General features: G+C 43.8%; 4 protein-coding genes across 14 annotated transcripts in view; 3 read left to right on the top strand and 1 right to left on the bottom strand.

The window, feature by feature from the left end:
- celsr1a (cadherin EGF LAG seven-pass G-type receptor 1a) overlaps positions 1-39,053 on the top strand; it is a 70,912-nt gene extending 31,859 nt beyond the window's left edge. The window contains exons 3-35 of one of the 3 annotated variants that reach the window (XM_076152137.1): positions 1-157; positions 2,363-2,585; positions 3,812-3,927; positions 5,219-5,307; positions 19,038-19,195; positions 20,218-20,381; positions 20,486-20,611; positions 22,380-22,546; positions 22,637-22,822; positions 22,920-23,033; positions 23,119-23,293; positions 23,391-23,532; positions 25,190-25,310; positions 25,409-25,592; positions 27,220-27,321; positions 28,025-28,119; positions 28,384-28,593; positions 28,699-28,882; positions 28,975-29,347; positions 29,961-30,128; positions 30,250-30,376; positions 30,471-30,671; positions 32,177-32,351; positions 32,771-32,883; positions 32,980-33,059; positions 33,180-33,306; positions 33,424-33,549; positions 33,647-33,738; positions 35,629-35,729; positions 35,822-35,962; positions 36,059-36,331; positions 36,417-36,792; positions 37,129-39,053. The exon at positions 1-157 is cut by the window's left edge and continues 132 nt beyond it. In XM_076152137.1, the coding sequence (XP_076008252.1) occupies positions 1-157; positions 2,363-2,585; positions 3,812-3,927; positions 5,219-5,307; positions 19,038-19,195; positions 20,218-20,381; positions 20,486-20,611; positions 22,380-22,546; positions 22,637-22,822; positions 22,920-23,033; positions 23,119-23,293; positions 23,391-23,532; positions 25,190-25,310; positions 25,409-25,592; positions 27,220-27,321; positions 28,025-28,119; positions 28,384-28,593; positions 28,699-28,882; positions 28,975-29,347; positions 29,961-30,128; positions 30,250-30,376; positions 30,471-30,671; positions 32,177-32,351; positions 32,771-32,883; positions 32,980-33,059; positions 33,180-33,306; positions 33,424-33,549; positions 33,647-33,738; positions 35,629-35,729; positions 35,822-35,962; positions 36,059-36,331; positions 36,417-36,792; positions 37,129-37,156 (5,214 nt within the window). In that variant the 3' untranslated portion in view covers positions 37,157-39,053. Of the gene's footprint in view, positions 158-2,362; positions 2,586-3,811; positions 3,928-5,218; positions 5,308-19,037; positions 19,196-20,217; positions 20,382-20,485; positions 20,612-22,379; positions 22,547-22,636; positions 22,823-22,919; positions 23,034-23,118; positions 23,294-23,390; positions 23,533-25,189; positions 25,311-25,408; positions 25,593-27,219; positions 27,322-28,024; positions 28,120-28,383; positions 28,594-28,698; positions 28,883-28,974; positions 29,348-29,960; positions 30,129-30,249; positions 30,377-30,470; positions 30,672-32,176; positions 32,352-32,770; positions 32,884-32,979; positions 33,060-33,179; positions 33,307-33,423; positions 33,550-33,646; positions 33,781-35,628; positions 35,730-35,821; positions 35,963-36,058; positions 36,332-36,416; positions 36,793-37,095 lie in introns of all 3 variants that reach the window. The other 2 variants (XM_076152119.1, XM_076152128.1) reach the window with 2 other exon arrangements.
- Positions 39,054-42,584: 3,531 nt separating this feature from the next.
- Positions 42,585-76,939, top strand: gramd4a (GRAM domain containing 4a). 7 transcript variants are annotated; one of them, XM_076152059.1, is made up of 20 exons: positions 42,585-42,723; positions 49,662-49,875; positions 55,393-55,513; positions 64,445-64,565; positions 65,568-65,609; positions 65,950-66,011; positions 66,777-66,918; positions 67,363-67,388; positions 67,718-67,809; positions 68,834-68,925; positions 69,290-69,338; positions 69,603-69,674; positions 69,765-69,808; positions 69,947-70,056; positions 70,244-70,398; positions 71,878-72,022; positions 72,206-72,299; positions 72,949-73,039; positions 73,170-73,238; positions 73,341-76,610. In XM_076152059.1, the coding sequence occupies exons 1-20, from the start codon at positions 42,716-42,718 to the stop codon at positions 73,449-73,451; spliced, it is 1,860 nt and encodes a 619-aa protein (XP_076008174.1). In that variant the 5' UTR covers positions 42,585-42,715; the 3' UTR covers positions 73,452-76,610. The 7 variants fall into 7 exon arrangements, with proteins under 7 accessions (XP_076008174.1, XP_076008167.1, XP_076008183.1 ...); XM_076152052.1 differs by lacking the exon at positions 42,585-42,723 and adding an exon at positions 43,552-43,955; XM_076152068.1 differs by lacking the exons at positions 42,585-42,723; positions 65,568-65,609 and adding an exon at positions 43,552-43,955.
- A 30,234-nt stretch (positions 76,940-107,173) lies between these two features.
- On the bottom strand, positions 107,174-135,174 carry cerk (ceramide kinase). The gene is made up of 13 exons (XM_076152041.1): positions 134,878-135,174; positions 127,036-127,170; positions 125,307-125,429; positions 123,299-123,424; positions 122,594-122,660; positions 121,121-121,266; positions 117,436-117,510; positions 117,188-117,340; positions 116,168-116,273; positions 115,605-115,672; positions 113,458-113,669; positions 110,443-110,657; positions 107,174-109,587 (listed from the first exon to the last, which is right to left on the bottom strand). Exons 1-13 carry the CDS (start codon positions 135,044-135,046, stop codon positions 109,530-109,532), a joined length of 1,653 nt encoding a protein of 550 aa, XP_076008156.1. The 5' UTR covers positions 135,047-135,174; the 3' UTR covers positions 107,174-109,529.
- A 1,766-nt stretch (positions 135,175-136,940) lies between these two features.
- tbc1d22a (TBC1 domain family, member 22a) lies at positions 136,941-221,973 on the top strand. Of its 3 annotated transcripts, XM_076152015.1 has the most exons (15): positions 136,941-137,170; positions 137,582-137,638; positions 140,477-140,660; positions 140,808-141,051; positions 142,141-142,323; positions 153,467-153,537; positions 160,732-160,860; positions 163,227-163,289; positions 163,909-163,974; positions 167,571-167,685; positions 182,941-183,047; positions 189,158-189,233; positions 195,357-195,484; positions 205,477-205,572; positions 218,729-221,973. In XM_076152015.1, the coding sequence occupies exons 1-15, from the start codon at positions 137,109-137,111 to the stop codon at positions 218,855-218,857; spliced, it is 1,710 nt and encodes a 569-aa protein (XP_076008130.1). In that variant the 5' UTR covers positions 136,941-137,108; the 3' UTR covers positions 218,858-221,973. The 3 variants fall into 3 exon arrangements, with proteins under 3 accessions (XP_076008130.1, XP_076008136.1, XP_076008145.1); XM_076152021.1 differs by lacking the exon at positions 163,227-163,289; XM_076152030.1 differs by lacking the exon at positions 163,909-163,974.
- Positions 221,974-288,358: the final 66,385 nt, after the last annotated feature.

The following is a 288,358-nucleotide window of genomic DNA, read 5'->3' as shown; positions in this document are numbered from 1 at the left end:
CCCATCAATGGACTACGCTGCCGGTGTCCTATCGGTTTTACCGGTGACTACTGCGAGACTGAGATCGACCTGTGCTACTCAGGGCCCTGCAAAAACAACGGGCGGTGTCGGAGCCGAGAGGGAGGGTATACCTGTGAGTGCCTGGAAGACTTTACAGGTAAGTTGGTCAGATTTAGTCAGACAAAAGAAGTTGACAAATCTGTCTTCAAAAGCAATTACTAATGGATATTTCTTTCAAATTCAACTTGTTAATGAATCTTGATGCTGATTTTGACACATCTAATTATTTTATTTGGTAGATCGTCCGCAAGCTTTCCTTCAGCCTTACTCAGTGAAGCGATGTCAGGAGTCTTTTATCCTTAAAGACTACACAGTATAATTAAGTATGAGGTGGCCTTTCACGATTGCTTTAATGAGTTACAGAAAACTGCTCTGACAGGTTGTAAAATCTCTCATCAGCCATTGTCGTCAGATTGCGGTTGACCCTGGTGCAGAAAAGGAAAACGTGCTGTGTAATAGATATATGCAGCTGCACACACAAGTGCACATGTACACTAGGATTTACGGCTGTACAGAGGTGTGTGGAATCTCAGCTAGCCGGTCCGACCAGATCTAGCCCAAGTATCGCTTTTCCATTCGCTGAACTTTTATTAGCAATTTTTGCATTTGTCTTTGAAACTCTGCATGACGTTAATACCATGAATTAAGAGCGATCAGCCTGTTTTTATTCAGAATAAATGTTATCTCAGGGAAATTCCACGCCTGTAATCCCCAATCCTTCTATCCCATTTTTAGGTAATATAACCTCTTCTCTTGCTCATATATCCATGAAATCAGAAGTAAAAAAGACTTTGGGAAATTACGCTTTGAGATCAATGAAACAATTTCAATTTTCACAGGCCACAAATATAGTTGTCTGCTCATTCTCATGGCCAAGACTCAATAGACCAGTCACTGATCAGGAGCTCTGAGTTACAGTCACTCACTTGCACAGATGGTAGACGGGCTTCGGGAAGACTTGGAAGCGCTCACCATTCCCATTGAAACCACTTTCCAAAATATTTCCGAATGTCAGTGATCTTCCTCCCATACTTCCCCCTCGTTCATCCGATACGCAGATTTCTCCGCCTCGCTGTCTCTCGCTAATAGAGCCTAGCGAGCCTGTGACAGCCGCCATCCCACTCCTCTCTCCGTCCCTCCCTCCACTCTATCATTCCTCTCCTTCTCTTCCTCTATTTTCCCCCTTATCTGATGTAATTACCTGATTGTACCCGGCTTTGTCACTCACGCGCACCCGCTCGTATTTTTCTCCCACTCTCCAAGTCCATCTTTCCCATTCAGCCCTCATATTTTCCTACCCACACCTCCGACTCCCCCTTTGAAGGTCACAGTTCAACTCGAGATAGTCAGGGCCCATCAGGGGCCATTATGGGGCTGATGACAGCCAGGTCCTGCTCAGACCTCCTTGGGTTTCCTGCATTACAGGGAAACAGATACTTATAATTCTCCCTCGAAAAAGGATTACACTGAGGAGAGAAGGGCCATTACCTGGTTCCAGGCTGTGGTTCTGGGGGGGTCTGTGTGTCCTTAGCAGCAAGATCTGTACCTCCAAAACCTCGCTTGGATGGCAAGTTGACATGTAAACGCCCTGTGGGACAAAGAGACACCTATCACAGAGAACATTACAGTCGGACTGATACCTGTTGGTGTGTATTAGAGAAGGAATTTCAACAAGCAGAAGCAGGAACCTGGGTCTGGCTCGGTGCCTGACACAATGTGAAAATCTGTTTGGATCCAAGATGGAAGTCGGGGTTAATCCTCAGATGATTGTTGAGATAGTTAGCAGATCAGTCAACAAACAGCAAAAGTCAGGTTTTAGTTGGAGTACAAATTTCTCTACTTGCAATCACCCTAATAGATGATAATACCTGCTGCAAAACAAAATACTGGCTAAAAGGTTCTGCTCTCACTCTCTGTTTAGTCTTTGCGCGTGTCTTCCAGTCTCTACCCTCTCTCCCAGTCTCTTTATCTCTCATTCTTTCTCTCTTTCTCTGTCCAAATATGGCCAAATTACCATGTAGCTGCTTCCCAGAAAAGGCCAATAAACAGCTGCTGCTTAGGCTCAGTCGGAGATTGGCTCCTCGTGACAGATGTCTAAGAGGGGATCTACAACAAATAAGATAGTTTCCAAATCAGGACGTTTGTTAGTTTTATATCTGTGCATGACTGGAAATCACAAATCAGTGCCCATCATGCTTCACAGAGAAGATGTCAATGAATTGATGATGACAAGCGATTTATCACTGAAGCTACATTGAAAATTTCTCTTAATGTGTTACCCTCAAAACTTTTTTTCTCCCAGGTGAGCACTGTGAGGTGAACGCCTCGTCGGGCCGCTGCGTGCCGGGCGTGTGTAAGAACGGCGGCGAGTGCGTCAACCAGCTCGCAGGCGGCTTCAGGTGCAAGTGTCCCACCGGAGAGTTCGAGAAGCCCTACTGTGAGATGACCACCCGCAGCTTCCCTGGACATTCCTTCATCACCTTCAGAGGCCTGAGGCAAAGGTTCCACTTCACTGTCTCCTTCATGTGAGTTCCTGCTGGGCCAAACTGGCTTTACCTTGCTACAGTTGTAGGAAAAAACATTTTGGAATTGTCCTTTGACGATAAAACTTTGCAGGCTAATAGGTATTTTAATTGTTTTTAATGTCTTACATGAATTGTTCTGCTGTAGTAGCACTACCACTGTGATACTTGTCGCACTGTGTGTAGTAAACTGTAATTTAGGGAGTGCGGTGAGTTGCACAGATAAACACAGTCAGCTAAGTGTGTCAACTGGGGCGTGCCGAGGCATGTACACACTTTTGTATTGTGTTTCGCATTGCCTCCTCCCGTATAAACACTCACTCCACTACACACACATAGAGAATTTGCAGAAATGTGTGCAAAGAGACCTGGTTTTATGATCTTCAAACATTCAGAAAATGCTGGAGGAAAATAATGCTGGTTAAGCGAGTTTGTGACAGACACAAACACTGCAAATATTCCGTGTGGCAGGAGTTTTAGCTCTGGATTTTTAGCAATAGGTGAGATGAGTCGATGGAGACGCAGAATGATGGTGAGAAAGGTTTGTGGTCGGGTGAAAACAGGAAAGGCTGTGTGATGGGTCGCCCTTATCAGTGTTTGGTTACAGCCGCCCTGCCTTCCTGCCTGGCTGCCCCCTCTGACATCTGCTGAATGACTCCTGTGCCCTCACCTTACACTCCTAACACACACCAACCAGCCACACGTGCACACTCTGCCCCGTCCAAGCACACACACGTACGTCGGTGTATTCTTTTCTTTCATTTTTGCTCATTTCCACGTGATTACACTGCAGCATGTGTCCACTTAAGCAGGGGAGCCGCTTCCTGTCCACGGCTCACCGGCTTTTTGCCTCTCACATCCTGCCTTTCCTTTCCAAGTAGCTTTTCCTCAAGAACTCTTTCATCGTAAAGTTATCTGTACGGGCTTTAACGCTGTGACTCCTGTCTGTATGAGATGGAAAGGTGCGGAGAAATGTGACAGAAAACCAGCTCGAGCTCAGAAAAACTGTTAAAATTCCATCCTGGAGATCCACATTGGACCACCTGGGGTCAAAACATAGCCACAGACAACAAAAGGGGCACTTTCTTAGGGTTTCTGCCACCTTTAGACACACTGTTTACCAGTAATTTTAAGTAGATACCACATATTTATTCATGGTAACATATTCCTGACCTCCACCTCAACAATTTATTACAAACTATCATGAAAAACCACGTGTTTCACTGTAGGTTCGCTACCAGAGAGAGGAACGCTCTGCTGCTCTACAACGGCAGGTTCAACGAGAAACACGACTTCATCGCCTTGGAGATCATCGACGAGCAAATCCAGCTGACTTTCTCTGGAGGTGAGGCTTTTGCACTGTGTGTGTGTGTGTGTGTGTGTGTGTGTGTGTGTGTGTGTGTGTGTGTGAAGGTGGATATCGCTTCCAGTAATTGTGGTCAATATCAGCTCCTCGTGTTGGTAGATTAAAACAGGCGTAAGTGCAGTCTACCCTAAAGTGACTTTCACAAACGCCGGGGTAAATAGTTTTATCATTGTGTGTGTGTGTGTGTGTGTGTGTGTGTGTGTGTGTGTGTGTGTGTGTGTGTGTGTGTGTGTGTGTGTGTGTGTGTGTGTGTGTGTGTGGTAGTAGTGCAAATATACCTGTGTGTCTGTGTCTGTGTGTAGGTACGTGGAATGGGTGTGTTTTGCTGTTTTTAAAGCAGCTGCTTCCTCAAAGAGAGTAAGAGAGCTGTCAGGCTGATTAATGATAGCACAGACATGTAACGCCACACACACCCACATACGCACACACATACATACGTACATGCTCGTACGAACGAATTGACCCTCTAAATGTACTCAAAATGAATGCACAATGCGCAAATATTCACTTATATGCGGTACTAATCACGTAACGTTGATAACAAAGCGTCTGCAAATCAAACACACACACACACACTTTCCCATGGTTCCATACAGCAGGAATCCAGTCCATTATGATTATTTTGGGAGTGAAGCCAAAATCTTGTGCCTCACTTTAAATTAGGAATATGACTAACTATGCATGAGTCATCAAGTTCATGTGATAAACACTCATAACACAAGTTTAATGAGAGGAGTGTGTTGATTTGTTATCACTGTTTGCAGGTACATGCTGTAAATATGTGCAATCAAATCTGAATTTCCTCACACAGTTTGAGTTTTCTCTCCTGAAACACTAAAACACACACATCACTTATAAACTCTTTCCACCTCTCTCAATCACATGCAAAGACACACACACACACACATATTTCAGTGTTTGCTGATTTCCAGAGCAGTGGATTCCTGCCCAGGCTGCTCCTTCCTTTAGCAAACAGAGTAAACCTTCGGTAAAGCTGCTGCCATCTAACAATTTGATTCATGATCATGCTTGTTTGCGTGTGTGTACGTGTGTGTTTGTGTATGTCAGGTTAGGCCATACTCATTTCCTGAAATGATTACTGAACAAAACCCTGTCTGTTTAATGCATTAGTAGCACTTCCCTTCTTCAGTTCTCGTGAATTAACATTGTTAATTAGATTTCAGTAGTATTGATAAGTCCTTATTGCTCTACTCTTGCTCCCTTCTGTCCCTCTTCTTACACCCTCGTTCCTCTCTCCTTCGTCATCCAGGGGAGACAAAGACTACAGTGGCCCCCTTCGTCCCTGGTGGCGTCAGCGATGGTCAGTGGCACTCCATTCAGCTCCATTATTACAACAAGGTAAGAAACCAGATCGATCAGCTGCTGGTCCTCCAGCAGATTGATTATCTATACTATATATCTTCGCACCTGATCTTTCTCTTCTCTTTTTCATTATCCTTTCAGGAGTTAAAAACGAATGGGGTAAAATATGAGATGCTGATGTTTGCCTTACATTTGAGTGTAAATGGTGTAAAAAGTTTATATCTCGTCAATTATTGAGAGGTTTGTATTGTTGCAGAGGTGAATTTTGCATTTTCACATACATTTTGCAGCCATCATTGAATATAAACTTTGCTTTAGAGTTCAGAGTGCTCCTAGAGTCTTGCTCACTGGAAGCTACCTTACTCTCTGTTGTCTGGCTCAAGTCAAGTACAGGCAAGTGACATCTTGTTTGAAGGTCTGTACACTATAGGACGGCTTCATTACATTCAAAGTCAGTAGTTAGATGACGAATCAATGATCATAGTTTAATGTTACCTGTAATCATCACTGCAGGGGCCCAATTTGCTTATTTCTCACGCGGTTGAAGGTTGCTGAACCAAAGTGTATCAAATCATTCCTTGAAGCTATCCAGGGCATTGACCCTAACTGCTTAATTGGCGGGGAGGGTAAAGGTTCATGGCCCTTGTCTAGCTTGACATACACTCCACTTACTCACGCCCCCAGATCAGCCTCAAGACTGTTTTAGACAGATTTTCGAATATATATAGGTGGGAACGTTTTTAAGGGCCTCTATCTTCTTTCGCTGGATTTGTTTGATCCACCCTGCCAGACTTTTCCATGGTATGCAGTTGGATTAACAATTCCAGGATTCATTCATTCATTCCAGTTTCATATTGTCCTGGATTTCTGCTCGAGGTTTCATTTATACACACCTCAATCACTCAATATGCAGGCAAATTTACAGACAGAATGCTCTGTGTGAATAAGCCATTACGAAAGCAGCACAGCAGAGGTCAAAAGTTCAACATGCTGAGCTGACCAAGACACAGCTGTGGTTCTTGCGGGTTTCTGAATTGTGAAATTAAAACACAGCACCTAAACAATGTTATTTTCAAGATGGTACACTCGCATCCAATTTAATCTAATCTGAATCACAAAGCGGTGTCACGGGGTCCAAAGAGATCCGCCCCGACGTTCCCACGCTGGTCGTCTTGCCTCTATGCTACGTCCAATCTCAAAAACAGACGGGAGATTATTTCATAACGTAGCTCATGTATCAACTTCAGTGGTAATATTATATCAGAACGGCTTACATTGTAGGGAATTGCAGGTGTTGTTTTCCAGCAAACTTCCACAGCCTGCGGGCATTGTTGTAACAATATGAATCAGACGTGCAACAAGGTAACACTGGTGTTTTTAGCATGTATGGGTTATGGTCACATGAGACAAAAGTGGTGGCTCGTCAGTGTCTACCGAGGCTGAAATAGCCATGTTGGATGTATCTTAAGCATAGCATTACAAATAGGAAGTTGGGCCTAGTTTTACCTGGACAAAGATTAATAATCCACAGTTCAGAATAATTTAAAGTTGAAACATCACAGAACTAGTCCTGTCTTTGTCCTTTTCATGAGCTATAACACTAATAGGGCAGCATGTTCAACACAGTACTTTGCTTCAATCAAAGGAAACAATCTTCCTTCCTTCCCTTCTTTTCTACGGTCTGCCTCCCTCCTTTCCTCTTTCCTTCCTACATGCCTGACTCTCCTTGTATCCTTGCCTGACCACTGCATCACCCCGGCCTGACTCAAAGACATCCAGCCTTTTTTTCTTGGCCTATACATCAGCCAAGGGTAACCAGTGACAATGCACAGCTTCTCAGATTTCACAGGATGTTCGCCCAACACACCGCGTCTACACACCATCGCCTTGACAGGGACACATTCATCCCAGGTGATGAATCAGTTGTTCCCGACTTTACCGTGTTGGCTGCAGGGTCGCATCTGTACCTATTGTTCTCGGCATATTAAGGCCACATGTCTCCCTCTTTGACATTGCCGCCTCTCAACAGGATAATGACGTTAGAGACAATGGCTCAACCCTTGTAGTGCTTTGTTAACACTGCTGCGAGGCTCCTGACTACCACAGGTATCATGTGCTCAGTACTCGCAGTTTGCATTGAAGCCATTCCTGTTTTATTTGTCTCATGTGTTTGTTGGGGCATCACCGTGGAAACCAGAGATTACTTTTCACAGTGCCCGTCCGAACAGATTTTCCCTTCCTTTTTCACTTCATCACAGTTTTTCTGTTTACTTTTTATTGTTTGTTTAATTTTGCTGCGGAATTCCTGTCTTCACTCTCTGTTTCATGGGAACAGGTTTTGGAAGCCGTTGCATGCAAATACAGGCACATGCACACACATCTGGTCTCAGCAATAGCAGTGTGTGTATTATTCTGAGCACATGGAAGCAGAAGGTTTGGATGGCTGCATTCCACCAATGTCAGCCTCAATTCAGACCCATGATTTGCAGGGCTGGTGACACATTCCATTTAAATTAGCTCCATGGTGACTGCAGTACTGATAGAAGGTCATCTTTCCCTCACCTGATGAATGATCAGAAGTAAGATTCACTGTTTGTAATTTGATCGCGGATCAGTCGCTGGAGGCATTACTGGAAATGTATACGGCAGAAAGCAGTAATGCTCTCACTATAGATTAGATGCGTTGACATGTGAATGTATGGGAACGTATTAAGGCGTCCATACATTATGTTCACTCACGCACACACACTTGTCTTTAGCTGGTTTTGCTGACATAGCCCACTCAGGGTAGATTTAAGATTCAGAGTCCCATTCTGGAGCTATGATGTGCTCGATCCAAATTCCTCTCTTACACACCCATGAACATACACACACGCACACACTTACATATATAGCTTTACAATTATGTGGAAATGTTATCTTGTTTAGAGGGTTTAAGCATTTAAGAGATGGAGAGATTTTGGCCAGTGGTAACTGATATATTGTTTTCCCTCCCACGAGACAAGGTTTAACGGTCCTAACGGCACACTCTTACACACAAACACACACACACATACAAACACATGCACGCACGCACACACACAGAGGGTGATTTACTAGGTCAGAAGATGGGGCGGTTTGAGGTTGTACTGGTGCCCCTCTTTAAAGCCTCTCCTCCTCCTCAGAATAGCCATGGTGCCTCTGCCTAAAAACATGGGTCAAAGGTCAGGGGAGGGTTGGCATGACAACAGTCATGGACTTGTCATTGTTGTAATGCTCTGGGTCGGTTGAAAAGCTGCGTGCTGTGTTTGCATCTGTTGGGGGCCAATCAAATAGAGAGCTGCTGTATGTGTGTGTGTGTGTGTGTGTGTGTGTGTGTGGGGGGGGGGGGGGGGGTCTTAGTACTAATGGAGATGTTGCACAATAGATGGGGCAGGATGAAGACATTTTTGAAATTCCTGCTTTATTTGATCTTGATGTCATGTCTCAAGGACAGTTGGCCTGTGTCGGCAATGCAAAGCTTAACAGGAAACACCCGCACTTACACTCTGCACAGACACACACACACACACAAGGAGCGTAGATGGGTATCCCCGGAGCAGCAGGAGGCCGCAGTTTTTGATGTTTACTCACTACAGGAAATGATGTGCTTTAGCTGGACACAGGGCAGGATGTCAGTGGAAATCATGACTGTAAGTCGTGACTGTCGTTCACTTGCTCTGTGGACATTTTGAATGGCTTGTCTGTGATCACAAAGTCAATAAATTAGAAGGTTTTAATGAGATTTTACCAAGCAACTTTTATCAAGAATAAAGAATGAGACAAATGACTAAAGCACCAGCTACCTCTGAGCCACAGTGTTGGATAAACTGTAATAACCTCCAAGAAATCATTCACATTTTACCAAGTTCACCAAAGCAGAGCAAGTCTTCTCCTATATCTGCCGACATCACGTGCCTGTGCGCTTGATTCTTGACACTTCGCACAGGCCTGACATGTTAATGGCGTCGCACCGGCCAATATTTACAGCAGGGTGGCTAAACGGCATTCCCAGACAGGCTTTACTGGCTCTTATCGCCAAAAGCTTCGCTCTTTGTACTTCTGTTGCTTCTCTCCATCTCTCACTCCGGGACTGTTTACATTGAGCATGAATTAGTAGATTACTTACCCCTTTTAAATAGAACACAACAGCTGATGTCAGTTAGGGAAGGATAGGATGACTCCAGCCACCGCAGACGAAGCCCAATTTAGTGTCAATCGAGGTTTAACTGCCAGCATGTTCTCATTTGTGTCAGCTCTGCCAGAGTTTGGGTCGAGCACAGGCCAGTTTTGAGCACATGAAGGTCCGCCATATGCTTCACCTGACCTTGCCCTGGCAAATAATAAGATAACATTTTCAGATTAAAGGGATAACGGCAAGCACTTTCAGGAGAGAGGATGAGTTTGGGAATAATGGAGCTCACTTTCGCCTTCTGGTTCTCTTCAAGATATCTCTTTGGTTTGCTTTGAACATTCTGCAGTGAAGCAGAAGTTCATAGCAGCAATTTTGAGTGGGTCTAAGCATCAATAAGCACATGGACATCCAGTCAAAACCAAACATATCCAAGGCTCCAAAGTGTTTTGTCTAACTGTGACCTCTCTCTCTTACTCTCTTTTGGGTCTGCAGGAGAGCTTGATATACAGTCATACACTCACGTCTTTACACATACAAACAGACACACACACACACAGACACACACACAGTGGAAAATTGCTCTGGGAGTACAGTGCTGAGAGCTTCTTCCACTGTGTCTTATTGTCAATAGTGGAGGGCACAGGCACACACATGCCTTATTAGGGTAGTGTAACATGGTGTGACACACACACAGACACACACACACACACACACACAATTATTCCGGTGTATGTAAGAACAGAGAATACTGTGTGGGTGTGTGTGTTGTGATCAGATGCGCTTTGCGCGACACAGAGGGACCGTGACACCACGCCTAACAACCATGTGTCTCTCTGTGTGTATGTGTGTGCATGTGTGTGCGTGTGATAGTGCAGTCTGTGTGTGCTTCTTTCTGCTAAGTGCGTTTTTAAAAGGTTAACTGGTTATTTTGGAGGTGAGGCCCCTGCAGAGAGTGTTTTTAGAGGAAGAGGCCGTGTTATTCTTTGTTCTTCTTGACGCACGTTTCCTCAGACCTCACTTGAGGTTATCATGGCACACAAGAAACACACGGCCATCGCTACCCTTCGCTTTAAAGAATGGAAGTTATTAACAGAAAATACACTGTATGAGCAGAGACATTGTTTGCGCTTGAACCATGCGACCTAAGACTTTTGGTTTACTTTATTCATGTAAACTAAAACTCACTCTGTCGTCCCGGCAACTGAACATTCCCTGTGTTTTTCCTGCTGCAAATTTCACCTGCAAAGGACTTGGCTGTGTGATGTAAATCTGCCAGAGATGCTTTTGTCTGAAGCCCAGTGCTTGAGTTGTTGCCTATTGTGCGAGCTGGTGGGAAATCTGTCTTTGAAGTTGGCGCAAAGGAAATGTCTTGCGTTTGTCTTGCCATTTTGTGGGCAAATTGGGTAACAAATCTGACATTTGACACTTTCCACATGTGTGCTTCTGTACACACACATGCAAGCATGCTTTCTAACCTTGTGCTTGGATACGTAGACATACAGCATTATTTGCTTCATTTGATGTGTATGTTAATCTCCTTGTTGTGGTTGATGCATATAGAAATAGACATGCTGTAAGTTTTAATAGATGGTGACATGGGTTCGGCTGTGGGGCTGTCGGTGTCTAACGCGGTGTCCCTCTCTCTCACGGTGTCTCTCTCCCAGGAAGGGGGGAGTCTGGTGGACTCCAGCGGGGCTCTGCGCCTCCCGCTCTATACTGCCTGGCTGGAGCTCAATCAGAAGGAGGTAACCTCCGACCTCTAGCCTAGCCCAAGTCTGGTGCTTCTTTTTTTTCGGGGTGTCTCATTTAGTCACTTCTTTGCTTCTAGTTCAGTGCACTGGACTAACTCTCCATGCTTACCTTACATGTGCAGGGGTAACATGGCCTCCCTAGTCTTAGCTCTAGTGCAGCCTGAAGAAGAGGCTGCAGGTCTGGGTTGGATTTTTGCTGTGCTGTGGTTTCCTGGATCTGTTTTGTCCTATAGAAGGTGTGTGTTCGGTAGTTGGTAGTCTCTGATCGTTTGACTCTTGAAAGTAGGATCTTGGCCCGCGTTTCCAAAAGCTTAACTTGATGATGGCACAAAATAGTCATAACAAAGGCTTTGGGAAACTTGGACCTCACTACTTCAACTTGGCTTCGTGTGATGCTGCATGTTCACAGCTATATTCACTTTCTAGCTTGGAGGGGAAAACACAACGTCAAGCTGAATATCAAATTTCAGAGATGAGGCACTAACGAATGTGTTTTCTTTCTCCGTATCTCTCCAACTACCTATATTTTACATTTATCCTATCTTTTTTTCATTCCTTCTTTTTCCAGCAGTGTGTTGCAGAAATGAAACACTAACCCAACTTTCTTCTGTCTGTCAACTCACATCTACCTCTCATCAGTTGATGTTCGTTCAGGTGAAACAAACATGTCTGTGCATCGGCGTGCAGACAGACTGGCAGGCAGGTAGACACCCAGCGAGTTGCAATTGTGTTTTATTTGGCAGCGGCGCTTAGGGCAAAAGTGCCGATTCTGTCAGGCAGGATTAACAAAGCTCAGAAAATGTGTGAAGATGCCTGTTGTAATGAGTGTGGACAGTAAACAGCACTCAACTCACACGTCTCTGTTTATTTATTTTGATTGGGTTTAATTTTAGCTGGAATCCTTTATCGTCACTTGTGTGTGTGTGCATTTCTTTATGTGTTGGTTTTAATTGGAGAATTATCCAAATAATAGGAAGAAGTTATTTGGATGTCGATGCAGTTTAAAAGTTTCAAATTGCATTTATTATCCGTTTATTGTTCAAGGTTTTTAAAAATTGTAAAAACTATTTTATTTGACATTCTTTACATTTACAATATGTGGAAAATGTGTGACAGAGATTCTTGCTATCTAGGAGGATACCAGCCTTGATAACATGTACATCGGTGTAAAGGATTTTTGTGTGTTTCTCTGTATGTGTTTGTACCTGGCTGAGTGAGATGCCAGTCAGTAGGAACAGCAGAACACTATTCTGTCTTTCAGGAACAGAGATAAATCTGTCACTACAGACCACCTTCATACATGACTGATTAACTCGCTACATCTCTCTCACTCACTCTCCTGGCACGTGTGTGTGTGTCAATGAAAGCAGGACGCTTCGCACACCTCACCTAGCACAACCTAAGGCTCTGAGAGAGACGGTGGAATTCCGGAGAGGGTAGAAGAGAGGGAAAGAAATGTTGAGGAAGTTGTGTGTAGTTTATAACCTCTATAAACTCCTGACACTAATGCGTGTCACTCCTCCTCCCTCCCTCCTTCCCTCTTCCTCCTCCCTTCCCTCGCGTCTCTCATATCTTATCTCTTATGTGATTCTTATCGGCTGTGTTTTATTGTGCCATGCCTTTTACTGCCGAACGTTAACATCGATCCTAATGATCCTTAATTGCTTCCAGTCTGTTTAGATAGTGGTTAGATCTCCGGTGCTAATTGAAGATACTGTACATTTCAGATGGTTACAATCTAAGTAGCTGGGAGTTCACGAGGGAATTCCAGGCAGTCGACGCTCAATTTGTTCCAAAACTTATTTGGAATGTATTAACTGATGGATCATTAGCTGCCCTGGAAACTTCCAGTTGCTTAGTCATTTGCTTCTGTAATATCTTAACATCAACATGGAACACAAGGAAATTGACCTGCTTACAAGGCCAGCGAGTGTTTGTCCACTATCCCCATTGTACAGCCCACCGTGCAGCTCTGGCCTGACTGACACAGCTGTCCAACCAGAGCAGAGCTGACTTAAAGAGTATGTAAATGTCACAAAGGGATTTTGTCAGGTGAAGATGAAAGTTATTTAAGTTAATGTACTGTCACTGTAAAATGACATTCTTGATTGCAGTGTGAGGAGGGATGTCAGTGCTCAATTTGCACAGCCGTGCTGCATCAGTGGAAAGTAGAAGTGGATCCCTGTGTCTCATATATTTAAGTATTTCATTGGTTTAGTGGTTTCGGTAAGTGAACGTAGGAGCATGGAAATCCATATAGGTCTCATTTGAATTGTTCCACTTTGGTTGATGAAACATATTGACTATCTATAGAATATCAAATAAAATATAACATTTTTGTGGTTTTAGGAAGTGACATAGACAATTACTTAATTTCATCTTTCTAAAATCCTGACTGATGTCTTACAGTTCATTATGGAAACTCTTAAAAAGATTACTAGAACTTCACTTCTATAAAGTAAAATTGTATTTTATGGTGATAAATGAATATAGATAAAGATCAGCGACAAAAAGAAAAACCTAAATAATAAATTATACAAAAAATGTGCCAGCAAACAATGCTTTAAAATAAAATGTGGCTCATCTCCTTTAGCACATCAATAACAAGATGATCCCATTCATGTCACCCCACACACAAGTGGACATATTAGTCGACTTGTAGGAGAAACTTTCTCAAGCTGTACCAAACCAGATAGAGTTACACTTACCACAGTGTGTGTGTGTGTGTGTGTGTGTGTGTGTGTGTGTGTGTGTGTGTGTGTGTGTGTGTGTGTGTGTGTGTGTGTCTCATCCGCTCATTTGTTTTCGTCGCTTGAAAGCTATGGGCTAACAAAAGACGCTGTCCATCTGTCCCTGGCGATAGATAGGAGCGCGATGAGGAGAGGAAGACAGCAGTAACATATAGGCTTGAACGTTGGACTCCGTAGCCTCGTGTAAGGCCTCTGGGAGCAAAGTGTGAGTGTGTGTGTGTGTGTGTGTGTGTGTGTGTGTGTGTGTGTGTGTGTGTGTGTGTGTGTGTGTTTGAATAATTCACACTTCTAGGTTTACATAGCCACAGGGAAGGTGAGGTAATGTGGACATGACATGGGTTTTTGCTGCCAGAGGGAATGTAGGACACAGTAGCCTGTGCGTGACGAAGCCAAAACTTGACTTCAGACACACACACACGCACACACAGACAGTCTCTCATACACCTACATACACACACCTACTGTCTGTTTGTGGCAGCAGTGTCTAAAGGAAATATTAGTTTTGGTCACTTGCCCATCTTGATTTTTCATTCCAGGTTTTGTTGTGGCACCAAAACTGTTGTTTTACGGACAGCTTCTGATATTGAAACATGTTTTTTTGGTCTCGGTTGACACTGACACACACACACACACACACACACACACACACACACACACTTTAAAGCCTTTCACCTTAAGAGAAGTAGCACTTAAGTGCGGGAGAAATTGAGCAACAATGGCGCTTCCTTAGGCAAACCCAAATAAAACAGAGGGCTGTGCGTCCTTCTTCCTTAATGATCGAAATGAACCGCATGGCCGGCTGCAGCTCTGTCAGCCACTTCCTCACACACACACACACACACACACACACACACACACACACGACTGCCGCTTGCTCACTCAACACATAGAAAAACATTCCACACACATCCTTCCCATTCTCCACAATTACATGCACAAATCTATAATGACCACCAATAGTAGTTGTACCTCTGTTCCACCCGCGACACACACACATACAAACACACACCCACACACATTTCCTTGTCATTAGTTGCTCATTTTGACAGTGTTGAAGGTGTTTTGGGCTAAGCTGTCCCACTGTGTTTTGCATGTAACTCAATCCATGCAGCAAGGCCCTTTATCCCGGCCGGAGGGCTGCTTGAGTTATCATGTCGTCTTCGACAGGCAGCTGATGGTAATAGACGTTTGTGTGTGTGGGAGGGAGGGGGAATGATGTGTGGGCCTTGGTGGGTCATTGTGTTGTATGTGTGTAGGGGGAGTTACCGTAAAAAGTGTGCGTCTGTGTTGCAACTGTCAATATGCTGTGTGTTTTGCTGTATACGTTTTTTGTTTTAGCATCTGTTTGTGTGTGTGTGTGTGAGACGCCTCACGTTCTCTGCCTCTCCCGTCTTTGTGGGTAACTGTGGGGATCAAGTGCGTTACCATGGCTGCGGCGAGCCTTTGGCCCCCCAAGAGACGGAGACTTTAGAAATGAACAGGGGGAATGTTGAACCCCCCCAAGAGTGCGTGCGTGCGTGCGTGCGTGCGTGCGTGCGTGCGTGCGTGCGTGCGTGCGTGCGTGCGTGCGTGCGTGCGTGCGTGCGTGCGTGCGTGCGTGCGTGCGAAGGGGTAAATAAGAGACTCTCATGGGGTGCCTCAAAACAAGGGCCAAGTGCACTTGAAGACAAGGGGTCAGAAAGTGGCCTGAAATTGTGCACAGGTCCACCAGCCATGGAATTCCAAGCCATGACTGAGCTGGGAATTTTTTTAAGGAATTCTGTAATGAGTATTTCTTTTTTTTTACCAAACTGGTCCTATCATGTCTTAAGACTTACTTTCCTTTCTCCTCTTTTTTCCAAAATCCAAATAGAATCCTTCGTCTTATCAATTTGGTGTTTGATTGATTGGATTACCTCCTGTGTGTGTGTGTGTGTGTGTGTGTGTGTGTGTGTGTGTGTGTGTGAAACTTGTTTAGCATGGGAACTGCGTGTGTGCACAGTTGTAAACTAGCAGCTGTGTAAATGCTCATATATCCTCTCCATATTATACACACATTACACGCATGATCTATGTATCTAGTTATACACTGACAGTGTGTGTTTGTGCCGGTGTAACAGCTGCACTCCCTCTCTCTTTCGCTCTCTCTCTCTCTGTCTTTTTTCGGTCCTTCTCTCTCTTTTCTCTCTCTCTTTTCTCTCTCTCTCATTTCTCTCTCTCTCTTTCACTCTATGTCGTCCTCGCTGTGCTTCACTGAACCTTAAAGAGACAATAAGATCATAATCTGACGTCTGACTGACTTAGCGTTCCTCTGCTAGAAAGTACTTGCTGAGTGATCGGCTCCGTCTCAGACAAATCACCTATTGTGGCCGCCGAACGCCTCGATTATTGGTCTTTTCTCAACAGTCTGAGGCATAATTTGCACCATTGTGCTTTTGCATAACACACAGCAGATTGGCATTATCTTCTTTTTCCCCCACGTGATTTCTGATGGACTAGGTGCCATAACCAAGCCACCAAGTCATGTCGCAACACAAACACCTGACAAGCACAGACCTGAGACTTGTGACTCGCTCAATTTCTTGCTCACTTGTGCAGAATTCCAGCTTTGGGGCTTGCGGTGACACTTTTCTCCATGAGTCACCCGAGATTTGAAAAGCTCCAGCGCTGCTGTAGTGTGCACACTATTCTCTAGATTTTTCATCTTGCAATTAAAGCAAAAATGCAGAATAAGCCCTGCGAGTGGATGGAATTAATAGGATTCCTTTGTAATATAGGCTACATGACTCGGTTAATCAGCTTATGAGAGGAAGTACCACAGGTATTGAAATGCTCGCTCATGCGTACGAAGCTCTGGTTTTAGTATTTCACTCGTGGAGAAGCTCTAAGAGGCATTTACTTGTTTCTTCAGCGATATCACTTTCTGTTGCTGCAGGGCTGCAGGCTTTGTTTTTCTCCAAAACTAAACCAGATCAGCTTTTATCGCCCAAACTAGACTGGAACAAGTCTCTCTCTCTCATAGCAGGCAGTGAGTGGCCCAGGGGGACGTTAATGTTTCATAGCAGTGGGTGTTTAATGCCCCCCCTGCTGCAAGGGTGAATCTCCATTTCTGATTTCGCATATGTGTGCTAAACTTTCAAGGTTTGCGCTTTGGGTTATATTGTGATCCTACTGTCGTACAAGCATGATCAACGGTATCCCTGCACGCCCCGACACTCCCTCACTTGTGTCAGAAATGCAGCGAGTGTAGCGTCTCACCACAGGGTGCTGTCAGGAAGGGGAGTCCAGGTTACATAACGCCACATTAAATCTTGTCACTCGCTTTTCAAACGTCAAACCGTCCTCCCTCTCCTCTGCGTTTGGAATCGCACAAACAGAGAGTTCGGCAGTTTACATGTGGGCAGACCTGAAAGACAGATGCCTGTGGTTGCTACAGTTATATAAAGAAGGAAATAGCAAGACGGGTGGGGTTCACAGAAGTTGGCACCTTTAGGTACCGGGGGGCAATTGGCTCCTTGTCGCTCTCTCTCTCTCTCTCCCTCCCTCTCTCCGCCTCTCTCTCTCTCTCTCTCTCCCCTTGTCACTCTGATAGGAATGATACAGCTGTAAACATATTACAGTTACAGCTCGCTTTATTTATATGATGAACAATGAATAAATCCCAGTGTCCTCTTCCCCCCGCTCATCCTTTGGTCGATTGCAGGAATGTGTAGGTTTGATATGCCGAGTGCAGTTGAGACATGAGTTCATCCGTGACGACCACGCCTGCTGTCCTTGCTATTGTCACACATCCACAGGAAAGGGATCAAATGCTCCCACGGCTGGCTCGCTCACTGACTGTCTTAATCTGTGTGTGTGCGTTTGTGAGTGAGTGAGTGAGAGAGAGAGAGAGAGAGAGAGCAGACTTTCAGCTGTTTGGATGCTTTTCCTGCTCGTCCTTGTGGAAAGCGTGAAAGTGTTTTTGTGGAGGCAGTGGAAACAGGGCACAGCGGAGGGAGTGGCAATGATGAACGACAATGAAGCCCCCCTGTGGGTTGGAAAAGTTTGGCCGGGCCGGAGCCCACCTGGGCCAAAATGGAAGCGCCTGCCACTCGCCTACACCGCCCCCCCTCTGCGGCTCGTCGCTTGCCAGTTTCTCTTTGTCTCCCTCCTCCTATTTTTGTCCGTCGCTCCCTCTTTTCTATTTTTCGTCCTCTTATTTCCTCCTCCTTTGTTTGCCATGTCTCTGCTCGAGTATTCAATTTCTCCAAGCCTATTTGTGCAGACAAACATTCTCTCACACACTCTCTACTGCCTCATCTGTTGCTTTTATCCAAATTTATCTCCTTTTTATCATGGCATACCTTCATGTTTTCACATGGAGGTGTATTGCTTTGCTTTGGTCTCGTTTGTAATCTTCCAATCTGTCTTAAATCTAAACAAGTGGGTTGCCTTGCAGTATGTAAACAGTGCATCATTATCATACCTGGCATCTGCTCTCCCATTGTTGTGTTTTTAGTAGTTTAGAGATTTAACACTCTCCCAGGAGAGATAGCAGATTGAGAGAGATAGGGCAATAAAATAAAACATGAGGGTTTCATCTTCTGTTATGCAATATTCTATATGTTTTGAGATAAATTCTGTCACTTTATAGGTATCAGTCAGCATATGTAGGACGCTGGTTTATTTTGTAAAACGAAACTATTTCAGAGTATCAAGATGCCTTCAGTGCCTCATTTCCATGCCCGTAAAAGTGTAATTTTGAGATACTAATACACAAATGTTTCTGCTTTCATTTCCAAGCTTACCTTTGTTAAGCAAATGCTCCACTTTCACACATTTCAAACACAATTTAAGCCGTTTGGTGGCCTGATTCTTCTTGGCCTGTCCAAATTCAACTGGTCGGCTGCAGGGCCTTGATGGAGGAATTATCCCGCTTAGTTGATCATTAGTTGTGAGCCGACGCACAATAGTGGTTTTGTCGCCCATTTAAGTCAAGAAAGGCCTGCTTACTTCCCATTCCAAGTTTGTAAAAGTCAGCCAGGCATTGTTTGCGAGGTGCTGATGGAAAAATAAAATCTATAAATCAGAAAGCATTAAAACGTCTTCAGTCAGTGTTTGCAGTGTGTAACAGAATGAAACTTTGTTTTTCAGCCCAACATCGGGCGTCTGGGCACCCCCCACGGACCCTCGGGAGAGAAGGTGGCTGTGGTCGCTGTGGACGACTGCGACATCTCCATGGCGATCCGCTTCGGAAACCAAATCGGCAACTACTCCTGCGCAGCCCAGGGCACCCAGACCGGACAGAAGAAGTGAGCCGGAATCTCTCTCTCTCTCTCTTGTCCCCCTTCTCACTGTTGGTCTTCTTTCACCAAACCATCCCACGCCTGAACACTCACACACACACACACACACAGATGGCGAGACTAATCGGCAAATATGTCGTGCCTCGGGGGTGATGTTAAATTGCCTGCATTACAACAGATTACACATCCCTCCTTCTCTAATCTTCTCCTCCTTTTGTCTCTTTAAATCTTCGCCTTCATCCTCGTGCGGTCGCTGCTGTCAAACAAGGCATTGGACACCAAAAGAGCATCTCAACACAGATTTAACCGACTTAGCGTATGTTTGCAAAAGACTGATTAATTTTTGTAAGACGAGGGTTTATTTTTGTATGAGGGCTTCTGCAGAGCGACAGTTGCATGCTAAAACACATTTTGTGTGCAGAGGGTGGGGAGAGGGATATAGAGAGAGAGAGAGAGAGACAGAGAGAGAGAGAAAGAGAAAGAGCATGCTTCAAAGTGGAGTTAATGAGGTTACATTCCTCCACAACTTGTTGCGCAGGTCACAGAAGCCGAGAGGTGTTAAAGACACAATGTAAGATATGCTCTCTGTCAATATGTCAAAGCGTATGTCATGAATTGCATAATCCTTTTTCTATAGCAGCTTAATTACTGGATCTTCTGAATATCCGAATTGAAAGTCATCCAGGGCGATCAGCTGATTCCTCCCAGAGCGAGGGGCACGCTCACTGAGGGAGGGAAAACGTATCTCTCCCAACATTCAAACTCACCCCAAGTATTCCTGTTTAGTCAGGTTCGCACCCAATGGATTTGGGTGTGCTCACATTAACACTTTGACGGGTTCTTTTCAACAGGCTGGAAGATTAATAATAAAAATGTAATTATAATTATTATCATAAATGAAGACATGTCCCTGACACTGAATGTGTCTCTGGTTGGTTGCATTAGCACATGCAGTGGCTTGGATTGTTCCTGTGCAGCGTTGTGTCACAGAGTGTGTATGTGATCCATTTCCTATCTGTCCCCTGCAGATCACTGGACCTGACGGGGCCGCTGTTGCTAGGTGGCGTTCCCAACCTCCCCGAGGACTTCCCGGTCAGGAACAGGAACTTTGTGGGCTGCATGCGAAACCTCAGCATTGACAGCAAACCCATAGACATGGCAGGCTTCATCGCGAACAACGGCACCACACCAGGTGAGACGTTATTGTTGTATAGAAGTTTAAGGCTCAAAAACTCTGATCTCAATTTGTATGTCTCCCTTCAACACATTAATACGTGACATGTCTTTAATGACAAGGTTGTCCTGCCAAGAAGAACTTCTGCACAAGCGAGGTGTGTCACAACGGAGGCGTGTGTGTCAGCAGATGGAATACGTACAGCTGCGAGTGTCCTACTGGTTACGGCGGCAAGAACTGTGAACAAGGTAATGAGTGCGTGTGCGTGTTTGTGTCTGAGAGAGAGAGAGAGAGAGAGAGAGTTAGCATGCACATCAGCATTGTGCTCATGTGTTTGTCTTTGTTTACACGGGTGTGTCTGTGACCAAATCAGCATGTGTCTACAGGCACGCGAATGTTTATCTCTATGTCTTAAGGTACTTCCAGAATTCCAAGACTTTTATTTTGGTGATGAGATGGGATAAGGAACATCTCCCCCATGCATGAGTCATGCAGCGCTCACAATGGTCACAGTGAGCCGCACGATAGAGTTAGTAAAAATGATGACTTGGGTTTTGTATCTGAGGACATAAAACGAGCTATGGATGAGTTTCCTATTAAAGTCCAGATTTGATAACAAATGTATATCGCAGCTATTTCTACTTTCCCCTACACATTCTTGACTGGTGGAACACAAAAGCATTATCACTTGCCAGCAGTGTTTTTATTTACACTCCGGCGATGCCACTCCTCTGAGTAATAACCCATCTCGTGTTCTTCTGTTGTAAGCAGAGAACTTTGATTTTTTCCTCCAGGGCAAGCTTCCAAAAAAATGTGCAGAGGTGTCAATGTCTCTCTTATCCTTCTTGTCTATGAGGTAGCCAGGCCCCTGATCCGGTGTCTGAATTGGGCCGGGATCACAGAGGAGCCGGGGGAAAAAATGGTTTTGGCCCCTTCTGCTGCTTGTTGAAACACTTGGTTGGAGGCTTCGACACCTCGCTGCCATATGAGAAACAAGATGTTTGTTGGCTGGTATTCGACACTGCCAGATTCATCCAGGGCGGATGGGAAAAAAAACTTTGGTTCTGAACCGCCTGGTGATGTCGTTGCACTTTCTTCCCTTTGCTTCAGGGATCTTCATGTCAGGTTCTGATCCAGCAGACCATATTTTTAAAGGCATGGAACAAGTTCTAAGAACAAGAGAACAATGGGGACTAAATATCTGCAATGAATACAGCTGGTACATGCTCCAGGGTCAGATCTCAAGTTTAAACGTCTGGATTGGTGTCAGACAAGCTTCTGTAGTAAATGAAAATGTGTTTATCATCTTACCTGGTTATCTTGGTTCAGACTCAAGAAGAGGTAGACAATTTTGGGGGATTCTGGTAGGACCTGCCTGTCTGATTGTTCACGTCTGGCCCCGGTGAAAAGCTCCACTGTGTCTGCTCTCCCATCCACGACGTGTCACTTTCAGCAAGAGTCAAGTGCACAAAACGGGTAGAGATTAACACCAGCAACAGAATCTGGACCCGAGCACGGACAAGTGCTGATTTGAGATTCAAAAAGCCGCTAAAGGCACAGGCCATCTGCTCCCACCATTCGTTTGCCTGCAGCTTTCTCTCAGCATGATTCAGAAGAGTGAATGAGTGGCTGGTTGTCCTTAGATATCCGTACATCTTCTTTGTCTTTAATGGTAGACTTTAACCAGCTAGCACGGACAAATATCTGCTTTATCTGATAATTACAGTGTATGGTCTGTGTGTGTGTGAGAATCTGCGCACTTATATAAATAAAAGTATGCGCCCATGGGATTCTTGACGATACAGAGTTACAGATTACACTGCAACGCTCACTGTATGTTGTGTTGAAAAAGGCAAGCAGTGTGCGTGTGTGTGTGTGTGTGTTCACCAGTATGTTAAGGGCACATATTATGCTTCTTGTTGATTGCCTTGTTTCTTTTATAGTGTAATATGGGAATATGTGTTTACCAAAGCAGTGCTGTGAATGCCAAATACTAATCCCCTCATCCCTGTCCAGTGATGCCGTCCCCTCAGTTCTTTGACGGTCAGGCCTTGGTCTCTTGGAGTGACCCGGACGTCACCATCGCCGTGCCCTGGTACATGGGCCTCATGTTCCGCACCAGGCAGCCTGCTGGCACTCTGATGCAAGCGAATGCCGGACTGTCCTCCACCATCAACCTCATGGTGAGATACAGCAGAAATATTTGACAAACATCTATTTTAGAATGAAACTGAATCAATTACGGGCTATTGACGATACTGTGACTGATTCAGGTGAGTGAGCAGCAGGTCCGCATGGAGGTGTTGCTCAAACAGAAGCTGGTGGCGTCGCTGGGCTTCACTCAAGTACGGGTCAATGACGGCGAGTGGCACCACCTATTGATAGAACTGACCAGCGTCAAAGACGGCAAGGACATCAAATACATGGTGGCTGTGTCCCTGGACTATGGCATGTACCAGGTAACAACGCAAATGATCACCACGAGGAGACAAGGATGCACCCAATTCGTCTTTGTTTCTATAGACACCAATTTTGTTCTTGTGTTTGTTCGTACAGAAGTCAGTTGAGATCGGAAATGACCTTCCCGGTTTGAAGCTACAAACACTTCATATTGGAGGTTTGCCAGGGAAGGGGAACCATGTCAGCAGGGGCTTCACTGGCTGTATTCAGGTTAGTGTGTGTATGTGTGTGTCATCTGCATCAACAAAAACATCCTCTGTAAGGAAATATCTCACTGAAAACACTGATTTATTAGGGCGTGCGTATGGGTGAGACGTCCACCAACGTTGCCAACGTGAACATGGCTCAGGGCCTGAAGATCCGCGTGGAGGAAGGCTGCGACCTGGCCGACCCCTGCGACGCCCACATGTGCCCCGAAAACAGCCACTGCAGCGACGACTGGAGCACACACACCTGCGTCTGCGACCCAGGTAAGCAGCAATTGCGTACCATTTTAAATCTCTCCGGATGAGCTTTTGGCGCCTCTCTTCACTCCCCTTGTCCTTCGGTGTCTCTGTCCATCCACAGGTTACTTTGGTAAAGAGTGCTTGGATGCCTGTCAGCTCAATCCCTGTGAGCACGTGTCCACCTGCGTCCGCAAGCCCAGCTCGTCCCACGGCTACACCTGTGAATGTGGACAGAGCTACTACGGACAATACTGTGAAAACAAGTAAGAATCCTTTCTGTGTGTCTGTAGGTGAAGTTCCTCCTGACATGTCGTATGTTTTCATCAGCCTAAATCTAGATTTACGGAAATTAAGCGACCACTGTTGATTTCCACTGCAGCCTTGTGGACTTTGCCTCCAACAGAGCCCACTAATCCTCTTTAGTTATGTTGACCTCTCACCAAGTTTTTGTACTTTTGCCAACGTCTTATCGCCTCCGAGCAACTTTATTAGCCAGTAATCTGAGCTTGATTGTGTGTGAGTGTGTGTGTGAGAGAGATAGAATGAAAGAAAGGAATAATCAAACTATCAGGTAAAATTGGGAGCTTATCTCCTCCAAATTCAATCTACCTACTGTGTGTCGATGCTGATACACATGCTCTCTGTCCGTCTGATTCACCTGCACACACACACACGTTCATACTCCTTTTGTTACAACAGGTGCAGTGCTGGGATTGAATCTCTGAACTGCTCGCAAAAGATTAGATAAGATGAAACTGGAACTAGAAAATGGAAATTCAGGTGCATGCAGAAGAAAAGTAAAAAGATATTTGTGGGATAACAAATCAAATATTAATACTAAAAAATATATTCTCTGATGGATTTTCATAAAAAAAACAATAATGTGGTGTATTATAGTTACACTGAGTCAATTTATCCGTGCAGATTAAGTGTGTATTTTTGCACAGTTGGCATTGTGCAAGAGCCCACGTGCGCTATTCAGCCCTGATCGAGACACTCTTTTCCCCCTGAACTATGACCCCTATGACACGCATCACTTCCTGTGTTAGGCAGAATGTGGGATTCCCCCGCAACGCTTGACTGAGCCTCCACAGGTGTTTAGTCTCCGCTGCCCTCACCCTGTGTTCGGCCCCTATCGGATCACATCACAACACAGGGAGACTGTGTGTGTGTGTGTGTGTGTGTGTGTGTGTGTGTGTGTGTGTGTGTGTGTGTGTGTGTGTGTGTGTGTGTGTGTGAGTGCATGAATGAATGAGTCACACTTGAGTCACTTTCTGAAAAGTGTAGAGGAAGTTTATGTTAGATTCAGGTACATAGAGCATTCAGTCACAGATAACTTTACCTGATAGTCAGCTATCAGATTTGGGCTGGGTTGTCTTTTTTGAAAGACAGTAGTAAGTCGGCATCAAGCCTGTTTATGTGGCAGTGTGTTTATTTTATTTTATTTTATTTTATTTTATTTTATTTTATTTTATTTTATTTTATTTTATTTACATTTTATATATTTATCATTGAACTGTATTGTTAATGTTATTATTACTATATCTTTTTTCTCCAATACAGATTGGGTTGTAATTAATTGTATATTTCTCTTCAGGTAGTTGAACGGCTTACATTGTCAAGTGATACTGACAAAATTGATTTCTATACAATTCATCTTATCTTAAAATAAGTTGATGAAAATCATTTTATTAACAACAATGTGTGCAATAGTAAACTGCATTTTAGGCTGTTTTCAGACCGTGCGGGCGTTTCCCCCTCTAGATTGGTACATCAGAACTCAAATGCACGGTGGTTGAGACCAAAGCAAGGTTTACTATGTGAACACCGCAATCAGTTGGGTCCAGACCAAATCGACTCTTTTTTTTACAATGCCATTTGGGTTTGCTGGACTTTATGCCTTGCTGCCTGTTGTTCCAGGGTGGAGAAGCCGTGTCCTCGAGGCTGGTGGGGCAGTCCTGTGTGTGGACCCTGTAACTGCGAAGTCAGTAGGGGATTTCACCCTGACTGCAACAAGACCACCGGAGAGTGTCGCTGCAAGGTAAACTCAGACACTTCAGTCCACGTGGAGGAATTGGAGTTGGAGTTTGTGCTTTTGTCCCTGGCCTTCATCCTCTACTCTCTTCTTCCTCCCTGCAGGATAACTACTATCGACCAGAGGGTGATGACACTTGCCACCCCTGCGAGTGTTTCTCTGTGGGCTCCGAGTCCCGAACCTGCGACCCGCAAACTGGACAGTGCCCCTGCAAGGGAGGGGTCATAGGTCGTCAGTGTAACCACTGTGACCACCCCTTCGCCGAGGTCACCCCCACTGGATGCGAGGGTATGTGAATACACTCATTAAAACTCAAAACAGCATCATTTTTGTGCACATTCCTAATCATTTTCTTGAAATGAACATGGCATATTAGAAAACCCTTCAAAAAGTTAGTGTGTTCTTCCCCGAAGTGCTGGTCGCATGAATCCACAAAGTGTCAGAGCAAGACAAATACTGTCGCTCACATCTGCTGGTGCTTTCGGCCGAGCTAACTTTGCCTCTTTGTTGCCATCCAGTCAAGCAGAAGAGGCGAGCCTGGCTCCCGGGCTAAGTTGGCATTGAGACTGCACACACACAATACAGTAACGATGAATGGAAAGAGCAGAAAGACAAAACCACCAAGTCCCCTAATAGAAAATGAATGGCAGTCTGCCTACTGTTTGACCCAATATGACGCTCATCACACTCACACAACGTGTCCGGACTTTTAATTTAAAGCCTACACTCTTTATAACTCATTAATTTCCTCTGTTGAAATCTTAGGGAAATTCAAATTCACGGTTACAGTTTTTAGGGATTTAAATAAGGGGGAAGAAAGGAAAGGAAAGGAAAGGAAAGGAAAGGAAAGGAAAGGAAAGGAAAGGAAAGGAAAGGAAAGGGGGAAATGTTATACAGGTGGAAGGAAAAGGGAATGTGACATGAGAGAAGGAAGGAGACACTGACGAACAAAAGCAAGAGGTCAAAGTGTATTTAAGGAGGAAATTAAATAGAGGAGAGGAAGAGGGGGAGGATATGTTTTTTTCTCCCTGATGATAAATGAGGTCTGTGTTTGTTTCTGTGTCACTGAGCTGCGACCATCCACAGCAGGCCTCATACCAGTCTGTCAGCTCAGAAACAAACAAAGCCCAGCAGCTTTTGAGTCAGTTCCACAGGGAGCACAGAATAAATGTATGGTTAACGTCACTGCTGCCTTCAAAGACTGGAATGTTTAATCTGAATAACAGGAAAGCGATAGTGTAGCAGAAGAAGTGGCTCCTAAGAGTTAACACTGTGGGGTGCCAGGTCACATGACCAAATGCAGAGCTATCGAGCGAAACCACTAACCAGCCAACATGCAGGTCCCAACCTGGTTTTGTTGTAGTGATTTATTAACCCTGATAATGAATTATGCTCCACGGTTTCTGTTCTTCTGCTGCTCTATCTGGTTGGAGTGGATTGGTTAGTGAGTAACGGTGGTGTCCTGACATTATGAGACATTTGGTTTAAAAGTTTGCTTCCGATTCCATGCCGGGCCTGGTCAATAAAAGGGAGTGTCTGTAAAATTGCCTATTTCCCCCTTTTCCGTGTAAGTAAGTCTGTGTAAGGATTTTGGGATGTTTTCCACGTCTTCCAAGAGAGCTTTGGGCTGGGTTGGGCTTGTAAAGCGCTTTGAGACATTGCTGTGATATCAGGCTGTATAAATAAACTTGACTTGACTTGACTTTGGGGATTTGAGTGTCGGGTCTGAAGGAAAGGAAAGAAGGAGACTACAAACACAAGTTCCAAGTTCACACTCTGATGTGATACATATGTATAATATTGGTACTATATGATATAATATGATATGAGGATATATGATATAGTTACATTTTACATTTACCAGATACTGTCAGGTTTGACCTTCATCATCACCTTCGTCCTTTGTCCTTCACAGTGGTGTACGAGGGCTGCCCCAAAGCTTTCGATGCTGGCATCTGGTGGCCCAAGACCAAGTTTGGACGCCCTGCTGCCATGAACTGTCCCAAAGGATCTGTTGGTGAGTGCTGTTTCATCAATGACAAGGGGCAAAGGTCTGGACGTGGTCAGAACAGTGTGTGGTCCTCGCCACAGAGGTCCGATCAGGCTGTTTCAAGGGACAGTCACGCTGACTGATGACCAAGTTCATGTCAAGGTCAAGTTAATGTGTGATCGTAACCCAGTTACAGCCTGCTGTAGCTTTGTGTGTGTATTTGTATGTACGTGTGTGTGAGAGAGAGAGAGAGAGCGAGAGAGAGAGCAAGAGAGAGAGAGAGAGAAAGAGAGAGAGAGAGAGAGAGGGGTGAAGGCATGATTCGAGATCACTGACCTGTACTTCGTCAAGCCATTTCACTTGCCGGGTTACCCCCTAGTGACTGCCATCGCCATGGCAACTCCATTGTCGATTCCCCGGACTCTTTTGGGGAATTAATTTGCTAACTTTGCACATCGCCATCTCTTGGCTCCCGCTGGAAAATTTTTCCGCCTGTTTCTTTAGAACAACGGTTAAGAGACATGTCTTTCCACTGAAGCCTTCTTCTCCAACTAATGCAGACGAGAACAATACCGCTGCTTCAGTTTTACTTAAGGCATTGAACTCCACCCCAGAGCACTTTACAGGGGCTCTCTTTATTTTTCTGATCTCAGTTCAGTTTGTAAGTCTGTTTTCCTGATGTTTTCTGCTTTGTATGGACTAGTGTTGAGTTTCTGTTGTCTGTCCCCAGGTACCGCCATTCGCCACTGCAACGATGAAAAAGGCTGGCTGTCACCTGAGATGTTTAACTGCACCACCGTCTCCTTCTCCCAGCTGAGGAAACTGGTGAGTACAACACCAGATAAAACAGCAACACCATTACTCTCAGGTTTAAATCTTCCCAACGGCCGTTTTGATGATTTTCAGGTTAAATCGGAGGAGTAAACAAAGTATTTCACCCGTTGTTGTTGGAACCTGAACACAACACTCACTAAGTCACACTAATCCTGGGTTAGGCTTATTTCTATTATGTTTCATCTCAGGTTTCCTCTCCTCTGACCTGCTCTTTTTTTCCGCACCTTTCTCTGTCCCCTCTATTCTCTCTTTCAGAACGAGGATCTGCGCCGCAACAGTTCAAGAATGGACAGCGGCCGCTCCAAGACCATTGTGCGAATGCTCCACAGCGCCACCAGCGGCACCCAGCATTTCTACGGCAATGACGTGAAGACGGCGGCCCAGCTGCTGAACCAGGTGCTACAATATGAGAGCAGGCAGGCGGGATTCGACCTCACCACAATGAGAGACGCAGAGTTTAATGAGGTATTTTCCCCGAATATACTATACTAATACTTCACATAATTATTTGATGAAGTTGTAGGACCAGTAGCATATTTTTTGTAATGTTTTTTTTTTATGTTTTTCTAGAATTTGGTGCGAGCCGGCAGTGCCATATTGAGTCCCGACAACAAGGAGCACTGGGAGCAGATCCAGAAGACAGAGGGCGGAACGGCTCATCTGCTCCGGAATTTCGAGGAGTACGCCAACACGCTGGCGCAGAACGTCAGGAAAACCTACCTCAAACCTTTCACCATCGTCACCGAAAACATGAGTGAGCGGACAAAGAAAACGTATAGCTTTGAGTACATGTAATGATCATTTTGGATATGTTCTTTAAGCCCTCTCTGTCTGACTCCTTTCCAGTTTTGACCGTGGACTACCTGGACGTGTCGGACCCAGAGAGGGCCACGTTCCCTCATTTCCTGGACAACCATGAGGCTTTCCCCAAAGACCTTGGCTCCTTTGTGCTCTTCCCTCAGTTTAACCTCCAGCCTCAGGGTCGCAGGGTGTCTAACTCAGCAGAGCCCAGCGTCACCCCCGCCACCAGAACCGAGCCCCCTGAGGAGAATGAGGAGACGGAGAAAGAGAAGCAGGAGGCGGAGGCGCACACGGTGTCCGACAGGAAACGCCGCTACATTGAGCCCATTGCCCCTCTGCCTGTCGCCGTGGTGATGGTGTTCAAGTCACTGAGTCAGCTGCTCCCAGAGAGATATGACCCCGACCGCAGGAGCCTCAGGTAGACGACTGAAGCACATGCAGTTACCCATAATTCAATGTTAAGGTTACAAAATAGGTTAGAATAACTTCAGACTATGTTGATACACAAGATATATTTGAGAAACAGAGTGCATAGAATTTTCTCACAAACTGTGCAAGGATGAAACATAATCCAGCCAAAAGTCATGATTCATGGCTGTCAGACCCAAGCACTAAGGATGAAAAATGTCATTTAATAATAGGAACAAAGGCATTGCACACACTCACAGCCGCCCGCATGCAGGCGTGTGTATAATTTGTCATACTCTGTGAGGTTTAAGTACACTGAAAGTATTTCATATGGGAAATGTTTAATCTTTACGCTGAATGCACATCATAACATTTAGGTGTGTTTAACAGAAGTATAAGTACTTATCTGTGCTCGGACAGGCCTTTAAACTCTATCTGGGTGGTCAGGAATATGGAGTTATTGGGTTTGAGGTGTAGGATAACAGATGAAGTCACTTGAAACAGGATTCTGATCAAGTAGAGAGTTAACAAAGTAAACATCTTGTAAGGTTTACCATACTTGTGCCTCTATATGTGCCTCTGTGTGTGTGAGAAAGTCGCCTTAATTTTTGGTGTGTTTCCAGGCTGCCCAACCGTCCGGTGATCAACACAGCGATCGTGAGTGCCACAGTCCACAGTGAGGGCCCGCCCCTCCCCGCCACCCTGGACCCCCCCATCACACTAGAGTTCACCCTGCTGGAGACAAAGGAGAGGACCAAGCCTGTGTGCGTCTTCTGGAACCACTCTATCGCGTGAGTTGGTCACACACACACAGAGGACATTGTCATCACACATTGACTGGGATTAAACTTGTGAACACAAACTTGGATTTCTTACACTCTTCCTGGATGGGGTGTGTGTTGTTGTGTTTAGGATCGGAGGGACAGGGGGGTGGTCGTCGAAAGGCTGCGAGCTGCTCAACAGAAACAACAGTCACATCAGCTGCCAGTGTAATCACATGACCAGCTTTGCCGTGCTCATGGACATTTCAAAGAGAGAGGTGAGTGCACAAGGATGTGCTGGTGTGTGTGTGTATGAGACTTTACCCCTGACGTCCCAGAACTGCAGCGAAGATGTGTGTTCTCTCCCCTTAGAATGGCGACGTGCTCCCGCTGAAAATCGTCACCTACACCACCGTGTCCGTCTCCCTCTTCCTCCTCCTCCTCACCTTCATCCTGCTGTGCCTGTTGCGCCGGATGCACTCCAACCTGCACGCCATCCACAGGAACCTGGTGGCCGCGCTGTTCTTCTCCGAACTCATCTTCCTGCTCGGCATCAACCAGACTGACAACCCGGTGAGTCACGGATAATAGTTAATGCGACTTTCTAGAACTTTCGGATCAAATCTCATGTTGGAAAACCACAGCCTTGCAGCATCTTGGCAAGACTTCTGAATGGAATTCAAAACCTCACATGACGACTCCTCTGGGTGTTTTCTTCCCTCAAATTTCTAACGTTAGTAGTATTTTTAAATATTGCAGACCTGTGTAGGATAAAAGTTTTATATCGAATCAAACTACAGCCACATTTCTTGAAACACTGGATCTGTTATCTGTGCGTACGTTTCCTGTGCTTGCGGCATGGTGGAACTTGATGCGAGATAAAGACGCCTCGATCCGGGGGTTTACTGCATTAGACCCCGCCGGGCGTGCTATGATATTTGTTTGGCCTGCAGGCAAGACGTCTGACACTGTGTTGACAGGGGCTTTACCAGACTCAACAGTCCAAGGCCTACCTGAGAGTCTGCCTTTATTGGACAGATTATGTGTTTTGATGCTTGACTAATGACTGTAATAACCTGGAATGTGCTCTTTGCTAAACCCTGCTCCAAATATAAACTCTCTAAGTAGATTTTCAGAAAGTCTTGAAGTCTGCGTAGGTGATTGGCTGGGACAAAGCAGAAGGTTTTAAGTTTACAGTTGAATATGGAGCTAGGGTTTGTCAGATATACAGTAGGATCAAAAGGTGTGGGAATTCTTTGAAGTCTGCTGACTCAAACATTTGGACAAACACACTCACACACAACACCCACACACACACACACACACGTCCTCAGGCCATTATGGGAGACGTGCTGTGACTGGAACCTTTCTCCAGTAGCAGGCCTCAGGCTGGTAAGATCTGGCAAACATTTCCCAAAACAACGTCTTCTTTTCATTCGATACGGCGGTACAGAAGGCCTCATTAATCGTTTAATTGGCAGGTAATCCTCGGGATGGAATGAGATTTGTAGAGCAGAGACACACGAAGAGCGAGCCTGGTTTCAGTCGTGTACGCCGCCACGTCAGGTTACGACATGGTGGGGATTCAGCAGCGACCTAATCTGGGTCTAGGTGCAGCTACCGATAAGAGTTCAATGACTCACCTGCAGTTTTGGAATCATCAGTGTGTTTAGATGTGTGTGTGTGTGTCAGAACTGTGGAATGCTGTCAGCGTGTGCCCAGGGCTATCAGCAGGATGATTTATGATCCTGTCCTCTCTCTATCTCTCTCCATCTCTCTCTCTTTCTTTCTCTTTCTCTCAAACCGTTGTATCTGACTTACTGCATTCCTTAGCAGTTAATAAAAGAAGAAAGAGAGGATGGAAGAATCTATAATGGACGGATCAGCGGAGGGATGCAAAGATGGATGGATGGATGTATTGGAGATGTTGAATGGATGTATGGATAGCAGATTAATGTTATACTGGAAAGAAAAAATAAAATACAAACATTTTCTGTCACTCACGAATTTCCATCCCTCTCTTTTTCTCTCTCTCTCTCTCTCTCTCTCTCTCTCTCTCGCTCTCTCTCCCCCTCCAGTTTGTGTGCACGGTCATCGCCATCCTCCTCCATTACTTCTACATGTGCACGTTCGCCTGGATGTTCGTGGAGGGGCTGCACATCTACCGCATGCTGACGGAGTTGAGGAACATCAACCACGGACACATGAGGTTCTACTATGCCATGGGCTGGGGCATACCGGCTATCATCACCGGTGAGACACACGCACACACACCCACCCATGTAATCAGGGCGCTTTCATGCTGCTACTCGCCTCGTCTGAAGAGGCTGTGATCCTCGTGGGAAATCTGCTGTAGAAGAGACAAAGGAAAACACAGGCTGATAGACAGACGGCGGGAAGAGATGTCGAGGTTTTACTTGATTGTCAAAAATGTGTCAGAATGACAGTAATGCTCAATACCATAAAGTTTTTAAGTATTCCCCTCTTTCCTATCTCGTGAAGGTATCTCTCATGATTTATAGCATCTGTAAATATAATTGTGGCATTGCGTTGCGCAATTTCTGTCTCGCCTGCTCGACGGCTGCAAGGGGAAGAAGAAACACAGGGCAGAGGGAAAACGTTTGGTTCATCGTGTTGCTTTTGTTTGTGTGTGTGTGTGTGTGTGTGTGTAGGCTTGGCAGTGGGCCTCGACCCTCAAGGTTATGGGAATCCCGATTTCTGCTGGCTGTCTGTGCACGACACACTCATCTGGAGCTTCGCCGGGCCCATTTTTGTTGTCGTCCTGGTACTTAAAATGACTTTAACGCATCCATACCTAAGAACTCATAAGAGAAAATGGAGCACTCTCGTTTGACTTTTCTGTCTCTACGCTTCTCCAAAGGTCAACATTGTGATCTTCATTCTGGCTGCGAAGGCGTCGTGCGGTCGCAGGCAGAAAGCCTTCGAGAAGTCAGGCGCTATGTAAGTGTTTCAGTCACAGAGCCGTAACCAGAGGGTTTGAAACCCTGGTGTTAACTGTAAAATGTATATTCGAATCACACGTGCGGGAATCTGATCTTCATCATGTTTATCCTGTCATAGTCCTGCTCTTCGTATGGCTTTCCTCCTACTGCTACTCATCAGCGCCACCTGGATGCTGGGTCTGATGGCGGTCAACAGCGACGTAATGACCTTCCACTACCTGTTCGCGGGCTTCAGCTGCCTGCAGGTAAGTCAGTGTGTCCAAACCCTGAGAACAGATAAACGACAACTTGATCCATCATCATCTTCCTCCTGTGCGCACACACACTCTTCTGAAACGCTCTCTCTCTCACTGTCTTCACAGGGCATCTTCATCTTTTTCTTCCACGTGATCTTCAACAGAGAAGTAAGAAAAAATCTGAAGAACGTCTTCACGGGAAAGAAAACCATAACGGATGAGAGCAGCGCCACAAGAGCCTCTCTGCTCACTGTGAGTGGACACACACACCCTCTCACACACACACAGATCCGTTTTGGTTTGTAAATGATTGTTTTTTTCTGTCATTCCACCCTCCGTCCATCCTCAGCGCTCCCTCAACTGTAACAACACGTACACGGAGGATGCCCTGTACCGCTCGGCCATCGGGGAGTCCACCGTGTCCCTGGACAGCACGATCAGGTCAGCCAAGAGCCGCAGCAGCTTCCTGGCTTACACACTCAGGTACATGGACAAACTGACTGCATGGCTGCTTTACTACACTGCTGCTGTGCACCAAGAGTGTGTGGATTAGAGGGAGAGAGTGGGAGAGAGAGAGAGAGAGAGAGTAAGAGCGAGAGCGAGAGCGAGAGCGTGTGTGTTTTTTTGTAACATTTCCCTCTTTTGTATATCTTTGTCTCTCTGCACGCCTGTCTGGTGATGGTCAAATGTCTCACACATACTAACATACCCCACTTATACACACACACACACACACTGTGTATTCGCATATATACACCCTTCACCCCATCTATTTTGCCTTTTAGATTAGGTTCAGGCACAGTGTTGCTTTCTCTTTTTCTGCACTCCGCATGTATGAGAGACAATGCTGGGATCTGCAAGCGCATGGCATCGCTGCTTAAACTCCACACAATGAACCGAAGCTTACAGTAAGCCCGTCCATACAGACAGAATACATCACAACCTGACATTTTGTTTTTCTAAATGTGAGGACTAAACAGTGTGAGTAAGGTTGGTAAATGTATATATTAAATATTTCACACAGAGTAATATATAGTTAAAGCAGTAAATAAATATATATATACATTTGTTAGGCTCATTATTTTTTTTTTTATATTCATATTTGTACTAAAATATATTGCTTTTATTGAAATTGTAAATTCATTTAATTTATTTCACAAAAAAATGTTTTCATAGATTTTTTGATTCAGGTTGTGTTGCATCTTTTGTAGCTGATTTGCATTTCTTTCCATTTTTCTCTTCACCCTTTTTAATAGTGTATTCTGAGCTTCATGCTTCATGCGCCTTACCATCAGTAACTGGACAAAACAACCTGAGTATATCAGATTTATTGAGTTAAGATGTCAACATGCTGACATATTTATAACTCTGTTAAGGTTCTTCATTTTCTCACCTGCTTGTCTGGTACAGGTGTGTGTTTCAGTGCATCACAGGCGTGTGTTCTTTGATGTGGGCTGATGTTACATATACCTGCTGTTTTTACCAGATTTACAGAAGCCGAGTTAGGTCTGACTGTACGCAGCGGCTCATAAAGCTGTCAGCTGGGTAATGGGAGATGACACCGGGGTCAATAAGAGCAGAAAACACCTGAAGGGGCTGCCGTGTGGCGTGCTGCCACTCTGAATGTGTGTGTGTGTGTGTGTGTGTGTGTGTGTGTGTGTGTGTGTTAAAGAAGGAGAGAGAGAAGGAATGAGGGAGGCGGAGAAAGACATTATGGACAACAAAAAGAGAAATGGGCCAAGAGTCAGAGGAAAATAGAGGGAGAAACGAGGGTGGTGGAGATGGGAGGATACCTGTTGAGGGAATCTAACACACACACACACACACACACACACACATACTTCTTCCCTGCAGCTGTTAGCATTTCTCCAGTTGTTTCCAGAAGGTTCTCAGCCATCAGCCAGGTCAGAGTCTCCAGTCGCTCTTTCACCATGCAGCCAATGTCTCAATCCTGAGAGCAGAGGAGGTGATAGGAGAGGAGAGGAGAGGAGAGGAGAGGAGAGGAGAGGAGAGGAGAGGAGAGGCCTGTTGCGTCGTATTAACCCAAGATACTCAGTGTATTCTGACAGGAATCATATGCAGATAGAGTTCACCCACCCTCAAGCGGAAAATACAATTTCTTTTTTGTGTTTTTGTTTAGGCAAACTGTTTGGAATGAGAGAAGTCTGATGTTTTAGCTGCTGTATGTCAGTTTCCTCAAACATCAAGTCGGGGCTTGAACTCATTTGGCAATTCTTCTTTTCTCCTCAATTTCCTCACTTCCTCCCTCCCCTCCTCACTCTACCGATCCACTTCCATCTTCCTCCTTCTCTGCTGTCTCCATCTGTGTAGGGATGAGTCTGGACAGAAGCCCAGTGTTTCTTCAGGGACAGCTAAAGGACACACAGACCTGGATGGACCTTTGTTCCACCGAAACGGCACCAAAGGAGACGGTGAGTTTGCAAAAATGAACCCAATCTTATCTTCTGTTTCATCAGTGAAACTTGATCTGCTCACGCTTCTCCTCCCTCCTTGTCACTTGCAGACTCAGACTCGGACAGTGAGCTGTCCGGGGACGAGCACAGCTCCTCCTACGCCTCCTCCCACTCCTCCGACAGCGAGGATGACGAGCTGCACATCAAGCCGAAGTGGAACAACGAGAGGCCCCTTCACAGCACGCCTAAAGGTACATACGGTCGTGTTGAACTCAGCAGTCGGGTCAAGGGTTACGTGTTCAATGCTAAGTATCTAGGGTCTAATATGTCTTCTGTCACACTATCAGGGGATTCATTGTCCAACCACGTGAAGCCTTACTGGCCCGTAGACGCCACCACAGCCAGTGACAGCGAGGATCCCCTTGGTGCAGAGCGGCTTAGGGTGGAGACCAAGGTGAACGTGGAACTGCACCCGGAGAATAAGCTCAACCACACGGGTGACAGGGAGCGGGAGGCGGCCCAGGACAGAGACAGCGAGTCGGCCAGCAACGCGAAAGAAGCAGTGGCGCCGCCCAGCCTGCCCAACAGCAACACCAACCACCATCCTGAGCAGCGGAAAGGTCCGTTGATTCAGCCGAAGCAGAATTTGTCTCATTTGTTCAGATTCGCGGTGAGCTAATTTGATTCCGATTTCATTTCTTCCAGGTATCTTAAAGAACAAAATCAGCTACCCGCCGCCACTCAACGACAAGAACATGAAGAACCGGCTGAGGGAGAAGCTGAGCGACTACAACCACCCCACCATCACATCACCGGCGCCCATCAACAACAACGCCTCCTCGCTGCCGCCCTCTGTCAACATCATGACCCCGTCGTCGCGGACACCGTCGTTAGCCTCTAACGAAGGCGGAGGAGGTCGCCCCGGCAACCACGACGGAGGCCCCATCTTCAAGCCGCCCGTCGCCCCGCGGCCACAGATTACCCTACCGCCGGTGAACGCCATCTACAGGGAGACCAACGGGGGCGTGGCCATGCACCTTAAGTCTCCCACGGTCAACGGAGGCAACGAGTCCGACTCAGAGTTAGTAGTTTGCATGTAACAACGATTAATTCCCCAGATTAGATTGAATACTGATTAATAATAAGATTAAATAGACAAGTTATGTAGTAGAATGCATGTATGGTATTTCAGTAGAGCCCTTATAGCACAAACGAGTGAACCCACCCTGCATAAATGCTGCATGATGACCTCCTACCTCCCTGCATCCGTTTTGACCTCGCATGTTCTCCCCCCTGCCTCTCGTTCTCTCCCTCACTCCCTCACTCCCTGCATCCCTCCCCCCTTCCTTCCTCCTCCCCTCCCTCTCCTCTCCTACGCTAACAGCGGCAGTAATGAGACTTCGATCTGACCTGTTAGGAAAACCCAGACCAGCCTTCCCTTGTGAGAAGAGGAGCCAGGGAGCTGCCAGAGGAGGAGGAGGAGGAGGAGGAGGCAACTGAAGATCGTCTGATTGAGAAGACGGGGCACACGTTCTCCAGGCCTGATCTGACCATCCATCCCTCCTCTCTTTGTTCCCTCTCTTTGGAGAGCAGTATTAAAAATGAACAGAATGAAAGAAAGGAGGTAACACTATTAAAGGGAATGCCACGTCGGAATGTTCAGGAGCGGATTTAATGGAGCCGTTTGTGCCAAAAACTACTTAAAGGAAAATGAGGGCGGTGTTTCAGTAGATACAGAATTCTCCCAGAATGCAGTGCAAGCCCAGAATCAGCAACATCTTCCTGCATGGGGTGTGTCAGAGTGAGAGTCAAAACAGCTGGGCAGCGCTTCCTGCATGGCCTGTTTCTTCTCATGGACACAGAGCAGACAGACATGTAACCACTGAGCATGGATACAGATACGTGCTGGTACAGACAAAGCACCAGGAGGCCCAACACGGACACAAAGCTGTACATCAGAAATGTTCTCAACCTGTTCTCACTGACTCAACCTGCCTGTGGATTGTACCAAGTGCACTATAAAGGGGGGGTAGAACTTTGGACACACCCCACTCATCAATGTGGACGGAGCTTTCACAGCCCTCCAAAGTGCTCCCTTGCTTTTTTTAAAACTCGGAGACGAGTCAATGCAGTGTGTTTAGAGTGTAATTAACGTGTAGATATTCTGAAAGGTGAAGAAAATGGATCTATTTTGTATTTCCGCTGTAGCGATGACAAGACAGAACTCTTCCACTACTGCAAATTGATTATGTGTGTTGCACTAGGATGAACCAAGTGAGGAAAATCTCTCTGTATGCTGGTTTTGACTGACTGCGAACAAAAGTCCAAGAGCAAACATGTGCCTTCGGCCCCCCGCGCCCTGGAAAGAGGCCTTATGCATGCAACACACACACACACACACACAGCATTACTATGCGTCACAAACCTACCACATACCATCAATCATAACATGGTTGCCGCCGTTTTGGCTAATTGCAACATAACTGGCCTGTTTTCACCAAGTGTGCACAGCACTGCAGCACCCAGGGAGATTACGAGTGAAAATATGGAAATCTGTAAAATATGTCCCCTTTCAAAGCCTCCATCAAGCCATCCCAAATATGTGTATCACAGTGTATATAGGACATGCATGCATTCAAAGCATATTACATTCACACGGACAGAAGACAGAAGACAATTCTCTTTACACACGTGACCTAGAATGTCCCACGCACATGTACGCAGTGTCTTATCCTCTGGGCCTTAATGAGCATTAATATGTGAAACCACCTCTGTGATGTAATCTCTGTCTGTCTTTTTTAAGCACTATGAACCTTAAGCCTCGTCTTCCAGTGTCCATGCTGCCCCGATTGTCCAATTGCAACTCACTCCTGGTAACCAAAGTCCTGAAATATGCAGATAGGAGTTGTTTTCTCTTCACTTTCAACTCAAATCAGTTCACGCTTAATTTGCATATTAAGGAGAAATGACTTTTGAGTCTTCATCAAAAATAATAAGTTGACAAATCATTTTTATTCTCTCTCCTTTATTGTTTGGGTTAAAGTTAATTGAAGTCAACTCTTACGCAATTTGCAGCTAGTACAATATGTTTACCACTCCCTGAATGCCTATGTACCATACACACGCGCGCACACACACACACACACACACACACACACACACACACACACCCCCCATTCTGGAGCCAGTGTCTTGCCCTCGTGTAATCAATGCTGTGGATAGCTGTCCTTGTTTTTGTATGATCCCAGACACTGGAAATGTTTTGTAACATAATGTATATTTATTTTTTATGGTTTTAAGACACTGGAAACAAAAACATGATTGTGACTGTAAAATTAAAGATGACACATTGAATTTTTAACCACCTCGTCTCGACCCATTTCACATTTGAACCTTAATATCTGAGGGGGGACGGGGAAAGGGGGGAGGGGGTGTCTTTATTGTATTAGTAAGACTGTGTTAGTCCTCGTAGAACAACAGAAGCTGCCAGTTTTAATACAGTATGTCAACTTACTTTGGTACATAAACACATACACCAGCTTGTCTGCGCTTATTGCATCAGACGCACACACACACACACGCGCGATTGTAGTCTTTTATAAATAACATGTATGTGTGAGGTGACACATTTCTTACATGAATCAGTGCCTCCTTTACTGCTGTACATGTTTACATACAAGGACAGAACCAGCAGGATTCTTCCCAAGCTTGCTGAAAAGTGATTTTTAATGTTATAATTATACAATATGACTATGGTGGCAAGATTGATCAATGTTAACATCATCTAAGTTTAGTTTCCTGTTGATTCCCCCGCACCTTAGCGACATTTCTTTCCACAGCACTACTTTAATGAGAAACCTGCATTCAAGGTAGGCTCACTCAATTAAACGCTTATCCCTGAGAATTCATCAGAAAAATGTAACAGATTATGGGTTTATACTGTATGTGGCGGAGGATTAGAGAGGTGGATTGAGGCTATGAAAACCCATGAAAGTGTGCGAGATCACAAGGAATGAACTTTAAACATTTAGTGAGAGGATAAGAAGTAACAGCATTCCTCTGTAGTTTCACCATGTTGTAAAGAAAAACGGCAGCCCTGACCTCAAAGAAGTAACGCTGACGTCAGGGGTAGATAGCAGCTTGTATTATTTATGATGCAAAAGCAGAAACCAAGCATGGCGTCTATGGCAAGTCTGTCTCACCCGACACACAATGCACACACAGACCGCCCCCAACGGGGTGTTGCCAAGTAAATTATTGTGAGGAGGCAGAGTGAAAGGTTAGATGACAGAGTCAGATTTCAGAAGCCTATTGGCCGGTCAGTTGTTATGGCAACTGGAGCCAGTCCTCCCCTCAGGTGACATGAGGTACAAAGATGAAGTAAAGAGCGGTAATGTGTCAAATTGTGATAGGTGTGGGATTTGCCAAGGCACTCCAAACACACTGTGAAATCTCTAATTCCTCCGTTACTGACAACCATTACGTACTTTTCATGTGGAATTATCTGATTCTTGTGAAAATGAATTCCTCCATTTGCAGTCTGGTCTAGAATCACACCTGAAATTAAGATCTGAACTTGAATTCAATGTGAATCAGTTATGATTATAGTCAAACTTTTCTTCCTAAAACATACAAATTCATTTTATATACAAAATTAAATGCGTTTTTATGCTTTCGGTACTTTAAGAATACCACTTAAAATCTTTACTCTGACCCGAATCACAACGATTCCTGATAAAACCTTGTGTGCTTTAGTTCATACTCAAAACGCTCCTTTAAATACATTTTGAACAGAAACAATAGATAATAAACAATTATCAAAGTTCTTCACTTTAAAACTGCCTGAATTTTAATTTTGCTTGAATCATCGGTAACAAAAACACCTCAGCTGACCTTGAACAGCATTCTTCTGTATGTACTGTAATGTCCCTGCACATTGTAAAGACACGTCAGGCTTCTATCAGAATGACCGTGTACCCTCCCTGTTCTATCACTGCCAAGCCAACTAAATTATTCACAATCATGACAGCTACAGTTGGCATCCTTAAGAAGCTATGGTAACGCAGTACCACAGGAGGAAGTACCGTGACTGGTCCAACTCCGCCATCTAGTGGTCATATTGTAGGATGCATCGTGTATGACGTAAAATGGCTATTGTTTTTAATTTGGGTGCATGTAAATGACAAATAAGATAAATAAAAATAAGTGCAACAATAAATAATTGTTTCATGTACATTTTGATTTATGAATTGTAACAATAAGTCAATAGGTAAATAAAGCAATCATTGTTAACCCCACTCCAAAGAAATATCATGACATTTACATATACATAAACATGTACTTGCACATATATTTTTATATAATATAACATTTAGTAATACAATAATGATAAACAAATACTTACGTTATAACACATTATAATTAGGTTTCGGTTTATTGTTAAATACAGGTGAGTGATTGGCTAACTTGATCGAGAGGTGGGTCTTTCCTGATCAGTATTAGGCCCTCAGAAATACAGCAAATCAAACGTATGTATGCACTTGTCATGCATGCAAACCACTCATTCTGTTAGAATCTCTAATAATCTGTTTGGAGACATTGAAATAAAATATTTATAGCACGTCAGTATGCAATCAACCATCTGATTGTGTGTTGTGCATCCGCAGCCACCTCAGTCATCACACATCAGGCTTTCCTTCCGCCCAAGTGTTCTCCAATCTACTCTGAATGTTCTGCGTGTTTGCGTTAAATGAGTGTTGTTGTGCAACCCTCTAGGAAACGCTGGTGTGGGGTGAAGAGGGTTTTAATGGATTTCTAAATGATCATCAATCATGGACCAGGAGACCACTGTGGCCTGTGTGTGTGCAATGAACTAAGTGTGTATGTGTGTTTGGTGTGATTGCAGTGTCAAAAAATCTCCATGTTTCCAGCGGTAGATGATGAATCATTAATATCGATTGCAGATATGTTCTTTTAAATAATTAATTCAAAAACATTGGAACCATTTGTCATTAATGTTGCTGCTGCACCTTCTTCTTCTGATGAGTTCTCACAGCATTATGATTTTTTTAAGAATATTTATTTTTTTAAACCCAGACATGATTAGACTAAGGACTATGATTACAAAAACAGATGTGGGATATAAAAAATACTCAGTTTAGGTTCATAAAAACGGGTTTGTTCCATGTGTATTATCATAATACATTTCAGCATATTTCCCATCCTCACAGTCAAACAACAGCCTTTTAGAATTTAGAGCCATGTCAGATTTGCCTCTACATGTCCACAAGATGCCCTCTCTCTCTCTCTCTCTCTCTCTCTCTCTCTCTCTCTCTCTCTCTCTCTCTCTCTCTCTCTCTCTCTCTCTCTCTCTCTCAGACTTATTTGCCTAGACAAATGTAAATGCAGAGTACACTTGCACTATAAAGCACAGGCAGAGGCACACGGACAAACGGACACTGTCTCTCTCCAGCTTTGTTGCCTCATGTGTTTGCAGCTAAAGGACTCATGGATATGTGCTTCCTTTCCACGGGAGCACCTGAGACAAGGTACTTATGACTCTTACTGGCTGTATTTAGCTTTCAAATATAGAGATCAACATGGAATAGAGATGCTGGTGACATTTAAAAGTCTCATACAGGCTTATTGGGTGACGTATCTTTGGTGACAACAGGGCAGCTGCAGGACAACCAGGTCAAAGTTCTTGTGAGGATAAGACTGAACCGCATGGGCCTCATTGGTAGTCTGACAGCAAACGAAGAAAGGACCGGTGATCCCTGAGCTTACATCCTCGTAATCTATGGTCTCATCTGGATGGTCAGGAGTCAGCTGACTCCAGTTTCTCTTTCTTTGTTTTCTTGATCCCTCTGCTGTTCTATCCTACTTCTGCTTTGTTCCGTTTGATCAAGCACGTCCTCACAATGCAGTGTGTCCATAGTTCAGCGAGAAGAGGATAGTCAAAGGAAGACCACTCCATAACTGGGAACACTTCTGACAACACCAACATGCAAAGGTCAGTGCTGAAGTGGGTCTGAAATGTAATTTTAGGTTTTGTGGAAAGGGTTTTGTTGGCATGGATACTGCTTGTACAGTACCCAGACTTGAGTTCATCCTCGACTCAGGTTGTATTAGCTATTTTGCAGCTCAGGTAGCTATGGTTACTATGAAGAGGTAGTAGATGAATGCACCTTTGAATTGATTTATCTCCCTGTCCAGCATGTTGTTTTGTTTTATGAGGCTATTACATCCTATTGGGTTGTAAAGGTGACGGCTGATCCATGATTGTGGCTTGGAACTAGTCCAGCTCCCACTCTGCCCTCCTTATTTGCTCTCTTCAGGCTTTTATCTCTTCTCAAACATGAAAACAATCTGGTTCAAAAGGCCCTCAGATGATCAAACAGGGATAAATCCTTTCAGTAACGTTGGCAGAAGTGTGGACAAATTGGAATTAAATAGTGCAACTTTCCATAGCAGGAAGCTTGAAACATTTGCCCCAATGATGTTTGTACATGATTAATATTAATTAACATCACACAAAATATGGAGTAACATCTAATTATTATTATTATTATAATTATTATTATTATTATTATAATTATTACTATTATTAGTTATAATAATAATAATAATAATAATAATAATAATGTTGCTGTTGTTGATTGGATTGCACTTCAAATAAATAAATAAGAGTCAGTGAGTTATACAATAGGCGTATCATTTTTGAATATTGACTATTTGATTATTTTTTCGTTTTAAAATACAGCAGTACATAGTGTGAACCACAAGGCGGCGATAAGGAGCAATCTCCGCGTTTCCGCTCACGTTGCGGGGTCCGTGAAGCATCCCCGTCACTGTGCTCGGTCCCTTTAAGAAACCTTCACGGACACTGACGAAATTTCCTCGGTCCCCCCTGCTCGTTTTTCTCCTTCCAGCCAAATCAACAAGAGACCCAGATACAGGCTGGGGGGATCCGCTTAAAGCTCCCGGGCCACACACGCTTCTCCCCCGGGCAGGAGGGGGACACAACGCAACTGGTATTCTATAGTTTCCCGTTGAACCGAACGACATTTGTATTCCGTGTCGGAGCCGGGCGGGTGTTATGATGGAGACACTAAGTGGGCAGCTTTCGCCCTGAGACGCTGGCGTTCATTTGGACGTCCGGAGCAGCAGCAGGTGTACTGAAGGATACAGAGGACTAAAGCCAATCTCAGTGTTCATGAAACTTTGCTACGATTTACGTGCTGGGTAAGAATACGTGTTTGTTTCATATCGTTATTTAAACGTCTTACGCTTAGAAAAACCTGTTGTTTATTTGCTACAGCCCGTGTATGTGTTTGTGTATGTATGTGTCTTTAGAATCACTCCAAATGCGTAATATTACCTTGTAGCTGCGTTTGTATGTTTTGTGTGTAATAACGATACTAAAAGCAAACCTGTGGGGGTTTATTTAAACTGTTATCTCGAGGCCTGAAACTTCAAACGCCGTGTTTTGTCATTACGTCATGTCGCCGTGGAGGAAAACAAGCTTCAAATTGAGTGTAACGGAGACATTTGTAATCATTTTAGGCCTAAACCTCGGGATGGGTGAACAGCTGAGAGTCGCTGCTCCTGATTGGATGCTGTCAATTACAGTTTAGAGAACATTTCAAAGATGGTCACCTCTGATTGGCTGAGGGATACGTCACGAACTTTCACTTTGACACAGATACGTGTTACGAATAACGACAAATTTCCGCGCCGTGCTATCGATTTTAACAATAGCAACAACAACACATTTTGTTTAAATGTGCAAATGGCTAAAACAACAGAAATCCAGCTCCTCAGAATTAAGAGTAGGCAAAGAGACAATAAGTAAATCAATAAAAATAAATCCAATCTAACTACATTTGACTCCCATTTCATGGAGGAAGTCAATTGATGAAGTGCCAGTTACATCTTTGTGTGGCAACAAGTCTTCCAACAAAGTTTATCGTTGCTTTTAAAGGATGACACACATTTAGTTTATGACATAACAAAAATAACCTAATTGCAGGTATATAATAATGACATTTCTACTTTGGATACTGTACATACATCTACATTGTTTGTACTGTATTAGACTGCAGTATTACCCTTTCAACACACCTATGTGCTTGTTCTTTTGTTTGATTTAACAGCTCACACAAATGCACCGCAACTTCAAATCAAGCCAACAAGGTCGCACATTTGGTGCCCTTTTAAAGCGCTTCCTGTTTACATAGTTAATATAACGGCAGAAGTGGAGTGCCTCTGATTGTTACAAGATCACAAATGGTGTAGCTCTTGAAGACACTAACCTTCACTGTCTAATCTTGTTCCGGGGAAAACAAATTGGAAAAACATGGCAAAGTGTTGTAGTAAAGTAAATGGAAAATGCTGCCTGTCTATTAGAGTTACTGTGACCTGTTGTATGGAGCTTTGTCCTCTGTCCTCTTGGTTCTTACAGTAATGGCCAGAGGGTTGCATTAGTGGGCAGTCTGGAAGCGTTAGCATTCATCATGTCCCCACTCCTGATTATCCTTTTCTCCGATTTCTTACTCTCGACTCGTGACTTGTATGCTCTTTAAACCTAAAAGAACATTTCTTCTTCTCTTTTTCTGCCTCCAACTACAGCATGTGACAAATATAGCCCTAATTAAAGCTCATCATATCCATACTGTCCTCCTTTCCTCCCACTCCATCCCTGAGCTGACGGCGAGCAGAGAAAACATGGTTTAATGAAAGCATTTACTATAACAGTAGACTGAAATCGTGACTGTTGGGTAATAAGTTGCTTGCTTGCTTGTATTGCGTGTCACTCTTGACAATTGAACAGAAGGTAGCACACATACAGGTGTTTTAGTTGTTAGTTTAGCAGTTGAAGTGTACACAACTCAGATGTCAGTGTTAGAATGAATGGAACAGGAAGCCATGTCTTGTTTTAAGGATGAAGACAAGATATTTAATTGCGTACCCTTCAAACCTCACGTACTGTAGATTAATCTTGCAAAACTCAACTACTGTCTAGAATGCAAGAAAGTAACCAGGACACACTCCCACATGTTTTCTTACTGTCCTCGTTGTCCACTTCTGAGACAAAGTCAGAATGGAACTTGAAACTTGATTGTTCTCCCCACAGATAAAGCCCCTTGGTTCTCCCTGGTGGAGGTGTTTTTTTTTTTTGGGGGGGGGGCTGCATTCTTGAGTCACATTTTCTATCAAGTATCTTATCTCAGGTCTTCAATCATGGCCAGCACACTCACACAGGAAAATCCCCATGTGTTTTCTGTGTAGTTTTCTAAGGACTGTATATATCTGCGGGTTTGTTTGGTGTAGGAGGGTAGAGGGCATTGAGCTGCTGTTCTTTTGTTACTGTTTATATATCCTTTTGTCTGCATCATACACTACTATCCATTTTATGGGCAGGTGGTTCTTTTTTCAAATTCCTTTTTCCACGTGTGTTTCATTGTACAGTCATCCTGACATTGTGATTGAAACAGAGAAGGAAGACAGATAGTTGCCCATACTAGTTTGAAAATATACAGCAGCAGCTGGCAGCCTGCTTTGTTTTAGTACTGGCAGTAATAATTCACTGAGGCATTTAGGCAGGTTTTGTTCTTGGGCGACCATCTGTCACTCCATAATATATGCAGGTGCAGTAGACTGTACTGGTCAACATTTGCTAATGAAATCTCTCAGGGTGGTGTTGATGTCCATGTCTGGGTTTACATTGGCAGTTTTTGCGTAAAACACACGTACGTTGACAGAAGTCTAGTGCGGATGGGCAGTGTTTCTGTTTGGCTGCATGTAAACCCCTATTTTGCACAATCTGTTTCCATTATTGTTTGGCAAATTAATGTTCAATGATTTGTAAGAAAAACGCTGCACTAAAGCAAAACAAAAGTGGAAATATTTGTTTGCAATATTTGAGTTTTTGCACAAATGCACAAAACAGAAGTCACAAAGCAACCTGACCTCTGTCTCGACCTTTCTGCCTGACTTTCCTGCACAGTCCGCGGTCCATAGCGCCACGGGCATCTGATCTCACTATGGATCTCGCCATGGATCATGTCGACATCACCCTACATTGTTTTACACAGCAGATACAAATGGGAGCGCCTGAAAAGCTAACCAGGTCTTCCCCAGCCCCCAAAGCACAAACGCAACACGGTGGCATTTGCATGAAACAAGAACAAAGCTTTGACGTCAACGTTCTAACACTGTGAAAGTAAAATAATAAAAAAACTGGCTCGTCTAATGTCCCAGAAATTTCACTCTCACTAAAAATGTTCTAGTTGTGCGCAAGCCCCAGCATGTACAGTATGTGGCAGTTGAGTACTTCCATTGGAAATAGCCTGGGTCATAAAGAAACGCACAGAGGAATGCAATCAAATTACCCATCCTGCTCCACCTGTAAGTGTCTGAACTGCATTTCATCTACTGACACATATAGGCGTGTTGGGATTAAGGGTCAAATGGTTAACCGCTCCCTCAGACAAGCACAAGGCCGACAGCGATTGGCTGTTGCAATAAGTGTGACGACCCCCGTGACCAAGAGTAACCTCCATGTTACTACAGGTCATTAGCTGAAGATTACACACACACACGCACATAAGACTCTCACATATGTTGCATAGGCCTGTGCAGCTGATACACAAAGGGCTTAAATAGGTGCACACACTTCACTACTGTATGCAGCAGTACACAAGCACAGGAGCTTGTGTGCGTTGTTTAGATGGTGTTTACCTGCATGTAAACAGCCCTCGCACGCTCATTCTCGCCGTTTGTTTTGTGAATGTGTCGCCCCTTGACAGTGCAGGTCTCTTTACATATTTGTAGCAAAACAAATGAATCATGAGGGTTGTGTGTGTGTGTGTGAATGTGTGTGTGTGTGTGTGTGTGTGTGTGTGTGTGTGTGTGTGTTATTCCCTGCAGCAACATTTGCACAGTGATCAGACCTTGAGCCAAAGCATCTACCTCCTCCTTCTCCTGTCCTCTTTTCATCCTTCCATTGTTGTGGGTTGAAATATCTGCAGAACAATGAGAGGAGCATGTAGAAGAGAGGAATACATTTAAAATATGTGACAGGAAAGTGCAGAATGGCAAAAGAGAGCGGTGTGTAGGGATAAATTCATTAAGATTTTATTAAAGAAGCTACAAGTCCAAATGGAGAACATGACTAAGAATAATGTGCATCCATAATGTGAGGCCTTTATGAGTCACTCTAGTTTGAGCTCTGCAGCTTGCAATGCCTTTGTCGAGCTAAATTCAAAGCCGCGTGTGTGTGAGAATCCCATTGAACGGTGTGAGAACAGTTTCATTGGTGACAGAGGTGTTGACGAGAGGAGGGAAACGCTCATTAACCTGCCCCTCACCGTGTTTCCACTCTCCGCTCGGCAAGGAAAGGTCAACCCAGCAGTCGCCTCTGTAATTTCCACTTGTATTTAGCCGTGTGGGTGTGCTGGCTACGGGTGCGAATGAGCGAATAAGCGGCGCGCCTTCAAATTCACGCTCAAATGCTTTTTCTCACTTTATCGTCCCTCTGTCGGCGCCTCTATTTTTACAAAGACATCAAGGAACTTTTCATTACATCATGAATAAATGAAGGGTTGATCACAGGGCTGCTCTGTAGTTGTTTTAGGGATAGAAAACATAACGCAACCCACACAACACCTGGCCACAGCTGTGAGCTTTGCTGTTTCAAAAAGTATAACAAACATCTGCAGGTCCAACAGGCTCTTTTGTCTGAGCTCTCACTCTCACTCTCACAGAGCTGCAGTTTGGACTCTCCTCGACGACAAAGCACAGCAGTCCATAATGCAACAACTGCATGAAAGGATGATTAATTGTAGTGACGATTCTTTGACGTAACGCGTTTGTCTTCATCTGGGCTGACTTCTCGTTAAATGAAGAAATAGTATTCAAAGGGAATGTCACTCGTCTCAGAGAGAGAGAGAGAGAGAGAGAGAGAGAGAGAGAGAGAGAGAGAGAGAGAGAGAGAGAGAGAGAGAGAGAGAGAGAGAGAGAGAGAGAGAGAGAGAGAGAGAGAGAGAGAGAGAGAGAGAGAGAGAGAGAGAGAGAGAGAGAGAGAGAGAGAGAGAGAGAGAGAGAGACGGGTGCAGTGAGGATAACACCGCGGCCTCAGCCGGTGTTATTGAAGTATTGCCAGTAGCACTTTTAACACCTGTTGTGCTTTAGAGCTTGGCCCTGCTTGGATACTTATGGTGACGTATCGCTCAGTCACGCTGTGGACGGCTTATATTGGCTTACTTAGATGCGCCTTAACGAGGTCATAAATCCTTTCTGTGTTTTGTTTCTCGCAGTGGGGATTAATTTTACAGCGCCGCCAGGCTGCTGAGCGCTGAGAGGAAACGCTGCAGCGGTTCGACTCCTATGACACAAGCTCACGGTGACTCAAACGGTCACCGGTCCTCCGTCATCGTTACCCGTCGTCCCGCCATGCTAGAGCGCAACAAATAAGTCCACACACTAAGTCACAATCCCCCCCCCCCCCCAGAACAACTGCCACCGCCATAGCTGTGGAAATGAAATCGATAAATGAGGTCAGCGGCTCTGCTGCTGTCAACCCCCGGCGACGGGGGTGAAAGTAGGCGGTCTGCATGGCTCTAACAGGGTTACTGGTTTCATCTCCTGTGTAGAGCTATGCAACAAAGTTATAGGTCGCATTGCATGAAGAATGACGACCACAGTGTGTGTGTGTGTGTTGTATCATATTCCACCATGGGGAGGAATTGTGGAGGAGGAGGCCAAGAAATTGTAATCATGGCAAGCTTCCTATTGTGTATGTTAATTATTGTGTACAATGAGCTTATTCACTCTCCAAATAAAGCATTTATATCAAAGTTAAGAATTTAAAGGAACCTTCTTCATGGCCATTTTACACGCAGGCGTGCCTCTGACCTCTGTCCCCTGTGACCTTTGTGTCCCCTGCAGGGTTGCCGTCCGCCATGTTAAGGTAAAGCCCAGGTGCGGGGTGTTGACCATGCTAAAGCGCCTGGACAAGATCCGCTTTCGAGGCCCCAGGACAAGAGACGAGTTCCCTGATCTGGCCGACTCGCCGCCCGCCTCCGACAACGAATGTAGCGACGACATGCAGCTGAAGCCCAAATCAGCCCTGAGAGAGACGGAGGATCTCCTGCGTGACCCTGTGAGTGCTCATAGGACGCGTGTGTGTGTGTGTGTGTGTGTGTGTGTGTGTGTGTGTGTGTGTGTGTGTGTGTGTGTGTGTGTGTGTGTGTGTGTGTGTGTGTGTGTGTGTGTGTGTGTGTGTGTGTGTGTGTGTGTGTGTGTGTGTGTGTGTGTGTGTGTGAGCCTTGTGACTCCTAGAAATGTTTGTTAAAATGATTTTATTCCTCATTTGTCCGTTTCTTACCGTGCATAATTTAAAAAATCTCTGCCTCCATCTATCCATCTCAGTATCGCTGATCTTTGGTACACAAACAGTTGGCTGGCTGTGACAGATGCAGATGGCGGCTCTGTGTTATTGCACTCATGAATAATTCCCTTTGAACAGGAGGCTGTGACCTCTGCACAGCTCCACCATCACTTGCAGAAGAACACAAAACGCTGCTGTTTCACCTTTGTGATGTCGCCTCAGCACCACCGCCGAGCCTAATGAACAAACAGGGCTGAAAGATGGCACCTATTTGTTCACTGAGCCAGGTTGTCGCCGGACGCAGGAAGTGCCGCCGATCTGAACGGAAAGGGAGGATGAAGGGAGGAAGGGGTCCGCGATACACAAATGGGGAGAGCTGATAGAGATAATGAAGTTGAAAAGCTGCACGTGGGATAGAAATGGCAGAGGGCAGACGAGAGGTAGTGAAGGCAGCGGCGAGATGATACACGAGCGGACGGGGAGGGGAGCAGCGAGAGGAAGGAAAGAAATGATTAAAGTGGGGGCACGAGAAGGGGAAGATTGAATTCCGAGATCGACAGAGAGGGAGAGATGGACAGGATGTGGGAGAAAGGGCTGGGCTACAGGACGAAGCCTCTCTGCAAACACACTCACACAGGCGGATATACACATCAGGTTGAGTTCGCGTTTTATCACCGAGACGCTCTCATGCAATTCTGAGTGAGTGAGCGAGCGAGTGAGTGAGCGAGCGAGTGAGTGAGTGAGTGAGTTCCATCCTCACCAGTCTCTCTCCTTATCATGCACATGCTTTTATCATCTTGGATACCCAGATGAAAAGGACATTACTCATCTGTCTGAGTAGACTGAAGTATCTCTGTCAGTCCATCAGATTGTCCACTGTCATCTTTTATAATTGTGTGTGTGCCTGTGAGATGTGTTTGTGCATTCATGCCCTCGTGTTTGTCTGAACGCCAGAGTGACTGAGTTGGTATAAATCTTAAATGCTGGTATGTGTGCTGGTGTTGGCATGCATGTCTGCCATCCCGGTGGGAAGGCATCGCCCACATCAACAGCACCGATGACTCACGCTCAAAAGACCCAAAATAGACCGAGCGAGATGTCCTTCCTGCTGGCACACACACACACACACACACACACACACACACACACACACACACACACACACACACACACACACACACAGGCATGATCTTGCCCCCTACTCTAACATGAGTCTCTCTCTTCCCTCCAACATTATATCACATAACATGCGTCTGGGGGAGAAGGACACTGTGTCCACCCTCTGGTGACAACATTCCTTTCTTTTTGTTTGGACAGAGTAGCCTGTGCCATCCATACTAAGTAGGCGTGAGGTGGGCGTACAGATGGTGCGTTGTCACTGCGTGTGCAGGACTCCTGTGACCTCGCTGGCCTCTGTCCTTATCGCTCCTGCTAGATCTGGTTGCTCCCTTGTGCCGGTAACGATTGCTGCATCTTTGAAGATAACTGCATCATCTCCCATAGAAGCGATGCTTACATCATCAAACATGTAAACAACTTATATCTGCATTATGCAAGCTCCAATTCTGGAGGACTCATTTCTGAATCAATTAATTTTATTTTGAGTAAATTAATGCAAAATCTGCCAGTTGTCACATCACACAGCTCAGTTTTGGTTGAGCTTTGTATTTGGATTAGATTCTTGATTTCATCTTCAAAGCGTCTCCTGAGTCATCAGTGGTGTCAGATTCTTGCCTGGCAAGCATTTCAACTAAAGTCTCTGTATCTTATCACGCATTGATATTTGTGTTGTGGAGAAAAACAAAAAAGCTTTTCAAATGACAAAAGGTCCAGCATTGTAATCAATCGCCCTGATTACAATTCTGTTGTAGGAATGTCATGGTTACCAAATCGGAGTTTTTCAGACAAAGTAATTTGTGATTTGATCTTACAACCTTTTCTCATTTATTTTTTGTGTTTTTTACAAAGTGGGTGCTCCAATCTGACTAAACTCTACTCCCGGGCTGGTCCGCTTCATGTTCTTTGTCACTGGCAGGATTTGTGTCCTTTTCAAAAGACACGTGAAGGGTTAAATGGTTAACTGGGAGGAGCAGGCTTGGTTTCTCTGACAGGAAAGTGAAAGCAAAAGCAGAGTGAAGGAACTTGTCGTTACATTAGTGTCCGGACTAAACTCAAATGCTTCTACAGAGAGAAAGAACACTGAACATGTGAGTTTATATTAAAAACACTCATACTGTCAGTCTGTCCAAGTCATCTGTCCAACTCTTGTCCTGCTAAATCACACAGAGTTAATTCACTGACTTGTAGCTGTACTTCTTCACTCTGTGTTTAGAGGAATGGCTTCATCTGGCACTCGTCATAATGAAGAGCAGCTGATGTGCTGCGTCTGTCTGGACATCTTCACAGAGCTTTGTGTCAATTCAGTGAGGACACACGTTTTGCAAATCCTGCATTAACAGGTACTGGGATAGCTACGGCGTGACAAGTGTCCGTTGTGTAAGATGATCTTGTCTCGCAGGCCAGATGTCATATTGGAGATGGCTGCCGAGTTCACAAAGCGGCTTCCAAAAGGCGCAAACCAACAACCTGCCAAACTGGGGGAGGTCTCCTGTGATGTCTGTGCCGGACAGCAGAAAAAGGCAGTGAAGTCTTGTCTCATGTGTCTCACCTCTTACTGCCGCGCTCATCTGGAGCTTCATGAGAGAGTTCCTGGCTTTAAGAAGCACAAGCTGATCGATCCGGTTCACAACATGGAAGACAGGCTGTGTAAGAAGCACAGGAGGCCCCTGGAGCTGTTCTGTAGGACAGACAAGGCCATTGTATGTCTGTCCTGTACTGAGGAAGACCATAAAAGCCATAACATTGTGCCTGTAGAGGAAGAGTAAAAGCCATAACATTGTGCCTGTAGAGGAAGAGTGCCAAAGGAAGAAGTTTCTAATGAAGAATGAAGGTGTCAAATTAGAGATGATGATAAAGGAGCATGAGCAGAAGGTTCGAGAAATGAAACAGTCAGTAGATACCTTCAACCAAAAGGTCAAACAATATATAGCTGAAAGTGCCGAGGTCTCAATTGAAATAGAGTTCTCAATGCAGGAAAGCAAGGCAGTGTTCATCAAACTCATTGAGGACAAGCGGTGCGCGATGAAGAGAGAAGCTGAAGGTTTCATGACACAGCAGGAGCACCATTGCTGACCTACAGAAGCAGCCAACAGAGCTGGAGCTGCTATTGCAACAAGGAGGACCAGATCTTCCTCCTCCTCCTCCTCCAGAACCTCCCACCTGTCTCCACATGACCAGCATTGTGTCTCGCAGCAGTGTGGACACGATGCAGAGGTTTGTGGCAGGTTAAGACGAGACGAGACGAGAGGAGAGAAGGAAAAGCCTCTGGACCTTGACACTCCAAACTTCTTCTACCTGAGGATGGGATGGAAGTGTAAGACGAGGATACGTCGGCCTCAATCTCCCTGATAGGCCAGAGAGACTTTCCGCATGTGTCTCTGTTTATTTGTTTTTAATACTTTTACGTTGGCGGGTGTTTATTCATGAGCAATGTTTTATTTGTGTCAGGGTTGGAGCCTGTTACATAAGGCATATAAACATATAAAACAAGTATATGGACCGACAAATGGATTATAACAAAGCATTTTAGGGCGCCTGGTGTTGTCATTATCAAATCTAATAAAAATAAAATGATCGTATATGTCTGTTAATTATTTGTGGTTGTTTCCCTGTTTTGAAATTCAACATTCAAATGAATAATCGTTCTGTACTCTTAAATCTTCCGTAACGCTTCAATCACCGACGGGTCAGGATGAGAAGTAAACAAGCTATTAATATCTCCACAGCACCACATAGGAATAACTGTTACAGGGCGATTAAAATTTTCCGTCTTCATGGAAAAACAGCAATAAATCAGATTGTGTGGGGCGTGTAAGTCAGGGACAAGGCCAGAGTGTGAATCCTTTGCTCAGATCAGTCACGCTCATGAGGGATTGAAAGGGGAACACGCAGTAATTGATCAGCCATAATCGCGAGTGACATCAGGCCTCGACCTACTTTGACCAGGAGAGTCTGATGAGAGGATCACTGTCCCCCCCGGCAACGCTTTCAAATGCCACAACATGGACATATTTACGTCCTCAAGCTGTTTGTCTCTGCACCAAAACATTGCTACTTGACTTTTGAGGAGGCGAAGCAAAGAGCACTGCAGCTGTCTTCTCCCTCCTCTCCTCCTCCTTCATTTGCTCTCCGTCTCTCCTCCGGCCTCTGTTCCATTCCCACACCCTCTTATCTGCCGTTATCCGTTGCTCTCTCCCAATGCCCCTTCCCCTCATCTTGACATTGTGAAAGAAACCCTTTTCTCTTTCCAGTTCTCCGTCAGTCTGGGACTCCATTCCACCTCTCCCCCTCCGTCTCTCTCTGTCCTTTGGTCTCTCTCTCCTCCTCTTCCCGCCTGCCTTGTTAGGCTTTGGCTCTGTTCCCATGCACTCTCTCTCTCTCTCTCTCTCGCGCTCTCTACCCCTCTAGCTCTCACTTTCGCTCTCTCTCTCACTCTCTCTCTCTCGCCCTCTGTCTCGCTTTCACTCTGACAGCTAAAGACACTGCGGTGTGTCTATGCAGGCACGCACTCGTACAAACACCATGCTGCTTGCTGCTAGGGAGAAGCTGCTGCAGCGCCGTGTGTGTAAGAGTGTGTGCGTGTGTGGCAGGACCCTTGCTGTTGCCGAGCAGTGGTGCTCTGCAGTGTTCATCATCTAGTAACACGGCCGTCTCGCCTCTCCTCCCTTTTCCTCCTCTCCTCTCCTCTCATTCAGTTTTCTTTGTCTCTCACACACTCACTGCTGCATTGCTGCTTACTTCCACCGGCACATTGCCTGTGTGCATGTGTGCGTGTGTGAATCCGGGTTGAAGTCCTCAGTTAGAGGTGCGTGAGTCATCACTGGAGGGAGGGATTCTCCTCTCTTTTTTTTTGCCTTCCTCCTCTTGGATGCTTAATCGGCAGAGGAAACATTGGTGTGAGTCATAGCACAATGCATGAGTCTGATTGTGTTGTGTGTGTCTGTGTGTGTGTGTGTGTGTGAGAGAGAGAGATTCCTGCTAGTGCTCTATTGATTCTATACATTTTTCATGTAAGTTTAAAACCAAATATCCCGTTTTGTGTGTTTCTGAATGAGTCGGTGTTTGTAAAATGACACAGCAGCACATGTGAATATTCATGTTGATACATGTGGGCTTTGTGTGTTCACCTGTGTATTCATGCATCTCTGTTTCATATATGTGTGCATCCAGGCAGGTTCAGGGTCTCCCACCATGGCTGCAGCCATCCAGGAATACCAGAGGTCGGAGTCGGACCGACTCAACGAAGTCAAGGGTCACCTGGAAATTGCCTTATTGGAGAAACACTTCCTCCGTGAGTATGCACACGCCTACTCACCCAGAGCAGAACCACACCAGGCTGAAGCTCTCCTATTTCCTGCAAATGACTTACAAATTACTCACTACATCTAGATCATTATTTAAAGTATTTGTGTGTCTTTAAATTGGACCCATATGTGGCTAAACACACTAATCAGACTCTGCTCTGTTGCTGCAGTGTCAGTAGTGTGTCAGGGTTGCCTGTTGTTTGTGCAGCCTAACCCTTGGCTCAAAGGTCACATAAAGGAAAGTGACACCCTCAGATCTTCTGACGTTGACTCAAGCTGTGATGTTCAGCCTTCAGAGAGTTGCAATTTTCATTTTCAGATTGCGAGTCGGAGACCTTCTAAAAAAAATCCCCCTGAACTTGTATCTTTAAATTATTACTTATACTGCACGTGTGTATGATGAGAATTTTGAGGCGTGTGTGTGTGTGTGTGTGTGCTTCTATTTGCCCATCCCCTTGCCTCTGCCCTTCTCCTTCCTCCTCTCTCTTTTGACCCTGCTCCTTTCATCTTGCTAAGCTAATGTTTCAGATGCCGCTCTCCATTTCTGGGTCTGTCTGTCCTTTCCACTCATTTCTTCTCTCTCTCTCTCTCTCTCCACGGCACTTCCGTACTCATTTTCCCGCGAAGCTGTGGCTCCTTTGAAGGACGAAGCGCGCACACACACACACACACACACACACACACACACACACACACACACACACACACACACACACACACACACACACAAGCAGTTAAAACAGCTGCGACAAACACATATACATACTTCCTCCCTCTGCTTCTTGCCGACTCCGCCTGTGTCCTTCTCCTCCCGTCTCCTCTCGTTTTTCCATCTCTCCCGTCTCTCAATCCCTCCCCCTATCTCTGGTCGGCATAATTGTACTTCGGGGAGCGTTGAAGCGTGACAATTCAATCCATTAGCACCTAATGGAGGCCTGTGCTGTCTGCCCTGCACTCTCGTTATTGTCTATTCTATTTCTGCTTCACTCTCATGACCTCTGCACTGTTTTCCTACACTTCATATAGTCATTAGCCATCATATAATGTTGAAGTGGGCGGGTATGATTCCTCACACAGTGCAATGTTGTAGTTGATACTAATAGGATTGGCAGGATATTATATCATTATGTAATAAGTTGTGTAAGAACCTTTCGGCTGCCTCGGCAATAAAGGGAAACGGTAAAACACAAAGTCTGACTTGAATGGGAAACGGCTTGTTAAAATGAGTATCAAGGTGAAATCCCCACCACCACGCTGACTCAAGCCACTCGTGGTTCATGTAGATGATTCCGTCACTGAAAGGTCAAAGCTGTGCGCTCTGTAAAGGATGTCCTATTTTAGGACCAACGTTTACTTCAGAAGGAACAATAGGCTGGTGAACATGTGCCAGCGTGAAGCTCTGGAGGCGAAGACAGAATAAGAATGAGAGGAAGATGAAGACGTTTCTCTGCTGATTTGAAAACCCTGCCGCTTAGAAGTGTAGCTCCGACAGCAGAGGAAGTGGTGAAAGAACCCAAACAAAAGTTGAGCTCGGCGAAGTTGTGTGATATTTGGATCCGTTACGCCGGGGGAGGTACATGACAGAAGACCTGAGCCTGGCAAAGATGTATTGCTGCCCAGAGCTCTACTTCTTTAGTTCCCTTAAGCAGTCCAAACAACCTGTGCCTGCTTGTTCAGGGCAAGTTGCTCTAGATGTTACCCTCAGCTAAACACCTGAAATATGAATGAGGCCCACTTTCACTGCTCCCAACTCTCAGGTCTCTGTTTCCACCCTGCCCACACTTATTAAAAACAAAAGGTGAAAAGTAAAGTATTTGGGCTTCTTGGTTTCCTCCAGGCTCAGAGTGAAACGAGTGTGGGCGTATTCTCTCTCTCTCTCTCTCTCTCTCTCTCTCTCTCTCTCTCTTTCTCTCTTTCTCTCTCTCTCTGACGTCTTTCTTTCAGCTCCCTAAAATAATGCCAGAGCCCACGCTGTACGCTTAAACAAACACGGTGCTTAAGTATATTGTCTCTTGCCTTCACAGGAGGCTTGAGTTTCCATGCCAAAGTGTGCGCGTGTGTGCGCGCGCGCGCGTGTGTGTGTCGTCTGACCCCATGCCTTTTCCCCTGCCGTTTCTTGTGATTGAGCATGGCTATTTTGAGGGCACTTACTTGGTTAATTTGTAACCATGTTTCCGTACACAGCATCACATACAAGAGACAGACAGACAGACAGACAGACATTCTATCTCAGTTTGCCTTTCATTAATATCCTTCCTTTCCTCTTGATTCTACCTTTTTCTCCTCCTTCTTCTTTATGTAAAGCAGTTTTTCCATTCTCTTTGCGTTTGTGCATATGTACAAAGGTGTGTGTGTGTGTGTGTGTGTGTGTGTGTGTTTTCAGTGTGCAATGGCTCCCACAACAGAGATTTGCATCTACTTTCAAGGAAAAGTAAATCTTAAGCAACTGAACTTGCTGGTAAAGGCCTGAAGACGTTCAGAGTTCCTTGGCTTCTCTTGTTTATCATTGAATGATTGACTGAACCAATAATTGTTGTGTCAGCTCATCAGTTGAGGATTATATCTACTTCCACAATCCTCCTCAATGTATGGATTGTTTCCCCCATTCATGAAGGTTTATGCATTTACACGAACAGTGATTATGACAACAGAAAACACTGAATACGCTGTTTTTCATTTGCGGTGAGCAAATATGGAGATATACTCTATATTGCCCAGTTTTCATATTTTACAAAGGATGTGAGGATTATATGTTCCCTTGCATTGTTTGTTTGTTTATTACTTGGTCGGATTACAGGATAAGTGTGGCACATGGCCCCAGGAAGGAAACTGTTCAATTTGGGTGCAAATCTGCATCTTTCATGTGTGTTCCCGCGTGTGTCATCCCGCCAATGTCTTCCAAGGTATTACACTAATCTCAGAAGGGAAATGGCGTATTCATCCCATCAGAGATGATCAATATCGTGTAATTTCGCTCCATCCCGGAAAATGATTGCGATCTGGCCGGCCCAATAATGGAATTGCGGTGCCGTGACAATCCACCAATGTTTTTTTTGGCGTTTTTAATATTTATGGAGATAGTTCCGGGAAATATGTTTTTTTTGTTTAAGCTGTTTTATTATTTCAGCAGAGCAGCCGTGTAAATGATTGCTGCTCTATCTCACTCTTAGGCTGGTACTCTGGTTGAACACCACATTTCCAACGGATATTCCCCTTAATCCCTCTTGTCGTCTCACACAACATAATGGCTGCCATCTCCACGGCAACAGTCCTGTCGCTTTAATTACGCCGTATGTCAAAATTAATGTGTACGCTGACAAATTTCCTATTAGAATTATGAAATTATCCCAAATTGAATAAAGAGGCAGCGGAGCGTTTCCTCCTCACATGCAGACCGGCTGCACTTTGTATTCTGCTCAGAGCGTTGAAAGGGTCAGACACCAGCACAACCCAGCTGTAAACGCAGTGTGTGGCCACTCTACATGAAACTACCCCCGTATCTACAGCCATCATTGTCAGAATACATTCGGGCGTGAATGTGTGTATTCTACATGGCCGGATTTACGCTAAGCACTCAACTAACACACTTTTTTCTGGAGCATTAGCCCTGTGATGTGATTATTATAGTTGTAGCAGAGGAATCTATCAGAGACAGTGAGTCCCGGGGGTGCTTGAGCTCAGTTAAACTAGTTGTAAAATGTCCATAAGTTGCTCCATAGAAAATCACATCATGTAATTACGCGGGCAGACTTAACGTCCCTGGCTTTTCCTGCTCTCGCTCTTCTCCCCCTTTGTTCTTCCCTTTTTTGTTTTCACTTCCTCCTTCTAATTTCTCACTCTGCCTTTTTTTTTGTCCTTTTGCCTTTTTCCCCTTTTTCCTTTAATTATCGACACGTTTATCCTCTGAGATTGTTTCTCCTCTCTCCCCCTGCCAAATATCCAATTTTTACTAATGGTCGGGAGAATATTGGCAAACTAATAAAGCAGAAATGTAGGAAGCCGTGAAGAACACCAGTCACATGAATAATCACACACACAAGCATTGATCGCTGCATGTGAGTGTGTGTAGCAAATGCAAACAGCATTGTTTTGTTTTCTACGTGGCTGTTATAACTGGGTATATTGGGTTTACAGCTACTATATACTAAGAGTATATGGGAGTGTGTACGTGTGTGAGTTATTGAGACTGTACAGAGTGGGCCTGCCACTGAAGGTCACTGCGGGAAAACAGGCCAGGCTGTGTACGTTACAGTGACTGGCTGATCAATACGGTGTCCTAGCTCCTGTCCTACTTCACACCGGGTAGAGGAACACACACACACACACACACACACACACACACACACACACACACACGCAGCAGCTCTGCACATGTCCATACTGCAGCAGCAGCAGTGTAACTGAAGGCTAATAGATCCAAAGATAAATTGCAATGGGCCTGTAAAGCTCTGCACATTTCCCCGGATCATGTGCTATATGATACCTGCTGCCTGGAGAATACTCGGAACAGCAAGTACAACAAAGCTGCGCCTGACTGTCGTAAAGAAAAGCATCAGAGATCTTCACTGTAAACCTCCCACACTCCGAAACGCTACACACATAGTTCAAGGTTGCACAGTCCATGGAATTGTTTTCATAATAGGAATTGTATCGTAACCTTGTATCTGCATATCTGTCAAAATGTATTTGTTTGTAGGTTGATTTGTCAGTGCATATTCATAAAAGACATAACCTCAAAAGTAACGGTAGAAAGTAAGTTAAGTTAAATCTAAAGAAAATAAACTGCACGTAAGGAGTTAAAAAGGAGACGGACAAGGCAGAAGAGAGGTAAATAACGCAACTGACAAAACAATACACACACACACACACACGCATCACTATGTAACACTCCAGAATGATAGCACCACAGGACATTAGAATTTGCGTACTAATCAGCCATCTTCTCAGATAAACCTAATTAATTCATGTACACAAGAACAGTACAACACCGCAGGATGTGCCTGATTCCAATTAAAATCACATTTAATAAAACCAAAAGAGTAATTGTTAGAAATTGGTTAGGACATGTAAAGAGAAAGTGATATTGGAATAGGAGTGGAGGGGGGGATATGTTACATAGTGAGGTTACATAAGTCTACCACAGTACAAAACACGTGTTTTATCAATGTCTGGATTATTTGGACTTAAGTTGTGTGTTTTAGTCTGATTGGAATTCATCTGCGTGGAGGTGGCACATTGTAGTTGGTTACCCCTCATGATCCAGTCCTAGCCTGTTCTAGATGAAAGGGTGAGAATCCAGCAGGTGGCCTTCTGGGCAGAGAGGCAGAAGTAAGCAAAGATCGTATTCACTGCCACTACCAGCTCTTGTCTTGTTTCCCTCTTCTGTCAAAGTGCTTCTGAGCAACACGCCTAAGTCCCTGGGCTTTCCAAGTCACAGTGTAGAAACAACAACTGAATGCTAAAAAGACGGCGAGGCCCTCAAGTCCCACACACGCAGACATACAGGAATCTTGACACGGACGGAGACAGAGGACGCTCAGCCGCTCTCCCGCTCTGCCTATCAGGCAGTTTGGCCGTGCGCCCTCTGACCGAGAGGTCGGCGATGACGGCACCACGCGAGAAAGAATGGAAGCGTTTGTTTCATGTTTGTAGAGAAGCTTGTGTGGGTCGGTGTGAAGTCAACATAATGTTTTGAGTGAGCGAAATCTAGGTCGGCCAGAGATAACAGGGACGGAAAGATACGAGGCCGCAGAGACCAAAGACGCAGGGGATTTATCCAAGTCAACTATCAGAATTATGGAAATAAATGATTAGATACAATTGCATGGATGTTCCCTTTCCCCATGGAACTGCTTTTTGGAAAACCCAGATGTTATGACAGACGTTCTTGATCAAAGATGTTATTTTTCATCACTGAAAGGACCAAGATCTCATATTAGAGATAAACAATGTTGGTTTGCTACATCATGTCCTGTTATGACAGTTGGCTCGTTAATACAGTTTACCACATGTCTGAGTTTTTGTCCTATTTGTGTGTGTGTGTGTGTGTGTTGTGTCTCGATTAGTATTAACAACTGCAGATCAGCTGGCAGCCGTCTTTCTGTCTAAGTTTACAAATGTTTTGTTAAATGCTGTGGATAATGGGTAGGATGTGAATGTGCCAGTTCTCTCTCTCTCTCTCTTCACTCTCCCTGCCTCTTTCTCTCTTTCTCTCTCTCTCTTTCTCTCTCTCTTTCTCTCTCTCTTTCTCTCTCTTTCTGAACCCGTGCTCCCCCACCTTCCCTTAATGAATGGAACAATTGTCTCTGGCCTGGATTGAGCGGCTCACACAGCGCTTTGCCGTCAAGGTCTTAAACTGTGCCTGATTAGATGAAAAAGGATTTGCTGTGCTGGAGTTATGTACCGTGTTTTTGCAAACTCATGCACCCTCACATGGACACTCCTGCACCCAAACATGCACACGGCAAACTAAAAGACAACCAATGCATAACACACATTGACCCCAATTCATGTACAAAGCCGTCAATGTGCACAAAGTGTGTTCCCGACGGGTCCAGTGTGCTCAGAACTCTCAGATTCCAGGGCCACTTAGGCAGCCAAAGCCCCACCTCTCTCTACCTCCCCTGCCCTCCTCATGTCACCCTCTGCCCAACACACTTAGACTTGCTTCCATCGTTGACCACCAGCCATTACTCTGGTTGCTTGGATGCCTGTCAGACTAGTCTTGTGCGGTTATTGAGGCGTTTGTGCTAAAGCGATCTGGGAGTGAATGAATGCTAAATGGACGACATGTCTGCTGCTCTCCCGCTGGATGCTACATGTGATGGTTGAGCGTATTGGTAGGACGTTGAAAGGTTTGCATGGCCCCGATCGGAGGACTTTGTAGAAGTGGCTCGACTTCAGGACAGAAGGAGGTCAGCTTGTTTAGAGGATGGAGGACTGGGACCTTGACCATTTTGAGGTGCTCTTCAGTGGAGCTGCTGATAAGATCAAAAGCCACAAAAGCAACCTCAACCTCAGTAAGTTGCTCATCTTCAATATTGGAAAGTTCAGCTAAGTGATACCAACCTGACATGACATGTTTTGTATATATGAACTTGTGAACTTGAGCACTGTAGCCAGCTTGACCTCGCTCTGCATCACGACAGCCCTCCGTATCGCTTCTTCACCATTTCCCACTGCTTTCATGGCAAAATGTGCCGAAGCCCCTCTGGCACAGGTGTGTTTGATTTTGCCCCCCTACCCCACCCCACCCCCACCAACTCCTGGAGACAAGAATGTCTGCATCAGAGAGAAGGTCAGTGCTATTAAAAGTGACATCCCCTGGCATGACATTTAACTAATGTCCTGTCTGTGTTACAGATAAATGGTCCTGCGACCAGACTGCAGAAAAGCTGAGGAGACCTTGTGATATTGTAACCTAGGATAGAGACTAATATAGAAAGACGGTGATCCAATTTTAGGAGCAGAATGGGCATGATGACAGCTTTATTAATATGCTATCAGATGTAGAGGGCCTGTGTGGAGCGATTGTACCGGATCTCTCCATCTCTGACGCACACAACGTTATGTAGCGCTTAAGTGATTCACGCACGTCATTTCTACATTTCTATCACTTTTCTAATGTGAATCGCACTTTGAATGTAGGACATCACTGATTATGGACTGTAAACAGAGTATTGACTACACTACCCAGGGTGCATTGCTGCCTGGGGAGGTTTATCTAATAGGTTTACAGTTGGCAAGTGCTAAGCTACTTAGTCTACAGCAACCTTTGGCCCCTCTCTCTCTCTCTCTCTCTCCCTCTCTCACGCTCTCTGTGTCTGTCTCAACCTGTCACAAATACACACACACACACACAGCCTTGCCGTAATGTTTACATAAATGCTGTGAACGTATACAGGTGGCACAGAGGGAGAGGAAGGCTGGAAGAATGAATACTGCACATCTTGTGTTTTTGTTCTCCGGTGTAATGTTTCAAAGATAACATGGCGGTCAATGCTTTAGTTGCAGGAGGTGCTGGAGAGCGTTGATGGGAAAAGATGAGGATGTAAGAGAGAAACAAATTGACAGATGACTTCTTGTAATGTGAATCCCTCCTCTGTGTAATGAAGTAATGTCAGGCAGAAGAAGGGAGACACAATATACCGGCTGACGTTGTTTACCTCGATGTTCTATTGCGCCATCTTTCTTTTGGCCTGTCTTGGCAGAGGCTACAGGCGCACCACTCTCTGAGGTCAATAGTGCAGTTGGTTTTGCTGTTTGCGGAGCAAGATAACAGTATGAATGTTTCGCAATTGCAAAAGCTGTGGAGATATGATGGGGGAGGAAAAATAAACAGAGAAAGAATTTGCTTTTGCAGCTCGCATTTCTATTCCAAAACAAGTCTTCTGTGCGCTTTAGAGGACGTCAAGAGAGAGTATTTGCGTTTACAGCAGAGCGGCCTGTCCGTCAATCAATAGGAGTCTTTATTTTTGATGGTGTGTGGGTGTGATTTTCATATGTAAGGTTTAATATTTGTGGAGCAATAAATGCACACACAGGTGTATCGCATCTGTGTGTGCACCTTGGCGGCCTCCTCCTTCAATATTCATGTGCCCTTTACTAAGGGACAATGGAGTGAGAGGAAACACCGCCGATGTTGCACCACAGGCTCCAAACGCTCTGACATATGAAACCGCTTGATGCCAGAAGCAGAGTGATGAGGAGGAGGGAATAAAGGGTGTCTGGGCTCTGAAAAAACACAACCATGGTGCTTTTTGATATTTCCTTACACTTATTTGTCTGGATTTTACAAACACGCTAAGATACAAGAGGATAGATAGGTAGGATTGTGCTGGACATGTATTTATGAAATGTGTCAGATGGAAAGCAAAAATTTGAGATTTTGCCAATTTTGTGCGCGTTTTGTCTTGCAGAGGAGGAGCTGAGGAAGTTTCGGGAAGAGACCAACGTGGACTCCCTGCGACAGGAGCTGGAGAGGGAGCGCAGCAAGAGGATGGACCTGGAGCAGAAGATGAACGAGGTGCTCAAGTCCAGGTGAGAGAGATGGGGAGAGAGGGAGGGAGAGAGGGAGATGTGGTGGTGGATGAGGAGGAGGAGGAGGGGAGGAGAGGGGCGTGGGACAGGAGATGGAACAGTATCTGAGAAATGTGAAGTAATGCGAGGACGACAGAAAAACGTGACACGGCACTTTCTAACATATCCTCCAAACCCATCTTGTCAATAGTCGTGTGTGTGTGTGTGTGTGTGTGTGTGTGTGTGTGTGTGTGTGTGTGTGTGTGTGTGTGTGTGTGTGTGTGTGTGTGTGTGTGTGTGTGTGTGTGTGTGTGTGTGTGTGTGTGTGTGTGTGTGTCCGCGGTACCCAAGGTTTCAGATATAAATAGATGCCTCAGCAGCTTTGCTAGGCGGGGAATTCCACAAGGAAGTGTGTTTGTGTGTGTTGTGTTTGAGAAGCGAAGACAGAAGCAGGTCACATGACGACCTGTGTCACCAAGTGCACACTGTGACCCCCACCCCCCCCCCCATCCGCAACTCAGGGTGATCAAGCACTGCTCTGTGGGGGGGGGGGGAACGTGTGATCGGATGACTTTTTATCAATGCCAATGGGAAATTCCGCTCTCGCTCTCCAAGTGATTACCAGCAGAGGAACACCATTCCTCATTGTTCTTAAAGGGACAGTAAACGATGTACCAAGGAGGTGAACCACGTGGGAGGTTTTCCCAGCTCAGGATCCAGCTGGAATAAACAAGCTTTTTCCTCTTGCTCAGCAACTCATATGGGAGAATCCTTGAGCAAGGCATTACAGCTGGTATAATGGTGTGAATGTGTGTAACAGCAGCTGGGCTTCATTCTATCGTATTATGTCTTGTGAATGAGTCATGGCTTGTGTGTTTTAAAAGAACAAAGCTGCATGGAGATATTTTAGAAATCTCAAATCTTGAAATTGCTGATCTGGATCCCAAACTTTGTGCCGATACTTGAGCCGGTAAACATAACTCCTTGTGAAAAGCATGTGACTTTGTATTCTGACCTCACCAGACGCTTCAGTGCAGTCAGAAGTTGTTGGAGCGCCACCATTAGGTACAGTCACACACAGGACAGCAGCTACATCATTCTTTGAACATCTTGATTCTATCTGAGCTGAAACGTGGTGTAAAGCTTCAATGTGAGATTCTACTAACAGTATGAATGCTTGGTGTGTGTGCGCCGTCTCATCTCTTTTCATTTGTCTGGACGCGGGGCTGTTTGTGTTGGCATTCGCCGTATTTGTGAACTAACTGCTGCGAGATTGTAACACTAAGATTAATCACTGCAACAGCAGATTGGCACTGATGAAGTCGCCCCTCTCGCTTCCCTTGTCAGCAGTCGTTTATTCATCACTTGGCTTATTTACTCCCCCCCCTGTCTCTCCCACCCTCAGGCTGGAGGATTCTCCGCCGCAGCCGCCCCGGAAACAGCAGTCGCCCTCCAACAACGGAACAGGTGAGACCCCAGAGGGAGGGAGGGGAGGGATGGTGAGTGGGAGTATGAGGGAAGGAAGGAAGGAAGCTAAGGGTGTCGGATGTGTAGATGGGCTATTCCTGTTATGAGGAGTGTTAAGAGCAAAAACACGCTCTCACTGCAGAGTGCGTTACACTTCAGTCCAACTTCAAGTGGCCCACTGACTTTCTGGAGTGTCTGAAGGAAAGAGGCAGAGGGACTAATTTTGGAAAATGGGTTGTGTTTGTAGATCGCTTCATGTAGGGCAGACACGCCTGTCAGAGGTGCGCACGTGTGCCGACGCGCTTTAGAGCCGCGACTGCGTTTGATGTTCAAGCTTGGATGTGGAGATAAAAAGGGCCGAGAGGAGGTAGCGACATGTTTCAGTCTCCGAGGAAGAGGAGAGAGAGGATGAGGAGTGAGCCCTAGTACTCACTGCATCAGAGCCTGGATACAAATCATTGTCGTGTGTGATTGTTGATAGAACTTTGCGAGATATGCCGGCCCAATGTTTTATCTACATCTGCATTTGTTACAAAGAAAGAAAATGTAAAACAAAAACCCACTCATGAACTTCTCAATGTTTTAGTGATAAATAAAGAAGAATGAATGAGTCTATTCAGATGGAGGGAGGAGTTTCTCATTGAGTTTACTCATTGATGATGTATTTAATAATGTTTTTTAATTGACTGTATTTGGTCTGATCTGCAGCATCTAAGGTGCTCATTTCTTATGCTTTCTGTTCTTTGTGTTCTTCACCTCACACAGCTTCAGAGAAGCAGCAGAAGGAGGTATGGAGCTCGCGACTCCAAAAGTGGCTGTACGAGCGCTTCGGGGTCTACATCGAGGACTTCCGCTTCCAGCCGGAGGAGAGCACCGTGGAGACCGAGGAGCCGCTAAGTGCTAAAAGGTGGGGGGGAGTGAGTGTGTGCGTGGGTGTGTGTGTGTGTGTGTGTGTGTGTGTGCGCACTGGTAGGCAGCATCCAGCCAATCTCAATTCTCAACTGAGGAACATTCATTCATTCCAGCTGGAACAAATCCAACATATTCTAAGTATATTGACTCTGCCATCCCTTGAACGCAGCACTTGATCATGTCGGTTGCCAGATTAAAAATATTCAGCGCGTTATGTTCATGGAGGACGATGGCTGAGAATTACTTCCCTTTCTATTTTCTGTCCCTCCATTCTTTCCTCCCATTTGAAAGCGGCTGAGTCACACCTGCCTGACGAAGGCCAAAGTGCATCTTCCTCCTCCTCCTCCTCCTTCTCCTCTAGCACTCTAGAACATTTTCCTTGTTCGTGTACGTGAGCATCTGCGTCTCTTGTGACCTTCACTTTTTGTGTTCTATACAGGTTGACAGAAAACATGAGGCGACTCAGTAAGTACGCACACAGAGACACACACACACACACACACACACACACACACACACACACACACACATGTAAAAAGTACAAGCACAGCTATTATGTTAGTGGTATAAAAGTTTATAAAATTTAGTGTTTTTGCATGTTTGTTGTTTGGTAGCCACTTTAAAATGCTATGGTATTCAAATTCTCAGATCTCCTTCTTAAATCTCTTTTTCATTTTAAATATTCATCTAGATAAACACAGTTTGATACATTCCAGTGCCTTTAAACATAATGCTTAAACAGACTTATCCCTCCTAATCTTACTGACTGAACCGCGTCATGTGTGTGGTTTCAGAGCGAGGAGCCCGGCCTGTCACCAACTTCTTAAGGAACCTCTCCGCCTTATCCAACTGGCACTCCGTCTACACCTCAGCTATTGCCTTCATTGTAAGTGTGCACTTTAGTCCCTCATGCATTGTACCACACTTTCTTCTCTTCATTTCTGCCTGTACTTCAACCCTGAAATTATGCAAATTTGTCAACCAAGCTTCCGATCGCTCATTTATCTCCACAATCAGTCATGCTCCCATCATATTCCTTCTATTTAGCTTTGTCAGTAAATGGCAGGTTTGCAGAGATGAGCCTCTAATGGTGTCGTCCACTGTGCCACTAATGTGCCAGAGTAATCCCAAACCCTCAAATCACCATTAAAGGAAATCATTGCGTCTGTGTCGGCAGCTGATCTGTATCTCATACATGAAGACGCAGATTATTCCTAAATAGAGATTTGTGGCATTCATCAACGCTGGCTGACAACATGTAGTAATGACAGCCTCTATACATCATTTAAACCACCTGCTGCTACATAGGAACAAGCACTTTTATGTGCTACTTCGGAAACATTGACAATACTTCAGCCTTGGTGGATTCTTCCAGCGCATCAGTACAACGAAAACAAACTCTGATGATCCGACCGCAGCATCTGCTGAAATATATAAATGAGGTTGTTCGCTCTGGTCTCAGCTCTGGATTTATATGTTATGTTGCGCATTGAAAAAAGAGCTGTCAGCGTCATCTCACTGATGCTCGTCCAGTTATCCGTTATCCGTGTCTGCATTGTGACGGGTCGCTGGGCGGTTAAAGCTGCCCTTCCTCACTCCATGGACAGGCTTCATCCATTTTTAATAGCTGCAGCTGTCTGCTTTCCAGAAACTATTCGTGGCAAGTCACAACTCCTCATACAAAATCATTTTATTAACAACAACAACAACATTTTCTCACACACTTCTGTCCCGTCTGTTTGGATTGCTTTTAATCCCGCCTACTTATGACTGAGATCCGATCACAAAGTTGTAATTACATCCGTTTTTCTTTATCTGAGTACAGATTGCGTTTCAGAGCAAGTTCTAAATTGGCTCGTGCTGTTTTGAAATGTAGCTCAGCGAACTGTTTTGCTTTTGTCTCCCTCCAGATCTACATGAATGCTGCTTGGCATGGCTGGGCCATTCCCATGCTCCTCTTCCTCGCAATCCTGCGCTTGTCCTTGAATTACCTCATCGCTCGGTAAAACTCCATTATTCCATTATTATCCACATTATATGAACACTGATGTCAAAGATTTCTTACTGATTATAACAAATAACATGAAATAGTGTCTTTGTTAACATCTGGTAAACCAGCACAATTTAGAATTAAGCTGAATTAAGCTGTATAACCATCAGAACAATCTTAAAATAGAGCATTTTAATCATTGTTATGAAATGAGGACATATTTGTCAGACATGTGTCTAGACTATGAGCTTCAAAGTGGGACAACTGGTCACATTGAAGTGAAAGGTTATACAGAATTAAAAGTCTGAGGCTAGTTTGGTGTCATTATTTGCCTATTCTGGCAAAATGTCTTCACATTCTCCTTTTCCCTCCGCAGAGGTTGGAGGATCCAGTGGAGCATTGTGCCTGAGGTCTCTGAACCCGTGGTAAGACTTCACGCTTTGGAACGCACAACTTCCTGTTTCGAAGTGGCAGGAGTTGAAATATGTGCAAGCGACAGGCGAATAAATTCTCAAGTCATCACTCTGCCCGGCTGACTGGAGGTTACGAGCGGTCAGACCACTATGACTCATTTGATCTGACCTGTCACCCTATAGTGGACTCTGGGTTAAGCAGTAATAGTGTGATTCCCCTGAGAGTGATGGAGTAGATGTTTCCTGACGCATTGACATCTGCCTTTTTCCGTGCAGGAGCCTCCCAAGGAAGACTTAACCGTGTCAGAGAAGTTTCAGCTTGTACTGGACGTCGCACAAAAAGCACAGGTACATCAAAGCTTAGATTAGGGGCTCAAATCCTGAACAAGCACTTTACATGACACTATTGGTCGGAACAATGCTTCATCTCATCTACAGAACCTGTTTGGCAAGATGGCAGATGTGTTGGAGAAAATAAAGAAGTAAGTTACAAGTGATAACTATGCATAGAATGTACTGGAACACAAGACGTCAAGCGCTAATTCTCTCCCCTTTATGTGTTTGATCTTGTGTGTGTGTGTGTGTGTGTGTGTGTGTTGGTGTTGTTTTTTTTCTGTCAGCCTGTTCATGTGGGTGCAGCCGGAGAGCACTCGCAAACTCTACATCTGCCTGTGGGTGGCGTTCATCACCTCCTGTGTCCTGCCATACAAACTCATGGGCTTCATGATGGGTAAGACACAAACAGAGCGCTTCTTTATACTTAAGACATAACTCATTTACATTCCTCATTTAGCCATTATGAGCATGGAAACTGCTGAGCTCATTCAGTTCACCGCACACACAAGAACAAACCGCTTCTCGCGTCCTCTTGCTTCTTCGCCCTGTTCGTCTCTCACGTCTCTGCTTTGTGTTTCCAGGCCTGTACGCCGGCATCAAGTTCTTCATCATAGACTTCCTGTTTAAGAGCTGTCCGAAGCTACGGGACAAGTACGACACGCCCTACATCGTGTGGAACAGCCTTCCCACCGACCCCCAGCTCAAAGAGAGGACAAATGCCACTGTGTCGCGACGGGTAAGGCCCAGACACTCACACACACTCACACACACACACGTCTGTCTCTTCTCAACTGAACACTTTTCACTTGCATCACAATTTTCAGATGTTTTGAGTGATTTATTCCAGATGTTTCAGGTGATCTTGAATCTTTTTTCTGGTCGTTTCTGGAACAAAAACTCAACAGAACCACAAATTTTCAAATCTCAATCATATGTTGGTGTGTCAGCCTGAGCAATCCTGTTCTGATCCTCAAATCAACCTTTGCTGGAGGGTGCAGAGGTTTTCCCTCTACATGACTCAGTAGTACCACTCCAGTATCACTTCTCTCATTGCTTTATTAAAAATGTGTGTGTGTGTGAGAATGGTTTGTGTCTTCACTGTGGCAGCAGTCACAGGTTTCACTCTGTCCTTTCTCTCTCTCAGCTCTCTGGCAATGAGAAGGTAGGGACTCTGGTGTATCTCCCTTTGGTTCCTCCACTGTGCCCGGGTGTGCCGCCAGTCCACCTAAGTGTGTGTGTGTTGTTGTATGCGTGTGCGATTGCGTCCACTCGCACACCGTGACACACCTTGGGACTGGCCGCCAGTGTTTGTGATCAGAATGGATCAAAACATCTCTAGGCAAGAATGTCATAATGGCTGGTTGCTCTAACTACTGCAGCTGTTCTTGTCCAGATGTGAACCTAAGAAATAAGTCTAAGTCTAATACTCCTGCCTCTGACTGTTTTGATCCATTGTCATAGACGCTCTGTGAGATGTAGGAATGTGTTGAATTGAAGCTCCAGTGTTACAGTAGAATAGAGCCTTGACCTCTGTAGTGGAATATTACCCCCCCCCCCCCCCCTCCCCCCCCCTCCCCTCCTCTGTATGTAGCAATCAAACCTGCAGGTTGCTTCTAGTTTTTATTTTAAATAGATTGCCATCAATATTTTTCAGTCGTTGGCTTGGCGTTATTAATTAAAAATATCATTTGTCTCAATAGGATCTGGATGAATGGTGAACTGTAGCTATACGACAACAAACCGCCCTTATACTTATCATCGTATCATATAATCAAAAGAGAGATTTGGAGAATTGATAGCATTTTGTAGGTAAAGTCGTGATGCAAGTTATATTTTAAAGAAAGATTAATAATATAAACGAGAATAAAGTTGTAATAAACTGAGAACTCCATGAGAGGAGCCGATACTTCTCATGCTGTCGTCCATCTGGTTGCTTTATAGGCGTCGGGTCTCAACACAAGAAGAACAGACGCACGCAATAACAATATGCAGCGTCTGTAAGAGTGATGCTGTTTTGGCAACATGAAGGTGTTGTGATGTTGAGTCATGATGTTGAATGTAATATTACAAAAATATTCCTCCCTGTCCTCCCTCTTCTTTCCTTTCCTCCCTGCCCTTGTTATGGCAATTTCGTCCCCCTCCGTCTTCCTGCCATCCTCCCACTCTTCCTCCCCTTTCATCCTTCCTCCTCCTCCTCTTCGCCCTTCCTCTCTAGGTCCAGCCGGTGGTTTCTCGGAGCAGCCTGGCGACGGTGCCATGCGGAGTAAGCAGGGAGGAGGAGGCGGGTCGCTCCCACAGCACCAAGAAGGGAGCCTTCCACGAGATCTTCAACCTGCAGGAGTCAGAGCGCCCTCTGGCTGGTGAGTGGACTTACTGCAACATGAGAAGAACAACAAGAACACCTCACATTCTGCCACATAAACATTTAACACATTTCATTTCAGAAAGCGTGACAATAAAAGCGCTCGGCGATTATAATAACTTCAGTTTCAGATCGCTCCCACAGCTCGCACAGCTTTACTTTGCATCTTGTGTATTTTCAGTGTGCGAGAACGGCTGGAGGTGTTGCCTGATCAACCGAGACAGGAAAATGCCCACCGATTACATCAGGAACGGAGTGCTTTACGTCACAGAGAAGTAAGTGGGACATCTTTTCTTGGGCGAGCATCTTTTGTCATTAAATTTGTGAGGAGAAAGAGAGAGAGGAAGAGGAGGAGCGAGCCCGGAGTTATTTAGGCTAATGGGTTTGTGGTATTAACAAGTAATGGAAAAGGCCCCTCGCAAGGAGGTGCACCACGTCTCCTCTCTCCCTCTTGATGTCTCTGTGTCAGTCAGCAGAGGATCAAGTAGGACGTCCCTCCTCCTGAGAATAACGCTCATCTCTAAATCTCTTTGCCGTCTTTGTGTGGGTGACTGACAATGAGAAATGGAGCTCACATTTTCCCCAAATCCCTTACAGCAAGATGTTTTATCAAATAATCCTCTCTCTCTCTCTCTCTCGCTCTCTCTCTCTCTCTCTCTCTCTCTCTCTCTCTCTCTCTCTCTCTCTCTCTCTCTCTCTCCCGCCCTGTCTCCCTCTCTCTCTCTCTCTCTCTCTCTCTCTCTCTCTCCCGCCCTGTCTCCCTCTCTCTCTCTCTCTCTCTCTCTCTCTCTCTCTCTCTCTCTCTCTCCCGCCCTCTCTCTCTCTCTCTCTCTCTCTCTCTCTCTCTCTCTCTCTCTCTCTCTCTCTCTCTCTCTCTCTCTCTCTCTCTCTCTCTCTCTCTCCCGCCCTGTCTCCCTCTCTCAGTTACCTGTGCTTTGAGAGCTCCAGTTCCAGATCCAGCGCGTCCAAGAAGAACAAAGTCATCAAGCTTGTGGACATCACTGACATACAAAAGGTCTCCTCCTCCTGTCCATTTCCCTTCAACCAAAACCTTCATCTAATCTGATTTTGTATTCAGTATCAGGCCTCAGGTTTGTTGTTTTGATGGGATTTGACCCGATGTTTTTGTTTTTTTCCCCTCACAGTACAAAGTGCTGTCAGTCCTGCCAGGAAGTGGAATGGGCATCTCTATAGCAACCCCATCCACACAGAAGGTACAGTATGGACAGAAGGGAACTTTCTCTTATGTATTGGTAAAATGCTCATCTCTGATTTCATGAAGATGATTTTATGAACTGAATCTCCGTCTCATCCAGCCGTTGGTGTTCGGCGCCATGATCCACAGAGACGAGGCGTTTGAGGCCATCTTCACCCAGTACATGAAGATCGTGACCACCACCAAACCTCCGGCCAGCGCAGAGCCCTAGACGTGGGGGGGGGGGCAGGGGGGCCGCACCCAGGCCACAGAGCCCCGCGCTGGGACAACACGTCTGGACGGAGAGCCTCCCGTCCTTCACCCCGGACTAGAAGATTTCATTCCGACACCATGCTCCTCTGCGTCTGTGTGAGACTCGACCACCTCCACCTCCTGGTCCATCGTCCAGCTTTGACTCCATGTTCAGGCCGCTGTCGGAGGGCATGTCAGCTACACGGGTTGTGTTCATTCACACGCGTGTGACGCTTTAAAGGTGTTGAATGGACTGTAGTTACTGGACGATGCACAGAACCCACCGGGAGGAGCGAGGTCGTGGTTTTCAGCAATCAGCAGAAGACTGGACTGGTGAGGGGGCTGGTACTCCTCTCCCACCTGATTGACCAACTCCACTGGCTGACCGGTTCCCTTTGACGCACTTCTTTCTTCAGACGTGTATATGTTTATGGTGCACATATACTGTAGTGTGGGTTTGCATGTGTGCGTGTCTGTGTGCGTATCTGTGGGCAGGAACTCTGGGTCTTACGTTGCGTTCAAGTGGCTTCGTCTTTCTCTCCGAAAATGTAGTTTTTTGTCATTATGCCGCGTCGAAAACCGGTCGCCAAGCAACTGGAAAGGTCGTAACCGTGACGTTTAGCTGCGGGAAAAAAACACAAGATCAACTCTGAGGTATTTTCATTGGACCTGCTGACATTATGGGCGTGGCCAAGGATTGTGGTTTGAAAGGTGTATTAGCTGTGAAAACGCAGAGCCTCTCCCTTCGTTTACACTGCTGTCGTCTAACCTCCACACTCTTCCTCTCTTTCCTTTTGTAGACACAAAAAACCCACGTTTTGGTCAACCGGTCGAACTCGGAAACACAGACGTTTTGCTCCGCTTCAGTGTTTGTACCTGCGTGTATGTGAAACGTATAGTGAAATTGTTACCTTTCTTGTTTAGTTTGGTTGAGTTTTATTGAGCTGAGTCTTTGTGCCGGCCTTTGTGGGACGAATCACTGAGCTGCTGGACGTGTTAGAGACCAGCACACTCGCCGTTAAGACGATTCAAACACTGACTGCTGTTGAAAGCGTGGAGCTTTCTCACTTGAAGGCATCATTTAGATATCTAGACGTGTAGATTTCCTTTTCTCCTGTCAACAGTGTTCTTCCCCTGCACTTTATTAGAATGTTAAGTGGAATTCCAGACACATTGCCGATCTTGAACGCTCAACAGTTCAAGCAGAGTGGACGTATTTTGGAATGGAATGGTTGAACCTAAAGGTCCACCAAAGGGCAATAGAGCTTCAGTTTTGCGAAAAAAAAAGTCTTAATTAGTGAAAGTGTATCAAACATCCAGAGTTGATGTGGGTGTTTCTCTGCTAATTAGCTGATGTCATCGTCTTTAAATCATCTTCAAATGCTCAGCAACAGAAACAAACAATATCGCCGTTGTTCTATTCAAAGAGACGCCACCGGAGCAGGATGAAAGCTGGTCTTTATTCTGGCTGAGTGGTTTGATGTGTAGGAATACGATGCCAAACTAAATCACTTTAACACCTTCAGCGTGTTTGGTGAGACGCGTGAAGAGAGGATACGAGACCGGAGGTCGTCATTTCACTTTAGTACGAGAGACGGTCGCTGTTCCAGCCCAGCAGCACAAGCTTTAGCCTGTTTATGTACATTAACCCCCAAACACGCTCAAAAAGTGACATCTTGACATTTGAATCTTTTTTGTTTCTATTCCTCAAGCTTACATTTTTCTTTCCAGGTTTCGGCCGAAATCTAAAGTCCCCTCTCGTCTCCGTTACGATCTAAACTGCCACTGGATATGAAACTGCAACAGAATAACAGCAGTGGACCAGTGAAGCACTACCGGTTGGCCTTCCCAGATATGGATTTACGTTTTTGCGTTAGGAGGAAATTTGATCCATTAATGGGGGGAAAACCTGTTGGAATCAGCGCGTGACGAAGGCTCTCTCTCACTGTGTGATCGGATTGGCTGTTTTTTGTTGTTGTAGTCTTGAAGCCTTCTTTTCCTAATCTGTTACAACTCTGAGACGCAGCGGCCCGAGGGTCTGCCAGGCCCTTCGGAAAGCTGAACTCAGAGAAAAAGCACAGAATGTAAACGCGTTTGTTGTATCTTTTTTCTTTGCCAAATCTTTTGTTTTCTCTCTGCCATACTCTGCCTACGCTCGTGTTTACACAATTCCACTGATCACCGACGCGTTTCTTTTGTTTTCCTCTCGAGCATCCAGTTTGAATTCTTTTTTGATGAGTGAGTTATGACGACTGGAGTGCGACGCTCTGTTGTTGATTTAATGTCTCGGCTCTCATTGGCTTTGCCCCGATCACGTGACGTCTCTGCTCAGGCTTTAACCAATAGGAAGCACAGGTTCAGATGTATTTCCCTCCACCATAGAGCATGTACATTTCCATATCTAACATCACACTACTTGGTTACAGTGCACTTTGTGGTAAATCCCTTATTTCACAGGTTCCATACAGAGCAGAGACGCTCATGCCGGACTGAAAGTGCGACGCCATTGTTTTTGGCACATGGCTGCCTTCTGAAAGTTGATCCATTGTGACACAATGAAGAGACAAAGACACAACTTCAAGTAAAAACAGCAATTTAGTGATTAAATAGAGAGGATTTTGTGGAGTAAGTGCAAAACTGTCACTTATCTCTTCCTAAAGGGACAATTTGATTTGCTATCAGTCATTTGTTGCCTTTCTTGTTGTTGCGGTTACTTTTATTCAATTTGTAACAAAAAACCCTTCATATTGTGTTACAGTGGATGGTCAGTAATGTATCTGATGTGATCCTTTGCCAGAGTTTGCTGTGTGATTCCCACTGTGTTTGAAAACTCTCAGTACTGAAAGACACTTTGGTGGGAGGTTTCCACACAGTGACTGACATACTGTGTGTATCGCTCATGGCAAAGATCCACAGCAGGTCTGAGGATCAGGGGGTGTGAGAAAAACACAGGCGTCGCTCTTTCAAGGAGGTTTCACGGAGAAATCCCTCGCTGTTCTGCGTATTAAATATGTAGCTCTTCTAACTGTGTGTAAATGTTAATTATGCCTTTTGGAAAAGCTTTTCAACATCAACATCTCGACCGAATAGTCCTTAGCCTTCAAAACGGCTCGTCAAACGCCGACCGTTGTCCCACCGTGACTGAATCGAAAAAGTTCAAATCAATAAAGAAATCAGCAGAATTCCAGATCCACATTGTTCTACTTCCTGGGCTGAGACGGTTCTCCTAATATTTGGTACATACAGTGAATTACACTCACAGCAGTCAATGAGTTCAGAGTAATTAATTTGTCATCTGAGGTGTAAACATGATTTCCTAATGACGTTTTTGTCACGGAGAGGAATTTGTATACAAAATGTTGAAATGTACAGTGAAGAAAAAAACCCACTGAGTTTTTAAAAGACATGTTTATTGTAAAGGATAATGTGATGTACATTTTTTTAATTTAAGTAAATGACTTTAAGGTATTTTTTTCTCCTGCTTACTGTCATTTTGTGTGGTGAAGTTTTTAGCTTATTCTTTTAAGGATGCAGTTCTTGCTTACAGCCACTTGGGGTCACTGTAAGACCGGTTTCAGCTGATGAACAGAAGTTGTGTGTTTGAGCCCCAAAGCTTAACTCTATAATCTCAGTAGCTCAAGCAGGAGACCATATAATGAAAATAGGAATAGTTTGTGCACTGCCATCTGATTGAAAGCTACCATTATTTTTGGTCGGAAATCGGTTATTCTGCTTCCTTATCAAGGTTATTAATGTTCAACTCGTGGCTACCGGAAAGTACAATAATGCACGGTACTTAACTTTGTTCGGTCATATATTTCTCAAACGATGGATGCAAATTGCAGCACTTCAAACCTTCTTCATGACGCAGACACATTGTAAAACTTTCAGAGTGATTCGTCAGCCGGTTGCAGACTTTTAGAAAGCGTCACATCCAGCACACTTAAGTATAAATAGCACCCTTTTCTATCTGTAAGTGGTTGTGAATGTCAGATTGTTTTGTGCAACAGTCAGAATGAAATCCAGGGCTGCAGCTTTTCAACTTCCTCTTTTGATTGGCAGGAAATGGATGTGACTACACATGAAAAGGACAGCAATGTGTCTGCTTTTGGTGCATTGAAAACCACAAGAGAAAAACATTAAATGTGCTTCTAAAATCCTAAATGATACTCTTAGGCTTTTGCATATTGACCATAAATAAAAACAACAAGCTTCTAGGCAAAAATCCTGACAAGAGAGGGGAAAATCTCCCATCAAAATTCTTGATTATATGGAAATTTCCCAGATTCTTTTAAATTTTTTTATTATTATTATGACCTTCCAGAATGTCACAATTCCCCCCAAAATTGCCGTGCTACAAGATTTGTTTTTGCCTACACTGAGGTGAGAAAGAAGCTGAATTGAGCCAGAAATCTGAATTTCTTGTGATTCTTTCCTTTGATTTCCTTTCCCATTTGCTCGTTTCCAATTTGTAAATCGCAATTTGCGTGTAAATGAGGCAGCGGTTGAAGCTGTCAGTCATCGCCGCGGGAGGTGGAGTGTTAACATGCGTTTTACCTCACATTTACATTTTGATTGAGGCTTGATTACTCCAATAGACTTAAACTGCACCTTGTTTTCTCTCTCAGGCCTCTGTATAAAAAAGCTCCTTCCACAGAGAACACCACGATTACAGTACAAAGCCTGAGCTGGTGATGTCACTGTGACTATTTTCCTCATACAGCCTCATTCATACAAGTAATACAGCTGTGACATTTAAAGCTTATTGGAGATAGATTGTAATAGGGTTTAAATAATCTGTTCACAGCAGAGAATGGTCAAAAGAAGCTCAAATGCAACAAATATTCACTCCTGTGCTTTAGGACAATTTTGAAAATTCTTCAGAAGTAATTCTCTGTTTAAATGAAACAAATCCGGACTTATTATCCCGTGATGCACTAGGATGGAATAATAGAATTCAAATTTTCATTTTATGTCTCAAATATAAGATCTTGCCTCTTTTCTCAGCCTAATACTGGAGCAAAACAAATGACGCCAGCTCATCTGCCTTACAGTTACAGTTGGAGAACCACCGAGAAGCTCCACAGTTCATTAGTGTAACAAAGTTCATCTCAGCTCAGGCTTGTTTGGTTAACAGCCTGCAGAGAAGCTGTCAAAGCTCCTGCACATTTCTCTTCTCTTCTCCCGAGCCCAAAGTGTTTTTCTTTATCTTACGAGAAGACTCACCGCACACTCACGGCTGTTTGTTAACCCGCGGATGTGAGCGTCTTCCCTCTATAATGCGCCGAATCTCTGGTTTCTTTGTTCCTAGTTAAAAGCTCTATTTCCAGAGAGCAGGAGGGGGTGTGGGGGTGGAATGTCACACACTTTGATACATTTTAAGGCGGTTTGAAGTGACGCTGTGTAAATGACACCTCAGAGTCATTCAGAGGCTGGCGTCTGCCCCCGCTGCTTTGCTTGATGGATTCGGTGTATTTTTAGTTCTGCCCAAAAGAGACATCGCCAAACGCCAATTTGTACGACGTGACAAAATGGTGACAGCGCTTTTGACAGCCCGGCTCTGTCTCCCTGTCCAAGCTGGGGTCAGCCCGCTTGTGTGCGCGTGTGTACATAGCGTACTTGCACATGGAGATTAATATCTGCTCAATCCTAACCTTAATCTACACTGATAAGTGCATAAAGTAAACAAGCAGACTTCAAAATAAAGCACATTCTGACCACGACTGTTCATCTTCTTGTTACAAACTCAGACAACCATCTTGTCTTTTGCCCCATTTTGTTGTTTGTTTGTTTTGTTTTGTTGTTTTTTAAGTTTTTCTTTTGTCTCTTGTGGGATTTTAAGATTCATGAAGCTTCAGTGTAGCAGAACTTTGTCTTTTTCAGGTTTTCATGCATCTGCGTTTGTTGCTTTTTCAGATCTTTGTATCATCTTGATCTCTGTTGGCCCCCTGGTTTGTTTACATGTTCTGTCTGTTTAGTCTGTATAAAGCAGCAGGTACCTGCGGGTGGAGTGCTGATCATCATCCTTCTGCTGGTGTTTGTGATCGTCACAACCTCAGAGCCAAGTAGAGACATTGCAAAGTTCACTGAAGGTCAACCGGCAGGAACAGTGAAGTTGCAGTGGTGCCGTAGTGCAGCAACACGACATTTCTCTCATCCGCTTAAATCACAATTCCGAGCTGTCAAAGAGCTGAGCTCCCTTTTCCCTCTCAGCGATAACGCCACAGATTCATCATATTTGTCCAAATTAAAGCTTTGGATGAAGTCACTGCTGGGAAATCTCTCTGCTTAGGAAGTGATGACTCCAAACTTGTGCTGCTACAAGGGGAGGACAAAGAATAATGTCTTAAATACCCGAAAAAGCCTTTATTTCCTGTCCTATTTCCCAGATGTCAGGTTGTAATTACAAACCAGTCGCATTGAAGGGATTCTGGGTCGGGAGGAGGATGCAGGAAGTTGTCGTTTCTTCATTTTTGTGAACTCTGATAGTGTGACTTTGAAGTGACGTCTCATAAATTAAAGCGTCAGAATTGTTTGCTTGGACTTGTATTTCCTGTCCCGTCCATCATTAATGCACACGTGGCTCGGGAATGAGTGTGTGTGTGTGAGACGTCTCGAGCTGCGGTGGGTTGAGGTGACCTCCGCGTCTCGCTGTGTGTGTGCATGTGTGTGTGTGGGTGTGCTGGAGTGGAGAGGACGGACATTTGGCTGCCCGGCCATCAGTCATTAGTTAAATGTTGAAATGATTCTTCCCCTAAAGGAGTGCAGGCTATTCTGGACATCACTCTCCCCTCTAGCAGCTGTCAGCAGCAGGCATAATGGCTTTACACACACACACACAAACCCAGACCCACACACGCGCGGACCCACACCCACACACACGCACGCACAATCTCTATTAACATGATACCTCTGCTTGTCTCACCGAAGCACACAATTATGAAGTTCTATGAGGGTCCATGCACATGAAAAAGAGCAAACAAACTATTGAGCAAAATTCAAATGATGCTTTTTATGCTCTTCTGAAGCTTTCTGTCCCTCTCCACTTCATCTAATTTTCCCTCACAGCAACACTAGATGCTGGTTGTTGAATTCTGATCTGGATGGCAACACCACATCAACATCCAGTTAGTCCACAGCCCCATAAAGCTCTGTTTTCTAATTTGATTCTCTTCCCTCAAAACGGCTCCAAGGAACATCGGCGAGTCCGTTTGTCTTAATCGCAGACATGTCTTTCATGCAGATCTGGATGCCCGGCTTAACCTCCAGCTGAACCTTGGAGCCCGAATGGGGGGGGGGGGAGGGAGGGAGAGAGGAGAGAGAGGGAGAGAGAGAGAGAGAGAGAGAGAGAGAGAGAGAGAGAGAGAGAGAGAGAGAGAGAGAGAGAGAGAGAGAGAGAGAGAGAGAGAGAGAGAGAGAGAGAGAGAGAGAGAGAGAGAGAGAGAGAGATTTGATTTGCAGCAATAAAATGCAGCTTTTTAACCTCTTATCTGGTTGGTTGTATAGGGGACGAAGGCACCAGCTGGAGCAAAACAACAAAGCTTTTTTGGCATCACATCACTACAGCTAAGAAAAGGTCATACAAGCCTACCACCTTAATCAGGAACACGAGCCCTGATTGGTTAATCATCTGGTGAGAAAGAGCCCTTATTGGCTGGCACATGAGAGGCAGGCGGTTGAAAGGTGAACTCCACCTTGATTCTGTGATTGAAGTTCACCTTTCAACCAGTCAAGCAGTTTGACTTAACGTTACATTTGCCATCTTTCAGTTTTAATATCAAAATATGACTAACTGCAGGGTTAATTAATAGAAAAGATGATTAAAAAAATCCCAGAGGAGGAATCAGCTCCTTGTCTAGGCTAATACTAATAGTTATACTAATATTAGCCTGTGGAGATTAAGCACGAGAGCAGAATACGTATGATAAGACATCCTAAAAATGTGCAATAAATATACGTGACACCAGAACATGCCATCAAATATTAAAGCATCCAGCCTGAGTTACGGCGGTGGCCATAATAAAAGAGAGGCACTTGAGCTGCTTAATGTCCCTCCCATATCACTATGATATATTAAACATAAGTAGTTATGTTAATGAGATCATTAATTAACCAAATTCGCATTCATTAGCAAATAATTCTATGTCAGCATAGTTGTCCTCACATAATAGTGGGGATGGATGTTGTAGGAGTTATAGGAGTTTCAAGAAGACCATTTTTTCCTCATTAATGTCTAAATTTATCCAGCAAAGTCCTCTTGTCCTCGTTTGTATCATTTTCTTCCTCCGAGTTACGGCATTGGGATTCAAACGGCGTCCGAGCTTATACAGGGAAGATTTGACATATGTGGTTTCACCTCGACCCAGAATCACCTCCCAGCTAGAAGTAGCCAATCGAGTCGATGGGATTTGGGTGTCGGTGACCTTCTCGCAGTCGTTTTCACTCATGTTAGCTCGCAGTGTGACTTTTTTTTTTTTTTGTCTGACCAGTCTAATAAACTGATTTCATATCCCTCCAGCCCCGCCCGACTCTGTCCTCATCGCCTGCAGCGCCGAGATGCTAAAAGTCACCCAGGGGTCGGCGGGGCTGATTCGCATTCATGCTCTCGCTCCGCTTGTTTGGGAACGGGGAGTTTTGACGTACAGCTGTGCCAGCTCGCTTCACGGGAACATTTGACATGCCGGTGCCAATTAGGTCCAAAACCTTCCCTCAGGACTCACACACCCACACCCCCCCCACCCACACACACATAAACACTCCCGACCTTCCCCGAGGCCTCCAGCTGTTTGCTGTATAATGAAGACTGAGGGAAGTGGAGGAGGGAGAGAGAGCGAACTGGACCTGCTGGCCTCTGGTACCTGCAGCCGAACATAGAAAGCGTTCCCTTGCAGGTTTATGCGGCAAAACATCTGCAAGGATCAAACACGTCAGGCCTCACGCTGCTGCTTCACATAACCCAGCCTTAATGGTTCAACAACTCATCCTGCACGCCGGTGCTGTTTTATCCCGGACTCTGAATACACTTTAATGAGGCGTTTGTGTTTGCTCGGCTCTGCTGTTAAGTTAACTTGTGTTTGGCTTTTGACTGCTAAATCTTCCCGCTGGCTTCCTGTATCTGTCCTACGAACCTTTCATCCGCTTTATTATGCAAGTTTACATCTTAATATTTGCTCCTTGGGGACGTTTGGCCTCGTTCCCATTGCCAGGTTCCAATAGCTGGTTCCAGATTACCTCCAAGAGTCTGATAGATCACCTATTGAATCTTTAATCAGCTTTCTTTTTCTTGTAAATTCATTTTTATTATCGGGGCACGATGCACAAAACAGGAATAAATTAGAGCATGGAAACAGAAATATAAATAAAATCAGAACATCATGAACTTATGCAAAAGTTTGTCTTCCTAAAATTGCTGAAAGCTCTTTTGTTCCGACTTCAAGTGCAATACAAACAACCTCAACACTGCATAAAACATGAAACTGGCATATATAACAAATATTAGGAGCTTTTGCGTCATATTTTCATACACAGCCTCAGGAGATAATAACTGTATGTGCTGCGTGTGCCAGTCTCAGCTCGCTCCAAAGACGCTCCAAAGGGATCCAGAGACTCGCAGCAGACGTCACCGCAAAGGTCAAAGGCCTCGGTCTCATCCATCTCATCCATCTCATCCGTCTCATCCGTCTCATCGCTCCTCTGCGTGTTTAGAGGTGTTGGGTCAGATCATCGCCCTGCTGGAGGGACAATGGCCCGGGCCTGAGAGTCCATCTCTCCTCCTCCTCCTCCTCCTCCTCCTCCCTCAAGGACTGTGGCCTGTCAACACCAATTCCATCAAACTCTTTTTTTCGTTGGTGTTTCTCTTCTCCTGGGTCTTCCAACATGTCGTCTACTTTTATTCAAACTGTTGCTTCTTGAGCTTAAAGGTCAGCTTGGTTTGATTTTGGAGTCTTCAAATTTCACTCAGTTTTTCATTTCTCTCAGTTGTGGTGACATTCAGAGCTTGTGTCTCCAGTGCCATGGATGTTAAACTCTTTGGAGAAGCTTTTAAACTCACTAAATGAGTGATTATAAGACTGTTAAAAGATGATTATCTCCTAAATTATCACTGCAAGATAATTATCACCTCCACCGCTGAGGTTTCCTTTTGGTGGTGTTTGTCTGTTATATCACAATATCTCAGAAAGTAATTGATAGATTGTGAAGAATCACGGTGGCCAGGTTGGACCAAAGCAAGGTTTGGTACACATTTAGTTTTTTCAGGTCAGGTTTAGAATTTTAAAAGCTTTTTTTAAGGACATTGTCACTAATCGAGTAAACCCTTAAATGTTACCTCAACCTGTGTATCCCCCCGGCAACCGTTTCTGGCTACTGACCTCCAGTAGCCACGACTCTCCAGAGCCTCTGCTCCCGTTTTAGCTCATCGTGCTGTTCATGAATATTTTAACAGAAGTGTGCTTATTGTACAATGAACTGTTTTTCCATTGCTCCAAGCGACATACATGCGGGCACTCATGCATGAGCTGGAACGAACACACACACACACACACACACACACACACACACACACACACATACAAGTGCACGCACACAGAAAACACAGATTTTCTTGCTGTACTCCTACTGCACATATCGACGTTTTCTGTAAGTATAGCTGTACGCAGATATGACACCAGACCACACCCTCACACATTAACACACACACACTCACTCGCACACACACACTGTGATTCGATGACTTTGGATGCTAATGAGCTGTTGTGGTGTTTACCCGACACGCATGGTGGGCATCGCATGGGGCCGACCGCCGCCTGTTTTTAATGATGTTTATTTGGCACGCGTCTGAGCCAGCGAGTGGGGGATGGGGGGTGTGCGTGCGCGTGTGTGTGTGTGTGACAGATGTTTAAGATGAGGGAAAAGGCGCAGATCAAGCAAGCAGAGAGAGAAACGGAGAGCCGCCCCCTCTTCCTTTGTGAATGGTGTCGCGACCCGGAGCTCAAGGAATGAGAGAACATGGACGACGCTTTGTATCGACCGCTGTTTTCTAATTGCTGTTGTGCTCTTGTTGTCGTGCGGTGACTGAACGAGCGTTTGCAGCTTTGACGAGAGACAAACTCATTTGGCCACTAAAAAGAGAGCTTCACATTTTGATCATCAAATCTGAGAATAATTAGCAGAGTTCCTTCTAAAAGCTTCTGAATCAATCCAATACTCTGTGTGTGATGCATGCATGCACTTGCGACGTTCCAAGTTAGAAATATAGGATAAAAAAATCCCAATTCGCTTGCCGACGTGACCCACATTTCTAAACAGGCACTGGTGACTCATCGAGGATGCATTTCTGTTTGAGCAGTTTATTTATCTGGCTTTTGTTGCGGCGCTAAATACCGAAAAATGAAGATCAAACAGTTCAATCTGGACCACAGAAGGGCCAGAATTAGAGCTCAGATATTCCAGTACAAGCTTCTATTTCTGGGAGCAAAAGCTTAATTTCATTCATGCTGAGTCCTACACTTTCTATTTGTCAGTGATCATGGTGATAAATGGACGCTGCCAATTTGGGCTGGTTATTAAAAGTAAAACACACATGCTTTCAATCTTCATAACGGCCGCGTGCAGACATTTATCGCATCAACCTTGACTTCTTCGTCTTCTTCTTCGAGCCTTTTAGGCCACGCGCCCGCTACTCTGACAGCTCGCCGGTCCGCTCTGATTGCTTTGGGTTTTTTCGTCTCATTAAAGCAACACCGAACGCTTCGAAAAGAACGGCCGACTAATTTTTCCCCCTACAGTCCAGGAACAAAAACAGCATCTGTCAGCACATTACATGCACTACCTGCATCTACTGGCTAAGGTCGCGGCTGTCTGACAGAGAATTTGTACCTGTGCGTGTGGGTGAGTGTGTGTGTGTGCGCGTGTGTGTGTGTTCTTCCAATATGGTGTGTTTTTTGCTTGTCACCAGAGGAACATTGGGGGAAGCTGATGAAAGAGGCCTTTGCTGGCACCTTAATTTCTGCTGTCCTCCAGAAAGAGGACACAGACGTCAAAGTGTGTGTGTGCGCGTGTGTGTGTGTGCGCGTGTTCTGACAGGATATGGATGCCTGTTGTCAACAGGTGTCACTCTCTCTGTCTCTCTCTCTCTGCTATAACAAATAACTGCCTTTCTTTCATTTCCAGAGCAAATCAGGCTCAAACAGAAACTATAAGCTATTGATCTATTGATTGACCTCGACATTTGATCAATACCCATCACAAATCAAACAATTGCTGTAAAAAATGTGTATCAAGCGTACCTAACACAGGTTCAGGTTCACACATTTGGGGATAACGCGGCAACACTTCAAGTATATATTCGTTTTTTCTGGCCTTATCTATAATTTTCTTCTTCGTTTTCCTTTCGATTTCTCCCAAATTTTATCCGTCTGCCTCATTCAGCTGACATCACACAGATTCTAACACACAAGCGTGCCAGCCCGCTCCAAATCACAAAGCTGCCACAGAACAGCGTCTCGCTCCAACTAAGAGTCCTTTTGGGGTAAATGGAATTCTTGTTTCGAGTGGAAATCTGAGTGATGAAGCGAAATGAGCAAAATACAAATTTAACGGGGCGGCATCGACAAAAACTTAAAATCATACTATGGATTTTGATATGTGTAACACCGATACAATCCCCAGTGTGAAAAAACTTCTCACCTTGTCCATTTCTGGAATGTGACCCCATGACATCCCCAATAGTGGAACGTTACAAACCGGTTTAACCAGGCAGGTTGTGTTCATTTTGTGTGTATCGTAATGTTTTCTGTGTGTGCTCATTGTACTGTATCTCTGTGTCCAACCTACTCTCTTCCATCCCATCTTATTAAAGCTCTGGCTGACATTCTGAGGCATACAGCATCTTTAAATTCCCATTCAGCGCTGTCCGTCCTGGTTTTCTCCCATCTCTCTCGCGGTAATCAAACCCGATGACAGTCTCCTCACACCCTGCCTCGCTTCATCTTCCTCCATACGTCTCATTTTCAGTCTCCCTCCCTGCCACTCCAGTTATTTCCTGTCCTTTTTTTTTTTGGGCCTTCTTGATTTTTAATTACGCACAAGTCTTTGGAGTGGGAGGACCGTGCGTGGCAGACAGAGAGGTAATCATAACGTGGTTATTCATGTCACATCCGAGGATGCAAGAAAGGGGGAAGTAATTGAGTCCGTGGCAGATACACACTCCTCTGCTGAGGCCAGAGGGTAATGAGCAGCAATGTCATGGTGTGTCTGTCTGGATGTTTATCAGTCTGTCTATCCATCTGTTTGTCTGTGTTTACTCGTTAATTTATACGAGTGAATGGGAAATTAAAGGTGCTATGTGCGGTGTTTCTTGAAGTGCTAATTAATCCTGATGGCTCGGAACAGAATCAGGAATCAGGAAAACTTCGAACAAGCAACACAAGGAACAGACATGATACGCCCCTGTAGGGCCTCTTCCGGTCCGCGAGACAATACATAAACACACACACAAAATTGACAAAGACAAAAATAGAAATATTTAAGACTTAAATACTAATACTTAAATAATTTCCAGAGAGAAATCAATTCACCTTGGGATAAAACGGGTGGATGTCTGTCTTTCCGGGCCAAGGTCACAGTCATTGAACACAACAGAGCGTAACCGTCGTCGCGTGTCGTACGTACCTACCACCATCAGTGATTGACAGGTAGCGGAACATGGCTACGAAGAAACGGAAAGTTGGTGCGGAATGTCGTTCTTTCCAAGACAAAAGGATAAACAACTACTTTTTTGTGGAAGTAAAAGGCAAACCTGTGTGCCCAGTGTGTGGGGATGGACTGAATGTTTATGAAAATAGTTAACCTAGAGCGTCATTACAGCTGGAGGAGCTGAAAGGACGAACTAGCTTGGATAAATTTGCCGCTCTGCGCCGGAGTTTGGATGCCCAGGACAACGCGATGCATGCCAGCTACGTGGTGAGTGAGCTAATCGCGAAGAAGCTGAATTATGACTGACTTGTTATTACTGACATGGCACAAGACATCGAGAAGTCATTGAAATTAATGGTCATGAGTCTGCTGTTGTTTAAATTAAGTTAAAAACGCCCTAAAAAACGTTGTGAACTTTGTGTCTTAAACATTTCAACATAAGTTGTGTGTTCAATAATTTAGTATGGCCTCTGATAGGAGAAAGGATCCCCACCCTTTCTCTTTAAGGACTAATTTCTAATTAATTCCCTACAGTTTTCCAATTGTTATCAGTGTTGAGCTTAAATCAAAATTCTTTCTGTCCCGTTGCTGGCTGTTCTTTTCTCTTAGAAACTGTTACTGGTGGTTCCACAAAATGGTTCTCAAGCTTAAGTTCAGTCTTTCAATGCATCCAAAGTCCAAATATGAAAAGAAGCATGAAGGTGAGAATTGTCATTTTAAGAAGAATATTAGACATTCTACATGAAATTAAGCCATATTGATAATAAAATTGTAAAACCCATTTTATATTATCTATAGAAATCCAACAGCGATTGGCCCTAAAGTTTGCTGTAAGAGTCAAATATGTCTTGGTAAAGAGCAAAACATAGGCGCTATTAATAAATGATCCTAATTAAGTGATTTTAGACTCAAGAAAAATGCCTCAGAAAGACAAATGCAAATGACAAAAATGCTGCATTTCATTGTCATTCACTTTAAGTATAAGAAGTAGCAGTAGTGTAGTATTATTGACATCACACAGGGAAATGTAGGTTTTCTTTAGAGCTACTCTCTGTGAAACATATGGATCCTCGTCGTTGGTGTCCTCTTCATTAACAACATCGCTGTCATCATCATCATCATCATCATCATCGTCATCATTATAGTCACCGCTGAGCAGACGCAGGTGACAGGCTCTGCAAAGTGCCACAAGCTGCACTGATTCTACTTGCATGCTCAGGGTAGTGTTTGTAAGTCCTGAGTGAAGAACGCAGAATCTCCTTTGCTTCAATCCGATCCCTCTTCTCCAGCACAGCCCTTGTAGCATGTATGCAATAGGTATGAATGTGCGTATGGATTAAGAATCTTTAGGTTTTCCTTGCTGTCCTTGTCATGCTCCCAAGTTCTCTAAATCAAGCTGCGTTCAAGCTTTGGGGGACACAAATCGTACTGATCCTCTTGTTCTCCAAAACTACAAACCTGCTCTGAAATGACCTTTTAATCTCCAAAGTCCTAGAGAAGTTTGTCTTCGAGCAACTCCTGGAAGTTTGGGAAAATAAAATAGTTGAAAAATGTCAGCGCTGTTCTACTTCCCTCTACAGCAGAGCACTAAAACGGACCTTATTAATGTCGTAAACAATGTCCTGTGAGCAGGAGAGGACTGCATGCTGCTGCAGCATTTCACACTATAGACCAGTTGGGTGTCCTTACTCAGGGAGCCAGGCACTGTACTTGCTTGTGAACTACTGTTATTTTACTCATTTAATGTATTTTTGTATTGTCGCTGTCTGTGTTCTGACTATTCCTTGTAGAGTTCTGTGTCAAAGAGTTCCCAGAGACGTAAGAAAATTGAACGAAGTTCTGCTTTACATTAAACATCACCTATTGACGTTCTGTAGAACAATTATATAATTATATAATTTGGTCGGAAATGTTGCTAACATGAATGTTAACTCCAATATCACATTTAAACTGTTTTCATATATTTGCAATTTGTCCTCTGACCTTTTGTTGATGTGCATCTGTCGTGACAGTGAGATTGAGAAATGGATCAAATCTTTGCTCTGAGCTGCGAACAACTCATGTTGTCTTTTGGGTGTTATAGGTGCCAATAGAATGATTCGGAATGCATGACAAACATAATTTGTAGGATGTTGATCATTTATATGGACATTGTGTTTGTGTATTTGTCAGTTTTGAGAGTGCCTCAGGGCTCATTTCTTGGCCCACTTCTTGTTACTTACTTACTTATGAGTACTTATTTGCTCATAAGTAAGTAAGCACTTATTGAGCACTTATTTGCGGCATCTGACCACTTGCACCCTTTCAGTGAGGCTGAATCAATGAACTATATATTTTGAACCCTGCTAATGTGCCAAACCTACTGCAGGAAGGCAGCCAGACTGAGGTCAGTCTGTCAAAAACTTTATTATGAAACACTTTTTTAGTCTTCGCCTTCTCATTTCCAATCCATTGTCTATTTATTTAATGCGTTGGATCCTTTTGACGGGGTGTAATTGCTTATTTAAATTTTTAATGATCAGTGAGTTTACTTACTCATCACTCTCTTTCTATCGCTCTCACTCCCTTATGATGTGCTCCGGAGAAGTCGCCTGAAAAATCCCACAAACATCTCAAATGACAGCGATAATGATTTATTGGTATTGAAAATGCTACACATAGCACTTTTAATCATTGTTTTTACTCTTTTGTGTCTCTTACAAAGCCTTAGTCAGGGCTAGATCACACACCGCGGTCAGCTATTTTCTATTTTCACATCTCTCCGCATTGTATACACACACACACACACCGTACTGATGATGGTGATAAATGATCTAATCGAGAGAACACCCAACGTTTCACAGCTCCCGCAGGTCAGCAGATGAGACAATCAACCGCTCATATTTATGTCTGTATTGTGTCTTGGTGAATAGCAGGCGGCACGCTTAAAACTGCTTACCTTCATTATTACGGCCACCTTAGGAAGTCAGCGTTCGTCAGAGCCGCTGTAAATATGTATGATGGGGAAGATATTGTGTTTGTTTCATTTTTGACCGATTCTCCTCCTCTGCTGTCCATCTTTTCACATTAGGGTCTTTGACTTGTTCTGTCTGGAGGGGGTAAACCTGTTTAGACTCCATACCTTCCCCAAACCAAAGCTTGGACTGTTATAGATAGAAATGTGAAAACTCATCCATGCCTGATGTAACTTGACATCACAAATTTGTGTATTAAAGTTTGTTTATGACTCAACTTTCAAGTTTAGGATTGACTTGGAGGGATTATCATATGGGGTCACATTGTGGCACTTTCTGTCTGTAGCTTCCCTGCTTTCATTTCCTCATCACTCATTCTCTCTCTCTTCTCCCAGCATCCATCTTTTACTACTCCTCATGAATCTAACCTGAAAATATGACATAAAGGTTCATCTAACACCAATCACCTCAATAATTCAGTTCCACATTGGACTGTATGGAACGGTGCACCTTCCAACCACTTGATGGCACTGTTGGAACACAGCGAAGGATGTATGTAGTCACAGACAAATACTGTATATATGTTGGCATATATGCTGAGGTACACTGAGGTGCTTGTGATGGTTGAAGATGAACCTCAATCTGCTGTTTCAAGATTTTTGAAATGTCACCTCTCATCTCTCTCTGCCTTGCATGCGTTTACCGTTTGGAGCGAGTTGCTCCTTCATCTTGTCTGCGGTTGGACTTGGATCTAACTCGACATCGTCTTAACAACCGTGATCACCTCAGGGAGTGTGTGCGGTTCACACATTTCACAAGGCTCGTATCAGAATTCAAATTTAAACTGTCACATGCTGTAATTTATATCCAATCCCATGGCTGCCTCTCAGTCGAGTTAGAGTGTATCAGACAGTTGCAAAGTGTCTGATTACACGATTGTCTTTGGGAACCGTTTGGTTCTAGATTAGACAAGTGATGAGTCACCACGGTGATCCATCTCTAACTCCACTGCTAACAGTTTTCCTGCCCGTCTCTCCCTCTTGATCTGGAGCCATCTGTCTTCTCTGCCAGTACAACCGTCTTTCCGCTGAGCAGAATTCTCTCATTTCCAACTCCTTCCCATCTCATATTTGACCGTCACGTTGCCATTCAGGGCGCTTGGCTTTTTACCAGGTTTCAGGTTACCATAGCGACGTGATGAGGGCGAAAGTGAGAGTGAACCAGTGAGTGTTGGAAGATGAAGATGAAAGGAGGTAGAGAGCTGTAATCAGATTGTCTCCTTCGGTCGGGCCTGGGATCCATCTTCCCTCCTCTACCGGCCCACGTCCCGCACACCCCAACACGCCGCAACATAAATCACAATCGGCCACGAGTCACCTCTCATTGTGGCACCGAATCACAGATCTGGAGAAACAGAGCATGAGAGAGCGTGGGAGAGAGGGGCTGTCTTCACCCACGGCCTTGCCCTGGACGAGGGGGGGAGGGTTGGATCCCAGCACCTCCTGCTTCACCCCCATTTCCACAGTCAACTCTGAGAAGCTCCATGGCCCCTTAAGTTTCTTCCAGCATGGTCAAATGAAGATGGATTGGGGGTTAACGGTGTAATGATTCTGTTTTACAGGCAACTGGCTGGCACTTTCCTCAGCGGAAAACCCTGCTGAGAGGGAGACGGCCGCCGGGGGAGATCTCTTTCTTGTCGTTTTCTTGTCCTTTCGTCGTCTTCACTCTGCCTCTTTCCATTTTTCCATCTCATCTAAACATTTCTCACTCCTTCCCCAATTTTCTTCCACCCACCTACCATTTTTGTCTCCGGTGCCGCACGCTTCTGTGAAAACTTTAAAAGTAGAGTTGAGGCAGAATCAGTGAAGTGCTTCATAATTAGAAAACGGCTCATAATTACAGCATGGTCACAGGCTGTTAGCTCACTCACTCAGCTGCCCTGCGTGGGATGCAGACCTCCTGTGATGTGTGTTTGGGTGTGTGTGTGCGTGTGTGTGCCTCTGCATTTTTTTGATGTGTGTGTCAGCTTCCCTCAGAGGTCAGGCAGAAGTTGAGAAGGATAACAGATGTGTTACCCCATACTGCCTGTACACCAGCTGGGATCCTTGTCTAAAATTCTGTCACTCATTAGAGAGAACGCCACCATATATTCAGCAAAAAAGCAAACTCGACAAACTTAAATTCTTCCTCTTTATGTCTTTTCACTCATTAGGTTTCATCACCAGGTTGTAGAATTACAGTCTGGGCCCAGTGTGACATTTTCACTTTGTCGGTTCACATTTAGTTTGAAGGTAATATTAACTACGGGCCATCTCACTACCGGCTACTTACTACTTTGCTCTTTTGTTGCTTGGCAACATAATTTCATTACTTTAGATTAAAAAGAATTTCATCATTAAATTCCATTCTTTCATTCTTCTGGGACAAAATGACGCTGAATGCATGAGCAAAATGTACTGCTGTAAGATTCATACTTTTGGATGGTCGGCTAATCTATGACGACTGACATCAGCAGCCTCAAGGCCGGGATTATTCTCAATTTAATCCACACAATTGGAGACATGGTTACTATCACCAGAAGATTAGAGTTTTTATTGTTTTCTTGAGGTAATGAGGAAACATTATATGTCAGCACATTACCTAGATCATGTTGTATAGCTTATCTACAGAGGCATAATGAGAACATTATCTTGTGAAATCTGAACCAAAAAAGAAGATATTGCACATCCTCTCTGCTCTCTGAGTTGCATTGCTCAGATACCTGCTTGCCCACTTTCTGTCAGTCTGGAGGATTAACAAGGGGGCTGCTGCTACTGCCAAAAATCAAGGAGATCAGCTTTTCACTTATGTTCCAAAGACGAAAGAAAACACAGCAACAGCGGGGATTCTGGCCTTTGCACATACTCGTATATTAATTCATATCAAATCTTGGCCTTTACACCTACTTTACGTTTCAGTATCGCGTGAAACTGAGTGATTGCCGTTGGCGACGTTGCCGAGGTTGACGGCACAAACGTAGGAGGATTAGCGTAATCCCTCTTTAGAGTTGATATCAAACCAACCTCGGAGCAAAGTGGCCCGATATGAGTCCTTATTTGGCCTCTTTTCGTCGTTTTGATACATTTACACGGTGTCTACCCGCGTTCTTTGCCAGGTGGCTGCCCCCCCACCTCCATCAAGATATGCTCCTCGCTACATACGCCATTTGGCTGGCGTCCCTTCCCGTGATGCCGGAGCATGTTTTGTGACGATGAGCCACAGAGGTGGAAAGCGGACATCTGGTGAGGACCTGCTTCAGCACCACACACACTCTCCACCTCTTTTTTTTTGCAGGGGGTGTCTGTTTGGGTCGTGTGTGATGATATGGCGGACACGCTTGATGAAGCTGAGGATCCCCGAGACCTGACTGCTGGCCAACTGTCTCGCCATATGGATGGAAAGTACAGACCAGCGATCCGCTCTGCCTTCCTCCAGACTCGACCCTGACTCTGTTTTTCTCCCCCGCCTCCGGTCTCGCTTGCCTCCCCCTCCCTCCACTTTCTCCCCGCTCGCCACAGCGCTCCTGCTGACTTGCCGCTTCTCTTTAATGAATCATTGGGTTCACCTGCATCCAAGTGGAAATTCCACCCTCGTCATCCCCCATGTGTCACACTGGGATCTGTCCAAGCAGGACAGGCGGCTGCACGACACCAGGAAATTATAAGGTCGAGACAAGACTCTAATCACTCCCGTGTGGAAATCGGGAGGTGCCATCAGCAACTTCATATAGAAGTGGGGAAAAAAATGAGCTTACAACTTTTTACAAGCTTTAAACTCGCCGCCAGCACAACCAGTCTTCAGCTATCTCCATCTGTGGAGTCTTGACTGGATTTCGGCCTGATCATGATGGCTACAAAACAGAACTAATGACGCAAATGATTGACAATTTGAGCAATTGTTGGTTTGTAATGTCTTCTGGAATCAGTCTGTTTTGGTTCCAACTGATTCTAGCTGTGATCTCAGTCTGCCTGCCATGACGTTATGCCTCCATGACACCTCTCCTGAACATTGTCCAACCTCGTGGTAAGGGGAGGGGGAGGGGGAGAGGTTAAAGTGCATGGCGCCGCTTGGCAACGTATCTCTGCCCTCTTCATGACAAAAAGTAACAATTAGTGGGAAGTCCCGTCTCAATGCGGGGGGTTCGTACTTTACCATCACACAGCGCTGAGCCTATTCCCCAGCTGCACCCAATGCTATTACCCTGGCCGGCCCATAGGAAATAGACTGAGAAGAGAGCTTATTGATTGTCTCTGTGTGAGAGCTGCTTGATTTGCTCGCTCACCTGTATCGGCCCCTGCCTCTCTTTCTCCATCTTCATCTTCGTCTCCCTCGCTCTGTCTCTGCGTCGCATCGCAGTCCAAAGCTGCAGTATCTGAAGAAGAGAGAAGCCAAGCTAAATATATAAAACATCTATTCGTCCTCCAGCTTTGCAATTTCAAGTCGTCTTTCTTCTTTACTTCTTAAGCTATGACTATGACTATGGCTATAACACGTCATCAAGCGGTTCTGATCGGAACAACATAGAAACCGCTTTTTCTTTTTCTTTCACAGACAGCTTGCTGAGTAACCCCTGAACTCCAGTACACAATTGTGCACGTCAGTTGTTTCATTTCTGTGTTCATGCCTTTGGTGAGACAAAGAAGTTGATTGTATGGTTTGACGTTTTCATTGGAAGAAATGCGAGAGATCACCGACGACTGAAGCACAACTTAATTTCTATATCTGCATCTCCTGTGTGACGACTTTGTGGGCGCATTCAGGTGCCTGCTTAAAAATTCCAGTATAACCTGAATGCACCATCTGATATTGTGTGAGTACATGTTACTGATAATGAGGTGTGTGCATTTCTGTGAAGACGCATTTGTGTGTGTTTGTGTGTGTGTCTATCCATAAGGTAGACTATACAAATGGGTAATGATGTGAAACAGGGAAATAATGATGCTTTCAGGTGCCCATCAGAAGGTGGTACATACCAAATAACAGTAACTGCATTACGTATCTCATTAGCATCAAGAGTTTACGACTTGTAAATACGAGTTGGATGTCTTTTCTATCGCAATTCCCGAGTTGTAAAATTGCTTCCAGCCGGTAATCGAGTTCCCTTATTGAAAGTGTGAACCTCTCCAGGTGTATTTTGGAGGCTGAAAGGAGAAAAATCCTCGCCATCAGGCCTCTCCAACACGTAAGCCGTGCAGTATTCACGAGCTGTATCGTCTTGTGCGGCGAGGAGCTTTTGGCATTGGCCGTGAAAATGGAGTCGATTTATTATCTGCCCTTTCCCACCTAATTCTGTTTCAGCTCTCACTAACACACCACTGTTTGATTTACAAGAGGCCATTTAATATTCATGCCTGCCTCGGAGATATCAGCCAAACACTCGGGAGACGGCCGGAGATTTATTGGCTTTGTGTGCTTCTTTTTTTGTTTTTTGATTTTCTGCTTTGTCTATTCGCAATCAAATAATGAAACTGAAAACTTATTCAGTCTCTTTCTCAAATTGTTGCTTCTCACATCTCAATAATCGTTGTCCCTTTCTCTTTTACTCCCTTTACCTACCTGTGTCCTTTTTTAATTATGGAACGCAGACAGAAGCTTCCAGTATTTGACAAACACCAGAGATGGAGCGGAGATGGACGAGGCTGTGCAACAAGTCCCTCCTGCAGGCGTTGTGCCATATGCCCTGACTTTTAATGACCCACGTGCTCCTTAAGGGAGGAGCGAGGAAGAGATTAAAACTCTAAGAACACCCAATATTTCTGAATGTCATCAGCACTAAATAGAAAAGGCCTTTAAGCGCCCTGTAAGGAATGTGTGCCAGCCCTAATGCAAGCTGCCGCAGCTCAAGAGGCATGATGGGAATGAAAGTATGTGTGCAGTTGTATTGAAACGCCATTACCAGCATGTGCAGAAGATAATGATAAGAAGGACTTTATGTGAATGCATTTTGGTGTGTGTGTGTATGCTTTCGTGCAATCGTGTTCTGTCCTCTGTGTGTATTTGCTGTGTGTAGTATTGGACCACGTACTCAAATCCTTTACTTAATCACCGATTATATCCTGCGTTCAACATTCTAATTAAAGCAGCAGTGTGTGTGAGATAGTGGAGTGGGTGGAGAAAATTTGATCGCTTCCTCCTCATTCCTACCTGTTGCACCGCCGCCCCTTCAGCCACAACTCCTACCAGAGAATGATATGCTTTTCTTAGTTAGAGCAATATTGACATGACAATGAAGTGACTTTATGAGAATGTAGTGATCGTTGATGATGTTTGAGGAAATCCTATGGTTTTACTGTTTCTGGATGTAACATTGTGAATTTCACTGCATGGTAACTTGATAATTCTTTTACTTAAATTGAGGGCTGAGAAAATGACAACATTACTAAAATTTGAAAAAATGCTAATCGCTGTATGAAACAAAATTGTAAACAAAATTTCAATTAAAACTGAGGCTTTTTGATCTGACAAAAATGTGACTTGCGTTTAAAACAGATTCTATGAGCAACTATTACTAAAACTCCCTGCCAATATTAACACTGCTGGAAGGTTTCCATCAGTAGAAGGCGCTACTAAGACATGATATTTTTCACTGAACGCTCAATTTAGGGTTTTAATTGGGATGGAATCAAAATTTCAGCCAGTACTACAAAAAAGGTTACGTACTTTTTTATGTAGTGGAAAAAAATTCGGCATTAATAAATAAAGATTTCTAATCATGCTTTAATTTAATAAAAACCAAAAAAATGTGGGGTTAAGTCCCATTTACTGTACAGTAAAATGATATTCGGCTCAACCTTTCCTAAAGCTCTAATATCTAATAAAAATGAAATAAGATATCCCATAAAAACTGTGAAATCTGTTGCTGGTATCAAGCTAAAAACAAGGCTGTGATGCAAGGTTTTTACAACACAAGTGCAATATTCTTTGAAATGTATCTCCTATTGAACATGAAGTCAGAATATGGAACCTGCCAGAAAGATGCATTGAGGTACAAAGCACAACAAATCCCTCATACATAAACATAGAAAATCTCCTCAAGTCAGAGTAACAAGTATTTGGGGTAAATACACTTGGGTATCTTCTGCCTCTGGACCTATGAGTGTATCTGTCTATTGGTAATCATCAGCTTGTGTGTGAGCGTGCACACGTATCTCATCATATGTGTAAGTTTCTCCTAAATATGTGTGCGTCTCTGAGGTGGAGTGTATGCTAGATTGGCTGGTGGTTTGCGGCCAGATCGTGCACCTCTTGTTTGCCTGGCACCAGACGTAACCTTTTCCTTGATGGATCCTCATCCGCCCACACTTATGAACACGCATGCAAACACACACACATGCACGCTCAGACACACACACACGGGACTGACTCTGACTTCGCAGTGAGGGAGCGCGAGAAGCCAACTGTCAGCAACAAGAAATCATCAGCACGAGCATCTGCAGTCTCCCCTGGCCTCCTGAGTGTGTGTGTGTGTGTGTGTGTGTGTGTGTGTGTGTGTGTGTGTATATATCTCTGAATCTGTCTGCATGTGTGTGTGGACATTTTTCTTTGAATCGGTGTGTGTGTGTGTTGGAGTATAAATGCTGTCTGGCTGTGTGGAGGGGCTGAGGTGAGTGATTGCCTTGTTTCTGTGGGCAGCAAGCTGTGGCGCTTTGCTCTCACTGTAAATTCCAGGGAATTCTTAATGGAACTCCGGAGCTGTCAGGCCTCAGTGTTTACCCCTTTTTCAATGATAAGACCTTCTTTACACACCCTTATCCTTCATATCACTAAAATTAATAAACACACATGCATATTGCGACATTTCCCATTAATTATGTTTGTTATGATGGAAATAAATGACATACTGAGAAGTGTTCAGTGTGACTGAAAACACAACCTGCTGCTCATGATGCTGAGTTTTACGCTGCTGCAACAAATGCATCACAAAAACAGTGGGGGGAAAAATGTCTGTCAAAAACAAAAATCTTCAAGGTTTGCCGGGAAAATTTCCATAATTTCCACAGTTTTTCGGCAGTATGTCATTTTCTTAATCAGGCGTTGTGACTGTGACGAAGGCATCAGAGTGATACGTTTGAAGCTGAGGGGGGTTATTGTCTTTTTTGTCCTTGCGCTTTTCTGCTAGAGATGTTGTCATGGCGACACAGATTGGGATGTAAGTAAGCACATTCACGCAGATACGAAATTAGAATTTTACTTGAATATTTCCACTTTGCTGTTTTGTACTTAAAAGTAGATAAATGTGCTCGGCTGCTGCAAAATTTCACATCGTATTCAATACCTTTTATCAAAGTCAGAGAGAGATGGATGGTAGAGAGACAGAAAGGAGGGAGACAAAGATGGAGAAAGACACAGCAACAGGGAATATGCTTGACTACGCAAACCCGACAGGTTCAGGCTCAGTTGTTGATCCTCCGTTCTCTTTCAAATTAATAAATACAAATTTTACAATAGGAATCACAATATCTGTAAACTGACTCCACACATTTTTACTTTTATTTGCTTACGAGTACATTCTGACATATTTAGGACTCGCAACTCTTCAAGTTTGAGACATGAGGTTTAGTGGTGACTGTATCATTGTTACGTTAAACATTCTATGGTTTATTACTTTGATAATAGTTATTATTATTCCTTAATTGTCGAAATGCCCTGCCAAACTTTCCAGAAATGGAAACTATAATGATGCACACACAGGTGAATGATGTCGCATTTTGAAATTTGGGGTTGTTCCAATGACTGCATTAACTTTAGCACATGCATATGTTAACACACCAATTACTTTACATTCTTCACAACAACTTCATTTTGCTGCTAACAGCTGAAATGAGTACTTTCTTCTTTCACTGCTTTGCACTAATTGTGTTTGCTCAGACTATTATCAATAGCCACTGGTGGTTATACTAATTTCACATTTGTTGTGGAGACACAGTGCATGGACAAGTCGGGGAGAGAGAGAGACGGAGAAGGAGATGATGAAGGAAGAGAGGGTGGGAGAGATGATGGGCGATAAAAACAGGGCAGCAGATTAGTTTTTGATAGTCTGCATGGTGCAAGAAGGCGACAGCCAAGATGGATATTTGATTGGCTAATGCGATGAGGCGGGCAGCAATAGAGGGCGTCCTGTTCTGGCCCCACTCTCTCTCACTCTCTCTCACTCTCGCTCTCTCTCAGCCTTGACGGCACAAGACCACCCATTGGGGACGTCTCTGATCAATGCAGTCATTATCCTTGCTGCACACACACACACATATGCATACGCACACACACACAGACGTAGGGGACAAATGAGGGAGAGATGAGCTATGACTGGGTCAGAGCAGCAGCAAATGTAAATGTGTCCGGTGAAATATGCTGGTGAAAGTCGCACCATTAGCCAGGCTGCAGAGCGAACCGACTCTCTGGCCTCAGGTACAATAGCAAGTGGAGATGTAGGTTTCTCTCCCCTCTCTCTCTATTCTTCTGTTTTTTCTCTCTGCACTGCGTCTTCTATCCTTTCATCCATCTTTTTTGTTTCTATCTGGCCCTCGCTCGCCTTTTCTCCCTCCTCTGTCCTCTCTTTGTGAACTATAGCCGCGACAAACCCATGATAATCCCCAGCGACAAGTACTCAGGTGTGTGTGTGTGTGTGTGTGTGTGTGTGTGTGTGTGTGTGTGTGTGTGTGTGTGTGTGTGTGTGTGTGTGTGTGTGTGTGTGTGTGTGTGTGTGTGTGTGTGTGTGTGTGTGTGTGTGTGTGTGTGTGTGTGTGTGTGTGTGTTCACTCATGCTCGCAGACATGTTTGTACTACTCATGCTGCGTCTGTGCACCACATGTGATTTATTCTGTATTTATGAGGAAATGCGCACGGGTGAGTGTGTTCATGCACATCCATTCATCTGCGTGTGCGTGTGTGTTTAGAGTGTGTCCAATGGGACAGTCTAATGCTTTCTGTCGGTCAGCTCTGCACCACCTGTACTCACGACCGCTGTTTGCAGACCAGCATGACTGTTTGCCATCTCCTAATGGCTTCACCAAACTGCAGCCCTGCGGACATCCCGAGACACATGACAAAGACAGGGGAGAGGGAGAGAGCGGGGAACAGATGTGGACGAGATATGAGGCGATTATGAGATATTGAAAATAAGTGTGAAAATAAGCTGGAATGGAGGTGCAGGGAACATCCTGTGGGGGGCACTGGAGGACCTGCTATTTATTCAATTTTCCCCGCTTGCACCACAAATGGAAGCTGAGGACTCTGGGACATGTAGCCAGCTCAAATCTTCAAAGGATCCATTTGTGAGAGCAACGTGGGATAGCTGAGTTCATGGCAAACACCAAATGACTCTCATATATGTCTTTGTACACCATTGTCAGTCATACGATCAACTTCCGGCCTGTGCAAGGGGCTGGAAAGGGAGCTTAAATGAGGCTCCATTGTGTGACTTGCTCCTTAAAATGCAGCATTTTTCTGTCAGCGGTAATGACCACTTGTGTGAATTGCGACGCTCAAGGGGAGGGAGCTCTAACACAGCTCAGGGTGTTAAGAAAAGGCTCTGTGGGTAAGAAAGAGAAAGAGTTTGCCTGTGGAACAGTGGATACCCTGATTGCAGATTTGATCATCACGTGGAAAGCAGGGTGCAATTTAACACAAATAGAAAGAAAGCTGCTTTAGATACACTCCTGCTTATTGGCAGTGGAGAAACGCTTTGCCCTGTAGGTCCAGAATACGACTTTCTTCTGCTTTCCCCACATATGAATGCAAATGCAAGTGGCTTCCTCATCCTCCTCTAAGCCAGTGCTCCATATTTTGAATCTCTCTTTCCCCCAACCATATTCCGATAGGAAGGTGGCTATAAAGTATAGCCAAACAAGTCTGTAGCCAAACGTTGATACATTTAACGGATATGGGGTTACAAAGCCTGCACCCATAACTGTGCGGCCATGTTTTTTGGTGTCATGTAATACTCACGCTGACAAATTACATATTTCCTGTTGGGATATGGGTGCGGGGTTACAGAATAACCCCACCTGAATTTGCTACATCAGGATCTGAGAGGCACACAAACTCTTGATCATGGATTGTCGCTACCGCCGTTGCTGCTGCTGCTGCTGGGGAATGCTGTTGAAGTCTCAGCAGTGACCTGCGATCAACCAATGAAGCGACCAATCCCCTGTGAGCTGAGGCGACAGCCTTCTTCTTCTTTGCCTTCTATCACGATGAAGTTGTTTCAGACCTTTGAAGAGGCTTCAGAAAGCACAACATCCCACTTCTGACATCAAGCGTGTGGTAAAGAGAGCGCACAATCCTGTAAAATCCCTGTCATCAGCCGTGACAAGCTGAACTCGAGTGACTGCTGGAAATACGGACGCCGCTGCCAAAGTGCCTCCATGCAGATCATCGGATATTGTGAAAGTTCTCGAGACCTGACAAAAGAATGACTCCATCGCTGCACGTTTACCGCCCCGTTTAACAGGCAGAGGCTTAACAACTCGAGCAGAGTGAGTCAGCCCGTGTGTTTTCTATGTAACTTTGAGCGTGATATGCTATGATATTCTCCTGTGATGGAGTTGGATAGAGATGTTGGGTTGCACAGTGAAGCCGGATGCCCTGTAGTTCTGTCACTGCAGGTCAACCAGAAGGCTTTTTGTCCGTTCTCTCCCACGGCACTTCTTTGCTCCGACATACTGTGCCTGTTTCTCTCCCAGACACCACTCGGATAAGATGTCTACCCCCAGGGAGAAAGCTTGCACACACACACACACGCACACAAACACACACTCCAAGACATTCACGCTCATCTCCAATGTCGGCTGAAACCCTCTCACAAGGTTGACAGTTTGTGTTTGTGTGCGTCCCGCCACGCTACTCCCCCCGGAGCCGGACTGACACTGCAGCGACGGGGCCTCAATCATCCACAATCATAAAGTGAAAAAACGTTGGGGCGACATCAAACGGGAGAGGAGAAGAAGAAGGAGGGGAGGAAGGGGAAGATGAATGGCCAGAGGAGGAAATGACTTAAACACAAAGGCCCTTGGGAGGGGTTTGAAGGCTCTCGTCGCCAGGGAAATTGGAGACTGTGGAGAGGAGGTGTCAGAATTACCTGGAGGGGGTAAACTGTGTCACCTCAGACACACAGGCTGAGGAACATTAACATTGGATTGTACTGCATCACGCCTCGACACACTCCTACCCGGCTCCACTTCCCTGTGAGCCGGCGGGGCCGGAACATATCAGGGCTCGTCAGGGATCAGTCATTTATTTCTGACCTGGTAGCCATTTGGTTTGCTTCTATTAGGTTGCTGTCTCTTTTAGTTTTATTAAGTCATCAATCTAAAGTCACTTTTGTGTCTTAGTTGCATTGAATAAATATTTCCCTTCTTGTCCAAGCTCTGAGCCAGTAAAGCAGGAAAGAGTGATCCTTGAACCTGTATGTCTATTTATAGTTTTCCCAAAGAGATCAGAATAGGAACAATAGAAATGGGAATGGGAATATTGAATCGTCTCAAATTGCGCTCCCATTTTTAATACTGAATATTACAATTATCTTGGAATCATTTGTCTTGATTCTCATGATATTCTGACTTTTCCTTGATCAAATTTGGATTCTTGTCACGGTTGAATGTTTTCCCCAACTGCTTTGGCCGGTTTGTTTTGTTTGTTGGCAGCATTACTCGGAGTTCTGAACCGATTCTGATGAAACTTTGACCCAGATGAATATTGGTGTGCTTCTGGGACTTTTTGAAATAGTTTAACTTTGCAATATTTTGTGTCAGTGCATCACAGACTGTGTTAGAGAGACTAGAGGTCAAATAAAAGGTGTAAATGTGATTAAGTTCTCTATCTCTCCTCTCCTCTTACGCTCACACACACACACATTGGCGGCGTCCCACAATGGCGATAACTAATAATTTGTTTTTGTGTTTATTCCCACCGCCCGCTTTTTTAAAACTATCCCCTCTATGCAGTCAATTAGTCTGTTTGTGAAGCTTGCCTCATATTCCGGCACGAGGAGGAACAAGTGCAGATGCCTCCCGGCTAATGGAGTCATTTAGGGGAGAACGGCGGTGTGTGGATGGCACTTCTGAGCCTCCATGCTGGGACTTGCAGGAGAGGACTAGACGACGAGTAACATCACAGGGTGTAATTACTTCAAGCACCATTAGGAACACAATAACCTCTAAAGTCGAGCACGGGGCGCGCGTGTGTGTTTGCATGTGCGCAATTGTCGTATGTGTGTCTGCACAAACAGGTCCTCCAACTCAAAGTGATTAACACGTAATGAGGAGATGGCGCCTTGCAACAGATTCCTTGTTTGCTAACAAAGTGGCAGGTGTGGTAATGACTTGTTACTGCAGAAGCAATCTCCGGCGTGGGCTGAGGCGTCGCTGTGGGTGCTGCAGGTAGTGTAAGGTGGGCCGCTCCAATCACGCTCCAGTTCATAACACACTCTCAGCTGCAGGTTACACACTGCCACATCGCTTTGGATGCTGTGACGGAATTGGCTGAACTCATCGCATCTTGATAGGAATGTAATAAATAGATGGAGAGCTTATTTAGAAAGGTTTATATGTTTTCATCTTTTTAGGGCTGGTGTGGCTTCTTTCTTTACGTTATAAGGTCCATCTAAGGTTTGTCATTTTGGGGATGGTGCTCTAAAATGACAGTGATGGTTTATTAGAATCATTTCGGAGCTTCAGAGGTTTCTGAAATCGAATATTCACAGACTAGGTTCAGAAGGACGACTCTAATCCCAGACAAACAGGGACAATGGTGAATAAGAGAGAAGTCTTAAATAAACAAAAAAGGTCAGGTTTATATTTCAAACTGACTTGGGCAAAGCAAAACTCCAGTCAAACAGCAGTCTGCGGCTGAAACATTGAGACAGAAACAAGTCCAAGGTAGAGAACTAAAACAAAATGGCTGGTTGGATTACTGAGAGACTGATTAGGGAAAGTGGAGCACCAGGTGTGGAGTTGGAAGGTGATGAAATGATGAGTATGGGTGTTGAGGGTCAGGTGGTGGAGGGAGGGGAGGAAAGTAGAATCCATCCCTGCGTCCCAAATCTTGTTCCTCACTCCTCCTGGAGACCCGGGAAACGATCCTGCGTGGCATCTTTCAGGACGTATTGAGGAGCTTTGTCGCTCCTCCGTTTCTCTGCAGACGGGTCTTCAGTGGGCGGCGGGACAAAGACAAGAGGGTCGCAAGCGAGGAGAATGTGCGGTTTAAGAGCTTTTAGAGACAGAAAAGAACAGACAGAGACAGACAGGGCAATCTCCTGCTGATGGTTCCACCATCTAAGACATTTCCCTCTTCTCCGATTGGCTGTATTGGGTTTAGGGTTTAGGGTTATCCTGAAATCCACTCAGATCTTTCCCATGTTTATAAATTCCAAAGTTGAATTTACTTTGGCGACAGATCCTTAGAAACGACAAATCTTGAAGATGGCGTCTAATCAGATTCCGGTCTAGTCATCTTCCCAGTTCCTGTTTCCTGTCACCATCAATAGTGACTCTTAATGTCAAGTGACAAGTCGATGTCATACCAAGATGGTCTGGTTTGGTGTGTGTGCGTTTAACGCCTTCACTTGTGCAACGGAAGAACGCGATAAGTGAAATCCGAGCTGATGCAACGCGACGGAACCACGGGTGAAACGTTTTCACCCCTGGAATACACACAAGGCTCAACTCCATCTAAAGCGAAATGCTTTGTGGAGTAAATTACATATCACGGCGTTGCTTCTCGATGATAATTATTATTTGGGAGATGAGCAAGATGCTGAGTTTATAGCGTCGTTAATTGCCGTATTAATGCTGACTCAAAGGGCTCTCATCTCGAGTGTTGGCTTTTACTCAAAATTACCATAATAAGGAAAAATGGTTTGACGTTTAAAAAAAAAAAAGGTAGAAAGCTGCTTTTAAGCACTAGAGCCGAATATGTAAATACAGGAGCGTAAATGCTAAATTGCTAATAACGGTTGTAATAATACGCTTGAATCTGGAACTCAAGCGATTGCGGCAATAAATGTGTGAATTCAGCTGATTAGAAGCTTTTGACCATGAAAGCCAGAAGGCTCGATGAATACTTTATTCAGACCGTGTTGGTCATTAAAGGTTTAATGGTGCCAAAGCTGTACTGGGTGTTGAGGGATGATGGGTGACGCGGGGATGCGGCTGCGTCTGCAGTAGATACCAAGTCTGGTGTGAGCGGAGAGATGGAGGAAAGAGTCAAGCGAGTAAACCGAAGTGAGAGGATAATGGGGTAACCAGGGTAACCAGGTGCACACAGGTTAACACATTAGCCTATTAGCGTAATGTATTAGTTAATTAGTCCTAATTTAGTGGATTTCCTTGTATATACTCATTTATGAGAAGAGTGCTTGGTCATATTTATGTGAAAAATTAGAAGTCTTCACCCAGAATGCCTATATATGGAATGGTGGTTACTTTTAACCTTTGGGCCTTATCTGTGTGTTTACAGTGCGTGTGTGTATTTGTGTGTGTGTGTGTGGGATTGGGAGACTATAATTGAGTTGAAATGTGTTTGCGTGTGCATGTGTGTGAGAGATAAGAGGTCAGTATAGTGGATCCTGACCGGGAAGATGGACCGTTATGGACTCATTGATCTAAATCTCTGACAGGGAGCTCATTCTGATCGATACACAGAGAAGCAATGCTGCTGTTTCCTCTCTCTCTCGCTCGCTCTCTCGCTCTCTCACCCAAGCTCAGATTTGAGGAATTATGTGCCGTTGTTGCTGTGGTTCAGGCTGAATTTGTGACAGGAGAAACCCTTTAAAAAATCTAAATCAGGTGAGAAATGTTGGGAATAAACACAAAACTGAGATGTGAATACACACACACAATCGGGGTCTGTTACAGAGTGCGTGCGTGATTTCAGTATGAGTTTGACACAACCTAAGTGTGTGTTGAAGTGTGTGTGTGTGTGTGTGTGTGTGTGTTGATGAGAGGGAGGGAGGGAGGGACAGAATCCACATGAGTGTCTACAGGATGCAACTGCACCGTCATGTCCTGTTAAGACCTTGTTTGTGTGTGTGTGAGTGCAGCGGGGGTGTTGAGTGTTGTTTCAGGACGCGAGCAAGTGAGCGAGATAGCGGCTCTTTGCAGGCTGCAGACCAACACATGGAGAATACATCAATAGAGAAGTGGCAAAGCAAGTGAGGGGGAGAGAAAACAAAGGAACGCCCCCCCCTTTCCCCTCACTTTGTCTTTGTAGCCCTAGAAGTCCTTAAATGAAAAGAAAGTAACATGAAATCACAAAATAATTCACAATTAAGCTGTAGCTTGGATGAATCTTATGTTTCTGAATAGAATCTGAACGTTTCTCTCCATATTCTACTTTTCATTTAAGGATCATTTGAGCGTATTTTGTCTTTAAAGTTCAGAAACACCGAGGAGCACAATTTAGATATTTAGATGTTAATATTGATGTGTTATTTGGCCCCATGGGAGGATGTGAAATGTTCCTTTTTAGGGCTCCATCAAAACTTTGAACGCTCTGCTGCCCGTTAGTTTGATCGCAAATGGAGGCACAGCACTCTAGTTGCCTCAAACATTACAACAGAGAGTCCCATTGTCTGTAACTTTTCAAGATATTTGCAGTCATTTTGCATTAGAGTGCGTGATCGCACTATTAAGAATGTGCTGCTCCCCGGCTCTTAGGCATCACAAGTCAGTCTGTGCAGAATGGGCGCAGCTTGAAATGCTGCTCCATCACAGCAGAGACCTTTGATGTCTGATGTGCTGTAATGAAACATCTCAGTCACTTCAGAGCGCCACAATAAATCCAACTCACACGGGGAGAGGGCGAGAGAAGGGGAAGCACTGACCTGTGTGTGAGAGAGAGAGAGAGAGAGAGAGAGAGAGAGAGAGAGAGAGAGAGAGAGAGAGAGAGAGAGAGAGAGAGAGAGAGAGAGAGAGAGAGAGAGAGAGAGAGAGAGAGAGAGAGAGAGAGAGAGAGAGAGAGAGAGAGAGAGAGAGAATAACCAACCTCAAACGTAACAAAAAAGACAAGGACGGCTACATAAATGCTTTATTTTTATGAAATCAAAATCAAACTTTTCACATCACAGCTTGTTTTACATTTTGACTCGAATAACATCAAGAGCGCTGCAAGATGACCGAGAGAGTGAAATGAACGAATGGGAAATGAACATTCCCTTTTTGAGTTAGTTTACAAAAGTGCAGAGAGATGGCCACATTTTTGGCCTTCGAAATCACTTTGATCTGGAGATCTGGAGATTGGTGTGTGTAATTCTGTATCAGCATTTGTGTGTGTGTGTGTGTGTGTGTTTAAAAGCAACTGACTCTTTGAAAGAACATTACAAGATGTTAAAAGTGAGTGCTGAAGGTGAAATGGAAAGACGAGTATTAACAGAGTTGGAAAGGATTCAAGTAGTAAAGCAAGCTTTTATGGTGCTAAAAATGAAGGAGTGTGTGTTTGTGTGTGTGTGTGTGTGTGTGCTTTTTTATGAGAGACGGAGGTACTGAGGATCAGAAGAGCTTGATTGAAAGGGAGGAGGGGTCAGAATTGTATATGTAGTGCTGGTGTGTGATGGAGAAAAAGATGGGGAGAAGTGTCGCGTCCATGTATACATAAACTGTGTGTGTGTGTGTCTGTGTTTCTAATCTATAGGTGCTTGTGTTTGCAGGGGTGTTAGTTGCAGAGAGAGGGGGGAAGAGAGAGAGAGAGAGAGAGCATCTGCACAATGGCAGTCATGAGGCTAATTGTGATCGTGCCAACTCATCACATTGGCGCCCTCACAAACGCATTACCACACACACACAGTTCAATGATGGCGCCTCCCTGATGGGATTGTGGAAAACACACCTAAGTTACACTCACACACACACTCACACGCCGCACTCACCCTAAAGTATGATTATGTATGCAGTTTAATACAGTTTTATTGGTGCTGTGCAGAAACAAAAGTCCTCAGCTATATTTTCAGATATATTTTACCCTCAACAAAAACTAAAGCGGCAGTGTTTCGTCTCTGTCGACCTTCCTCCTCACGATGCATCAAGACCAGCTTGACCTCCTATAAAAGCAGCTAAGTGAGGCCAGTTCCGGGGCGGCGTAAAAGTCATAATATTAATAATAATGTATGAGTCAGAATAGTCCTCGGAGTCGACAGACTTTTGAACCGCGGTTGGCTTTAAGAGAAGGAGCGAACGCCGCCCAGAGCCACAGGTGCGCAGCAGCAGCGCAGAGACGGACCAAATCACTTAGCAACCACTTTGCCTTATTACCCACAAGCCACCGGGGGCCAGTTAGTGTATTAGCAACGTTTTCAAGCGCTTTTCATTAGTGGCCCTGGCTCCGATCTGCTTTCACTCAGGTCACAGAAGAAAGGTTCAGGAAAAAGGGACCATCAGATTGCGCGACTTTCTTCCGAGTTTAATCGAAAAGGTGCCATGTAATCGAGGCAAACGCGGCCCTGGCAGTATTGGGAGTTCTGTCCGTGTTCTTCACAGGCGTTTTCATCCATCTGACGGCGCTCTATCTCCTCGGGTGTTTGTTTGCCGCGTAAAGGAGAAATCCTATTTGCGTTCTCCTTCATGCTGATAATAACACCTTCCACCGACTGTACCGCAAATGTGAGTCCAGCTCTCTGTGTCGCTCATCCAGCCGGACTGCATCTTATCCTCTGACCTTAAAACTGCTTTCTGTTCAGCAGACACAATAGAATGTCATGTTTGAACGTGGAAGATTACTTGTATCAGTGGCGGATTAGTGGCCTGAATGGCAGAAATATCCTTTTACAGAGTCTGTAGCCCTTTAAATGGACCTATCCTATGGATCTACTATTCTTTTAACAGTGCAAAGATAGAGGTTCTAAACAACGATAAAATAAAAGCTGAAAGCCTTTCTTCTGGATTCCCAAATAGAACTGTGTTCCTTCATCCATGAAAGGCCGACGACAGAGGAGACACAATACATCTTGGGCACCTACGAAGTTGATCTGTAACAATTCTTTTTCCACAATGAGTCTAAAGTGACTACAATGGGTCTTTGAAATTTGCAAGGAACCAAGCCTTCCTTTATCACCACTGCCGGGCTGAGGGAAGTGTCTAAGTATTGCTATTCATTGTGGTTCTGGTAGAGAGAGGTGAGCGTCCCGCCGTTAAACCCATTTCCTCCTTAATCCAGAGAGTGTCTCCATGTGGCGTGAGGCGATGCTGGTAGGGATTAGCCTGGGAAAGTGCCTTCATTTTGGGGCCAATTGAAGGAGCGTAGAGGCCGGTGCCACCGCTTGTGACTGAAAAACACAGAATTTCTTCTTCTTTGAGAGAAAATCCTGCCAAACTCCAGACACAATTCCACAATTCTGCAGTCTCCAACCAGGTGCAAGGTTCCTGTAAAGGTCCTCAAATGCATCACTGCTGCTGCTCCTCAATACCGCGGGCAAACAGACTGATCAGCTGGCACTGGACACTGCATAGAGGACACACACACACACATATGTAAATGCATATACATGACACACTCGCACAATGCATCATTTAGTCAGAATAACAAACCATCGATTTAATGACTTTGCCCGTTTCAATGAGACTTTACTGTCCATGTGGCAGATGTAAAGGCAATGGAACGGCACCCCCGTGTGTAGATTTGGCACGCAAAAGAGAAACGTGAAACGATCCTTGTAGTGTGTGAAGTATAAAGAGCTTTAAAGAGCCGCTGAGAGCAGATGTTACAATACAGATGGGGTTGGAGTGTTTTAATGACACGTGTAACAGATACAGAAGAGCACGCGGTAAAGAGTTGGAACAGAGTGGAAGTTATGAAGAGGCACAATTCGGTACAGAACTGTGTTTGTTTGCTAAACGACACCTGGATTTCCCCAGAATACGCAACTAATAGGGACTGTCAACCCAATATGCAGATGATCGATTAATATTTAGACCATTAAGAAGGAACGTCTTTTAATGTTGGTCACAAGTCTAAAGCTAAACTTTCCCTTTTCTTCTTCCATCCTCCCAGCGTTCCCTTTTTTTCCATTTCACGTAGGCTATTACCATTAATTATCCGCGCAGCACTCCGGCCGGCTCATTCCAAGAACGATTAGCAGAGAGGAAAAAGGCAATAAAAGGATGGACTTCTGCTTTAATTAAAGGGGAGTAGCCTTTTAACATGGGGAGGGCCATTAAATTAGCAACATTACAGCGCCATGCATCATTGGCCAAGTACAATGGAGCATGAAATAAATGGAGCATCAAGCAGCGCCACACTGGCTATATAGAGATCTGATCGCAGGGTGAGTTAAAAGTGTGGAAGTGGCTCTAATACCTCACTCGAATCGCAGCTTGGGGCAGGATTTCGCCGTCGCAGTTCCAGTTGCTGTGGGCGACGGCGTAGCTGCATGTCGAGGGCGAGGAGCATATGGGGCTGAAGGTGGTCTTCTTTCCGGTCTCACTCAGTTCCTCCAGCGAGGTGGTCTCCTCGTGCTTGGGCTGGAAATGAAACTTCCTCACCCGGTGGACCTCCACAAAGGAGTGGTCAAACTGGAGGAGAGACAGAGAGGAAGAGGGAGATGAAAGCGAGAAGAAGGGATGGAAGGAGGGAACAGGTGCCGACCGGGTTGAGACCCCACTCCCTGCAACTGGAGTTTCACTCCAAATGAGCAATCCATCAGACTGAGAGGAGTATACAGGTGTGCATCCTTGTTGCGAGCTTCTCCAAATTAAATCCTGTGTAAAATTGCTTTGGAAAGACGGTTTTCATTAGAGTCCGGAAGGAAAGTAAAAGCTGAAAAAGAAAGACCATTAGTAAGTCATTAATTTTCTGCTGCTACCCTACCACATGCTTCCATATGGATGCCTTAATCAGTGGCTTAAACGTAACAAGAAAGACTCGCAGAATCCAATTTAGACATGAAAAAAAGCTCTGTTGCTGCTTTGGCCAAGAGGTTTCACTATACGCATTCATATTTCTCATATCAAACAGTGTTTACATGCATCTTCGTCTTCATTCAGTGTCTGGGAATGAACACCGACCACGTCCTGACTCCCGTCTCTGGCAGACATATAAACAAGGACAATACGCCAGAACTGTTTCATGTTGCACACAAAGCACTGCATATGTGTGGAGCTGCATATTTATATGAAAAATGTAAATAACTTTGGCTGGTAAAATGGTCCTTGGCAGGTAATTATTTTAGTTTACCGACTCCTGGCAGAGCGGCCCAAAAAGTTAATTTCAAAACACTGCCACAGTCGTCTTTAAGTGGATTTCCTGCTGACTTTATATTAAAAAGCAAAACTATGGAGTGAGACGTTGTTGCCCCCAATTAGAAAAGGAAACGAGGTAGGGGGATTGACTGAAAAACAGGGGGAGGAGGGAAGAGGTGAGATGGGTGGTAGATGCATAAAAACTGGGTGAAAAAAAAGAGAGAGGGATGAATAGAAATGATGGAGTCAAAGTCCTCTTTCATCTCACTCGGTGTCACAGAAAGGTTCAGCTCGGTGTTTTCTTTGACTTTGCAGAGTGCCACTTTCTCTCCATCCCTCGGCTATTCTCTCCTCCACCTCCCCATCTCTCTCCCCCTCTTCCATCCCTCCGCTCCTCGCTCCCGAAAGACAAGAGTGACAGCCATTTATTTCACATCAGAGCCACTTTATGTGCCCGCGGCCGCTTTGCATTCTCGCCGGACGCGCTCGCCTAAAAGGTTTTTCTGACAAGACCATGAATACGTTTAGTGGCTTCTCACTCCATGTTTCTCTCCGCTCGGCCGGACAGCGACGGCGATATTAAGTGAACTCTGAGTCCAGCTTTTACTAGGGCTCGTCTTCCTCGCCGCGTTTTCAAAGAAAGCAGAAAACACGACCCCGAACACCAGATTCTCTGCATGATACCTTTTGTGTTGATGTTGTAACACGACGGGCACGCTGCGTTTCCTGTCTTACATGTTTTCAGGAGTGGAAAAAGGCTAATAAATCAAATTGTATCTTTGATTTATGACATCAGAGAGAGAGAGAGAGGCTGTGTGGATTTTAGTATAATGAGCAAATCATAAAATCACGTTTTAAGCTCTTTCTACATTAGTATCACCAAGGGAGGTTGGTAATTAGATTTTGCCCACGCACATTAAAGGGGACGTATGATACACATTGTCATTATATTATTTCCACATGATGGTTTGGTTGGAAAGTTTTGCAATGCTTTGCTCATCGAAAAACCAAACTAATTTAACCTCCCTTCCTCCAGCCAAGTCATGAACACAATCAAAACAGGTGATTTTAGGTACTGTCTCTTTAAGGCACCCTTGTCCTTAAGCTTGTCACAGCAATGGAATTTCCAGTTATGCAAACCCTGAGTCTCTGTATTCCCAGGTGTCTCCTATCTGCAGTCCAGGTGGTGCTACGTGTTACGTAAACATGTAACACCACTAATAAATACAGGACTATTGGAACATACTGTATGTGTTTGTCTCACTTAATGCAGACTTTGCAGATACTCTGTAATATATTGCATTGTAAAATAATGATAAGAGCATCATTTGGATGGTAAAAACTTTCCGAGGGAGGCGTCCTTCCCTTGCAGGATCCTATAACATTTTATTAATGTAAGCTAATAAAATGTATCATGTGGTACACCTTGTTAGTTTGGTGGCCTTTGCTCCAGACACCAGGGAAGTGCTGAACCGCATTCAGTCCCTACCTCATGAACATCCAAGTGCATTTTTTACCAGAGTTGCTGGATGAAATTACTTCTATGATCATTCTAAATGGACTAAAATTCCTGAGGTCCTGAAGTGCTAATCACCTTCCCCTGGTAAAACTAATGTGGTCCAGAGGGGGCATTAGTCTGGAATCTGCCCCATCTCCTATACAGCATATCCCTGATGCAGCGATTATAGGCGCCTCCCTGGACCAGGATGAAGGTTATTTATGATACGTGGGAAGGCACAAGGGCTAAGGCATCTGAACTGAAGTGAACCTTAGTTGTGGGGGGGAAAGGAGCCGAGTCAGCGAAAAGGAGGTGCTAGCACAGCAAGTGGGCAAACTCTGCCTCCTGCTCGCTCACTCACTGACTCGCTTTCAATCTATCTTCGCAAGGCTCGAGCAACTCCTCATGTTGAGCAACGACTTCTGCAGAAAGTGTGATTGACAGAAGCCTTTTTGGCCCAAGATGTGATTTTGTGCCATTTTTTTTTTTTCGTAGTTCATTTGTGAACTCCTGCAAACTTTAAAAGAGAAACTTCAGCTGGATCCCAATTGAGTGAAACGATTCGCTCTTTCCATTTTGATTTCATATGTAAATGTTCTGAAGACAGATCACACGTCCTAACTGCTTCACTCCTACCTGGTCGTCTTTGTTGGTGTGTCTAAGGAGGTGTCGGAAGAAGTCCAGACGGGAACACTTCCTGACCAGGATGAGGTCGGTTGTGCCGTCGGCGAGGTGCGCAGAGGGGGACAAGCCCTTCGGACTACGGGGACACGCACAGCTCATGTTGGCCGCATTGATGGCGATGAACTTCCCGCGAATCACGCACCAACCATTGCTGTCATATGTACCTGAGATGAAACAAAAAAACAAGGTTGGGAGTCATATCGTCATGTGAAGAGAGGTGCAAAAGATCGGCAGCAACAACGTTTGACCGCTTTCAGTCCCTAGTTTGGCTTCTACACCCGGATGTCGCCAGATTGAAACCAGCAACCTCGACAACCCCCCAAAAAGACGCTGTGAATCTCATTTTGAAATCACACGGTGTACTTTGAATGTGCTCTGTGAGTCATGAGGTGGAGTTACAATCTGGTCACACAACAACGGCGAAGCTGATGAGAGTCCATTAAGGCCCAGATGTCTTGGCAAGAATTCTCAGAGCAGCGGTACATTCACCACTGAGCCAAGACAGTGAGTTTGATGCCGAGCAGTGTGTGTTAACCTTATCAAAACGGAAAGTCTGCCATTGTTGTAAATGCAGGCTTTATTTCTGTTTTTATGTTTAAATGCACACAGACTCAAATAACAGATGCAGTGGTTCTATCCGCTTCACGAATCCCAATTCTCTTCCCTTGAGATAAGCTGCTGTTTAAAATCAGAGGGCGCATCAAACGCGCAGCAACACCCATGGGACCACCAGTGCCTATCACCAGGGTGATAGTTATTGGAAGAAGCTGTAAAAAGTGATCACAGAAGTCCAAATTAGCATCTGACTGTTTTACGAGCACCTCAGAGGGGAAATTACGTGTTCTCGAAAGCAAAGCGATTCATTACCTTCTCTTCTCATTCCGCGAAACAAACTTACAGAGGTGATAACACGAACCAATGATAACAAGCCCAGCGAGGCCGAGTAACACAAAAAAAGAGAAGGAAATACTAATTGGGAGGCAGTGATTATACAACCTGAAAACCCCCCAAATCTAACTGTGGACTGTAGGATCTACATTAGTCGTGTTTTCAAATGAGTATTTGCTTTTGAAGGAGAGGCTGGCTCATTTGCAGAGAGAGTGTGTCTTGCCTCATTGATTTAGCAGTTGTCTGAGTTTTCCTCGGCCAGAGAGAGATAGAGAGAACGAGAGAGAGGAAACGCACAAAACAAATGGCAGCGCTGGGGTGAAGCAAACCCCCTGTCACCCGACGGAGCCAAATTTCTTCCTGATTAGTGGGAGTCTGTTACACGTCACGCACACACAAACAAGTTCTGCTCACTTTAATGTGTACACACGACCATGCAGAAACACACAAATCGCACACAGTCCGCAGGGGGGCGGGTGGGGGGGGGGGGAGCATAGTCCCAGATTGCCGGGGCCAAGATGGAAAGTCTCAGAATTTAGCATCCATGCAGGACACTAATTAGAGAGAGCTATCTGTAAACACACACACACACACACATTACACATACGAGACGATGTGATACATGTGTTAATGTTGTTTTTGCTCCGGTAATGGTCAGATGCCTAGTCCGGTCTGCTCGATCCTTAACGGGCGCCTTTGAGTCACGCAGACACGCCTCCTCATCAGGGATGGTGTAAAATCATCAACCACATACACGGTAGTTGATGATGTAGATTTTGGAAATCAATGGGCGAAGAAAGCCCCAGTACAGAGCACGGCGGGGAGAGGGTGGCACACCAGTGTCCCTTGGATCCATTTAGATTTTCTCATCAATACCTCATCAAGAATCTCATCAAGAATTGTGCCCTGCTGCGGGGAGGAAAAACAGGCCAAAGAGAAAATGAAGATGAGGCAAAATTTGAGGAGCCGAAGATGATGTTATTATTTACACTCATTCCACCTCAGGTACTCAATCTGCCCGCGAAAGAGAGCGGAGAGTAAATCTCCCCCTGATTTTCTGTGCGTGAGCGTGCATATGCGAGTTTAATGGACGCAGGGTTGTCTCGTCTGTCCTTGTCTCATTCTCCTGAACCTTCGTCGAGGATGTGTGGAAATGCCTCGAACTAAACAAACAAACGGATAATGAGGCACGCAGGGAATGGCGCTCTTACCGTTATCCAACTTTGCCTTCTCCTCTGACACCTCGTGGTGTTTGTGCTTGTGTTGACAGACGTGGCACCTGAAATATCAGAGTAAACTTGTTAAATCATCATCAAAACGCCTCCTTGAGAAGTAGAAGTAAATTTGGAGTAAATTCATTGCGTTTCATTATGGAGCCATTGGAATAAGTTACTTTAGCCCTGAAAAGCCTTTTGTAGAATAATCCTATCGCTTTCTAAAGTCAACTGGTGGTGTCAGGAAGTATGGCACTTTTCAGATTAATGCTTTTCTGCCCCTTTCACTCCTTCTAACAAGTGCAAACAAAATCAGTTGCCAGCATCTCAAAAAGCCAAAGCTCTTAGTCGAGTGTTTTTAGAAAGGACGAATAGGCTCTCAGTCTACAATAAATCAGATCGGCTCCTTGACAACGTAAACTATCCCATTTAAGCTCTGGCAGGTGCGTCACCGCTTTAGAACCGCATCAGATAATACTTAAGAGTGCTGAAAAGCTTTGAGAAATGGAGCGCAGACTATCTCCAATCAGTCTGGGCCCCAGCGCTCTGGCTTTATTTACCCAGATCGACACTGCTGCTTGTCCCTCGGGGTCCCCACGTCATCCTCAGAGGGGAGGAAGGAGACGGTGCCTTCGTAGTAGTTATGGCTCAGAAAGGTTTTTACTCCTGGAACAAAAACCACATTCTCAGGCACAGACCACATGCCGATACTTCTTATTTGTTTTGTGTGATTTACCTTTAATTATAGCTGACCAAACAATTAAGAATAAACTGGAGGGAAGCGATGCATCTGCGAAACTAATTACACCACTATTCTTCTTCTCTGGAACACTAATTCAAATTAAATTCACCAAAAGTTAAGAGATCTTGTGATGTTGTTTTGAAAGACACAGAGACTTGTAATGAAGGAAGTAAGTAATACAAATTATACAGTAGCGTCGAAGTCAAAACTCAAATTCGAGATGTTCCCAGATTTGCTATGTGTAAACCCTCCATTGCTGCATCACTGGTACACAGACTGAAAAATAGCTTCTTAGGTAATGTCTCTATAAGGCCTCCTTCCAAAAAGCTTGTTACCAGTTGAGTTACATGTTCACATCAAGATGTTACACAAGGAAAGGATGACAACATGCAAAAAAAGCATTCAGATCAGTTTAGTTTTGAATGAGTGAAACGTGACTTCCACATAGAACAATGTCCCTGAATTTTAGATTCAGGATTAGTCCGGTTTAAGTAGGCTTAAATCAGAATAAGCAGACATCATTACATGGTAGATGCCTTTATTAAAACAGTGCAGTACAGTTATGTAAGTGGACGCATTATGTGAAGGTCCCTGTGGGAACGGAAACTTGGTGGTGTGAGTGATCATCACAAGAGCTCGCGCTGAATCCATAAGCTTGAGGCTGTGTATTTGATTTTATCACTAATCCCCCAAAGTCCAGGCCCAGAGCAGCCCCAGCATGCTCAGGGAGGAAGCTTCCATTAAAACAAGCCTGAGGGTAAAAAGAAGAGGTGAGAGTGTGTGGCTCAGCTTGGCCCGAAAAGCACCACACACATTTAGAAAAAACTGACCCTCATACCTGACAGGTCATATCTAGCAGGTCCCAGCCATCTGTTCCTCTCGCTGTCAGTCAATACGTCGCCGTAGAAACCGTAACCAAGCAATGAGACGGAGTACCTCAGGAACGTGTTGTTGTGGTGCACCGAACACACGTCCATTGGCTGGGAATCTCCTGTTGAGACACACACCCGCGGGGAATTTGCCGTTAAGCCACTTCCTGCTTTGTTACCACAACATGACGCTAAACCAACTGTGACATTTACTTACCCACGATGATGTGTAAAGCTGAAGTAACTGGATCATTTGTACCCACCGTGGCAAAGCAGATACAATCAGTAGACCCTTTGGATGAAAGACAAAACATATGAGTATGCAAACAGAAACACATTACGGACCTCACATTGATTCACAGCATCTGCCACTTTTCAATAATCCCCACTGATTCGCATCCACAACGACTTTATGTCGATAATATGCCAGGACATTTTGTTGGGACTTCTTCTGCCACCAAGTGGTTACAAATCGCTTACATAAGTTTACATAAATGTGCCCACTTTAATGTAACCAGGGAAGGTGGTGGTGAAATACTATAAGATATTCATTCTCCAGGGGTTGTACACTTTGTCCAAAGTGAAATTCAAGCACTTTTCAAGCATTTCAAATCATTCCCCACACCTTAGGGCTGTGGTAAACTAAATAATTCATCACATAAAATTTGATGTTATTAACAACCAAACACTAAAACAGAACCTTCGGAGAGAAATTCGGACAAAACATCAGTGGAACCATGGATTTTTCATTTCTGAGACGGCCCATATCTCAATCTAGGAAAGACACAAAGCTAGCATTTCACACACAACAGCCATTCTGTACTAGCATTTATTATTGTAGGATTAGACAAAATTAAAAAATTCAGGCATGACACCCATGAGAAGATAAAGTCTACTTTTCAGCTGACTCAGTTCCAGATGCACTCTTCTGCGCACAGTCTTCACCAGGGAAAAGAGAATTAAAGGTGAATCAGGAGGGAAAATAAACACATCAAACCACAGTCTTTATGCACGTTTTCAAGTAGTCTAATATACTATTTAATTTCAAGCAGTTTCAAGCCCTTTATTGATAACTCAAGCAGCTTGAAAAACCTTGAATATACCACATTAAAATGAAAGCATTTGAAGATTTCCAGCACCCATACAAACCCTAATGCATCTATTTTGTGTCTTGGTAATATTTTAATACTATGCAGAACAGTTGAGATAAAAAAGCTCTGCATCATTGAACCCCCTTTGAATGTTGTAAAAAAAAAAAAAGAATTATTTTACACCCGCCTAAAATTATAGATTTGAACATCAATACTGCAATATAAGAAGATGAAGCCTTAAGCTTAAAGATCTTGTTCCCTTGACTTAGGTCAATACCATACATTACTTTATTCCTCCTTGGTACATTTGCAATATGGAAATTTGAGAGAAGTAATCCCACATTGTAACCAGTTATGGAATGAAGCATAACTCAGGTTTGTTTCTGACTGGAGTTGGATATGTTTCAAAATAATCCAGCTGATTGATTTCATTAGAGGAACGAAGATTCAGACGAAGGTTGAAGCAAAGTTCAATAATCAGAGAGCTTTGGGCCCTCGGCTGTATCCGCACTCCTCAGCCAGCAAATGAGGTATAAGAGGCATCCCTCGCCTCGCCGAAAAAGCTCCGTCTGACATGAAATCTGTCAACTGGAGAGGTAATAAGGCTCTATCTCTCTCGCTGTGCCATGTGGCGTCATTTCGGACCTATCTGTCCCCCGCTTGATCATCTTCCTGTGGTGAAATGGACCTAGTGCCATCGATAAGAGAGCAGAGAGAGAGGAAGAGAGAGGCTTAGGGGGGGGAAAGAGAAATCTGAATACTGATGTTTTGAGCTGGCTTACAGAAGCGTGACAGAGAAGATCAGGCCCGTCATTCGTCGGTGGACACACACACGAGTATGAAGCTCGCTCTCTCTCTCTAGCTCCCTCTCTCTCCGTCTCTGTCTCGCTCTCTCTCACTCTCCCCCTCACTCTATCTTATGCCTTCTATGAATATCAGTTATCGTGCCTTTGCTTCATCTCATCCAAGTTTCATAATCACATCCTAAGTCTTTCACGATTGCTCCTGACAGGCCCGGACTGCCAGCTATTTTGCTGAGCGTGAAAACGGTGACATACGCCGCCCAGACTCTTCTGAAGCTACTCGGCAGAAGTCAAATGAATTTGAAAGGATATAAGTGGCACTCACAGTCTTCAGAGTCTCAATGTTTTATTCCCCTTAAGTTACCCGCCCTCCCCAGTCTGTTGGCAGAGGAGAGCATAAGCTGTCACCATGCATATCCTCTGCGGTTTTATCTCCGTTTCCCTCAAACTATCTAGTCAAAAATGTCAGTTTTGAAGTAAGATCATCTTTATTTGATGGATAAAAAAAGGACTCACAATGCTTTTTACTGCCTAAACTGAGAGGACATTTTCTGCTGTCTGTATCAGTACAATTTGAATCGTTTGCAACTGCACTTGCACTTAAGTATCTCTCATCCAGTAGGAAATGTTTTTTAATAAATAGGAACCATCAGCAAATGCTATACATAAAAATTTAATTGCCATTTTTTCCAAAGAGTTCTACATAGTTTAGGTCGACATGCCCAGTTATCCAATTTTTTAATGTAATTGAGGGCTCTACTCTGCAACGCTCATTGAGAATTGACATTGAATGAAAACAAGCATTTTAAGGTTATGTGTCTTCAAACCTTACACCTGAAAACCAAGCTATGATTGGCCAATTGTGTTATGAAACAAGCAAAGGACTTTGAAAGAGGTTTTCACTGCAGTTCATAACTTGTGTATTTTGTGTACTGGATGCGTTCCTGTAGAGGTGAACCTTGTGCATCGGAATAACTTACTTAAAAATGTCAGGTAAGAACTAACAAAGTGAATTTCAGGCCATAATGGCATCAACAGGAATGTTGAATGAGAGAAATGTCTGACAGCGTGAACGCTTTGTGACAGCACCATAAATTAGTCCGTGACATTGAACGGAGGACTTTGCTACCTCACAAAGGCAGTGCCATGACTTTGACTTAGATATTGATCGTTATGATGTAATTCTGGCAAAGTCTAAATCAATCACACCCACGTTGCGACGATACACCCTTTGCACTGGTAGAAACACAGATCTACACTGCATCAAAGGTCGTGGAGACTTAATAAAGCTGCATAGATGAAGTCTTTTCTGATTAACTGCACCTCATAATGTTGACGATCTGTAATAGTCTTGGCAAGCACCCCCTGCCCTGTTTCCATAGAGATTTACTTCTGTAACTCAGCAACCCGGGGTCAGTCGGGGGCTGGAGCTCTCCATATTTGGAATCAATATCAGTAAGCAGTTTCCAGGTTTTTAATAACTTATTCGCACGGGTGGCCATAAAAGTCTTTTATTTTGAAACTCCAGCACTTCTGGAGTCAGATTATTTACATGTAAAGCAGAAAGGGAATTGGACTTGTTGACTGTGCGCAATAGAAACATCAATTACAAAGCACTGCAGTAACTGTTTGTGTACAGTTAATGTATAGGAGTTATCTGCCACTGTACAGCACGGCTGGGCTACACAGTGTTCCTCGGTGGGGTTCATTTTCCTTTAACCTCCCTTGTGCACATGTAGTGATTTGGTACATTTCCCAGAATGACTTTTAACAACTTTCAGAAACCCGGTGTGAACTTGGTGCATTCCGCTGTGGGTCATATTGTGTGTGTGTGGGCGGTGAGAGCAATGGTGAAAGTGGAGCAAGAGTTCAGTTTGGGAACAGCGAGAGTCATGCCCCTTAGGCAAAATATAATGCATCATCGCTGCATTACGCTAGGGTCTACAGAGGCTACTGGTGGAGGGAACTGGTGTGTGATTGATATACTATATGTGTATATGTTCCTCACCTGCAGGAATGATCCCTATGCGTAATGGACATGCCACGAGATCAGCTTCTGGTTGGTTCTGGTCCACGCCGTGGTCAGTCTGGGTCCTGCTGACCAACCCGTGCAAGATCTCACTGAACATACCATCTCCACCCACACACACCACCCTAGAAACAGAGACGACACATTAGCATCTTTAGTCCATGTGTAACTGTAACTGATCAGTCAGTTATAATGGAAAATGTAAAGTAGATACAGTGTATGTAGACTTGATGTCTGCTGCAGTTTGTTCCAACTCAGAAATTGTTCCTAAAAGCCAAATTCTGGTACATTTCAGGCATCATAACTTCTATGCTACATTGTGTAAATTAAGATGCATCTACTGTATAATTCAGAAGGAGTTGGATTACTGTTGCATTACCAGCAGCAGGACAGATAGTCGCATGGATGGTTTGTGGCATAATGAGTTCAGTCGCATGTATTTTGCAACAAAGTTTAAGCCCTGATTCACACAGAAAACGATCTGCCCAAAATCCTTGATTAAAAACAAAACCAGGCCGAACTCTGAAATCATTCAAAACACAGGAACATCACGCTGCACCACCCAGCGTTATTACTTTTTAAGTCGATCTTAAAAACCTCTGAAAAATGAAACAATAAATCACATGAACTCCAAAGCGAGAGCATAAGGGACTCCGACCCTGCTCGGCTGGACCGAGCATCTGATGAATAGATGCTTGAGTCAATCAGGCACTCGGCAGGGAAAAGTTATAATGTTATTGATGGCCTTTATGTCAGTATCAGCTCCATTTTACAGTGACTGGCCGCTTTTGCTCGCAGCATTCATGTGCGACTCGAGTTGAAAAACCTTGAACTTGGGCATTGATGTGTAAATTTAGAAGCGGTCTCCATTGTAATAGAGTTGAGTCACTTGCATGGCTGAAACTACAAATGCACTCAGAGAGATGCTTCACCCACAAACCCACCCACCCGAGTCACTGCTTTGATGGAGGAGTAGCTTTAAAGTGTTAATCCAAGAATGGCCGTATACAAATTCAGCTTCAATGTATAACTGTATCTCATGTTGTTTGTCTGTAACAAATGCCTTGTTTGTGTGATCCCTGTGTATTAGCAGCTTGACTATAACCAGCACCAACCTAGCAACTTTGATCCAAAAACTGTTGATTGCTGTGACAGACAATCTATATGTTTATGTTTACCTCTCATGCTATACTTTATATAACCTATGTGAGGGATACTTCATTCTCAGGCGTAATTAATGTAGAATTAATGAAATAAATTCATACAGTGTATACATTTTACATTAATTTACACTAATTACAATTGTGTGTAAGAAGACCTCAGTCACTTGTGAGCTTCTGCTAAGAAATGTCGTCCCATTGTGAGCGTTAATTCCATCAATCACCAATCACGAGGCAGTGAATAACTCTTACCTACATGTAAAAGCAGCAATTACCTTGCCGGATCACTCACCCGTCGTATTTATCCAGATTGGCCTCAGTTTTCAAATGGTCCCTGGCGTGATCGGCGCGCTCTGTAACTATGGAAACAAATAAAATGGCAGGTGTTAGCATAAGTTGAGATGAACTGGAGTGAACAGGCATAATTGCTGCACTCTCACCGCCTAACAAACATAAGACGAGAAAGTGTTGCACTCTTGGATCTGGGCTGATACACTTCCATTGCAGGTAGTCAAATGGATTAATGTAAGAGAAAAAGAAAAGGCACCGGTACATAACAACCTCATTCAGCTATTGTACATCAGCCCGCAAAATGAGCCCCGGTCCCAAATCTACACAAACTATATTTCAACGGAAAAACAGTTCAACGGGCAAATAACATCAACACAAATTCTTTCCTCCAATTCACTGCAGTTGCAGGAAGCCTTGTGTCCCAGAGTGAATCGTATTCACACCGGCGCACCATCAATACCCTAGACTATGCGTAGCTGTAGCACATACTTATTGAATAATAGATGTGTTTGGATACCTAAGCTTATCAACTATCACAGCTTCCATTAAGGTGCTGGTGTGATTAATGATACTATAAGCCAAATCATATCCTTGCAATCCTCTCTGGGGCCTGCGAGAGGCCAAGGCGGGAGTGGAGATCTATACGTCGGCTATAAAGACTCATTTTTTATTTAAATGTCGTGGTTCGCCGCTGATAGGGACCCACCAATCATATCAGCGGAGATGGAGGCGCGACGAAACAGCGGAGCCACCTTCTGCTCATAAATCCGCTTCCCACGCCGCTTTCCCCCATAGGGATTGATGTACACTAGCAGGCTCTTCGGTCGGTTGGCTGCAAAGTGAGGGAGGGGTGTGAGACAAGTCATTAAAAAAAGCTTGAGTGTTTACCTTTTTTTTTTCCTTTTTTTCTAAAAATGTGCACCTGACAGCATGTTGATGAAGTTTTCATTAACCAGAGAAGTTTCTCAAAACGCTCCGTCAAACTGACTGGTCACGAAAACACGCCGCCGCTGATATAAATGGCGTGTCTACGGACTGTGGGAGGAGTGCGAGGCAATTCCGAGGTACTGCATCATTCGGTGATAAACCTACAAAGTGCAGCGATGGAGAATACTAAATGGCTTGTTTATGGCTGTTGTGGAGGAGTGCATTTAGGGCAACAAACTGAGCTACAGCGGCTGCTCAAATTGAAAACGAATGCGCGGGGATCAAGTGTTAAATGAGCGAGGAGAAATATAGGGTGTGATATTGTTTGGCAATAAGACAAAAGTTCCATTAGATTACATAAATGGATCGTCAATGGCCGATATAAATGTGGAGGACAGTAATAGTATTGAAGACTCGCAGGTTGCATTTATCTTCACAATGAGCGCAGTTAATTTTCTTGAATTGATTCTTCCTGCCTGGAAAAACGGAGCCAAGTAGACCATCTCAAATGGGTTAAACCATTTTACACTCCAATTTCCACACGCTACATACACACTAAGGCAGCAGACACCAATAATGTAATAACTCTGCAATAATACAAGCGTGTAAAGTGTAAAATAATGCACATGTAATGTGTCCTGGCTGATACTGTAATCACATTTTAACGATTATGTAACGCCATAATGCTTTACTGGGGTACATTGCTGTTTCTGATGATGCAAAAATTGTGATTGATGACAATACAGTCATTTTATGTTCATTTTCAATCAGGAACTCTACATTTTGTATCTGTTAAAATTAATGAGACAGAACAAGCCACTGTTCTATCTCTTCCGCACCGATTACAGAGATGTCCTCTACGAGTTCTTATTCAAGGCAGTCCGAGACGTTTTTATATGAAATTATATATAGGGTTTGTGTCAGGGATTTAAATAAGATAGAGCAAGAGTGACAAAAACATAAAGGCAGTCTTTAAGAAAAGCGTTAACACAAATTATATAGGCAGATACAGCACACAGGGCATACATTGTCCAAACAAGTAAAGAATTATCCAGGTCATCCACAATGCAACATAACAGTGAACAAGAGATGACAATGTGGCAAAGAGAAACTAATTAGACACAGGTGAATCCAATAAGGGAGGGGCAGGCAATCAGGAGAGACACAAGGGCAGGAAGTGAAGGGAACAGAAATGAGAACAAAGGGGAGAAGAAAATAAAACAGGAAACGGCTCATGGCATTTTGATGCTTTAAATTCCCCCAATTCTATATATTTTGTAAGTAGTAGAGTAAATAAGTGCTAAAGCGTGTTGCAATGCTGCAGTACCCAGAAGTCCACTACAAATTGAACGTGTATGTGAAAAGTTGGCAAATCAGACCAAATTATTAATTAAATCTGCTAGTTAAGGGAGATTATGGTATTTTGATTGCATTATGACATGTGTCTCCTGTTATGTCACAGTGAAGGTTTTATGGATTTGTCATTTACTTTACCTATCCAAACTTTCCCCAAATGTTAATCACTGGTCACTGCTCAGACCTTAATACACACACACACACACACACACACACACACACACACACACACACACACACACACACACACACACACACACACACACACACACACACTGCAGCATTATTGAATGCCAGAGTGTGAGTTTAACACCTTAAGTCAACAAGTTTTCTCATGTACGGCAACCTTATGACATCTAGTCAATAAACAGGTTTTGTGTGAGAAATCCAAAGTCCACATTATCAGCTAAGTGCTCCAGGTGTGTACGTACTGAACAGTGACAGCTGCTCCTCAATGGCTTGGATCCACTGCTGACGGAGGTCAGCGCTGGAGCAGTGAAATGTGACGTCACTGCACCGCCATTGGTGCTGCCTTGTCCTTCTCACATAGGAAACTGAAAGAAATGGAAGGAGAGCAGTTTGCAGCAGAGCCTTTTTGTCTAAAACACCTTGCTGTAGAACGATTTAGTCCTCGCTGATCTGAGTCAAAGGAAGCACTTATTGGTTCCTCTGACACTTGGAGATTATATTCTGGGTTCTGCACATCTAGGTCACATGTGTTGGTGAACCCACGCAGGTTATTGCAGAAGCTCAAACAGCGCCTCATAGCTTTTAAGAAAATACAGATGCTATCATCGAAACAAGGAAATTTCCATTATGATTTAAAAAGATAACAATTGCAATAAATATGGCCTCCATCTGCGGTGCTTTCCATTCTTTTAGGTCGGCCAAGATTTCAACTTACAGTATAATGTAATAATAATACGATCCCCCTCTCAACTTTAGCAGGCAATTATAGTCCAAAATGTAATGGTGGTTATTACTGTGCCACCATCAGGCGGACTGGTGACATTTTTCTTTATATGTTCCTCCCTGGATCAGGCCCAACCTGCCCACCAAGTTCCACCTAAATCCTTTCCTAATGTTTTGACATATCCTGCTAACAGGCAGACAGACAGACAAACATTGGCAGAGGTACAAATGAATAAATAATTGGAATCACTTAATGCTCTGTTAGGAGCTTTACTAAAATATTTACATAAAGGGAGAAGAATCCAGGCAACAAGCACTTAAAATTCACTCACTAAGCATTTCAAAGTCAAACAATCTCACTAAGCATTTTCCTCATCAGACCTCAAACTTTTAAGGGAAGTTCTTCTTCAGCCAGATTTGCTTTGAGTGCATTGTGCTCTCAGTGGGACTTGCAAAGGGAAGTTAAGAGTTGGATGTAAAATCACCCTTTGATGAGTTATGTAATCAGGCGTTGAGTGATAGCGTGTCTTCAGCCAAGCTCCTACAGACCGTAGCGCCGCAGCCGTGTCAGAGCTATCACACTCTAATGCAAATTTAATGCCACTAAAATTGCAAATTGGCGAGGTAGTGTTTTTTTTTACATGAATGGGTAATTCCTAACATTTGGCTATGATAAAAAAGCAAATCCGATCTTGTTTGGATGTAATCTAATCGTTCAAAATCAGCGCATTGCCTCATGAATCACCGGAAAGCTGTCGTGACAGACCCAGGGAGCTGAGTTGATGCATTACATTCAACCTGTGGCGATGTCGGCAGGCTTATTTCCAGTGATTAGTCGAGCTGACTACAGGCACTTGGCACATTTACCCAAAGTGTTACAGACGTGACTTTAAAAGGGAGAATCCACTGCTTTTATAACAAGCTAAAAGATTTTAAAAACAAAAGCAACTGACAGCCTTTTGGACGATTTAACTTTGTTTAAAATTTTACTGTTTTCAGTTGCGGCGTGAAACAAACTCTTTGTGATATCGCTACCCCAACTTCACACATCTCTCTCCAGCTACAAAAGCTTTTACATTTTGTTGAACATTATTCCTCATTATTAACAAACTGAATTTGATGTGTCCCTCTTTAAACCTGCTACTGCAAACTGAACAGATGGGAGTGAAGGACGGTTCTGTAGCGCCCCCCTGTTGGCACCCCAGGAAAACAAATCGATATCGCAGTCAACTTCAAGGTCTGCCGTACCTGTGAATGCATGAGGGTGCAGTTGGGAGTGCTGCTTTGGTTTTGAGCTCCTCTTAGCCTCTGTGCCGCCTTGATCATCTTCCTCTGGATTGCGTACAGCCACTATTTCATACAGCTGCACAACATGGCCGCCTTCTGGAGAGACAAATTACAGAGGATATTAATAAACACAAACGCATGTAAAAAGACACACATACAATCACAGATTAAAGCAGCCCAAGAACCATTTATTATGTTCTGATTAAAGGTATTATTGTGATTAGGATCTTTATTCAAACTGATCACATGTAAGTTGCGTTAAGACAACACAGACAAGATCAAATATTAATACAGGGAAATGAAACAAAACCATATGACAAACGTTTACTTCCTCTTCATCCACTCCCTCACAGAGGTTAAGGTGACTTTGGAATGGCAGCCTCCCATTGATTTTATGTACAGTTAAATGAATGGGAGGAAAACACAGTCATATCCCCGGGGAGGCTGCTGAATGTTTGTGATGGAACGGCATCTACTTGCTCGTCCTTCCCGCGGGAACGGGATGAAGGCAGCCAGTTTTTGGCAACGACTGCAAGATGAAAGACCTCGGCGGTATCCGAGAGTCTCGCTTGTCAAGAGAGTTTGTATTGCGATCTGGAGGAAATGGAGCGGGTAACTTAGCGTAAAGAGCTGCACGTGAAAGGATTTTAAGTAATTGGTAATAATCAGAGTTTGGATGATAGCAGATGGGAAATAGTGAGGAAATGCTCTTTTTCTATATACATACTAGTAAGAAGAGCTTAGGCTTTGCGAGGAAATAGTGTTTTGGGGGCCTTTCAGGTAAAAGCTATAATTTTGCTTGAAATCATCTGTGAAATGTAGGTGAAAGGGGGGCAGAGATATTAAAGAAAGACATTAAGCCCCAAGACATGGAGTGTGAAAATGGTACAGGTCAGTGGTGGGCAAATGCTTAAATATTCAAGAGCCGGGTCTTCACCATACTGCAGCCCTGTGTGGAGCCTTCCTATCACCAAAACCTATAAACCCCTGAGTGTTCAAGCACAATAGATGGCCCTGCTACTAACTGAACAAATTCGAAAAGTACTTCTTCTGGATGAGGCAAGGACAATATCCCCTGCGATGAGTTTAACTGACCTCCTCGGTTGGTGTCACATGCAGGAGCACTCAGCGCTCTCCTACAAATGTATTTCGGCTGATACGGTGTGAATTGATGGGAGGGAGGCAAGACGTATTATTTCTGTCCTGGGAGTCCACGGGAATAGGATTTCATTTCTTTCTCAAATAAAGATGATGCAGCATGCAAGCATGAATAACTTTATGGCCATCGATATTCACACTTTGACAAATAGGAAGAAGAGTTATGGCAATGTGGGTAATGGCTTTATTAAAAGGAGAAATAGAATGAAGAGTTCCATTCCAACTATTTGATAAATGGAACCCACTCTGGCAAAGTGATTGTTTGTATTGAATTAGAGCTCATTATAGATTGCTGCACGTCAGAAGAGATTCCATGTGAATTTGCAAACACGACGGGTACACATTCTCATGAAATGATGGATCTGTGGTTTGACTTTCTTCAAGTGTAGTTCAATCAAGGTTCAGTGTTGACAACAGCTGGCAATGTTATAGGGAATTACCTCACACAAATGGATAACTGAAGGAGTTGAAAGCTCACCATAATTAATGAAAAAACTCCAGCTTGTGTGTTATGCTGTGACAAACTATCAACAGGTGGAATTTAGCAGATCCAGATGTGGCAGATTAAAATAGATGCTGGGTTAGGGGTCATGTTCCTGCCATTAATTGGGGATTAAGAAATAAGTCTCAGAGAAAGAAGCTCCCGATCAGAGCATCAAATGATCTAGAATATTTATAGAGGAAGGCACAACACAATACCAGGCGTCTCTGCCACAGCCTGCAAGTCTGTGTGTCAGTCTGTCGTGATTGACACCGCGTCCCAGTGCGCGCTGATGGAGGAGGCGCAGCTGATTGCATATCAAACATGATTGCCACAATCAAGTTGTGATCAAACATGATTTCCAGGCTTTGCTATGCAGAACATTGTTTTTTGGAGCACAAACCAACCAAATATCGACAGAATGTGGGCCCCCTACTGGCCGACTGCCATGTATGATCTGATCACACTGCAAGCAGAACACAGAAAACGATAATGCTTCTTAATACAAAGAGATTTCCATTGTGCATCACTAAGTTGTGTTGATACTTTGACTTATTGATGTGCTGCAAGAAAAAGCGGAGAGCAAAAGTTATCTTTGGTACAAATGGCAAGGGCATCTTCAAAATGTAAATAAGAAGCTAAGATTGCAGCAGACTGTGTTGGTTTTGGGGGTATTTAAATATGAAATCACATCTGTATCAAGTGCACGCAGTGGAATACGTGAGAAAGATCTTATTTACGGGATGTTTGTGATCTAAGCTATGTGGCTTACACAGCAATCTAACCAAAGGAAAAACTTTCCCTGACTGTTTGATTGGTAAGCCACTCTTAGAGGTGAAACTCTTCTCTTCTCTGAGAGTTCGTCCGGTTCGTGTGTTCCTTCCTTTGTGACCATTCACAACCTCCCTTGGAAAACCCGGCCGAGCCATTCCAGGAATTGACCGGGACAAAGCCAACAATTCCAGTTAACCGCTTTGGCAAAGAACTGGTAACAAAAGCCGACATTCCCACATTACACTGCACAAACACACACACACACACACACACACACACACACACACACACACACACGCAGGAGAACAAAATAATCCTCCCCAAACACACACACACACACACACACACAGAAGACATACCCTCATACAACTCCCCTACTTTTTCGCTCAGTTCAGTCCCTAAGCTACATGCTAAGCCCTTGGCCATACAAGGCAGATCCTCTCTGCTATGCCCTGACATACTTTCCTTTGTGCAGGAAAAGAATCTTAGCACCTGGATCTAAGCCAGTGTGCAGTGCCTGTTCACACCACAGGCTGAGTGTGCTGCTGTGAGCGGCAAGAGGTCTGAAATCTGAAAAAGACTTATTTTTCTTTGTGTGTAACTCTGCAAATAGGGTGGAGAATTCACATATTTGTTTTGGCAAAGATCACAAAGCCCCTAAAATGAACACACAGTCATGTATTATTAGACACATTTGTAGTTGTAGTACAGTAGTGTAGTAGGGGGATTTGTGGTGGTCTAGTTTTGACAAACTCAAGGCATAAGGGATCGAAATGGGATCAGCAGGAGTGAATTTTATTTGTGTTACTGAGTCATTAGGTCAACTGAGGTGTGAACCCTTGACTCAGGTGGGTGACAATGATATCAGTGTTTTGATTTAAAAAAAAAAATATGTTTGTTCAGAGAATTTCATTCCCCAGTTGCCAAGGTCAAGATTTTCATTCTAGCATTACAGGCGAACACGCTTGAAGTAATCAAAGTCCTCATCGGGCCCACAATTGCATCATCCATGTGTGGGATTTAGGAGGTTAACAGATCAGTCAGTCAGAATGAGCGCAGAATGAATAAAGTTTTATAATCAGTGAAAAAGCCCTTTAGAAGAACTTTCACCAGTCTCAGCGCTTATCTAATACCAAAAATAGAACAGAGAGGATCTTTGTGGTAATATAACAGAACTTAGAGGTCAGTAACACTCAGTTCTTTCTGTAGAAACACTTTTCACGCGCTTTCTAACTTTAGAGCATGACTTTTAAATCAGCTCAATCTGGAGGAGCCATTGTTCTGGGCAGACACAGAGGCCCGTGGGCTTCAGCTTGACTGACTACATCATTCCTGCTCATCCTGATTCCTTACAACAGGGTGGCATCTCACCTGACAGGATTCCTCTCTGAATACTCTTGTTCTCCAAACTGCCACAAATAAACACAATGTCTGTGAATGCATCGTCACACCGAAACATGCCACAGGACGCGTGTACACTGAAAGATTCCATCATCAGATTGACTATGATCAGATCGATGACGGATTGTAAAACCAGACGGAGATGATTTTTAACTTATCTTCATATGCATATTTGAAATGTTCCTGTGTGTCTGACAGCGCAGAGCCCAATCTCACCTTCTCCTCGTCCTCTGACAACGACAAGCTGTCATCAGATTCATATTCTGCTATTCTTCTTGGCACCGCTCCCTTTACACAGCGGAGCAACACATATTCCCTTTATTGTTACTGTGAATTGTCACTAAAAATTTGTTAGAGGAGGAAGTATAAGGAAATGTTTGTTTGTACTTCTTTCATGTCATTCCTGTTCAGTTCGTACTATATTGCATTCAAAGTTACAGTGACATTCTAAGACAGAGCTTGAGGAGGAGGAGAGTTGACAGACTGTGACACTGCAACACACTGTAACCTTGATGTATAAATATTAATGCTCGGTTAAAAATTACCCATAAAACACATTATTCTGACTTTTAACGGGTGACTGTTCACATTGTATCTGTTTGTGTGGGGCAGCTGGCCAATCAGTAGAAATGAGAATAGGAGGCCTTGAAGGGGCCATTCACAAAAATGACCTGTTTCCACTCAGTGTGCACAGCAGCTAAATTAAAAAAGAGCATGTAAATCAGTACGATGTCGATGTCCCATTTATTATATAATAGGGATCTATGCAAGAGATGCAAGAGCTTTCCACAAATTAGAATTGTTCAGAAAGTAACCCTCACACACACACACACACACACACCGAGTGGTTAAGTATCCCTCAGTCATTTAACAACACCAGGTCACACCATCATCTAGGTCATTGTGTAATCAGCTTTGAAGCATCTATCCTTTACCCCTATTGACCTGAGCTGCAGGTAAATAAATGTAATGAAAAGACCTGTGCTGCTGCCAGTAATGCAGTATAAACTCCCACAGTTTACCCAATCTCCAGCTGTCGGGCTCTGGCAGCATTCATTTCTCCGTATCTCTCCGGCTCCATCCCTCTGCTGCCGTCTCTCAATGCACAGACAGCGATGTGCATTGAGCAGCCCCGGCTTTAGATTACAAAGCACAGATCTGCCTGGGTACACATGGCAGTGAGCTGTCAACAAGACATGTGGATTTCTCCCAGGCACAATGGGTTTGTTAAGCCAACGCTTAGGCAAACAGATGGAGAAGAGAGGACAGCCAAGTTGGAAGGTATAATGGACGTATATTCACTAGAGATGCCCTGAAATTGCTTGTTTGCCGAGAGTTCGGATCTACAGAGGTGTGTGAAAATAAACCACTGAGCTCTCACAGAAAAACAAAACCATTTGATCCATTTTGTTAAACAACCTTCACCTCTATTCTAATGTGCCACTTTAAGATTTCTTGCGTTGTGTCGCTGTTATGTATGTGTTATTTTTACTCTTCTACTTACAGCTGACTAATGCTGAAAGCCATAAAAGCTTTGTTTTGGTTCTCAGTTTGTCATATGCAGGTTTTGCTAGGGGATTTTTAGGAAATTCTAAAATACCGTTAGCTTATTTTTGCTTTAGATTACTCGGATTTCCAGTACTGCAGTAGCTATAAAAGTGAATCCCTGACATTCACATCCTGGACTTGTTTAAGGCTCTGCCGTATGGGAGAGCAAATATCTACACCCCTCCACCAGCCATGAGAGATATTCAGGCTAAGACGGTGTGAGGAAGTGCTACTCACTGAACATAGTGATTTGGATAAAGGGGAAGGTGATCTTGAAAGCATATGCTAGGATTTAGTCAAGATTTTCCCAGGATTTTCAAAGGAATGACTCAGGCATTATATGAACATAGGATTTAGTCTGGACTCACAGGTCACGCCATCCTTGGGATTGGATGTGTGTGTGGGGATAAGAGGCTTGGCGAGGAGGCCCTATCTTCTCTCCTCAGCACATTTGAATGGATGATTCAACAAAATCCACTTCATCATCAAGCAATAACGTCCACTAATGTCGTATAAACCGACAAATCCAGATGAGAGTATTGTCTACCACTAGAGGTAATTCCTCAGAGCTTGTCGGCAACAAAAGTGAATAAATAAACGCAGAGGAAGGCCTGATGAATTCTAGCCCAACTAGGATTTTCTGTTATCAGCCACAACAGACTTATTTTTGAAGATATGGCAGATTTCCAGCTTTATAAAGTTATCTTTGCCAAAAAAGTTTTTTCGGACCTGCACCAATAAGTTGTGTTTTCACCGGTGTCTATGAGTGTGCAGAATGTACCTATAGGTTTGATTTAGCATCACAACGGATGAGGAAATTATTTTCTCTTTCTTTAATATTGCAAGAATGGACATTTAGTAAGATTTGTGTCCATTTCTGTAAATTAGGGATGTTGATTCAGTGCTTTTCTTTTACACGCCAGACATCAGTGATTAATCTGTGTAAAGGTGAGGGTTTGTTGTAATAATAATATACTACTAATAACTGCTGTGTTGCTTTGTGTTAATTAGCCTCGGGTTGCTGTGAAACATGTCATAGTGTTAACTCAAAAATAAACACGGCGGTGAGTGAAAAGAGGAAGAACATCTGTGTGGCGCTTATGATGCAAGTCAGCGACGTTAATAACATGTGGAGTACAAAAATAGAACGCTTCTTGTTTGTGTAGGTGCAAATTGACTCGAGGGAAAAACACACTCAACACCACCTCCGTCCTTGACTACAGTTACTTATTAACTAGTCTGTACTGACAGATCATAACAACACTCAAGTCACACACTCCATGTACAAAAAAGAAAAATTATAAATAAACAATTCCATCACTAAAGGCTGTTTTGTGCTGGTGTTGGCCCTTAATGTCATTTCACCCTCTCAGTAATAACAAACATGACTCCATTCATCTGTTGTGTGTTCTGTTGATGTCATGTCATGTTATGTATGCACAGTCCAGTATGTTCCTGTAAAATATCACATCTCTTTGTTTGAGGTCTCCCGCTGACCTATTTGTGTCACAGCGATCACTTGAGGGGATTGGGATCTAGCGCAGTTGAACATTGACTCAATAAAGGAAGTCTTTATGAGAGGCTGTTATAAGGCACTTGATACCACTTTGAGGAAGGTCAATGGCTGGCTGAAGTGTGCAGCGCTGACCATAATAGCTTCACATGATATGGTACAGTAATTACAGAGCAGGGGACTCATTTAGATGAACAAACATTCCCCTACTGGGGTTACAGGGACATCGGGATAAACTGAGATTCCTCTGATGTGACGGGTGAAAGGTGACACAATTATCAGCCCCGCTCGGGAACCTTTACTTTGTCAAACAGAAATTGCAAACATGCCGTGGTGTTAAAAAGCCATTGTGCAAATATGAAATGTGACCTCTACCACACCACATGAGCTGCTTGTTATTGGTGCAACAAGTGACTCCTATGATGTCACAGATGTCTGTTGGCCTACATTTGCATATCTTCTCCACACACAACAGCCTTGATGCTGTTGTGTACACAGCTATTTTAATGTTGAATATGATCAGTCAAGTGTTGAGGGATTTCTGCTGCATGTTCACTGCACTTTAAAAAAAAAATTAAAATGAGATCAAACATGGTTGTGCGTGTTTGATTTTGCAAAACCCACTACCTGGATTTATGACCTCACAGGAATGCGACAAAGTGATGGGGTCATGGGCCTTTAGAAGTGTTTTCTACCCAACTGTTGCACCCATCACATACACACACGCATGAGGTGCTGAGGACAGCTGCTACAATTGGAGTTGTCACCGCAACTAATTAGTCGCCAATGTTAAATACTTCATATAGATCGCGAGGTTATTATGGTGTCAGAATAAGAATCAGGATACATAAAGAAAAGTTTTGTTATAACACACGCAAACCAGAAGCTGTGGTGCGTTAAAGGCCTCGTTTCTGTGTTCATTCCTTACCTGCTGCAGAAACGTTGCTGACGTCGGAGCTCCGTTTTCTCCTGCTCTCGGTTTCCTTCCACGCCAAATCACCGCGATTAAGAGTAACTTCTACCTGCCGGTGTTTATGGAAAAGCTTCGATGACAGTAGTCGTGGTTGTTTCTCCATAATGTCGCTCAAAGGTGCCATCGTGCAGTTACCCGCTACACGGTCATCGGGCGATTCCGGAGGTCCACTTTTAACTTTGACAACACACGAACGGTGTGGCCGAGTGTGTTGGAGCAGTGTGTGTGTGTGGACTGCCCGGACTGACAAGAGAGTCGACATACGACGAAGATCCTTTATAGGAAAGATGCTTCACTCCCTGCCAGAAAACAATGACAGATTTATTTGTAGGCTACTTGCCAGCACATCCATCAAATCAATCAATCGATCTGTCATTTACAAGCATCGGTGTGTATTCTGTTAATGGAACTTCTTTGATGTCCATTTAAATACCTTCAAAGTAGAACAGAAATGACAAAACACCTCTGAACTGTGCTGATTAGTGTCCCCATAACAAATCATATATGCAGGGGTATGTCAATGACAATGTCCAGTTATGTCAGCGTGCTGGCAGGGGAGCTGATGTTTGTGGTCCCTGTAAATAGGGACAGAGTGAGTCATCCTGCATTACTTCTCCTTTGTTTGAGTCTCTGGCGCTAAATCCCCCTGAATCAGCATGTTGCATTAACACTTCTTAAGCTCTAATGGTTGACTCAAAGCATTTAGGATCTTAACTCGTGATCAAACCTGTGTTTTAGAGAGTTTTGCTGTCATTACCTACAATCTACAATCCCTGACCTTTCTGACATGGTTTGCTGACTCAGCTAAATGGAAGTTTTCCCTGTCAGTTACACCAGTGCTTTCACAGCAATGGTCCAACATGAGAGAGTTCTATCCTGCAATAATAATGATTGTGATACTCGTGAACAGAAAAGACAGAAGAACAAGTTATTGTGAGATTTTGTCTTTTTAGGGGAGCTGTAGGTGTCTCTGTCTGTAATTTAGTGGTTTTTCATGGTTGTTTTGGTGCATTTTGTTCCTATTCAGACCTAACCTGAGATCATTCCTTTACACAGTAAATCACATCCAAAAGCATTACACATTTTTCATGGTCATATGTTTAATGACTGTCTAGATGTGCGTTAAGCTGAGCACGCACATAATATCCAGGCCCTCTGGGTGGACCACAAGTGGGTCATCAAGGTTTACTTTTTAATTAAAACTATTAATCTTGAAATGAAGTTGTCTAAATTCACTGTCCTCTAAAGGTTAATGGTGACTTCCAGAAAGGACGCACTGCTGTATTTTTTCAAGGTAAACTGAGTTGTTTTGTGCTTGTTAGATACAGGTAAAGTGCTTTGAAGAACTTGCTCTTGGCTTTTCATGGCAGGGTGTTGTTACAATTAATTTTGCTGTGGTTTCACTAAAAGATGCCACTTCCATATTTGGACTGCATTGTAGAAAGTATTTTGTATTTCACACATGATTAAAGGTTTTTCAGAATGTGTGGAATATCAAATATTTTCTTTATTGACCCAATGCTGGTGGTCTTTCTGTCTCTCGGTCTCTCTGTCTCTGTCTCTGTCTCTGTCTCTGTCTCTCTCTCTCTCTCTCTCTCTCTCGGTCTCTCTGTCTCTGTCTCTCTGTTTTTGTCTCTGTCTCTCTTTCTTCACAGAGTTTTCTCTTATTTTGAACATAATAACAAGTACAGAGGCATATTCTTCCCTTACCCTTTTCAGCTATTACTACTGCTTCAAAGAGTCCTAAAATACATTTTTTTTTAAAAAGCGTAACAAAATGTAATTTTTCTAAATAGAGTTTGCTAATGAAATTTAAAATTACTGAAAACCTCACTGTCAAGCTGCAAATCTAGCGACAAAGGTATATGCGCGTTGTTATACGTATATATATGTGCGTATAATACAACTTCTCTACTTCTCTTCAGAAGCGGAGAAAGAGGAACCTGACGTCAGCGGGTTCTCAAGCCACCTAGCACCAGATCTCACTTGTGATTGGTCGACAGCTAGGAAGCGCCCGGTCGACCAATCACCGCAGCGCTTGCTCGTCGACGAGGCAGTATCAACATGGCAGCTTTCTGAGTTTTGGAGGAGGGGGCTTGGTGTAAATAAACACACAATTCACGTTTTTAAAATCACGACAGCGTTCGGGCGTTTGTGATCAAGGCTGGTTGGATCGTAGAGGGACAATGTCGAGTGACGGAAACAAAAAACAGTTCTGGAAAAGGAACACAGCAAAGGTTCCTGGCAGGTGAGTGACGTGTTTCATCCTGTTGATTAGCTTAGCATAGTTAGCTTTACTCATTTGACGCTTGCAACGCAACTTTTATTGATCCACTTCTTCTGCTGTGTTGCGCAGACGTTTAGCGCTAAAGTCACTGTAACACGCGGACGTCTGTGCAATTTAACCCCACAGACAGTGGCAATAGTTGGCTAAGAGCTACGTTCCTTGCTGGTTCCCTAGCATAGCCTGCTAACAGTGGCTAACACTTCAGCAATTTTTCCAAACTGGAGTTGATGACACATTTTGTAATTGAGAATGGAACAGACGTGGCCCTGCTATAATAACGGGGGTTTAACCTCAGCCAGTCTGTATGTAATAAGACAAATGTCCTGCTATCAATTCTCTCATTCATTTCAATTTTCTTCTTCACTCTCTCAGTATTCAGCATGTTTATGGTGCCCAGCACCCACCTTTCGACCCGCTCCTTCATGCAAAGTAAGTTAAATCTACTTAATGTTGGTAAAGATCACCGTCAGCACCCCGTAATTACGCAATTATGACGTTGTGACGCTTGTTGTGACGCTTGGTAATGATATGCTTCAGATTGTTGCTGAAACACAGTTAAAGTTGACATCATTGGCCCCTCTCTCTATGTTATTGGACATATTTTTAGACTCACATGGCATTTGTTTTCTAGGTGAACCAGTGACTAACATATAATCCTGTCCTATAGTGGAAAATTGAGTTCTAGTTTAAATCAGCTGCATCTGAAATGTGTAATCCGAGCCTAGGTCTACTCTGTGTCATGTTTTTCCTCTGAATGGAAAGTAAATGTAAGGGCACAGCTTTGCTTACTACAGTTCTGTTTTGATGTGCCTCTGTTAGGCTAATATGATACATAACCTACGTGGCTGATAATCTTAAATGTAACAATAATCTTAGTGTAAACCCCTATTAAGTCCCACTCTCATGTTGGCTCAGTTCAGATATTTTGGTTCAAGCATTTGGTCAAGCATAGCCAGTTAAAGATGAGGGATGTCTGGGATCGGACTGTGGGCTGATTGGGTATTTGAACTTCCTGGTTAGATGTGATCGGTTGTTGAATGGCATTCAGACTATTCTGAATGGGAAATTGCTAAATGAGTAAACTAGGGTTAATCAGACAGTGATTTGTAATGTTTGTAATTGAATACCTGTAGTCTATCGTCCATTCAGAGGATTTATTTTGAATCTCTGACAGCGGATACATTTGATGGATAAAAGCTTTGATACAAATGAGGAGCTGAATCAGAGTTCGATCCGTCTTCCTGAACTGATTAAATGACAGGCTTATTGGGCAGAGTTAAGTACCCCAAAAATGAATCTTATCTCTGCATTGTTTCCAATTGGAAGAAGCCAAAGAATCATGTATCGCGAAAATGAGACAAAGGCATGAGTGAAAGTATTAGTCTTATATTCTTGTGCACATTATGAAAGTGATTTCTCTCGTCACCTGTGCTCACTCACATTAGATTTTGCTCTGAGGTATGTTCTGCAGCCAATAAGAAGGATTTAAAAAATAAATAAAGAGTTGCATTTGGGTCAAAAATGAGCTGCCAGATTAGCAGTAGAAGAATGCATTCCAACAACAACAATTTCAAACAACAATCCCGGCTATTAGTTAAGAAGTAATTAATAACTGTGTCTTTATATTCTGCTTTTAAAGGAATTAGGACAGTTTTTCAAATGATTTTCAATAAAACCTGCATTCTTTTGGACTTTGGAAATAGAAATACAAATGTTTCTTAGTGTCAGTAAAGCAGACGACATAATGACCTTATCCAGTTGCCGGCGTCTGTGTTCATTGGAAGTCTTTTCAGTCTAACAGGCTTTATATTTCATTAATTCTTTATGCGGACTTTATTTGTATTCATATATTCTTCCTTTTATATGACAGAATTGTATGTTCCCCTTGTTTAAATTATATATTAGCCCATTGGCTGCAACTACATTACCTTCATACCTTTGATGAGATTGGCTCACAAAACCTTTCATGAAGTGTGAACTCAGCGTACACCTGAAGCACAAGGCAAACCTTTCATTCACTGTTTTTATTCTATCATTTCTAAAGTAATCTCCCATCATAATTCATCATCAGTGGCACTTGAGAGAGATTAATTGCCAGCATTGCCCCTGGTTTAAAGAAGTAAAAAAGGATCTTGAAGGTTAATTCCCTACACAATTACAGTTAAATGTGCTGCATTGCTTTGTATAGATTGGAACGTTTAGGCATTTTGTGGGTGTGATTCCTGTTGGTTTGCCTTTTAAATAATATTTTGATTGATTGTTAATCACAACAGCATGTAGTGGAATTTGCAGCCTTACAATGGCCGACCTCTCCACTGTACAGCCATTGGTATTGTGCTGAGTCAGAGGAAGTGAACCTTCCTGAATATCCACTTGTTAGGTGGCTATGTAAACAAGGAACGCATTAAGTTTGTCGTCGTGCAATCATTGTCCAGTATGAATGAATGACTTTTTTTTTGCAATAAAACTGCTGCAATGTTTTAATCAAACACTCCTGATGATCCAAGGAAATGAATTCAATGAATGTGTTCCTGTCAGGTTACTCAACACAGATTTTGAATGAACGACTGAGTGAGTCAATGAAGGAAGAAAGACAATAATTCATAAACAAATGAAAGAAATTAGATCCACACAAAGAGAGAGAGAATGAGAGAGAGAAAGAGAGAAAGAGAGAGAGAAATGAAAACAGTCCATTATTCAGTAATAATCCTTTTCTTTCTTGTGACATTTAATTATTTGGATTTCCACAGAGGTTTGAATTTAATTTGCTTGTTTTTTTTAGTCATTGTATAAGTTCAAACTCCCACCTTTCTTTCTTTCTTTATGAATGAGTGTCTCCTCTTTATTATGGTAATCTTCTCTTTGTAAGGCATCAGAACACATTCTCTCCTCTATTCCCCCTTCCACCGTTCCCTCCTTCTTTTCTCCACGCCACACGATTAAACAGGGAAGGTTGAGTTTAATTGAATTTTTTTTCCACCAGCAATTTTTGTTCCTGTTGAATACAAACGTGTCCTTGCAGAGCAAAGAAAGAAACTCGGTAAAGTGTCTTTTGAACATGACCATTTCCAGCCTTGTTGTGTGTAAGCCTTCTGTTTTTTAATCCTGTTTTTTAAGACGGGTGCAGAGGTGCTTAGTCATGTGCTCTTCTCTGTGGATTTTTCCATTTTCTCGGCGTTCTTCTCTCGCTATTTCTCCCCTCTCTCTCATTCTCTCTTATCTAATGCCCCCCCCCCCCCCCGCCTTACCCTCCTGTCTGTCTTCTAGCCTGATCAAAGCCGGTAACAAGCCTCCTCCGGCCACACCAGGCAAGCCCAAGAAGGCTACAACCTTCCAGGAGTTTGAGAGTATCACAAGTGATGCCTGGGATGTCGGGGATGATGATGACGAGCTGCTGGCCATGGCTGCGCAGAACCTCAATATTGAGGTTGTCATGGAGACTGCTAATAAGGTAAACAAGGAGATTTGATTTTAGTTGGATGGGGCTATTTATACAAAAGAATGTACACCAAACTGCCTACTTTAGTTTGTTTGTGTTTGTAAGTTTAGTTATTTGTCTGTAATCGGCTTAACGCAATGCTTCCCCTCGACCTTACAGGTGATCGAGAACCACAGTAAGCAGCAGGAGCGACAGAGACAGGATGACACAACGGAGCTGGAACAAAGAGAACAGGAGGAGGAGGAGGTGGTGGAAGAGGAGGAGGATGAGGAAGACGAGGAGGACAGAGCGGAGGAGGGAGAGGCAACAAGCCCAGAGGTGTCGTTTGCCTCCCAGAGCAGCCAGTATGGTGATAGTCGCCTAGTGAAGTCCCACAGCGAAGCTCCAATTGGGTCGCCCAGAGGTTAGTGTACACTCGAAGTTAAGGGTTTTGGCTCAAGTGCATAAACGTCGGTGAAATTCAAACATATGAGATGAAACGAGAAATGCAGCCCTATTTGCTTTGGAACCACAGCAGGGAGTATTGGAGGATTTCCATCAACACTGGCCTCGTCCTACTATTAAGGCAAGAGGCATGGCTTACATTAGTGAGGCACACACACACACTCTCAGATTTCTAAGATAAGAGGTCACACCAGGGGCTCTGCAGCCTGTGGCACTCCTTTGAGTTGTCTAACAAAAATACACACTGTTGCTGTAACTGCCTGTAGTGAGGTTCTTTGCTCCATCTGTCAGTGTGTTTTCCCCCCATTTCCTTTTCTGTATCAGAGCTAGGATGGTGATGTTATTGGCTGATATTTTTCAGAAAGAACTGTCAGTATAGACCCATATTGTAAAGCATTCCAGTCTTTAATTGTCTTTTTATTAAGATGTATATTATTCTATATATGGATGTACAGATTCATGTCTATATTGGATAAAACACTGAGTTGTGTCTGGGTGTAATTTGTTATATTTCATGCAGAATGTTGTGGAGAAGTATTTTGGGTTGAGATTACATTTAGGGTTCCACTTCAACAAGCTGTTTTAAATAATCTCTTTACAATTTTGCAAAGGAAAACAGTGGAGAAGAGATTTGCAGCTTTTTATTTGGCTTTTGTAAAAGTGGATAAAGCATATTTACATAGGCAGTTTCTTATTTTCCACAGAGCATTTGTGTGAACCCAGTGTATTTGTTGTGTGTTCATTATTCATGTCGCTGGATCATAAATGGATAACAATAATATCAGCCTTGTCCTTTATAATCAGATGTAGGATTGTGTTTGTCAAGCCGAGCAGATGCTTTTGTTTCGTAGCTAACTTAAAAGCTGAAACTATATGAGGACCAAATTAAGTAGCTGTCGCAGTAAAAGCCTCGGTTCCCTCCCATTGCATCATTTCATATTTGTAAAAAGCTATGGACATAACCGCCAGATGGTGTGCAGCCTCACCTGAAAGCTGTCCACTCACGCTTTGCGTACTCTCCTCTCTTGTCACTTTGTCTGCCCACCAGATGTAGCAGGTGAGAGTGCAGCCCTCCACAGACAGCGGTCCCTACCCCACCGGCCACCCGTCATCCCCCTCGTGGCTCGCATGGCTGACCAGAACACATCTGGCACCCCGGCCATGACCGAGAGGGAAGCCTCCCGTCTGGATAAGTTCAGACAGTTGTTGGCAGGGCCCAACACAGATCTAGGTAAGAGATAAACAACATCACTCTCTTTCTGTCACCGACTGTTGCAACTTCTTGTTCTTTTCTTGTTTTTGTCTACTTTTTGTTTGTGTTTTCACTCCCTACTCTTTCACTTTTTCACCTCCTTGAGCTGCTTAACGTCTTGCTCCTCATTTGCTCACTGTGAGTCAGCCAGCTGTGTCGTGCTTTTAACAATGCTACGAGCTGAAAGTCATCCAGCCATCTGGACATGCAGATTAGAATGGGGGAAAAATAGCACCACCAACAAAAAGAAATGACAGGCCTTTGTTCTAAGCAAACGACAGGCCTTTATGTTTATCCAACCCCAGGGAATATATTTCCTTCTGCTGTGGCCCCCTTGAAATCCTTGCAGACCCCCCTCTCAGTTGAATGTCAGTGCTGTGAAACTTTCTGCAACTGCTGTGCACTATCTTAGCACCGTCAACACTCCTATTGTCAATATTGCATAATATAAAGAGTTAAAGTCAGTTTAATGTTCAATTGCTCTCATGGGTTAATTTGATACGGATCATAAATCATGTATTTGGTAGTCCTAGTTACATTGAACCAGTTCTCATCTAGTTTGTGCCTGCATGTAACAAATGTGGAGAGCAAGCCAGCGGCAGGCTGTAATTTGCAGTCCGAACATAACGGGATGAAATGCTTATGCTTGTTATACGGAACAGTGGTTGCCAAGAAACTGTAGAGTTGTAGTTGTAAAAGCCAAGCTTGCATGGCGGGAGGGTGAGAAGCAATTATTTTTGAAGTCTAAATAAATGCCTTAATGGTTTCACAACATCATCAGCAGTAATATCCGGCATCACAGGAGCACAAGTCATCGCCGGCCAATCAAATGGATAAACATCAGGGCTGAGCAAGTAATAATACATGATCACGCATTACAACGTCTATGTTTTCATTCAGCTATTGGTTAATCTGATGATGTTATATCACAATAACGAAGCGCTTAATTTGCAAAAACAATATTCAAAAAACATGACAGTGATTTCCACAAGTTGTGAAGCCTTTGCTCAGCTTGGCACATAAACGACATACTGACACACTCCTATCAAAAAGAGCCAGAGCAATTATTCTGATCAGCTGATTCTGAACACAACAGCTGGCAGTTTGTTGACAGTAGACACACACACACACTCTCTCTCTCTCTCTCTCTCTCTCTCTCTCTCTCTCTCTCTCTCTCTCTCTCTCTCTCTCTCTCTCTCTCTCTCTCTCTCTCTCTCTCTCTCTCTCTCTCTCTCTCTCTCTCTCTCTCTCTCTCTCTCTCTCTCTCTCTCTCTCTCTCTCTCTCTCTCTCTCTCTCTCTCTCTCTCTCTCTCTCTCTCTCTCTCTCTCTCTCTCTCTCACACACAAATAGACCAAACAGATGCTTTCCCCATCTCTGTCACCGCTGCCCTCCTCTGTACTGCCTCACAGTCCTGCACTTCATTTTGACAACCACCTTCTCTGTTAGCCTTAATCATCACACACCTTCACCTCTACGCTACGCACAATCCCCTCGGACACGTTTTGAGCAAGACACAAATGTTCACCAGTCATCGATGTTGGTTGTCAACGGCGGCGGCTGCTGCTTGCTTGGGAAGAGTGTATCCTGTACATCAGCGTGGCTTCTTGAGGTGTCAGCCCCCATTAGGACCTGCCAGGCATCACAAGCCGGCTGTCTAAATTTAGTTTAGGCCCTGCGTCATGATTAGATAGCCCAGAACGGGCGAGCCACGCTGCTGGCTGCTGGCAGCATGAAAGATGAACTTCATTCACGGGATATAATTAAGTGAAGGATAGGGGGAGAGTGGGGGGGCTGGAGTAGGGGGATGCAGGGAGGGAGAGGGAGAGGGATAAGATAAGATAAGATGAAACTTTAATGATCCCAATGGGAAAAGTGGGTCATTGCTGCAGAATAGAATGGGATAAAGATGAGAATAGACAGAGGAAATGTATGCCTAGTCTTACAAAATATCGTTGGAACAAAAGTAAATAATATTACGCTGTTGTCTTCAGATATGGAGGTATCTGTGATCCCTATTATCCCACAAATCCCCATTATAGACATGCTAGGTTATTGAAACAAAGCTGCTTATATTGGGTTCTACCAGTATCTTAACCGACGCATTCAGATATTAGCTCCTTGTACTTGACTGGGCTACAGTTATCCATCAGATGGTAACACACTTGGATGGTCGTTAATTGCTGACTCCAGAGTCCATAGGCGTGATTATCTGTGTCTATACAGTATATTTGTGTGTGTGTGTGTGTGGGGGGGGTGTGTGGGCGTGTGAGATTCCGAAAATCAATGGACGAAGCCCATAACTTGGCATTATTGCTACTTCGACTCAGTGTTACGACCGAGCTAATCTAGTCAGGGACAGGAGCAGAGTGCACCGTGCGGCAGAAAGTCACACAGTGTGCCACTTATGCTTTGAGTGATATTATGAAACCAAAAATATATTCAATCTAGAGGGAGAGATAGCAGGTACCATTACACCTCCATTTCCTACTTTTCTTGTCTCTAACCTTTCTTTTGACTGTCTTTGTTTCATGTCCAACTTACTTTCATGATCTCCTTTGTATTCAGGTCTAATATCTCATATCCATGTCAAGCTCCGTCTCACTTATCCTCCACTCTTTAAACGCAGCCTTTCTCTCTCGTGAACCTCCGCGACAGGTGATGACAGCGTTCTGGTTAGCATGTAAGGTCATATAGAAGGTGATGACCTGAGTGTGTGCGCGTGTGTGCCAGAGAGGTGATTGATGTCAGGTTGATCTCAGCTAATTATTCTGGATGTCCCGAGGCGAGTCTGTCTGCTGAATGAACCCCGAACACAGCACCCACTGCCCGCTGAGTGTCCAGGGAGATATTTCAGCTGGAAAGCCGAGGACAAAGGAATGAAAAACACGCATTTCTGCATAAAATACACAGTCACAGGCTCTAAGCTCTTTAAAATTCCACCAAAAGATAACATGCAAACTACATTTAAAGTCAATGATTTCTGTGCCAATATAACAACAACACAGTATGAAATCCTCTGCTTATTGTGTAACATTCCAAACATTACACTGACCCGCATGCTGGAATGGCAGCGACGGCGCGCTTATCCCGGAGAGATCGGCTCCACTGTGCGACTGATTGGGTTTGTCAGAGCGTACCTGTCAAATTGACAACACACATGCCACCGCTTCAGGAAGTAATATATTAGCAATCACAAACGCAATACTAGATACTCTGTCATTTTTTTTTCTCCAACACCGTGTTTGCTGCTTTGTGCTTTGTGCCAGCCAGTTGCTCCGTGATGGATTTGAAGTCAGAAGGCCAGCTTGCACAGACTTCCTGCATATCTTTTTATTTTTAATAGGTTTTGAGAGTAAGAGCTGGCATCTGACATCAAGTAGTTATTGCTGGATGGCGGCAATATTGCTGTTGCTATGGTGATGGTCCTTTTCTGTCTTCTCTTTGCCAGCAGTCTCTTCTCACTCTTATTCCTTCATCCCCCTTTCATCAGTTGTTTTCCTTGTCTTTTTCTGCCCTATTATATTCCCCTGTTTTTGTATGGTACGGTTTGGTAAATCAAGTTTGTTCATCTCATACCTACGCACACACACACACACACATGCACACGCACACACACACGCACACGCACACACACACACACACACACACACACACACACACACACACACACACACACACACACACACGCACACGCACACACTTTCATGTCCACAAACTATGATGGACATCAACTGGCACCAGAAAAACAAATACAAAAGCAAGAATGCAGAGATCATTACAAACACCATAGACTGTCTGCCTGTCTCTGTCTTCTCTGTTGGGGGTGCTGCAGCTCTTTGTTACGTCTTCACCACAACTGTAACTACCATCACCTCCACTGCTGCAACAGCGGTTTGCAGGTTCCGCGCTTCTTCCATGCTTGTTCGCCCATCTCTTAGTACGATTCACAATCCTGTTTCACAGCTCTCCAGCGCACGGTCGTCCCACCAGTGGCACTGTTTGCAAAGTTAATAGCTGCCATCAAAGAGGGTATTGGCGGCATAATTCACTTGAATCCAGTCCTAATGCTTTGTTTTAAAGTACCGTGCAAGTGTGGTAATTTCAGAAGTGTGTCATGGACATGGAAAATGGAGAGCAGGAGATAAAGAAGCATTAGACTTCTGGGAAATAAAGGAACTTTACAGTGAGAGGGATTTCCATAAGAATTATTACCGGTAGAATTTCTGTTGCTTTAATATTCATTTTGTTGCGGTAGAGGGAAAGAAAAATGAAAATGCACAGTGGGTCGTATTGTTTTTGTTAGTGGATACTTTATGAAATACTTAACCTTGCGCATATTTAGTTCTTTCTAAGTTTTCAATGTCTTATGGAATGTGCTCTTCTGTGTCTTGCTTTAGTAACTACTGTGAACAGTCAGTAATCCAGAGCACTGCACTGTATGTGTAACACGTGAATGTCCACATGCCTCCCGGCGTATCCCCAGGCAAAACACCTGACTTAATACCACCAGCTGTCTTCTGTCAGTAGCCTCCCACATTGTCTAGCTTTATTTATATGTTACCGCATGTGGTCGCCCATGTGAATTTTTCATTCTCACTTCCCTTACAGAAGTCCGAACACACTTCAGCACCGCTTCACACCTGTTTTGTTGGCCACTGGAAAGCTGAGCACTGATTTTTCTTCTGTCCTGTATGATTTAATACCGCTGTAGTAATTCTACTCTCATTCTCTTGCATCATTACGTATAACCTTAAACCACATTACAGGTTTACTTTTTTGTTGGTGGTGTCAGAATATGTGCGAACCCGATTTTTTCAAGTAATCCAGGCCAGCCCTGTCTCACCATACTCAACACAGTGAACACCAGTCCAAAGACATGGAGTTATTTAATATTTGGTAAAAAAATAACCAGGCAAAGTGGTTGACAACATCGAATGAATACTAATTGTACTCGCCCAAGAGCAGACATGAGACATTTGATTGAGAAATGACAAATTACAGACTGCCACCCGCTAAACTATATTTTTGTGAACAAACCGCTTTAGAAATGCTGAAAGGAGAGAGGGAAATGGAGTGCAATTATGAGATCTCAAGCTTGTTTAATTAGCTTTTTGTGTGGCAATTATGATTTCTGTATTTCTACCACAGTTTGACATTGGTAAAACTAAAGTCTAAACTATTTGAACAACACATCACAAGCATTGCAATTCAATACCAATGCTGCAATAATGTTTTTCTTCATGTTTTTTCACACTGTGAGGGAAAAGTTTTGCCATACAGCTCTGCTACAACAGGCTCCACAACATTATTAGTATCAATGAATTGTACAACTACCAGTCGCACTTTGGTAGCTCATTATCCTCTGGCTCTGCACTGCATTCATTCAACATATTAATGAGTTGTTTTTGCTGAAATGTGTTCCTCAAAATATGATCATTAAATGTTTGGAATTAACACCCTCAAATTCCAAACGTCAGCATATACGCTTATAGAAGTCTTGGCCCACTTCACCTGTCGCTGTTTAGTGACATTTCTCCTGGAGCTTGTTGCTACCAGATCACATTTGAACTCACATTTAGCTTATTCAGTTGAAGCAAAACCGGCCAGCTTCAGGGATTCCACTATAGAAGTCCTTGTTCTAGCACACACACACACACACACACACACACACACACACACACACACACACACACACACACACACACACACACACACACACACACACACACACACACACACACACACACACTCACACACTCTCTCTCTCTCCCACCTGTATACTCATCTATGCCCGGTGTCCTCTCCCAACCATCTGGGCCATCTATCAGGCCTCCTGAGCAGGTATAATCCAAGGGGGAGTATCTTTTTACAAGAGTCCCATTAGTTTACGAGCCGTCTGCTCCCCGGCGCCATCACTTTGTCCTTTAGATGAGTTGGACTGTTCGGGACTCTCTCACAGCATTCAAGGTTTATGGGAGAGCTTAACTTTTTAATACACTGCATGATAAAGGTGTCTGTCAAGGTATTGTTTTTCTGACCCCTCAAGCAAAAGAGCGTCACATGACACTGGGACAGAGTCAGCAACAAGCAAAGAAGGGATATTGTTTGTCTGGTCTTTTAATAGCAGCAATTCTCAAGATTGTATTGTTTTATGCGTATGATACAGGCGCTTTTGACTACTGCCACCTAGGGTCCTTTTTAAGAATGCAGCTGTTAGTGACCTGAGCCTCTGTTGCCTGTGAAAGTATTTGCCTTATTAAGTTTAGCAAAATAATCAAGTGGGAAAATTGTGACTCTCTGTTGGGTATTTGTATGATAAACTTCATTGTTGTAATTCAGGATTTGGAGGAGTGCTCATATGAGTAGTCTGCAGTCTTGACGTTTTGATTTGCTGAGGCAGCTTCAGTTTAAGAAGCTGCCCTCCCCCCACCACACACATTTTTTTGCAGGTGTGTGCATGTGCGCATGTGTCTTACCGACAACCTGGTGGTGTTGTGCCCCAGTGGCCGCGCTCCAACTGAATGATACCTGAATAGTGCATGGCTTCGGCCCGCCAACCGCCTCCCTGCCTGCTCCCATCAGCTCCCCGCTCAGCCAGCACTGACTGACAGCACATCTCCCCTTTGTGCTGTGTTCAGTTCTTCTCACGAGCCTTCAATACAGAACCGTACACACAGGCAGGCAGGTAGACTGACTGACAGGTAGACATGGAAGCGGTACAGGCTCATACACACGCTCACTCATACTGCATGCTACATCTGGCCTTTCTTTTTCTGCTAACGCCACAGCCAGGCTGCTTTTTGTCCTCACTGGCAGCAAGTTAAGCTCCATTATTTAGGCCCACTCATGAAACACACTAAGAATACATGTATGATTCAGGTGAGGGCCTGTCAATGTGAATGGGCTGTTACTTTAGGTCGGGACCGTTTCAAATCCCTGTGCGACCTGAGCTGAACTGCCCTAGAGTGGTGCAAAACACACATTTGTCTTCCTCCATTTGCGGTGGCCTTCCCTCCCTTTCTACAACACTCAAGACTGTTGCTAGTACATTTGGTCATCTGCCAGGTTAAATAAGTTTGAATGAAACACAAACATGATATTTCGTTACATTTTGCCCTCTGAATGTTGCAAGAGTCATTGAGCATTCATTACCTCTGAGGGTCCCATATCCCAGCAGCTGTTCTAGTGTTCAACAGAAGGTACATGGTGTCCTAATCACCCCCCCCCCCCTGGTCCCCAGCTTAACTCCAGCCAAGACAAAGTGCACCCCTGTAAGTTCATGCATAATGGAGTACAGGAGACACGAACACAGAGCGAAGGACTAGAAGCCGTCGCCCTTGAGCTGGACATATTCTGCTGATGTTACAGGTGTTATTCATGGCGCAGAAGAATAGAATACCTCCAGGGTTGAGCGTGTCTCTGCAGACCGATCCCCCCCGAGCGCTGTGCCTACATGATAAACACTCGTGCCACTGATCACACTAATTCCAATGCATGTATATAATAATGTGATACTTTATCGGTCCCAATAGGGAGATTCCGTTTTCCCTCGCCCCCGCTTGCACTTTCACATGTATATTTTGAAATGATTGCCTGGGGGTGAATTGACTCTAAAATGAGCTTTTATTTTAATGTGTTGCCTCTGCGTTGTTTCTACAGAGAGCTGTTAAAGAATACCTTGACAGTTTGAATTAGTGTTTTTTTCCCCCTCCGTAGGTGCGGGTTAGTGTGATGTAGTGGGAGGTGACTCAATTTGTCAGCTAAAAATGGGCTTGTTTGCATTGTTAACTTTGTTGACTGAATGTGACGGGGACGGCTAGTCCCTCGATGCCTTTCGGGACAGCTGCAAAAACTTTTTTTTTTGCCCGCGTCGTGACAAGTGCCCGCTGAATAAAAACAACAGAGTCATTTTGAAAATGTCATGGAATGCCTTTAATTTATTCCAGTGCAGATAGGGCTCGGCTGTCTCATTCATAATGCACCAGAGAGGCCCTAGAGAGTCAGATATGTTTTCTGAGAGATGAGCCATCCCCACACTAATGAAACGACATCTGCAATTTAGCCTGTATGTCAACTATGCTCAAGTCTCCCTCTCTGTCTCGTCCCACTGTGGGGGAAACGATTTTGCGCCTCAGAAAACGATCAATTGACGGTGTAGATTCAGATTTAGCTATATTTCCTATGCCCGTGTAATTTGCATTATAGTTAAGGATCACCACTGAGTCGGTCTCACACATGGGTATGTATGAGATATTTCCTTATATGGAAATCGCCACTCGAATGCGTTTTTTTTAGTCTGCAACTAATTCAGATGTGTGAATCTGCCAAAATAGGATTGTTTAATTGTTAAATTTTACATGTGTCCCTTCGTGCACAGCCCCAGTACATGGCAACTAGGGCTTGGACGCTCACACCAATGTGGGTGGAACAGTGATTGGGATTCTTTGGTGGTCCTGCATGCTGCCGGCAAACGTTTGGAAAGCAGACGGACAATGTTTTTATGTGTATGAGGCAGATCATACTCACTCTGCTGCCCATATGGTGCCAAGTGAATATTTGCCCTTTGTCCTTAGCGCAGACTACGGACCATATGCTCATAGCTGCCCCTGTAAATGCATACATGAACTCACAACACACACAGGGACTGGTGTACACGAGGGCTTCTTCTTTCCACAAAGCGTTCCTGCATTTTCCCAGTACAGGGGCCGAGGCCTTTCTAGTGGTCAATGCAGCAAAGGAGGTTAAGGCTATTGGCCAAGTTGTGCCCCACGCCCCTTCTCCCCCTCCATTATACCCCCAATGGTGAGATTAATGCCAGGTGGGGGAAAATATAACATAGTTTAATTAAACCAGACCCACAAGATTCATGAACCCATTTCTTTGTCTGACAGTGCAAATGAAGGTTCAAAGGGTGCGAGGCAAGAGCAGATACACCTTTGGCGGGCTACTTGGAGCATAATTAATGAAAGATTTCACCCGTAAAGGCTTGGGCTCTGTGGAAAACGGTTCCTTACCATAACTCCACTTCAGCTATCTCATGCCACATGTGGAATTTTCTTGAGTTATGCACACTGACATGCACGTAAATGTCCTCCTCTGGAGAGACACAGTGATTGAAGGGCAGAGGAAGTGGAAAGAGGGGAAGAGACGGCATGAGAAAATGTACCATCCCTGCCCTGCCAATTTAACAGTCTGCATCGTGTACATTTTTTTCATCTGTGTGCTTAATTATAGCTCGCCATCGCCCAGCTGGCCTTGAGGTAATCGAAACCTTCTCGTTCAGTTGCGGCTGAATCTCTGCAAACCAGTGGTGCCACGCTTTGCACTAGATCACCGTATTGAATTTCTATACAATTAAACTCACAGGGGACAAGGTAAGGAAGAAATTTTAAGTGGGGGATGCATAGGAACCATAGTGAATAAATAGCTGCCTCCATCAGCTGAACAAGCTCTAATGCGTTTCACTCAATTTAGCCAATGGACTTAGCCCGTTACTGTTTAGCTGATTGCTATTTTCTATTCTGTTATCTGTCACTGACTTTCCATTGCATTTGCCTTGAAGAACAGGCATTGCAGAGTCATTTGGTAGTGGTAATCAATACTGTTCACTCTGTGCGCTAAGGTCTTATCAGTTTGCAGCCAGTGCCTTGAAGAAGAGTTGAGGAAGTATTTGGCTCATTCCCGAAGAGCATTTGTTTTGTCTTTCCTCTGAAAATTATATTCAGGCGGTGCTGTTTCATTTGCTTCGGAATCAGTTTTCTCTCCTCACTCTTGGAATACAGGTAAAACAACACCGGTGATGCAATTACAAGAAGAAGACTTTTTTTTTGAACATGTTTGCCAAAGTTTGGATGCCACAGCTGGGCTTGTTGAATCTTAAGGGGGGATTTCCAGACTTGCAGGCCTTCAACAGAGGGACAGCTATCTCTGAATAATGGATGACTTAATGTTGGCAAGAACCCTTCCAGGAACCACCTGCTTCTCAGGAAGTAGTGCTGAAAATGCAATCATGCATTTTGAATATCCCGAGCAGCCCGGACCTGGTCGCTCACTCTTTGATAGCACGGAGCAGCTACAGTGATCATGCTTACTTTTGCCCTTGCTTTTGTCTCACAGCTGACGTGCAATGGTAGCAGGGGGGGTTTAGGCTTGTTTACCCAAAACATCTCCACTACTTCTAACATTTGTTTTGTCCACAGATTAGCTATTAGACACTTTAAATGCTCTCTAGTATACTAGATGAAGCCATAGCTAAGGTACAATACGGCTCCCACTCCCCCAGGCAAACCCACTAGAGACGATACTGATGTAAACAAAAGCTTTAGCTGCGTATCTGATGTTTGGATGCAGGGGAATTGGATACCACACCTTTATTCTAACCGTTTATTATTTTGTAACCGCTCAAAATAAGATGAAATGGAAGATGCTGGTTTCTAAATAACACAAGACGAAACATTTCCCCCCCTTCAGTCATTGCTGATTCCCACCCTGTTACTGTCAGGAGCTGCGTAATATGCAGATGTAATGTGAGGAATCTAACATTAATCTGTACTTTCTGGGTCTTCATGGATCCAAAGGGAGCTACTCTTCCCCAATTATAAAGTTCAATTAGCATCTTTCCATCAGATTTATTTTGCATTAGAGCCTGCCGTCTCTCCTAACCGCCTTAGAGAGAGTGTAGTTAAAAATTCACTCCTGTTCTCATTAGAAGCAAATTTCAGTGAATGAAGGAGTGGCAGGGCGGGATGGACGGTAAGCGAGTGATCGGTTGGTTGTCAAATTATAGATGAATTGTGGAATGTCACAGGAGGGTTGTAAGTGTTGGTTGTAGGTAAAGCATAGAGTAAATCCTGACAGAAATACATACATACATAGTGCCGTCATAGTAGAATAGTATTAGATTGTATTATTGTTGTATTAGCACCGTAAGTCCCAGTGACAGTTTGATGATTCTGATTCTGACCAATGAAGAAAGCTCTCTGTTGTTTTTTACGTGAAATGCAGCTTTTCTTGTTTCACTTCCATCTCACTGTACCTGTGTCTGTTTCCTGTGACCTATCCTTCAAAAATCAGGTCTCAGTAATCCAGCTAAACAAAAGACCTTCTTGTGTTGTTTCACAGACGAGCTACGGAAACTCAGCTGGTCAGGAATCCCGCGGCAGGTCCGGCCCATTACGTGGAAGCTCTTATCGGTAAGTCTTAAAAGCAACGCACACAAACAAACACACACCACCGTTACAAAAATCCAAGCAAAATCGAAACCTTAAAGCAGACAGCTTAAACACGCATTTGCACCAGAACAAACAAACAAACAAACACACACATACACACACACACACACACACACACACACACACACACACACACACACACACACAAATTGCTGTCATGTTCTCCCCCAACCCCCTCCCCTTTTGATTTATGAAGACTGGCTCTGTTTTTTCTAAAAACTTCAATAAGGAAAATTAATTGCGAGGCACAAATAATTTATTCATGAGACGCGCTGTGTGTTTACTCATTAAGCCATTGTTTTGGTGTACAGCTCCTAGTCTGCAGAGAGAAGACTGGCTTTTTTCTGAACACCGTGACTCTCCCATTAATTACCGCACAATGGCTAATGTGCCGCAGAAAAGATGTCATTAAAGGTGCGCGCGTGTGTGTACGTGCGTGTGTGTACGTGCGCGTGTGCTTTTTTGGGTGGTTTGAGGTTATAAACAGGGCACTTTAACAATTAACTGCTGCCTTATTGGAGCTGTGGCAAAGTGACGGCTGATTATGTCATATGATTATGATTAGGAAGTGGAAAAGTCTATCTTCGCCCAGGATGCTTGGAGGTTGGCAACACAGTTTGTGAGAAAGTATGTATGTGCACCTTTGTGTGTGTGTGGGGGGGGGGTTTCTCTCAGCTAATGTTCCATAGATAAACCCATTAAAGATTTATATGAGTCTGTGGGTGCGATTGTGGCATCATTGTGTGTTTGTCTGTTTGTATATGCAGCGATGTCACCCTCTGCCCTACAGGAATGACAGATGGACCTCCTCTAAGCCGGCAAAAAGGCAACTGAGGAAATGTAACCAAGCAAATTCACTGAAACTGAATGAAACATAGGTGATAAAGGAAAGGATATAGATAGTAGTAAGAGGATTTAGAAGGGTGATAGAAACAGGCTACCCCTCCTCCATCATGTTGGTACGTTTCTTCCACAATCCCTGCTTAACCCGCTGGCGTCTCTTTCAGCCCCATCCCTTCATTTAAAACACACTTTCAGCATTCAATTTGCGACTTTCTGACATGATTTGAATGCTAAGCTGCTGCTTAACATGGCTCGCAACAGGCGTGATGTTTTATCTGTCGTTTCTCTCTTTCATACACACAGACAGGTGGGAAATTAGATTTTAACAAGCGCAATTCATGTCTACAGTGGGGACATTTGTCTCCCGGACACTTTGATGAATATGCAGTGGTTGTTTTTGACTACAAACCTAAGAATAATATCTGTGTGTGAGGGTGCGTGTGTGTGTGGTGTGAATGACCCTGAGGGTCAAATCTAAAGTTTGGATTAAAGCTTAGAAGTAGGCAGTGTCAAAAGCCCTTACATTTCATGAAGTGTCATAACACATGGCTGCCTTCTCAGGCCCGTCTGCCGTGTGATCCATTGGAGAAATAGATAGGAGGGATCAGGCTCGAAAAATCTATTCTCCGTCTGGCACGCACACACACACACACACACGCGCGCGCACCCACTCACTCACTCACACACATACGAATGCGCACAGCCTACGCCTATATTCCATAAACTTGGCAGAGGCACCTAATAAAACTTTACTCCAGTTGTGTCCCTTGTGCCCTTCTCCTGCTCACCAGCGTGCAGCAACTTATTTGATTTTCCTCTCCCCTCCAGCAGGCATGCTTGAGCCCCCTTCCTCTTTACCTGCCAAAGACGAGAAACAACTTCTCCCAGCGCGGTCAGTGATTGGTAATGCTCCGTCAATGCCGCGCATTTACCTCCGCGCCACACCAATCGTACATCGCTGTCTGTGTCGTTATTAGCCAGTGTGGAAATAAAAAAGCGGGAGCAGAAGATTTCCTGACAGGCGGCTGAGAAGGGGGGTGCGAGAGGGTGAAAATCTATTCTCCTTTTACCCCATGAACAAGATGTGCCGTAGGTTGCCCCCGGCTCCAGAAACGCATCCGGTTGAACTTCCTATTATTTCGGAGAGAAAAAAAATACCATTTCATTTCATTTGTTTAAAGAGCACTTGCTGTCACAGCCTCAAGGAAAGGAGAGGGAAATTAAATGGCCTTTTTTCTGCTTTGTGAAAGAATGTCAGCCCGTGGCAATATGTACATTTGCTAATGAAGTGTGGCTGGTAAATGTGAGGCGGAAGAGGAGGAAGAAAACTAACTGACGGCGGGAGATATCGATAAAGCTTAAGGGTTCTACCAGATGTATCTGCATGTGTAAATATCAAATAATAATATTGCCAAAGAGAAAAGAACAACGATGATGCTTTTTCCTTTGAGGCAAGCATTCTGTAATCACCATTTGTTTACATGCACAGTACTGGAGCCAAATAACACACACACATTTTGAATTGTCAGTATGAAGGCATGTAGGTTTTTAAATTTACCTCCACAGCCTCAACTCTGACTTTGTGGAAACGCACTCAAGACACAGTATTGAAAATGCTTCGGGACCACGAGATTCCGTCGGGTTTTGTTTGCTTGAAAGAAACAATTACAAAAACTAGATGCTACATGTACTGCAGTTACTTGCGGGGGAGATCTGAGATGTCGTCATTTTATCTGCCCTTTATCCGTTCACCCACAGTTTGCGCTACTTCATACTGTGTCGTGTTGAAAAGGCCACGGGTGCATCTGTTTGAGTCATTTCAGTAAGCTTTACAACACCTGACTGACATTAAGGTGGAAGCACGACCCTCCTGTGCGTGATTGAACATACGGTATGAGCTGCCGCTGTTCCTTCAGTCCTTTAAAAAAAGATGTCACATTTTGTAGAAACATTGTCAATCTGCCAAATGAGTTCAGAATAATTCGGGGAATGAAATAGAGAGCAAGCAGATGCAAAAATAACCCACAAAATCCAGCTCTAATCGTTATAGTTGCGATGCGGTGTGTCACGTCATCTAAACATGCGCTGAATTATAGCAAATTGATCTTCGAGTGTTTGTTTCCAGGATTAGATGTTGCAGAAGAAACCCGAGTTTGCCAGATGTTGTCTGGCTGTGCTAGGCTGAGTGTAAAACGCAGAATTAAATACAGCAATGGGAGCAAACTGAAGTAAACTTTTGTTTGTTGAACTTTTGGTGGACCTGCACGGGGACTGTGTGCCGCTATACTTAAAGGATAATGCGCTCCCGCTAAGCAGAAATCAATTTAGATTTTGGAGATGGCTTACGAAAAAATATTCATTTTAAATTCCCTAAATGGGTTCCCCAAGCATATTTTCTCTGTTTTATGGAGAGTTTGTCTGTTTTATTGAAGTGGAAGATCCATTAGAGGGATTGAGGAGTGGATTGATGTAGAGAATAATGGAGAGATGAGCTTCATGTAGACTGATTAACGCAGGCAGTAGGACGCGTGCGCTGCCACATTCAGTGCCACTGGCAGGTCACACACAGCCTTCATGCCTTTATGCTGCTTCTTTTTCAATCTTGACATCACTCTCACTCTCTCGCTCACTTTTATCTCAGTTCCCCTCTTGTTCTGGTCGACCACAGATGAAATGAAAATGAGTCACTCAGGTTCTGGTGGCGTGTGCTTGCTTGTTAGCTTGGACACAAAGTGCACTATTCTACAACATACACTCGGTTACTTAAGTCTTTAAAAGCAATGGTGTCTGTGTTCAGGCACATATTCACTGGCTCCTTTTTTTTTTACAGTCTGTTTCTTTGTCTTCCTCCCTACTCGGGGGCTCCACACTGACTTTTTTTTTTTACCAGTAATTATAATTAAAACATGCCGAGAATACGGAGGAGGATCATCCAAGGTGAACTCTTTGAAGAATTGTGTCGTGTCTTTTGGTTAAAGAGAGTTCTGTGGTAGTTCATACACTCGCCTACAACACACATGAACACACAGTTCCACCTTCTTCTGAATATATCAACTTCCTCGTCCTTTTATTGTTAAATCAACTCCCCCGTGTCGATTGTAAGCCTCTTTCACCGCCACCTCTAGTAATGAGGATCATACTGTACATAGTGTTCTAGGACTTGTTCTCTCGTGAATCTTCCTCCCTCGATCCTTATCCTTCATCATCTCTGAGCTACCACTTGCTGCTCAAACGGGCACAATTATGTCTGAAATATTGATGTCTATTATTGTACTTGACATTGTAGTTAGTAGCCTCAGCCATAAAAGGAAAAACAAGAGATACGCTAAATTATTTCAAGCTGCCAAAATACAACAGTCGGTGATTATTAATAGTGATAAAATAAAAAAACTATAATTTGTAAGACTGTGCTTGCACGCTCTGTATTCGCTATGCATTAAATCCCCTTGTGTGTGTGTGTAACCCGTCCAATAGAGTGCTATAATAATGTAGCTGCAGTGTGATTGACCTCCACTAAGCTGTCCATTAACCTTCAGCACCACACACTCCGTCCTCCCATTCATTTGGCAGAGCGGACATAACTCTGGAGCCCAGTGTTTTGTTGCACGCTCCAGGGTGGCGGTGTTTGTGTGTGTGTGTGAGCGTGCGCACACATTTGCGTTTGCATATTGAGCCGCTTCAGCGAGTGATGCGTGGACTCGTTGGCAGTGAGAGAGAGAGAGAGAGAGAGAACAATTTGAGCGGTCAGGACTGTGGCAAAAAACGCACACAGTCACACACACACAGTCGTTGTTTAGTCTGACGGCTCGAGGCACAAATGTGACCGTCTGCCCGCCTGGTGGGAGCGACTGAGAAGCAGCAGTCGGCATAGACCAGGCGGGAAGGTTCAGCGAGGAGGGAGTCTTGCCTCCTCCAGAGTCTGAGTCTGACAAGGATTTGCGCTTTTGTTTTTCCAAGCTTAGCGACCGAGACCGGCAGATAAAAGAGAATGAGATAATATTCAATGAAGGTGGGGCAGAGGATAGAAGCAAAGGAATCTGTGACAGAGAATGTGTCATGTGATGTGAGCCGCGTGAGACGACCAGCATTTGCATGTGTCAACACACCAACACGTACTGAGCCTCTGTGTTTCGGTTTACTGGGTTAGATTTACGTAGGACTGTCTGTATGTGTGTTTGTGTGTGTGTGTGTGTGTGTGTGGGTGGATGGGTGTGGGCGTGGGTGTATGAGTGTCTAAGTGTATATGTGTTTTTGTTTGTGTGCAAGAAAGAGGTCCCCTGACTCTTCAGACGTCTCTTTAGAGTGTCTTCCTGGATTTCAAGAGAAAAAAGTGTTTAAAAAGATAAAAGGATAAACTTTTTGTTGTTGCCCCGATTGATTTTTGTCTCAACAGTTGCCCGAAAATGATAGTTTGGCTGTGTGTGTTTGTTCACGTCGCTCACTAGTTTTGTTAAAAGCTTGGCAGCTCACCTCCAAAACAACAGATAACGGGAGGCAACAACCACATAGACACACACTCATAAGAAACACAGTCACCAGCAGCTTCTCAAGGCCTGATGTATTTTCAGACAGTCTCCTCTAAGTTCTGACTGTCTTTGGTCCGGGGTAGATGGGTTTTGTTGACAGGGTTTCCATTAAAATAGACAGAACAAAGTTTCTCTCAATATATCTCTGAATGGCAGCCAAATGTTGGCTTGGAAAAGTGCCCACGTTAAATTGAAGATGATAACAAACAGATCTAAGAAAGAGACAGATTGATGAAGTGAGCATAAGGGTACAACAGCACCTGTCCTTTACAACTATGCCGAAGAAAACTTTCTACACAATATGTGACCTTTTGTTGCTTTTGTTAGCCTGTTCAGAGTAAACCGGCTCGGAATGAACTGGATAACTCTGACGCTCACACTCTGACACTGAACTGACCACAGAAGGCAACCAAGTCTTCACAAAGAAGCTGGGTTGGTTAAGTTTAGCAGCTACGCGCTCCAACTTCTCATCATGGAGACAACTTCACTGGGCCTCCAGACATGTTTGTGTGTTGTCTTTTGAAGACTTGTACTCTCTGAATATGTAAAAGCCCATCCCTGCTCCAGCTTTAAACATACTGTGTATTTGCTGTTGTGTTTTAAGTGGAGTTTCTCCTCGTTGCATAAGCCCAAACTCACAAGGAGGTCGCACATTTAGACAAATGCGTGCTCGCATTAACTCTCCGACACAAACACGCTCCCATTAGTGTACAACCTCTCTCTCTCTCTCTCTCTCCCTCCCCCCCTCTCTCTCTCTCTCCCCCTCTCCCTCTCTCTCTCTCTCCCTCTCTTGCACTGAAAGGTAACTCCCTCAGGAAGTGGAAAGCTTTTTGTGGAATTGAAGAGTGCCCTTACTTTGCAACGCTTGTATTCCCATGTTGTGGGTTATAATTTGTGGATGAATCGGGGGAACTAGACTCAAAAGGGGAATTCAAGTCCCAGTTGGTCATCTACAGAAAAACAAATGTGTGAAAGTGTGAGACGGAGACATAAAATAAATAACATTAGACAGTGTCAAAGACGTAAAAACTGCAAACACGTCTTTGGAGCTGAATTAATGAATCCCATGTGGAACCCACAAGAATCAGCTTGTGTCTGTAAATGTTGCAACTAGAGAGCTGTATTATCATTTAATTGCCGTTGTTGTTTATTGGGGCCTATAGCGGTATCTGCACAATGCTACCAGGCATCATCGCAAATGATGAACGCCTCATCCATCAGTCACTATTTAATATAGGGTATTCGAAAGTGTTTAAAGTTATTTTTAATGCAAATTCAACCAACTGTTTTCTCGATTAGTAGACTGATAGTACAAAGGCAGTGCAAGTATAATTTTTTTCTGAAGTTTTGCATTCAAAAGGCAGAAAGCCATTAAAGGTTTCTCTATTTTCTCAAGCACAAGTCGTGCCTGACACAGGAACACACAACCCAATGCCAGCAAAATGTCGGAAATTACTGGATGCCTTCTTCCTAAGTCTTATTTGTACGAGACAAATCTGAAACTCCTACATCAATTTGCTTGGTTAGCTCAAAGAAGATTAATGGAAAAATGTTGAAGTAAAACCTGGTTTACAGGCCAAATAGAATAGGAAGAGAATTAGCAAAGGCAATTATGGAAATAATGTGAATTCTTTCTTTTTTCGTTTATCTCCGTCTCCATCTTTCTCTGTGTCTGCCTCTCTCTCTCTCTCTCTCTCTCTCTCTTCTCTCTCTCTCTCTCTCTCTCTCTCTCTCTCTCTCTCTCTCTCTCTCTCTCTCTCTCTCTCTCTCTCTCTCTCTCTCTCAGGGATACCTGCCAGCCAACGCTGAGAGGAGAGAGAGCGTCCTTCAGAGGAAACGACAGGAATATTTCGGGTTCATCCAGCAATACTACGACTCCCGCAATGACGAGCACCATCAGGACACGTACAGACAGGTACACACAGAATCAACTGTCTGACCACGCTGAGAAACGTTTCCATTTCCACTCATCCACTTACACAGACTGTGTTTAATCACTAATATCCCTTCACAACAATATAAAGGACACATAGCTTTAAGTGTGTTCTTCTGTGAGTGCATGTGTGTGTGAGACCGAGCAAGAGAGGGACTGAATGTGTTTGGACAGACAGGATTAGACTGTGTGGGTGAGATAACTGGAACCGGGTTATATGTTTTTTTTCTCTGTCTCCTTCTCCTACTTGTACTTTTTGTACTCCTAGGACTGCTGTCAATCTGTCAAACTATCTGTCCGTGTCTGTCTCTCTGTCTCTCTGTCTCCCTGTCTGTCTGTCTGTCTGTCTGTTTCCTACCTGTAATCGTGAAGCTCTATTCACAGAGCTTCAGACAGTTGCTTAAACAAACACTTAGTTTCGGCTTGGAAAATAGTACCTGCTTCTTTATCTTTCGTCTTAGGTCTTCTTTTTTTTACACTTGACCACATCCCATTCATTCAGAGCCGATAAGAAACATCCCGGCAAGTGCGCTGTCGATAGTGAAACAGCAATCCCTCATATTCCATACCATTTCTCTGAATTCTTCCCGCGCCGTACCAGAAGATGGCATACTTTGCTTTTTATGATTACTTGGAACCGCATCTCGATCCCTCTTTTCTGACAAATCCTATAGGCAAACAGCTGCACACTGTGTGTTTTGATGGAGCGAGTGCTGCCATGTGTGTGTGTATGTGACCATGTCTTTTTACCATGCATACATATTTTTAACAGTTTCCAATTTTAACTCTTAACACCTCTAGTGGGCAGCAGCCACAGTGATACTCTGCTGGGTATCATGGACAAAAGTAGACAAGCTGTGCAGTACCAATTATAACTTTTGTGCAACACGGCACGGTTAATTAGATACTTAGAACGGAAATCAAACAAATTTAGGGATAAATCCTACATTAAATGTAGAAACAAAACATGCCGCTTCTGCTCAGAGCTGCAATTTTAATTAAAATGTACAAGTAACGAGTAAGCAGTATAATTGAAATGTTGTCAGCCTTTTAATTCTGCAGTTGTGTAAAAGTAGTCACTATAAAACAGGTCAGATTGAGCAAATATCACGAGATGAAGTCGATATAATAAAACAATCTCTATCCACGTATGTAATTGTACATGGATAATAAGTAAAGATAAATGCGTACAGATAGATATGTGAGTCCTTCTGTGTGTCTGCTGGTCTGTGTTACTATGGGAAGGTCGGTTATTCAATCTATATCTCTCAATATGTATTCATAGTATTCTGTCTGTGTTTTAGTGTGTGTGTGTGTGTGTGTGTGTGTGTGTGTGTGTGTGTGTGTGTGTGTGTGTGTGTGTGTGTGTGTGTGTGTGTGTGTGTGTGTGTGTGTGTGTGTGTGTGTGTGTGTGTGTGTGTGTGTGTGTGTGTGTGTGTGTGTGTGTGTGTGTGTGTGTGTGAACACAGATGGATCCACAGTTGAAGTCCCACTTTGTCCTTCATGCTTTCTGAGGCACTGCTGAAGGTTTGTTGTAGCCCACGGGAAATGGTTTAGAAAAATCAAGCTTTGTAGTTCTTTGAACTGTCAGAAGAAACGAGGAAAAGCCTTGTTGGTCAACATTTTCATTCTACATGTGTTTCAATATAGATGCCATAATGCAGCTTTAAAGAGATTTGATAGATTACAGATCAGCAGAGGTAATTTTTGTCGTCCGTGTGGCAAAATGATTTACCCCCAAAACACTCACACGGTATTTGTTCATGTTCGTGTGAGACCGTATGGGAAAGGGCCAAGAACAGTGTGAGCATAGGGCTGTAAAACCTAGGAGTCTCAGGCAGGTTGTAATCTGCAGTCAAGTTCTGGATTATTTGTTGGAAAGGCACACAGAAGTGGGAGCTAAGCTCTCAGAGTGCCAAGAAGGACACAAATTGAACTGTGTCTCTGAAACTGCACCAAGAGAAAGTGCATGATTGTGCTTTCCGTAGTGCCGGGCCCATGCCTTTAGGTACAGATCCAGCCAATTACATCCAATATAGTATCATTTTCTGCAAATTACTTCTTTTAAAACACAAGGTTATATATGGAGAGAACAAATGGACTCTCAAAGGCTGGAAATGCACCTGTAATGGTGCTAAATGTACACCATTTGTCTGTAGTAATGCGTTGTTATTATTATTGGTACTATTTCTAGGTGCGCAAATCCTTTGAGGTCTTCTTGGTTAAAAGCCTTTAGTAATAAATGGTAGATGGAGAACAAACATATGAACGGGACTTCTGCTGTGGTGAATTCTGTGTACACACACGTGTTTCAGGGTTAACTCCTATTTCTCCAATGTTGCCGTCAGATCCACATAGACATCCCTAGGATGAGTCCAGAGAGCTTGGTGCTGCAGCCAAAGGTGACAGAGGTAAGGTGGATCAGAGCGGGCTGGAGTGTGCGTGTGTGGTTCAGCCCCCAGTTCCCGCCCCTCTCCACTCCCCTCAGTAGCAAAGCCACACACTCGCACCCCAACAGTCTGGTCTGTTCTGGTCTGGTCTATTTCAGTTGGCTTGGCTCCAGCCCGTCCTGCAGCCGTCTGGCTCCCTTCCGCACCAATCTGTCCGCCTGTCATGTCGTTCATCTGTGGGGTAGACACTCTGAAATGATGGTGGCTTGAAGATGGTCACACACATGCATACATATCAACACAAACACAAATTAAGCAGGCAATTAAAGTGATTAAGACAGAGACATTTGTTTATACACAGGAAGATACAATACTTGTGCAATGTACTCATAGACTTTTTACGGACATGCACATACTGTGACAAAACCAGCTGTGTAGACATTCACACACTGAAAGACCATCACCACGACCCATTTCAGACCTCCAAAACCCCTGCCTGCCTTCAAGAGCACAATCCACTAATTGTGCTCCCCGTCCCACTCCTTCTCTCTCTCCGTCATTGCCCGTGATGGCAAAATCTGTGCTAACCTGCCCGTTGCTTCAGTGTTTGTCTTTTTTTTTTCTCTCTTTCTCCCTGCAGATTCACATTGACATACCGAGAACTAATCCCCTTATTCCTCTCTTTCAACAAGCTTCTGTCCAAGAGGTGAGAACCCTCCCTGCTGCACACACTCCACCTCACCCAGCAGGGTTTTCCCTTCTGCTGCTCAGCCAGCTGAGTTGTAATTTCAAAAGCAGCACCAGTTTTGTGCGACAGACACAAATACAGTCAACAAGACTTGGTGTTGAAAGACTTCACTGAACAATAATGAAAGTCTGACAGTAATCATTTATAACAAACAGGCTTATAAAAACTGATTCAAAAGGTTAGTGTGGATATGATGTATTTATGGCATCAGTGGCTGTCATATTAATGTAGTTCTGTCATTGTACTAGAGTTTAGAACCCAGGGAAAACCCTTGCTGTTGCATGCTGCATGGTCTGGCATGCACACACACAACCACAACCACACACAGACACACACACACACACTTCTCATTTTGCATACATAATAATATATATATAAGTAATGATAAATCTTGCATGTAACCTGTTACATTCATTCTACACTGCATGGAAAGTTCTTACATATAAGGTTCAAAACATTGCCTGTTTAAAATGAAGTATTTAAGTTTAAGCCGTTGAACAATGCAATATGTTGTATGAGTAATAGATCTGAAATAGCGCCTAATGTTTAGGTTTGATGATCGCAGGTAGGCGACAAAGATACCGAATATTTACCTACTAGCTCATTCCAAGTTAAATGCTTAAATTACCGACGTAATTGTGGTCAGTTTTGTTTTTGCCAGCGCATAAAAATACTCAAGCATGCATTAAAGAAGTGGCTCAGCAGGCCTAAGGGACTATCAGTACAGTTTCCGTAAACACATTAACACGACCATTACGTTGATTCCCTTCCAATCTATGGGATGCTATTTGTCTTATTATTAAGGCGCTTCTGGGAGGTCCTGTCGTACGCAGCGCCACTGGCCCGAAAAGCACAAGCACAAGCAAATATCAATAGAAAAAGCCCATAATGAGGTGCAAGTTAATGACGTGGCTGAAGCCGTGGCTCTGAAATACACACATACAACCGCGTGCTTTAGTGGCGAGCGCACACACCTGAATCCACTTAATGTCGCAGAATGATAGACAGATACTCACAAAATATACACCATCCTTCAAGCGGCGGGATCCATGTGTATTTGGACATTCAGCGCACTCATAAGGGTCAAAGGGTTTAAAACAAAGACTCGAAAATCACCTCCGCTTCATTTCATTCAGCCGTTTTTCTCGCGATGGAAGACAATTAGCATTCTAATTTCCATTTCAGGGAGAGAGAGGCGCGTTGAAGCAGTTCAGCTGTGATTTCCTAAGTAGGATCTAAATGTTTGCGTCCTCTGTGTTCTGCCGAAGAACACTGCTGCTGTGTTAGTAATCAGCAATTACAAGTTCCCATTGTGAGAGAGACAAAGTTCAGTTCTGCCTCCATATCATCATTACAGACAGAAAGATCAGAATGTGTCAATAGATGCTTAGTGTCTGCTACATTGCGGGGGGAAGCACTCTTCATCCATTTATTTAAAGCATTGAACTGATGCTTTTCTAATTATTAACGTTTAAGGAGTGAATTAAATTGGATCCTCTCCATTTTTAGAGACTGAGTTTATGATCTATACAGGCTTTTTAACCACTAGACCGTCCTCTAACCCTTTTTTCCAGTCAGTGGATGAGATGTCAAAGAACAGAGCTTTGACTTGATACAATTTTCTTGTGTCGGTTTTCTTTTCAACTTCCTTATCGGGGAGGGTCCTGAGGGAGTGGAGCTAATGGGATGGAGCTGTAGAGTCATGACACAGGAGACATGTGGGAGGTGATTACCTGTCGCTGTCATACCCCGAATTATAAGGAGAATATGGAATTATTTGAGTTCGACAGGGATCTAGTTTGCTGTCTTTTGAGGTCGAGGTGCACTCTCGGTAACCTGAAGACGAAATTTCGGTGCGGTTTGAAGCCAACGTGTCTCACTTGCTCTCTCTGTTTTCCTTCTTCCTTGCACAAACATCCCCACACGGCAACCTAGAACCTAGAAAGGTGGGATTTTTTCCCCACAATAGTCGAGCGGCTCGCACGTTCACTTCAATCTGTGTGTACGCCTGCGAAATACAGTGTATGTCTCGGCTTTTGAGGTTGCCGTTTGATGGATGGGACTTTGATAAGGAAAAAGGGAGGTTTGGAGTGCAGAGGTAGGTGAAGGTGTAAGGAAAAGGTAGACAGAGCAGCAGCTTACCAGTCCTGCTGTACTCCGTTAATCACATTGACATTATTTTAAACAAAATATGGAGGCCTGTGTTCACAGCATCCAACAATGACGTGGTTATAGCCATGTTAGTTCCATAAGAAATGAGCTACGAGGTCATTTTGAAAGTGACAGAAACATGACATTCCCCTGAATATAAGAAAGCGCTTGATGGGTGGGTGCAGCAAGGTGTGTGCGTGTATGTGTGTATTTTGGGGAAATCCATTCGTGCCCAAGAAAAACAAGCCGAACATCAAGCCGCCTCTAATTCAGTGGGGTTGACAGCATTAAACAGCCACCCATAACGAAGATGGAAGTGTTTGCCTTGCACAGAATATCAGGAACAAGTAGGGAGAGAGGAAAGAGGAGAGGGGTTCAGAGGGGGAGGGCGAGAGCCTGAGACACACTCACTGAAGGATGGATGTGCGGGGAGCGGCCAACACCAAAGCCGAGAACACAGTTCAAAGTTGTTCCATGTTGAAATTCAGCTGAGGAAACACTCTTGAAGCGAGGCTGATTCAATTGGTTTTAATGGCGGGTCATGCTCTGCACTTCCTCCAAGTTATGTCAAAATCGGTTTGCAACTTTTTGAGTAATCCTACAAATGAACAAACAAACAAGCAACAGACGCTGGTGAAAACACATCCTCCTTAGCAGAGATCATCCCTTGGTCGCGATCGGTGCTTGTCAAATGCAGATCCCGAGCGATGATCTCCAGGACAATTAATGCAGACCCACGACTCCATTAAAGTCAAAATGTGTCATAGTAATAAATGTTAGAAATCTATATTCCCACTTTTTTGTGTGCATGCCTGTCACAGCAAACACGATGCTGCTTATTCAGCTCTGCTAAGCTGCTTTCCTCCTTACCAGCCTGGCATGTATGCATAGTTTCACTCAGCCCGGCCCGATTTGTACCACTTCTCCCCACACGTCACTCACTTTGTAAAATTTACACTCGCATTATAATGCTCGGCACACAGATAAGCTCAGTTTAGGCATAAGTCTGGCTGCGGAGAATAGAGAATGCTGTCAGCAGATGTGGAAATCATGCTTGAGCATTAGCATATCATTCAATGTCTTTGGAGAGTCGATTTGTTAATGTAGTATACAGATACAGAATTATGCAATGGCACATCACTCCCACATAGATAATTTACCTACTGTAGATGTTTCACTGCCCTGCTACTTACTTTCATTAGTACTACAGGGTTGTCCCAACATATTAGTTTTAGAGCAGCTGTGGTAGTGCAGTGGAATGAAGAAATCAAACAAGAGGCACAAAGTAGAACTATAACTAATTAGGTGGATTGGGTAGTTTGCGTTCATTAGTTGATGTTCTTATGTATTTAAACTGCAGAGTATTGTTTTGACAAGATGTCCCTGTGTGTGTTGTGTGTAAGATATTTGAACGGATCTTGTTCATTTGGGCCATCCGACACCCAGCCAGCGGCTACGTACAAGGCATCAATGATCTGGTCACGCCTTTCTTCGTGGTCTACGTCTTCGAATACATAGGTGAGTGACATCCCTTTCTCCTTTTATCCCCGCTTCCCGCCTTAAACTTCTCTAATCTTTGATGTGATATGCTTTTGATGCGGGGATCAGTAGTCTTGTTTGACTGTGACTACAGGAGCTGCGGCCTAGAGCAGAGACCTTTTGTAAGCGGCACGGCTCAGGGTTTACCTGCCGGTCTTTCTACCCAGAATAGTCTCTCTTTTCACAACTCTCTGACCATCTTGTAGCTCTTTGCTTTCTATTCTCCTATGTTTACTTCTGACTATCTATCCCTCTTTTCATTAATGGCCTTCTTCTTCCTAGTTTAAGTGCTTTCATGTGTCGCTCCTATGAAGGCGTCCCTGTACATAGCTATGATTACTCTGTATGTACAAGAGAGTAGCAGTGACATGCGTAGGAGTGTGTTCTTTCCTCCTGCAACACACTCTTCTCTCCAGAGACCTCCTGCCGTATGCATTTACGCGGTTCCACCTTTACGCAAATGCTGGTTTTCTTCATTTCCATACATTCATTCGTTTGACAGTGCAAACACACTGAAGTAAAAAAGAATACACTAACTGAGCAACACAAATACCCCTGGGCTCTGAGTCGATCTTCACATTATTATTTTTTTTATGTTTTCTCAGAGAAGGAGTTGCTCTATATTTATGTTTTGAGAATTCTCCCATTTAGTTTGAGTAATAATTCGCAGTAAAGAGTTGGGGAAGTGCACGCAGCAAAGTGTGACAGGTCATAATGGGGAAGGATGCGTGGGTGTTTTCCTCCGAGCTTCCTCTGTGATTTGAGGTTCTTTGTCCGTCCTTCATATGGAGTGATATAGCATGTCTGTTGTTGTTTGTGTTAGGTTTTGGTCCATCAAGATGTCTTTGCAGCAGTTCAAAACAGAGCCGCTAAGTGGAAACCACAAAGCTCTGGGCTGTCTGTGGTCACTGAGAGGCAGTCAAGGTCTGTCAGACACAAAGTGGAAATTTCCTCGGCTCCTTTGGCACACGGCACATCGCTACATTAACAATTATTATTGATTTGATAATATTCCTTCGTTGAACTCGATGCAATTTACTCCCACCTTAAACCGATTCTCCATCCCGACTTTGGACCTCAACCTAATTTGATTTGACCTTTTCATCACAGCAGGTACAGGAAGTTTTTCTGGAAGCCAGCAGACCTCAAGAATAGTGCGGCTTCTCATATGAGCTTGAATTATTTTTATTTATAAGAGGAAAAATAAGAAGACGCGGCAGGCAATAACATCCTGGCCGAGCAACTATCTTATCTGCTCTGAAATTAGTTCTATTTCAGCTGCAACATCCTGGGTTTTTAGAAGTTCAAAGGAAGATTTGTGCTCGTCTATGGGTATGTTTTGGTACTTGCGTGTTGATGCGGTAACTATTCGTAAGGGTTATGTCGGTAATGTAAGGAGAGCCAAAGAACTGTGATTATGCACTTTGTTCCTTTCTACACGTTTTATTAGTGTAATATCTCAAGGAAAACTGTTGAAGAAAAGCTCAGTGATCTCATTTTCTTATGTTAAAAAAACATATCTAGGGACTGGATTACTGCTATCTAAAGTGAAATGACAGAATGTACACACAAGGACTCTGGGTATAAAGTATAATAAGCATATAACACGGTTGAATAATGTACAATAGATGTACCGATTTGACATAAAAGCAGATAACTTATTGCTCATGCTGAACTATAAACCAATACTTGTGCCCTAAGCATTGCACATTGAAATCACTGGAACACCTTGACAGAGAAGCATAAATTAGTTTTAACATGCCCACCAGCCTAATGTCCTCCTTCGGGTGACCCAAGATTTACAGTGTGTGGCTGCACGTATGTCACCCGAATCCTTGAGGAAACATCGGTTATGATTTAATCCTTTTTGAACTGAAACCTCATCCCTTTTAGTTACCAACCCCCCTTTTCCTTGTCTTGTATCAAACACGGCATGACGACAAACAAGCACAGGTGTATAAGTACCGGTTTGTCCAGAGTGTGTAGACATTTTGTGCGTCCTCCTCTCTGCTCTTGCTCGTTTGCTCGCTCCTTCTGTCATCCTTTAATTTCCCCTCTCCTTTATGTGTACTGCTCTCTACAGTGGCTCCCCTCCCCTCTCTCCCTCTCTCCCTCTCTCTCTCTCTGTCTCCGTCTCCCTTTCTCTCTTTCTCTCTCTTTCTCCCCCTCCCTCTCCCTGCTTGTCCTCTGTGAGCGAGTCAGGCCCTTGTCAGATCTTCAAGAGCCTCAGCCTGCGCTTTATTTTGCTGCATCTCAAGGTGCTGATGAGCTTTGAATAACGCGCACAGCCAGCGAACCTTCAAACGGGCCCTGCTTGGCATCTTACATGAAGGGCTGTGCGCTGTGCTGTTGTAAGGCGCTCTCGTCTTCAGATGGAGAGAGAGCCGAAGAGGAGAGGGGCTTGGCATTTTTATGAGGTGGGCCTAAGTCTGGCGTGATGTGTTCTCTGATGCTTTGTCACGTTGCCTGTGTTGCTTTCTTCTTCTATTTTCTTCTAGTTTCCTTGACTCCTCTTCTAGCTCTGTCACTCCCTCCCTCTTTGTGCTACTGAGGACTGTATACTCTTCTCTAACAAGACGTGTAATCCACCTTTACCTCTCTCACTAACACGTAACAAATGACACACATCGGAAGGTGTTTTTAGGTCTGCCACATGAGCTACACCTCTCTCCTTCTCTTCCTGGCTTGCATGCAATGATTTTGTTCTTTTTTTCTCCTCTGAATTCAAATACATTGCTGATGTGTAAAACCTAAGAGACGGCGTTATATTTGACCAAACACTGTGCCGTCTCTTGGGATTTTGGGTTTTGGTTACAGCGTAATGGTGCTTGCATCCAGGGCGCTTTGAAGCCTGTGTTTATGTATAAGTAATACATTCCTCAATAACATGGAAGTGATAACCATTTACCCCCCCGTGGGTGTTCATTATGATAGCCGGCCCTGTCTTCCATAGACTCCCAGTGGAGCGGTAGAGTCAGCGTATGTTTGATTTGCGCAGCTCTTGTCATATTTCCAGATGTTTATGATCCGGTGGGTACTTCAGGCTGAGTTGGGCACTGGTACCGTCGCTGGGCTCGGCTGCTCACACAAAGCAGACACTTGTTAAATGACAGAGGTGCATGATCGTGTGTGTATTTGCATTTCCGTGCGTATATATGCCTGACTGGCAGGGTTGATGTGCGGGAAGATACCTTTGTAATGGACTCTGCACATGTTTTGGTCGGACCTGCTAGTCTGCCTCAATCAGTAGCTGTAGCTGTCTAATTCACTGAGTGCGCACACAGCTGGTGAGGAGTCAATCTATTTTGGTGTGAAGCAGATTTGATTGAGAGATTCATGCAGCCAAACACAAAGCCAGACTATTCAGAAACTGAGATGACGAATCAATGTCCTTCTTCTTTTATCAGTTTGTTTTTCAAGGCCTTTTCAAATGTTTGTCACACTCAGTTGGACAAATGTGTGTCTGTGTTTGTGTCTAAGTGGCGGTGATCCTTCAGACCTTGAGTGGCAGCCACTCGATAAGAATGTGAGGCAGCTCAATGATTGAGAACCTGATAAAGACCTTAACCTCGTCGTCTTAGCTGTTTCATGAATCCTTTGAGCATCTGTCTGCATGTTTCTCCGTTCCATGTTGCATTTTATGCCTTTTTTATTTTATTTACCCCTGATACCATTATTTCTTTTCTCGCTTTGCATAGAACAGTGTCGGCGGCCCTCCAGAATCTCGTATGATTGAAAGAGACCCTCGAATCACATTGCCTCTCTGGGACCTGAAAAATACCCATGCACTTGTTTAGTTCTTTTCTGTCATTGTGCTGTTGTCTTTGTCTTTTCTAGCCCTGGCCCTGGTCTCACCCTGCAGTGCTTGCGTGCGGCTGCTGTACTCTCCATTTTAGTATGATGATGCAACGCCCGAGTGTGAATGGCTCAGCCTCATTACCCCTTGGTCTTCACAATGTCCCTTCTCTTTCCCCATGTCACAACCCCCACCAGCTTTCATTAACACCTGATCATTAATCCAAATTGAAAAGTTTCATTTACTCATTGCTTGGTAATCCCTCCATTTGCCACAGTGGAAAAACACCTCTGAATTTGCGGATCCACCTGAGCTGTTTAGCAATCTACTGCTCTCTTTCTTGTCTAAGGAGCAATTGATTTAGAGTCCATCGTTCTTGCTCCCAAACAGTGAAGCATTACTTTGCTTTTGTCTTCCCCCCATCTTCCACAGTGGAGCATCTCTCCCATTACCCAACAATAAAAGTCATCTAATTAAGGCTAGGATGGGCTGTGGCGGGCCAAGGAGCAGGACCAGGCCTTCTTTAATGTGGAGAGACCATTGATCGTCCAGCAGATCCATAATGTAATCTGCATGCTAGTGTCTAAGTATGGATCCTCACTGGAGAAAGATGAGAACAACATGAAGAAGTTAAAGATGGGACACAACAAGAAAGAGTATTAGAAATAGGTAAGCATTCATAGGTAAGGTTTTAGAACAGGTGTGAAAAGGACTAGAAGGTAGATGTGAATGCTGAATGAAAAACAGGAGGAGAGGAGGAAAAGTAGATTTTCAAAAAAGGCAAAGGTAGGCGGTCCTGCGGTGCCGTAAAGCAGCCCAACCAGGCAGATGAAGCTTGACGTCTCAAAGCTGAATAAGTGGCTAGCAACAGCTTCTCTGTTGCTAGGATTTCATCGCAGGTTCAGTAATTAGCTCTGTACCTTGTAGAAGGCGTTCTCTTGGCTTCGCTCTCTCAGCCATGCATCTTGGCAACAGACTTGCCACAAAGACAGACATCTACACCGCTCTCTGGAATGCTATTATGGCATTATCTTTCTTATCCAGTGTTGGTAAAATACATAATGATTAAATTTGTCATTTGCTGAAGCTCGTTAAAATACAATTACATTTACATCCCTAATTCTGTTCGAAACACTATGAGTTCCAATGCTTTTGTTCTGTCTGCAGGCTGCAGTCACTTCTCTTCCCTGAATGCAATTGAAAATGAGCACAAATTGAAGTATGCTTAACAGACCTAGATTATTACAATCAGTGTGTTCGCACAATTACCTCACACTGGGATTGCTGGGAAGCATGCATGTATATAGTTGAATCGTACTGTTGCCCTTAATCATAGTCAGGACAAATTAAAGAGAACATTTATACAAGCTTGAGTAATCTCACTGTACAACTCTGTTACATGACTACTTACGGCTGCAAATCAAATCACAGACGTACTGCTAATCAATTATGTTGCCCAGTTGGCAGATAAGTGACTTATCTAAGGTATTTAGCTTGATAAGTTACAGTTTGCAGGTTGAGTGACAAGGTAAGAGCGGTTCTCTTCAGTGAATCTATAGACTAGTAGTTAAGCCAGATGTTGGATAGTTTTGCTTCCCTCTTTTCATGCTTTAAGATGAAAGATGTTGAACATTTCATATTGCTTGCAATGTTCAACGTCATTATGTGTTGTTGTGAGCCATTTGTATACGAGAGCAGCTACAGTCCCCAATGGGTCACCCAGCAGAAAAGAAAATGCTTAACCTAACCACAGAGTGAAAAATGAGAATGAAAGCAGCACTTAAAAGGAACCGTTTCAATATGAACAAATATTCCTTCTGTGTGTCATCTGTGAACTAATGTCTACAGTAATCCCGTGTTCCGATGGATTTGATCGCTTTGACATTTTCATTCTTCCTCCCCGTTCTTATGCTCTTTGTGTGTTAAGTATCTCTTTGGAAAATAAGACTCTCGTGATTAATTTCACCATGAACTTTTCCTGCTTTTAGCTTTTAATAAACTATGTTTATCCCCAGCCTTTGAATGTGCAGTGCTCTCACATCAAGAGGGCTGTTGGGTTAGGTTTTATTTAGCAGAGACATAAGAACTCCCATTTCTTAACAATCATGCTTAACTTTGTTTCATTTGGTAGACATGGATTTGAAATTGTAAGGGCATTTAATTGTATAATGAGTTCATCTCCAATCACTGAGTGACTGCAGTACATATTTTGACAAAAAAAAATCAGGTTTAGAACTTTGCTTGCTCAGCATGTGTGCAAATGGAGGAGAACACATACATCCATATGGTCAGAAAGCTAATGGAAATGTTCTCCTTGCACTCATTAAGGGAGATAGAAGAGATGATGAGCAAACAACGCTGTGTTCCTATGATGGAAGAACTTACTATTCTTCGGCGAGTGTATGTGTGTGTTGGAGTTGGTATTTTTAAACCACAATACTTTGGGCTTTCATAAATGTAGGGAAATATGTATTTCCGTTTTTCGGCTTTCACTAATGCAATGAAGCTCATTTCTGCCCAGGGCTCATAGTCAAATTACATACATAACTTGTATTCAACTTTTGGAAACGACATCTCCACCTTGGCAGGAAGACATTTTCTTATTTTCACCTTTTTGCACTAATAGATATCAACATTTGTCTGTATCATGTTCACAAAACATGCTCCATAAATGAAAGATCATACAAGAGGGTATGTTTTTTTAGGTATCTGCTGATTTGACATGTCCATCTTGCTTTGGCGCTAGAGGAAGCCATTTTATAAATATGTTTAATATACTGCAGCCTTTTAAAATTCCAACGTCATTGGTGTTTACGTCCTATGCCCCTTACCACAATTAGTTGGTAATGGGATACAGGTGCGCTAATTAATGCCAACAGAAGCTTAATGAATGGATCTGTTATTGTCTCGCTGATTTAGCTCTGCTGTTTTAGTGAATTGCCCCCAAAACATATTAGGCAAAAAAGGGTTTATTTTGTTCTTACTGGCAATTAAATATGTAAACGTCTACATTTGAAGAAGCTTGGGGACATCCAGCTTGTACACTTACCCTTCTCTCTTTGTGATTTATTCTTTTCATGTGTCGCCTATTTTATGTGTGTTCCCTATAGACATACATTATGTTAACATGAAATGCTTCCCCCAGTCTGGCAGGCCATCCCAATTGCAAAAGAACCAACTGCCTTTAATGTTAGCAGACAGAAAGTGGCTGTGACAGACAACCTAAGTGCTGCAAATGCTCCACCTCTGGAGGATTAGTGGAATTTACATCACTGTGTAGAACCATACTTCATACGCTGGCTCATAACACAGACAGGAGGCTCTGCTGAGCAAGGATGTCTCCTTTTCTGAAAGTCACTGTGCGTGGGGGTGGGGAGTAGCGGGGGGAGACGCAGCGTTGCAGATAGACCCGATAGGTGGAGCATCCAGGGACAAAGCTCGAAAGGAAGATGGAAGCCTATCGCTGCTCGGCTTTGATGGAATGCCTGCAGGACTGTAGCGTGGCACAAACACTCGTGCTGGTGATGAGGCGTGTGCAGAGAATACCATAGTCTACATTTGTGCGATGTCAACTGGACATTTTAAGCCTGAGTTACAGTGCCAGTTAAGTCTGTGAATAGAAATTTATTTTGCAATAAACTACACTTTGCTCTCCTATTCTGCTTGAACCATCACTTCAGACAGGCAGTGGATCTTGAATCGACTGGCAGGACTGTTTTGATCTGTTTATTACTATTGCATCACATTTCTATGTTTTGTCGAATTGTCTTCTCTTTCTTATCTCCCGTCCTCTTCCATTTTCCATTGAGAGCTTTAGCTATGGATGGAGATTCTTTGTTCATAATGCACTGACCTGCTAGGGTGCAGGGCCGCACCTTGATATCCACATCCTGCAACATGCTGCGCCCCTGCTTGGCATTAAATCTTGGGTCATGCAGGCCACTTGAGATAGGGTAGCAGTTTTTGGAAGCCTTGTTGTGATAAGGTTTCAGTTCTCTTTGTTACTTTGCGTTCACGGTGTTCTTCTTATCTTCATCAGGCAGACAGGAGCCCCACTGTTTTCTGATCAGCTCTCCTCTGTGCTGTCGCAGCTGTAACGTGGTCTGCTGCGTCGTTAACACACTGTTAATGCACACTTCCTGCAGCTGCTTCACATTAAAAGTTTCCCGCCACTGATCCACCGGAATGCTTTCACATTAAGTGTTTAATGTCTGGGTTTAGTGACCGACTAAACTTAAATTGAGCAAGATAGCTTCCCTGTCTCCAAACCTCCACCAACATGGTTTCCTGTCCCGTCCCATCTTTAGTATCATCTCTCATCTCTTTTGCTCTCCCATGGTCTAAGGAATCTGTGGAGTGGCTCTTAGTCAGGCAGTTAACTAATATCTCTGTCTCCCCTATGGTCTGTCCAGTCTCCTTTTCTAAGTCTCTCTCTGATTAACAGCTCTTATTAGCTCTAATGAGCTGCTAAGTGATTATCTGAGGCCTGCTACTGACATCCAATGGGCACGTTGTCTTATTTTCAGTGTTCCTTATCTTCTTTCGCTTTCTCTGATTTCTCCAACTTTAATCATTCGGTGAGATTATTGATTTGATGTAGCCATTATTTTCCACGTTCTTCAGTTCTCTCATACGTTGTCTGTCTTTCTCCGTCTGACCCCCTGAGCTTTATCTCGGTCTCCACCACTCTATTTGGTTTGGAACGCAATCGCCATGTTTCTGGGGTTAAGTAATAGCATTTGGACTGGAGAAATTGAATCAGCCTTGTGGTTTTGACCCTCAGTCTCTGTCGATCTCCACCTTTCTCTTTATATCTGTCTCTCTTTGTCTTTTCTGCCGTATGTTCTTTTCTTCTAAAGTCTTTTGATGGCTATCCTTTTTCTTTCTCCTTTTCCCCTCTCTCATTCATTAGAGAGGATTCTTCTGCATCCCCATGTCTCTAATTTATCATTGGGTTCTGTGCATGTGTGCATTGTGCTTGATTGCCACTGGGTGGGTTTGTATAACAAGATATACGAGTGGTTCATCATTCCGGAACTCATTACATTGCTGTATGAAGCTGCATTTCTGTCTCTGTGTTTTGCCAGTTTTAACAAGAACAGCTATGCGATCCATAGTAATGTATTAGGGTCACTGATGTAGTGCCTCCTGTAGTATTGAACAATAGAATGCACATAGCACTGCAGGCTCACGTTCTTATTTGTGCCTCAAACTCAAGCGATTGCAGTCTTACCTGGTTTTAATCTCTAATCTATCCTAGTTTGGGTCTGGTAGTTAGCAGATTATCCTGTAGTAGTGTGTATGGAATAAAGACTGCAAACATGATGTAATTAGGCCTGAGTCGTGTTCTTTGCCATGTGGAAAATATAGAACAGCTCGTTAATTGTGTCTACCAGCAGCTATTCTGAAATGAAGTCAGTGTAAACGGCTTTCATCAGCCGGAATATGTACCTAATGGGAATTCCAGTTGCTGAAAACATCCTTACTGTTCCTTATTTAGGAGGATGTAATAAATGTACAAATAAGGAACCTTTGTCAAAGCCATCATTACATGTAAAAAGGTTTTGAGGTAGAGTGTTCCTGTCCTTCTTAGTAAATCGTTTGCGTAATTAGTTATTTCTCCCAACAACAAAAAATAATTGACATTTAGAACAGAACATTTGGAATGTGCTTTTTAGCCATACAAAGTACGAAAACAAAACTTTCCTCTCTTCTGTTTACTCGTGTTCAGTTAAGTCAGTGTTAGCCCATTTGCTGTGACGCTGTGGAGTTTGTCATATTGTATTGTATACATAAGGGATTGAGAATCAGTAGCTGTGCGCTCATCTGCGTCCGGCCTGATCCGATGTCCCGGAGATTCTCTCATCGCTCCTGATAAAAAGCAATAGAGCTCCGGAATGATTCAGAGAAATAGTTCTGTCAAGAAGTGATTTATCTTCTGTGAATAATCGCAGGGGTTATTGAATATTTTTAGATTAAATTAATTACTTGACTATAAAAAGGCATAAATTGAGGTTCTCAGAGCTCGCCAAGTCTCTCTATTTCTCGTGCTCCGTGTCAGCCGTGCGATTGGATGAAAAAAAAAAATCTGTTTTATCATTCTGTCACCAGCGAGACGCGTTCTGCTTGACCTGATGCAATTGGAGGCAATTGAAACAGTCATTTTAGCGTGCTGCTGTGATGGGGTGGTGTGTGGTGTTTAGAATTATGTCACGTCCGCGTACCCACAGATATACTCACATACTGTAGAGACTCACACACACAAATGATGCACATGAACACACGCGTACAAATAATTCATATTCGCACATCTGGATGGCATCTATGCACCCACGGTTACATGTTGGTGAATATTCCACGCACACCATCGCACAAGTAATGTGTTCACACGACACCACAGAGCAGGATTACATCTGCAGGCGTCCCAACTGCCACGCTGCATGTCGATTGCCTCCCTCTTTTAATTGTCTGCCACCGCTCATAATATGTGCTTATTACTATGTGCCTAATGTTTTCTTTCCCTAACTAAGCCTGCAGATTACGCACACCAATGATTTAATTGGATGATCCTTCGCTAATGTCTCTAGAAAGGCTCCTGCAGCTCCTGGGTGTGTGTGGGGCATGCAGGCAAGTAGATTTAGCATCCCTCATTTTTGACAAGACGGACAATTTTAAGTGATTAAACCTTAAGGAAACACTGTATATGGTTGTTCCGCTCAAACTTACTTTGCTTTGAGATTGATTTGCCATCTGCACACATGTTGAAGCTCACATTTGACACAGCCTCACCGCCCTTACCGTCAGACAGATGTATAGACGCGCCACAGGCCAGCATGACGCGTAAATAGGAATATTGGCGGCGGCAGCAGCATTTGATGTGTCACTAGTAGCTACACTCGACATGAAACACTTCTTTGTGTCGCACCTCGGGGCAGGCAGATCGTTACGTGTCTGCACATGGGCAGATATCGCATTAATAGCTACATTCCATTTGATGCTATTTGATGTCAAGGACTTACATTATCTTGCTAACAGCTGTGTGCCGCGCTGTTTGATGTATAGACGCGCAGCTTATGGTGCAGATAGTGGGAGAAGAGAACATTGTCGTAGTGATTGTGAAGATTGTATGTCTGCAAGGAGTCCTTATCGGTGGCTTGGCTGAGCTTCAGCGCTTTGAGAGCGTAAGGATAATAGTTTGGTCTTAGCAAAAATGCATCGAGGCTTCTATGAATAATGAAAAGAAGACATTGGAGTTGTTAGTTACAGCAAATACAGGACTCTGCTATACACACACAAGAATGCGTACTCACACCTGCCTGCCATAACAACCGGCGCTCCGTTTTCATGACTGCACATCTTGCCTCCAATTGAGAGAGAGAGAGTATTTGTATTACACTGCATCTCGTGTGTGTGTGTGTGTGTGTGTGTGTGTGTGTGTGTGTGTGTGTGTGTGTGTGTGTGTGTGTGTGTGTGTGTGTGTGTGTGTGTGTGTGTGTGTGTGTGTGTGTGTGTGTGTGTGTGTGTGTTCTCAATGCTATGAACGCCACCTCCCCAGAAATCGTTTCACTTTTGTAGTCAGCGCGCTAATTATGCCTTGGCGGGTAAGACTCACCTTTTTCCTCACTGAAACTTGAGAGGGGAGTGGAGCAAGGGGGCAGGGGGGGCTGAGCAGAGACGTAGGGAAGCGCAAGTATTACACACCTCAATTACAACTCTCACACGTCTCCGTGTCAAGCTCTCGGCTGTGTCACTCAGGTGTCGGTTCTGAAGGTGCAAAGTATTTTTCCGCGCCCAGCATCCAGGTTGTAACTCATTAGATTCATTGGATTTCGCTGAACAATTGGTGTGAATTATAATTAATGACACTGCCACTTCATGTGATGTTATGAGCTTTGCTTGCTTAAATCTTGTTAAAAGCAGCCGCAGCGTCTCTGGCACTCTCCAACTCCGGTTTGCTTGTGATTAAACTAATCCAACAGAAGGTTTTCAAACGGGACTTTTTTTATTGCCAGTTTCAGCCCGTACACACAGACACACACGCGCGCTCACACAACTCGCACACACACTCGATTAACCACACACATTTTATGATTACATCAAGCTAAACTAGCTCGTTTATCATCTTACATCACATTACCGTGTGGCCCACAGTTGTAGAGGGCAGATGGCAACACTGGCGTGAGTGTGATTGTGTGCGCGACCGAATATGTGTGCGTACACAAGCCTGTGTATGTAGGTGCCCGCACTCTCGTCTCTGGAGGTGTAACCCGGCTGTGCACGGCAAGCCTTGCCAAGCGCTCACAGCTGGCAGTGACCGAGCAGTTGGTCTCCCTGGACAAGTTGCCCCCTGCGCCAGGACAAACAGGAAATGAGCCCTGCGGGCTGGCAGGAAACAGTGCTCCTTGGCCAATAGAAAGAGAGGCCAGGTAGGAAGATGAAAGGACCAGGAGAGCGGCTTGGTGTGCAAGTGTGCAGGATGGCAATAGCAACAGAAGTGAGGAAGTAGAGTGGAGGGGAGGGCACAGCTGTGGGTGGATGAAGCTATCAGGAGAAAACAAAGGTACTGTAGATAAAGCACGTCTTAATTTGTTGCAGCTGAAACTCTCTTTCTCGGATGAATAAAGACACAGTAAAAGATTGTAGAGAGAATTTAGACTCCCCAATCGCGGGTTATGGGTGCTTTTCTCTTGGTGAATAAATGCCATTCCCTGGTAGTGAACTTGTGATCTGTCTGTTTTATTCAAACAACGTTGCATACACATTTATTGCTCCTTAATTAGTTCTTCCTCAGTGTTTTAGTGTTTGTACTGTTTTCTTCTTTTGGGCATGCATGCAGCGCTCATTTGCACCGAGTCTGGTCTGTGTGTGTGTGTCCTGTGTTCTTCTGCCAGTTTGATCATAAACCGCTCGCCTTCAGAGGGCCGTTTGTTTTCTCGCATATGTTCGAGTGATCGTGGCATCAAAAGAGCCACCCCTGCTCCTACACTCACACCGGTTGGTTTCTGCTCAGGCCCGCTCTCTTAAGAACCCTGACACATCCCATCTGAACAAACCGCTGGAATCTCTTTGGTAGTCTTGGGGGGCACTAAGACTACTAAGATGTAAGACTAAGTGAAGTGTGAAGTTTGATCCAAAAGCCCTCTTATTTTGAACGTACGTCTCCTGAGAGGTGGATATGTTATCAGCATTCCAACAAATCCTCACTGAGGCATGGCTCTTGTGACATTAATTAGCTTTCTTTTGAAGGCAGGGCCTGTTGTGGTTCTGAAGGTGGACCAGTGGTGCTCATACGCAGCACCGCCTACTGACTCTACTGTCCTGATGTATTCATACATCATGTAGCAGAGGAATCACTGTATCACTTTGTGTTATGACATACTATGTCTCTCCAGATAGTTACTCTACCATTTCAGGGCACCTAAGCAGTTTATAATTGCGCTTCCAAGTGTCCTGTTATATGGTCTTAGGGGACATTTTCTGTGACCATGGTCTGATAGCTGTTGAAGCATCAGAGATTTATTTCCTCAAGCATTGGTTCTTTTGCCGTTTAAACAGTGGACATAAAAGTATCTTTAGGCTATCTGGCTGCAGAAATGACAAATGACTTGAGCTTTGACTGTTGTGCTTCTCTAAGCATTGATCCGTGTGAGGCCGGTTACTGGTAGCGTCATTTCCCTGAGCGATCACAGGGGGCACTGTTGCCTTGTAAACAAGCCATTGAGAGCTCAGTCTCATTATGTGGCTTCATCCTCGCCTCCTCTCAGCGTCTTCCTCTTGTGTGCCCTTGTTATTGTGATGAGCTTTGGCCATTTCCAGTGCCACCACTGGACTCTTGGAAGCTGTCCCTTCTAATCTGCTGTAGAGTCAAGGTCTGGATGTGGAACTAAGCCCGACAGCAAAGCCTTAGCTAAGACAAAGACTGATCTGAGGCTCTGGGATACTCAGGATACCGCACACCAGTGGCACTTCAACACCTTGTTAATCAGCTGCAACACAATCTAAATTGACAGCCGCCCTGTTTATGATTACACATTTCAACTATAAATGTAATGCCGTCACTCGTGCCAACCAGCGTCCCATAGTAGTAGGCAGTGATCACGTAAAATTATTGTCTTTCTGCTGTGATTTGATGAGCCATCAGATCAAATACAAAGTCCAAATTGATCAGATGGTGTCACTGATGGTGTCACTGTTTTAGAGGCTGCCCCAACAGTAACATTTAGATCCAATTCAATGTAGTTAACTTCTGCTGTGACCTCAGTTGAGGCTGATATATCTGCTGTCTCTGACCTATAATGTCTCCTCTGTAGATGGCTTCTTATTCAGCGGCAGGGGTGACACTTTGCAGGGTGTTTTTGGATTCCAAAAATGGTTTCACATCCCTTTACGCTTGTACGGGTAATAACTGTTATATATCTCCTCTGGACGTACTATGATTTCATTTTTTCTTTGGAATGAGCTATTCGGAAAAACTTCAATGAGAGATCTGAGTGTCCAAAATGTGAACCCTCAGTCTGTCCTTGTGTGAGAGAATGATATGAAGGAACCTTACACCCTCTCACCTCCTGCCTATTTGTCTGCTGTCTCTTCTCATATTTCTGGTGTCTATCCCTCCGTCCGTCTTTCTGCCACACAAGACAATGACGAGAGAGCCCTGGCAGGATGTTGAATGAACAACACATGCTCACAGTGGCTTTGTAGTACTCCTCATCTGTCTGTCTGTCTGTCTGTCTGTCTGTCAGTTAGACTGAGCATGCTCAGTACATAAATACCGGGTCCTGTTTGTGTTTTTTGGTGGCCTGCCTGACTACAATAGTTTGAGCATACACACTCAAACACATCCCCTCTCCCTTTCTTTAGGTCATGGATAATCTGTCTTATCCCATCTCTTCTTCTCTGCATGTCAGTTGTCTGTCAGAAGGTCTTCTAAGCCTCTGCCACCAATCACACCCTGGTGCCGTTAATGACATCTGATGACAACCTGTGCAGTGACCCATTGGCAATGACTTTGGACTCTGTGTGCATGCAGCTTCAGAGTTCCTTTGCAGCACCATATTGCAGCATTTTAGGCTATGTCCACATGGCATTCTGAAACAGTAATAAAGACCAGTTTACTGTGGTCTTTTAGCTTTTATCCTCCCATCCTTTCCGTGTTACTCTCCTCCCTCTCAAAGCGTATTCTTTGCACGCACCAGTTTGCAGTTAGCTTTAACAAAGGCAAATTCTCTGATCGCAAAATTTTATAGCCCCTGCTGTGCTAGCAGACCCAGACTCTTCACACCCTCTCCCACTCGCTCTGTATCTACCTCTTTTTACCGTTACAACAGCATTTCTCTGTCCCTCCCAATTTGAGCTTCACCTTCACACCTCTTCTTTCCTTTTGGTTTTTTTTTATACCTCACTCACTCTTTTCATCCCCCTTTCCCTTTTTTCTGCAGAGGAGGAAGTGGAAAACTTTGATGTGTCCAGTCTCCAGGAGGAGGTGCTGAGGAACATCGAGGCTGACAGCTTCTGGTGCATGAGCAAACTTCTAGACGGCATCCAGGTAAGCGTCTATGTCGCTGTGTGTGTCAAGCAGAAAAACAGAACGTGTAGAACAGAAAACACACCTCAGATGAACTGCAAAATAGAGTTTATTGAATTAATGTAAAAGGTAATTAATAAATGGGACACAAGAGAGGACACCTCTTTTCCTCAGAGAGCAAGACAACATTAGAGGAAGAGGGAGAGGTGTGAGAGAAAAGTGTGTCTTTAAAGACTGTTGTTGTTCCCATGCTCGTGTTTGTTTGTGACCTTGGTTCCAAACTAATTATGTGCAGTGCACTAAGGAAAAGCCCATGTTTCCCCTTAATGCTTTCTAAACAATCTGACGGAGGCTGAGTGCCTCAGCGCTGTAATTAGTTTGTGATCCTTGCTCCTGACCTCGTCTCGAACCCCTCACATCCACTATACACTATTACACTTAACTGAGGGAGGGAGGGGCAGGGGGACTTATAGCAGGAAGGAAGGAAGGAAGGAAGAGTTTGCCCGTGCAATTACATTCACCCTATAAGTCCAGTTAGTTCCTCTGAAACAGGTACTGCAATTGTGTCCATCTCTTTTAAACTTAAGTAATTACATTTGAGGTGGTCTGTCATCTCTTAATGATGACGAACTTTTCACAGGTTTTCAACAGGTTTGCAAGGTACGTTTAAGTGTCACAACTCATGTCTTAAAATGAAAAACATTGCTCAGGAGCGCAAGGTAAACTAGCGACGACAGCTGCGGCTGGTTGTGTAACAACAGCGACAGCATTAGAGCACACACACCTTCCCACGTCCCAGACATGTCAGCCAGGAGCAACATTCGCTTCAAACACAGCCAACAACATGGCTACCTGACCTACTTGACAGGAGAGCTGGACCTGGCACCGTATTAGAATTCTTCAATAATTCAATGAAATTATATTTGAAACACAAAAAGAAATAGCAGTCGCAGTAGAACATACATATTTGAGATGAGTTGCCCCCCGATATGTAAGCCTCTCCCTCAGCCTATTAGTCCCGTGCCGTGCTAAACCTGACAGCCCCTCTGGCTAGATTTATTCATTTAACTTCTTAAAATGTTCCATATCTGCTGTTTCAATTAATTTAAATGGGTCCGTCATCTCCTCTGAATGCTGTTGATGCTCATTTCACGTCACTCGCAAACCCATGATAAATCCCAAGTTAATCAGCAATAAAACAATGTAAGCCTCGGTTATTTAATATTTGTTTCATTTTACTGCACACAGAATTGTTGAATTCTGGTGCATTGGGTGATATCAGTGGCGTGTGTGTGTGTGTATGCCTGTGTTCCGTCTCTGCACAGCCAGTGACTCGCCGTCTCACCTGCCATGCCCAGAGTGGAAAATGAAGTCAAGAAGTTTTGAAAGTCCATTACTCCTCTAGCACACCCCCGAGGGCTCTTAGTTTTAAAAGGCAGCAGATGAAAACTTGCCTTTTATGCTAATTCTGCATATATGCCTGTTACAGCGGGGGGCTCTTAATATATTTTTTCCAGCCCAGGGTCTTACTTTGAGAAATTTAATCTCGCCATGGGAACTAAACTTAATCTATTTCATCTGTAGTCTTGACAAATGGGGGCCGACCAAAAAAATGCCTCTGACCCCTCTGTGGTTTACAACCTGGAGTTTGAGACACAAGTGTGTGGCATTAAATTATTCAAACTTTAGGAATAACGTCATTTTATTAGGCACAAGGCTTAAGATGAACATAATTAAAACAGTTTATTGCATGTTTTGGGAATTTTTTTTCACAGAATTTCTCTGGAACTTTTCTTTCGTTACCTCCACCAAGGAGGTTATGTTTTGTCAATAATTGAGCTGCCTCTAGCTACGCCGTTGAAGCCGGAGCCAATCAGTTTGTGTCCTCATTGTCAAGGCAACAATCTGTTTCCACGGTGCCAGCTAGAGATGGGGTCCAAGGAGCGACGTCTAGCAGACGGTAGACAGGCTAAACCAGACGCCAGGTCCTGTTCTAGTTTCCTCAGGGGTTCCTTGCTATCACCTTGTGCTGTCACTCAATTCACCACAGATACACAGACTTTAGCAGTGATTTGCCAGCTGGAGTGTGTGTGTGTGTGTATGTGTGTGTGATGCCCGACTGCAAGGATACGTTTTTGTATTTCCTCTTCTCCAAGACTGTAAACACTCCCTGTGTTTCAGAATTCACACACTAATGTGCACACATGCGGTCACACACACACACACACACACACACACACACACACACACACACACACACACACACACACACACACACACACACAACTCTGATCTCATTCACATTGCCCAATATCCACCTCTCGACCTCTTTTACACAAATCACAGATTAAGCAGCGTCAGGTTAGTTCAGCTATAGTATATGGAGATCAGTGGAGATGGAGGCAGTAGCAGCTGCTGGGGGTAAGAGGACACAGGACAGATGGAGGCATTTCGAACGAAAACACCATAACAACGACAGATGATCATCAGCCATATAACCCTACTACTTTAAATGTCTTGTTTTTCTCAACATAATTACTTTTAGCCTGTCTGTCCGAGCTCTCAACAAGGTGCACCCCAACAGTGTTATTTTCTCCACCGAGGGCGTTTGACAAGCCTATTTATTGGGTGTAGCTTGTGTTTTGTTTCTATTAAAACCCCTTCTTAAATCATTGGATAGCTAATGCAACCCAAATAACAGCTATTAAGGCTACAGGTTACTAATGACCAGTAAACATTACATACAGGCATGAATATCATATTAATATGTAATGAATTTCACACATGTTTATCATTTCTAAAGCACATGGAAACAAAAGTTGCTAACTAGGCCACATAACAAACAAAACACCCTAAATGAGGACATTTTAAAGTGTAGGTAATATCTTTCCTCAGTTCTACCAATATGTCTGCAAAGAGAAGGGTTCTTCCTCTTTCTTACAGCCATGTTCCATCATTATAACATCAGAGACCTCTGCACTGACCTCAGCAAGAGCTCCAGAGAGATTGTTTAGACCGGCTGTAGCTAATATTAGCGTGGTAATTTGTATTTGCTTGCAGTACATACTTTTTTTTGACAGCGTTCCGCTTTGCCAGCACTCATGATCGTTCTGCAACATAGCTGCCTGTCTAATTCCACAGCTTCACTGGTATGCACTTGCTGAACCCTGTTTTACGTCGGTCTTACTAAGGAAACGCAGCACCACTCTCCTGTTTGAATAAACACTATGTGCATTAATCTATGGAGGGTACAGACGTTATAGGCAAGGCGAGAAAGGAAGTTGTAGCTCTCAACTATAATTGTCAACACCTTGTCTCTACCTGTCATCTCTCACAGTGTTTCTTTTGTCTCTCTCTCGCGTTCCCTCACACACACACGCTCACACACACAGCAGAGCAGAGAATGATAGATCATTGCTCTGTCCTCCCTCAGTCTTCCCTTCAACGTTTGGACGTCCATTATTGTCTACCCTTTATCTTGACCTGTCATCTCTCTCTCTCCCTCTCTCTCTATCTCTCTCTCTCTCTCCCTCCCTCTCTCCTCTCTCTCGTCACACACACACACAAGCGGCTTTGTTGCGTCAGTGCTGTCCACCTTGCTGATAGACATCCGGTGCTACAATGGGAGGCAATCTTTGTCCAGTGTGGAGCCATTGTTGTCTCTAATAGAATGGACCGAGAAGTGAAGAGGAGCTATTGATCCAACTGAGTGAGAGATAAGGGGGAGAGAGGGGGAGAAAAAAGAGGTGAAAAGGAAGCAAAAAAAAGGAGGATGGTAACAGGACAGGAGCTGGAGAAAATATACAAAGTGAACAATGGAGTTGAAAGAGAGAAGGAGTCAGAATTTATGTTATGCTGCGTGTCCGTTCATTCATGTGTGTGATCAGGCGCCGTACCATGTACTTGGCGGGTCAGTTGTGGTGGATAGACAGATGGTGAGAGGAGAGGAGAATAGATGCATACTAAAGGAGTGGGAGTTGATTTCCTCCTGTTGCCTCAGCTGATCAAAGATGCAACATATTGGATTTAACAAAAGGAAAGAGTCGGAGGAAGGAGAGGAACAAGACGAGGGGGGAAAACGGCGGAGAGTCGCAAGGATGGAAAGGGGTATTCAAATGGAGAAGGGAGAGAAAGAAGGAAGAGAGAAAGAGAGGGGGGGGAGAGCAAGAGCCTAACTGCAGTACATGAACACAATGCAAGAGCGTGACGAGGCGAGACGGAGAGAAAGTGAAAACGACGCGGAGTGAAAGGCGATGAAAGGGAGGAACAGAGACGGCCTATCGGGGCGAGCTATAGATAGAAAGGGAAAAAGAGAGATGGAGAGGGGGAGGAAGCGGGAGACAAAGAGAGACAAATAAAGGTGGGAAGGAGAGAAGTCTCAAGGCAAAAAGAGAGGGAGAGGCAGTTGATTAAAGCCAGCAGCTTCAATAATGCAGATGTAATTACTTGTGCTGGCCCTCACACTCGCTTAACACCTAACCATATTAGCACTGTGGGGGGCGGGGGCGAGCGGTAATGGTGGAAGTAGATTAAAAGTGGGGAAGCAGACGAGGTACATGTGTAAAATTAACCAAAGCCAACTAAATGGGAAGGGATGAAAAGGCTCGATTTGTCGGATTCAAGTGGAGCAGGAGACAAATACGACAATCAGTGGTAATTTGCGAGGGAATGATTGGTAAATGAGGAGGAACGGGCGAGGAAGAGGAGGTACAGTAGGGGTCAGTGGCTAAAGATGGAGAGACGAAGAAAGGCAGGAGAGGATGGAAAGAGGAGGACGCACACAAACACACACACACACACACACACACACACACACACAGCCGCACACACACACCTTGGTTCTGCTGAGCCTGAAGGACAACCGGAGCTGTTTATTGCTAAATGACTTCTCTCTCTCTCTCTCTCTCTCTCTCTCTCTCTCTCTCTCTCTCTCTCTCTCTCTCTTTTGCTCTCTCTCTCTCTCTCTCTCTCTCTCTCTCTCTCTCTCTCTCTCTCTCTCGCTCTCTCGCTCTCTCGCACCCCCCACACTTTTTTCCCCGTTCTCTCCTCTCTTTCTCCCTCTCATTTTCTCTCGCTCCCTCCATCTGTTGGATAGTTTGCCACCTCAGCTATTCTCCAGCCACACTGAAACGACCCCTCAAGGAAACCTAATCCTTGGCGTGTGTGTGTGCGCGTGTATGTATGTATGTGTGTGTGCGTGTGTTTTGTTGGACACAAACAATGCTCATAAGCTTTTCTCAAATAAACAGTATTCTGCAGATTTAACCAACCACGCTTCAGTTATTGACTTAATTTCCAAAACAAGAACTAAATGATCTCAATCGAATATTTTAAATGCCACTAGAATGTGTGCAAAAGACAACAAAACATTTATTTAGACTTTTTTTATTATATTTTACTAGTATTTACAGTGTTTTAACAGCATTGCATTCCTCCTGACATCCCCTTACTTGCGTCCTCACTGTGGTTTCACAAAAACCCTCGTCTGCCATTCTCACCTGCTTGCATTAAGCAGAAACGATGTGTGCTGAGATGATACCATAAAGACTTCAGTCATCATCTCTTTCGGAATATTATATCATCCTCCTATTTAACGCCCACTATGAGGCCGGGACCCATTCAGAGCTCGCCGCTTATGTTCCTCACAGTGAGCCCTTTTTCCTTTTGTCCTCAAATGGAGGCCGTGACCACATGCTCAGTGATGGCAGCGATAGTTACTGGAGCTATTTTCACCATTTGCTGTTTTGTTAAAGGAAGGCTTGAGGTTTTTTTTGTGTGTGCCAGTGTGAAATTTCCCTGGCAGAATCTAATGGGCGCTACATCTTTATGCAAATGAATAGACAGGCAAAAAAAAAGAAAGAATTCATTCCCTTTGACTTTGTGCTTGAATGCCAAATTGTGGTAGGATATCTGTGCTGAATGAGTCGTGTTAATTTTCGCCACACAGGATCAAATTTCACAGGGTGTCTCAATTTATAAAAAGTGTTACTAGTATAAAATGTCTGATATGGCTGATGGCTGTGTATGTGTGTGTGTGTGTGTGGATTGCTCACATCGACTGCAAGACTATTATAAAGTTCTGAGCAGAGCCACAAACCATATTGACTGTGTCCAATCTTTCTTCTCTCCAGGACAACTACACATTTGCCCAGCCAGGCATCCAGAGGAAAGTCAAGGCCCTGGAGGAGCTGGTCAGCAGGATTGATGGTGAGACATCCACCTCGCCTCCATCTATCCATCCATCCTTCCACCCAACATGCTCCCTCTTCTCCTCTCTTCCCCTCCCCTCCCCCTGAACTCCCGAGTCATTTCATTCCTTTTACTTTCCCTTATCGAACGTGGCTATATTTAGCTTTCAAATATATGCATGTGGCAGATGGGGGGGGTGCGGTAGGACGACAAATACAGCCCGGATAAATGTCTTCAAGATACTGGTGATGTATCCTCTGCAAGGCAACTGCACCAAAAAAAACCCATATAAATGCATTTCTACAAGTGATTTGATTTTGAGTTGTGTTCGGCGCCGTTTCCTCGCTAAGGACTCAAACGCTAAGGACTCAAACTTCTTTTCACATCTCTAGTGTTTCCTAAGTTTCCGTCTGATTTCTAATTACACGATGCCGCCGTCATGTCGCGGTAATTGTTATTCGACTCGGCTGACACGAACAAGTTGGTGATTATTAGCGCAACACAATGGCCTGCTGAGGGCTGGATGTTAATGTATGCACACAGAGTATTAATACACACAGGCAGACACGTGATCATACACAGATCACTGACAGCACTTAGACACGCTCACAACTTGGTGTTAATTAGCAGTAGTACTTTCTCTTTCACATCCCCATATTTTTCCTCATATTGGAAAAGTATAAATGTGTTATTTATAGCTGATTAGAAGCAAATTCACTCCTCCATCCGTTCGCAGCGTCCCGCAATGCATTGTGCCGAACCAGGTCCGATCAAAGTGCGCCTTTTGTCCAAAGGTCATGTTCTTGGCTAACCTTGGCGCTGTCCGACGATCCTGTCACCCGCTCTGTCATCCAAAGGGAGGGGAAGACTCGCCTGCTGCATTCGAATGGGTGGAGGGAGCGTGTGTGAGTGATTCTGAAAGAGTAATATGTGTGAGGGAGGAGCGCGTGATGCATATTGTTAACGCAGGTGGGATGTTGTCATGTGTTACATCTCTATCACCGCCTGTGTGTGGAAGACGTGTGAGAGAAACAACAGGTATCTCAGTGTGCGAATGTATCTTCTTCTATGTGTTTGAAGGGAAATGGTTGCAGGCGTTGTGCGTCTCTTCAGAAACAGAGAAACTTGACAGGGAATGACAGAAACGAGAAGAAGAAGCAAAGAGTCCAGCACATATCAGCACAGGCTGACAGAATGACTCTGCATTTTAACTGTATCTTATTCCGCGAGTGCCCTGTCATCACAGTTTGGGGCAGAGTCGTTTTATACAGCGGTGGCTCAATATCAACGCCGATAATGAGATCACAGATCGCTTCTGTCTGAGGTTACAGGATTGTTTTTCGCTCTGCTGTCGATGATGCATCTGTTAGGGGAACAGTGATGTATCATTGCTCCCAAATTTGCCTATCATTACATCAAACGCAGGGTTATCCAGTGTGCATTTCTATTAGAAGAACACATTTTCGCTCCTGGTAGTCGTACCAATATCACATCACCTCCACCGTTTCAAACCCCAGGAGGTAGAATTTGAATTTTAAGAGATATTTTTATTAGTTCCTGAGTTTTGCGGTGTGTTAATGTGTCCTATTTGTTTGCTTTATAATCCCTAATCATTACTTACCCAGAGCAATTTTTACTTAATCCTGAGATCCATTCATTTGAGATCTGTTGGACAAAAAAATGATTGCGGGGGAAAATGTAATCTGTTTTCCCCCATTAGAGAGAGCTAGTAACCTTCTGGAAAGGGCAAAAGAAATTGCTTTAGCTGTTGCTATGGGATTTTGGCATTATTCTGTTTCAACCTCATGTCAGCTGGATGTGATACATTGAGATCTGTCGTCGACGGGTTATTTGTTGAGACCGTGGGGAAGACGAGGAGGGCGGGAAGGAGGACGGACGGAGGTTGGGATGTTGTTGACCTCAGCCCAGTGTTTCATTGCATTAATGTTCTCAGCACTAGGTCAGCAGATGATAGGACACTGCTGATCTGTGTGTTTGTCTCCTCTTTTCCTGTGTTGCTCCCGCCACTCCTTTAGATTGAGTGCATCTATCGAGCCCCCTCCCCCCCATCATGATCACCATCATCATCATGCGATCCACGCAAAAGAACGCTGGGAAGGGGGAACGTGGCCTTTTTGTAGTCGTGTCTCAATCTCGCCTTACTGCCAAAGCACAGTGGGCGACAGACAGAACAAAAGAGTAATTACCCTCTGGAGCTGCACCACCAAACGCCGTTCTTTTAAAATGCCCTTCCTCTTTTCCTCCTCCTCCGTTTTTTTTTTACCCTGTAACCTTTTGTGATTTCTTGAAGATGAGCACAGACTCCCATTACAGTAAGCCTTAACAATTCTGCTTCCCCCCCCTTTAATCATGCTCATCGCGTCACACGAGGACGAACCAAACCACTTTGTCTGTGTTCTCGCAACATTTTCCCTGTTCTGATCTGTTATCTCTCGCTTTTCCTGTTTTGTGTTGCGTGAAAGTGCATTAGCGCAACTTAATCAACATGCAAATTGCCAAAAGGTGATTTTATTTATGTAAATGATGCAACGTAGCGTTCGGATGTGTACCGAGTGTAAATTGTGTCAAAAGTCGCATGTAGACGGATAAGATGGATGCAACAATCTCTTCTCGGCTGGTGAATATGTGTCTAAGATAATATACAACGAAACGAGGAGAGAATTCTTGTGTTTCAGTCGTGATGTGCACATAAAACCACGTCTCGTCAGATCTCAGATGTATTCACCGTTTTAACCCACAGACGTGTAAATCAAGTAGCATTTCCTGACGGAGATGGAGGCTTTTATGGTGAGCATTAAGTTCCCTTTTATCTGGCGCTCTTCCAAACGGCCGATCCCTGAATCCCTCTGCATCATCAATAACTCATTCACACTTGGGACACACATGTATGGGCCTTGTAGCCTGTCTTTGTTCGTAAAGGATTTGACTCTACTTAGACATGTTAATTACATATTGGCATTCTGGAGCTCATCTGTAGATTCCTCAATACGTGACACTGCCTCCCAGTGGATACTTAAATTTCCACATGTGTATGAAGAGAGCACATATGCAACACACACATCCCTACGTGCTGCTGGAGAAGTATGATTGAACTTTTATATCTGGATGACATGCTTGTGAACTGACAAACCGTTTCATCAAGCGTCACCGGTTTAAACTTAAGGACGAGGTGAGGGAGATCAATATAATGGGACAACATGTACTATCCGTACTCTAGATGGAGAGAGAGGACATGGGGAAAAATGGCGAGAACAAGCAACTGGCAAGGAATTCAAAGAATAGATGGAACGGATTGAGCTGAAATGTGATTGTGAGAGAGAAAACGTGACAGAAAATGAAATCCCCTCCGAGTGTCGGTGAGGGAGCCAGTGTAACTGTAATTACGTTTCGTATCAAGGAGAGCACGAAGTCAGGGCGAATTGGCCTCATCAGCAGAATCCTGAAAGCGGCTCACTCGTCACCACGCGACCCCTGAACCCTTCCTGTCTGCCTGCACTTCACTAGCCATGGGCTATGGCGCGGCGCACGGAGCTGACTTGCGAGCCTCCCCGGCCTCTTGTTCTCAACTGTGACCCACCGTGGGAAGGCATGACTCATCAGTCAATCAGTGTCTGTGAGAGGTGGCGCCCGTGACGTCTAGCAGCCCTCGTAACTACGCTACCCAGCATGCTCAGCTCTGTGCCAGCTGGATGGCAGCCCTAAAAAAAAGATGCTTTTTCTTCATTGTTGGTTTTCCTCTCGTCTCCTCTCCTCCTGCGTTAAGCCCTCATGACAAATGACTGTCCCCCTCCCGTCCCTCCCCCGCCGCGTGCCTCTTCCTCCCCATGTTTGGCGAAGTCTCTAATATTAGACTGAGCAAGTTCATTAGTGTAATTTAACATTGTCTAAGGTTGTTTCACTCGCTCCCTCTCTGTTTGGCAGCTCGCTCAGATCCGTCACCGTGATGCATTCCCCGTTAATGAGCTCGCCTTGTTTATGCTTTTACAGCAGCATGTGATAATTAAACTGCAGAGAGGAGTGTGAAATGATAGCTCTCTGTTTACCTCGCGCCCTCCTTATGTGTGGCTGCCACGCGCTCGTATTTGTTAAACATACATGTTTTGAGCTGTGGGAGACAGGTGTCACTAAAGTGTGTGATATACACCTGTGTGTGTGTGTGTGTCTACCTGGCTTTAAGAGCAATTATGTATGTGTTCCTCCTGGCTATATAGCTGATGTGATTGGTGGCTGCATTAAAGCTGCAGTGTGTGTGTGTGTGTGTGTGCATGTGCGTGTGGATGTCAGTCAGACCTGATTAAGAGCAGAGAATACGAAGGACGAGGACGCTATAGTTCCTCCATAACTGGCTTTCTCATGGATTGTCTGACAGCTCAATAATTACAACTTTATTATGAGGTGTTTACGAGGGAGAGAGAGGGAAAATGGATGTCACTTGTTTGATGACTGTGAAATAGGGAGTCGCTGAATACCGGGTGGTATTTTAAATCTTTTGTTATGTAAATAAGCACAAAATAAACATTTATCAGGAACAGAAAGGGGAAACAAAGGCAGTCCTTCTCTGTGTCAGCCCCATATGCAGCATGTCTCCAAATGACATTTCAGTCCTCATCCATCCACCGCACTTTGTGTTCAAGCCAACACAAATTCACAGCACTCTCTTTTATAACCAAAACGCTCTCTTTCTGCGGTTTGTGAAGCCGCTGACACGGCAGGATTTCAACAACCCAAAACCTGCCGTTTCTGTTCTCCCACCGTACGGTTCAATTGACATGCCACAACACGCCCGTGCGGTCTGAGTCTCAAACACAGAGCTGAAGGTAAAACAGTAGGCTTTGCACTTGGTCAGAAAAGGTGCAGAGGTCATACATGAGGGCAGGGAATGAACAGGAATCATGATACGGACAAGGATCAGAAACAAGAGCAGGCGAAGGTACAAAATGAGGACTGACAGGAAAGTGTCTGGCAGGGAACAGACGATTAACTTTCTCTACACGTACTGTATGTACAGTATATACTCGGACTAATGACCACATAGGGAATGGCTGGGCAGGAGGCGAGGTGGGGATGTGTGGAGTGAAATGACAGGTAGCCTAAAATACAACTACAGAGGTGAGAACGGAATGAAAGCGAAGAAAGTGGAGATAAATATAATGATGTGAGGTTGATGTCGGCTGTGTGACAGGTTGTGCGAGTGCATGACACACGGGTGCTCACACTTCCGATCGTTGCTTCAGGAAATCATGTGGCCAGGCTTCTCAAACTGTAAAAATAACACTGTAAATTGTCATGCCAGAGTTCAGATAGCACGGCCTAATTGTTTAGTGCTTGCATATTTCGGTCTGTCTTCTCAGCTATAAAGAAAGCACGTAAGAACTGAACAGACAACTTGCTCATGTAAGAAGGATTTGAAGTCTCTAACGTGGGTTGATGATGAGTTACTGTCCAAAAGACAAGCCACCTGTGAGTTGTTTTAACGCATTTACAAGCTTGAGTTGGAAACTGGGTAGTGTCATCACAACTAACACAAAACTACATAAAAACGTTCCCCCTCTGTGCTGTAGATGTAAGTATACCCTATATAAATGAACTACATAGCCAGTAACAATAATATAAATAACCTCAAAGGGTTTTGAAGAGGTATTGCACAATGGAAGTCAACAAGCTGTTGATTGAAGCAGCTCTTACTCACACCAATTATGTCAAAGAACAAAATAGGTACTTTATAAATATAAACAGTAAGTCCCAGTATGTTTGCACTCTCTCCACTTCTGTGAAAGTCCTGACAAAACCAAAGGTTACATACTGTATAGGCTTATTGTTCTTCATCGCCTTCCGTCTTCACCCCTGGATGCCTCTGACCTATATACCTCCTTGTTCCTTCCTGGTCTGACTTGCAGTAAATACTTCTCTCTGTGTTTGGTGCGTGACTTCTGCCCAGACTTCTGCCCAGATGATCCTCTGGTAGATCTAAAACTATATCTCAATTATGAGGAAAGTGGCAGCGGCAGCTTTTGGGAGTTTAAATGGATCACAACATCTGAAATTCAATCGGCAATTCAAATTGATAAAGGAAATAATTGTTATTATATATTGTTGTTTTCTCTCTCTCTGCTTTTCCAGAGTCGGTGCACCGCCACATGCAACAGTACGAGGTGGAGTACCTGCAGTTTGCCTTTCGTTGGATGAACAACCTCCTGATGAGGGAGCTGCCACTACGCTGCACGATCAGACTGTGGGACACCTACCAGGTACACACACACCTACACACACACGTCACAAAGCTGTTCCATTCTGCACTTTGTCACCAATGTATATCTATCTGCTTCTCCGCTTGGGTTATCAAAAATGGAGCCATTCTATGATAATAACATTTAATGAGCATCAGCGACGGCGCTTTTATTCTCAAGTCAACCCAGCGGCGTAATGCAGTACAATACAAATATTTTTAGAAAGATATTTAAGCAGGGTGGCACTTCCTTTGATAGCCTTAATTATACAAAGCTTTTGTGATACAGCCTAATTTGTGGCTCAGCCCCGTCAGGCAGCCACGCTACTGACAAATTTACACTCTCGCTGTTAGTTAAACAGGGAAAGTTGATTAGTTCAGCACTAGCACAATATTAATGGAGAGAGATAATACATGGAAAGGAAAGGCAGAAGTTTAAATAAGATAATCTTTGCCGGGTGGATAAGCAGAATCGGGAAGTTGCAGGCAGATGAAGTGCTTTGCAGCCTTTACTGGGTACATTTCAGCGGGTTTGAACTTCCAAGTTTTGGAACACACACACTTTCCGATATTGTACATGAGAGAAATGAGGGCAAATTTCCTTCTCCCTTCGACTATCACAAGCTCTCAGCCCAAAGGCCGGTGAATGGTCATTGGCAGGTACATATGTTGCTGCTTTTTCTTCCCCCGTAGAAGTGTCGGGGAAAAAAAAGAGAATGAAGTAAATGTTACTAGGTGCTGAGGTGGAAAATTGCCATAGAATCTTACAAGGGAAATTAGCTCCTGCTCCTGTTCCCACATAATTCTGACATGGAGAATTATCAGAGCGTTTACAGCCTAAGGGGCATATAGTGAAGAGGTGAGTGTTTCTCATATTTGAAAGGTAATTGTGATAGCACCATATATGTGGTACTTAAAATCATTGTCAACGAAAAAGTAATGATCCAGGAAGTGAAATCTAACGGGGGGCTCAAATGACATAAATATAGATTTGTCTCTGTTAAGACTTTACACCCAGTGTCAGTCTATTCCAATACCTACTCTTGAACTGTGTATTCATTCGTTTTTCTTGGGTTAGAGAAGTAACGTGTATTAAAACGGCTACAACAAGTGTGGACGTTCTTTTTCTACTTCATATCGAAACTTTAACCTGTGCAAAGTTTAGGAGGACCGTACACCTTTTACCATCTATTCCTTAAATTGTTGTTGCCTCAAGCCTTTCCAGTAAACTAGAGATTCGACTTAATTTGAAAGGTTGTATTCTCTGACAGAGTTGTTGTAAACGTCATTTATTTGATGTGGTACCTCTGAGCTTGTTCCTCCACTCCAATCAGCAGGTTTTTTAATGCAGTGTAAGATAATCTAGTAACTGTAGATTGTAAAATGAATATCTTATCCTCTGTTTATGAAAAATGGTGTTGGAAGACTTCAGGGTATAACGACTACTACTATAAACTACTGCAGTGTTGCTACAAAAAAAGGGAATGTGCTCATTGAAGTACTGTCGAAACAACAATCATGTCACTCGCTTGGATGTCCTTGGCTCTTGTTCATTGACTTTCACGTAAAGCTCCCGGAAGCGTTATGTACTGTAGCCAAAGCGTCCAGGCAAATTGGCTTTTGCAGGCATATGGCGTTGCAGCTGTAACAAGTTTACCTGCTTTAACTTGGAGTTTAATTTTCATTTCAGTGCAGCTGTGGCAGCTTTGCCTTTGTATGGGGGTCAACTCCAAACCTGTTGGTGCGAGAGAAAAAGAGCCAGGTCTTAATTTCACTGGAACACATCTAGTCCTGCTGGTGGGGATGCTTTTATTTTTACATGCTGCTTAATGGGCGGCGGATACAGTTACTCCTGATTGTTAACCTCAGCCAACACTGTCAATAACGCCTAATGTGTGCCATTGATTGAGTGTGTGTGTGGGGGGGGGAGGCAGTCCTGAGCTGACTACATATAATGGATTTTTCTGGCTGATACAGAGGTTGAGAGTGAAAAACTGGTGATCACAGTGTATGATGAGATGAGGTAAAGACATGAAGAGGAATGGAGAGTTGATGCAGGGCTCAATCTCCCCATTTCCACTTGTGGCACTGAGTTCCAGCTGTTCCAGGCCATTGCACCAGTGTTACTATAAATATTATCTGCTGTCATCTTGGCAACAGCTGTCTCCCCTGAATGTTCCTTCTCCTACATTTCTCCTCAGCATCATCAGCCCTGCTCAGTGCTTCAGCTCATTTCCTCTGCGTATTCACAGAGTTCCTAAGGCTGTTTTCAGACCCACAGTTTGTTTGCTTTGTTGCGATTCATGAAAGCTCGAATTTTGCATTTACCCTTTGGTTCTGTTTGCCTTCACGCCGATAAAAACTCAGGGTGAGCCTGAACATTTCAGCAAAGCTATGCCATGAGAATGCTTGCTCAGTTCATTCGTCATAAATATCTGGAGGTTTAAGGGACAAAATCAAAAGAAAACAGGAATATTTTTACTATGTTGGAGCAAGATAACATGAAAGAAAATCAGTGGAATGCAGAATTTGAATGAACTTTAAGTCCTGAAAATGGCATATTGCATCATATAATGTGAAGATATGCTGCCTACAGCAGCTGTAGAGGAGAATGGAGCTCAACATGTTAAGCCAAAGATGTGTCAGGTCGGCGTTATCTTTCTCCAGCACACAGTTACCCCTGTTCGGTTCTTGATGTATAATAGATCAAACGATTGTCCTGTAGTTGGTTCAGAACTAGTTTGAACCTCTCCAAAGACAAAGAGTTCACTTTCAGGCCGCACCGTATCAATAGTATCATACTGGGGAAACAAACCCCAGTAGGATTTTACTGAACTGGACCACATAAGCTCTGTTCACTTGTTTTGTTGTACCTGGCCAAAAAATCGGTGGGGCCTTTCGAATGTATATGGGAGAAATAGATGGAGACATGAAATGGCTTGTTCATCATAGATATTGATAGATTGCCGCTGACAGATAATATCCACATGACAGATCTGACTGGCCCACACACGTCAATCTGATGCACATTTAATGACAGAGACTGTTATTAGTTGATAATTGGCTGTAATAGGTCCTCCTACAGGCTGCTTTGAATCCATGTGTTTTCACATGATATTGCCCAATTGTAAAGATGAGTGCTTAAAGATGAGAGAGGTAAATGTCAACATGAGTTTACAACAAATTGGAATTAAAGGCAGAGAATTTGGTTCACTCATCTTAATCCCACTGGCAAATATGTGATCATGTGTAGAAAATGCATTCACGGGAAAGCTGCCATCTACCTCGGCAAGGAGACCGCAGCTATTTTTATCCGAAAGGATATATGCCCTTACAGCGTCGTGGACAGGGAGGGATTCAGAAAGCAGCGGAAATTACTGGAAGCGCTGTATGCCATGTGGCTAGGTGTCTCTCAAAGCTGTGTGTTGCGTCAGCCCTGGTTCCTGGAATCTATATGTCCCCAGAATGTAACTAATCCAGTAAAAAACCCAAATGTATCTCGAGTGAATTGGATTTCACAGCATCACTGCCTGTTCACAAATGCGCCTCTTCTTCAGCCGTTACTTTTAATTACTGAAAGGAAATAATTTTTAATCGTGAGAAAGATTGACACCACATCACAGAGTTGTAACTCTGCTTAAAGTCTCTTCGAGGTTCGCGCCTCTGCAGTTTTGACTGAACCACTGCCAAGTACTAGGAGTGACAGACGTGCCTAGAGGTGCGGGGTTTGATCAGAACATCTAACTCCTTGCAGGTGTTTTAATCTCTTAGAGAGCGGAATGGCAGCCGGTACAGACAATGTTTGTTTTGTTTTTTTACTCTCCTAGTCTAGTCTAGTACAGGACTTGCTGTTTACACTCGGGCAGGTTGTCTGACACTTTGTTTTGATATGTTGTGAGTCATTTAAGGGCAGCTTGATGGATGGTTTAGTTGAGAAAGAATGGATGGAGTGAGGAACCTGTTTATTTGACCATATCCCTGTATTGGTGGACAGGTGCATGGTGCAGGACAGGAGTCGTTTAGTTAAGAAGTCAAGCAAGCAGGCAATCAACAACAACAACTGGTAAACAAGTGTGATGAGTATGAGTGTGGACCAAGATGAGAAAGGTTTGGACATTGATTATTACCTTTGACTTTGGAGACACAATGGCACGTTTTAGTTTAGTATTTGTTTGTTCCTTTGGTTTATTTTCTGTGCAAAATCCAACTGATGGGCGAATGCAACAAAAGTAACAGCTCATTCACAATTTGGAGCAAAATCGAAGCAAACAGACTCCAGCTTTGAAAACCAACATAAAACCAAATCAAATTCAAGTCTCAAAAAGAAACAACTAATGAATGATTAATGGGTGATCTTCCTTTGCTACGACTCGATAGAACCCCGAGTACACATTGTACTTGTAATCCATCTGTTAAATATTTAATGTTGTACAATGTAGTTAGGATCACGGTCCCCAAACCGCACGCATTCTACATGACACGCTCCTTATTTTGTACACACACACACACACACACACACACACACACACACACACACACACACTTTTTGGCAGACTCTGTCACGGTCCCTCACCCCCGTTCCTGCATCGGTATGGGGAATTAGGCCATTTCCACTCATGAAACTTTCAGCAGACCTGACAGCGAGGCACAAAGCTGTTCATGTCGGTTCCATTCTACTCTCCTTCATTGTCCTTTTAATTTTTTTGTTTCTGTTGTTCTCTATACTTCCATGCTCCTTCCCTGTCCACTCTGCTCACAATCCTCTCTTATTTCCCTTCTTTATGTTCACGTTCTTGCCGCTTCCTTCAAACTTCTTGTTCCGGCACTCACCATCGATGACCTACTTACAAGGTCAAGGCATGGCATGTTATTTGTTGATTTTGATCTTCTTAAATATAACACCTACTCACAAATGTGGCATACATTAGTAAGAAACTGCAGACTTTACTAACCATTCAAACCCTTTCTCAAGCTGCAGCTGTCACAAATAATGCCAGCCTTACTTGTTTGACATTGCATTTAGCTGGACTGGCTTAATTATCGGATTCTGGTCGTATCACTTATTTGACAAATAATTGTGCCGCATCTCACTGCAAAAGACCTTGCCCTTTACCGTTGCGCCTGTGTGCGTGCGCGTGTGTTTGTGTTCGTTCCACGGGAGGTTTTTAACCTGAGTGTTGTAATGTCTCCACTGTGGTTTTCTCTCTGTGGTGCGACCATCTGTTCACTTTCCCGATCCAACAGAATATAGCACTTTGTCTGTCTTTCTCTGTAACTGTCATCCTCTCTCTCTCTCTCTCTCTCTCTCTCTCTCTCTCTCTCTCTCTCTCTCTCTCTCTCTCTCTCTCTCTCTCTCTCTCTCTCTCTCTCTCTCTCTCTCTCTCTCTCTCTCTCTCTCTCTCTCTCTCTCTCTCTCTCTCTCTGTGTCTCTCTGTCTCTCTGTCTCTCTGTCTCTCTGTGTCTCTGTGTCGCTATTGAGCTCTGAAAGAGTAAGAAAGGGGTAGGTTCGGAGAGAGATGGCCAGCAAAGATTTAGGGCAAAACATGCACAGGCACACATCTCTTCGCCACCAGACAGACAGACAGACAGGGACCAAATTATCCCTGTTGCGTGGAGCATGAAATTAGCAATAGCTGAGTGTGGCAGCATTAGCATGGCTGTTAAAGGGATAGTGTGACACTTGAGTGTTCTGAAACACAGTCAGTTTCCATATAGGTGGTTAACTTTACTGTTTAGCATTAGTGAGCATAGATAAAAAAAAAACTGACCTGGGTCAAACTCAAACACACACAAAATGATTGCGCCTTCCCAAAACTCACATAAGAATTCTCCCATTCGCCCTCTGGCAAATATTCACACACACCTCGGCAAAGACTAGTCAGCTGCTCCCTCTCTCTCTCCCTGTGTCTCAACTACACTTTTGTCCCTAAATCTTTTCTACCTCTCCTTCTCTCACTCTCTGTTTCTGTATCTGAAAATATTTGCGACACAAACACCTCCACATATAAAGCCCTCTAACAGTAACAAAGAGATGAGTCAACACCGTTTTGACACAGTCTCACACAAAAAAGGGCATATTGTCAGTTTTCCAACGCTGTGTATTGCAGGATTATTGGATTCAATAGCATTACATTGGTGTTGGTTGTTTCATATACACAAATGATATCTTAAATTCCACCTACTGTGTTTTACAATGGATATAAAAGAAATTGCATTTGTGAAGCCCGGAATAAATTAATAATCTTGTTATGCCCTTTTCTACGCTTAATATGTGACCTAAATGAATTTCTGAAATTCAGCTTTGGTCTCGACGGGCCCTGGAACATTTCATGGTACAGGGCGACTGATAGAAATAGTTTGTTTTTAAGTAGGAGTGTGAATTTGATGGGATATGGCGTCCAACTCGCTGCCCTTCCATACAGCTTGGATGTGCAGAATGTGAAATATAATATATGAGCTATAAATGATTTTCTGTACTTTACGTTACTGCTGACCACTTTCAAATGCACACTGCAGAGTTTCAAATTATTTTTGTACTTTTCCTCCCTTCCAGGCAGCCATTGGTTTCCACTCACTTATGTACAATATGAAAATCAATCTGCAGTCTATTGAAACTTGCTGCCTATGGCTAATACATCATTGCAGACATCAAATCTGCATTAATTTGTGTCAGAGTTCCTTTACTAATGCAGTCCTGATTTGGTTTGCAAAGCCTGAACTGCAGACAGTAATGTAAATAAACAAATGCAGACTTGATGTTTGGTTTATAGATCAAGCAGCTTGAAGATGAAGCTGATTATCATGGTGTACGCATTGTAATGTAAAGCATTGGCTGTCTGAAAGGTGGAGTTAGGTGAAAAAGTTGGGGGTAAAAAAATGCTAAAACAACACCAGGTTTTATAACGTCTGCCCTGGCGCGTTTGAAAGTCATCATACCTACAGTACATCGGGCACGAAGTCCACGCTCCAGGAATGAACAGCAGGGATGACTAAAAAGACAATCAGATGTAGCAGGAGAACTTAAACCCCAGTACAGTCCAGCAGCAACACACATCAAGACCAATAACAAAGCACCGCCTGCCCAACTACCACACGAGTGCCAGCAGGCCGTCATCGCCCGTCTGTTTGATTGTTCCATCAGTATAAATCTGCCTGTTCATCATCTTGCAACACGCCACACCACCATCACCTTTTCACCTTGTCCGATGTCGGTTCATCAGAGTATCAAGTTAGCCCCACGTCAGGCCATTTTGTTTTGGGGGGATGAGACGTTTCGACTAGTCAGACAGCCAGCACAGCATTTCAGGGAACGCTTTGACATTGCGAGAACCCTCTCTCTCGCTCTCTCGCTCCACCTCCATGACAATCACATCCCCGTCTCCCTCTGCATTTGCCTTTGTCTCACCCTCTCCATCCTCTCTTCACCCTTTGCACTCTACTTCTCTCTCTCCCAACACATCCCTATCCCTTCCAACCACTGTCCCCCATCTCCCTCTACGCCCTGCCACCCCCCACCCCACCCCTCCTTTCTCCCCACTTTGATCAGCGGTGCTTGTCAGTCAGCCCCGCCTGTCTCCACCAATATGGCTGGCCTGACACGAGGGGGCGGAGGACCACGCATAACAATGGAGGCGGAGAGACAACTTTGACGGTGTCACCTTGACTCCCGTGACAAACTTTATTTTGAGATCCCTAATGACGAGAAGGGCCTTGAGCTGAAGCGGGAGCGACGGATGGATAGGGCAGGACGGAGGGAAAGAGAGATTGAGTGTCAATGAGAGAAATGGCCGCCAGAAGTGGAGAAAGAGAGTGATGGTTGGTCAGAGATTGATAGAGAGAGGCTGCGTCTTTCTTTAATTTTCATTGACAAATAATCAAGTGATTGTTAAAGATGCAATTTTATGAGAACGTGGCAGCGTTGTAAGTCGCAAACAAGCAGCTCACATTTAGTTCATTTTGACAATTTATTCTTTTGTTTTTGATTGTTTTCCTGTGCTGTTTTTCAGCAGAAACTCATCAAAGTAAGCGAGAGATTGAATCTCACACACACAGTCAAGAGTAAGGGTACCAATCTGGGTTGCAAACAAGGGAGGCAATGAGGTTCTTCATGTATGCACCAAGAAAATTGGCACTTAATGGCGGAGCACAGCGTCCATGGAAGCAAATGTTGGCAAATCAAAACACAAAGATTACTTGGGCTGCTGTTTGATGAAGAAAAATCACTCTCAGATTCCAGAAATATATGAGAGGAGAAAAAAGGCAATTGTTGATGTGATGTAAGCAATATGTTGTGATAGCAGAGGGTAAATGCTATACACACACACACACCGACAGTATCTATGAGCACTCCTCTGAAATTAAAAAGTGTGTGACTCAGATAAAGACCGTGTTTCCATATGTCAGTCACATGCCGTCTCATCCCTACAGTTGTTTGGATCGGAGCTGCAAGGTTAGAGCAACAAGCCAATCACCTGCCAGTTTACAACTCGCATCACGACACGCTTCGCCGTTCACAAACATCCCTCTTCTCTCATTTTTTCTCTCCCGGCTTTATGTGCTCACCCCTCTCTCTCCGTCTCTTCTTGGAAAGTCTGTAGACGTAAAGGAGGGAAGAAGAGTGAAACTTTTGCTGTTATGGTTCTGTCTATCCATCTATTTGTTCTGTCATCATATGAGTTAGTGTTTGATGATTTGAATTCCCAGATAAGATTACCTTGTTGAACTTTTCAATCCAATTGATATCGTGTAAATCCCCAGCCAAATGCAAAAAAACATGTCTGAATTTCTAGAATGTGTTTCTTGCCTTGAGCATTTTTCCATCTTTTTCTTGCAGCCTCCACAGTTCCTGTAGAGCAGTAGCACCAGTATAATATCTAAATTACAGTGTGGAATTGGTGGTGTAGTTTTTACCCCAAACTTAAATGTATTCACTGCTTAGATAGTACAAAAAAAATGTGTATTTGAATGCAGCGTTGACTCTTTACTACCACACACTATCAAAGTCAAGACATAACCCAGCAAACTTGCAGAATTATTCATGAACCCAGGACTGAGAGCGTGTGACTGAGCGTGTTGGGGTGTGCACGTAAAAACACACACGAAAAGCAGTTCCACTCTTATTCCATGAACCGTAAGCTAAATTTACCTCCTGCACATGTTCTAACCAATGTTGTTCCATGGATGTGAAACACAGACGCTCTCGAGTGAACTTCAAAACGGCCCAAGCGTAATTCTTTCGCAGGATGCAGCGGGTCTCATTCCAGACACGGAAAATGAACAGGGAGCGAGTCGTCGAGAAAAACAAACACAGAACCAAGTACAATTCAGAGAGAGAGAGAGAGAGAAGCGGTAACCTGAAAGGTGGCGGGCAAACACGATTGGATCAGAGATTCCCCGGAAACAGACACCACTGTGTTTCAAGAAGACAAGGGCGTCTTCAAAATTGACCAAATTCCAGGATAGGCAGGGAATATGAGAAACAAGAAGAACTTAAGCGCAATGATTTTGTTATTTGTGTCCCATCTTTGAGGGGCACATACTTCTTAGTTTCACCAAAGCCATTGGTAATTATCCTCGCCGTGATGGGACTCTGGAGGAAAATGAATAGAGGAAGGAACATCTCATCTTTTGTCTCCCTCCCCCTTTGATTCCCTCGCTCATTGCTGAGTCATAAAAGAAGGGGGAGCTGTGAAATGTAACGAGGGGCTGGAATAAAGACGGGATTTGTATCTCTCCTCTCTCCTCCATCTTCCCCACTCCTGCCAATATAAATCTTCTCTTTCTTGCCCTTTTCCGCGCACACAGACAGACTAAATTCCTCACTTAAACAAGATTTGTGGTGGCGGTTAATTAGCGGGTTTTGCCTCGGAAACAATATGAGATGGCGACGATGCAGGTGTTTTATTTGCGTGATTGTAAAATGTTTGAGCAGACTGTAAACCCAAACATCTGTCTTCAGCAGTTTGATCCTTCTTTTTCTCTCCCCTCCTCTCCCTCTCTCTGTCGTTCTCCCAGGCTGAACCAGAGGGTTTCTCCCACTTTCATCTCTACGTGTGTGCGGCCTTCCTGGTGCGGTGGAGGAAAGAGATTCTGGAGGAGAGGGATTTCCAGGTAATGTGCACGTGAGACACAGGGGGCACTGTACCCCCACTGCTTCCTGTTAGAAGTGGGACTTGCAAACACACGTATTATCAACACAAACACAATATGCATGTTTGGACTCATGCTGCTGGTAGCGAAGAGCAGGATCAGTCATTGTGGAGTTCATAATCTCGACGAAGGGAACACACACACACACACACACACACACACACACACACACACACACACACACACACACACACACACATACACACACACACACACACACACACACACACACACACATGCTCGCCATTACCTCTCTGGTCATTAACTGTGAGGATCAGAGGTGATTGTGACTGCATTAGTAGATGACAGTAGACAGCTGCCAGAAGGTGACTTTGGTTACCAGCTCACTTGGGGATCTGGCTTCTTAACTGTAGCAACACCAGCACACAGGTACACACACTCACATACACACGTCTTTTCCCACCTCTTTTATCGTTTCTCCTCGTTACTGCTTTGTTGCACCCTTACTTCCTATTTTTAACTCCTTGTTCCCCCTTGCACCCACTCTACCTGTCTGGTTCGCTCGCCTATCCTCCGGTGTTTTTTTACGCACTTTGCTTCTCTTCAGTTTCAGGGTACATCAAGGACAGAGTCCAGTCCATTTCTCCCAGTTGATACCTTTTCAGTTTCCCATGCCACAATTTTGAATACTGCCTGCTATTTTTTGTGAATACTTTTGTGAGGATTATGTACAAAAGAAAGACATTTGGTGTGGATGATTCATTTAAAACCTTTTCCATCTTTGTAGTGTAAATGTTCTTCAGGTTTGCAGCTCTTTTCTTGTCATAATAGATACTTTGAACATTGAAAATACTCCCACTTAGCAAACTGTTTGGTGGTGTTCTTGCCTTGCCAGACACATTTTGTGTATTAGAGTCCGTGTATCACTGAATATTTCTGGTACCAAGGATCACAAGTATATTCCAAAAACAATGCAAAATGTGAACAAGTAAAAGCAAGGTTTTTCTGACTGTTAAGAAACAACACACTTCCTTTTTCATGTGCTTAATCTGCATATAAATACAAGAAACATCAAGGAAGATCAGAAGCAAACTATCTTCTGCATCGTTGTGGTTAAGAAAGGTGTGACAAAGCAGAATTAACACTAAACAACATCAAGATGTAGAACAGCTTGTAAAGTTAATTTTCATAAACACATTTGGAAAAAAGCAGAGTTATTCATGTGAAAAATGTAGTGGTGTTGTATCAAATGCTCAATGTATCCTCTTCTTATGTGGGCAGCATCCTGTGGGTCCCGATGATCCTCAGTGCAGCAGCGTGAAGCGATCTGTATTCCGACCTGATCCTCCTAAATCGCTTTTACTCAAATACAGCTGCAGCAGAGGAATCGTTGAAAAAAAACAGACTTTCTGGGCGAAAATGTTTCTCACTGCTGGATTTGGAATGTTTGCTGGTTTTGTATCCATCGCGTCACTTTAAACAAAATGTGGAAGCGGAGAATCAGCAGGTGAAAAAAGCAAGTTTCGACCCCTGGTTTTCAGGGCCTCCAGCGTGCCTTCATTTTGAGGTTAATCCAGGGGTCAGTCAGCAAAATAATAGATCCTGTATCTTGCCATGCTAGCTGGTTGACACATGCCTGAAATGCAGTAGAAGTCTTGTGTGTATGATGAGATTTCAGTATCCTCAGCTAGCAAATACAGGCAGCATTCTTAAACTCTTACTGAGCATCTTTAAATCTAGTTGTGTGGACTTATTGGGCATCATTCAACAATGTCCATATGCAACACATTTATCTTAATTTGTGAATATTCCTGAATGATAGATTGTAACATTTCCTCTCATCATGTTTCCCTGAAATGCCAACAAAAACATGACGTTGACATTTGGAAATATACATTTTTGAAAGGTTTTGTGTCATAATAGGGAAAAACCTTGCAGTGATTATCTTAATATTAAACACAAACAAAGTGATTGATGTTCTCTGCTGCTGCTCTGAAGACTATATAAAAGCATGATGTGAATTTTAGAATCACTTGCCGCATCCGCTCCTAGTTGTGTGGGAATTTGGGAATTGTACTGTGCCGCTCCTGTGGAGTCGACGCTAAGCCTGACAGCCAACAGATGGGTTTTTTGTCTTTACGTCCATATGTGCAGGTTTGAGTTCATTCAGCATTAGACACACCAGTGATTCAGCAGTTACCTCCTCCTTCCTTCATCCTATTTGTTCTGATTGCGCCTTACGTTCACATGCATAAAATCACGTTTGTTTCCCTTATGTAGAATCATTTGTACAACCCTTTAGTGTACATGTGGGAGATATTCCATGCATTGATTGTTTACAGGACCCACTTATCTTGTATTATCTATATTATACAAGAGGCTTGCACACTTATCACCTAGACACACATGCAATGGCAGACTTCTCTCAACTCCACTGAGTTTTACCCACTGCCTGGCTTGGCACACAGACTGTTAAGTAATGTGCCAAGGGCAAAGTATCCATCCTCATGAAGATAAAAGGTGGACCAGTACGGAAAGGAGAGGATCAGGGTGGCAGTGGGGTCAGAGAGAGAGAAGAAAACAGCAAACTTTGGAGCAATAAAAAGAAGAAAGGAAAGTTTGTTCCAAGGTGGAGAGTACTCATATGATACGTGTGATGCACATGTAGCAGCGGAGTATTATATTGATGCACTTGGTGACAGACAGCAACAAATGAGGCTAGGCTGTGTTATTCTGTGCCAGTTTATTTGCAATGTTCATGTATATACTGCATATCCTTGTGTGTCGAAGAATCACACATTTATTAACACACACAGTTAAATGTCATCCTGGCATTTCCCCTGCCCAGTATAGAGCAAACGAGGTCTCATTACCTATTTGCTTACGTCTTCACGGGCTATCTGTTGTCTCCACTTAATGGCACACAGATGTCCCCCGCTCTTGTGCGCACATGCAATGTGTCTGGCTCAGTCTGTCTTTGTTGCTGACTTGACTCATATTTGTGTTTGGGGAAACAAGCTGGGCATTCGGCTGGCAACGTGTGTGTGTGTGTGTGTGTGTGTGTGTGTGTGTGTGTGTGTGTGTGTGTGTGTGTGTGTGTGTGTGTGTGTGTGTGTGTGTGTGTGTGTGTGTGTGTGTGTGTGTGTGTGTGTGTGTGTGTGTGTGTGTGTGTGTGTGTGTGTGTGTGTGTGTGTGTGTGTGTGTGTGTGCGCGCGCGTGTGTGTTATACAGCCAGTGCTTTGGGAGTTAGACATTGAGAAAAAATTAAATACATAGCAGTCAAAGATTCAACACAAGACTGTCAATAATTCATCTCAATGAAGCGCAGAGTAGCAGTATTTTTACGCTGCAGGGTACTCAGGTGAGATTTTCCGATTGATCCCACCAAAGACAACACAATCTCTTAGATATAGATAAATGTCAGTGAGGAAAGAAAATGGCAGACTTCTCCTCCTCTCAGCTCCACTTGTTTAATCCTGAGCCTTCTCCTGGGTCTTGAGGGCCCATTGAGCAGCCCTTAGCTACATGTACAGTACTTTACCCAAGCAGACCCTACAGCACCTGTCCGCCTCTCGTGTCTGCCAACTCTCTTTTTGCCTTTTTCCTTGCCACTCGGCCTCGGCAGAAAGCATATTCCTCAAATCTGGCTTGATATGGCAAAAACGGGAAATCGGGGAGCTGTTGGGGCCTTGGTGGAGGTATGCACTCTCTGAATCTCATGTAGATTGTGATTTCACCTCTTCTTAAAGCTGTGGACCCTATGGGTTCAAAGCCACATCTGCGTGTGTAGGCACTGAGATTGTTTTAGTTGCAGAACCTTCCAAACCTGCTTGGTCCCTGTAGTATAGTCACTTACTTTATGAAAACATAAGCTAATTTAATGTAAAATGCGCAACTGGAGGAGCAGCTGTATAACAAAACTACTGCAGAGTCGCACACTCGGGGTCCCTAAGAGGAGGAAAATGATTTATTCTCATTAATGTTTTTAATTAAAAAATACAAGCGGAAAGTCATTTTGAAAGGATAATTCATTTATTGTTATCAAATGTAGTAAGGAGAGTAATTGTGAATCTCCCACCCTGTTGGGATTGGAGTGGGTAAGCTGCTAAATGGAAACTAGGAGGAGTACGGCATTCCCCAAGCAATCTGCCTCTCACCGTTCCACCTCAGCTCCCACACTACTGCTAACTGCAGGCCTGGACTGCATGAATAAGTTAGTGCTCTCACACACACACACACACACACACACACACACACACACACACACACAGACTACACGTGCTGAAGGACACACGCATTCCCCGTTATTTTGTCGCTCTGAGCCATCCACTCAAACACATGCCTATTCTCTGTCAATCCTCTCTCTCCACTCTGTATCCCAGTATCCCTCACACTCTCATGCACCAGCCATCACACACACTCAGATTTGACCTATTGTGTAAGTGTGTGTCTGTAGCTTTGTTTTTGGGGAAGAGTCAGTGCATGTAGTCCGTTCCATTCACAAACACAAACAGTTTAATGGCACAACACAGTCCAGCCAATTGCCAGACATGTTGCCAGCTTTGTGACTTAGTGTGGGTCCCAATCTCCTCCAGGGTCAAACAAGGCCATACATTGATTTTCGTATCTTCCAAGACCTTCAAAAATGGCAGTTTGCAACATATGCATTTCATGGACAATTTGAAATGTGTTGTTGTCTTGGTTATCTGTACTCCATATTGTTAGACATATTTAGCTTTGTTTTGATGGAGCAATGGTTTATTTTTGCTGAAATGCGGCTACCGCAGCTGTTGGCTGTTTAAAATAGCGGTTAAGGAAACAACCAGTGCCTCCTGCCTCCTGGCCTGGGACGCCGCATCTCCTCGGCTCCACACCAGCTAATTATTGGTGCTGAAATAGGCTCTGGAAGCATATTTCCAGCAGAGCCCCGGTGTTTGTGTGGCGGAAGTGCCCTGAATGGGTCAGAGTTTGGCTCTACACCAGCCTCGGCAAGAGGCCGAGACTCTCAAAAGAGGCGTAATGTAGAGCCATTTGTCTCCAGTACATTGCATTTGATATGACATGTTCCAGGATATTAGACTATATTTGTCTATGATGTTGAATGCCTCCACGTGGCGTTCAAAGATCAAGCAGCACTAAAGATATTCTGTCGACTCTCAAGGGCATGCGCGTTCACAATCAAAACGGAGCTCATGCTTTTTCAGTATGGATTTCATGGCTGTGAATGTACCCTCTTGGTCATGGCTGTCTGATACGGTTTCCAACAGATCTCATTATTAAGTGCCGTTGAATAGTCCCCATTTCGAGGAAACTCATTTTGGAGTGTTAATGCGAGGCCAAGTGGTTATGTGGTGGCAAAGCTATTAATTCTGTGTAAGTGGGAGCTCAGTGTCACTACACCCATCCCGCACACACAAAAGAGAGCTGTAGAAAGAAAAATAAACAACAATAGAGGAGAGAGAGAGAGAAAGAGAGGGGGGAGTGCAAGAGAGGAAGACGGAGACAAAGATTTGTTTTCTCTTAATTAATAGTGTCTGTGAAACGGTGGACCTTTTGTAAATGTCAGTTACGTGTGGAGAGCGCCCTGGGTTAGGCTGCCTCCACAATAAAGTAAAGGAGCGCACAGCAAAGAATGACAGCTGCGGAAATGTCAGAGATGTTTCTATCACAGTAGCACTATTAACTTGAGAATTTGTTTTTTTATTGCATTGAAGATGAAAACTTGATGGCTACACAAGATCTCATCATTACCTTATTTCAATAGCACATCCTGAAGATTACGCCCACTTTGCACTTGTTGTAAAGAGGTGGACACCCTCCAGAACTCTCCCGATTAATTCTATAGCCCTCATCCATTCATCAAGACAAGGCCTCCTCATTTTCTCCGCTAGAACTTTGTTCCCAAACTTGGCTCGCATCATGCACAGCCTTGCAGGGCTTTGCCGCTTCTCTGATGGATTGCACTGTAGTCCATAACGTAGCAAGAGAGACAAGGCCACCCCCCCACCACCCTCGGTAAACAACTTTTAATAATCACCCCATTGATTGAGCACTGCGCCCAATGTGGCATACGAATCAATTTATGCCAAAACAAGAGAGGTAGAGAGAAAAAAATGAGAGGAAAACAGAGGAGTTAATATGGTGGAAGTAATTATCTGCCCCTCCACCCCTTCTTCTCTTTCAGTGTGTGACATCCTTCTTTCATCACTCTGCTTTTTCCCCGCATGTCCTCCATCATTGACAGCTAACGTTTGCTTTAAAGCAGACTTGCATGGGCTCGTATGCTGAGTTATTGTTGTATTAGATCATGAAAGCTGCTTGGAAAGACCGCAGTGATTAGTCATGGTTTGTCATTGGGTAGACATAAAGAGAGTGTGTGTGTGTGTCGGCATCAGTCAGAAACAACAGTGTGTGATATGATTAGCTTGCTGACGAAGGGTCATAATCATAAACTGACATTTATCCACAAGAGAGAGGCGGGGTTGCGGGGGTGTATGTGTCCTAAGGTAATATAATACTTGCTCTGCGGCGTGTGAGCTTAGCATGTGCCCTTCGCTCAGCTCAGCTAAGACACAACAATGCCAAAGTAATAACAATATCGTCCTGCCTGTAAGAAATGCACCGATTGGACGAGAGCAGTGGGAAAAATCGATTTTTAAGAAAATGAATTGAACTAAGGAGCTTTGAGGAATTGGCCGGGTCATGAGCTCAGACATACATATTGCATTTTGAACTTGAACCCTTTTATACATAGTCAAAACACGATCTGAAACCTCTCTACCCTTACTTCTTGGCTGTTGCTAGGGGTCATCAACTTTTGATTAGGGCCGTATTAACCTCTGTGACCTGGTCAACTGGCAACGGCTGACTTGATCTTGAGTGTATCTATGAATTGTAATGAATTGACTCCTACGCTTCTGGAGCTTATTATTCAAAGCTGGTAGAGCATGTTGCAGGTTGTCCCTACTGTCCTTGTCCACTGGTAACACTTTGGCATCTTGCAAAGCACAAGGCACACCTTCAGGCACGAGTGTTCCTTGGCCGTAATTGGTACAAATAACCCACGGCGTGCTTGCATCACTGGCCAAGTGCAGAACGCTGGCCCTTCATCGTTGACGTTACCAGCATACTGTAGCTCTTAATGACATATGTCGTCCGGTGTTCTCGATTGCGTGCGCTGCCTCGCTCTTTCGTCATGCTGTCTCTTGTCTTTTGAAGCACACTACGGCCTCTGATGAATCACAAGCACATTAAATAAATGCAATACACTTACCATGTTTTAGAATATCACTTTTGGAATTGGTATGAATTGTGTAAATCAAAGCCAGGATGCGAGTAGTAGAGCTTGATGCAGAGGGGATATTGAGTCCTCCCTTGTGATGGAAAGTGAAACTGTTGAAGCTGAGTTAAATATCACTGTAAATGCTTCACTGCATGGAAGCACAGACACTGATTTTGTACTGCTGTCCCTGTCAAGACCAGCAGTGAAGTTAAACTACTAAAACATGTTTTTTTGACTTAGCTGTCGACATATGAAATACCGAAGCAGCTACCTCTTTGTTCCACCTTGTTGTTTTATGTGTATGCTGTAAGCTTTTCAATCGTTCATCACTACGCTCAATTCCTAGCCACCCATTTGTGCCACTCTCATCACTTGACACCAGTTGACAGCTATTAACCTTTTACTACAATAAAAACCACTGTAATTATCCACAACTTGCTGATCAGCTGCAGCCGACCCCAAACTGATACCTGTGTCAACATCTGATGACAGAACTCCCTCTAGTCTGGCCTCCTCCAGGATCCTTGGTGCTGTCTCGACCCCATCAGAGTACATTTTTCAAGAATAAAAATGAAAATAGATGTTCACTTTATGAAGTTTTTGCCCAAGTTGCATGTCAGCGTAACAACATGGCGACCTTGCCAATCCTGCCACGCATGGGTCTGCATCAAAATGTAATATTCTTTGCTTTTGCACAGGCAACGTAGATGTGCCATCCTGTGTCAGCTATTCCCTCCACATGCTACACTGTCCTACTCCTGCATTAGCACCCACTGTTTGCCAGAGTGCCCATTTTGTGTAATTATACCAACTACAGCAGCTAATGGCCCTGACAGAGCAGTGTCGAGGCCCATTACACCTCAGGGTGCTGCAAAACACCATTACCACCAGCAGAAACCTGGAGTGCTTTATGCCTGTAGGTGAAACTCTGTGTATGTGCCATTGCATCTGAATGTATGTGTGTATACGTGGCGATTTGTTGGTCGAAGCAACTCGGGGGACGGAAGGATACACGTCAAAGTGGTCTACATTGGACAGATGCCATTTTTAGCCGCTCACTTGTGTCTGCTGGTCTGTTTGTGCACGCCACACCTGTCATCTATCGGCCATTATTTCCTCCATGGCTTCTGCTGCTTGCTGCTGGGAGCTGGAGTTGGCACCATGGGGAAACCAGCATGACACTTTGCATGATTCGGGCACTTATTGTATTCACTTCGCTTAGCACCGTCGCATCCTGTCAGTTTGGATCACAAGCAGAGTGGACTTAAGCTGTATGTTTTGTATGTTTTTGTACAGCAAATAGCCTGACTAAAAGACAGATTAGATTAGTTTTTGGCCATCAGCATTAGATTGCCAAAGATAGATGGTTGTAATATAGTATTTGATGATTACTGTAGACGCTGATGACAGAATTTATCTTCTTCCGCAGTCTCCTTCACAGGTAAACATGAAAAGGATTGCACTTAAGCAAGTAACTCGGCTTCATTAATTACATTAGCAAATGAAATATTCATTTTGTGTTCGCAAGGTAACAAAAAAGTCAATTATACTTAAAAGAATAATGAGGTCTCGCAAGCCCGATCAGGTCTGAGATTTGTCAGTTTTCTTGCTGCAGTCATTCCTCAACCCGTGTTACACTTATACACTTATTTTCTTTTCGGAAACCACTTAATGCTTTCAAATATTAACGCGGCAAAACGAGCTCAGCGTCCATCTCGTCTTCTCTTTGGGTTAGCCAGCTGGGAGCTGCCCCGGGGCGTCTGGGAAGCTTTTGTTTACCAATTCTCCTTTGAACAAAGAGTGAAGCTTTATTGGCAGTGGGCTTTCTCCACAGAATCAATAGCCATTAACCACTTTAAGCCTCGCCAGGCACAGTAGACGGGAAGCTAATTGCCATTTTTGTAGCTTACTGTATGTAGAAATGGTGGATCAATGTGTTTGTAAGTATTGCATATGAATGCCTGAGCAACCACAGGCATCCACACACACCCACACAACACCACAGAAAAAATGAGATTGTTTTCTCACTCTTTCCTTCCTGTAACAGAGACACACTAAGCACAGCAAACAAGCATAAAATGCACCTCACACTCTTACCTAGCTCGTCCTTTCATCTCCCATTCGCTCCAGCCACCCTCGCTTTCTCTCTCTCTCCCTCTCTCTACCCCATACGCACACACACACGATAAACCTTCGCCGAGTTTCCCGGCTCGCACAGACTCTTTCACGTACGCATAGACAGACACTCAGTGGCCCTCTCAGTGTGAAGTGTTGCCACCTGTGTGGAGAGGAGTCAGTGCCGCATTTCCCCCCTGACAACGAGATGTATGCAATTAAACCGTATTAAAGTCATTAGCCCAACAGAAGTGATAGCCAGCAGATGGTTACCTTGTAGAAATATGCTCTTAATGAAGCTCCTCACTCACTATGGGTGTGTACTTGTGCAGCTGAGCATGCCGGAGTGCACTTGCGCGTACGGCGTGTAGGTATACGAGTGTTTGTTGGGCTGTTACCCAACGGCTGCAGCACTCAAAGCAGCACTTGATTAGACAGTGGTTGGTCCTACTCCTGTAGCACAGCAATTAGCGCCTATCGTTGATTTATAAAGATACTGTGGCACATGGTGAATGTCCCTCCCACCTCTACTTATCCACTGCTATTTCCAGGCAGCAGACACTGTGTAAATGCCACGGTAGTGGACAAGGAGCACCTTTCAGATAAGCTCTGGCTTCCAGTTTCTCAATATTGATGCACTTTTTTTTACTCCACCTAATTAAAAAGGTTAAAAATATATTTCTCGGATACATTATGCATCACCAATATTTATAATTTACTGCAGCGCATGCGTTCAATACTTTCCATAGATTGTGGGGTTAATGCATTTTCAGGAACCCGTCGCATTGATATGCATGAGATACCACTCACATTCACAAAGCATAAGAGGGGCTGGCCTGGAGTGCATTTTAACGATGCAAGTATTTGTTGTGTCTCCAACCCAGTGCTCAAATATTCTGTGGCCAAACTATGACATTCATAATCCAGAATAATAATAATGAAGCATAGTTACACTTTCTTCAATATCTTCCAACCCAGAATTCCAACGGGCTCTGTTTATACTTCTGCAATAGGCTAGGAGACATGTGGATTCACTTGTAGCTTGTGTCACCTGTCGTTTCCAACATGTCAGTGTCACCTGCTCTGGAGAAAACTGCCTCGGGGAAACAGTAACGTTTGTAGTGACCAAAATTACACATTATAAATCTAATCCAAGTCCAATTTAGGTCAAGTTTCTTTGTCTAGAAAACGATTGTTGGGTACAATCTCAAAGTACTCCAGTACAGTAGAAGATTGGTTCTTTCAAATATGCATATGTTTCAATCTCTATATGTCAGAGATGTAAAAACCATCTCAAACTGTAAAAAGACATTTCCCATAGCCCAACGTCGTATTTATTACTTCCACATTGAACGTAATACATCCGTGACACGGCGCCGTTATCCCATAGGGAACCGTTCCATCTTCTAAAGCAGCCTGGGGCGGTGAAGTACAGTAAGGAAGATACATGGTGTTTGCCTCGGGCATCCAGGCCTGTTGGATGATGTATAGGACGCACAGTAACATGTCAAGGGACTGATAAGGGAACACAAACACACACACACACACACGCCGTACATGCACATACACAAACATACGTAACTACAAATATCCATAGACGCCAACACTGTGCGTAAACTGTGCTTTTAAAGGCTGACAGACCCATAAACTATACATGATACTTATGTGACACATTGGATTTTCCCTGACAGCTCTTTAATAATGTATATTACCCTTTGACCCGCTTTCTCTGTGTGCTCTATTTCACCCCACTGCTCGCTGTGCGTGACCTCGATTCGGCTTTGAATGCCTGAATGACAGAAGTTGAGCAGGACACAATAATATATACACTGACCTCGCCATAGATCTTATGGTTTTGTCTTTGTTTGTTTGGTTGTCAGTAAGTTAACTCAAAGCCTCTGAAGGGATTTTGACAAGAAGCAGTTTTATTGTGTTGCCAATCCTGATCCAGGTGAGGTCAAACACAGCAATATGCTCCATATCTGGATTATGAATTTGTGTGTGCATGCGTCTGTGTCTTTCTGTGTCTTTCTAATTCCAATGTGAGGAATCACACAAACAAGGATGACGGCAAACATTTTCACTTTGAGTACTGGGTCATTAGGTAATCTGGGGATTTTTCTAAGTGAGAGCCGGTAATGATGTTCTGGTCAATACAGATGAAAGCAAAACAAGTCAGATCATCATACTTAGATCAAATCATACCCTCCTCCGCTCTTCCTCTCTTTATTCCTCAGTGACAATACACGTGGAGTCATTAGGTCAACTTCTCAAAGCCAAAGTACAGGTCGTCTTGTTAAAGGATCACACATTACAGTGTTGTTACCTGTAGAGCTAACAAGCTTTATCGCCGTGAGGATTTAATAAAAGAGGATTTAAACAGGTTTCAAGGACCCAGGGCTCGTTAAACTCGTGCAGATTAGTTCATATGTTGTTTTTGCCTGATTACAGCAGCATGTTGGAGCTGGAAGTTATTGCCGCCTCACCTTTAAAATACGCACGTAGCCGCTGACTGATCTGTAAAAACTTGCGTGGGATGGCAGCTTGAAGATTAATTGGCGAAAGAATTGTTGTACTTTTTCACCCCTTTTGCAAGAAAGAAACGCTGTTGCTGAAAAGTCATTTGGGTCGCCTTACCGCCTCATTAAAAACGAGCAAGGAAGGAAAAAGTTAATGGACCCAAACACCTTCGATTTAATATGTAGGAGTTTGGAATAACAGAACGCACCATGCAAAAGTAAATATCTGCTCAAATTTTGGGTTGGTTTCCCTTTTTCAACTGTTGTAAGAAAATGATGAGGGTGTAATATGCATGAAATTGCAGCAGCACTTGGGCACTAGGTGATTAAAAGGGCAGTTAAGGATGCGGCTGCGGTACCGTTTTGTTCAGATACACAAACTGCTGCAGAATCACTTTGGAACGGGCACATCCGTTCAAAATGCACCAGCGAAGCAAACGGCTCCAGCAGTTAGATCAGTGTGGACACCAGAAGACCCCGGCGTGATTTTTCCTTCGATGTGATTATCAACACCATGATTGGTTGTAAACCCTGTTGTCAGGGCAATGATTTTGGCCTTGATGATGAAAGCTCGTGGGACACTGATCCATAGCTCACACGCGCAGTCTGTCTCACCGCTAACCAGTCTCATTCCCCTTTGAGAGAGAGAGGCATTAGTTGAGGAGATTGGACTCGTGTACGTGCGTGTGTGTGTGCGCGCGTGTGTGTGGGTGGGTGTGTGTGCGCATGCTGTTGTTGTCTGCCTACTAACACAGTAATGTACAGAATAGGAATCTGGGGAAAGGCTCCAGCTTGACTGAATTGTACTTGACACTTTATTCTTTCTTTCCTGATTTTCTCCGTATCCCCATCCACCTCTTTATCTGTTTTCTCTCTCAGACACACAGCTGTTATTAAACTACTTTGACTGAGTTAATAACATCTGTGTCTCTCTCTCGCACACACACACACACACACACAGGCAGGGAGCATGTGGAACTTCCTGTTTGCTACATTAGTGTGTACAATAGAATTGGACTGTTCGACCTTATGTGACCCCAACTGCTGCTACAGCTCATGATCGAGTGTCTTTAGAACAATATTGGAATTGATTGATCATTTATATTATTACGTAGTGTGTTTCTGTGGCAGTTGGGCTCATTTCCTGTCCAGATACCTTCCGTTCATTCGGATTTCAGTTTTTTAATAATAAGCAAACAAACAACTATAGGTGTTGATGGCTTTTGCATTATTCCAACAGGGCCTGATGATCCTCCTGCAGAACCTTCCCACAATGCACTGGGGCAACGAGGAAGTGAGCGTGCTGCTGGCCGAAGCCTACCGGTTGAAGTTTGCCTTTGCCGACGCCCCCAACCACTACAAGAGATGATAAGCGTGGCTCTGCTGCCGTTGCTCCCCTCCTCCTCTTCCCCCCTTCTTCCTCCTTCTCCTCCCTTCCCCGCCCCACGAAGAACGACTGGACTTAGAGGCGCCCTTCTCACACGGAAGGGCCGGACCTTTTCTTACCCCAGCCTTCCTTTTGTCACCCGTGGGGCCTTTCTCCGAGCGACTAAGAGATTCCGAATCAACCAGTGACTGAGAGGACTTGAGGTGTAGCGTTCTAACATATTGAAGTGGAGCCTTTGTTTTAATTATTTTCCTTCAAACTGCTCTGAAAACGCCACACACACACGTGAGCTCCTGCCATCCGGCGCAGGCCTGACAAGTTTTTTGTTGGTCGGGTTGCAGCAGCCGCCTGGAACCACAAGCCCCGGGCCTGATCCTGATCCTGATCCTGATCCTGGACCGTGACAGATTACTGCCCCGGGCCTTTGTCTGGCTCAGAAACAAATTATTTTCTTATTATTTCCACTACCATGGCAATACATCGCTTGTTGTTCCCCCCAGGGGAACATCCAACTTTTTTATCCCTTTGCCAAGACACTATGGTTTACATACACCCCAACCCCCCCACGGTCACAACAGACCTGAAGGAACTCAACCTCCCTTGTCTTTTTCGTCCTACAACACTCCAGGACAGACACTGTTATGTTGTCGGTCGTGACTAACTAACACACCAGGACTTTACTGAGCGATACTAATGGAAACTGTCAGTCTCCGAGGGAAAAGTCTCTCCCTCACACACACACACACACACACACACACACACACACACACACACACACACACACACACACACACACACACACACACACACACATACATACACACACAACACCCTCCCACCCCTCCACCTGCGTTCACCGTCACTGTGGTTCATTCGAAAGACGAACAGCAGTAAAAGGCCGAAGTTCAGAAAAAGGAACCGATATTGAGATCTACATCAAAGTCAGCAATGAGCCATTAGGTGTCAGAGAGCTGTGTGTTGTCAGGTTTATGATGTCCATCCATTAGTCAGTCCCCCTCCATGAACCCAGGACTACCTCAGCACACGTAGATGCATCACCTAAACATGAGCACACCAGCTGGAAGACCGAGAACACACACACGTATATAAATGTACAGGTGAACAATCACAGACAGAGAAGTAGCCACACACACAAAAGCACGCATTAGTTTACAGTTAAACTCAGCTCAGTTCAGTCCCCTGTTTAGTTCCAAAAATGAACCTTTGAAGGAAACAAAAGTTGCGGTTCTATCCACATAAAGCTTCATAGATGTTTTGACTGTAAAGACTCCAGCTTCAGGTTTGCCTTAACGATTGTACGAGGCTTCTTCTTCTTCTTCTTCTTCTTCTTCTTCTTCTTCTTCTTCCTCTCTCTCCTGTCCTTTGCACCCCATTTACTCGACTGTTCAAATATTAGTCAACTATTGTCGGCCTGTTTGGTGACAAGTTACATAGCAAAGGCGGGCGTAAAGTCCCAATCAGGTGAGAGAGATGAAGACGACGCAGCAGGAGGTGAGGCGTCGGCCCTATTGGCAACTCTTTGAGAAACCAAGATCTGACATTTAGATCTGATAAATACAGGTTTCACACGAGGCCAGAGTCTGAACCCAGCTCAGGATTTATGGCCGATTCTTACAGAATGTCATTACGGCATCCGCGCAGGCTTGTAGGCTTTATAAAGCCATTCCATTTGAGTTGATTAAACGCCTGCGCCGGTCTGAAGGCAGCAGGGCTGATAATAAATGTTCCACCTGCAGCCTTTTATTTTGAAGGAGGCTCCGCACATTCGCAAAGCAATTATGAATGGCTGATCCATAGAGGTTCGCTGAGAATATCCACCTTTTTTTTCCCACCGTTGTACACATCATACCCATGAGTTATGACTTAGCTTTATGCATCGCCTCCAGGTTTATGCTGTGGAAGGAATCAGAGTTGCCACAGTTTCCGGCATTACCTAGAATCACCCAGAACCACTTTCTACTGGTAATTGCAGGAGAGACGGACATGTGGCTGTGGCTGTGTCTGATCCTGGGGGGGGGGAGAGATCATGTTGTTTTGGAAACTTGAGTGCTTTTTGTTTTCCCTTTGACACCTTTCATTCTTTCATCAAACACTAGGGTTTTTACACGCAATCTGCATCCGTTTCCCGGGCTGTCAAACTCTAACTCAACCTACAAGTTCATGGCTTTTGTCTTTTCCTTTCTTGTACGAGACGTGTCCTCTGATCCAACTTGAACAATGTGTCTTTTTCCTTTTTGATATGTTATGCTGTTTACATGACAAGCCTATTAAGTTGTGCCTAACGTTACAGAGACAGAAGACACCATATGGAGTATTTATTGGACCTCAGATTGTCTTTACTTTTACATCTCTATGCTCTGAAGTGATGACACCGATGACTCAGTGTGTGACGGTCATCGTGGACAGGACAAACATCTCCAACTTGGCCGTTCATCTTCCTTTGCCTTATTGCACTCGTCCATGTTGAGCACTGTGCGGAGGAGAAGCTCATCCACTGACTGTTAATGTGATGATTTATAAACAGGTTGTGGGTGGATGATTGACTGACAGGAACAGGAAGAGGCCCGCTCACCCCTTTGATCCAAGTCTCTCTCCAAACTTAAGGCCTCGGCATGTTTCAAAAGAGGAAGAGGGCACTAGGGGAAGCATGCTGAGGCCTTTATTATGAAGTCATGTGCAGTAGCTTCCCTTCAAAACAAATGAGCTGCCTACTTTTTGTGAACAAACCTAATTTATTTAACACACACACACACACACACACACACACACACACACACACACACACACACACACACACACCTATATTCATACATTAACATGTCACTAGTTTGACTGTGACTGACTGTCTCCTGGCACAAACACATGGATTCGTCTCTATGGATGATGAAGGCCTACATACACACACACGCGACAGGAGTGTGTCCTTCAGTAACATTTTATTTTCCTTTCTCTTTCCACCATTGCTGCTCCAGACATAACATGTTCAGGAAAGCATCTCCTTCCTTCGTCTTTTGCCTCTGGAGCGCTCAGTAAAGTCTAATAATACTCCAGTGTGTGTGGGTGACAGGAGCAGTCGTTCTTGAATTTAAAAATGTGTACAGAGAAGATTTTGAATCAAAAATCTGTAAATAGAAAATGTAAATAAATCCTATATATGACCAAATTGCTTTGAAAATGGTGTCATCTTGTGTGTTTCCTCTGTGTGTGTGTGTTTACTCTAACCACTGAGAGGCATTTTGCCTAAAAGCCTTGTGTGTGTGTGTCTCCATATCCAATTATGCTCCATTAAACTCAGGATATGTGTTTGCCTGCGTTGTCCTGATTCGTTCCATTGTGAGCTATTAGCCTGACGCCCTTACATGGAAATGCAAATATAATCCAAAGCTTTAATCAAAATCATCTCTGCTATATGTTTTTTCATTACCGCATGTAATACAACAGGCGTGTCGGTGTGCCTGTGCATGCATTAGCTGCTGCGGGAAGCAAGCCGTGGCTAACAGCTGTGCTAATGTGCTGCGTGGAGCTAATTGTATCACTTGTATTCACAACGGATTCCCACGCAGGCCGGCTAACAGGTAAACACTTCTTGTCGGTCCCTCTGGAGCCAATGGCAGCGCTTGTTTGGCTAATGGGCCTTCTTTCCCCCAACTCAGTGCGTGCGTGTGTGTGTCTGTGTCTGTGTGTGTTCAGACACAGAAAAAAGGAAGTGAGAGACAGCGGAAACCAGGCTGCATTTACTTGCAAATTCGAGCAGATACCTGTGTGTGTGTTTGTCCGTGTGTGTTGATGTGTCAGTGTGTGTGTGTGTGTGTGTGTGTGTGTGCGTGTGTGTGTGCCCGTACACGCAACAGCTCACAGTGGCGTCTCCCCATTTCTCGTTAGGCTGACTGATGTTCACACAGGCAGCCAATTATGGAGCGCTGGTCACTGAGGACTCCAGTCACTTGGTGGGGAAATTAAAAATACATTAAAGCCAACAATGGTCGCAGGCAGGGCGCGTGATTGTTCACACGCACGCATGCACACACACACACATATTAGGATAGTAAGTGAATGAAAGATTGCAAATGTGCCATCAGAGAACCGACTGAAGCACACAAAGAGCCAAAGAGATTTAAGGCAAACATTAGCACCATCAACTTCCTCTGAGGTGGATTCGTGGTGGGCATTGATCTGTTCTCCTGTCGAACTGTAACTGCAAAGCAAACAGAACCTGTTTGTTTTGACGCTAGAAAGACAGCCAGTGCGTCAACAACCCACATGATTTTTTCCTCTATTTATTGATGACTTCCTCTTATTCCCAGCTGCAAATTTAGATGGAGTCCATGTGTTCATTGGCTCTCAAAGGCAGATTGCAAAACCTACATAGCGTTTACCCCTCAATGCTCCACAGCATCATTTAGCAAGAAAATATTTCCCATTATTTTACCATTGTTAAGGAAAATGTAGCAGGTTTCTCACCGTGTCTCCTTTTATGCTTTCACACAGGCAGATGTTTGTCCATCCAGGGATTTCTAAGGCAGAAATGGTGACACAGACGTTTACATTTCGTCAAAAGTCCGTAAAATAAGCCTCAGCGTGTCTCTCGCAATGAAGGATGACAGGCCGACGGGTCTCTGGAGAGCTTTTGTGATCCGCTGGAGAGGCGCTGAGAACTATCATGTAAATCAGCTTCCTCTCCGTGATGGAACCTGAGTGGAGGATCGTTTCATGCTGCTGAAAAGAAGCACATCTTGTATATCTATATACAATGCAAACGTGTATCCAAGACTCCTGTTCCTTCAGCTTTTACTTAACCTTTTATGTCTGCTCTTGAGGCGTCGAGATCGGTTGGTGTCTCTCCTTCCCTCAGCAATTCACGATATCTGGAGGGGTTTTAAGCTTTTGAAGGCTTTGCCCAAGTTTCTTCACTATTTTGAGAGATTAAACTGCCATACTGGTAGAAAATGTGGGTGGAAGTCTGCCAAGGTCACCAAACTTCATATAAGAGTGGATACGCTGGTTTGTGCCAGATGGGTGATGTTTCGCCTCCGTTTAAAAGGAGGATTACCACCTGCTGCCTGTGCTGATTGAATCTAATGACGTTCTCTGTCTTTAGATATCCTTCCCACACAGAGCGTGACAGGCCGTGGAAGTACACGGTTGCTGTCATCGCACAGTTTGCAGGGCGTGTAACTTGTTGCACAACCTCAACGTCTGTGCATCGTTAAGACAAATTTACAACATTAAGATGGAAGTTAAACTCAATGGACATAACGCTGAACGGTAAAACTTACGATAAACTTATAATGATAAAGTGTTTTTATGACAGACATAATGCATATTTTACCGCTAAGCCTGTGCTGTTTCAGCGCTCACACCGTGCTGGCAAATACAGATGCCCATTTAAGATTTTTAAAGCATTTAAAATGTAAAATAGACATGAAATGTACTTTGTAAATCGTTTGCAGTGCCTCTAAGGTTAATCAGACCATTAGATTAAAATGTCTCCACCTCACTTTTAAGAAGTGGAAAACACATGCGTCTAAATGTTAAATGTGTTATAGAAAGCCTCCAGTTAATGTGAACAAAGAACACGTTTTTTATTGAGTCATATTCTCAAATGCTTATGTCTCACGTTTCACATATTCTAAACTAACCAACCAAACTTTACTTATTAATAGACTAAGATTTAAATGATGTATTCACTTGATAAGAACCGTTCATCGACAGACTGGAGAAGCGACACATTTTCTCTCTGACTGACATGTTGATTATTGTCTGTATGAAGATAGTGATTTGATCTGGATATTATCACACTGTCTCTATCAACATGTGGTGTTTAGGACCATTGATTAAGTCATTATGCTATGATTCTGCAGATGTCTGACAAATAATACATCCCAACCCTGAGGGCAAAACAATGAGCCTCACCCACTTTATGCAGTCACACCCCTTACCACATGGTGGCGGTAATGGGTCATTTTAGTCTTTCCCAAAAGTGGACCTTTGACCCTAATTGACCTCAAGTTATTTGTATTTTTGGGTCCAATCCTGCTCTTTCTCACATTAGTCATAGCCACATGGTGACACCTGTTATCATTTGCCTTGTAAAATATACATATTTAGGTGTGATCTTCTGGATTGTTTTTGCTACAAAGCTTCTCCTTCAGACAGAAGTCTGGCGGTTAGAAAGCTCCATAACTGACTTTGTGCTCAAGGAAAAATGCTTGGATGGGTTTGGAACAGGAAAGAAAGCCTCCAATTTATATGAGCGCTGTTACATTTTCATACCACACTGCCATTTCACAAAGCTCTAAGTCTGTGGTCGCCATTAAATATGTTTCCCGTCGTGGAAAAATGGTTTGATCTGGTTAAACGTCCAGGGATGAGCTGACCCCGGGGCTGCAGCTGTACAATTCGCCTTTTCTTCTAATGATGAGTCACGCTTTGGTGCCTCCAGAGGGCTGCGAAGTTGCAGATCTGGCTTGTGCCGCGTCATGCCTGAGCATCTGTTCCATTTAGGCGGAAAACACACACGAACACGAACTAGAAGGACGCTTTCTTTGGGGAGCCCTTCAGCGGGATAAGCCGCCTCGATTTACAGCAGCCGCAGTCCAACTTCCTCTCATCCCTTCAGTGCTGCGGCGGCTGTTTTTCGAGGTGATTGGTTCGGAGCAGCTTGGAGCAGGGAAAAAAGCGGTCGACATCAATTTAAAAATTGCAATCCGAATCTCTTAGCTCTCACATGTTAGGGCGTGTACTTACGTGCGTGTGTTAATGTGTGTGTGTGTGTGAGTGTGTGTGTGTGAGTGTGTGTGTGTGTGTGTGTGTGTGTGTGTGTGTGTGTGTGTGTGTCCTCTGTTAGAGTTTGGTCACCATGCTGCTGTGTTAGCTAAAATAGCAGAGGACCCCGCCGGCCTAAGCTTAAGTGGCTCATGATGATAAAGACAGAATGGTTAACAACGACACACACACAGGATATGTAATTAACTGGTGTGTGTGTGTGTGTGTGTGTGGTGCATCACAAGGAAAGAGTTAGAGACACGGATTCATCTTTCTGCATGATTTTTGTTTTTTTTTGCATACTTTCTAAATGTTTCTAATGTTTTCTTAACCTTTAAGTGTTTATGTCTCCCCCTCCCTCCAGTTGTGTATTTCTGTCAGTTGTGTAATTCTGTCTGTTGAGACATGTGAGATGTGTTTCAGTTGCGCTCCTGCAACATGTGGTTTTTCCATAACCAGCTTCAGTCGCCTGATGTCTCTTTAATCCTAAGATCTCACACAGAGCCGTGGCTTTAACCCCACGGTGGGTCCAGCATCCATCTCTGACCCGGGCAGAACCTGCTGCAGGCTCCGGGCTCCAGGCTCCAGGCTCCAGGCTCTGTTTATGTTTCATCCCCCTCCGTGTTTGTTTTAGCTCTCACCCCCCCGTGCTGCATGCCTGCACGCTCGCAGATTCAGGGAAAGTTTATAATTACTGAACTAGAATGAATGTCATTAGTCTGCAAAAACGCCTAAATATTTAAATTAAAAGAAGACACACACATGCAAACACATCATGACACGCAATGTGACACACAAGTGCTCACAAAAGGACACGCACACACAACATGACACACAAACATGTGCACACAACATGACACACACACACACACACAACATGACATACGAACACGCACACAACAAGACACAGGGACACAGGTCTGCGTATGCACACACACATGCACACACAACACATCTGTGCTGTGAAAGTAGCCTGAGGTCGAGTCAGGAACTAAGTGGACACCATGCCATACACACAACACAACGCGACACACACATTTAGCCACAGAAACTCATCGTCTCTGCAGGCTTGTCACTTTTTGTCACTTAGAAAACAATCTAAACCCATGAGCGATGAGATTTACACCATTTGCACCAGTATTCATCCTGGTGAGCCATACTAACAAAAAAATAACAAACTCATAAATGAAACAAAATAACCCAACACACTCATGGAGTGTTGTGGCTCTACAGGTCTAGGGATCGATTCCAGGCTCCTGCTATGCCATAACTTTCATCATCACATTTATACACACACACACGCCTCGTATCTGCCTCTAACCTCATTCACAAACTTCACATAAAATGTTTTTATTGCAACCCAGGACTGTGTGGTCATGAAGCAGCAGCAGCTCAACTCATTGAGCTACCAAGAAGGTTAACATGAGCTACCAGACACGTCATGCAACATATGTTGTGAGGCTCATAAACCTGCACCATAAAACCAGTAAGAGATCGTCAACGTGTCTCTTACAGCATATGAAGTAGCCCAGAGTTAGTTGGAATTGAACTCCGGGGCTGTTTACTTTGATGATTCTGGGGTTACACACACTCTTTTCATGGCATTTCCCTCGCAATTCTTCAGAAATCTGCTTCCATGCCAAAACGGGAGAGCAGCCGATGAGTCGGGCAGGCGAGGACAGAGCGGAGCAGCCGGCAGGTCAGCAGGGCTCTAATGGGCTTATTTGATCTGAGCTGCCTGAGGTGGTTGTTTGGTTGGTTCCCATGCAGACGAGGAGCGTGTTCACATACACACCGGCGATCTGTGCAAAAACACCTAGCTGAACTGTGTGTGTGTGTGACATCATTTTCGGACTCTCTGAGCTGGTATGAGCCTCACTAATTACTGTTTAACCGCCGCCGGTCTTTTTACCAAAACCACATCAAGTCCAATAATGACATCACTTGTTTTGTCTTTGGTTCGGCCATGGATTCTGAAATCCAGTGAAAGAACTCAAAACATTTTGGTGCTGGTCCTGTAATTTCAAAAATGATTCCTCTGTATATTTATGGAGATTTGTCTTTCTTTTGACCTAAGCTTTTAAATGCCTTCCAGGGTATAAACATGGAGTTATAAGGATCAGTGCAGTACACATCAGCAGTAGGCAGGGGGCAGTATTTCCCACTCATGTTTCGCCCTTTGATAAACTTTCTTGGACTGGTTTTGCAAAGAAACTGCAAATGCTGGGTGCAGATTTGGGTTCCATGTAAAAACGGCAACATAATCAAAATAAGCAACAATCTCTGCTCTGTTGTGCTGACACGTTGGGTTGCTGGTTCAATTTTGCTGCAAGTACGATTAGAAGGACGATTACCAATTATAGACGCCTCATAGTTTTGTGAAATTTCTCTGCACGGACACACCATCAAAACATTTATCTAACACTGTAGCTGCACACACACACACACTTAGCCAATTAGACCTATACTGACATTGGTGGGGCACACATATACACACACACACACACACACACACACACACACACACACACACACACACACACACACACAGATTAGTCTTCATTTGACTCTCAAAGGAGGCCTCAGCTTGGTGCCGAGGCTCGGCAAGGATTTGGTGAGGATGCGTGTAAGTTTTGTACTTAGCTGAAGAACAAGTACCTCAGAATTGTAGCATTTGTTTCATTCTCTGCTGCTTCCTAATTTTCCTCCTCCATTTTAGTGAAAAACCTTCTTTGTTTTCCACTCCACTAATCAGACAGCTGTGCTCACCAGTTACTTAGCAATTCAGATTTGATATGCAACATAAGATAATATTTGGTCTTTTGCTGTTAGAGCACTAACAATTTTACTTTAAGTAGAGAATTTGAGTGCTTCCTACCCCCCATTGCTCTACAATGGAATAACTCCCCAGCAAACAGAATCATGTACCCTAAAGGTCCCCTAAATGTCATTTTGTAAGCTTCCCTTCACCAGAGACCAAGGAGAACCTGGTGATGTCCTAACGACATCACACAGAGAGCGTTAAGTTCAGAGAGCAAATATAAAAGTTGCAAATGTCAATGGAATGTCCCCTGCTGCTGGGTCAGAATAGATCAGATCAGAATCAAATGCTATGTATTCATTTACAGCCACATGAGCCTGTATTGAGCCTGTGCAGAGTGGCTCAATATAGATCTGAGTCAATTAAATTTAGCCAAAATTACAATAGAGTAGAATAGAATAGAGCCAAGTGTAGCCCAGCACACATTAGCCTAGTTGCTCAGGTTCATGAAGTGTGTGTGTGTGTGTGTGTGTGTGTGTGTGTGTGTGTGTGTGTGTGTGTGTGTGTGTGTGTGTGTGTCCTTGAGCTATTTAAAGTTCCTCGCCTGCTCTTCTGTCCAGTGGACAAACACGCTGGACCCCCGTTTTAGAATCCAAGGTCGGTGACCGTTTTCCCTTGACCATCTCCTTCATCGTGACCTGGAAAGCGAGGATGACCTCCAACAAAGAGAAGAGACGTTCGATAAAAAAGAAGAAGAAAGGAAGGGAGTTGTCTTGTTGTGAAAAGTCTCAAAACTAGAGCTTGTTAAGACTGAAACGCTTTCCACAGATGCAAACTGCGGAACTGTGGCACGTCGGCCTTTTGGTCTGTTAGAGCGGACTGTTTTCACTCTGTGTACACGGTGCTGCAGGAAAGCAGAGTAGAGATGGGTTGTTGTGGTTTTTCCCACAGTAAAGCAAAATACTAATAGTAAAGAACATGTAAATAATGAACGCAAACAAGAAGGAGGAGGTAAACTGCAGAAATGACTTAAAACCCTCCAAACCTAGAGGCAGAAAGTGAATCAGCTCACCAGCGTGTGCACCGGGGTGAAAATGTCAAAGGTATCAACGTCTCCAGAAGGTTGTTGATACTTTTTGTGACACGGGACAAAGCTTCACTCGAGGAAGTCAGGCGTCGGCGGATAAAAGGTTTGTAATAAGAGTGCGGCAGCTGCTCGCCTGCCGTGTAGCGCAATCATTTAGTGACTGTTGGGGTAATTGAAATGATGCATCTACTTTGACACCTGATTTCCCAACAGCTTGCAATACAATTCCACAGCTAATCTCTGCTATCTGACAGCTGCATCGCGGCCTCAGACATCGCTTACATTTGAAAAGTATCGCCGCGAGAATGTTTTGATCCTCCGCGCTCGCGATCCTTCCCTAATTTGCTTACAGTGTCGTTTCTCATCTCTCTCTCTCTCTCTCTCTCTCTCTCACCTTTTCACTCCCCATCCCTCTCCTTTTACAACACACACCGGTTATCCATCAGCATCAGCCTCTCATTTCCATTCCGTCAATCTGTTTCAGGTACAGCTCCCTGCAGACAATTAACCGGCATCTGCATAAGATACTAGTCAATGGCGCAGGTATTCTTTTGAAGTAAGAAGCTTAGTTAGCTGTGACAAAGAGCACTAATTTGAACATGTACTTTATGTTTCAGTAATGATGTGTGTTGTTTTGTAAATGAAACGGAATGAGAGTTTTATAGAACTGACTGAGTCGCCTCTCAAGCGGAAACAGGCGTGCATCCGAGCGCCGTCATTTCTGCCCAATTAGAGCCGACAAATGCACCTTGTGTGTGTGTGTTTCATCCGTCTCTCTGACGCATCTCGGCAGCTGTAAATGACACCGAAATGGTTTTGTTCAGGGTCTCTGCGCCGTTGGGCCACCAGATGAACCTGTGCAATGATAATGTGCATGTGTCCTTTCATATAAGTCACACACTAATGCCTACACGAACCACTACTTTACATGCTGCACGTACACCTGTTGCCATGGAAGCTGCTGATGACGAACCGTAGTAGTTCTATAGGGGTTGTAATATTACTCTTGGCAATCAAATGTTCTTTTCGCAGCTGTGCATGCAACTGTCAAAACTAAATTCTTGGCACCTGGAAAAGGGTTTCTAGGAAGAAAATCAGGCGCAGCAGTTCAAGGCCATTTATATAAGATTCAAGTCATCAGTGGTTTGAGCCAGTTGACTCTTTGGGTCACTGGGGAGTCCCGTGTCACCGGAAGACTTGAACAACACCAAGTCCTCTCCGATGGCCACTGTGTGACTCTCATTTGACTTCCATGTTCCCCAAGGTGTTCACACTGGTCGAATACACGTTGTGTTTGACCTTTATCCGTTAACGTACACACTCCAAGGAGATACGAAAGGCCGGGTGTGAAAAATGCCTAAATATGTGACGGCTGCTGATAACTTACCCAGCATCAAATAAAGACATCCACACTGATGCCATCCATCAGCAGGTGAATCCAGTGGATCCACTCCAGGTTAAAAATTGATCGGTTTGCTTCTATCTCTGTAGCATTTCACTGAAAGTGGTAAGGAATGAAGACGGGCTGTCCAAAACCTGTCCAAACTTTCCCACCGCAGCGGCTCCAGACTGACGGTCCTCTCTCCACGGAAACTATAGGAAACATTATGGACTCCTCTTCATCGCCACCAGGAGACATCAGGTGAAAATCACTCCTGTAGAAGTGGTAACTGCACTGTTGGAGGGAAGGGTAGAGCTCGGAGTTAAGTATCGACGCACCACCTGCACAAATCCATTACAAAATCAATGCAATAAATTATATCAGTTTTTGTTTGGGTGTGAAAATCATTAGAATGTAAATTAATGGTGATTTGTTGAATTTGTTGGTGGCTTGAAGTGTTTCCCCACATCAGTAGGAGGCGCTACAGAGACGTGGCGATCCTCACACAGCGTTTATTTTTACTGATTTGTCCAGGGATGAAATGAGGACTCCAGCTAATTCTACAAATAAAGGTTTTAAAAGGTCGAATAAGTCTAAAGTCAGTGATCAACAAATTCTTTGACGAGCCGCATAAAACAGCCTGTGTTGTCTCTTGTAATTGCACTTAATTGTCCCTTCAGCTCTTAACAAATGTCAGGAAGAATAGTTCATTACTGGAAGTCCGTGAGTTTCTTTATCCCTTTATCTAAGTGTCGGATGTGTCTGGCTGTCAGCAGTCTGGCTGGTTGCCTTTGATGAGGCCTGCTGGGAAATCTGCGGGGAGCCTTCTCCATATCTGTGCCGCTGAAGGAGGGAAAAGGTGAGGACAGGACGCGAGTACAAACAAGGATACGCTGTCAATCTGTCCGTGTGTTTGATTGACACGGCACAAGAGTGGACTTCAGATTTGCCTTATGAGGATCTGCTGTCTGATCAGCTTTCAACGCCGTCCAGATGTTGGACGAGGCCACAAAAAGTATCAAAGCTGGATCCTAACTGCCTGACACAAACTAAATCTGGATTCCTTTCTGTTGGCCAGGGTTGATCCGGCTCTGATCTCCCCCTAGTGGACAGGCAAGTGTTATTGAAGTATGAAAAGGAGCAAAAAGAGTGCATCGTGAGTGATCTGCTCCAGGGAATGAGAGCAGTTTCACCTGATTGGCAGCAGGAAAATGCAGCGTTTGAATAAGAGCCAAGCCAAAGTGACTCTGCTGAAAGGGACTAATGAAAGAAGAAACATGGGAATATTCCAGAGTGAACAAAGGATTCCCCCTGATTGAACTTTCAATAAGATCCATGTTTTTAAGAAAAATTAATCCGTTTTGGTGCAAAGTCGCCTTGATCTCGCCTGTGTAAAAGTTTCTGAATATATCTGAGGGTTTTTTGAGAAAGGAAGCCATTCTATGTGAAATCATTTTTAAAAAATCCTTTAATCATGGCGGCTGCTGATTGTACGCTGGTAACAGATTAAAACACTAAACCCTGAGATCAAAATGAAAGTGAAGCCACAAAATGACAGGCAGAGGTTTCTGTTTGCAACAGGCGCTCATGATTACTGATCACACATGAACGCACCATAATGATGCATACGTGCAGCACAAATCTCCAGGTTGGCTGTCATTAGAATTTGAGGCCAACTGATTCTGTGAAAAATGATGTTAAAGCTGTTTTATTTGACTCTGGTGTAATAAGATATCAGAGTCACTTTATTGTTCTCAGAGGAGACGTACATCCACATCATAAAGTATAATTTGCTACGGATGCATGGATACGACAACCCACTCACGCAAAAGCAAGGCATAATAGAGAAAAGGCATAAAAGAGACAAAACCAATATCTTGAATGTTTAAACCTGATTAGGAACTGTTTTTATTTGGGAATTCAACCGACAAGGGCACCAAAGAAAATGTATAATTGTTGAAATTAGTCGTGGGGCAAAGTGTCCACCGTCTTCATCAGAGACAGACAACAAGAGACGAGCAGCTGCTGGTCCGTCAAGCAATGTCATGCGGTTAGAACAACAAGTTGACCTGCAGGGGTCAACAGCTGCCTATTGTAGTTCTTTGACCCAACATGACCCAGGAACATAGAGCATGCAATCCTTTGGCTTTGAGCTGACTTGTCCTTTCACAAAAAAGCACCACCACAAGTACATTCTAGCAAAAGTCTACCTTTGAAGTTCTCTGCGACCTCTTGCAACCTCTGTGTTTGCCGTGACAGGCTGCTGCCTTAAGTCTAACTCGCAGGACTGTAACCCGCAGTTACTGTGGAGCGAGCGCAGCGTAAAGCTCTTGATCGAAGCCAAAGCCTGTCTGACAGAGTAATCCATCATCCTGCGTGTTTACACAAGTTCCTCACCCAGAAATGTCTCTCAGTGGGGTTAAAAGCCTCTAAGACCTTATATGTAAAATTTGCGACGTTGAGTCTTTTGTTGACAGGATAGGACAAAACAAAAAAGAAGACTACATTAAATTGAATAAGGTGGGCGGGGAGAGGAGATCACAAAGCAAGACTTCATGTACAGTAACATAAATCAATGCAGACGGCACATACAACATGCATGTGTTGATATTAACAGGAGTTGCAACGAGCAGGAGCACATCCAGCAGAACAAAGGAGCGTACGCATGCTGAGGAGTCGCCGGCAATGCACACGCTTCCTCTGTTCTCAGCAGGGGGTCCCCATCAATGTTGCATGCGGAATCACATCCGCAAATTAACTTTTTGGCGTTCGGCGCGAAGCTCGGCTGACAGGGAGGGAGGAGAAGGTGGAAGGGTGGAGGAGGAAGGAGCCTGGCAGATAGAGCATCAACGGCGCCAGCGACCTCCCGCCGAGAAAGCTGTCTGCCTCATTTCAGGGCGAGGGAGCCAGAGAGGAGGAGGAGGAGGAGGAGGAGGAGGAGGAAGGAGAGGAGATGAGTAAGAATCGGGAGGTGGGTCAAGATCGCTGGTTTGTGTGAGAAAGGGCACGGCGTGAGCAGATTTCACATTCTCTCCACCCCGCTATTGTAACACCCGTTCATTTGTACTGTATGTTTCAGAGTGTGATTTGCTCCGGCGCCTTGCAGGGCTTCACAGCGGGGTGCAAACCGTGTCCACACATTTTCAGCAAGATCTCGAGGAAAATAAACTAAGAAGCAACCCTTAACACTGCTTTGCTCATTTCCTTTCTTCCCACCTGCTCCAACTGATCTGCACTTACGTTTCTATGGAACAGACAAGGAGAGACAACAGTGTCAACAAATGGAACAGAGATGTAAAAATTCTGAAAAACAGCATCATGAAAATCAATTCAAATAGGAAATTGATGGACAGTTTATTTTATGAGTTCATTTCAGGTTTTATTTAAAGTGTTAATGCTTGAGAAAGAGAGAATCAGTACAAAACAGTAATCAAAGTAGCTCACAATCTGTACTTAAATACAGGAGGGTGGATCTACTTATTCACTTTCCAGTTTCAGATTCGTCAGATGATTTAATATGTCACCATATTTCAGCGACGATCCGTTCCGACAAGATAATCCCTCACAAATGGCACTTTTTAATTGTTTTTATTCAGCTGGGATTATCAGTCCCAGAGAGTTTCCAGAAATACAGAAGATAATTCGGTGCCGGATTCTTTTTAACATCCCGGGCTGTTAGGTGAAGAATTAGCGAGTTGACAGATTGTGATGGGATTAAATCACCAGAGGAATAAAGGACCAGGGCTCTTCCTCTTCCTCCACCTGCTCACCATCGTGCTCTGGAATAATCTACAAGCTACAAACGTAATGCATCTGCTCTGTTTTCTCGGGGGGGTATGTTTTTCATCAATGAACTCTTTAGTCACTTGACCTTTCACAAAAATCTGCAAAACAACAGAAGAAAAACAACACCCCCCTCCCCCCTCCCCCGTCCTCCCTCCCTCCCTCCCTCCCTCAGTGAGGAGGCTCTGGAGTTCAGAGCGGCGGGCAGCTCGACCCTGTGTCTGCTCTGCGCCGCTTGTTTTCTTGCTTGCTCCCCCGCCGAGCCTCTGCAGAGCTGATGAATTTGAAATTCGGTTTTAACCTCGGACGCGGCTCTCAGAAACCCCCCCTACCCCCTCCCTCCCTCCCTCCCTCCCCTGCCGCCCCCTCCCTGATGTGTTTGCACTCCTGGCTTGTGCGACTCAACAGCTTGTGTTTGTGCGTGTGGTTTCTTATACAGAACCAAGCAGCGCTTGATATGATCGTATGGACAAAATGCTTTAAAGAGGAAATGGACGTGGAAAGAGACTACATGGAGAAATGAAAGCAGCTGTTGCCATGGAAATAGGAGTCATACTAGCCCTTAATTTTGGAGACGATCATGTGAGAAATTGGCAGTAATGTGCTGTTAGGCAGAAATGGAAACGCAAGTAACAAGGAGAAGAATTGGTCACTTCATTTTGGTATAGCCAGGGGTCTGTTCAAGTTTTGGGCTGGGTTTAGTGTGTTCTGCGTGTGTGTGTGGGTAGTGTGAGTGTGCGTGAGCATGGATTCAGGGTCTCCTTCATGGTTATGTAACCGTATGACTCACTGCCGCCATTGTTACCGCTTGTCCTAATGAATGCCGACATTGTTTGGTTCCGCGTGCGGCGCTTTGCAAGTTTACAAAAAGTTCTAAACAAGAAAGTATTCTTTGATATCATGCAAACCATATCAGTAATCCTAACTTATTTTAATTTACTGATGCTGCCCTCCCAAGATGCTCTGCTCTACTCTACTCTGCTCGGCTAGACTTACTGTTTGGAATCTCACAGGACTTTTCCAGCCTGTATTCCCAATAAGTGGCTACATTTAATGCACGGGGGAAATGCAGCCTCAACCAAACGCAGCCAAACAAAACGGAGAGCAAAGTAGAGAAGACCTGGTGGGAAAACTCCTCTAAGACGCCTGTCGGCCTTGATGGAGTGGCTGTGGGCTGCACGCTTGCTTCCCGGCCTCGCCCCTCACAGGTGCCTCAGCAGGTGTGCAGGGAGATAAATTCACAGTAAATGCGATTACAGAATATGTGGTGAAATTCCATACAATCGCTTTGAGTGCAGTTTCTGAGGTACTTTCCATCTGTTGCTGCTCCTCTGTTTACAACACATCCATCTCCTCTTTACCCTAACAGATCACCTCCCAAACCTCCTCCTTGCCTTTACTCTTGCCATCCGTCCTTCCGTTTCTCTGTGCGACTGTACAGTGGCGCTACTTGCGACGTCTCTCCTTGGCAGTCTCGGACAGAAAACAAACGGGGAGTTCACAACTTCAAACGGCGCCTCGCCAAGGCAACCCCCATCTCCTCTGCCAAGCGTTTGCCTCTTCCCTGCTCTGAAACGGTACGTGACAGGAGTATTAATAAGCGTTTGAAACCTCTCGGTGTATTAAAGAAGGATGTTTAGCTACATTTATAATCTCCCTTTAATTTAACAAGATGCTTGTTATGATGCAAGAAGCAAACAGTGGAGAATAAAAAAACAAGCATCAAAGTTTCTCCCACATCTCCACTCTTTTCCCGGAGTTGAGGGTTTTGGTGGGAAAACTGCCTGGAAAAATGTCAGCAATCACTCCCATCAGCCATCTTCCTATCCCTTTGTTTACCTGGGAGACTGTACTTTGCCGGTATTGATCTGAGGCGCGTAAAAGGTCACAGGATTAAAGATGACAGCAGGGGTAACCATGGAGACTCTCTCTCTCTCTCTCTCTCTCTCTCTCTCTCTCTCTCTCTCTCTCTCTCTCTTTCTCTCTCTCGTACAGTATTAGTATCAACAGTAGGTGAGACTTTGACGCACCCCGACTTCTCTGCGATCTAGCGGGTTCCCTTCACATAATGTGAAAGGATTCTTAACCTGTGGTGTGTGTTCCATCAGTGGTTATATTTCTTGTCTTGTTGTCTTGTGTGCACACTCCGTACTCGTTTTGCTTTGCTTGGCTGTTTTACTTTGTTTGTGAGCAAATATACTAAATGTTCAATATCCATGTTAGAAAGATCCACTCATAAATATACATGTTGATCAAGAACACTTAAGTCTGGTGCGTTTGGTTGAACTGGCGGCAAATCCCGGAATGGAATTTTATCCGAGTTATTCTTGTGAATGATTTTAACTGGAATGGACTACTTAGGGATTTCAACCAAACTACTACTACAGCAATACTTCAAAATGGAGGAACTGCAGTAGACCTGGTTGTTAGCTGATGTCACCTGCTGTGTTTACAGAACTAACGCCTCCGTAGCGCTTCCAGGAAATTAATTCCAAGCTTTCTCGTTCCTTTAATCCATGACTCATCTTCCGCATTGTCGGGTGATCTTGTTCGTTCTTCTTTAAGTGGGCTACACATCCAGCGTTGGGTGTGGAACGCACGTAACCAGAAGCACCCAGTGGGAGCTCCTGCCCTAGAAAGAGGCCTCAGCACTCCAGCCCACTCAGCACCCGCTTGACAGCTGCTGGGCCGCCGTTCACGTGCGCCTGGAGGTTGAGCTCGGCCTAACAAAGAGGAAAGGGACGCCCATTTCCCTACTGATCCCAGCTCTCCCGCTCTATCTCTTTTTCTCTATCCTTCTTTTCTCAATTCCTAGTCAGTGCCGCAGAGTCGGTGGGAGTCACAGAGGAGTCCGACAGCTGTGAGGTGAAGTACCTCGACAGAACGCGGAGGACGCCTCCTACGCCGCTCCAACTTTGCTGAGTGACTCACAGTGGGATGTAATAGACGAAGAAAACCAGAGGGCTCACCAGATCTGATCCGGAAACAGGGCTGGAGGAAATCTGACACGGATAAATTACGGGTAAATAAAAGCGGCAAGAACCGAAAGTGGAAAACCCTGCAAAAGCAGAGTAACACACATTTTAAAGGATGGTTACGTAGATGGTATCTATCTGCAATAATTCCATATTTTTTAATTTTTTTCCATTCGCGTTTTTCCATATTAATATTTCATTGTAATGAAACGTTCTCCGTGTAAAGGCTGACTGTGGGAAGGATGGGCACCATTAAACTACATAAATCCCGTCATTAGTAAAGCAACATGTCTGTTTTGGAGCAATTTGTGGCTTCTCATTGAGCTCTTTCATGCATAATGTAATGGTTTTAGTCTGGGTGATCAGAGCCGGGGATGAGGCGAAATGGGAAGATCTCGTTATGCGTGGTGTTCCTGTAGCTCATCTGCGAGCAGCCAGTCAGCCATTAAGTGTAATACACTATTAAATATTTATTTGCTCCAAGCCCACTGCTGTGCTACATTAGATCTACATGTTATTCATTAATGGAGGACATTGGGCGCATAACACATGCATAATGACCTGTTAGACACCCAAACACCTGCTGGTTCACACACACACACGCACACACACATGTTAAATGATGTGTGTTTTCATAAGGTATTAGTTTCATGATTCAGTGTGTGAGCTAAGTAATGTATGCAGAAACAGACGCTGTATAATGTTTGCTTCACTAACTTGAGAATGCTGTAGTGTGTGTCTGTGTGTGTGTGTGCGTGTGTGTTCGTCCCAGCCTCGCCACCATGACAGTTTGCGTACTCTTCTCTTTGACTCAGGCGCTCCTCTTCAGAAATAGCCTCTATATTTTTAGGAAGATGTCGGACAGGATTCATTCTGAACCTGCAGTCTTCTCGCTTCAGCTCCCACATGATTCACCGCAAACTTTCCTTGAACCGTCGCACCAAACGACACACAGACGAAAACTCAGAGCGCCATTCTGCTCGCTGCCATACATCAAATTAATCCATTGAGAGTCTTGTGCCCCTGCTTGTGAATCCTGGAGTACGGATATCAAACGCTGCATCCTTATTTGAACCCCTGAAGTGGCTGAATACGTCCACTCAGCAAGATCAGAGTCAGGAGGAGTTTCAGTGGAGACTTACTCGCCTGTTTATTGCTCCTAAAACTTTGAGCCTCATTTGCTTTCAGGTTTGAGCACTAAACCTGTTGGTTGCTTTATTTATATTTACAGACTTAATAATGAAGCAGCTGCTAATTCAGAACATTACCTCCTGTTTATTACTCGTGTGTCTGTGTGTGTGTGTGTGTGTGTGTGTGTGTGTGTTGTGTGTGTGTGTGTGTGTGTGTGTGTGTGTGTGTGTGTGTGTGTGTGTGTGTGTGTGTGTGTGTGTGTGTGTTTGTGTGTGTGTGTGTGTCTGTGTGTGTGTGTGTGTGTGTGTGTGTGTGTGTGTGTGTGTGTGTGTGTGTGTGTTTGTGTGTGTTTTGGGCATCAACGCCGCCAAATACAGTAATTATATTGATTTACTGCTACTTGACATTTACGCTGGAGTATCCAAGCCCTGAAATTATTAAGGCAGGAACCTTTTGTGTGTGTATGTTACATGGATGTGCGTGCGTTTGTGAAAAGTGGGTCTATCTTCCTGTGCGCACACACACACGCCGCAGTGAGGTGCTACTACGCTGAGCAGTGCCGGGTGACTCTCTGCGCCACACACAGACACACACACTCATCTACCCACACTCTCATCTACACACACATGCGCACACGCACACAGGCACACACACTCACGCTCACGCACACACACACGCACACACACACACACACACACACACACACACACACACACACACACACACACACACACACACACACACACACACACACACACATACACACACACACACACACTCACAGCAGGGTCCAGCCACAGCTCATTACTGCCAGTCGCAACGGAGCGCGGCACACACACTGGGATTAAACGGGTAAATAGCTTGAATAAAACAGTGTGAGCAGGGATGTGAGTCTGTGCCATTGTTCCCCGGGTTTGTGCAACCATGTGTGTAGCATAACGATGCTTTTGGAAGATGCCGTGGAGTCCAGACGGTTAGAGATAGGCGCACATGTGCACAGGCTTCCATTTTTCAAAAGTCCTCAGTTGTCCTCCGTGTCAAATCTGGAGGTTTTGAATCTCTGCATCTACGTTCCTCACACACACCGCTGAGTGATCGCCGCATTATACAGCAAAAGCCCGTTCCAGCTTTATCAATATCTGGCCCTGCATCCCCCTACTAAACAAACAAAAAAAAAACCCTGTCGCCGCCGCCACCGCCAACGGAAACATATGATGGCGGGAGACAGAGAATATTCATCATGGCCCGGGAGGAGAAAGTTGGCTCTGGGGGACCTGCAGGTTTGTTTGTTGAAGCCAGACAATGTTGTGTTTGTTTATTGTCGAGGTCTCTGGCCAGCTGGCTCCCCCCCCCATCCCCCTTCATCGCCATGGGACAGAAATAATGGACGGCCAAGCAGTTTGGAGGAATTCGGCGACTTTCTCTTTCCTGCCTCCTCATACAGCTTTTTCTTCGGTGTTTAATATCTGATTTTATTCAACAGCAGAAGCGTAAATGTTGTCGTCTCTATGCTGATCGCTGCTGCGGCCTGGCGGGTACAATTTCCTGCCCACCTGACCTGTGACATCGATGCTTCACAACTGTCAGACACAACAAGTTTTTTGGGGGGAGAAGAAAGCAGCATAGAAACCAGTTTTTGGTCATTTTAAGTGTTTTTGCCAAACCTCAGAGGGACAACGAAAGCTGCCGGCACATCCAAACATGTCTGCCCCCCCGACCTGGAGTGGGATGATCCGTGCACAAAACTGAAATTGATCCTTATCCTCCAACACACAGGTTCTTGTTAACCAGCTTGTAGTGATGTCAAGATGACGGATAAACAATGGAAACAATCCTGAATCCTGAATTATGATACGATGACATCGGGGAAAAGCAAATGCAGAACCAGATACGAATCAAAATGCAAATTGAGGAGTAGTCTCAAAAATGTCAAAATTCAACATTTTTCAAGTTTGACCTTTAAGCTCTGAGAACCCTGCTCTTAATACGACTTTAACATTGATGGATTCCTTTGTAAATTCCTTTATGTGTTAATGCCCTTAAGAAAATGAATATAGAGACAGAAGTAAGTGTGTGAGGAAGAGCAGGGAGACAGGGAGAGCTGTTCCACTACAGAGGAGCCGAGAGGGGAAAAGTGGCGTCCGGGTGGACGTTGGAGTGTGGAGCAGGGGGTGGCGGTGGTGGAGTCCATCTGTGGCCTCTTAATGCTGCCCGTGTTCTCACCGTGACAGACTCTGCTGCCCTGGCGGTGAACTCTCGCTTCCGCCACATTTCTGCAGTCGGGCGCTATGACTGTGCTTTAATCTGACAAGATTCTGCTGCCTCTTAAAGGACGAGAGTGGATGATCTGTCGTGTTCTCCGCCTGCCTCTCTCTCTCTCTCTCTCCCTCTCCCTCTCTCTCTCTCTCTCTCTCTCTCTCTCTCTCTCTCTCTCTCTCTCTCTCTCCCCATATTGTAGATACGCAGCAGACGATGCGTGGAGCATGATGGCTAATTGCGTAATGCTGTTCCCTTCTTTTCTTATCTTGTTTCGCACGCTCAATTGGGGAATCAGACAGGAGTTCTTGTCATTCAGCACATTTCATTGTATCGAGTAAAGTGTTGAGCGCATTTGCTTGATAATCCACTTTTGGTGCACATTTGCAGATGAACATTGAGGATCTGTCCACAGTGTCAATCACAGGACGAGTTACACACTCTATGATGTTCTCTTTTATAAATTTGTAACTTTTCTGTGCATTGCCTTTTATCACACATTACTCCCAACTGTTGCTGATTTATTTTGAATTTTCTGTTTTCTTGACCTGCAGTCCTAACTGCCAGATGTTTACACTCTAGAAACTAAATGACCTGATAATAATTTAAGACCTTAGTGTTCACATATGTGCTCCTCGCATCATGACAGGCTCAGTTGATCTAACAACAAACATTCATAAATGAATACAAATGAATGATTTAGATCACGCCGTCTGTTCTGTAACTGTATACATGGTGTGTCGCTTGTCCTCCATTCACACACGCAAATAATACATAGACCCTGCTCATTCAAACATTGCTCAACAGCACTACAGCAGTGGTCAAAGAAGATGGAGTCAATGCTTGAAGAACATGAAACACAAAGTTCATATGTGATCTTTCCTATCATTACATAAAGAAACTCTTTGTTCAAGGTTCTTTGCTGTGACATGGGTGTGTTTCTGACATCTCTCTGCACTGTACCGTTATAGAAACAATGTTTAGGTTTCACAGGGTATTTTGGGGGCAGATTGTGCTTGTGGTGGTGTGTTTGTGTGTGTGTGTGTGGCAGTGGGGGGGACTTGGTCAGGCCCACAGGGTCCTCTCCTCTGCTCCGGCTGGTCGATAGAGCTCAGCAGTCGGGGAGGAGGACGGAGTGGCTGATAATGGAGAGACCTTCACTAGACATTCTTACTGTTCTTACTGTTCCTTCCTGTGTCTCCCCAGGGTGTGTGTGTGTGTGTGTGTATGTGTGTGTATGTAATACTGTAAATACACGTCCACACACGCATGAATGCTCACAGAGTACACAGATGCAGATGCAGAAGAAATTAAAACATAAAGGCGACATTTCATCTAATAACACAAAATGAAAATTGAATTGCTTGCATAACACACACACACACACACACACACACACACATTCAGTAATTTTGTAAATCTAATGTAAATGGCTACAAGCATCAATGGGTTTTATGAGGGACTGATTGATAACTTGATAACACTAACTTTTCCCTCCTTTGCATATTCCAGAGGTCCTCCATTTTGCTGGCCTGCTGCTCTTGACTGTGGCTTGGCACACACCAGATTTTCACACATTCCCAAATGTGAGAAGCGGGACTCTATGGGCCTCAGATGACGACATCACATCAGCTGTGGAGGATCCTGGCCCGTGTGTTAAACATGAAAGGAGCTTGTGCGTCTTCCTGCATTGTTTGGACATTGTGTGGACACTTGTTTTGCCTCGTAAACGTGGAAATTTTCTTAAGGGATTAACCTTAACAGGAACACAGCGATAAGTACCACTTCAGGCTCCATCAAGGCATCGCTCAACCAGCTAAAGCAAACTGGCTCCTGAGGTGCTGGAGGACTTGAGGCAGAGGCTGCGTTTTCTTGGCTCGGGGTGTGAACAATCAATACTTCTTACAGCATTAAAAAGGCATTTAGACAAACCGTTGAGAGGCTCGAGGAGAGCTGAGAGCCGCACTGACTCGCCACTTCTGCAAGTAGCCGCGTTTGGCAGAGGAAGAAGAGATGCGTGAAGATGTAAGCCGATGAAGGAAGGGAGCAGAGGCTTGTGATTGAATGTGTTTGCTGAATTATAGCTGGGGGAAGTTGCGTTTACGTAACAAATGTATTGTGTTTTTACCATTAAATGAACACAAAGACGTAGTTGTCTTTACCCTACTAACTGCATGGAAGCTTATAGTTTGTCATAGTCCTCAATGTGTCTCATGCAATGATGCTTATTCACTTTCTACCACAGAAATTGAGTACTACATTACAACAACACATCCTCATCCTCTCTCGTGTCTTCCTCACTCTCCTAGCCATTGATATTTCGCACACACACACATCCTACAATCCACATTCTTATATGAGTTCCATTCCCAAACCCAGGCACACACAAATCCTCCTACCGCTTCAAAATAAACAAACTTGAGTTCTCTGTACTGAACTCAAGTTTCTCTCTCTCTCTCTCTCTCTCTCTCTCTCTCTCTCTCTCTCTCTCTCACACACACACACACACACACACACACACACACACACACACACACACACACACACACACGCACACACACATCCCTGCACTCTAGAGGACCATTAAGTGCAGATTAGAGCAGGCCCAGGCAATGACAAAAAGCTGCTTCATTACTGGTGGCATTTAGCGAGGAGACCCTTGCACCTTATCCAAGACAAATGCCAGCGTGCGGCACGGAGCTCCACCTATTATATACTGACATCTGTGGAAAGGTTAATACAGTCTGTGAGCGGAGGAGATGGCCGGCTGCTCCGGATTACTTTGCTGTTTCCCGCGTTCCTTGGTCTGCGTCAGGGGTCGGCAATTAGTTCTCGGACGCGGGCCAGGTTTTGACTACGCTGTTTTTCCGCAGGCCTGGTGAAGATGCATGCGGAATGCCTCGCTTTATAACTCAAATGAAGCAGAACTTTCAGGGCAAAAAAGAAAAGATGTGATGACTCTTTTCAGGGGTTTTTTCGTTCCTTCACTTCCTCCCTCTGCATTTTGAACACTTACAACCCTCTTTCCTTCTTCTTTTGATAACTCGCCACCTCTGCAAACGGGTGACTCGTGAACATTCTGCACATCTACTGGCGTAATAAGGAGCTCCAATTCAATCACGGTGAAGGTTCCAAGGATGTGATTGGTCAATCGGCATCATGTGACACCAAAATATCTGTCTCGATTTCGTAACATTATGGCCATATGTCAATTCAGGCTACATAAACCTAACCCAAAAACTTATATAGCTTATCAGTATTCATATCATCAGGAATTAAAAACATTTACGAATGCGAATGTCAAGTGTGTACATGTCTCAATTGCGGTGCGAACGTGTTTGTGGAGCGCCACTTCACCAAAGTTCACAGCAACTTTTCACGGGACTTTCCGGCTGTTGGCAGGGCGTCATGTGTCGTTAGTGAAGGTGAACGATGGGAGCCGGCTATTTTTTCTGTAACTTAAAACAAGACAGAATGATATAAAACATGATGATACAGGAGAGCAGGACAGAGAGAAGCCGAGATGAGTGACAGCTGGAAAAAAAAGCAGCATTTGGATGCATTTTAACAATTGTGACAACATAAAGGCAAAAAGAACATTCCAGAACTATTTTAATTCCTCATGAAAACAGTAGCACAGTCTCTGTCATCTCACTAACATCAGAACAAACTGAATGCATGTGAAGTACAGATGATATGGGAACTACAGGGAATTCCCTGAATTAAAGGGAATGTGAAGGGAAATTGTGACAGTGATATGTGGACAGACAGAAAATGTGAAATATGAAAGGTAAAGAATAGTAAAATAGTAAAATAAGTAACTAATAATATTAAGAAAATAATAACATTGTTTTGTTTTCTTTGAGATGAATATGATGTGAATGCATGAGTTTGAGCTTGACACTGAAAAAAACAAGCTCATGTTGCTGAATTGAAGTTTTGGATATCAACATTTCATAAATGTCCAAACAAAAGTTGCTTATTCAGCTGGTTTGGGTGGAGAATCAGCCATGTGGATAAATGTTACTAATAATGTAAAACTAGAGTAGCTCACCGACACTTTAATTTTGTCAAAGTAGCTTTCAGAGACAAAAAGGTTGGAGACCCCTGGTTTAGATGATAGGGGCCGGCCAAAGCTGTACAGGGTGTGAAGGGTGGAAGGGTAATGACTGTGCTTTGTAGCATGTGTCGGTGTGTTTGCTGTGCATGTGTGTGTGTGTGTTTGTGTGTGTGTTATGTGACAGCTTCTTCCAAGTCTTTGCGCGTCTGCGGGTGCTACGGTTTAAGAGGTTCTTCCTTCCGCGCAGAAATATGATAAAGCGCGCTCACCTCAAAGGAGGGAAGGAAGCAGAAATACAAGTGACAAGCAACAGAGCGGCCTAATTGGGTAACGGATGCAGAGCACAACGAGGAAGACTAAACTGTCAGCAAGTGAAGAGTAAAGATGATTAAACAAAATAAAGTGCTAAAGGAAATAAATGTACTGTGGTGCTGTGAAACAGATGAGGGAAGAGAAGTTTTCTATCTGCAACAACAACGGGAACCGCTGAAGATGCATGCTTTAGTGGATCCATTTCTACAGATTCAGCCCTGAGAGCTCAGTGCCTTGCTAAAGGGCACTTCAATGCAGCTTCTAAGTGGTGCTAAGCGTCCAAACTGGGAAATAAACCTGAAGAAATCCACTTAGAAAACATTTATTAAAAGGTCCCTTTGCTGCTGCTGCTCCAGATGCTGCACATGTTCGCTTTAACGCTCTGTATTTCTGCGCCCGTATCTAAATATAGGCCTCAGATGATGAGCGGTGAAATTTGAGTACAAGAAAATTGAGATGATGTATAACATGCTCTCAGCTGCTGTCTTTCTCTTTCTTGAAGCTTCAATAAAGTTTGCGAGTTCATCAATAAGTGAATTGTTTCATCATAGCTGGTTTCTCATAGCTGCAGCAAAACGTATGAAAAGTCAAAATTGGTTTGAAATTCACAACTGACCTGATTAGTTCCTTTGTGCTCCGTTGCCTTGACGACAACATAGCCATGTGTTAATTTGACTTGTGACCGAACCCCAGCCGAACCCCAGCCTACTGTATATATGAAATTTGCCGCTTTCCTTTGCTGTTTGCGGTTCAGCGGGACTCGGCTGCAGCAATGCACCAAGAATTCCCCCCAGAGGAATGAAAAAAAAAGAAAACCCAGAGCCATCCCCGATTCTGTCTCTTTTTCAAATAACTGTGCCGGTGGGCAGGAGAGCGATTCAAAGAAAACGGGCCTGTTAGTAAAGGATTAAATTGGGCTTTTTTTTTTTTTTTGTATTTGCAGCCAGAGGGAACGGCTTTTGTTTTGAAATTCCATCTGCAGGTCCCAGTTAGCGCAGCGTTAAAGGGATGTGGACTGAAGGAGATTAATTAATTTAACTTGAATGAGAGTGGTTAATATGTAAGGATTGCAGCCGCGGAAAAAGAGAATTCTTAATATGTCGGAATGTGAAAGGATGTGGAGACCTTCGCTCAGAAGCTTGGCTAAAGGACATAATGATAAACGTGGATGTAACGCCGCTGTGCGTTCACATCAGAGGGAGTAGAGCTACAGGTGTGGCTAAGTGCTTCATAAAGAGGATTCTAATTAGTTGATTGGCTCCCGCGTGTGTGTGAGAGTGTGTGTGTGTGCAGTGGTTTGTGGGCTCGCTCGTGTGGCTGGAGTGAACCTGAGGCTTCTGCAGGGAAGGGTTTGCTCATTAGTGCAGCTGAAAAACATAAGGGAGAAAATTCTGGCAGCCCCCCAAAGCATCACACAGTATGCACCCCCCACCCACACACACACACACACAGCTGTAAAATAAGTTTCTGATACCCATCCTTTCGACAGCCTGTATAAGAGTTTAGAATGTGCTCCTTCTTCCTCTTCATTCTCCAACAGTGCTGCCAGCTATTCTGCATGGAGAATGTGCTTTACATTACAAGGGGCCTTGGATGCGTCTCAGCCTCTTTGTTCGTAAATATGCTTTTACATATACACGATAGCTGCCACACTCATCCTACTTTAGCTTGAAGCGCTCGTTGTACACCATGCCGACTTAAATTGTGATGTTTTCAAGGCGTTGTGCTGCTGATCATGGATGGTTACAGTGCTCAATCCTCTGGAAAGTCAGGGATGGGCAGAAATACCGGAAAATGAATATTGATAACAAAAACAAAGAGCTCTTCTTTTACTGAATCAAACAAAACTTCAGAATTTTGTATTTTGGAAAAGCAAAAATAGACCATAAAATCTCAACTTTAATCTCTAATCCATCTGAATGAATGAAATCTGTAAAGTAAAAAAACTCATACAAACACCACCAGAGATCATCACACACATCATTAATAATCAAAATTAATTCCGATGTATGTTGTGTTGACTTCTTTCCCTTCTCGGTGTGTGTAGAAGGGGAAGAGAAGTTTCGTTTGATCAGGAATCAGAATTCCATTAACAACTTGCAAGTGCATTAGAGCCTTCATTATCCTTGAACTCATGACTTCTATGCAACGATGTAACGATGCAAAGATTGGTCCGAATCGCAACACTTTGCAATGTTTGCGTGAAGGGCGGTTAAACGCATAATTCTGGAGTCTCCTGGAGGGGCTGATTAATGATGGATGGAGTCATGTCTAGCGTTGGCGTCGGGTCGGAAGAAGTTAAAGTTGCATGATCCTGCTGTGATGTTTGAAAAACGGAGCCTGATTCCACATCTTATTCACGCTTCCCCAGGCAAGACCCCCCACACACACACACACTCACAAACACACACACACACACACACACACACACACACACACACACACACACACACACACAGAGCTTGTGCAATCTGTTGACTCTCAAGTTGTCTTTGGGTCTGATAACACACCTCTGAATAGACAGCAAGTAGTAGTTTAGATGCATGGACACACACAAAGACAAGCATAACACACATAAGAGGCCTAAAACACACACACACACACAAACACACACACCAAGTCACAAAACCTCCCTCGTTTGTCTCTAAATGATTTATCTGCTCTGATTTGGGAGAAATGATTCTCTGTAATGAAACAGACAGGGAAGATGATTTTTTTATTCATCTCGGGACGGAGGAGGCCGCGGCCCTTCCCTTCATGGTAGACAGCTTGTATAAACACCGCCAATGAGTTTGGAGTTTTCCCATTACCCCCTCACACCTTCTCATCATCTCCACTCTGGATCCAGCACGGCCGGACAGACAGTCCTCGTAATGAAGGCCTGCAAATTCATCTGGCTGCGTCTCAGAGAGCCCCTTGCAGAATCCCTTCGCCACCGTCCTCTCCTTAATCAATTTACAGGTCGTGAGCTGCGGGCTCGGCGAAATGATTATTGTTATTGCGAGGCGGGCGCGCTCGCCGCTCGCTTGTCTAACCTCACTAACACCTCTGGAGCAGGAGGCGAGATTGAGCGATAAAGTCGTCTCTGCAAACCCGTCCTGATTTAGAGCCCCTCATAAAATTGATACTTATTTTTCTCTTCTCCGCTGCTCACTGAAGTGCGATATCATAAACTGCTCCTCCTTTTTTTCTCTCGCCGTCTCGTCTCCGGTTGGAGATTTAAGGCTCTGGGTCACAGGGGTCACTGAGCAGGCCTCTCTCAAAGTCGCCCATCATCAAGTGTCTCCCTCTGAAGTCTGAAATTCTATTCAGGGGGCAGAAATTGACTTGGCAATTCAGGTGTGAGGCACCGGCAGCTGGAAACAGAGCAGAGGCTGCGTGAGGTGGCTGCTTAGAGTGCATCGCCTTTTCTGTGTGGGAACAAATTTCATTTTCATGAGTCATAAGTAGATATTACCCCGCCAGCTAGCCCATCAGTTTTATTTCTCTTTCTTCTCACACGCAGAGAATGGGCATCATGTGTGTCTTGTCATATGGCTGTATGAACTGCAGTATGAGTCAGACAGGTACAACCACAAACGCACGGAATTACTAACATCACTGCAGACCATGAGAGGAAAACAAAACTGCAGAAGTGCAATAATATAAAAAATACTGGAAAGATTTAACAAAGAATCAAAATCCCACGTCATCTGCTGTATGTTACATCAGATTAGCCCGGAAAGATCAAGATGTCCTCCAGTTATGCATCCGTTCCTCTACGACAGGGATATTCAACTGAAATCTAAAGAGGTCCAGTTATAGAATATTTTCTTGAAGCAAAGGTCCGGAAGATCATAATGTCTAACTATTTAGTGTGATATTGACGTAGCCTAGTTGTATCAACATCTGCATGTAATCAATACCTGACTGTCAAATCAACTGAATATCAGTACGAGCTTAAATTTTCCATTTTCTGTTCTGTACGTCTTGACTCAACAGTCTCAACTAATTTCACAGATAATAACTGTCAACACAAAACCAGGAGAGAATAATCCCAGTAGCTCTGAGGGAACACACATGATTGGCAGGTTGTTGGGCAGTGAATGTGTTGCTCAGGGTGACCCAGGGTCCTGGTGGATTCTGCTCATATTGGGCTCTAAAACCATTTGTTTTCTGTGATCTCACTTCAGATTTTAGCGGCTATGTTTGTTCAAAACCTCGATGTGTTGTCTCATAATGCCGTTTTACATCGGCACTTTTAATACCACCGTTTCTGAACATATGAGACACACTGGTTTAGCGGTCCCAGTGGGAAGTATGAAAAGAAATGAATCTTTTTTTTTGAGCGCGCCATTTTGTCTCCCTTTCTCCATCTCACTCCTCTGTTTCTCAGCTTTCTCCAGCTCAGTCGTCTGTATATATCGTTTAGTTTTCACTTACCTGTACCACTCTTTCTGTTTCTCTCTTCCGTCTTTAACTCTCTCACCTGTCTGCGTGTGGAGTTGCAATGTTTACCGCCAAAATGCACACACCTGATTGGCTGAGTAGTATCACATGGGATGGCTTAACTCGCATGCAATTGGTCTCTGCATTGTCCTCGCTAAACCATTACTGTAAAAACTGTAAAAGCGGCGCCGGTCATAATAGAAGAGTAGACAAGCCCCATCTAAAACCATAGCCTTCTGTTTTAGCTGTAGGTCCGGCTCCGTATGGGATAGCTTCTGGGTCCGGACCCGGACGGCAGTACGCCTGTTGGTGACCTATGCCCTATGCTATATGATGACATTTAATGGCTCATCCAACCTTTCGTCCAAATGACGATTGATAAAGTATCTTATCTTATCTTATCTTTATCTTTCTAAACCTCTTTCTACATCTAATGGTAGTAGTGGACAATTCTATGACTGACAATTCAAAAGTTACAGACCAAAATGAATGATAAGAGAGAAGCTGAAAGAACAAGTTAGGGACAAAAAATGAGTCCTTGCTCCCTTGAATGGTTCCTGATGTAAAACATGCACACAAGCAATTTAATTGACATTTTTTACCAATGAGAGTCGCCGGACCTCCAGAAACAGTCGCTGCCGTGGCCTCTAGGCTCCCTGCGGCTTTTTGTGTTTCAGTGTCACGGTGAGGACGCCCGCATGTGTAATGCAGTGGAAGGGACATGACCTGGGCTTGTACATCAGACTCGCTGAGGGTTTTGTGAGAGAGGACGAGGACGAGGACGAGGGGGAGGGGGAGGGGGAGTGGGAGGGGGACATCTCTCTCTCTCTCTCTCTATCCGTTTTAATCTAATTTGGCCTCTTTTAAATTGCACGGCTGTTCAACTAGCTGCTCGACATATTCTCAGAGCTGTTAACTCCAGATTGTGCATCGGCTATAAAAGCTAAACGACAGAGCGTTTTTTTTTTGTAACATTACAAATTTCTATTTTTGTCTTAGCGTGTCGAAAAACGGCACAGAAAAGCCATTTCCCCTTTTTTAGTTTAGTTTTATTCCCTCTTAAAGATGTTGGCCATGGATTTGGACGGTTGTTTAGTCTCAGAAAACGACAATTGATGTTCAATCAAATCATCAGATGGGGTTCCAGTTGACCTTTATCCTGACTGTTACTAATAATATTAATTCCTTCAGGTGTGATAGTGAAGTGAAGCTACAGAAGACATTTTAATTTCAGTTAATTTCAATATCATGGGGAACTAATTTGGTTGGAGGGCTTGAATCCCAGCATATACCAAATACTTCATCTTATATCATTGTATGCAACCATGAGCTGATTTGCAATAATTTTTAGTCTTACTTATAGGTGTAATATTTGTATTTGTATTAAAAAGCTAAATATGCATTCATCATTATCTGTAATTATGTACCGTTACTTTAAGGAAGGCTGAGCGCTTAAGAGAGAAAATATAGATGAATATGGAATTCCACATTCTCTTACCGTGTCAGCAGATTGAAATATCCAAACATGAGGTAGATCAATATATTTCTTTATTCATACAACATATTTTGGAGCAGATCATTAAGAAATGTTCAAACTACATCATGTTGAACTTGAGACGAAGCTTTGCTAGGTGTTTCGTAAACCAACTAATAAACTTGAATTTGCTGCATTGAGGTCCAGACAGCCTCACTGCACTGAAAGGACGCCTACACGCGCAAAACATTTGGTTAAGAGATGTAAATATTTGTCTCAAACTGCTTGTTCTGCAGGTTTTTGCTATTTTCTGATTCTGATTAGCTTCTCTGCCTTATTCTGTAAATCTGTCCTCTCTAATGTGATCTTTCTGTATTTCTTGCTCTCTTCCTCATCATTTCCTTCATCCCTGTGTCTGTATTTCTCTATTTAAGTTGTGAGCTTTTACATAATTCAGTGTGTTTGTGTGTGTGAGCATGCATGCATGTGGGTGGGTATGTAATGTCCAGCCATCGAGAGCTGGAGGTGAGGAAGAAAAGGGCAAACACTGCTTCCTCCTACATAAACACAAGGTCTGAGTGAATCTGTTACACTTCTGTTTCCATTGCATGTCTATCTATCATACATCCTTTATATTCCTATATCTTGTGTTCTTTTCACTTTCTGCATCTTGATTGTTTCCAAAAACTTCACATCTCTTTTTTATTGCCAGATGTTTGTTCTTTAGTTGTTATAAACAACTAAAGAACAATAAAGATCAAACATCGCATAGCTTGAAATTGTAATTTCCAACGAGATTTTGCAGATTTTACATTACGATCATTTGGCAGACGCTTTTATCCAAAGCGACTTACATTACATTACATTACCACCCTTCGCAGAGGGGGGAGCAATTGAGGGTTCGGTGCCTTGCTCAGGGGCGCCTCGGCAGGGGCTCGAACCGGCAACCCTCCAGTTCCCAAGCGGAAGCTCTACCCACTGAGCCACTGCCTCCCATTATACAAGTTTAAACAGACAACTAAAATTACTGCCACCTCTGTCTGACCACCACTGTATATACTAAGATGGACCAATCAACAGGTGAAATTTGTTCCAAAACTTGGAGAGGATCCGGGGAAGTAAATATGCCAGGCTGGGTTGTGCCCAAGAAGAAATCAATACAATGAAAACCGCAAGATACAACATAAATCTTCCTCTACTCAAGAGATTCTAACTAATGCTGGATGGATAAAATGTTCTGTGGTTGATGGGCAACAAGGTATTGTAAGGAATCGTGTACTCAGTGAGCACAGCGAGGGCCGAACAAGATCCCTGCATCCCAAATGAATACAAAAGACTGTGGAAAGCTGATTTACTTTGTACACGTCTAGATTACAAATGAAATTAAAAATATAACGGACATATCCACTTCCTCACAGGCACGAAGGAAGACTATAGCGGTGAATGTGAAGCGCAGACAGGGAGGAAGAGTGGTGGAGTCTGGGAAGGAGGGACAGAAAGATGGAGATATTTAGAGGCCCCTCTCTGCTCTTTTTGTTTGTGGCCTGCCAGGAAACCATGATCCGCTGTAGCGGAGCAATAACAAAGGGCTCGCAGACGCTGGGGGGAATTAGATTTTTATGTCTGCCCATCAAATATAATTAAAAGTTGGGATATACACAAAGTGGCACCAGTTAGTGTAAGTTTCTAAAGGAGCGGCCGTTTTGTGAATACCTTCCTCTGCAGCTAAAGAGAGCAGGGAGACATTTGTGTCGGCACACAACTGAGTTTTACATCTGAAGTTATTAAGTTTGATTGTCTGATACCAAGTAGAGAGAATTTGAAACATTCTCTTTGCATATTGGGGTAGTCCTGACAGATATCCAGATAATATCATGCAACATTACTTTAAGATATAAAAAAGGTTCAGTTGTCACTCCAACTTCCTAGTTTTTTTGTATTGTGCTCAATGATAAACTGTATGATAGGTCCAGATAGTATTTCATTATTAACCCCATATCACAAAGGGAAAAGACAAGTTGCCTGGAAAAGAGTTTGGGGGTGCAAACACATCCCTATTCAAACCCAGTGGACATAATAGGCCTCAACCCCAAGTGTTAGAATAAACAAATTTCACAAGTTTAAGGAGCCGGAGGAAAGCATTCAATACAAATCTTAATTAAGAGGAATGATGGTTGCAGTAGAGGACATGAGGATGGAGGAAGCACAATTATAAGTCTAAGTCAAAGGTTTTTCATTTGACAAATAGGTTAAAAATAGCAAGATCTCTACACCAAATGACAGCATAAAAGTGGAATACAGACTTAGGATCGTATCGCAGACCAACGGAGGCCACTGCACTACAATAAATGGACCATCTACAATCTCCCACACACTGCAAGGAGGCGGTGTATATCACAAGTACCCCATGCAGACCTTCCCACTGCCTAGAAAGAAACAAAGAGTCAAAGGCAATATTTAAAAAAAGAAAGGTCCAATTGGTTCAGGTTCAACAGTTATGTCTGAACACAATTACGCACAGTTTTACAAACAGGTCAGAGAAGATGGCAGACTCTTTACTGTAGTTTTAAACAGGGTGAAGATGAAAGCTGACTAGTTTGCTCTTCAGCATGGAGCTACAGAGGACATTAAAATGGATCATCAAATCTATACAAGATAAGACCGGTAAGATCGCCAAACAAAGGCAACACTTCCTCTTCAAAGCTCTGTTGCCTGCACAAACGAAGCAGTCGCCACGCCACAACACACATCTACCAGGCCTCAGACAAAACAGGCCTGAACTATCCACACCTGTCTTTATTAAGGAGAAGAGCTCTCTAACCTCCTAACCTAGATGCCCCGCCTTCACAGAGACATAATCTCCAGGAATTCCTCCAGAGTCGGTTGACAAAGCTGACACAGGGAGCAGGGTCAGGAGAAATAAAGGATTACACTACTAATCTCATAACTCTACATGTGATGTGACGCACCTAAAGCCCTGTAGTGCCGAAGTCGACAAGCGTACTGCTGTATAGAAACACATCTATAAGCACTCAATGCTACAAACTTTAGATTTGCGAAGTTACAGATACTGCATCATCGTCTTTAAAAAGGCTCTCATACCTCGGTCATCAATGCTATTTAAATACGATTGTGATTGCGATTCATGAAGTGGTGCAACAGAAATTGAAGTCATTCATTTTGGAGATTGTTTTTATACATACAAGGGGATAATAGAAAAAAAAGAGAACAAAAAAAACAAAAAAGAAAGTTGAGAACAAAGACTGCACAACTGAAATTAAGGTAACACAACTTGTTTTTTTAAATACATAATGATCACTTATTGTCAGTCATTTCTTCCATATGATTTGCTCTTTTTAATATAAATTATATGAATGGTTTTCAGGGACAGGCTTTCATCAGTAATTTCACTGTTAGGTGTTCCTAGAATGCAAACGAAGTGTGTCAACAATTATAGCATTACTTTTTAGACTTTCCAGCTGCTAATATTGGCACAAATACTACAAATTACTCACTGATTCCAAGTTCGTAGAGTGATGCTCAGTGGGAACTGATCTGTCGTTTCATAATTTAGCTGCTGTCTGCAAGGGACCATCGGAAAACGTACACTCACAGCCATGTGGTGTACAAGAATCTACTGGAGTAAATACTTCTAATCATTTTCAGACAGTCTCTTCTTTGATACAGGCGAAAATGGCTGACTCATATTCCCAAGGGCCCAGATGAAACGGTTTATTTTAACGTGATATGGTTCTTTAAAGGTTATAATGAATGCAGGACATCATATCTGTAAGTATATAAATGCAATACTGCTTTACTGCAAAGCTAGTAACAGAACAATGACAAAGTCCCCTACCACGCCCATGTTGACATTTAGACTTAAGATGTGTATTCAAAAAATGTTACAAAGAAAAAGGCATTAGCTGCCATGGTTACACAACAAACATGCTAAAAGGAATTGTAGACAGCAGCTTTATGGCAGGTAGACCGTTGAGTTCTTTTCCTCTTTCAGGCCTTGCATATTGCAGTGAAATGCACATACCTGTTGTTTTGAATCGCTGCTAAATCTGTTTCTGTTAAAAGTGCGTGCGTTTCCACCCCGCGGCATGATAGGAACCTTGGCGCGCCAACACTGCAGGGCTGCTGCTCACGAGTGTCATTGGCGTATTGAAGAGCGTCGTACACATCCCGACCTGCCAGTGGAGGAATTTCTATGAATGTCTATTGTGCCTTTGCTCTTGAACAAAACGCTTAGTGAATCATGTGTAAAGCCTATTATGTTCTGCTGGTGTCCTTGTCACTACTGGTAGCATGAGGTGGCAGGTGCAGCCCAGTCAGGTTGCACAGGTAGTCCAGCTCCTCCAGGAGGTCACATCCATACATGCAGTCGCAAGAAGGTTTGCTGTGTCTTCCAGCACAGCCTCAAGAGCATGGAGGAGATACCAGGAGATTGGCCGTTACACAAGGAGAGCTGGACAGGGCCGTAGAATAGAATCAACCCAGGAGCAGGACCGGTATCTGGTACTTTGTGCAAGGAGGAACAGTAGGAGCATTACCAGAGCCCTACAAAATGACCTCCAGCAGGCTACTGGTGTGCATATGTCCTTGTCACTACTGGTATCATATATATATATGATGATATATATAAATATATATATTTGTGCTTGAATTTGACTTTGGGAAAATGTGTGTGAACCCTAACTATTTATTTCGAACCACACCAAACTAGATGATGAAGGTAATTTAATCTTTGTATCCAGTCACTTACTGATATATGATGTCGGGACTTCCATTTACACCTTGCATCGAAAAGCATCCTCATTATCCGGATTCTGCTTGTATTGTGATCAAATGGTTTTTAATGCTTCAGCGTTGTATTCATCCATTATGATCGGTGCCGTTGCCATCAAGAAAGGGATCAGAATGTAAAACTTTTCATCAAAACCCCACCAAAATGCTGCCGACGAAAATAAAACCCACTCAGCAGAGGTAATAAGCAGCAATAATAAGTATGACAGTGAAAGCATAGCAAACCATCAGACATATTATTTCTTTGTGGAAGCTTGTGTGTGTGTGTGTGTGTGTGTGTGACTGAGAATAAGCAGATCGAAATACAATGTGCCCTCATGGTGGCCCTCAACTCAAACACAATAAAATGACACAAAGGCGAGCGTTTCTCAGCAATTTCTTAACTAGCTCTGACATTCTTAGATATTCAAGTTGCATGATGACCCACACACAAACAGGAAGCGTTTGAATGAGTATTGATTAGCACAAACCTCGGGGGGGGAAAAACCCCAATAATTTCCACTGCATGAACAAATGGTGTTGCGCTCGTTGTTCCTGCCTGATGGTTGGATAGATTTAACTGTTCAGTTTCCTGCACTTCCCATTTACTCTCATAACAGAGTGCGGTTTAGTTTGACACCTTCTTAAATGATGTACTTAATTTAATTTCAGCCTCTGTCAGGTTGTCTGTAGTCTTCAATTAGCAGCAAAAGCACATCAAGATCCACATTTAAATCATTTATTTCTAAAGTCATTGAAGCACCGGAGTCACCTGTAAAAGAGGAACAGAACTGACTTATTTGCCTTAATCAACAGTTTTTCAGTAATATTATTATCCACTCCATTATTGATCATACTTCTCCCGCTCAAAATGTTTCTGAAATCAATTTGGCTTGCTGACCCCCGGATCGGCACCGGCAAAACAGAAAGCAGCAGGACGAAACAGCTGTTCCCCACGGTGTCACAGCACGGCCACAGGGGGCGCTGCGTGTGCACATCTGGAGGGGCTGACCATTGCCAAGGAGCTTCAAAGAGTCTGGCTTCCTTTGATGCTCTGTCTCATTGTCCGTCACTGCCAAGAAACATCGTGTTTTTTGGCATCGGGTACCTGGGGCAGATACGCGGCAGAGTCTCGGCACAGCTGGGAGCCTGCGAGGAAAGCAAGAGGTCGACGCCATGTGCTTGTTAGTGGGGATTATTAAACGCATCTGTGTTTCTGACTGATGATGTCGGAGAGAGAAGAAGGCGAAACCACCGTATTTGACTCAATTTGACTTACAGACTACTGGAGCCAACTGACACCTGATACAACTGACCAATCCAACCAGACCAGCGTCTGTCTGAGAGCAACAGCCTGTTTTCCCCTCAGCCTGCACAAAGGTGCTGTAGAGAGGGAGAGAGGAAGTGTTTCTTGCATCTTAAGGCCTTGTTCGGGTTTCAATTAGAAGCTTAGATTCAAGAGTTATGGAGAATGAAGCCATCTTAATTGTAAAATATGAAACGGACATTTTAGTTGACATGTGTATTGTGATAAATGATGCTCGAAAATTAGAGGGACATAGAATTGTACAGCACATATGAAAAGGGCTTTTGTTTCATTTTTATATTACCATTCTTCTCGTGTCACTCTGAGCACAGGAAGTGTGTACATAAATGCTTTTCTCTCTGAAACATAAGGTCAGACAGCCTATGAAGAAATAATTATAGCTGCATCTCATCGCTCCCTCATCAGATTGTTGTTGACCTCAGCCCAGAGGAATGAGCTTCAGATGGCGATTGCTGCGTTCGTCAATCACCTCCTCTGTATCTTTTATCCTCTGCTGTGTGTGCTTCTGATGGGCTACTCTCATTTTGTTACGGGCAAGTGGAGCCTTCGAGAGAGCATAATAATCTATTTTCCAGCTCCGTTATTCCTTTATGTGTGTGTATGTCTTTATGTACTGTTATGAATCGCAGTGGCAGGCATTCTATGAACCCCAGAGGAGCTCTGCTGCTGAGTGTTTCAGATGAATCACCTGGACAGTGGCAGGGGGTTATTACAGAGAGAAAAACACTGAGATATAAAAAAAATCTAAAAGAGATAAAGAAGATTGATGTCCCTCCGGCGGGCACACGTGTGAAGACATGCCGATGACTCCATCACCTTAAGGTCCGGTTTCTCTCTCTCCCTCCTTTCATTTCCAGCCTTCCCCTGTCTCTGCTTCCTCCCGTCTCACATTGACCCCACTCTTCCTGCACTTTTTTCTTTCTCTTTCTCTCTTCGTACACCTCTTCACCTCTGGCACTGCTGCTAATAAATCCCATTTAAGCTCTCATTGTGACCCCTCAATCACCGCCCGCGACCAGCTTAAAATAACACTGTGGGAACAGATAGAATGAGGGTAGCATGCAGAAGCCCCCATGCCAATGTTATTAATTGTTGAAGAGATGAATATCCCATTACAGTCCGACTGAGGAATTGAGATGGAGCGGGGGTTATACCATGATTAATGCTAAGTTCATGCAATGCATGATTAATTCTGAAGTGCGAGTGGGTGTTTAATCAAGGCCACATGCGATATGATCAATTATAGGGTGAAGAAAAAGAGCTGCATGATTACACCACCTTTCAGAGTGTGGAACATATGTCACCTGAGGTTTAGTGGGTTCAGTTGTAACGCAGGATTACACAGGTGGTAAAAATGAAGAGTGTAACCATGGAGGCTGGATTACACAGTTCATTTGAAAAGATGAGGGTTTAGGCTATAGGCTCATCCAAGTGTGAACTGAAAGTACTTTCCAACTGGGAGATCGATATGAATGCACCAAATGTGAGCACACCTTTTGCTCTCTATTGTCACCCTAAGTATGGTGTGTGTCACCAGCCTGAGTTTTTATTCCAATACTCAATCACTCTGTATGTTTAACAATAAATGTTCTTTATGCAGCATTATTGGAAGACATTTCATACATTTTAAGTTGATAATGGGTCTTTAAGACAAAGGGACATGGTCTTGTTACATTTCCAAACCTCACAGGGGCTGATGTGTTGTGTACACAATTGATCTAAAGGCAAGTTGGAGCCTGTTCATATGCTTCACAAACACTGTTGAACCTGATTGCGCACCTGTACCTCATAATCTGGTAATCTAGTATGTTAAACAATTCAGAATCTCTGTTGTTCTCTGTTAAAAGAGTAGCTCCTATTGGCACAGATAAAATAAAATATAGGAGTCACATCAAAGCGTTTAAACTAAAGCATTCCATGGGCTGATGCACTGTGATAAGCAGCCATGTGAGCGTGCCCTTAATCTGGCCTGTTTAAACACTTCTGTTGTGCTGTGCCAGCGTTCATAAGAGAGCCACAGAGACGGAGCAACAAAGCCCAGAGCAGCACATCATAATTCAGGAGAATAATTGGGGCATTTAAACCAAACCTGGGACTCATCCATGCCAGACACATACAGGTCAGAGCAGCCTGTCTGCATGGGAGGGAGGGGAGATGGATGGACAGAGAGGGGAAGGGGGGATGAGAGAAGAGAAGAGATGGATGGTACGTAGGTAGAGAAGGAAAGGATGAGGAAAATAGAGAAAAGGTAAGTAAGGTGTAGAATACAAATGAAGAGGTGACGAACACAGATTAATACAGAAGTAAACTAGAAATTCTTCCAAATAGAATTTGCTGTAAAGGCCATTTGCCATAAACTTCTTTCTTTCTTCTTTTTCTTTAGTTTAACAATTATAGTGCTACAGAAAAGTCTTAAAGAAATTATTTACAATCATGTAACAGATACCATATAAACTATATGCTTCTATTTCATAATTAACATAAAGATTCCCTCAGACAGTCTCAACCCTTGAACCACGTGACCGTGAAGTACTTTTTGGAGTAGATGAGGCTTGTTACTGAACCCACTATTCTTCTTCTTTGCCTCAAATTTATTCAGAAACTGTCTTCAGTGGTTATTTCAAGTAAAATAAAATTATGATTCCGAGAATAGCCACTGTGCTTTTCCATTTTCGACAACCTGCAAACCTGCGGTAACGCCTAAAGGCAGCTTAATGACTGAGTGTGTTGGCCCCTGCCAGGTGCAGGCAATGGTACACGATGACGCGTTGGTAAAGGGGAGCGCACGTCAGTCATCTGTCAGGCCGTTCATAAAGCTGATCCAGTCACCCGGAAAGTTGCTTTGCGCCACAGCCATGGATGAAACATCAACCACAAAAGCCTGTGGTTCAGTGAACAGGGTGTCCCATGGCTAAGCAACAATCTTTACCTTGTCTTTGTCTTCCAGATCGAGATGAGCAGCTACTGGATTTACAAATGCTGTGTATGTAAATGGCCATCAAAATTACAAATGGGAACTATGGTTGATACTGTGAGTGGTAAATAAGAATTCCGAGCTCATGAGGAGCACATGAAGGCAGCCTTACGTTTACACAATCCAGAAAAAATTGTCTAAGGTTGTTTGAATTCTTGTCCAGCTGCGATTGGAGCATTCAGATTAAGGGGGCGGGGTTAAGACGTACAGTATAAAACATTAGAGATACAGGGTTGTGTAACTTATCCACCCCACAGTGACATAATGACACAACATTACCACTAATAGAATACGTTTCCCCAGACCCACCCACCCACACACCCATCTGCCCTCATTGTGTATGTCCTCCATTATTCAGGCTGCGAGACAGCAGGGCCTGTAACAGACAAGGAGAATTTGCAGAAGACACAAAAAACATGTCCACACGCGGGGATTCTTACATGGTTTTGAGAGACGGCTGCCTTATGGACTGTGCCACAGCAGCTCCCAGACCACAAACCATGGCCATCTGGCAAGGAAGATGGGCTAAGGCAAACAGTCAAGCTTGGAATCTCAGTACTGACGCCCCTCTTCTTCTGTCTATCTAACACACACACACACACACACACACACACACACACACACACACACACACACACACACACACACATTACTCCACAAGGACTCAGCTGTTGCAGCCTTTCAAGGTTTTATTCAAGGAAAACTGCTAATTCATTTCTCCGCTTCAAACACTGCATATGAACAAACCCACGCTGGTGTTTTCACTCATACTGACTGGCTTGATTGATATCTCCCTGACTGCTCTGTTGCACGTCATAGAGTGTGACTGGGCAGCCAACCCCACACATACTGGTACAATCAAAAACTAGGCCCTGCTTTGATTCTAGCATTGATGCAAAACAAGTCTCTGTTGGGTTTGTCTGAAGACGATGATGATGATGATGAGGATCGTGACATAAACCGTCACTAGATTGTCGGAAGATACAGCTTAGGCATTAAAATGTGGTATCTGTATCTGAATATGTGATGATATTGACAATCATAATGATGATATTGGACCCGATTATTTTTTCTTTTCGATCAAAACCATATTCTGTACTATCCTCCACTCTTATCCTCCACCTTTACAACTCCAAGGATATGTAATTGACCTCAGTGTTGGGGATGTAGCCAAGCAAGTTGTCGTCCAACAAGACATTTTTCCCGTTTGGTATTTCATCTCTGCATTATCATTCCAAAGAGAACACAAAGCGACAAAGAAAATGTCACAATTTCGGAAAGTGTTTTTTAACCACGTTCTGTCAAACGATTAAATGCAATTGAACCCAGATTTGCTCGGCGATCCTTTGCCCTCAGCGTGTCTGCCAGTGCCTTTGTGGTGGCTCCCGCTCAGAAAGCAGGTAATTTAATCCAAAAGGAAGCACAAAGGGGCTCAAGTGAAAGCAAATCAGGTAACAGTTGTACCTCCTTGTGTCCGCCCTTGACTTAAATTATTGTTCTATGCCTTCAATGGAAAATTAAAAACTAGTACTGCAGTGTTATATACCTCGAGGAGATTACTAAAAAGAAAGTCATTATCACCTCATGCTGTCATTGCTCGATGGCCGAGAGAAGAAGGGCTCATATTACACTTAACAGTAATTGCACCATATTAGTTTGTGTGGCGTCTAAACGGGAGATTTTGAAAGGGAGCCCCCCTGCGACCACTGCACAAAACCCACAACACCGACTTCAATACAATTACCTCTTCTTTGCACCCTCTCCATGTTATTAGACTCTATGTCTTGATGTAGCCGGTTCTTGGTAAGAAAACTGCTTGACCTTTCATCTTTTGTCATAGGTATGGAACCTACGGCTTCGATGAGCTGGATTACAGGAGGGATCGGGGTTAAGAACACAAGAACACTATCTCACAATCTGTACAACCCCAAGGCCTTATGGTCTAATAAATGAAGCATCGTTGAATCGGTGAAAAGGTCAAGACCTTGTGGTATTGTCACATATCGCCCCGGGAGAACTAACTATGTTGTATATGTGTGTGTGTGTGTTCTCCGCTACAACCCGTATGATTTTTTACTGACCCTTTCCTGTGTTATTGCATGGTGACTGATTATCCAGTCAGTTGTGGGTTACTTCCAGCCTTTACTGAAGCAGATTACCTGTAGAATGCAATTATACAGAGGAATATTGGACGACTGGGGTTAATGGTTTATGTAGACATGGGTCTGCCTGCCTGTGGGTGTGTGTGGTGTGTGTGTGTGTGTGTGTGCTTTTTGTCTATAAAGTGGACACAGATAGCAAACAGTGACTGACAGTGTCTGTGTATGTCCGCCATCTTTTGTCCTCAGCCCCAGGCCTGTCCTTTGGCACTGGTCTATCACCCGCCATTATCAGCAATTACACAATACACCATCAACTCCAACCAATAGGGGATTAGCCCCACTTGTTTCTATAGTGGAGCATAATGAGGTTTACTGCAACCTATAGGATGCCCTTGAGCAAGAGACTGTAAGCCCTGGCATCTCCATGGGTGCTGTTCAGTGGCCAGCAGTAAAGGAAAAAGAGAAGGACATAGGGGTGTGTGTTGCTGCGCCATACACATTTCATCATCGCTTTAAAATAAAGGTGGCTGTTTGTTTATGTCATATTAAAGCATTGTTGCAGAGAGGTCAAGTGGGGAAAATTGAAGAAAATGAATAATGAATAGTAATGACTCTGGTCAGCTCTCTCTGGGCTAAATTTGATATATTTGTTTATATTCTGTGCATTTTATCCTTCCATTCGGAGTTGATTTAAAAGGCTCAGGAAGTTGTAAGACTTTCCTCTAAAGGGCGATTCACAAAGCTGAAATTGACTATTATTAAGGAAACAGTTATGGATGACATCATGATTAATAAATGAGGTTTTCAGCAACCATGGTACAGCAATGATGAAGATATGATCGTGTAAGCGCCTTCCAACTTTCTTTTTCTTTTTTTATAAATTGACTACTTATGAACACACCAAATGTAGACACTTGTCATATTTTTCTCTTATCCTTGTCTGGGTCCAGATCAAATTTGGCATTTCTGGATCTGCCCCTGAAGTTGGATCTGCACCAAAATGTAGTTTGTTTACACCAAGTTTCACCAAAATAACTAGTGTCAACTAGAATATACCACAGATCAACCTGTTGACAAATATATCTTTTTTTTAGGGTGCTGTTATTTGGAAGTTGATTGTATCTGTAACACTGGATACATGCCTGGTAACGTGGCACCTGCGAATATTTACATATTAAAACATTGAAAATGCTTTCCTCGTATACTCTGAGAATTCTTCAAGTTGGGACATTAAACATTATTTTTTAGTGTTTTCTCCTAAATGATCCACTTTGGAGGCAGTTTGGATGCTTCCACCTTGGACGATGTGTAGATAACGCACGGCACAAACCTAAAAGCAAAAGCAATTCTATGATAGACAAGGAGGCGTCGACAGGGAAAGAAGTAGAATATAAATAGCCAGCGCATAGTACCAGTCTGAGGACATAATAGGATGGATGGAGGACGAGAGGCAGAGAGATGTGGAGATGAACATATACTTTAAGGTAAGACAGCTGAAAATGGAGATGTATAGCTGCGTAAAACACTCTGCCGTCCCTCTCTTAGTGCAAATATTACGAGATAAAGAAAGATGGAGAGATGGAGTTTGTTCGAGGCAACAAGAGGTCTACATTGTCAATAATTTGTGTTCCCCCCACAGTAATACAGTATTACATTGTAGAGGTACATCAGCCACTACCTCAGTATCTGCTCAGTGCCATCTTTTAGCTGTGTAATAAATGATGGTGAATGTCAGCAAAGTAGAGAGATACAGTATATTTTTCTTTAAAAGGCTGTCACAAGTTGGCTTTTTGCCTCAGATATGTATAGATATAGATATAATTCAGACACAAAGTGAGCACCTTAGCTCAATATTTCTTGGGGAAATTTTCTGATTTGAAAGCGAGAGGAGAGATGTGAAAAGATAATTTTCCGAGGATGACTCATCAGAATCTGGCAGAAGCCATTGTCCCGCACTCGGTTAAATGAACCAAGGAGGAAATACACCAGACAGGCACCTCTCTTCTGCTGTTACAGAACCAAGCAGCAGATGAGCGGAGAGCTTCATGTTTACCTTTGGTCCCCTTATATCGGTGTGTAGGCTTGAACATATGGCAAATCCACATGAAACTTCCTCGCATGACGAGAGATGAAGTGGAAAGAAATTATAAAAAATATCCTCAGGAAAATGGAAAGGAGAACTGCAGCATTTCGAGGTACAAAAGCAGGGCCAGCGTACAATAAGGAGCATTACTACGTTTCCGTTTGAACCCTATTCAAATTCATTCAAATGTACAATTACTGTAATTGCATGACCAAAATGCATTTCTGCATTATTTCGCGGCACATTTTCAGTGCAGCAGCCCCTCTTTTGGCTAGGCTCTTGGTGATGTGAAGAAAATGTCTTTGTTGAAGGGGAGGAATGAAACGTTTATTTCAACACACAAAGGGCTTTCAATGGGTCCACCGTTTTGAGAGTTGCGACAATGGATCATGGTGGCTTTCACCTGCAGCATAGTGCTCCCTGATATGAATAAAGGAATTACGACATCCGAACTGATTACAGGCACGGCACAAAGACACAGAGACACATAGGCAATTCAAGTTTCTTCACACAAAACACATGGAAAAGGTTATAAAAAAGCAAATGGAAAAACAGCGCAATTGTAAATAAATACAGTCGATAAAAAATAGCAGGAAAAAGGGAAATGAAGGTGTAATAGCGAAAATACAAATTTCAGCCACATCTGCATTTAGTTTTTTGATGTACTCACTAGACAATGTGAAACCTGTATGATCAGTATCTAAAGTACTGACCATGTATCGCCAAAGTATGCTGTAAACAACTATTATTCAAAAAAACAATATATAAACAATAACAATATCTCAACATTGTTCGCCCCTAAATTTAGAAAATGCAACAAAAAGTGATCATCATTCTAACTTTCCATCATTTAACTTCCTAATGTGCAGCAGCTGATCCATGCTTAGTTATATCAGATATTGGATATATGTTCGTGATTTGTAGTCATAAATGCATAATGTAGCAGCATACACGTCCGCTATGGCCTCATTTAAGGCAAAATCAATTCAGATTCACATAATAAATAAATGTATGTATATTCTGAATATACTGCAAATACAAATGTTTTCTCTTCGTTATTCCCTCAGCTGTCCTCCTTGCTGTTTGAGTTTCCTTTTAAGTTTTGCAATAATGATGACTGTAACTTTCAAAACAACAACCCGAGTACACGTGTTTGAGCTTGAGCTTTACAGATGATGCACTCGCGTATGGTGTCCCAGCTGTTGCCGGCAGCGGAGTTCTGAAAGAAATGCTTTGCATATGCATTTACAGCAGTATATATATGTTAATGTACGAGCAAACACCTCCAAGAATACAGTCTGATGTAGCACTTTGGACTTGGACTTTGGACGCGTTGCTTAGATTTACACTCTTATTCTCTTTTTTGGCAATATTTCGAACCGCTGTAATGCTTTGATACACACAAAAAAATATAGATCTACCTCTGCTCTCTATTGTGCACACTGAGAAACAATCACATTCAGGTAACTTATTTTGTACGTTTTACACAAAGGATATTTGATATGTGCCACATGTGAGCCAATATAGAATTGGGTCACCTGGTGGGGTAAATGTGGCCTCACAGGACTGTTGTGGATGTTTGGATTGCTGCCTCCAAAAGTTTACACTCCTGTACTCCTCAGAGGGGATCGGATATCCAAACTGAAAGAAGGATATAGTTTAGTTTGAATATTTTATGATTTCTGACAGCAGGAAGCATCACAAGTGATGCTCCTTCTCTCCTTTCGTGACGAAGCTTTGGAATAAAATGACTGCAAGACTGAAATTTGAATGTTGTCCATGCAGCTTGTGGTATTAGCATTGACTGGTTGACTGGCAACAAAATGAAGCCTGTGGTGTAAATTCTTCAACTACACTATATTTTTCCAAATCTGCTTCTGGACATTTATTGTAGAATTTATTTGCCAAACCTCCACCTGACCCGCTCTATCAATAGATGTTGTGTTTGTGGGAAGATGCAGACAAGCCAAGACGCGGGGCCTAAAGTATTGATTTGTTGGGTTGCTGTGGTCCAGCAGCCCTGACTGGCCTCGCCCCATGGGTGAGACACACAATCAGCTGCGGATGTGATGCTCCTAAACCGTCCCTGGGCACCATTTTCTAATCCCCTGTAGACTCGCAATATCGATTTGCCTCCGTCTTCTCTACCTCCATCATGTCCCTTTTCAGCTCTTTTTCCCCTTTTCTTTTATTGGATCTTTGTTGTTTTGTTTCTCTTTCCCAGGGGAGAAGCTGAAGTGATAAATAAAAGACAAGGATTTGCAGTTATTTTCCCCTTTTCTTTTAAAGATGGAACGCCATCACAGAAGACGAAAAAGAAGCTGCAAATCATGACAAGTCCAACTAGTTACAATTGTTACGCAAGGGTGTCAAACAAAGGGAGGCTATAGATAGATAAGCCATGATTACCTCAGGACCTTTGACATAAATTCTAATACCCACTTCCATGTGCGCCAGTCTCGCTGTCATAGCAACGCATCAATGCGTAGACAATCAAACCTGGATCTGGACAGAATATGGAAGAAAGAGCAAATGTTTTACATATTCTTGACAGCTGAAGGAAACAATTGGGTTGCCCAGAATCCTCATTTACACTGAGTGAGACGTCCCCCCCTTCCCACACACACTCCCGTTTTCCTCCTTTCCTCCCCCTCTCTTTCACTCAATCCCCATCTCTCAGCTAGTTCTCATTGTCAGACTGCGTAATTGAGGTAATGCTGTTAATGATGTGCGAGTGGTCTCTTTTTCCCCTCTTACACACACGCGCACACGCACATATTGATGGCCAGAGATAGGGCCCTTTCATTAGAGTTGGCACAGCGTAGACGAGGCAGCGGTGGCGCACCGGCTCAGATGACCTCGCTGTGGGGCGGCGGGAGGTTTAAGCACTAATTAGGATGACTTTGGGAGACAAAACTGGCAGGGAGGGGCGGGTGAATGGAGATTTTGGAGATTGTAAAGAATACAGCAGGGAGGGGACGCGAGGGGCAAAGCATTTAAGTAAAAATGACAAGTAAAAATCGCAGATAATATAGACAGTTGGGGAAATTGGCAGCTTTACCGCAATCAGATTGGCAAGTAAAGGAAGCCATATGAAATAAAATGAAAAGTCGCACCTTACACATTATTTTCCAAAGTGTGGCCGTTACCCGCGTCTGACGTCAGCGGCTGAGATCAAAAATGCAATTTATGTGAAGCTCTGCATGAGGTCGATAAGGACTTCTCGCTTTCCTGGAAAATACATTACAGTCCCGCACTTACATTACAGTGGCCGAATAGTATCCTTCAAAACATATGCACCACGGTTACACATATACTCATGGCAAAAGTTGGTCGTACATTGGTTGTCCACACAAAATGGACATAGTGTTAGTAATGGATATTAGCTCATGGAGATGGTACGCAATGCAGTTTAATTAGTACCACTATACTCGATCATCTTCTCTCAGACTTTTTTGTTCTAACATCTACTTTAAAGGAAAAACTCACACAACCTGTGTACATCTAACCTGTCCTGCATCAAGCTCCATCCCATACATACACACACACACAGTGGCGCGCGCACACACACACTGGCACGTGCGCGCGCACACACACACACACACACACACACACACACACACACACACACACACACACACACACACACACACACACACACACAGCCACACACAGCCACACACTATCCATTTCTGAAATATACACACAAATCTGCACAGAAACACTCATTCAGACACAGGAACACACTCACACGCACAGAAAAATTCACATTCAATGCGAGACAGTGTGTATGCTGTAAAATCAGAGAACACACGTTAACACACATACAGTACATACAGTTGCTGACGTTTTCGCCGCTGTAGGTTTTTGCCAAAATCGCTGTTGGAAGTGTTCATCACCACAGCACCTCATGGATCGCTTCGGCCAGCAGTGGCGGATGCTGCGTGGGAGTATGCGTGTGCGTGTGCCTGTGAATGTGTGTGTGTGTGTGTGTGTGTGTGTGTGTGTGTGTGTGTGTGTGTGTGTGTGTGTGTGTGTGTGTTAGTGCCTGGGAGGTGTTATGCTGCAAGACTGGGGAACACTGTGCATGTTGACAGAGGGTGTGAGGGACTGAGGTGTCTGGCTGACAGAAGCAGGATGGGCCACTTTTTAAAACACACACACACACACACACACACACACACACACACACACACACACACACACACACACACACACACACACACACACAACCTCCCAACCATCTCTCTCTCCTCGCTCTCTCTGCACCACAGTAGCTTCTCCTCAGTAAATAACACCATTCATCATCTGCATGAAGCCCTAAATTCGGCGGTGTGGAGTAGATTTGTGTGTCGGCGAGTACAAACAGATTGTCTTTAACAACCAAACATGACAAACGGATACTGCTGAGGAAAATACGTGCAACACGATCCAAATCCTAAAGGTTTTGTCTGTCTTAAGACACCTAGTTTATATATTTTAACACTTATCACACCGACATCAATAAAGTATCTCTCTCTCTCTCTCTCTCTCTCTCTCTCTCTCTCTCTATCTCTCTCTCTCTCTCTCCCTCTCTCTCCCTCTCTCTCCCCCTCTCTCTCTCTCTCTCTATCTCTCTCTCTCTCTCGCTGACCAAGGTCCTTCATCAATAATCTAACATGGTAAGCAGCGGGCGGTGGAAAGACTCCGGGTACTTCTCTTCCTTTCGATATTGACAGAATTGATTTGTTCTGTCATTTGCGGGTCCTTGTATTGATGAATGTTTGTTTTTTTTCCCAAACGGCAATCAATAAAATAATTCTCAACTATTTATAGACTTAATTTGACCACCTGCTTGTTGTTTTAATTCCTGTTATGTAACAGCAACACACTCGCCGTCCCTTAAAGGCAGGAAGTCTTCAAGATCTTAAATGATCTTAAAGTGTCGCACAAAGCTGAATCACAAGCAAATCAAGCAGCTAAAATATTAAAACCCTCTTATGAAAGGTGTCAAAAAGAAATTTCCATTATCCTCCTAAAGGTGAATAGAGGAGTAATCTCTCTCAAATCTGTTGGAGATGATTCCGGATAATGCAAAATGGACACGACTCATAGGCAAAAAATCTGCATGATAGGAAAATATGAATAAATAGATCACAGTTCTACGGTACCACGCCACAATTTCACTTGGAGTGTTGTTTAGCACTGTTTTGCCTTAAAATACACAGTATATCCGTTTTGGTCAGTCACCTAGAAAAACCTCGAGTGTAGTGCTTTTTCTCCCCCGCCGCAAATGCAATACTTAATAGAAGCTAAATATTTATGCCATCACGCTGCATATTTTTGGTCAGGGTTCCCCATAAATGTTTCATCTGCGGCAAAATGGCAAGAGTTCACTGTGAGCTATTCGTGTCAGAGGGCGCAGTTGGCCGACGTTGCGCATACCATACATCTCTAGCGATAATAACACCCAAGTGATATGACGTCATCGATTTCAAGGGTTTCATGAGTTAGACCAAATTCTGGCAAGTGTGGTGTGTTTAAGGTGAGAGAAGGAGTGTGTGTGGCATGCAGTGTGTGCTGGTGTTGTATTTGTATTTAAATTTGTGCATGTTTATAGATTCAGTTCCTTTACGCCACTAGGATCAAAGGCGATACCGTGGGGTGAAAGGTCAGACAGTTCAAAATGAGACATCAGGGTATAAGTAGAGCGCCCCCCCCCCCCCCCCCCCACACACACACACACACACAAACACACACACACACACACACACACACACAAGGTCGATGTCTCAGAGAGCAGAGAGGCCAGCAAAGGTCTTGTTTCATGACAGAGGTTGCAGCCGCAGTACACCCGCGGTTGTGCAGTGAGTGTATGCTTGTGTGTGTGTGTGTGAGAGAGAGTGTGTATCCTGTTTACAAGGGGTCAGGCTCATTTGTAATCTGTCAAACAGAGATGCTTGGACAGAGATCAAGCGCAGCACATAGGGGCTATAGTCTTACCCTCCCGGGTAAATGGACTCCGTTTGATCTTCTGCAGGAGTAGGAGGGAGTGACGGTGGGTGTTAGAAGTGGAGATGGAGAGTGCTGGAGTACGGAGGAAGACAGGGAAGGGAAGGGGGGGCCGAAGAATGGAGAAAGACAGAGGGAGAGGAAGGAGAAGACGTTTAACTAAATTAATGTGTAACAGTCGATGAAACTCTGAGATCGACTGTGTAAGCCAGGAAAGCAGGGCCGCTGAGAGGAGGGGAGGGGAGGGAAAGGTGAGTGGTAATTTTCTAGTATGCACCAAACCAGCCAAGCTCCCCATAATCTCCCGAGTTGTGTGAGATAAAGCAGGTGAGCAAACCCATAAAGGAAATCTTTATGGGTCATACTCAAAATGTGCCATATCAGCGTGGGTATGACATGAACGACCAATAGGTGGGTTAGGTAGGTTTGAAGAGCATGAGCATGATGCCAAACATTTCTGTCTAATTTGCCAAAACAACAATGAAAGCAGCAGCATTTTACTTTTATAATCTAACACCTTGAAAACCTACACACAGCAACATGAATGATATCTCCATATATCTTTATTAATTTAGGAGAAATTCTATAATTTGATTATGATGGAGCTGTTCTCACACACACACGTTCTTTTAACTGAAAGGCCACTCTTTGGAGCACATGGATTCAGATGATTCTTCATAGGGACTACACCAATCTCAACAGTAAAAAGGCTAAAGAATTGGACCTGATGGACTAAAATAAATGTTTTGTGAATGTGATGATGAAGGGAATTTCTGCAAATAGGTTAGAAACATGCAGCAACCACTACTGTAAAAATGTCTCTGCTTCCTGGATTTGAAAAACAAATTATAATAAGCTTTTCCATAAGTTATGCTTGGTCTCCAATCATTGTCAGCATTGGCTTGTAACTTTTTCAGTTCTCTTATTGCCATAGCTACAAGGATGGCACATTATCAGACTTATGACATTAAAGAAAAATGCCACCTGTGAGTTACGGCCTTTATAAAAATAATCATCTGGCTGAGGTATGGTCTGAAAAGTGCTGCTGAAAATAATCTACCTACAATTGTTGCTTTAATTCATGGCATGTAGTACATTTTGTGTAATTTGACGTTAATATCACACGGGTACTGGAAAATGTCACATATTAGTTATAGGTGATATATGCGCTACTCTAATTCATTCCTTTGTCTTTTCACTGGTAGCTGCATGGTTGAGATCCAGGTCATTATCGTGCTGTAATTACACTTCAAACTGTAGAGTAGAGAGAATAGGAGAGAGAGAGAGGGAAGGGATAGAAAAAGGAGGTGTGGAGGTGACATATGCAGGGGCTCCTTCTCAAGCCCCATCACTCCAGTTGTGATACCTCATAACACATCTCGCCGTGTCCGTTCATCATTCTTCCTGTCAGCTCCTCCTCACTCCCCGCTTTCAAACTTTCCCTGCCGCCGTCTCACATTCTGTATCCATCTCCCTCTCTCTGTCTCTCTCCCTCTCTCTCTCTCGGCCTGAATCCGGTCCCTATTTCATTCTCACATCTCAAACCTTTACCCGGCACTATCCGTCTCCTCCCCCGCCCCACATCCATCCTATTCTGTTTCTGCCGGCATGACTGATTGCTGAAACTGCGCTGGTCCGCCACCGCACTGCCTACCAAGTATCCTTTACAACTACAACTATGTCACCCCTGATACCCTGCCTCTATATGCATCGAGTTACCCTATGTCGCAAGAAGATAATCAGTGGGCGTGACCAGGTTTTGAAACATGATGGGTTCGTGATTGTGTTTAAATGAAGCTGATCTGGCTGGTTTTTAATCAGTGGCATGGAGGACGCTTAATCAAGCGGTATTTTGATGGATTCACAGAATGGGAAACCCATTCATCAAGTCAATTACACATTAATCACAAACTCACCCGCAGATTTGGGAGTAAGACGTGAGGAGGGGTTCCACTTTGTTCTTGGAATGAATAGCAAGCAGCATTATGTAAAACCCTTTTATCCATGGCAATGAGTGTGTGAGTTCTTAATACAATGAAATGCAGCTCCGTTGAAGGATGTTGATCAGGCAGCCATTTGTGTGCCTCACAAAGACAGATTATTGAAGTGGTTCCATGTGATCAATGCTGGGTCAATTTCACTGCGGGAATATTAGTTTACATGTGGGAGCGGCATGTGGTAACGAGTAATGACTTCATTACAGTGTTTATACAATAACGCAGAGATTTGGTGTAAATTAAAGCCCACTCAGCCGTGATTGATATTTAAACATCGATCATCATACTCTCTTGCCTTTAGAGTGCACCTTGTGGTCTATTTGATTTGCATAACTTCTGAAGCCATTTCATATCGAGGTCACAACAGGTGAACGAGTATTCCCACAAACGTCTGGCAGCTCTATCAATAAATCATTCAGACTGACAAGCTCTCAAGTTGTCAGGAAATCAAGGATGAAATATGAATTATGAAAACTATGCGAGGGAAACTATAGTTTGTGTATATTATTACAGAGCTTGTTTGCTCACTGGCAGCAACTGAGGTGAATAAATGAGACATAAGTAATTGTTTTCAACTGAGATAGGACCAGATGATAGATAAATACAGGAAGAAGATTTTAAATGGCTAAAAAACATTGCAAAAGGGAAATATCACTCAGATAAATAAGTCAACTCCTTTTGCATATGGAGGGCCAGCCTAATCCGTATTTTACATGTAGGCTGTATCAATTCCCATTATTCAATTACTAATACAGCTGCTGTGAGATGTTTACTTTGCTATGAGAAAAACTGAGAAGAGGGACATCTGTGTTGTGTCCTTCTATTTCTATAACAACAGTGAAGAACCATCCAGCCTGTATCCAGAAATACAAATCTATAGGCCCTGAACTGACCTCAACATGTTACACACATGGTTGGACATACTGTACCAAATGAGCCTCACCCTGGGCTTTCATTCTCAAACCTTTTTGGTCACACTTCTACAATTCGTTTTACATAAGCATTTCAAAATTGCTGAACATTAAACATTCATTATAAAACTCCTTAGTTTTTTGTATTGTGACTAAAGATTTACCCATACATAAAACAACAAGTCCCATTGTGTGTTTTGATCGTCAATTATTGTGTAAATGGAGCATTACCTCATAGTTGGAGCAAGTGTTTCCAGTCACTCGTGACCAGTGAGTGTATTGTAACTGCCTGCATGAAGCCGGAAAAGTGGAAAGAAATTGATTAAAAACATAACTGTATGATGTACAAAGCACATAGTTGTTTAAAAGCATGCCCAGCACAGTAAAAGGACGTCCATTTTATATAGTTAAACAAAGAGATCTCTCAGAACTAATTTGACACTGCAGGAAATGAATCACTGTCCTTTTGTGATACTGCAGTTTCAAACTGCGAAAACAAAGACTAGCTAACAAAGACACGATTACTGATACATTTGAGGATTTTCCAAAACACTGCTACATGGTCTTGGCTTGTCAAACTGTTAGATTTGTCAGAGCTACTTTCGCAGCACAAATTAGTAAAATGGTCGACTGAACCAATTTATCATCCTTAAGTTACTTTAATTTTATCCCAAGTGAAGCAGCAGTCACAAAACTGCAAATTGAGTTTTAATAACTGCCCGTTCACCTGCAGTTTGGCTGATTCTAACGTATCCGTGACCAAGCTGGATGATAAGCTTAGAAATCTTTTAGTTATTTGACTGGAACTAGATATTTTCACACCTTTTAGGAGAATTTTATGATATTGCATGAAAAAAAGATGTTTCCGAAATAAATCAATAAATATCACTTACTTACACCATAATTTAACCAATGATCAATTCTAACCAAGTTTGTTACTACTACAAAAATACTATCTGCTTGACAAGACAAGGACATATTGGACAAGGTCCATACACACACGCACACAGCTCTTTTTCGGCCAATTAAGAAACCCTCTGTTACACTTGGTGATAAAGATCTAAAATTGCTCATCCACCAATCCCATTTCAGAGTTTAGAATATTTCATAGATTAAAGCGTGAATTATCTGGATTTTAGTGCAGCGTTACGTTTTATTTTGAAGAATACAAGCTAAAATTGTCAGAATATTCTGTGTGACATTGTTTTCCTCATTTTAATTCTGTGCCTTTGCAACTTAAAACAAACTTCCAGCCCAGCAGTGCCTGGGTGTGCTCACCTTTCCCTACTGTTTAAGTCACAAACAGAAGGGTGTTGGTGGTCAAACCCTGGCCAATGAAAATCTCCCTCAGAACCCCTTTCTCCTCTGGCAGTCCCCAAGACCATATTTCTCCTGTCGGTTCAAATCCAGACCTGGAGTAAGCCAGCTGGCCTTTCTCAATCATCGTCTGCAGCCAGAACACCATGGGGTGTTCTGTCCACAGAACAATCTAAGCCAGGGGAAAAAGTCGTTTGTCTCCACGTGCCAGACAACAGAGCCACATTCACGTGAAGTTCTTGATGCATGGCAGTGCTACAAAAGGGATGAAAAGACCATCAGGCTAAGCAGCCATTTTGAGTTTTAATAAGATGCTTTAATGTGAGTCCAGCATGTGCCATGGAAACATTTTGGCTGATCCTTAAAATGCTACAGTTCTTTCTGTGTGTGCTGACCAAATTACAGATCCACATTTGGACCAAATTAATCGTCCTTTCTCTTACAGGGGAACAATTTCAGGAGCTGAGGAACTTTTCTTCTTCCTGAAGTATTTTTCGTAGCTCCTACTCCAGGGTAGGCACAGGGTTGGATGGAATATGCAAGACCAAACACTGCTTCGGTCAGGTGCATTATTCCCCATGAGGACAGCAGCCCTTTTTAAATATTCACGTGTTCTACATCACTTGCTCCAATTCTCATAATCTTCAATGTACATGAACCCATGAGCGAGAAACATGCTGAAGGAACCACATAGTTCCTTCCCCAGATGGCCCCAGATAAAGTAGTTCCTATTTTTGTGTAGGTATTTGACCTGAAAGCACCTTGCGACCACAGAAATCTACTCATCACTCGTTCTCCTTTAGATTTCACCCTTCCCAAATCCTCCTGCACGTTTCTGTCCCAGCCGCCCAATAAACCCAATCAGATAACCCAGCCAAAGGTGGATCAACAGAGCCAGATAACTGCCTGACATCTGAGAAAATTTAATTTGTATCCGATACAAACCTGCCGCTATGTTTGTGCTCCTGATGACAAATTACTTCCCAGCCATGGAGGGCATAGAACCTCACAGTGGGATGAAATCTAATCTCCTTTTCAAGAACACCAAATCAACAAAAAGCTCACAGAGGTACATGCAGCAAACTGATAGAAAAGATAAAAACAAGACAACACAATCCGACAAACTCATCAAAAGTGAAATGAAGGAAAATGTTTTGCATTTCAGAATAATTGCTTCTTTGCTTAATTCACACAGAAATTGCTTTGCTTTAAGTGTGTTCTTCCTCAGTGTTGGTGGGTTAATAAACTTATCTCCACTTATCTTAACTCCAAACTTATTGGAGAAAATAATGTATTCATTCAGTGAATAATCTATTCTTCTGTCAGATAACGAGCCAGGAGAGTGCTGAGCAACGCGCCTGCAACTGGGGGCACTGGTCCAGGCACCTGACTTTGAATAATGGAACTCTATAGCTGCTCGTAGATAAGGCTAGCCAGGAACATACTGTAGGGGTCTATCTGAGCGGCCAAATGAGACGCGCTGCTTTGCTTAGGCACCGAGTTGCAGCCAGAAAGAAAAATGTGTATCTCTCTGCAGCCACCGCTCAACAACAAACACACTCGCTTGGTGTCTCTTTTATAAAGTCCAACCTGGTTGGAAGTTAGAATTTACTGCATTTACTGCATTTAATGACTCCACAAACTCGGCACACACTTGAGTTCCAGCTTAATATAATTGTTGATTCAACTTGAAATGAAAACCTGATATGTTGACCATTACGATAAACCCAGAATAAATCTTGAAATGCAATTAAAACCACCAATTTCTACCACAACTAATTATTTGCTTGACAGTACCGGGATCCAGTGCTCCACAACAAAAGAAGACAATCATGAATTAATTAAGATATTGGCCATTTCAGGCGCAATGTGTTGTCTCACAAATTTGGTACATAATCAATGATAGAAAATTAGATCTACACATACATAAATTCACCGTCTTCCACAACGCCAGGATAACGAGGTACACAATGATGTTTTCTGCAGCTACAAGTCACGTTTAATTAGTTACATTCACTGGAGATTCCCGTAGCTCGTTACAGTTGGAATATGTTGACTGAAATTGCCTCCTTAAAAAAACTAGTAAACAACGTCCCTCATTAATCGTTTTCTACCAATTTTTACATGGATTCAAATTCCCCATGCGCTCAGGGTTGTTCTTAATTAGCGGCTTGTTAGCATTGCATTGCCATTTTTCTCTTTGCTTTCTCTTTTCCTCTGCCAGATTACATGTAAGGTGTCCTGTCACTGAAGGATATGGCTTCTGAATGAGAAACAGATTTGGAAAATATCCATAATGATATGCCATGTCACAGCCACAGTGTGAAAAAAACAAACAAACTCAAAAACAAATATCAGCTGTTATCCTCCAAAAACAAACACTGAGCAGGAGGAAATTGTGACGATCTATCATTTATCGTTGAGCGGTGACAGATTGTGTTTAACCGTGTCGTTGTCCATATCCGTGCCTGCCGTGTGTTATCCAGTGAAGAGACCGGAGGCCACACAGATGCAGTTGTTTGGATGTGGCCCGGGGGTTTAAAATGCCAGGGCGGATTAATTCACCTCCCGCCACGTCGGTCGCCCGCTGTTTAGCTCCGTGGCCCGACAGCTGTCCTCTCTGGCTTTGATACGAGCAGGCTTGGGGAAAAGTTGAGAGAGAGACGTGATGGAGAGACCGAGGGAGGGAGGAATAGGGGAGCGAGAGAGAGAGAGAGAGAGAGAGAATGGCTGCATTCTATAGCCAAGGACACACTCTAGATTGGAGGGGTGGGTGTATGATTGACAGTGTTTTACTTTTGATCAGCCAGGGGAGAAATGGGATGAGACAAGTGTGTGTGTGCGCGAAAGTGTGTGTGTGTGTGTAGCTAGGAGACAGTCCCCATGGAGACAGCTCGGATAAGCATTCGGTCTAGAGGGGATGTGAGCACAGAGGGCAGTGTGCACGCACATGTGTGTTCGTTTGTGTGTGTGTGTGTCTAGGCGGTGTGTAACTGTGCTGTAAACAAATCTAACAGTGATGTGATGATGTGATGAGACTGGTGTTTGATCCATTTCCGGCCTGAGCGAGCATGTTTATACTGCTAACACAAGCCTGCTGCTATAGTCTAACACACCACTGTGCAGGTATACGTGCGGCCTGTGTGAGCAAATATGTTAACAGGTGGCTCGAGTAGTTTTGCTTCTGGCTGCATGATGAAACGTGTGTTAAATGCAGATATGTGTGTGCGTCCGGAGCCACTCTGCAGCCCGTTTCATGTCCCACGCCGGCTTAAGAAATTCTATCACCCCACTCTTTTTTACTGCCACTAACGCGATGATACGGAGACACAATCTGAGATTAATTACAGAATCTTTAACCGTGGACGCCATCAGAAGAAACCTTCAAATGGAACTGAACGTCTCTTTGAAGGAATCGTATTTAATCGTATCTGTGTCAAAGAAAAAGTCCAAATCGGAGTTCTTTGAGACAGCCCACGGTGTCTCTCATGCACGTACAGCCATAAAAATCGGATTCCTCCCGAACACTTCACGGGTGTGTTGAAAGGTCTCGGAGGTGGATCACTCAAAGGTGTGGTTTTATAATTGCTTTGTGCAAGACACAGGCTTTAACAGCAACAGTCACAAGCCAGAGTTGTGGACAGGTGTGGCTTCGGTATTGTCTAAATCAAGCAAAGTGGTGCATCCTGTTTGTGCCAACTTTAGTTATTTAACCAAACTCATGTTGTCCTTATTAACGCTTGCAAATTGTTTGAGTATGAATTGAAAACTGGTTTTACTCCTGGAGCTCCCAGTCAGGATGAATGGTGCTCAACAGGACAAAATGACAAAGCTCCAAAAGTCCCAACCAAGCATTTAATCAGGATGGCTCCATCTTTCAGCAGTAACAAAGGGAGCTAAATGTCTCAGAAGCAAGCTTAGTCTAATTCTACAAATCAATAATCTATCATGCTTGATCTCGTCTCGGCTTCGGACCTCTGAGAAGTGATTTCATTGCCAGATGCTCTTGATCAAAGGGCTACACGACGCCGGGTCACAGAAAAGGTCACGGAGAATTACAAATGAATCTGACCTCACACTTTCAAAGCATGTTTTCAGAGTGATCAATAAAATCATCGATAGATATACGTGAACAAACTAGCAGGAGAGAATTGATGAAGTGACTGACCTCAAATGAGTCGTTTGACAGGTTATAAATGATACAACAGCATAAGAAAGATCACAATTTCATTCTTAATTGTGTTACTATATTATTTATTCTTAAAATGTTTTATTAATGCAGGTTAATGAATAAAATGGCTCCTACACAATTCAAACATGGAAATGAGCTGTACCCAGCCATGTTTCATATCAGCTGTTGGTTTGTAGGTCACTGCAATTCCTTTATAATGTACAGTTAAATTAAAAAGTAATAGAGTGGCACTGATTTGATTGGGTTATTTTAAGACAGTATTGGCTGCTAACTGGCAGGAATCACATCTTTTGAATGATTTTAATGACTTATTGTCTTATTTAATTAGGAGTTGTACACGTTTGAACCAGCTTCTGCCATATTTGGACTTGACAAGCACAGCAGCTCAAACACCACCTTTAGCACATTTATCTCAGAACAGCCAACCAACAAAGCTCCGTCCCCTTAGATAATGTCTCATCCCAGGAGGTCCGCACATCCTGTTTAAACAAATCCCCATTAGGGCCACATATCAAATTAAACTGCCATTTTGTAAAAGTTTACTGTTGCATCAGCACGTCAGAGTGGACAACGGGGCACCTTATAGGTAGCCAATTAAAAGCAAAGATGGTAAAGTGCCCGTTCAAATAAAGAAAGAATCCCATTTCAGGGAAATTGCTCCCGTCATCAAGTTTTAACCTTTTATGGCCATTAAAAAGTAATACTTGATGGAGCTAGTTAATTCTGTGCAGCAGAAGATGAGCATAAGAGGAATACAGAATCAAGCAATTACCCCAAACCGCTACTGCTCCTTTGAACACTCTCTCACACACACACACACACACACACACACACACACACACACACACACACACACACACACACACACACTCTGACAGTGCATACTAAGCAGAACTGAGCCTCTTGAGTCTGACGCTTCAAGTGGTTGCCACGAAATGGGCGTAGAAGGTAACAATTGATCACATTTAGGGGGCTTCTAATAGAGCTGTTGAAGATCAAATATACACTGATTTGAGTGGGTTTGAGTGTGTTTGCAACATTCAAATACAGAGTGTATTTGAATATTCAAATACTGAGTGTATTTGAATATTCAAATACTGAGTGTATTTGAATATTCAAATACTGAGTGTATTTGAATGCTGTCTGAACACAAATCTCAATGTGTTTTCACACCTTAAACAGTAGGAATGCAATAATTGTTGTTGTCCATTGGAACAGAATAAAAGGGCATTGGAGTGTATCAGGCCTGTTGGGGGAGATAACAGCTCTCCACTTCTGAATAGGACATTTGAATGAAAGTTTTATGATTAAAATGCACATATACTCTAGTTTAAGTCGTTATCTGAGTCGTGCGAGAAAATGATATTCTTCTTAGTGCAAATACTTAGACTCTGCTTCTTTTTTATCCTGGAGTTGCGAACCACAGACCATAGGAAAGAGCTCATACTTAGAATAAAAAGCCCAGGTTTATATTCCCAGTTTTTGCGAAGCAGCCATATGTTATTGGGAAATGGCATCCTATATTTTTGGTGTAGCTCCATTCATAGCTTCATTTTCTTGTGGTTTTCCTCTTTTTTTCCCTAAAGCACTAAGGAGGAGAAAGCAGCATTCATAGCAGAATACTTATATGCTTTTAATACAGTTCGTATTTGTGCCAGTAAAGAAAAGTGGTAAAAGGTTTTAATGAGACTGTAATAAAAACCAAGGGAGGCATAAGGAGAGCAAGTGGGAGAATATAGGCAGCGTACATATGGGAGAAGGGAGGGAGAAATGCATGTAAATACTCAACATCTGAAAGAGTGACAGATATGAAATGTATGTCAATGAGGAACATACACAGAGAGAGAAAGAACGTGAGCTGTTTCAAGAAATTGCAATGACACAATGTTTAGAGAGCAGCACTGTCAAACGTGGCAGACATGTTTAGTAAGTGAAAGCTCCCTTATGTTGCTAGAAAAGAACACACACCTGTATACCCTTGAATTCTTCATCCTACAGCCAGGGATGAAGCCTGCACCTGGTTTCATCTCTGCGTGTTCCACATAAGTCCTGTGAATGAAGGTGGGACACTTGAAATAAGCTCGCACCACTGTGGAGTTGAGTGTAGAATCGCTGCAGCTGACAAAATACATACACGGAATAGACGACATGAAAGACTCTGAAAACTGCAACTTTCTAAATCCCGCTAAAGGTTCAGAACTGTCTCCACCAACCATCACATGAAGCTATTGTGAGGTGAAGTAGTGAGGCACATAATTGTCAAGTACAAGGATAAACAACATAGCAACTACGGGCCAAAGACAGATCTGCCTGCCAGGGTCAAATTGTCATTTGACGCACAGGACTTGTTCAAAAGGAGCTAAAATTAAAAATAAAATCAAAAATTAAGTCGTTATGGTCCCACTAAGCTTACCTACTTACTTACTTTCAAGAGATCTCATTCCTTGTCACCATTCATTTAGAACCTAAAAGCATTAACATCACCATGTCATTTTATGATTTACTGTTTCAAATTTGAGACAGTAAACACGATACTGGCCTGGATTCCAGTCATTCACTTCTGGAGCTAAGGAGGCAGATGTTGCATCACATCTTTCATTGCATCCTTCTGTTTGCTGTTATGCAGGATGTGTTTTGTAATGTAGATGAGAATTGTGGTTGCCGGAAGAGGGAATGTGTTTAAGACGAAAACTCACGTAACTTGGGAATGATATGTTGATGGGTTATTTATTGATTCAGAACCCCTCAGTTTACCCTTTAACTCACTCTCTGTTGAAATTATGGGAACATAACCGAGCCTATAGTCATCTAAGGGAGTGCTTTGATAAAGGTCAGCCTGTGAGTTTGCCAAAAGAAGAGAACAGAAACGTTTTTTTATGATAATTCTGTTCTGGGATCATGATGCGTACAATATAAGAAGAACTTGAATATAGATGCAAAGTGTGACACGAAAAATGCAGCCCACTCATACCTGAATGTAGAGAAAACACCCAAACTACGCTCACTTTAGATCAATACACATACTTGATGAAGGTTTCTAGGAAATGTCAACCCACACCTTGAGGTCAGAACATACTGTACTTCACACACCATCACCTTCTAGACACCCACAGATCATCAACCTCTTAAGTTTCACTTTGAGACCCTCAATGCCAGCGAAAGACACGACAAAAAGCTGTACATGTCCACAACCCGCACTGCTACAAAAGCTACATTGTCACCACACGTCATATGCCTGCAATGTTTCAATTAGCTTGCTTGGGTACAGAATGGCTGGGCAGGGAAAGGCAACTTGCAAAACAAGAATTTGTTGCAGAGAAAAAGCTGGATGCTCGACTTACTGGAAGTGGAACCACAGCAAACTTGGATTTGAGCTTCGACAATAAATTGGTAGCATAGGTTTGTACTGGAATTTTCCAAGAACTTGTGGCGAATGTCACAGTGTTACAGTTGTTAGAGTAGTGTATGCAGCAGTATGATGACATCCACTCACAAACACTGGTGTGGCTGTGGAGGGCCCTGGTGAGAGAGAAAGAGAGAATAACATTGATTTTTATTTAATATGATTCGACAAAATTGTAAAATGGAAACATATAAACCTATAAAGAAAATAAAGTCATTTAACAAGGACTTGTAATCATGTTCTTGTTTTAAGGTATGCTAATTGTGGTCGTGAAGCCTTCACTTAATTCAACAGATCTTGGTTTCACTGCTTCCACTTTCGGCACTTTTGCTGGCGCTGAGCGATTAATAAGAGCACACTTTCCTCCCTTGTGGTGATTTGTTTAGCACAAGACCTTGACGGCGACATATGGTCTCGGTGAGCTCCATTAAAATCAACAGATGGCGTTGGACCTCAACTCACAGGGCTTTCCCTTTCACTGCACACCTCAGAAGCCCATCTCCTCACAAAGAGTCCCTATCAAAGGATTTGGTCCAAGGTTATCGTGCCCTTTAATATCTCAAAGGTCCAAGTCATTTCCACGCCCCCTTCCAGAACCAGTAGAGCAATAAAACTGTTGACATCTGGTGATGGCTCTCACTCAAATTGCCCAGAAAATGTCTCCATTCTCCTCAACCTTTGTTGGACAGCGGTGGCAAAAGAGCATTCCAAGAAGTAAGGAGGGATCAGTTGGGAGAGAAAAGAGGCTGAAAGCCAGTGGAGCAAGTGGCCAGGAAAGCAATGAGAGATGTCATATTGACAGATTATGTGTCAATGAGTGCGTGTGCTTAAATACAAAGGGCAAGGACACCCCCGTGTCCCCATGTATTAACACGGCCTCTACAAGCTTGACTATTGTGAAAGGGAAACTAAAAGTGTGTGTGATGTCACCTTTTTTCACTTTCATCTACTCTCCCAGAACATTCGGTACAGTGTGTGGGTGTCTTCTGAGTATGTCATCTGTGTGATTACAGCGAGCGAGCATGCCGGTGCACGCGCGTGTGTGTGTGTGCTTCCATGTGTGTGTGTGTGTGTGTGTGACAGAGCTCATCTCTTTAGCAGGACCCATCCTTTGTCTACCCCTGACAACCGTGACCACTGTCCCAAAGCCCGCAATGTAGTTTCATGCATGGTTGAAACTAATGATTATACACGATGACACAGTGACAGATTGGGAGGAAAAGATGGAGGAGACAATTATATGAAAAGAGAGAAAGCACATAACCACATTTAATAAAAATAAGCAAATCTGGTTGGATTAGGTTGAACTAGAAAGCACCTAATAAAGTTTAAATGGCATTTACATATGTGGATGTATTCCAAGATTCTCACGGTGTAAAATTAGAAGACAATTCATATTCATATTCAGTCCTATGACCTGTATTGTGCATTAACTAAAAAATATATAAAATGAAATGAAACTATGATGATCCGAAAGGATGAATATGGAATATACACTTGAAAAAAAAGCAATAACAACAATAATTTGGTTGGAATTGCTGCAGTTTTCCTCATTACTTGCCTGTTGCAGAAGTCATAGTGGTTCAGTGTGAGTGGGGGTCCACGGATGTGCGAAAAAAAACAGAGGTGGAGGCTCAAGCTTTGCCAATAGTGCTGCTGCCTGGCTCATGGCCAGCACACCCAATGCTTGCCAGCACCTTTCACTGTACAACAAAGAGCTTCCAGGAGCCAAAGAGGTGGAGGTTGAAATTCCACCTACTCCTCAGTTTTACAGACTGCTGCTCACAAGTCTAAAAGTAAAAAGAAAAATGCTATTTTATTGGGGTTGTCTATAGCAGTGTTTTTGAACCTTTTTTGAGCCACGGCACATTTTTTACATTAAAAAAATTCCTGTGTCACACCACCAACCAAAAGTGTTACAAAATTAAACATTTATAATGACAATTAGTTGATAGTCTCTCAATTTATTTGTACTCAGTCAGTTACAATGGTTTTCCAGGCAGGTAGTATTAATGTATCTGCCACAGTGTGTGGCTTGTTTGATTTGGCTACAAGTTCAGCTACTAAGTAGCTAGCTTTGAGAGCTCTCGCAGACACCGTTGTAGTTTTTCTCATAAAAGTTGCCTGTTCAACTATGTTTTTTCACATCATCATCATCATCATCATCTGTCCTCTTTGTGCCTTCGTGTTTTTTCTCAGGCGAACAATATAGTCTGTGGTCTTGCTTATAAGTAACTGGTGTTTTGTTTGGAGATGGCGTATAGGCTAGCTTGGGACTATGACACTGTTAAGCTTTTCACCACACACCAAGCATGATGGAGCCGTGCATCAGGATCCCCGGTGAAAGTGGGTTAGAATTTTGTCCAGGGCCCAGTTGGGAGTGTTCATTTTTCATTTTCAAATATCTATCCATCGCTGTATGTCTTGTCACCGACACCTCTCGCGCATCACTAATTCTATTGTCTTAAATTATCAAGGTCATTATTGCACTACTGCCACCTACTGGGTAGGTCAGGTCTGTACACATGGAAGAGGATTGAATTATTTCGCCAGTCACTGCATTGCAGGCACAGACACACAACCATGGCAAATTATTTGCAGTAACTAAATAATGTATTTTTTGGACTAATTAAGTGAAGTTGGATAATTTCCCACGGCACACCTGGCGATCTCTCATAGTGGTTGAAAATCACTGGTCTATAGGTTGGAGAAAATGCTATAAGACAGACGCTGTGAAATGAGAACATGTAAAACGTTCTACCAATGAACCAGAGATGCAGCATCTCAGAACCAGATCAAATCTTTGAAACGTATGAGCTTCAACTTGATTTCTTGTGCGAGGGTTATGGTTGGTCAGATACATACACACACTTATTCATGAAGTCCTGGTCTGGTACATGAAAGGAGGCACTGAGCTTTTATTCAGCTGAATTTAAGGGCAAGAGGTTTATTTTTTTGTTGCCGTTTGTATGACGTAGACATTGGTGGCTGGTTCCACACCGCTTTAAATTGACTTCAAAGTTAGTTTATCAGTAATATTTAGGAATCGACATTGTCCTCAGCTATGTATCCTGGGTGTTTTGCTTCACACAAATGCCATGGACCTTGTGCAACTGTGGTTTTTGACAGAAGGGGAGAATGACTGACGCAGCTTGGCCTGTTGGGAAGACGGCGTCTCTGACACAGTCATAAAATTGCTATAATATGGATGACTGCATATAAATGAAAGCATTAATGGGATATTATTTCCCCCAGAATCAAAGCACAATGCAGAGATTGATGAGAGAATTTAAACAATGTCTTTGTTGATTTTCTTAACACGTCACCCGCTTAAATTGATTTTGTTCCGTCTTGACATGTCGCGAACTGAAATATTCATCAAAAAAGGAAACAGCACTGAATTTCAATAAAAGCCCATTCATTTGGCTCGGAATAATGAGCTTATAACTTGGTGTGATTGCTCATTTCCATTTACAGTGCTATCATTAAGCTTGATAGCGTAAACATAACACACACACATACAAAAAAAATACACTTGCACTGTGCTGATAGCACTTAGGGTACAATGTTATCTGATCGGCTAAGTAAACAGTCAGTGTGGGTGCATACATGGCGAAGAAATAATGAAATTCTGTGAGTCTGGGTTGAACACTTGATGAGGACACTATGTCATCACCCTAAAGCAAATCTGAATCCAACATTATTTGGCATATTAAAGAGTGAAAATGTCAGAAGTTCATAGAGAATGGATAAGGACGTGTCAATATGGATTTTTGATTTGAATATGGATTTTTTATTAACATATTTGACCCATTAAATTACATTTGGTTGTGTAAGTAGCCATAATATAAAAATACAGCGTGGGTATGTCTGTCAGCACAATATGAACTGCTCAAAAACTCGGAGTTAGTTTATGTTAAATTTAATGTAACAATATACGTGCCTATATTGTGAAGTCTCAGTCTAACTGAGACTGAACGGTTAATTGTGTTTATTGATAACTTGTTGATCATCTCGCTCCCCACTTTGCTTCCAATCCTTCACAAACCCAAATTATGCTGCGTTTTACTTATGAGTATGAACTTCTTGATCTGATAACACTACAGAGGCAGAAACATTTTGCGGCTAAACACATTTGTAATTTCACTCAACACTTTACTATTCCACCTGCTCTCTACTCCGAACAAGGCTACGTAATATTCTCTCACCGTAATGTTCTTCTTTGCTCTTACATTAAGTCGTCGCCTTTTCGAGTTCCGGCTCATTTCGAAGTTATTTTTTTTTGACCATTTATAGTAAATAGATGGAGATAGATGCATTTTTGGCGTGGGAATCTTTTCCCGTCGGTTTTTGTGATTTATCAAGAGGAAATTGCGTACAATGTGTGCGCACACGGTTTTACGAATCTGACTTTTTCTTTGCGTACAACATTTCTGTTTTCAGCGTACGCAATGATTGGTCGGGAGTCTACGCAATGTTTCACGCGGCGCTGCCACTCAAACAGCTGCAGATGGATGTGTTCAAACTCCACAAGCTCCACAAATGTAAGTCTATAAGTACGTTTTTAAAGCATAGAGAAGAAAGGAAAGTGATGATAATAAGCAATGTGTAATCATCCACATGAAGAGGGAAGAAAAAGATCACTGTTTTATATTTAGTACTGTGAGGGTGGGTAGGGCAGTAGAGCCTTTATTAAAACGGTCTGTCTTGCGTTGATGTTTGTTGAACTGAATATCAAATCTGCTTGTATGTTTGACGATGATGATAAGGAAGACAATGATGCTCTATTTTAATGTTATTGAGTTTGTGGTTTGTGTAAGTTTCCACTCTCTGCCGGTGTTCTCTGCACTCTTATCCTGTAAAAATAGAAAGCAAAGAAAAGCAGTGTACTACTATGTAGCTGTCAGCGGCACAATCAAAGTATAAGAACGAGATGTGGGATGATGCATGTGTCACAGCAGTTAGGTCTGTCAAAGTAGCCTCCAATACAAAGCGTTTGCATAGTTTCAACTTAATAGTGTATTTATGTTTACTTTATTTATTCTATTATACTTTATTTTTGCATTCTCGTGACCTTTATGTCAAACATGGCATGAACATATGCTTGCAAATGTTTCTCACCTAAAATCACCCTTACACACCTATAAATAACAAATGGCGAATGATTATGGTTAAGTGTTGCTATTAGGCAAAAATATACAGATGGGACTTTATTCCAAAAGAACCACACCTGTGACAAACACTACAGTTCAATGCACAGGTGGGCGCGTGTTGCAGCGGCCTGCAGGCCTTTCTCATGCAGATATTTGGCCTTATCGTGTCAGGGATAAGCACCGGTGTATCTAATAACATCAATGATGGCTTTGTTCCATGTAAGCGGGCCAGCGAGCCGGCATGAACAATACACGGGGCACTGACTCAAAAACTGAAATGGAACTCAGCCATTATTAATGTTATTAGACACACACCTGTTTGAGATGTGAACGTGTCTGATGTGAGAGAGGGGTCACTCAGGCCTTTCTCTTTCCGATGGTGTGTTGAGCTCTATTTGGCTCCAAAGTCCTGGATTAAAAAGCAACATGGCATCATTATCAGTGCATGCTGACAACAGACAGGTTAAATGCGTATGTGGTTGAAATCCAAAATTTCCACTTCAATAACTCATGGCTCTTTTGGAAAGTCTCCCAGCCAGGAAAACTAAAAAACAACAAGTTATCACCTAAGCAAACACACATACACACATACACACACACGCATTTCACACAACGGCTAACAAGGAAATGCAAGGTCGGGCTTTGACCTTTTTGTTAATCCATGCACAACAGGGTAATGTTTTGATTCAGACCACAGTCATCCAATCTGATGTGGCAATCTGTGTGTTTGCACAGCAGGTACAGATATCAAAAGAGACGCAAACCAATAACTTACCTGACGATTTTTGTATGGTCATCTACTTGCTTCCCT

The sequence above is a fragment of the Genypterus blacodes genome, unplaced genomic scaffold (assembly GCF_046128005.1).
Source record: "Genypterus blacodes isolate CSIRO-AG114 ecotype Tasmania unplaced genomic scaffold, CSIRO-AGI_Gbla_v1 ptg000007l_1, whole genome shotgun sequence".
In the NCBI taxonomy this organism is placed as follows: Eukaryota; Metazoa; Chordata; class Actinopteri; order Ophidiiformes; family Ophidiidae; genus Genypterus; species Genypterus blacodes.
This window is presented reverse-complemented; position numbering and strand designations above follow the sequence as displayed.

Bases quoted from the DNA above. Each gene is read 5' to 3' on its own strand.
- gramd4a (XM_076152052.1), top strand. From the start codon at position 43,927: ATGAAACTTTGCTACGATTTACGTGCTGG. The intron at 67,810-68,833 runs GTAAGTGTGCAC...GTCTCCCTCCAG, and splicing joins CCTCAGCTATTGCCTTCATT to ATCTACATGAATGCTGCTTG. The intron at 69,339-69,602 runs GTAAGACTTCAC...TTTTCCGTGCAG, and splicing joins CTGAGGTCTCTGAACCCGTG to GAGCCTCCCAAGGAAGACTT.
- tbc1d22a (XM_076152015.1), top strand. From the start codon at position 137,109: ATGTCGAGTGACGGAAACAAAAAACAGTTCTGGAAAAGGAACACAGCA. The intron at 137,639-140,476 runs GTAAGTTAAATC...TCTGTCTTCTAG, and splicing joins GACCCGCTCCTTCATGCAAA to CCTGATCAAAGCCGGTAACA. The intron at 167,686-182,940 runs GTGAGTGACATC...TTTTTTCTGCAG, and splicing joins CTACGTCTTCGAATACATAG to AGGAGGAAGTGGAAAACTTT.
- cerk (XM_076152041.1), bottom strand. From the start codon at position 135,046: ATGGCACCTTTGAGCGACATTATGGAGAAACAACCACGACTACTGTCA. The intron at 127,171-134,877 runs GTAAGGAATGAA...TTGTCTCTCCAG, and splicing joins CAGCAACGTTTCTGCAGCAG to AAGGCGGCCATGTTGTGCAG. The intron at 122,661-123,298 runs GTGGGTCCCTAT...TTGTTTCCATAG, and splicing joins CATCTCCGCTGATATGATTG to TTACAGAGCGCGCCGATCAC.